The sequence below is a fragment of the Atractosteus spatula genome, chromosome 9 (genome assembly GCF_055471065.1).
Source record: "Atractosteus spatula isolate fAtrSpa1 chromosome 9, fAtrSpa1.hap1, whole genome shotgun sequence".
NCBI classification, from domain to species: Eukaryota; Metazoa; Chordata; class Actinopteri; order Semionotiformes; family Lepisosteidae; genus Atractosteus; species Atractosteus spatula.
Window position 1 is genome coordinate 25,477,621 of NC_142714.1, and position 288,358 is coordinate 25,765,978.

Sequence of the window (288,358 nt, forward strand, 5' to 3'; positions counted from 1 at the left end):
TTTCCAGAAACTGTAAACTTTTGGAAACTTCTTTATAAATCTGTTCGGTTAAAAAGAATGCATGAAATGCCCCATAATGGTTCTCTCGCCTATGTTTGCTTTACTCTATCTGGAATGTTTGAAATGACTAGAACAATTAATAGAAATATTAATCTGGTTAACCATTTTGGTTGCTTCTGCTTTAATCTCATATATTTGGTTTCCTATATGTTTTTCTAAGTCTATGTGACAAAAAACAGTGACCTTGCAAACTAGTTTTTATTTTGGACCGAAATTCTTAATGTCAATATAAAATGATAAATTATAATAATAATCTGCATTTGTTGCTCTATAACATACTACTAAAGCACAATACCTTTATAATGTTTTTTCATAATTTCTAGAGTATGACCCATGCATATTCTGAGACTCTTGATTGCTCTGGGTCTGGTTCTTGAATCTGAATATTCTTTTATAATATATTGCTACACATCCACCTCTTTTAAATTTCCTTTCTCTCAGGATTTGTATATCCAACAATATTATGTTAAACGTTCAACAATGTTATATTTAATAATAATAATGACACCAAACAAACTGAACGGCACACACCATAACTAAACAACATACAAACTACTCTATCTACAAGCAAGACTTCTTGAAGGCCTATGTTCTGACCAACCAGAAATACTGTAGACTGGAACCAAGTGTCGTATAATGTCTAACAAGCCCACAAATTGACAAACCTGCCTTCTGCATCAAATATTATACAACCTAGAGTTAAATTTCTCTGCATATAAATCTGGATGCTACTGTACAAAGTGAATGGGAAACCTATCTCCCTATTCTAAAATGTATCCAGTAATCCGTAGAGGCCATTTTTAACCTAGGGATTTTCTATACAGGAAATCAGAGTTTCTGAAGAACAATAGAATGGCAAGTTCTCTTAATAAGGTTCAAGTACTTAACTCAAATCTAATTTTAAAACCTGATCAGGACAAGAAACCTCACATTACACTGTCTTTCCTCCATGCTCCTTGTGTTTTGCTGTCCTTTCTTCCATGTTTTCTGCCTCTCTACTTTTTCTCTCCACTGTCTGTTTGCCTGCCTATTTTTATACTCTTTTCCTCAATGACCCCTAATCATTTACCCGGAACTCAGAACTTAATTAACCAAGTAAACCAGATGATTGTTTTGATCAGTGTGTCCCAAGTAAACACTTTAGTTCCTATCTTGATCTTAAGCTCCTGAGAACTACAAATGTTAACAGTAGATAGATTGACTAGTTTGACTATTGGTCCTAGATTCTTGAGCCATTTCCAATAGCCTCAATAGCCACTTCCAATAACCATATCATTATCTTCCCCTTGAAATATTTTTACAGATGGGGGGATACAAAATTAGTGAAAATTAGGAATTGACCGAGCGGTTTAGTCAATAAGTAAAATAAATGTTCATAACCCCCAATTTATAAGTGATTTCTCCAGAATATAATAGAGCGGTTGGTATAATTGGAGGCACATGAATTCTTTATTCACTGGCAGGGCTTTGGTGAGAGGAGCAATAATCCAGGCACATTTGGTTAGATAAATATTTATTACAATGACAAAACACAAACTACACTGCACACAACAAAACACACACCACACAAGTAGTGTTATGTACAGTATTTACAAACAAGACATTTCAGAGGATTTACATTCTGGTCACCCAGAGAACCCCAGACTGCTACTAAGCATTAAACTCTTAATGCCTACAGAGGCCAAATAAGAGATAAGCTGCCTTTCTAAATAAATGTGATAATCTGCAGTTAAATCTCTCTCTGCACCCCAGATGCCACGAAATAAATGGGATCCTATCTCCCTATCTTAAAAATGCACCCTAAGCAGGAAAGACCAAGGTATCTTTTACCCAGGAAACCCAAGTTCCCTAAATACACATAATAGCAATCTACCTCTAGCAAGGTTCAAATACTTAGCTCCAGTCAGATTTTGTTTGGATGATCATAAAGTAGGGGCTCTCACCTGGCACAAGCTTCAAGTCCCAGCTCCACTGGACTGTTGTCTCTCCTCTCTCTGTTCTTCTCTGCTTCTTGTTCCCCTCTCCATGCTCTTAATGTGATCTTATATTATTGACATTTATTAATCCACAACTTACTTAGTTATACCAAGGTAAACTTTACAATTGTTTATGCTGGTTTATGAATAGGATTCCCCTATTATAGGTATATCAAGAGTCTGTCCAACTGGCAGTATTATAAACATCAATCTGTGTTCAATGTGTTGTTCTATGGTTAGTGGTCTTTGCATAACAAAAATGCAAAACTTTGCATAGACATTCCCCAGATTGACCCCCAAACTATCTTGAACAGTGGATGTCACCAGAACCTTAGAAGAATGGTCAGATTTTTCTGGTTTGAATGATATGCATGATTTATTAATATGAAAAATAATATCCATTGATGTTAGTGCGTTTACCATAGTGCCTATTTATTTTTTCAGTCTTATATTTATTTTACTGTTAGAATTGTTTGGAGAAAGAAAATGGCAAGATTTGGCTTTCTAACCTTTCTAACCTATACATACAGTATATTTCTTGTTTTGGGAAACAAGGAAATTATTTTTCTACTCTGTTGATGAAAATACTTTATTTTTGTTTTCTGATATTTTATAGGGCTGACCAGCTATAATTTACCTAAGTTATGTTCTTACAGACAGATGACCGTAGACCCGTGGCATCAAAATTGGAACACTTGAATGGTAATTGATCTGACTGATCTTGAGTTAGGAAAGTACTTTTTTTTCTTTTTTTGGTCCAGATCTGGTTTGCATTTTATAAATGTGCATAAAAATAAAGGAGGGATAATATGAAGTAGAAAATTGTAGTGAATTGCAGCTGTGCCATTTTGAGTTAATGTTTTCTTGTTTTTCTCTAATTCGTATTTCAATTATTGTCACAATCATCATCCCTCCTCTAGAGGGCACTCTGACCCTTTTGTATTTTAGTTTCGTTATTATGTGCACCTGTCCCCTGTCTGCTGTTCACTATTTAAGTGTGGTGTTTCCGTAGCTCTCGGCTCAGCATCTGGAAGATGGATGCCCAGAAGCCCTCTTACCAGCGGGTCTAGGAGTGACCTGATGGCATAGGCTTCAGAAAGGCATCCTGACCATCTGGGTTCGGGGCTCGGAGCACCTGACCTCGTTATCCTTTTATCCTCAGTGTTGCTGATCGAGTTCCCCCTTCCTGGGGATTTTAATCGTCCTTGTGTTTGATAGGCCTCCCGGTTTTGGATTATGGACTGCGCCCCGGTTTCCCTTTTTGGACTGTGTTGGACTTTTTCGCCTGCACCACACCCCCAGAGCAGCAGATCACAGCCATCACACCCCCCTATCTGTCATCCTGTCCTGTTCCTGCCATGTTTCTCCAGTCACTTCTGGATTATACCATCTGCATAGGATCCTAAACAACACATTCGGGAGTCAGAACCAGCTCCCATTACAATTACCTTGGTGTATTCTGAGCCTCCTGCTCTTCAGGGAGGGCTATTTGCCCCTGCGTAATCCCAAATGATAAAATATATCATGTATATATATAAAATATTCTAAATTTGTTTCTTTCTTTTTTATTGCTTTCCCATAATGTCTAGAAGTTGGAATGATGTTTCAACTTAAACACCTTAAGTAGCCCCTTGAAACCCATTATTTCCCATGTTCCTCTTAGTACCATACGAAATTGGTTAGTCTATAGCATGTGTTGTACTAACTTAGTCAGGTATACAAGTTGGGGAATCATTTTAGCAGCCACGTTCATTGCAATTTGCATTAATCTAACGCATGGAACTGTGTATGCATATGGATCTCCCATTTCTACACTCATATATTGCAGCTGACCCAATGATTCAGCATTTTTTTCCTTGTAATCTATTGTAGAGTAGGTCACCTTAAATTGGGTTTTTGCTTTGCGAATAGTGTTTATCTACATAAAACTAATAATACTAATAGTATGTGTATATACATGTGATTGTATAGTTTCCAAACTATTAGTGCTATAAAATCAACACAAGGAGCAAGAAAGTACTGAAATTTGACACAGAGATCCCTGATCAATGTGAAGGAATGCCGGTTTTAAAATGAGGTTTTGCGAACTACATGAATAAGGTTTGTGTTCTATCCTGCACAATGACAGTAGGCTAAAGAATATTATAGCGATAACTCAGAGATAAACCAAGAAACTGTAGAAAGATACAAATCAAAGACACTGAATATACCTTTGAGTACAGTGAATTCAATCTTTAAGAAGTGCAGTAGAAGGTGTATCTTACTACTCAGACACTGCTCAGATTAGGCTGGCAATCAGATGTAAGCAGGTGTGAAAGAAAACTGGTCATGGATGACATGGTATCTTTGAAAGAGCTACATGGAATTTGCAATAAAGTATTTAAGTGACTGCAATCATTTGTCAAACGGTTTTGTGAAAGAACAGTTAAGGTTCATTCCATGTTTATATGTAAAAAAAGAGAAACAACGTTTCAGCTGTAAAGCCTTCTTTAAGTGTGAGGGAGAGAGGAATAATTATAAAGACATTTAGAAACTGTAGAAACAGGATCTACTGTAAACCCTCTACATTTGCAGATTTCAGCTTTCCTCACCTCTCTTCCCTTTCTCTGTTAGTTTTGACAATCATTCTCACTTGCCACTGTACAGTACATGCTCATTCCCTCCAGCTCCCCTATTTACCTGCTCTCTTCTTTGTTTTCCTATCATTAATTATTTGCAATTTTCCCACTCTCGCTCAGGCTACACAGCTGAAACAATGTATTTCTTTACCTTTCAGCATGGAATGTACCTTTACCTGTTCCTTGTCAGCCTATGCATGCTGATGCAGCTCCCTACTTGATCATCCTCAAAAGGTATTGTGGTCAGAACATTTTGATCTAAATGCAAAGCGTTACATCAGGTGCAAACCCAACAGAGCACAGTGTCAACAACACCCCTACTGTTATGTGGCTAGTTCTTATAACAGAAGGATAAGATATTCAAGGAAAAGCTGTTTTAGTCAGCTTAAAACCTAAAACTGAAACAATAATTAATCTTTCACCAGGACAATGACCTTAAGCACAAGACTAAAGCTACATTGAAGCTTAACAAGAATGGAATGGAAGTCCTGACTTGAATCCAATAGAAAATATGTGGCAAAACTTGAAAATAACTGCTCATCAAGGATTCCCAATAAACTTTGCAAGTATGCAAAGAAGAATGGGCAAAAATTGCACCAAAGACTTATCTAAAAAGACCTGCAGATGAAATTGTTGCTAAGGGTTTGACTCAGAGAGGTAAATACTTATTCATTCAAAATGTTTCAGGTTTTGAATTTTGTTTGTAGTTTGTGCTCACCCATCAATGGTTTCCATTTAAGCATTCAAGTGTTCACTTTAGAAAATGCGTATACTTCATTCTTAAATCAACAAAATAGAATATAATTTGAAGGGTGGTGAGTACATTTGCAAGGCATTGTAAGCTTCTTCATACAATTCACTCTATAATAACCTTAATGTTTTGTTTTCAAAGTATCATACCACTGCGTTGAATGAATTGTCATGTCATTTGCCAAACTGCTTTATACCATACGGTGTCACGGGAAGTCGGAGGCAGGGTACACACTGGCCAGTCCATCGATGTCACACCCTCTGCAGCCAGAAGGCGCTCCTACTCTGTCCTGTCCCTAGTTTCCTCTGCTTTGCTGTCCTTCCGGTGTCTCCCTCTCTGGGGCTATATATTTCTGGGTTTCTCATTAACCCTTGCTCAGCATTGTCGTTCGGATGCCCTTAGACCCACCTAGCACCAGGTCGCCCCATGTCCACTGCCTGAGGACATGGTCTCTATACGACTCCTGATAGGAATAGCATAGGGTCTTTTTCCGCTCTCTTGCCTCTCCACGGTTCGTCCTTTCTGACATCCGTGACAATCGCAGGACAAGTCAAGCCAATCATACACGGGGACACTTTGGAGGCCACAGTCAAGGCTGAGGAGGGAAATTTGGCCCAGACTCCGGGATAACTCCCCATTCTTATCGAGAAGTGCCCAGGAATCTTGAATGACCACTGAGAGTCAGGACCTCAGTTTAACGTCTCATCTGAAAGACAGAGTTGAATGAATTGTTTTTTCAGAATCCTTTGCTACTACAACTATTACAGTAATATGTTAACTACAGTAATGCTATTTTTTTAATCACCTTTCAATTTCTTTTAAAAGCACATTTCAATCAAAAATAATTCAAATTGGAAAGTAGATAATTGTGTGAGACACTGCAGATAAATATTTATGAAGATAAACACCAAACAGACCATTGTCAGCATTCATCAACTACAAAGATCAAAATTCAAGAGGGATGTCCAGCAGTTAGATCAGTCTTAAACTGCAGTTACGTTTGGAGTCTGAATGAACTAGCTCCTCAGGCTGCTAGCCTTTTCCTTTACTGAATATCATTCAGCTATAGGTATGGACAGCTGACAGAGGCTTGTTATTTAGTGTGCAGCACAAGGCTGTTACCATTTACAAAGAGAGCATTAGCAATCTCAGATAATTAGAAATTCACATTAAGGATGTGAAGAACACATTCTACAATGAGAATGTCAGTAAAAATATGCAAAGTAGATAGCTAAATGTATTTCATACTAATTGTGAATGATTACTGACTGTATTAGAATCTCATGATCACTTTTAATCATAACTAATTTGATCATCTACAGTTCTGCAGTGTTAGTAATGACATCAGAATTGACTTATTAACCACTAAAAATGTATATGAGTAAAGGTGTAAAAAAGCACTTTATTTTAATTTACATTAATATTTATGTTATGTTGAAATAAGCCATACTTTAGAGGTCATATGAAAACTGTTTATATGGATTATGAACAGTTGCACTGAAATCTTATAGGAGGTCATGTTAAAAAATTACAACTCTCCCACTCTAGAAAAGCTCTTTTGCTCACACAATATTCCTTGCCAAATGCATATGATTCATTCACCAAAGGCTTAAAGCAATCATCTTGTAACTAACATAAAGCAAAGAGTAAAGAAGCCCTTTAGTGCTAAGAGATTTGCCTGATTCCAAAGCCATTGAAGAAAACCCCACTGGAGCTACACAATGAAGACATTAGCATCTTCTGTGATGCATGCTGGATTCGAAGGTCAGCATTTCAAAGCATTGTAAATCCTTCAAACAACTCCTCTAAGGCATTTAGAAAGGCACAGTTTTACATGCTGCATAAACTGTAAGAGAATGCTCAGGCAGATTACAGTATATCTGCATCAGATGTTGGCTCCCTAGTCATTTATGAGAGTGTAGCATCCTCTCACGAGACACCAGTAAATGTAGGGGTTGTGCTTAACTGGGACAATTATTAATTGTAGCAGCAAGTCACAAAAATGATTCTTCTGATGGCTATTAGAATCCAACCTTGCGGGATAACTCAAACAACGCACACACACGGGTACTAATACATGAAAATACATTTATTAATACACAACGTGCATATAAACATAACAGATCTTATCTTGAGGGTTTGCAGAATACAACAGGTATACAGTATATTCAACCACGAAGAGTTACAAATACCAAGAGGGACATACGTTCAGTATATCATTCATTTAGACCGTTTCGTAAATTAACTTGGTTACAACTTCTACACTAGATACTCAAAAGCAAGTACACCACTCATAGGAATTAAATTGATATCAACTGGTTGAGGTAACAATTGAATTCTCGAGCAGTAATGCAGAATGTTGAATACTCATCCAATCTCTGGGGATTCAGATCTCCTGCAGACACAAAGAAGCAGTGGCAGGCTGGTTGCTGTCCAATCGGCACTCTCTGGCTCGGTGCCAAGCAGTGCTCGGTGCGGCTTGAGAGAAATTCCTGCGATGCACTGCTGATGCACTCTGAAGACCGGCTAGTTAGTGTTGGCTGAAACTAGCAGAGTTTGTGCACAGGAGAAATGTGACTGTGGGTCCCAGCAGGTCAGGAAGAAGCCTGGTTCGTTTCTGGTGAAGCACTAGTTCTGAATACTGAATTCAGCTGTCTATAGTTCTGACCTGTTCACAAGGCTTGCTGCTGATGCTAACCTCGGGTGGATCCTTTGGTTACACGCTGGCAACCTCAGTCCTCGACTCTTAGAGCAAAGGAAAGTCCTGCACTCGGACACACTGGCCATTACGTGGTGGTCCAGACTGAGTCTGAGGATGTTCAGGAGGAGCCCTGAGGCTGAGTGTCCAGCAGGCGCGCTGCAAGAATGCTCTCCTGGGAACTGTTCTGCCCTTGGGAACTGTTCTACAGGCGTTCTGTGTTGCCTGTTTTGCCTGGAGGAACTGCAGGTCGTTCATTGGTTGAAAGTTTCATGGGCATCAGAGACCCACGTGGGGTTAACCTGCCCTACCAGTTTCTGATTGGCTGATGATGAGTAACCATGCCCTCTGACCTTAGAGTTGTAAACCAACTTTGAATAACACTTTACCTTGGAATCCCAGACCTTTAGGCACCAGAATTGAGATTTGTTAGCATGGTTGATGTGTCTCAGCTTTTGGGAGTTGCTCCTTATCAGGACACTCTATCCGCTAGAAAAACACCTCAATTGTGAACCAAATGGAATGGCCTCTCTGTATCAAGCACCACTGAGATGAAAGAGAGAGGGACTGGCAAGGGAGCAGAAAACTTAATTCCTGTATTTTAATAAGCCTTGCCACTACAAGAGCTTCTTCATTTGTCAATCACAGGATTTCAGCCCCCTGCTTTTGCTCACCTTCGAGAAAAAAGAAGAGAGAAAACACAACGTTTCGGCTGTGAAGCCTTCTTCAGGTGTGAGAAAGACAGGGCAGACAGCAAAGATTAAATAGCACAGAAGAACAAAAGCTGGGAGAGGGGAGGAGGCAGGAGAGGCAGAGAGGCCACTCAGGAAGTGCAAAGTGGAGAAGGGTAAAGAAAGGTGTGAAGTCAAAACCTGCATGAGAATAGAGAAGATTACACAAAAATAAGTCTGTCATTAAGAGAAGGGGGATGGTGTGAACCTAGTTTCAGGATGAGTTTTGTTTCTGTTGTTTTTCTGCTGTGGGAGTTGAGAAACTCTTCTTTGAAAACAGAGACAGAGAGATCAGTGTGATCATGGCTGTCTGAGGTGAAATGAGAAACTATGGGCTTGGAGAAATCTTTAATCTTCACAGCCCTAACATGTTCTCTGAAGCGGTCTCCTAGTCTCCTTCTGGTTTCCTCAAAGTAGATAGCTGGGCATTTGCAGGATATACAGTAAATGAGGTTGCTGGAGGTACAGGATGTCATCTGGGTGATCCAGAATTGACCTGAGGGGCCCTGAATGAGTATGTTGTTAGATATGTACAGTATTTGCAGGTGATACAGTAAATTCTGTTGCAGTGGAAGGTGCCTGGTGGGGGGGGGGGGCGGGGTGCGGTCAAGGGAGCTGTGAACCAGAAGTTTACGTAGATTGGATGGTTGGTGGTATGAGATGATTGGGTGGTTAGTAAAAAGGGTACTGATGGAGGAATCGCCCTGTAAAATGGAGTAGTTGTTAATAATGGTCCTAGGGATAGAAAGTGTGTTAGAGTGGTAGGGAAGCACCAAAGGAATGCGGTTCTGAGACCAGGAGTTCCTGGTCAAGTTGATGATCCGAGGGCTATTTTTGGCCAGGGTGAGAGCCCTATCCATAACATGGGTGGGGTATCCTCTGTTGTCCTCTAATGAAAATACATTTTGAGTGCATACATACAGTACATTGAATGAATACATATTTTTTAAAATATATTTTACATGTGAGATTAACATTTTAAGAATGTGTGTTATTTCATCTTCATTTTCAAAACTCACATCTTTTCCTGCTGTTTATAAGAAAATAATATATTCAATTTAATAAGTAAATTGAATATGTATTACTTATATAGTGCTCAGTCAGAAAAATATAAGTATTGAGGATACACAGTAACAACTTATTTTTTCTATACCTATTCACGTAGAACACTACAGTACATCTACTGTATATGCTGTACAGTATGTATGCATCATGATCAACCAATGGTCAATCACATTAAACTACAATGAATATTAGAATATTAATGTAAGACTTTGAAACACATCTAATTATGGTCATAATCTGGATAATATTTATTGAGAATCTGAAAAAAAATCATTTGGATTATTGCAGCTGCATTGATTTAATAAAATAAATTAATTTCTAAAACCAAAGTGAAAGAACCTACAGTTAAATAAAAATGGATATACTATAATAAATGCTATCTTAATCACAGATTCTGCAGGCCCAGACTTCCGATTAATAGTTTCTATCTGACTGAAAACAGCCTGCCATATCTCCTTGTCCTTTGGCAGAAATATTTCCAATGTGTTGATCTGTCCCATGAATCCACTTGTCAAATTTTAACACATAGCATTTAATATTCTAAACACATACAGTATGCCTTCATTAATGACACCTTCCAACAAAAATTGGATTTCACTTTAGTATCTTTGCAAGAACCACAACACCAAAAGTGTTATTGACAAAGACGGTTAAAGGAGAGAAATGCAAATGTTAATGCTTAGCTAATAAAGGTACTAATTTGAGCAGCATCTGTAGGGTTCCATTAATGTCGAGTAAGAAACATGAGCATTGAGACAATGCTTTCCTGTTTATCAACAGCAGTTTCTGCTTCTTCCTCTTGCCTTATTAGGACAAGAAATTGGGAATGGTTTTCAAATTAATTTATAAAATATATTCATTCTTTAAATTAAGTGCTATAGACATGATCCCTGTACCCATAGGTTTGGAGGAACCATCATGGTCTTCTATGTACACATTCACGATATGAAATACTGTATGTTGACAAAAATTAAGTTATTTATAAACTGGATTGTGAAATCTGAAATTATTAAAACAAAGTATAATATCATAATAATGTTTTATGGCATAAAAGAGGATTTCCCAACTCAGAATTTCAGGGCATGTAATTCAGCATGATTTCTACCATCATCATTGTTTTGCTCTTATATTAACAATCATAGTCTGAAAAAAAACATTCAAATAAACACCATTTTATACTTCTTAGATTCAGACCTTTGAATAAATAATTTTGTTACATTTTCATATAATGCTCAAACCAGATTGAGGACAGAGAAAAATTCATTGGCACACATACTGTATGTGATGTAATATGAAATGTAGTTTGGAAATGGTAGCAAACACAATTAATAAAGTACATGTATGCGTTTGCCATGGAAATTGTTTTACAAGGTCTACTCTGTATCTCAAGGTCACCGAGGTTGAATATGGTGTTTTGACTGCAGTCTGTAATTTGCATATTGGAGTAGGTTTCGGGGAGAAAACTACTTAATTGTACTCCACTAAAGCACAAAAACATATTCAGCATGTTGAAATGCTCTCTTCAATGAAATACAATGAGCTCTTATAAGGTCAGCACTTTACATTATTAAATGCTCACTCTTTTCTTTTAACTTTTGTATAAAGAATGTTTTTTCTTATATATCTTTTATATGTCTCATGTTAATTCAACATGCTTTATAACATAACAAACAATACAGATTCAGATGAACATACAAGTAAGTTAACACACACAAAGCAAACAGGGTGAACTAATAAATAATAATCTTCAGTATTATGGTTACTATTATCTAGTGTTACACCACACCCCCGGAGGAATCAGCATTCCACCTCGCATTCCAACACTGTTCCCAATTAGCCCATTTACCCCTGCCTATTAAATGCTGCTTCACACTCTCCACTGCGCTCAGTATTAGGGTTCTTCCTGGCTAGAGCTACCTCGGTTCTCACAATTATTTACTACATGGTTTTTGGCTTCCTGATCCTAGCGTGTTTTTTGACTACGTCTCCTGGTTTTTGTTTTGGTACATTGATTCTCGTTCTGGTTTCGACTCTCGGCTTCTTCAGGGTTTACGGCTTCGCTTCTGGTTAGTACTTTTACACTGGCTTGTCTACCTTCGACTTTCGGACCTCGGATTGTGCTATCGACTACGCCTCTGGAGATCTCCCTGGTTTTCTGCATAGGGTCCTTATTACTAATCCCTAACACCTGGTCCTGAACAGACATTTTGGAGAATCAATGTGTGTAGTACAAAAGGTGTACCCTAAAACTTGATATGCGTGTAACAGGGCAGCTGGATCTGGAGTGTCAGATAAGGAGTCAAGTTGCCAGAGGGTGATGTTGAGACACCCCAGATACACAAATACAGATGCAGCTATTCAAAGTGCGCGGCACAGACACGTACCTGAGGTAATTGGCTACGGCCTCGTGCATCGTGACGCGCGATGACGCAAAATACCGCGTGATTGGTTGACCGACAGGGGCACTTGTGGTGCGTTGGTCGGTCATAGAAAGATTTAAATGTCTTTACTGTGCCCGTTTTAGTATTGAATATTTATATGGAATTTTACCACTGAAGGGAAATCTTAGTAGCTGAGCATAAAAAGAATAGGAGCATAACGCATGTGAAGGCCATAAATGATATTAATTTTGGAACATAAACATACAGTATTACAGTATATGGCTGGTCTCGGTACTTTAAAGAAAAAATACACACCAGTATTCCATTTCTCCCTAAACATTTTAAGCATCTAAGTCTTTAACATGTGAAATAAAAAAGTGGTAGTTTTAAGCTTTTCTGCTAATATAATATGGAATTGCGTATCTAAAGAAATTAATAACAATATAATTATATTTGTGTACTGCGACAGGGCTGTGTAGGGCTATTTCACCTCTTTCTTAATGTGACTTCCCCACTAGCCTACTGGTTTACGTGCCTGTTTAGTAACCCACAGGTTGTGTGTTCAAATCCAGCTGGCGCTGTGTCTTTTCTTTTAACAAACATTTCTTTGAAAAAATAGAATAGCAATATTATGGACAATTAATTGACTTTTTATATTCCTAAATATCACAACATGATCGAATTTAAGTAATTTTTAATAACAACGAATAGTCACCTTCTTTCCTTCTGACAACTGTCCCTGCTTTTGCTTCCTGCTTCTATCGTGTGTGTTTTTTTTCAAATACATTTTAGAAAAGTGTAATCTATACTAAAAAGCTGTACACCACCTGCTATATAGATACATAGTGGCAGCTTTTAACTCCACAAGTCACACACCAATACTCCGTTTCTCCCTAAACATTTTAAGCACCAAAGTCATCACTCTCTGCGGGAGTGCTGGCTGTGACGAATTAAACCGGTTTCACAGGTATTTTCAAGTGGTCGAGTCTTCAGCGGGAGGGGGGGACAAGCTGAAAAGTAACAAAAGTAACACCCACCACAGCGTTTCGTTGATCTAACTAACAAGGATGGGACATTAGCTAGCCAATATGATAAAGGAATAACTTTTTATTTCTTTAGCACATTTATTTGAACATTTCCATCAATTGTACAAGCACTGAAAAACTGTTCAATCCCTAGTTCGTCGGGCATTTTCTTTTACTATAACAGATAGAAAAACTCCCTTGCTTTTAACAGAGCGTTTCATAATTTCTAACAACGAAAATTATTTAAACTGCAACACTTTTATCATTCAACGAGAGCTCAAAATATCACAAGGATCCTCAAGAGATCAACAAAGACAACTTTATCTATGCTAAGTAGTCTTTAATATTTCTTCATTACACAGTGAAGTCAAAATTCTGGGATGTGCCTATGTACGCTGGGCAAACGTTCCAAGGTAAAATTCTTCCAGCACGGGGGTACCTTTAAAGTGGAGACGACGGCACCGAAATGTTTTGGCATGCATAAAAAACAGCAATTCTGTCAGTAAGCCCTAAATGAATTAATAGCAAACATGGTTTACATAAAAGACATTTTTCCAAGAAAGTTTAGCCTTTGTCACTAATGAAACCACTAAATAAAGACATAAATATAGAAATCTTAAGATTTTTAAAATACATGACTTTGCTAAAATGTATTTAAAAATAAAAACGATTACAAACGCCAGCGGAGAGAGTGCTTACTTTGTCAGCACCCAGACAAAAATACAATGCTTTTATTCATTCTTAATCAGATGGTGAGAGTAAAGGGGGAGCGATAAGGTTGAAGGTGAGGAAAAAGAAGTGAAAGAGGGGGAAGCTTAATTGACTAGAACAGGGGAGGGATGTTGGTTTTGCATAAGGGGCGGGACTATATAATAAGGTTTATTTGGGAATGTGGAGTTACATGTTCTGGCTGTGAATTCTCTTTATTGAATATGGAGTGTTGAGGTATTGATTTTGTGTAATTCTTTATGCTGAAAATTGAGATGGATTTTGTTTATGATAAAGAGGATAAACTGGGATGGGAGGAGGGTTTGGTTTTGCATAAGGGGCGGGATTATGATAATTGGAAGAATTTGAGAGAGTTTGCGGGCTGTTTTTGGTTTGTATTTCGAATAATTCGTACAAGATATTGAGATTTGTTGATAATTGGAGGACGGTTTTGCTTTAATGGTTTGATGTATTTGATTTTGTATTGTGGTTGTTATCTATGTTTTTGGTTGGTATTATGTTTATATGGTTGTTTTTGTTGGTTGGTCGTTATTATGGTTATTATGTTTATTGTGTCATTTTTGATTATTGGATGTAAAAATCAAAAGAGAGAGAGAGAGCGAGCGCCTTCTTTTTACTTTTGTAGCCAAAGGGCCTTGCAGATCAGATTCCCTTCCCCCTACAGAAAGACAGACATGTTTTCACAGTTTAGAAGTCGCTATTCAGACACAGGCGAGCAGCCCCTAGATAAAACATCAACTTTATTTAAACTCCAACGAAAGTATTAATGGTTTTTAATTACTGTACTCTTATGGAACATGCCACCAGCCATCTACATTGAACGATTAAAAATAAAAACGATTACGATTGGCACTCCTGTAGCTTTTTCACGAAACCTCCTTTTTCACGAAACCTCCAACAGAGCTGTTCAACCAGTTTTTATCGGGCACCTCTTATGTCAGGCGTAAGCGATAAATATACAGTATTTAGCTGAAAAGCTGTACAACGCAAGACATTTCGTTACTCTAGTAGGTTTCGTGAAAAAGCACATTGTGCTGCTGTAATAGTTTAAATTAATTAAAAGTCTAAACAGTATCAGCTTATTTATGGGTTGTAATTTAAAAAAAAGTCCAAAACCGCACTCAAAATGCAATTTAGCGCCATCTGGCAAGAGGAGACACCCAAATTAATAATGTAACATGCTACTGTTTGTGCATGAACATAGTTACTGTATAATGTTATTTCTTTAGATACGTGATTCCATGTTTTTTTTTATCCCTGGCGGGACCGGGAGTCCATAAGAATCGACATTGCGCTTTGACAGATCGTCTTTAAATCAATTGTTGATTTAAAGTTTGACAGTAAATGTTTATATTGTAACGCATACTGTACAGCCTCTATTTCTCTATAAAAATCTAAAAGATCGTTTGCGCAGCCTAAGAGGGGGGTGAATGCACTACAATAGATTAGCATACTGTAGAGGAAAACAGTATAGGCATCGTTGATATGAGAACTTTTGAAACCAAATTTCCCAAATTTTATATGTGCTTTTCTATATTTATTGTAAATTGATTGTCCATAATATTGCTATTTTAAGCAAGGAGCGCTTCACCCCGCCTGCTGTGGGAAGAGTTGGCTTATTCCTTCCTGCCTCACCGAGGGATCGGTGGCACTCACCGAGGCACTCACCTGTGCCATCCTACTCCTTAGTTAATACATTTTATTATTTATAAACAGTTAACATTGTTAGCAAAATATTTTGAATTATATTTTATCCTGTTTTTTCTTTTGTTTTTTATTTAACTTTAATGATAGTCAGATTTAATGTATATTTGAACAATGAAAATATATTTTTACAAGATACGGGGGAAAGTGCAACAACTTATTACAGTGCTAAATTCAATATTATTGATTACTAATAGTTTATGCTTACACCTAACTTTCTTAATTAGATGTGTTTAAAACAGTGAACTACTGTAAGTGTAACATAACATTCAGAAATACAATCGAGAATAGTTTTGTGGTGTTTGTATAGATGAAACGTTCCTAAAATGTATAACGTAACAAAAGACGATTAAAATCTGTAATCTTTCCACTTGTATGGCATCGGAAAATACAAGACGTTTCTGCTTTGTCTAAGGATGGTATCAAAACGTAATCTAAGTGGTGAGAAAGCTGTGCTTAATGATAATTAAGGGACTTAAAAGTAAAAAGAGATGCTTCATATTGCTTGACTAATTTTAAAACCTAAGTTATAAATGCAGACGCTCTCTCGGTGAATATCTAAATATACATTTCTTTAGATACGCGATTCCATATTATATTAGCAGAAAAGCTTAAAACTACCACTTTTTTACACACTGTTTCACATGTTAAAGACTTCAATGCTTAAAATGTTTAGGGAGAAATGGAATACTGGTGTGTATTTTTTCTTTAAAGTACCGATTCCTGGAATTATGAAACAATCTGTTAAAAGCAAGGGAGTTTTTATGTCCGTTGCAGTAAAAGAAAATGCCTGACAAAGTAGGGCTTGGACAGATTCCAAGTGCTTGTACAAATGTGCTAAAGAAATTAGCAAAAAAGTCATTCCTTTATCGTATTGGCTAGCTAATGTCCTGTCCTCGTTAGTTAGATCAACGAAATGCTGTGGTGTTTGTCAAAGAAAAAAATAAAAGTATTTTCGTTTAAAATGACAGTTAGAAAGAATGTGGACCAGCGTAATACTTTGAGTTTACAGCTTGTCCAAAGTCATTAATTATTAATACTATTAGTAATATCTTCGGTAAAGGCTTTGATGCATAAAATATTTCTGCATAATTAAAATATTTATAATAAAGGTAGGTTGTGTACTTTTGTCCAACTCAGCAATCTTGCTTTCATAAAATATACCAACTTTTTAATGACTGATGATTAACATGCTGTAATACACAGTTTAAATTTAAAAGCTCAAATGCTGTACATGAGAGGTTAAGCCTTATTGGCTCCTCCTGGCGGTTTTACAAGGTGATTCCGGATACTTTCCGGCATGACGTCAAATGACGCGATACACCGCGTGATACTGCGTTTTCATGCGACACGCCCACCGCGGTGTACCGCGAAATACCCCACGCGTTTTGAATGGCTGCATCTGTACTGTAGATGCACAGGTTTATTAGAGAACTAGCTTTACCTGTGTGAAGCCAGACTGCCAGGGTAGTCAGACCCTTGCTGGCAGTTGTGTAAGCAAGTAACAAAGATTCACCAGGAGTTAGACCCTCACTGTCACAGGGACAGTGACTCAGGGTCTCATCGTGAAATTTCGTATGAGAAAGGTAGAGCAAGATAGGAGTTTCTGGGGAATCTTAGTCTCTGGGGAGACAATCAATATGGAGGTTCAATAACATCTATATGGCTCACAATGTTGGAAAATCACAAAAGTGTATCATTGGTTACTTAAATAATGTTAACTATATTGTGTACTTAGTTTGGATACTGTCCCTTTAAAACCCCTGGTAGGCAGTCCTATAAATTCCTGGTCACCATGCAAGAGAGGGAACAGCATGCATATTCTGTTGGAAATGTAAGGTTGATTCTCCAGGCCAGAATTATTTTTAAAAAAGTTATAGATTATGGGCTGGAAGTGAAACCATTATCTTTGGCTGTTGCATATTAATTTTTTTTCACTTCAACCAGACTTCCTTTGTGGGACTCTGTGGATACATCTCATGGAAAACTTTAATGGATTTACAGTACCTTCCAACTTTGCTTGATCAACCCTTTGTGCTTTTGGACTAATATTATCATCTTTTTCTGTATTGAACTCTAAGGACATTTTTTAACGAAAACGTCAGATAAAAGTTCTCGCTAGTTCTTCTTCCTTTTTTTAAGATTGTTGGTATGCAGGACGTCAGGACTCTTTATTTTTGCAGAGTAAAAAAAACTTGCGTCTGTTGCAGAATTCTTAATTTCTCTGCTTTTTCTGGGAACGAATATGCTGTGTATGAATATTTTTTAATACTACTATTATTATTATTTACAGTGAATCTTTCTTCAGTGTACCAGTTTCTTCAGCCATATAAAGTGTTATCCTTTTGTTTTGCTTGTTTTGACCCCTGTGTTATTTTTATCAATCCTGTTTTCCTGAATGAGGCTGAATAGCATCCCAGTTCAAAGGGTAATTAAGGAACGACCATTACAAAATAATTAATAACTTTAAACATTCATTTACAGATCCCTCAGGATAATTCTACCCACAGCAAAAACAACTGATCACTGATTAATAAAATACCATCTGCCATAGGGTAACTTTTGTTGACCCCATGTACACATCGAACCTTGGTGGGATGACTTTAATCAATAGGACTGTCAGTCACATTATCTGGCTTAATGAGGGATAAAGAGCTACCGGTGTCCAATAAAGCATGCAGGGTTTACTATAGTCCATTTACTACAACCACCATAATTACTGAGTTATTAAAACTGTTTCCCACCTCCTTCTCTATGGAAATAGCAGTATCTGGACAATTTCAATTTATGCAGAGAATATACAGAAGTGTTATTTCCTGGTAACTGGTTGTCTGGTTGATCTTTGCCTGGTCCTGAAGTACTGCTGAGCCAGTTGTGCCACTTCCAGCCTGTTTGCTGGGTCATCTTCCTTTATCCAGGAGTAGACGTCCACTGGAAAGACAAGCAGCAGCACAACAAGGATGATGACCTTTCCAATGTTTTCCTTGGATTGTAAAAACCTTAGTCCTTGGGTTGGTGATAGATCTTTTTTGGTGACTCCCCTGCTTGTGTGACAGTCCCTTTGAAGCACAGACTGGTCTCTGGTGAAATGTCAATCTTGGCCAAGAGCTCCTCCTTCAGGTGAGGATACTGATTGGATTCCTACTGGTCCAACACTGTATAAGCTTCAATGGTTTTCCTAGTTCACAGTAGGGAAAAAGCCAACATGCCCATTCTTCATCTGGCCCATGCCCAAGTCTTGGGTAGACTCAAGGAGATTGTTCAAACCTCAGGAGATAGTTTTCAATGTCTTCTCCAGCTTGAAAGGTAGGCATCTTCGGTTTCTTCTGGTAAGACACTGTTTTCTCTGGTGCCCCTCTTTTTTGGTTGGCTTTGAGGTGTAGACCTCAGTTTTCAGTTTTCCTCCTTCAGATGGCATTTGAATTCTGCTGACAGCTTTCACTTTTGCTTAGCATAGCATACACCTATCATAAACAACATAATATTAAATAGCTTTCTTCTGAGAAAGCCCTGTGTGTGGTGTCATCTGCCTACCTTGTTCCTACTGGTGATGTGGTAGTGGTTATAAAGAGGCAGTCAGCAAACTTGTCCTCAGGTCTCAATTTCTTCTATCAGTCCTTCTTCAGGGCAGTGAAAATTGACACAAGAGTCTGATTTTTTGGGATTCCCTCCCTTGCTCCTTGGCTGTGAGTCTTTGGCCTGACTCCCAGGGTAGCTTACTCTTCCTCATCAGACTCCAATGTGTATCAAGGGTCAGTCTTTTTTCTATGGAGTACCATCTCTTCTTTGGGCATCTTTGCTTTCAAAGGATAACAAAAGGGTAAGAAAAATGTCTCAGTTACAGCACTTTACATTTACATTTCAACCTTCGTCCTAAATGGTGCCTCCGTATTTGTTGCAATGCACATATGCATCCTAACACAGAAATAATATAGCCAGCCTGAATGCCTGCAACTTGTGTCCAAGTAAGCATCTAATAATAATGACATATGTCCTCGGCTAATACTACTGGGGAAAACATATACTGTATAATGTATGCATTAGTGCCTCCTGAGACATGTGACAGAGCCCATTGTTACAAATATTAAAATATTGTTGGTATATAAAATATTAAAATATTGTTCACTAATCAAACCTGACAGCTGCACCAAAATGTATTAACCATCATATAAAGTAAGTTAGACACAAGGCATAAACTGAGTCATAAAGGACTGGAACACATAAGAAACAGATTAACTAAAAAATATATATAAGAATAAAAAAATCCAATGAACAAAACTAAATACATTCAGTAAATTAATAAAACAGAAAAGATATAGGATTAAAATACAAGGAATCAAAGAAAATATAGGAAATAAGAATGGAATAGATTGATGTACAGTATAATAGGTGACAATTACTGTAAATGTGATTAAATTAAATTAAGATTTTAAATAAGATTAAAAACTAAGATACAATGCTTAGTTATTAATCATAATTCAATTTAAGTACATAATTAATTGTCCTGGTGTGACCTAAGGCTAGTTCTGAAATGTGTTTCTGCCCCAAAGTTTCTTTGCTGAATAAAGCAAAGTGGCTTTCTGTATTCTTAAAATCTGGAAGCCCCTGCTGCTCTATTCACAAATCAGATACCATGTTAGAAGAAAATTTGGTGGTACATTGGAAATCCTTTGCTTTTAAAACCGTGCCTAGTAAATTGTAAGACAAATTTATGCATGCATTTCTCATACTGTATCTCTATTAGTTTCCACATAAAGCCAGCACAATTTTCAGTTTTCCTCCTTCAGATGGCATTTGCATTATGCTGACAGCTTTCACTTTTGCTTAGCATAGCATACACCTATTATAAACAGCATAATATTAAATAGCTTCTGAGAAAGCCCTGCATGTGGTACAATCTGCCTGCCTTGTCCCTATTACTTCAAGGACAGAGTTCCAGTTTGCCTCAATGCTCACAAGAGTGGCAATGAAAAAAAAGGAAAATAAATGAATGCATAGAAATGGATGTACAGGTAATTGCAAAGATGCAGGTGAAAGTGCTGGATTATGTAAGACCTGTCATTAAACAGTATTTTAAAGCTAACACAACTAAAACTGTAAATTCAAATTATTAAATTAGATCTATTAAATTAACTTTATTGGTTTGATTTAGATGTTTAACAAATTTCACTGTTGGTTGATTTGCAACTCAACGATATAGCAGTGCAACAAAGTCTCACACATCACATTTTTTTTGCATGCAGTTGTTATGATGTTATGTCACATACAGAGTAAGAATAACAAACAATTAAATTCAAGATTCATCTGCTTGTTAATTTGAAATAACCACCTGTTTTACAGATAATGAACTGTTAATATACCCATAATAAAGTAATGGCTCATGCTTTTAAAATGTTTTTATGCTTTACTACAGGACAGAAACAGGATTGTGCACCTCTAGGGTCTACTGCCTCAAAAATAGAAGCTATTCCAACTGTTTAGTGATGATAACACTAAGAAAACAATATTTAGGAACAAAGTGAACCTTCAAAATGTTTTATAGCCCCAAGCAGAACTGTTACTAATCATTTACTTCAAGTCATTTAACATGAGAAGAAACACAAATTTTGTTAAGAGCTTTGGAATCCAAGCACAACTTCAGGGATCCATACTGACAGTTATAGGTCAGATGAGTCACAGAGGAATAAAACAGTGTTTCAAAGTAAACCCTTATTGTAATTAATGAAAACAGTTCTTGTTACTGGAGTGCAAAGCAATGATTTCATTTTACTGCAGCTGCTTCAAACAGCCATTTGTTAATGTTGAAAATGACTATTTAACCTAACATTTTCTTTTATTAAGATATGAATGCTAGCTTTATTTAAAAATGCAAATGTGACTCTCCTAAATACAATTTAGGTTATTGGAAGACAAAAACCCTGGCATGGAGACTGAAACAAAGAGATCCCTAGTGGTGACATTACTTCAGTTGCTGTCCAAAGGCTTGACTGCATTTTGCTTCTGAGGCAAAAATGTAAGTTGGCTTGTCTATAATAAATGCATTCCTTCCTTCACTGTCAAGTTATTAAGGGGCACTTTCTCACATCACAGCATTTCCTTGTATCTAATTTACATCTGGGAGAGATCCAGTTAGATGCCTGAATAAGATATAAAAATGCACTTCCAACTACACAGAGATGAATAAAGCTTCTCTGTATAAACTGACTTCTCTGGACTGTACCATCCAGACCCATTTCCTTTCTCTTTTGTGTTTAGCTGAAACTGCATGAAGCACCTGCCAAAACACCCTCTCCGTCATCACTTCTTGCCAAAAGGGCAAGATCTGACACTGAGCTCTTTAGTACAAGGATTAAGGTAGTGAAACCTTTCTAATGATTCTAATGATTATTAGGCACTTTTAATCTGTTTTTAAAAGGATTTATCACATATTTTCTACTTTCTAACCATTTCATCCAATTCAGGGTCATGGGAGACCCAGAACCTATCCTGGCAAGCAATGGGTGTAATGCAGGGTGCACCCTGTACAGAACACCAGTCCAATCGCAGGGCACACAGACAGAGACATACTTACAGCAGGTACAATTTTCCAAGAAGCCAGTTGACCTATCAGTATTCTTTGAACTGTGGGAGAAAACCAGAGCACCCAGAAGAAACCTACACAAACATGGGGAGGACAAAAAAACAGCATTCCATGGTGGGAATTGAACATAGGGCCCTAGTGTTGTGAGGCAGCAATGCTGATCACTGCACCACCATACTGCAGAGGATTTATCATTATTTTAAATACTGTATGTTTTTTTATAATTGTGTTTATTGCTCTGAATTCAGTCCATTTTAAAAATATTTCCAATTCAGACTGAATCCAATTACTTATACCCATATTCAAATGAAGGGGCCTGAATGCTGATAAGTTCTTGAGTCCTAGGTTCGATTCTTTAGTAAAGTCTTTCTATGTTTGTGCTGTTTTTATCCCTAAATGCCAATGTGTATGTGTACCATGCAATGGACTGACATTCTGTCTAGGGTGAACTGTGGTTTTGTCTTGCAGCCCGTGTTTCTGGGATAAAGTCTCAGTAGACTCTGTAATAGACCGTTTTCTGATAATAGACAGATGGAAATATCACTTAAAAAGTAATGTAGAAGTACTGTGAAAATGTTAGGTGCAATATGAGAGTTTTTGCTTGTGAATTCTTCTTCAGTCTACACAACTATCAGTACATTACCAGTTATGGACAGTGAAATTAAAATAATTAATCAGGAAATGCAAAAATTGTCTTCTGAAATGATACAATTCTCTGTGATCAGGTGTGTAGCACATTTGATGGATATAAATTCAACATCAATACATTGAAGCCTTTATATTAATCTCAAAAGAAGTACTTCCCTCTGCATTGTAGTATAGTAATGTCTATATAACTGAGTCAGGACCTCAGTTTTACATCTCATCCAAAGGACAGCACCTGTTTTACAGTATAGTGTCCCCATCACTATACTGGGTCATTAGGTCCCACATGGACTGCAGGGTGAGCACCCCCTGCTGGCCCCACTAATACCTCTTCAAGCAGCAACCTTAGTTTTTCCCAGGAGGTCTCCCATCCAGGTACTGACCAGGCTCACACCTGCTGAGCTTTAGTGGGCTGCTGGTTGTGAGTTGCAGAGTGATATGGCTGCTGCTAAAACATATTTATATATGTTAATTCACTGAACAGAAATTGCTATTGGTGATTAACATACTCTATGGTCAGTGTCTCTCACACATATTCACCTCACCCCACTGCGAGTAAAGTATATGTTTGGACAAATTAACCTTTTTATTTAAAATGTAATGACAAAACTGAATCTTTGACAAAAATGGATCTTAAGGTCATAATTGAGAATTTGGTCTCAATTTATTTGTCTGGTAAATTCTAGAATTAATTAAAAATGCAATATGGTTTTAGTTCTGTATGTGTGACGCTGGTTAAATGCCTCCAAAATTAACATTTTCCAAATACGTAAACCAACAGTTACTGATTGCATAAGTATTCAGACCTTTGGCAGCAATTTTTGCTGTCAGTATTTTTGGATAGGTTACTACCATCTTTGAAAAGTGTTAAGGTGTTATTTTGTCATTTGTTCCTAACAGATTTGCTCCAGTTCATATACAGTATGTTCACTGGGGATATTTCAGCAACTGCAATCATCAAGCTTTGCCATACAGTAAATGTTCTAGTTCAAGGTCATGTTAGTACTTTGACTGGGCTGCTGAATAATATTCCCTCTCCTTTTCTCAGACTATTTCTTTCTGTTTTAGCTTTGTTTTTTGATCATTGCTGAAAGGTGTGACTTTTTTACTCTATTTTAGGTCTTTAGCAGACTGAAGCAAGGTTATAGTACTGTACCTTTAAGATTTGCTGTACTTTGTGCAGTTCATTTTTCCCTCAGTGTTGACAAGCTTTCTGGTCCCCACTAATGAGAAGCAGCCCAATAACATGATATAGCCACTACCATGCTTGACAGTTGGTATGGTAATGACTGAATGATGAGTTGTGTTGGGCCTGTGGCATCTAGACCTTTTTGCATCTAGACCAATCTGACTACATAGCCAGCTACATTTCTACAAACTGTATCTTATGTAATGTATAAGTGTCACATGAGATTTAAAATGAGTCTTTTTAATTAAATCCTTTATTTTGTACCCAGCTTTATGTAGGGACCAGGATACTGTCCAATAATGAACATTGTCTCCCATGTCCATTGTGCAAATTTCCAAATCACCTTCTTGTCTGGCTGCTCTTGCTGGTTTGGAAGGAATGTCTGGGTTGTATTATCCACAATACAATTCTTAATGATAGTCTTCATTGTACTTAAAAGAAAAAGCAGCCTGCTCCTGATCAGTATCTCTAACACTTTATCATTATATTTATCACTTTAAAAAGTTATAAAGTTGGGTACAAAATCAGTCTACTGGTTTTCTCATCAGTTTGTGTAATGTTCCAATCAGGATTAATTAAATTTACAGTATTGTAACTGAGGTGTTGTGGATTCAAATCTTTGGTGGGCGAGTGTTGTGGGAACCTTGAGCAAGGGTTTTCATACAGATTGCTCCAGTAAGTGTGCTGCTGTATAAATGGATCTTAAGTTCATAAATGAGAATTTGGTCTCAATTTCATTTGTCTGGTAAATTCTATTATGCATTTAAAATGCAATATGGTTTTAACTTTTTATTGGAGTGACGTACAGTAATTAGGGATATGTACCAGGACCACTGCTTTTCTTAATATATATAAACATAAATTTAATTACAATTTATATAAACTATATCCAGCAGCACAGTGGGGCAGTGGTTAGTGTTACTGCCGGGGCTCTAGTTCTAAATTCTGGACCTGGGGAGCTTTCTGCGTGTGTTTCTCTGTTCTCCCCATGTACATAGTAAGTTGATTGGCTTCTGTTAAAATTGACCTTGGTGTGAGTGTGTGCCCTGCAACGGCCTGGTGTCCTTGCTACTCTGAATTGGTTGAAGCAGTTAGAAAATGGATGGATAAACTGTATCAGTTTCATGTATAGTTTGTAAACTAGTCAACTTTACAGACTATTCAAAAGAGAAGGATTAGCAAAGGCTATATTCAAAATTTGGCAGATGACACATAATGTAGATAGGTGCAGATTATTGCATGTTCAGAATAATAAACAGCAGAATTACTTTCCAGTAGAAACATCATGTTACTGTAACTCAAAACAATGACAGATTCCTTGCTTCTGGTGCTTAACTAGTACCTTCCCAATTGATTTGATATCTGAAAATGTAAATATGCTCACAGGGAATAAAAACTTAAACTGACATCTACTGTATCTCACATAACCAGCCTTTGTTGACTACTTGTTTACAGCAAAAGGAACAAAAAGAAGATCTTCCAAGTTTTAAGTGTAATATAAGTGGTTATAAACATCAATTACCATGTCATACAAATACTACAAATTATTTTTCAATAAGAAATTTTTTGTATGTATTAGTATAATAGCTATTTAGTAATTTAATAACACATTTACATATACTGTAAAATAAAACATTAAGCACTTAGTGGTCTTCTATGTAAACATTTTGATTTTCTTGTTTTATAGACATTTTTACTTTGTTTTCATTTTACATGATCTGATGCATTTGGTTAGCCTTGCTGTCTCTGAGCACTTTGTTCCTGTTTTTGATTGTGGCCTAAAGACCATCCCACATAGCATCACCATGCTTCTTCAGTTGTCACTGAAGCCTGTGGCAGTCCAGATTCATGCTCCAAAGACAAGCTCAATCTGTGTAATTTAACTAGTCTTATCCAGTGTAGCCTGCCCTGCACTGATTGGGATATTGAAAATGGATGCATTAATGATGTATTTGGCAGACTTAATTTATTTTATTGGATCTCAAATATTAAAGATTTATATCCAGGATAGCTTATCTCTTTGTGATTAGGATTGTTTTGGTGTTATTAAAATATGGTTGCATTCTCTGTTTGGAAGATGCTGACCAAATTACTGTATATTGACTGAATACAAATGTCACTTCTTGACTTGCACATTTTCATAATTATCACTCATCTAACTTTGTCCAGTAGCACACAAAACATACTTGTCTACAAGTGTCACAGAGTAGGGCACTCCTACTCTGTCCTGTCCTTAGTTTCCTGTGCTTTGTTGTCCTTCCGGTGTCTCTCTCTCTGGGGCTATATATTTCTGCGTCTCTCATTAACCCTCACTCAGCATTGTCGTTCGGATGTCCTGAGACCCCGCCTAGCACCAGGTCGCTGCTCCGTCTGTGGCCTGAGGGCATAGGTTTTTATACAGCAATTCTAGAACTCTTTGTACTGCTGAACCCAGGCTAACTCCCCGTTCCGCCGCTTCGCATAGGGTCTTTTTCTGCTTTCCTGCCATTCCACGGTTCGTCCCTTCTGACATCCGTGACAACAAGCAAGAGCAAACAGAGCCCATCTGCTAGAGTCTCTGTTGGTTACATGGTGAATAGGACACAAACATGTGATTAACACTACCATAGCATATTGTGTTTGCAATAGTGTAAGAAAACTGGGGTAGAGCATTGCTAAAGGTTTTTATCCATTCCTTTTGTAACTGGGAAAGTGCTGGAGTGATGTGTGTTTGATGTGTTACAGTAAGGCCTACAGCTAGAACTATGACAGGGATACTGTAGGTGATACTCAGTTGATCCACATAAATATCTGTATTTGTGAGTAGTGGAATTTACAGTACCCGCCAAAAGAAGCACATGGAAATTCACATCTTAATACCTTTAATCTGACTCTAATTCTTAATCAACAACGTCTTTCATTCTATGAATTTTAAAATTCCTTTGACCCTCCTAAATATAGTATAATCCCTCTATAATTCATGACAATTTAGGACTAAACAAAATGCTAATACTGATTTTTTTTTGTTTAAGTTTTATGGGGCTTTTAGTACAGTCCCTGATACTCCCTATAAGTAGGAGGCTTGTGAGTCTTGAGCACATGAAACTCACGATAGACAAAAAGCAACAGTGCCAAGAAATCTTATTTGTGCCCTAAATCTTAGGACACAACCAGCAAAGAACTGCTTTAAAACAAACCAACACACAAATACAGCCATGAGTCCTTTTATATCCTAAAGTCTTTATTTTCCCCATATGAGAATGTGGCTCTTAGCCCTCCACCAATTCACTAATTGTATAAACAATGTACCTTATGCGAGCCTATTCATAGAAAATATAGGCCTTAATAGCTTTGAATGGTACAGTAGATCAGCTGAAACTACAATCCTCTGTACAGCTGGCCTCCTACAGTCCTGTTATGATTTATTACATGACCATTTCTCAATGTCTCAATGAGTCAATTGTGACAAACATTCAGATTTAGCACTCAGCTGCGTACTCGTTGCAGACTAGTTAATGTGGTACTATCTAGAGAGCATCTATAGCTTTGAGCTGAATTGCAATGAAAAAATGTGTGGAACAAAGTTGGACACCAGCTGAGCTTGTGCTTTGTACAATGCTAAGGGCTCATCATTGCTGTTGTTTTAATTGGCACGAATTGCAGGAGGCTCCGATTTGGAACATTTCAATTAATCGTAAGTTAATATGTCGGCCATGGTAATGTAGAAGTATCACTTTGTCTTGAGTTTATATATACCGTAACTGAACGTCTCTAACAATTTAATGCAAAAATATACCAGATAAAGGTATATAAATACTAATGCAATATTCAATTGCAATTATTCACAAAACAAATGAGTATAGTAGCTGCTTGTTTGACTTTAAACATATCATATTATAGTGGCTTTTATTTCCATTGATAAATTAAATAGATTAATACAGAGATCCTTCAGACAAATAAGCAAATATGTACTGCTGTTCCAATTTTAGGTACTGTATAGGCTACATTTGTGTCTGCAATACTATAAATGTGAGATTTATGCACTTTCAGGGGATGCATTTGTTGTACTTTATCTAAGAGTTTTTTTTTAAATTCATGTTTGTGGATCTTCTTCATTTGAGGTATTGAGTTAGGAAAGTAAGTTTCGGTATATCGAACAATGACTAACAAAGGCATGCACTGCTAATGTCCAATAGCGTTAACAATGTTATAGCATTAACAGTATTAGCAATAATATAAGGTGCTAGTATATAGGTGTGGATATCATCTACAAGTAAAAAACAAATTATATTTGTAGCTCTTAAAAGGTATACTTATGAGACTTCTGTAACAGATATTTTCAGGTCATTCCAGTTTATTGCTGTTCCTCTGACCTTGTGAGGTTTTGTAATTTTCAAACAGCATTTTGCTTGCCTCTCATTTGGTCTGTGTACCAGGCCATTAAACCCAGCACCATCACTGTGGCAAGTGCAATCCTATACAACCTTAGATATTGGCTGGATGAGCCACCTGTTCCATCTCTGAAACTTTTGGCACATTCCATCTGTTTCCATTATTATTGGACCACAGCCATATGACAGAGCAAAGACAGTATTTCAAAGAAGTGTAAATAATTTTTAAAAAGACGTCGCTATGATTTTTTAAAATTTAATGTACGTTTGCCTATCCAATGTATACAATGTATTCTCTGTACCCCCAATTCCAGAACATCCCTGTTTCCCCATAAGAACTCCAAGTGTAGGGTTCTATCACAATCAAAATACTACAAATCTGTTCAACTGACACCCAGATGGGAAGGAACACATTTAAGACTTACACCCTATTTAAATATATACAGTATTTCCTTAATTTCAGTTCTCCCTAGGATCTTTGAAAAATCACTGTTGAATACTAAATGCTTTACATAAAGCTACTAATAAAGATACACATTAAAATTAATAATTAATAAATGACACATTTATTAATAAACACATATTAATAAACTTCATTATTAATAAATGTGGTGTGACAGGAAAGAAATTTATTTAAATATTACAATAATTTTGCAAGCGAAGAATGCATAAATACAATTACGTAGTAACAATATTATTTCCTCTAACCTTTAGAGGGCGGAAGCTGTTACTTTGGGTTTGTTACCATTGAGAAAAGATTTAGTATGAGTATTTAGTAAGTAGTAGTGTTTAGTAACATTAAGGAGCTGGGAACTAATTTTAGAGGCCTCATTCATTGCAATTGGTCTTAAGTTGACAAACTAGTTTAGCACAGAGCTGTGTGCTAACCACAGGATAAACTCCAGTTAGTACACTGCTTTCAGTTCTTTGATATTGACCCTATATGTTCATTTTTGCTTACACAAAGTCTTTGACCCAGGATTATGCTATGATACTACATGATATGTGTATACTGTATTTATCAACAACTTAATCCTCAGTGATGATGAGCCCAATTTCATTCAATCTAATGTAAACGTCATATGCATAATACAAAGTACCTTCTCTTCTAGGTTCAATAGAAATGTTTTCTTTTTAAAATATTCATATGCATTCCACATCTACAGAGAACATCTATAGTGTTGGTTTGACTTCTAAAAACCCTCTTTCATCCCTTCCAGTGATGTCTCATTTTGTCAAATTACAAAGGTATACACTTTTTAGGTATAGACATTCTTCTATCTTTCACCAGATTCCTCCTAGTCTAGCTTCTTAATTTGAAGGTATATTTTGATCTAGTTAGTATCTGGGTGGTAAATTACAGTATACAGTACCTTGACTTCTTAAAATTGACATCACTGCACTAAAATCAAAATCCTGTCTTTTTTATATATATATTCAGTATCTGTGCCTATAACAGTGTGGAATTGATGCCTTTTCACTGGCGGCGGTTCGATACCTCTGGTTGAGGTAGAGAGCCAATGCGTAGTCACTCGGAATTTGCGTTCTTTCAGCCAGAAAGGAAATAATTAGTGGCAATAATCTACTCGTGTATGAAGATTTCTCCAGAGAAAAGGTGCTTCCGCAGCCTTTCAGATGGTGCCATGGTTCTGAGACAAAAACACAGGGAGATCACATGAGAATGTAATATAGGGTTTCTAATGAAGACCCCAGGTGTGTTGATATACATTCTCAAGTGGAATTAGATAGAGAGGGGACAGTGACAGGGCCCTCTAGTGGTTTACAAAGCCTTTTACAGCTTTATCCCAGAGTTATGAAAGATTATTAATCTTCATGGTTGAATTGTTGTTTGAAATTCACCACCTGAGTAAGAAACCTTACAGAAACAGTAGTATTTATTTTGAAATGATGTGAATCACTATTATTGCATTCAGACAGAGGTCATTCAACTAATTGTCAAAAGTAATTTTATGCACCTGAAATAATTTAGGTACTGTATGTTGTAGAAAAGGGTTAATACTTATGTAATCAAAAAATAGTTTGTAATTTTCCTTTGTAGCTTTTACTATGTAGTTTTTGCTGACATTAAAAGTTTTCACCCATAATCATGTTCAATTTTTCAATTTATTGGCAGAATGATTTTTCATTTTATTTTTTTATTTTCCTTTTTAAATTTCATGAAACAAAAATATGACTTCTTCTAAGCAAAGTTTCTTGCATTATAATTGAGCAGAAGCTTTTCAGCTTTTCAGAGCAAGAATCTTTTAACTTCACAGGGCAGGACTGCCAGCAGGAAGTGTTAATCTTTTTATCAACAGTAAGTCATTCAATACGGATCAATGTAATAAGTCCATTACTTATTTGCAGAGAAAAGGGAGTAGCAGCTTTTAAACTCTTAGTGATAAACCCCATCTTGATGAAGCCTTAACAAAATCCATTAAATCTTCTGCAGCTATGTTAAAATATATTTGTACACACTAGTGTTGTTTTTGTCATGCAACTTTCCTAACACCTGAGACTATTGCTTTTCTATGTTTTAGTCATGTTATTATTCCACCAACATCTATGCATGGAAGAGAAGAGCTTGAGTAACCTAGGTAGAGTAGATCAAGGCTGAATAAAACATACCAAGGGCTGACAGCAACGTTAAAGTTTCTTGTCTCTGAATAAAAAAAAATGTCTTGCTACATTTCTTTATTTACATTCACAGTCATATTCTGCAGTACTGTGTAATATATCCCAGAAATCCCATTCCTTTAAGGACAAATATGTATATAGTATATATATATATTATGTTAGGTCACTGGCAATAATGACAATCAAGAAATAAATACATCTGAGGATGTTTATTCAGTATTTAGGTATAGCTAAATTTGGTTTAACCTATTTGGCTGACAGCCAGCCCCCTGGTCATAAGAAAAAGAAGCTATGAGATGCTGTAGTCAGGAGTTCACTAAGGGGTAGCTGCAGAGGTAGAATGAGGTAGAGGAAGGATGCATGACTTGAAATTTGACGAGAGAGGTATTTGCCTATGATTCATATATAGCTTTTTATAAATGTAATTCAATTTATTTTAAATATAATGGTTTGGTTGTTATCATCCCTCCCTATCTTCAGTTAAGAACTTACATTTCAATCAGCTTTCTAAATTAAATTTTCTACCTAATACACTAGAAAAGTGGAGGCAATACATTGTTTTACATTCAAATTCTTCTGTCTCCACAAAAGTGATGTTGATTAGTCCCAAGCCTTTCCTGCACCACAACCTGGACTCCAGTGACAATACTCCAAAGTGCATATCCCATTTACCTCTGAATTTCAAATGCAACCCTGGAAAAGATTTTTTTTAAATAACATTTGGGAAAAATAATCGCAAAATGTTCAACACATGTAATTGCCTTTGGAAATCCAATATTTAAGCTTTGAGGAGATAATCTCTCAGGAAGAGAAATATTAAGAATTTAACAAGCGATAAAAACAGACTTAAACACTTTAATCTTCTTTTGATATAAAAAGTAATCTACATTAATTTCTTATATCATATATTGAACTTGATTAATCCCCACCTCTTTGGAGGCTCTTTTACAAGAATTTAATTGGTCTGCTGGGTCATCAACAACTATTACAAAGACTAGTTTAGTTCAGCAAACTGCAATACAGCTATGAGGTTAAGAACCAAAGTCCAAAAGTAATTTAGCAATTCTAAATTATAATCTGTTTCTGAAGGTCCAATATTTAAATCTACTCATCAAAAATCACACAGATTTAGAGAAAGACAGGGGTTTTAACACCAGTTACAAACTGACTACTTGATATCCATTAAGTATGGTCTTTCCTGTGAGTTCCATGAGCCTTGGTTAGGAGAGGAAATATAAAAAATTACTCTTTGAAATGGTAAACAGGGCTAATTATCTTTTTTTTAGACCAAGCAATGATGAAAGGAGGTTGTGAGCAGATACACAGGGGAAGCTGGATTTCTGAGAATGGTATCCATTTGCATCAAATGAGCTGCTGTTTGGAACAAGGAACTTGTCAGCAATAATGATCACAAAGCAGAGTGAAAGGCCTTCCTGTGGAACACGCCTTTGCCTTTTCACAAGACAGCCAATGACAGATTGTAGAACACAGGGACTAGTCTCTGCCTCCCTGCTCTGAGTATTTGAATCCACATAGCCTTCCATGTACTTGTGACAGGTGCCCCAATTACCTAATATTTCATCTTCATGCTCTCTCTGTCTTAACAGAAGGGAAAGAGAAAAAACAAATCACATTGCAGAGGATCAGCCACCCTCTTTGAATAATAATCTCCCGAACATATTAATAAATTAAAAGAATGAAAACCTTAGAACTATGTAAACTTTAAGCAGTGACAACCGCTTGTGATCAAGGCAAGAAATGATCTTTCACTCAGACACAAGACTCCATGACATCATGACATACTGTAGTGCCTCATGAGAATACTTCTGTCCAGAACTGTGTTTATTCCATATAATAGGAGCTTAACGACTAAGTCTGTGTAATTGATTTTTAAAAGTACATAATTTAAGAAACAAATAAATATCTATAAAAGCAGGATGAAGTGCTATAGCGGTAGGACAGATTTATTTCTTTTACAGCCCTCGTCAGGTTTTATTTGACTTATAGCTGTGTATTCTGTATACCTACTTTTCCGTTGACTGACAGTTAAAAGTGCTCTTTGTACATATCTTGTTAAGTATTTTCTGGAGCTTGAAGCCTTCATATCAATTAGTCTAGTAGTTTTCTTTGGTCTACCTCCCTTTCAGTTTTAATTGACATAATTAAACAGGCTGCATGGTCACAAAATTATTAACGTATTGGTACAAAGGAAACATTTTTAACATTTACTTATTAGTCTGGCATTGTAGTATATACTGGTAGCTGGGATTTTGATATAAATTTAGTATTAAAATGGTTGGCTTATCTAGAAATTCAAAGCACAAACTGAACTGCTGTGAATAAAACACTGTGCTGTCTACTAGCAGAGGGAAGTGTCGACAGCAGTGGAGCTTATTCCTGTTCCAAAAATGATTTCTACATTAAAAATGGTCTTCAGGCCTGTAATTTGTGATTGTGGAATATACGGAATATCATGAAAGGTTTCCTGCAGCTAAACCTCATCTGTGAAAACTGCCATGAAATTTAGCTCCTCCTCGAAAAAAAATGAATGCACTGGACCTGTAGGGATTGAAAGAGGATAGAATAACAGACAAAACCCACATTCATAGAACAATGTGCACAAAACCCTCAAAGTGCCAGAACTGAGACACTGACAGAGAGCACCCTGAAGTAAAATACATGGGGTTATCCAGACAGCCTCCCTAACATCACATCAGCTAACGTGAGCTCCATGCCAAGACTTGGTCACAGACAGTCAAGATTTGGAAACTCGATGTAGCGGTTCTCAGGACTCCAGAATCACAGAGCTTGAAGTTCAGAAAATTTTCACAAAACATTCAGAGACTGTGCACACAAACTGAAAAGTAGGACTTTGATGTTTACAGAGATCCTGCCTATACCATGCATATGCAAAGTAAAGGAACAAGTAATAGGTTTATTCCATGCTGAAAAAAAGAAGAAAGAGAACACAACGTTTCGGCCATGGAGCCTTCTTCAGGTGTGAGAGAGACAGGGCAGTAGGCAAAGGTAAAGTAGCGGGAGAACAATGGTTGGGAGGGAGGAGGAGTGAGAGGCGGGAGTAGGGGACAGAAAGAGAGGCCAATCAAGAGGTGTGAAGTCAGAATGGGTGCAAAGAGGTGTGAAATGAAACTTCCAATGAATGGAGAAAATTTAAAAGAACAGTAGTCTGTCGTTAAGGGTAGGGAGAATGTGTGATCCTAGCTGCAGAATAATTTTAGTTTCGGTGGTCTTTCTGATGTATGAGTTCGGAAAACCGTCTTTGAGAACACAGACGGAGAGATTAGAGTGGTAGTGGCTGTCAGAGGTGAAATGAGAAACAATGGGCTTGGAGAGATCTTTAATCTTCACAGCCCTGACGTGTTCTCTGAAGCGGTCTCCGAGTCTCCTTCCTGTTTCTCCAATGTAGATGGCTGGGCATTTACTGCAAGAGATACAATAAATAAGGTTGCTGGAGGTACAAGATGCTGTCTGGGTGATCCGGAATTGTCCTGAGGGGATCACCCAGACAGCATCTTGTACCTCCAGCAACCTTATTTACTAAATATTTAAATATTTAGTAATATAAATTATATAAATTAAATATTTAAACGTTATTTAATTTATCTTCCATCATTTTTGTAGAAAGTCAAATGTTTAAAAGGCAATAAAAGTCCACAGATGTTCATGAATTGTCAAGAGACATAATTAGTATCAAGTTTATAAAACAAACCAAAACATTCATTATGCTACCTTCAACAAAATGAACAAGACAGGCTAAATAGGATCATGTTCTATTTAGCCTTTCATGTGTTCATAAATTTCCAATTAACCTGACAAGTACAAGATTACTATGTGGATTATTCAATCATTTAGAAAATTGCAAACTTTACAGCAGTTACTTAAAACATTGTTCAGAATTATTCAGTCCATTTAGGAAGTTAATTACATGTGAAAAGGTCCCTCAGAAATATTAAAGACATATGAATTCAAAACTGGGCCAGTCCTAACACCTGTTTAATAATTCAGTAATCCAATAAGTCAATATAACATGAAGTAGTTCCAAACATCAAAAGGTTTATTTTGAAAAGGAATATTAAAGAAAAGGTTCCAAATGTCATTATGGATTTAGAAAAGACATTTCAACATTACAAGAGTAATGGATACAGTGCATATACAATATATGTAAATGTGGTATATTAGATGTGAAAGCTTTTGATGAAGTTCCTCTTAAAAACATGAATTCTCAAATTGCAGATAATAACAAAATGGAGAATTGTTTGTGTTTTTTTTATGTATTAATCATTTCTCAATCCAATGCACACAGATAAGGGTTGAATGCTTAAATTGGGATCCAATTAATAGAGTAGAATTAATAGAGTACCACAGGCATCTGTACTTGGACCACTGTTCCTAATTTACAGCCATGATCTAGATTCAGGTATACAGCATCTAGTAAACTAGTCATGACCAATTTAGTTACAGACATGACCAAAGTAGGAGGATTAGCAAATACTGTATACGCAGCAAATTAAATTCTACAAATATTTTGAAACAATTCAAGTCTGCACAAAACTCCTGGACCCTTACAATAGACAGGTGGATGTACTAAAAACAAAATGGGAAATGCTAAAGTGGAACAGACTACCCAAGATGGCATCAGCATGCAATTGTTGGCTTATATAGTGTATACCCTGTTCAAATGTATGAATATGCAGTAAGTACCTGAGACTAAGAGAAAAAAGAAAGTGTCCATAACTAGACCCGATGCTGAAAAAGAGCACATTAGGACCTAAGACGAGCAAAGAGAACTGTAAGAAAAACCTTAAGGCTTGTGAGAGAGGATTTATACTGAATGAAGACTAATGAGTGAAGGAGGATGCTGAACAAGTTATCAATCAAGTAACGATATACTGTATACAGTATATAGTGAGACTGGTGAGACATTATTGTTTCTGTTTTGGGATAAGCAGTTTTTCAAATGAAAACATACCAGTGGCATGTTTATACTTTTTGTTTGTTGTTTTATTTTTCCTGTTATTCTTGATTTACTTATAAACACGATTAAACTGCCTGACTGGCCCTGTATATGTCTGTGCGAGCCCCCTCCTATTTTAGTACCAGTTTGATGTCCATGCCCTCAGCAGCATTGCAATATATAATTAAAATTTAGACCAAGGGATGTTATGTTAAAATTATATAATGCACTAGTAAGACCTCATTTAGATTATTGTGTATAATTTTAGTCATTCTTGCACTAGAATGAGTCCTGATTGAAGAGACAGGTTAAAGGAAGAGAAGCTTTTTAATCTTGAACGTATAAGGTCAATGGAGGACTTGATACAGAAGGTATAGTGAAACATGAACCCCAAAAAAAGGAAACTACGTGGAAGCACATTTAACTCTCAGAACAGGATACATTATTTGATACAAAGGGCTGTGTGAGCATAGAAAAAGATATCCAGTCATGTTAATGATACCATTTCTTGAAACGAGTAGCGGTGTTACCCCAGTATTCTGGCCAAATTTCCCCTTGGCCTTTACAAATCATGGCCTCCTAGTAATCCCCATTTATTAATTGGTTTAATCAGTCTGTTCTCTGCCCTACTGATAGCTGATGTGTGGTGAGCATTCTGGTGCACTATGGCTGCCATCGCATCATCCAGGTGGATGCTGCACATTGGTGGTAGTGGAAGGGAGTTCCCATTACCTGTCAAGCGCTTTGAGTGGAGTGTCCAGAAAAGTGCTATATACTCTAAGTATAAGCTATTATTAATTAATTATTATAATTTACAAACTCATTGCCTGTAGGAAAGCAACTATTTTTCTTTGGTTTACTTTCACTGGGAGTTTTTGTTTTCTACTCTTCCATGTCTACAAGGCCAGCTGTTGCTACAATGTTAATGGCTGTATAATTCTGTAAAGTCCTGTATGGCACATTGTTGTGACAGGCATTATAAGAAATGAATTGATTGATACCTGAGGCATATACTTGAATGTTCAGAATCTTTTGTCTTTAATTGTTGTTTTATTTATATAGGTTGGTTAACAATAACATTTTTGTAGTATGTGGATCAGCTACACCTTGTTTTCTTTAGTTTTAGAAGTTTTTCCAGATCCAAAATGAACCATACTTGCAATGGCATCAGCTGAAGCACAGGTAGTTTTGTTTTACATGGATCTTTGTTATAAGCTATATAAATCCATTTGGCTATCCAGATAATTGAATGTGGTTTATTTTGTGGGACCATGTGGAGGACATGTACTCTGTGAACTATATTTTATTGTGCAAATTAAATTGTGAGTCTGGGCACAGCAGCTTAATGCTTTGCACTGTCCTTTTATTAAGAATAAAATCAATTCTAACAGCTGAACAGAGCATTTATCCATTATACACAATTTCTGACTCATTGCTTTTCATATGCATACAGTATCTTCAATGTTAAAAATAATATTTTTTTATGTGTCACTGAATTGTTTTTTTCATCAAGCACAATTCAGTAGGGCTATTTTGTTCAGTATAAACGTGCTGTTATTTTTCCAGTTCTAATTTAAACTGTATTATCTGTTTTCTTCTATTTAATGTGGGCATTAAATTGAATTTTATACAAGTCTCGATTCTTAGGTATGGTCATTCAGTCAGAGCCATTTGTCACACTTGTGGAAAATAAAATCTCTATTATTGTTTAAGGAGTTGAGAGGATTTCAATATAACACTTCCTTTTAAATTCAGTTAAACATTTTCAGGTGATGGGGATGATTACGGTAAATAGAGTCTGGAATCAAACAATGAAAATATACAATCTTAAACCACAATGACATCTAAGCACCTTGAAATTAACAATGAAAGTTAGTTGTAAAGCTGTTAACCATATTCTGTGTTATTTGTATAAGGTCTGTTTCATACAAGTGGAACCTTTTTTGAAAAGCCTAATTCTTTTATAGAAATGATCTTATCAGTTTGTGTATTCTTTTAATGAAGAAAATATTTGCCTGTTTTAACAAGTCATACATGGTGGCTTTTCATCTGCTTCATTAAACACCTGTGTATCTTGGGAACATTCATAGTGTGTCCTTAACGGGCACACAGAGGCAACTATTGACAATTTGTTAGTTCAGACAAATTCTAATCAAAGCAAACAGAGACATAATGCATTGAAAGGTTGGAACATATGAAAGATTTATTTGGTGTAATTCTCCTGGCTGAGGTAACAGCTGACTGTCTGTGAGGTTGACAGGAACCCTCCTTCAGAAGGAGTGAGCTATGGAGCAAGAACGAAGCACAATGGGGGTGTTCAGCAAGCAAGATATCTACAGTATGCATGTGATAGTGGGTGAGATTAGAAATCTGAGCTCCTCCCAAACCTTTGTTTAAATTCATAATTTAAGTAGTTTGGCCAAATCCTAATTAATGTGAAGTAGAGATTAAATATATTGAGAGATTATATGACATAGCATGACCGGCTGAGGGGAACAGCAGCCTAACAGTGAGGAGGAGGCTGACGGAACAGATTACAGGATGGCTAAACTTGTGATGTGAGTGGTGCGGTGGCTCTGTGGCTAAGGATCTGCGCCTGTGGCTAGAAAGTTGCCAGTTTGTATCCTGCGGCTGGCAGAGGAATCCTACTCCATTTTTCCCCTGAGCAAGTCCCTTAACCCCAACTGCTCCAGGGGTGCTGTATAAATGGCTGACCCTGTGCTCTGATCTCAAGCTTCTCTCCCTGTCTGTGTGTCTCATGGAGAGCAAGTTGGGGCATGCAAAAAGACAAATTCCTTATACAAGAAATTGTATATGGCCAATAAAGTGATCTTAATTATTCTTGTTGTCAAAATATGATTTTTCATTATAGTTACTTTATTATTAAGGGTGCAGCAGTGAACGTCATTACTCTCAATACCCAACAGAGTCATAGTTATACTGTTTCATTCTACTTGGTTGGTACTGTAAATGCTTTTTCATCTATCAGCATGTACCTCGACTGGATTACACTAGACTCACTTGAAAAGCAAACAGGCCAGTAATCAACATTAACCTACATACTGTATTTGTAATTTGTACTGTTGTGTAGTTTTTGCTATTTTCCATTTGAAACAAATGGAAAAGTTAGTTAAAAGGTTGAAAAGTTATTTTTTCATAATTTAAAATTAACGGTCTCAACATACCCTCCCAGTTGAGAATAACTAAGTTATTTTATGACTTGGCTCATAGGCAGCGACTCCCACACTCACTTGTGCAAAAATGAAAGACAAAGACTTATGACAAGTTTTTCTTGTGACAGGAGGGCATATTTACAGGGTATGAATGATGGGGTCTGAACTACATTTCCTGGGAATTTGTGAGGAATGTGCTGCTGCCCTCAATCACCTGGACAGATGACGGTCAGACAGAAGACAATTAATCAGGTGATGTTTTAAAACCAGGAAGCTGAGGTGTCCATGTTATTCCACATTTTCTGTCTAGTGACAGAAGGAAGAGCCACTGTAGTGCATGGTAGGCGTGGGAGAAGGAATCTCCGACTGAATGACGAACCTGTTCACTTTTGCCAGTTTTGAAAAAATATATTTTTGAAAGTCTTGGAGAGATACTTTTTTTGTTTGTGAAGCCGGAAGGCAGCTGTATGTACAGTATAGTGGGGGCACTGAATACTCTAGTCAAAAGCCCCAAAATGAGCATTGGTTTTGTTTTGTTTTATTTTCAGTTTTTGGAGTTCTCACAATGTATAATAAAGAACTATAATACAGTTTTTTTCTCAATCTGCCTATTAAAAGATGGTGGTTATGGCACAGCAGCCCCAAATCTTCACAGTAATGACAAAAGAGCCATGATGAACTGAAGGAGCAGATCGCCCCTCATTTGTGACATCTGAATCACACAGCTAAACTTAATATATCTGGGGGGCAGACGTTTATACTTATTTTCTCAAACTCAATGAAATATAAATAAAACGGAAATAAAAATAACCCACTCTATTTAAACCCTACTCGTCATCACTACTTTAAGTTTCTGCGTTTCTACCTAAGGACCCCTACAGAATGGTCAATACTTTCTTCAAGTGGGTGCCAAGATGTGGTGTGTAAATAAAATCTGAAACTTAGAAAAGGCTGGCTTTCCAGCAGATCTTTCATGTCACAGAGTGGAAAACTTAATACATTATCGCTTCCCTTTTCATATGCATTTTAAAATGCTAGAAAGTAAACTATCTTAATACCCTCAGGGGGGAGATAACAAACCGAAATGGGGTAATATTAGCCAATATGAATGACAAAAACTTCAGCAGTCTAATTAAGGGGAATATTTAGGAAAGTAAGATTGTTAAAGCCTAGAATTGGAATTTTACAAGGACACTAGGGTTAACACTATATTTAATAACCAAATGATCAGGAACTTAGTTTAACATCACATCAGGTCCAGCTTTGCTTAGTATCTGACATCAGTGGTGTTATTTAAGTTGTTATTAAAAGTTAAAACATAACTTTTCTTATTAAAAGTTATTAAAAGTGGTGTCATTCACTATTCTTAAGGACCTAGTGAGTAATGTCTGTTTTTGCTCATTCAAACTGCGTGTTGCCTATTCTTTGGGTCAATTAACTATAAAAGTGCAATTATCTTAAGTGTACTTGTATCCAAATCTACGTGGTACAGGGCTGATGTGCAATTAATCAACTTCTAAGAAAGGGTCATTAAATGCTCCTATAACTGTAATTATGCTAATAATCTGAAAATCACAATGGAATTTAAAAAATGTTCATGAATCTTTAAAGTTCCCCCAGTAATCAGTAATCCCATGGTCTGTGACCAGCGAAGGCCATATGAGGTTTTGGCCTTTAGTATTTCAAAAAGCCCTTTAAATTTGAACCATAACATTAGGTCCAGATGATCTATATACACCTAATCCTATTTCTTGGTATGCATATTTAAATAGCATATTCATATTTTCACTGTGTGAAGGACTGTTATCTGTTACGTTCCACATCCCACCTCTAGAGGGCTTTCCTACCTTTTTGTTATCGATTAGGTTTTATTATTTCCTGGTGTGTCTCATTTGTATTTCGGTTTAAAAGCCTATCTCCTCAGTTCCTGCCTCAGCTTTGGAAGACGGACGTATGAAGGCCCGCCTACCACCAGACCTGGAGCTAGCCTGAGGGCATAGGCCTTCTCCTGACGTCTTGACCTCTGATCCGTGTTCCTGTTCTTGTTTCCCCTTCCCAGGGATTTTAATTGTCTTCATCCCGTATGGACCTCTCGGATCCTGGATCTCTCGGACTGTTCCTCGACTACCCCCCTGGATGTCCCTTGGACTTGGTTGTCTTGATTTATTCCCCGTCCACTGGATCACAGACTGTCACAGCTCACTGTTCTCATTAAATGAACCCTCATGTGTCTATCCCTGATGTCCATCTCCAGCCCTTTCTGGATTAAACCGTCTTTACTGGACACTCCACGGGAGGCCGACCCGGCTCCTGTAACATTATCCATTCCATCAGGGGTGGAGTCATGTTCACTCAATCCAGCCTTGCACCCTGTGCTTCCAGAATAGGCTTGTTTGCTATGCCGCTCACCAGGATAAATCCATGCGTTTGCCTTAACTGGTAATAACAATCTGAAGGATTAAAACATTAACCCAGTTCCACTCAAAAGAAAAACAATGCCATGATAATGTAAAGTACTGGTTTGCTCTGTATTTCCACACAGATTTTGTGTTTTAAAAAACACATATTTCTGGTCCTTTCCTCTTGAACCATTTCTAAAGATGGTTAATGTTTCTGAGGTATTTCTATTGGTGATATTCATTCTTCAATTTGGATCAAAATTCCCTGCATTGTAGGCTGCAAGTAGACTTTTAAATCAACAAAAACCCTCCTGGTGTGCAGGTCTGGAAGTGGCCAGAATTTCATGAAAAGCTCATTATCTTGCTAACAGGAATTTCTTTACATTTCCATAACTCAATAACACTCAACAGGCACTGACCTAAAATAAAGAGGGCAAGGACAAAACAGAAAACAAGATCCAGGATAGTTTGGCTATAACTGTGGAGCTAAAACAGACCAACCAAAGAGCAAGCACTGAAAAGACTTAGCAACCAGTCTAGCTCTACGACTTTTGTAGGTTAGAGGCTGCATGGAGTCTCTGTTCTATAATGGGATTGAGGTCTCTGTATGTATTGTCATGCCAGACAATTTGGCATCTCAGTGGAGTACATGCATTAGCCAAATGAACTCAATACAGACCAGCAACCTGCCATGTCACAACACTTTAAGGGAATGCACAATTAAAACACGTCTGTATGTTATAAATTATCAAATGGTATGTTTTATATGTATGTGGCATATTGCCAGCATAATCTCCTGCTGCACGATCTCCAAGGTGCAAGTCCTGGTTAAAAAAAAAACTCTCACAGAAAAGAGCCAGAGAGGTGCTTGAATTCACACTGCACCAGTACCTTAGCTCATCATTATGGTAGTGATGTGTTAAATTCTTTTAGAATGCTGCCATGAAAGCTCATCTGGGCAACTGTCAGTGGTGCAGGTCCCAATCTTCATTGGACTCAAGTAATCTTTTAAAGCAGATGGAGATGGTGCCCCACAGCATTTCCTCAAGCAAAATGTGTCCTCGAGATAAAACAATTCCTTCCATCTGTTTCAATGTCTACTTGAGCATAGAAAGTGATAGCTGCATTCTCTGATTTTAGTGCAACTGCGAAACATTAGATAAGCACAGGTGCAACAAATCCAAAGGAAACTGCTTTAAGAATTTAAACGGCTCCTAAGAGTCATTTAAGGAGAAATAAACTTAAAGTTAAGCTATTATTTACTTCTGACAGCTTCATCTTCACTTTTAACTGCTGTGATAATGAAAGGTCCATTATTATAAGGAAATCTCATGCAGCGTCACTTGAGAACATCTGATTCAGTATAGAAAATTTTTGCATTGTAGCATTGTATCTTCAAGTCCAGCGTAAGAAGCAGGTTTTTATCTTTTGACTCAGACTTCTGTTTATAATTTCAAGTGGGAAGAAAACGTTTACCAGATTTGGCAACTTTTACATGGGAAACAACAGAAACATACAGTGTGGTACCAATTCGAGTCAACCTTAACTCTGTCTGATCAGATCAAGTGCAAGTGCAAAATTTCATTAATTAAATAGACAGTAGCAAAATAAGTAGTTTTATCTTCATAAAGAAAATAGCAAATATATTTTGGAAATCACCCAAGGAGTGTTTTGATACCATAATCAAAACAGTGGTATTTTTGTTTCCAGTTCCTTCTACATTATTTTGTAGAAGCTACATTGCTACATTTTTACCATGGACATCACATCTCTGTACACCGTCATTCCCCATAATGACGGTCTTACAGCCCTCAAGCACACGCTGGACAAACGCACAGTGCTTGATCCACCCACCCACACCCTGGTACGCTTTGCAGAATTGGTCCTCACACTGAACGCATTCTCTTTCAATAATCTTTTTTACCAACAGGTCAGTGGAGTTGCCATGGGCACCAGAATGGGACCCAGCTATGCCAATATTTTTGTCGGCTGGGTAGAAGAACGCTTCTTCGCTTCCTACACTGGCTATGTCCCTGACCTCTACAAACGATATATTGATGACTGCGTCGGTGCCGCCACATGCTCCAACGATCACCTTGAGTTCTTCCTGCACCATTTCACCAACTTCCACCCATCCCTCAAATATACGGTTAAAATATCTTCCACTACTCTTCCGTTTCTAGACATCAACTTCTCTATCAACTACCCCCGACTGTCCACTTCAGTTTATTACAGACCCACGGATTCACACAGCTACCTCCTGTACAGCTCATTTCACCCCAACCACACTAAAAACTCTCTTCCTTTTTCACAGTTCCTTAGGCTACGACGATTATGCAGCGACGACATCGACTTCGAGAACCAAGCCCTCGAAATTTACTCCTTTTTCATCAACAGAGGATACCCCAGCAGTGTGATTGACAGGGCCCTTGCCCGAGCCAAAAACACCCCCCGGACCATCAACCCGATCAGGAACTCCTGCCGTAACAACCGCATTCCTTTGGTGCTTCCTTACCACCCTAACACAGTTCCTATCCCCAGGACCATTAACCACAACTTTTCCATCCTACAGGATAATCCCTCCATTGGGGCCCTCTTTTCTGATCGCCCTATCATCTCATATCGCCGACCACCTAATCTGCGTAACCTCCTTGTTCACAGCTCCCTTGACCGCCCTCAACAACCATCCACACCAGGCACTTTCCCTTGCAACAGAGCTCACTGTATCACCTGCAAGTACACATCCACCACCACACTCATTCAAGGCCCCTCAGGACAATTCCGGATCACCCAGACAGCATCTTGTACCTCCAGCAACCTTATTTACTGTATCTCTTGCAGTAAATGCCCAGCCATCTACATTGGAGAAACAGGAAGGAGACTCGGAGACCGCTTCAGAGAACACGTCAGGGCTGTGAAGGTTAAAGATCTCTCCAAGCCCATTGTTTCTCATTTCACCTCTGACGGCCACGACCACTCTAATCTCTCCGTCTGTGTTCTCAAAGACGGTTTTCCGAACTCATACATCAGAAAGACCACCGAAACTAAAATTATTCTGCAGCTAGGATCACACATTCTCCCTTCTCTTAACGACAGACTACTGTTCTTTTAAATTTTCTCCATTCATTGGAAGTTTCATTTCACACCTCTCTGCACCCATTCTGACTTCACTTGGCCTCTCTTTCTGTCCCCTGCTCCCGCCTCTCACTCCTCCTCCCTCCCAACTTTTGTTCTCCCGCTACTTTACCTTTGCCTACTGCCCTGTCTCTCTCACACCTGAAGAAGGCTCCACGGCCGAAACGTTGTGTTCTCTTTCTTCTTTTTTTCAGCATGGAATAAACCTATTACTTGTTCCTTTAGTAAAAAAATGAATTGAAGAAAATATAGGAGTTTTGCAAGACAACACTAGATAACTATTGTCAACATCATTAACAGTAAAAAATGTGATTCAGTTTTGTTTCTGTAATTTAGATCTAGCTGAGATTTGTGTTACTTTGGTTGATCTAATCAAGTGGTTGTTAGCTCAAGGTTACTTGAGTATGGAATTGAACAAGTAAAGGTTTATTCCATGCTGAAAGAGAAGCAACACAACATTTTGGCTGTGGATCCTTCTTTGGATGTGTCATATCTTAGCTCATGACACACCCTAAGAATGCTACACAGCCGAAATGTTGTGTTTCTTTTCTTCTCTATTCAACATGGAATAAGCCTTTACATGTTTCTTTGCAACCTTTGCAGGCTGACACAGGTACTTGCTCAAATTACTTGAGTATGTTGAATTTCAGTCAGAAGAATTTTAAGGGAAACCTTCAACCAGCTTGACTAAAAGGCCTCATGTGAGTCTCCACAATGATACTTTAAATTATTTTTAAAATTTGGCAACTTAGTGGCCCTATTAAGATGTACTGTGAACTGGAATTGTGATCTGATTATTGATCTTTGAATCTCCTCCAGCTATTTCTGAGAAGGTCTGAGAGACTCAGCTTCAACAATAGCACCCTGCCACTGTGTTTATTTAAATACCTAGGTCTCTTCTTCAAAAGTGTTTTTCACTGAACACAAATGGAGCTTTAAGATTAAATCAAAACCCTCCTTTATAGTAAGGTAAACATACAGTAAATAGCTCTTATTTGAGGTCTAGTTAAACTTCCTCATTTTCTTGTCATCTTCTTTTAAAATAGCCAGGCAGCTAAGCAGCTAGGATGGTCATATGCCCTATTTAATGGTTACACAACACCAGTTAAATGTAATCCTTCACAAAAAGTGCAATACAGCAAAGACTTTCTAGAAAAGAAAAATCAAGATTTTGGTTATTCAGGCATCCCCAAATGCATTGTACTGTATGTACCCTATATGTAAAAGAATACTGAACTCCATCTCTTCCCAGAATACAATTAATTTAACATGACATATTGAGCTACATTGCAGATACTTATCCATTCCCTTATCAGACCTATACAGGTTCCCTCTGGAGCTTGTTCAACAGAGTGCAGAAATTTCCTTCACTATCATGTTAGGTGAATGTCTTAACAAATTTCCTAGGCAATCACCTGTCTGACATTCAGAGGGTGATGAACTGCCAACAGAGAGTCCTAGGAGTGAAAGATCAGTAATTTTCAAACCAAAAAGAGAACTTCTTACAGATATTAAAGAGAATTCTTGACAGATAGTGGTCTTCAAAATATAATTTTAGCCAGCTGTCTCTAATCACGCCTATTGACATATTGTACAAGCATCCATCAATTTTCTAACCGCTTTATCTAATACAGGATCGCTGGAAAACCGGAGCCTAAACCTGCAAGTAACAGGCGTAAGAAAGGTTACACTATGGATGGGAGCCCAGTCTATTTCAAATTATACAAACATACACTTGATAAACTAATTCCAAATATTTGGTACCGGGTACCTACTTGCACCCATTCCAATTCCAGAAACAAGGTTTAAACTCCCCCAGTGCATAATTTATATTGTGTGATGTATTTTTTATACTATTCTGTAATGGTTAATTTGCACTGTGTATATATCCTGTGCACACTGCCTCTGTTCCGGTGTACACTGTCTTAGTTTGCACAATCTTATTATTAATATTAGTATTATTAGTCCAGACTACATTGCCTATGTCAGTGTCCTGTCTGTAATTGCACCGTGGACCAGGAGGAATGATATTTCATTTCACCTTTTTAAAAAAAATACAAGTTTTAAAGACTGATTTGAAGTGTTACCCACACTCTATGTGCAACTGTTTTCTAAATCCGTTTGAATTTCATATACAGGCAAACACATATTGTACTGTAAGTGATATTTTTTTAGAAATTAGTTTTCAGTTTTATTTATAATATTATAATGTCTACTCAGGTCTTTGAGAAAACAACATTGAAGATAAAAGGTTTGTTTCCCTTTGATGGAAGTGTTAAGCATTTTTTCATTCACAATTTCTACAATGTTACCCTACAGTACCTCATCACAGGATGGAAGACTATGTTTCTGTCAATACATGAGTGAATACTAAAGGTGTTATGTCATAAAACAACTGTTTTCAGCACTGCTTCGGTTTACAGAAATCTTTCCAACCAACCACATTAATCATCTTTGATTTTTTCACCCCAGACTAAAAATCCACTACAAAGCCCAGTGTCACGATCATAATCCCTCCTCTTAAGGGTGCTCCTGCTCTTTTTAGTTGATTTTGTGCACCTGCCTCCTATCTAGCCCCTCCCTATTTAAGCCAGATGCTCCTACCATTCTGGGCTCAGCTTTGGAATATGGACACCTGGAAACTGCCTACCAGCGGGTCCAGGAGAGACCTGATGGCATAGGCTTCACCATGGCGTCCTGACCATCTCGGTCCAGGGCTGAAAGCGCCTAGCCCCATTAACCCACTTTTATTTCCCGTCCCTGCACCGGATCCCGCTCCTGTTTTTAAACCTTGTCTTGTCTGTCCTGGATGGATCACCCGGCTCTGGACTCTTGGACTTCACCCTGGATTTACCCCTCGAACTCGGATGCCTGGACCATGCCCCCCCCCCACCGAGCACCAGTGCACCAGTCACGCCCCCCCGTTCATCAACCTGCCCAGTTCCTAGTTGTCTCCTCCCTGTGTCTGTTTCACTCCCTTCCGGATTCACTCCCTTCCGGAACCTGCCCAGTTCCTAGTTGTCTCTTCCCCGTGTCTGTTTCACACCCTTCCGGGATCTGCCGTCTGCAGAGGGTCCTGATCTACGCTTCTTAAGACCCAGCTCTGATTTTGACTCTCTCTCATCCTAGCGTTAATCCTGCATCAGCAGGGTCCACTTGTCGGCACGCCCGTCTCCATTTGGTGGTTTGAACCAAATCGTCAGTTTGAGCTGATGTTGCCATAATTAGAATATTATTATTATTATTATTATTATTATTATTATTATTATTATTAGAATACTCCAACAGGCACGTTGCTCCACCTGCCGTCGAAGGGGGAGGGGAGGAGAACAAAGTAATGTAGCCAATTCATAGAGAGGGATTATTAGGAGGCATGGGAAATTTGGCCAGGATGCCGGGGTTACACCCGTACTCTTTTCGAGAAACACCCTGGGATTTTTAATGACCACAGAGAGTCAGGACCTTGGTTTTACGTCTCATCCAAAAGACAGCACTCGTTTTATAGTATAGTGTCCCCGTCACTATACTGGGGCATTAGGACCCACATAGACCGCAGGGTGAGTGCCCCCTGCTGGCCTCACTAACACCTCTTTCAGCAGCAACCTTAGTTTTTCCCAGGAGGTCCCCCATCCAGGTACTAACCAGGCTCACACCTGCTTAGCTTTAGTGGGTTAAATACCAGTGTTAAATTTCCCATAGGGAAATTATATCAATTTCCCTATGGGATTAATAAAGTATTATCTATCTATCTAAATAAATGCAGTTTAACAAAAAACGTTTAGATTATTGAAAACGATTCATCCCATATGCAGTCTGCAAATACATACAGCCATCACATGATAGTACGGATGTACTTGATGATGTACTGTATGATCTTTTTATTACAATGAACCTGAAAACACCTCCACAAACACAGCTCACAAAAGCACACCATCAGATTGTTAAAGGCCATACGCTCTGTAGTGTTTATTCCCTGGGCTTTTTTCCACCTGAGCAGTTCCATTAACACTATAACATCTTGTGCTGCTTTGTCAATGCACTCAGAACAATAGAAATACAGCAGTACTTACGCATTTTCAACTGATAAAAATACCAATATATCACGCTATTAACTTTCAAATATGTGCAACCAAACATTTTACTAAAGCTGTAGGTCTCAACCATTCAAGAGATATCTCTTGATACTGTATGTCAAATACCTCTAAGCCATTTTTGCTCTTACAACTATTACTAACTCTTTTATTGTATTTTATTTTGTTTCTTTGTTAATTTTCTAGTAATGTATCACAATGAAACACACAGAATATTTCTCAAAGAGAAATCAAATAATTTGTGGTAAGTGAGCTGTGACTTAAACAATTCTAATACATTGTCTGTATTATACTGTATACCTGCTATTAGATTCTGGACAACAGTTTTCTTTATCTGTGATTTATTTAATTTTACATTTAACCTGTTCTAATTTAATCTAATTCTGGATGACCACTTCCTTGAGTACAGATTCAGTAAAAGACAGGATCCTTCTAGTAAAGAATATATGCTCTGTCTCACACGCAGAGAATGATGTGCTTAGAATTCTGTCTTTTCTTCTTGTTATCTACTAAGGCATGTTGTCACAGGGTCTGATACCCCATGATTTTTCAGCTTTTCAGACCCTTAAATCAATTAGCTACTTTTTACCAAATGAAATTGATGGCATTATTAACTTTCTGATGTCTGTATGTCTTATGTTAGTAAGTAAATATTTATGTTAAAGAATCTTTAAAAATTCAGGTATAAAAGAACATCATATTACAGTTCCAGATAGAAATCCACACAAATATATTTTCAAGCTACAGATAAAAATTAAATTATGGACTGCAATATTTATGTGCTCTGTTACATACAGTATAATACCACACCTGTGAGTGAAAAAGGCCATGATTAGCCATTGATGAATGTGGGTACTATAAATGAAATTGCTTGTGAATGTTTGTTGCAGTAACAATTCATGGATTACAACTGAAAAACTGAATTTGATTATACATCTGTAGTAAGTACACTACTTATTGTCCAGTAAAATATCAGTGTGACAATATGCAACACCCATAACACATTTATTCTTATTAATTTTAACACAAAAAACCACATTGTCACGATTGTAATCCCTCCCTCTTAAGGGTGCTCCGGCTCTTTCACATTTTAGTTAATTTTCTGCACCTGCTCCCTGTTCCTGCCCACCTTTTAAAGCCAGATGCTCACTCTGTTCCAGGCTCTGCATCTGGAACACGCACACTCGGAGGCCTGCCTACCACCGAGTGGCCCACGTCTGCAGCTTGAGGGCATAGGCCTCCTATCGGCATCCCGACCAGCCGAGTCCGGGACTTGGAGCACCTGGTCCCGTTTATCCTTTTTATTTCCCGTCCTTGCAGCAGATCCCGTTCTGGATTTTAACTGTGTTTTGTTATGTCTCTTCCTGCATTTCCTGGCTTTTGGACTTTAAGACTTCGCCCCTGTTTTTCCCCTGGATTCCCTTTGCACCCCCAGCACCTTTGTCACGCCCCCCTGTTCGTCGACCAGCCCAGTTTCTCGTCTCCTCCCCGTGTCTGTTCTCTCCCTTCCAGATTGTGCTGTCTGCATAGGGTCCTGAAAGATGCTTCGTAACACACATTCAGTATTGTGTGCCTTATGGCAGCATATGTTTGGCAACACTTTTGGGGTTCAAAGGTAAAGTTAAGCTTTCTGATTGTTCTACAGAAGTTCATCATCTTTCCTTTTGGCATTACTGGATTTGTTTTAGAAAGATACAACATTGTGAAGCAATCAAAATATTTTTGTAATTGTATCCTTTAATTCACCAAAATGCCAATAAAGTGCTTGGCAGACAGCCATAGAAGATGATTTAGAACAAGGTAATATTTCAAGATATTGGAAATTACTTTCATACTAAGAGAGAGAACTCTTTATCTTCATAAAAATTGTATTAAATTTATATTCAGGACACATTAAAACATGGCATTTCGAATTAAACTGTGTATGCCATCCAAAACCATTAAAACTTCAACCCCCTACTTGTAAAACTTCCTTTTAAATTATTTTTATTGAAATGATTTGATAATTTTGTTAATAACACACATATACAGTATATATTGTTTAAACATTCTAGTCTCTTTGTAAAAATTACTTAAATGTGCCATTTTTTAGGATCCTTTTTTGCCATCTGTAGGTTATTTTCATAAATGTCATCATTGTATTACCCAGGCCAAGTTTGTTATTTATAACCTGAAACGCATTAATAAGGATAGAATCAAATCACCCTGGATTTTGCTATGCTATGATTTTGTCATAAACACAAACTTAGCCCTTTTGACAGATATCAAATCTTTATTTTTTAATCTTGCTTTTTGTTTTGCAGATGACATATGGTTAGCTTTGGTAACAATACTATCAAATACTCATCAGAAGCAATGATTTAACATAACTCGCAGGGGGTTCATCCCCTCCCTTGAGCACCCCCTGTGCTCCCAACGTGTAAAATTGGTTTAATATGCAGGATGAGCCTTAAACCCAGACATTTCTGGCTTGGTCCTGGGCAATTTCATCCATAGGATTCAGCAGTTTACAGCTGGCAGAGTACTGCCATGTTTGAGAAGCTTTAGATAGGCAGATAGCCACACAACAGTGCCCCTTATCTTTGTCCTCCAACTGATGCCCATATGAATAGTGGGATTTATGAAATGATAAACAGTTGAAAAACACAAGCTGTGCATTTATATGAAAGCACATAGAGTCCTCATTCCTCAACTATTTAACAGTTGGCAAGACTGGTCGTACATAAACAGAAAAAAATATAAATTAATTGAGATAGTACAGTGGTTACATTTTTATCAGAACATAGACAATAAAATTGTAAACAATAAAATATGAAGGAAAAGACACAGACCTGCCATTAATTTTCAGTGTTCTGTAAGCAAGACAATGCTTTTGGGTTTTTTTTCATCTGAAGTTTACCTCAATGTACCCACCTTAGATTATGAGATCTAATGAGATTAGACTTCAAGGTGGTACCTTTTCATAATTTAAGATGGAGGATATTGCCATAATATTGCTGGAAAGGGCTGAAGGACTGTCAAGTGTGAACAAAATAATCATCCCTGGGAAACAGGAAGGTGAGAAGACACATTAAACAGACAAGAGAACAAATGAACCCACCATCCACCTAAGGTTAATGCTTTTACTAAATATGCACATCCTGTACATAGAAAGTTATACGTGAACCATTGATATTTTATCTATCATTTTATGTTGTGCCTCTCTGTAAATTATACTGTATATTGTAGTAGATCTTCAGAAGGCTGTTGGAAAAAAAGAAGAACATAAGAATTCACAAAAGAATATGAACGAGAGGAATCCATCTAGCCAATTTGGTCCGTTTGGCAGTTAGTAGTTTACTGATCCCAGAAGCTCTTCTAAAGTTTCTTGAAATATCTAAATGACATTAGAATAAAAATATTTTTTTAGGATACATCACAGTTTTACCTTTTTTCAATTAAATCCAGAAGAAGATTTTTAACAGCTTGGGTCGGTGGGGTAAAAGTAAATGAAAAGTAAATTTAGATAAAGATTGAAACACTGCAAACACTCAAAGTATGCAGATTTAGTCAGAAAACCTAAGGAGACATGAATTTTGTTATAAACATCATTCTCAATTTCCACACTTGCCTAATGATTTCACCTATAGTTACAAAACAAACCTTGTGTCACCACAACCACAGGCAACCTTCAAAAAATTCCCATAAAAAACATAACCTGATAAGACTTTGCAGAGGGTGTGGTTCTACTATTTTTGACAAGCAAAGGATACATAAATCATTACTCATTCACTCAGTTAAAGGGGAAATGTTTAATAACATAACTTTAAAATATTTTATGTTGTATTCCCCATGTGGTTTAGGCTTACAGGTAATTGAAAAGTAAGAATGCAACTAAACTTGTTTTTTTGCTTTTGAAAGGTGACAGTCTAGCTTCTGAATGGAACAGAGTCTGCCTCAGTGCCTAGTAAGGGATTCTAATTTAGTCAGACAAGCAGGTTTACAAGCATTGATGCTGAGTTACAGTAAATGCTAATGCATCAGAACATGAAAGATTTTTCCTGATTGTTGTCTTACAACATATAGATGGGCAATCTCAGGAAATGGAAGAAATGGAGGAGATGATCATCATCATGGGGCTTTTTACATTTTCTTTTTGTGTCGAAGTTCAAGGTTTGAAGAATGTGTTGTGGAAATCTCCCCTCTGTCAGTGTTATTTCACTTGTAGCCTTTGTTAGAGGATGCATTGTGGTACCCTTCTGAAACCATTTTTAAGTGGTTCTCACTGAGAACTAAGTAAGAATCTAGAAAAAATAAGTCTGAACTTCATTGGGATTGTGACTTGATTGATTGTGCCTTTGTTTCTATCAGAACTGTGCTGTTGCTATAGTTATTGTAAGACCAGATTGAGAATGTTTTCTTAATTCTAATAAGCCAGAAATCAAGTATTTTACTTTCAATAATACTGTACAAGCATGGTGCTATTCTAACTACATTCTACAAGAACTTAATAGCATAATATCAGATAGAACACTACATAAACAGATAAGGAGAAAAGAACATTAAGCACATCAAAGCACAAAATGTCCCTGTTAATAAGTGCTTTGATCACATAAATGATTCTGTTTCTGTCCTTGATTTCACCCAAACAGGCATGGTGTGAAATAATCATTTGGAAGAAAATGTATTTATTCAGTAGAGCTCCTAAGTGTTTCAACCAGTGAGAGTGCTCTCTCAGTGTAAAGGTTGAGCCCTGCAATCCAGACCTCACCATGGGCCAAAAAGAAACTACTGTAACCTGCTGAGCACCTGCAGTCTTGCAGTAATACCAGCAAGAGACACACTGCTTCTCTAATTGGTGCCAAATCTGCTGTCAATCATTGTGGTTTGTAACATGTCAGATGATGAACAGCTCTGCTGGCTAGCATGTTGATCTAGTACATCTGCATGTCTCACACTCTCCTGAGCAGGTACAGGCATCGCTGGAATGCTGAGTCTAAAAATAAAAAGGGACAAATATGTATTAGCTTTTGTAAAAATTAAATTATATTTACTGAGACAATTATGCTCCTTTAAACTCATATTGTAGCTTTGATATCTTCAACCACCTGTTTTTTATTTAATTCATGCTCACGTGTGGAGATTTCCCCTTTGCCCTAATTCAATTTTCCAAAGCACAATTTCATTGTGGTTTACTATGTGCATTCTATTTTACCATGGTTTGACAGAACAAAATTGTAGAGGAGCACTATAATAATGTGAACAAACTATTATGTTTATAGTCTCAACATAATATTTCTTCTGAACATTTGATATTAAGTAATCTACACAGTACACTAACTATACTAATAATTGAATCCATTAACTCAGCATCTTCAGGTTTTAATACAACTTGTGCTCTCAACAAACTAAAATCTCATTTAAAGGATTTACTTCATTTGCCTTTTAATTGTTTCCATTCTTTATTACAAGTCTTTGTTTACAAAGTGTGTGGGGCTAAATACTGGTTCCTATTGCACTCCACTAATTAAATCACACAACTGGAATGTTGCTCTCCTTTTCAGTCCAGTCTGGTAACCATAACCCTGTACAGTACATATTCATATATAAGTTCAGTTTCACACACTTTTCCATAATTAGAATTTTCCAGAAAAAAGACAATGCCTTGCAAATATATCCAACCCCCTGAAAAATCCTCACATTTTGTTGCTGTTTGACCTTGCGATCATTACTTCTTGATATGTAAATTAATTCTATTTTTAAAGAAATGAGAAGACTCTCAATTTCAGAGGTATTCAACCCTTTTGCAATGACAACCCTAGTTCAGTTTAGGTGCAAAGGAATAGTTTGAAAGGTCCAAAAATTAGTATAATGGTCCACGGTTCAGGACAGAGAAAAAAAATCTGGTGTAAGTACAAGCAAATCCTAGAAACAGACATTCCTGACTTTACAAAAATAAAGCATTTCTGCAGGACAATTATCTCAAGCACAAGTCTAAAACCACACTATAGTTGTCTAAACAGAGCAGAGTGAGCGTTCTTCAGTGACCCAATCACTGAATTAATTGAAATTCAGTAGAGAATTTATGGCGAGACTTGATGATTGCGTTATCTCTAATGAGTTTGTCAGCACTAGGTTAATTTTGGCATGAAGAATGGACAAAATTACACAATGCCACTGTGCAAAACATGTAGACACCTATTTAGAAAAACATGACATCATAAATTACTAGCAAAGGTGTTTCCACCAAGTTTTAATTTATGATGCCAAATACCTATGCAATCAGTTAACTTAACTTTGTTCTTCTTCGCAGGTTTTGCTGACATTCAGGTTTCTTCACTTACAGTAGTGTTCACTTTAATCTTTACAGTTTGGAATAAATGGTCATTTAAAAAAATTAGATGCATTATATTTAATGTATCATCGTATCATAGTAAGGGGTGAATACTTTGGCAAGCACTGTATAGTGTGTAATGTACATAGAACTTGTCCATTGTGCCAATTGAATCCTTATAATTATATAACGGGTGTGAAAGAGCAAAGATTTCTCCAATTTTAAGCATGGTATGTTTATAATGCAGATAATCCTCAAATTATTGACTCCATGATCTTATATTAACATTGTTTAAAATATGACTATAATGTGTGGATGTATGTTACAGACATAGTTTTTTTCAAACAGTCGTTCCAGCTCCTCTTTTATCTATTTAATAATAGATTTTTGGAAGGTGGTATAAAAATGATCACTAATTTTATTCTAGATTATCTAACTCCCTGCAACTCCTCAACCCCCATTTTGCAGGAATGAGATGGGCTTATTATTTTTCCTCAAAATGTTGTTTAGTTCTCCTTATATTGTCTGTTGTCAATTAAACATGGCTGCTGTTCTGCAGGACAAATTAGCATTAGCATGGCAGCAGGCCTCTACTCCACCCAACTGTCTCTCAGTGCTGGTTGCCATGGTCACCAACTGACAAGAGACCAGATCACCTGGAGGCAATTACTGTGTCTCCACTCCAGGTGATTCAGCGATATTTAAGGACTGCTTGAACGAGTCTTTAATGGGCCTCTGAATGCTTGTTCTCTAGCTTTGTTTGGATTTTTGTGCTTTGGACCCTGTAAGTATTTCTGGACTTTGAACTCTAACTTCCCCTGTGGTTTGCTGCCATGCTTCCCTGGACCTGAACCAAATGTCATTTAGACCACACCTGGATTCCACTTTGTGCTTAGAGCTGTGCTTTGTTTCAGATTCCCCAGCTTTTGACCACCGCCTGTTCAACGACCAACTTTGTTGCCTTCCTAAGCCCCCAGCCTGGTACACCTCGATCACATTTATGGCTTTGTACCCCTGCCTGTGTGCAGCTCTGCACGGGGGCCTCTGTCAGTACACTGCCTGCAGTTTCCCCAGGACTCATCTACCTTTTGCCCAGCAATTGGGTTCTTCTACAGTTTATAACTCCTGATCAGCTTAGTTCCACTGAGCAGCGGGATCATTACAGTGTGTAGCTCAATTATTGAGGCCTTTCAGTTTTTGACTGTTTTATACAATTTGATTCTGAAACAATTATTTTATGCAGTTGTGCTTTAAATGTTCTTATTAATATAAAACAACAACACACCCTACCATGTTTTTATTCTTGCCTGTCATTTAAGTATTACACGCACCCATTAAAAACATGCTGATTTCTAGGATCTGGACACTCAAGTTTATATTAATCTGCTGTTTTCATGGTTATGGGGTAAGAAGGTTATACTTTAAGAAAAGACTGCAGATTTTGACTAAACTAAATTTCCCAGAAAGCACTGGGGAATGACCTGCTGTCCTTTGTCATCTTACCAATTAAAGGAAGACAATTGTTCCGGTGACATTTAGAAAACAGAAAATGGAGGCTTCAAGTAGCCCTCTGCTCTTATAAGGACTTTTTTCTCTCCAGCCTCAAGAAAATGTGGAACAGGGATATACAGTAAGTAAACGTTCCCAGAGCTACTGAACTGGGAGAGACTGATGAATGGAAATGTTCTGTCATGCTCTGATCCTTACAGAGTTGGTATATCCTAAAAGAGTTCCTCAGGCCATTGATTGGACCATCAACTAGACAGAGAGAAGAAAAATGCTGAGTTTAAACTGAATCAAGGGCATACCAAACTAAATAGAGAGCTTAATGAGAAGAGACAACCCCTGCAGGCTACCTAGCAAAACAGGAAGAGCCCAGAGACCAAGGTGATTGACTCTGAGACATGGATCAGCTTACTGCAGTTCAGTCAGGCTGAGAAAGAGTGCACATTGCTGAACTGTCTGATTGAACTGAGTGAACAGCTGAGGAAGTCCCACAGAACCCCTCCTCATATGATGAGGGATGTTGCAGAACATCAGCTGAAATGGTGCCAGAGGATGACAGTAGCTCTTCAGATGCATTTCCCTCAGGGACTCATAGGAATGGTGAGAAAAACAATTTGCAGGAATTCAAGGAGAAAGCAAACGTTTTCTGGATAAACAATGAAGGAATGTTGAAGAACCTTTATAAAAATGTAAAGAGAAGGTGAGGAAGACAGAGATAACTAAGACTGAAGACGTGGCACAGTTAAAAATCCTCATCAGAGCCAGAGGTTCAGCTAGAAGCCAATCAGAGTGAAGAGCTGGCTTTGGTCTGACAGTACCTGAGTGAAATGATGGAGCAGAAACAGGATGGAGAGGCAGTTGGAACTTGGAGAGAAAGAAGCTCAGCGATTTACAGTTTCAGTCGAATCAAACCTTAGCAGGCTTGAATGCCACCCTGGAGGAACTGACTCTGACTTACCTGTTTTTAACTCATCTTGAATGCTTTACTTCAAGTGATATTCCTACTTTCTTCTCTAACTTTGATGTTTCTGAACCTCTTTGAAAATCATTTTTCCAGGTTAACTGGCTTTAATCTCATTTAGTGACTGACATTACTCTAGAGTGAGAAGCCATACCTGAAACACATACAAGAAAGAGTCAGGGAATAGATTTTGGATTATGATAGCCTTATCCACTGATTAGCACCTGTTTTTACATACCAAGGCCCACTGAAAGGCCAGCATCATTAAGCTGTTAGGCAGTTGCACAGCTTTATCCCATACCTTAAGTGAATAGACAAAAAATAAATACAGATAAAACAAACACATGAGGAAATTTTACATGATGCAAAATTAATGCTCAAGAATTATTTTAAAAAATGCAGTAACTTTCTACATTTTTCCTCACAGCTTCATAAATTCAATTAAAAAAATAGAAAATGGGATTTTAATTTTTTTTAAACTGTACAGACATAATATGTCAATATAAGGCAAATGAATGGAGACATATAGGATTTGCATATGTTTTCCCTTATGCCCTAAATAAATGTGCTGGTGCAGCACTGTTTATTTTTGGTTCATTTGTGAAATATTCACAGCACATCATGCTGCTTGCCCTGTAATATGTAATTCTTTTTGAAGATGTCAAAAACAAGATTTTGTTTGGTCTATCTGGAAAAAAAGTTTCCAGCATTGGATGCAATCTTTCCCCAAAAAATAATGTGAACAACATTCTTATAAAACTCTCAAATTGTAGTGATAAGGCTGATTATTATTATTTGACTTAAGTATTAAGAAAAATTTCTTTCATTCATTTCTCCCCAACATTGTCTCATTTGCTGCCTCACCAAAGTCATCGGTTTGTACAAACTGTAAGCCATCCAAGACACTAAGTGGTATCCTTTTCTTCCTCTTCCTGATACCGACAGAACCACCTTTGACACTGAGACAGTGAGACATCACTGTATTAGCCATAGACATTGCATTAGGAATTTGTCTTTTTTCACATACCCCAGCATGCCCTCCATGAGACACACAGAAGGGGAGAGAGAAGTTTGGGGTCAGGGTGCAGGGTCAGCCATTTATACGGCACCCCCGGAGCAGTTGGAGTTAAGGATCTTGCTCAGGGGCCCAACGGGGTAGGATTCCTTTGCCGGCCACAGGATACGAACCATAAACCTGCCAGCCACAGGCGCAGAGCCATAGACACTGAGCTGTCCACCCTAGCCACCTGTGGACACAGCTGCAACAAATGCCTCTTTAGCCATCTTTCAAATGTCTAAAAAACGGCCTAGCTAGTGTGTTGCTTGTGTTCATTGTTCACTTTGGAAATATCAAGAATTAAACTATTATTCTAAACATGGTTTAATAAAGTTTAATAAATACATATTTACTTGCCCTTAAGTATATGAAAGTTATATGAGTACTGTATATGAGTAGGAATGCATATGATACCAATTTAAAGTTCAAGGCTGACAATAACAAGCGTGACATTATTTTGTTACAGCTTTAGGTGAATGAGAAGTGTCTCTTAGATTTTAGATACAGTTTCTAACACTTGGCAGAGTAAACACTTCTAGCTTCAAAGCAGAGCAGATGTTTGTTGAGATGTGAGGGTCCTCTGATCAGAAACCACTTTAAAATTTACCATGGCTTACCTAGGGAAGTTATGGGTTAATGATCGTCAATGAGACACAGTATAAAATCTCATTAAGAGAAAGAAAGAAAAACAACAAGAATGAGAGAGAGACAAGAAAGGAGAATGGAGGAGTTAGAACTTGAAGCTTGCACCAGACGAGAGCCTCTAATTCATGATCATCCAAACAGAACCTGTCTGGAGCTATTTGAAACTTGCTAGAGAGAGCTTGCTATTCTGTGTTTTTAGGGAACTTGGGGTTTCCTGGGTAAATGATGCCTCAGTTAGGGAAGTTTTTCCTGATTAGGATGCATTTTTATTTTGTGGTATCTGGGTTCCAGAGAGAGATTTAACTGCAGGTTGTATTGCAACTACTGAGTGGTAACTACAGGGTCTGAGAGAATAGGATGGATATGTTCTCAACTTTCTGTTATACATTTTCATTTTCAATTCACAACACTGTGCATTCCTAGAGCAATGAACGATTTCATTTTCATTTTTTTTCCACAAAGCACCTACGCATATTTTATTTGGGAAAAATTATCTTCTTTTCTTAAGAAATAAAACATACAGTAAGAGCCTGTAGTTTTTGCCTAGTGAGTTGAAGACAGTCTTTCTCCATTAACTTAAACTTTCATAAGTTCTTTGAACAATCCGTTTTCTAATCTAGTACAGGCTTACACACAGACAGCAAACATGCACATACTGTACTGTACATACAGGTACACTAGAGCCAGTTTTCCCAGAAGTCATTTAATGTCCCAGTAATGCACAGTCTTTGGACTGTGGGGGGAAACCAGAGCATTTGGAGGAAACCAACATGATCATAGTGAGAACATACAAGCTCCATTCAGATCACACTCCAGGAACTAAACCCAGGATTATAGAGGTGTGAGGCAGCAATGCTGACCACACTGTCACAGCTTTTTTGCTTGGAATGGCAGGAGGAATGTCTTCAAATTTTGTAACTACTGTATATAAATCTATTGTCCATTGACCACAATAGTGTGTGCAGATCTGATGCAAGCCACGAGACTTCCTTTATTTTTATTATGTGCTCTGTTAATATGTTATCTAAATGTTAACAAATATGAAAGTGTTCACGAGCTATATAGTATAAGCAGATGCTAGTTGAACAGCAATACAGAAGACAGACAATAATGACTAGGCATTATACGGTATAAATGTTTTTAATGGCCTGATAAGAAATATTCCTCTATAGAAAACTGATGTCTACCAAGCTAATTGTGGATGGCACATATTCATGATTCACTTTACTGTTCTGAAGTTTAGTTATTAGGGAACAGAAGAAGAGTAATAGGAGCTGTTTAATAGTATATTATTTTTCCTTCATCTCTTTAGCAGTTAAAAAATTCCAAACTGGAATTAATGCAGTTGCATGGTTTCTGAATGTATTTGTAGTCATGAATATACAAATATTAGTTATTTAGGAGCTAATAAATCAGAAAATAGCACAGTTCTATCTTCTTCTTCAATAAACATACAAGTGCACTATGATCCTACATGTTGAGTTATCAGTGAGGTAGTTTAATATGCTTTCTCAAGGCGCTTATGATTTCATTAATCTCTCTACGGCTTTCAAGGACTTTGCAGGTTTGCTAATTGCAAGTGACTGGTGCAATAGATGATAAGGCACAAGAAGGCAACAGTGAGACATGATACAGTATTTTTTGCACACAGAATGGCTAGTATTTTTTTTATTCTTGTAAACGAATGTATTATCCACAAGCGGTGGATAATATATTGAGTGATACGGTGTTCAAATAAAAACAGAAATGCAAAACTACAATGAAATGTTTTAATACAGATGGCAAAAAACATCTGGAATTGGTGTTAACCACATAATTCATAGGTGATGGGCTGTCTAGATAGATCAGAAACAGGACATATGATAAAAATGTTTTTTATACAAGCTATATGATAAAGGCTGATTGTCTCTGCTTAAGCTAACAAACTGCCATGTCAAAATAATTTAAAAGAAGCTTGTCTCAATACTGGACTTATGTTTTAAAATGGTTAATACCAATTCAGTATCACCAACATTCACCTACAGTATCTATTTTCAAACCCACATTGTTGAGCTTAAATCAGTAAGAACAGGTACAAGGTAAGATACACCATAGGTGGGATGCCAGTCCTTTGCAGGGAACACATAGATAGACAAACTATATACTCACAGGGACCAGTTTTACAGAAGTCAATTAACCTAACGGTATGCTTTTGGATGTAGAAGGAAACTCGAGCACCTGGAGGAAGCCCACACAAATAGTACAGGGAGCATATATAGTAAAAACCCCATGCATACAGCACCCCAGGAATTGAACACAGGATCCTAGAGGTATGAGGCATCATTGCTAACCACTGTACCACTGTGCCAACTGTATTACCATACTTTTTTATCATTTTCAGAATTTTTAAAATATTTTTTGCTGAAATTAATACAACCTCAATGACATTTAGAAGGGAAATGGCATTGTTGTATTTAATTTATTTTATGGTTAATGTGTATGATTAAATGATTGTTTATTAATTTGATTCTGGTTTATAGCCTTTGACACACAATCTGATGAAAGTGGTCTCAGTATAGACCCTTTCTAATACTTCTGTCAAAATCAATGAATTAGACCAGATATCCAGTTGTTGGTGGAGGTTCTTTGCATCTGGAAGGTGAACTATGGGTGGTCAGTAAGACTGAAAACTTTGCCTTGCCTGATATAAAATATCTGGTGTCTTCATTCCGCAGATTCAGCACTGAAGGGGAGATAACATTACAGTATGTCTGCCTATTACAGGCCCAATTGTATAATTTTAGAGTCAGGTTTTCAGTTCTAGTAGTATCTTCACAGAATCTACCACAAACATTCATCATACATCAGTACCTCAATAATTAATCATTCTATATGCAACTTATTGCAATGTTACTCCTCACATTTGGATCAGTTTAGAATCAGTTATACTGTAAGAGTAATGGGTTGTTATGGCATTAGAGAATATAATTAAAATAATTAATCTATAGTCATTTATCTTGTTCTTGGGTTTTGCAAATTTAGTAAAATGCCCAGATTAATTAACTAGGGTTTCAGTCATAAACTGGGTACAGAGGTGGAATTCATTTAAACATGAAGAATTCACATTAAGAGAAAATAAAACTTCCCCATGTTATGGTGCAGTCATAAAATTCATGTAGAGTAGACAATAACAGTTTCTTTGGGTTACTTTAAAATTTGCTCCACTTTTTCACAAAGATACTAAACTGGTTTAGGACAGTCAACTTTCCATTATTTTTCCTTTAGAAAAGCAGTAAAATAACACCATTGCTCTGTGTTTTCCTGATTTTGTATGACTGCTTTTTGACTTGAAAGGCACAATCTTAATATGCTATTTTTCAGCAGCCATTTTTATGATAGACATTAACACAAAAAATAAATTCTGATATTCTGTGCACATTAACAAAAACAGTTGCTGTACACAAGGCTGTACTAGCAGTGCACAAACAAGTTATCTAAAAAACAAAAACATTTCACTTCTTCCTCAAAAACAACTTGATGTGCATGATGCTCCTTAAACAAAACACTGAAGCTATACAGTAGCTCATTCTAAACAACTCTTCTTCTCACTCTCTCAGCTCCAACTTCCCAAACCCTTGGGGACACAGTTTTAAATCCTGAGCTCCACCAATTCAATCATACAAAGATATCAGACAAGACAAGATATGAGAAAAGACCCTTAATGGAGAAGACCATGTAACATGGATGCAGAGATAATTCAATCACACAAGAGTACAGAACACAAACACAAATAACACAATGTATTGGCCTGTAGTAATCAAAAGCTCACATTATATTAAATGCTCTGTTTACAAACCTCAGCTTCAATTGTGTTTTAAAATTAAAGTTTGTCTTTGTGTTTCTGTTAGGATTCATGCATGTGTTGCATTTGTTTATGTAATGCAACTTTACTCTCACATCACTCATTTAGTGGAAATCCCATAGAGAAAAAGAAAATCTGAAATAATATGAAGACTGCAGAAATTAAATACCGCTTAGCTGTTATTTATTTAAATACTGTAGCTGGTTTTATTGTTTGGCGTACTCATGCAAAAAAAAACATGATACAGTAACCAGTTTTTAGTTTGATTTGTAATCTTTGTGCATTAGTAGAATAGCTGTGTTTATTACATTTGACATGTTAAACCAATTTAAAGTATTTTTTCAAACTAGCTTGAGTCACACAAATGCAGGTAATCTGTAGCTTAAATAATAACAGATTAAACAGATCTGTATGTATTTTATAATATACTGTAGATAATTTGAAAAGCTAAAACACTTTAAAAATTTTATGGCTTTGCACATAGTATAAGAACTGAATCATTGAAAGAGCTTAGGTGCATTTTAATGTGCAAATGCTTTTGCTTGCCTTATTGTATGAATTCATAGAGAATACTTCTATTGTCATATTGTGTATTTAGGTGGGTGTAATGAGGTGGCAGGATGAAATCTGTACTATGCTAGTTGTTAAATTTGTTGAGAAAGCAATCTCTCCTTAGTAATCTAAAGGCCAGAATTCAAAGCTCTAAGACCTCTGAGCAAAACCATAAGTTCAAATAGAAAATCCTATGATAGAACATTTAATTATTTTTTGGAAAAGGAGCTTAATGTCTGTACCTCCATGGGCAATCATTTAAAGATACCATCTGTAAAAATTGCTTTAGGGTAAAACCTGACTCCTAAGAACCTTTTTCATTGAAAACAACACTATCACAAAATTACCAAGCAGCATACTAACTGAAATTTGAAGTTTGAGAGTTTAGTTTAAGGTTACATAAAGCACCTGTACAATATGGTTAATTATGTTCTGTATTTTCCCCCACAGATCAAGCTCTAGCACAGCACAGGTTTTCATTTACATGGTTAGGTAAAAATAATAATGTAAAAATAAAGCATCGTTATATACTGTAGCATCTTTAAACCTAATCATCTCAAATATGCACATTACCATAAGGGAGTATGTTGTGTGTTTGCACATGAACAGTTCCTCTTTATGGTAAATTCTGTTTCTGCACTCTTACCATTCTGAAGACTCACTGCATTACAGCCCTGAAGCTACAGAAAACAAAGTTAAAAAAATCTGCCTGTTTGCTTCTTAGGAAATAAGCTGTGTTTCAGGCAGACAGCATTGTCTTAGTCATTCTTCCATTCCAAAGTACTGAGGTGGCATGCAGCAATTATAAGCAGGCGAAGTCTAAATTGGTCTTCATGATAATTTGATTACTTCTAGGCTATGGATCCAAGAATCCTGTGCACAAACATTATCATGAAAGAGACTCCAGCAGTGAATCACATCCAAATTTCAGTTGCATTAGCTGGAAAAATTCTTGCCCCTGCAATAGAATTTGAAAACATTTATTTTTCCATTGACACAGAAAGATAGGTGGAATATACAGTAGTATGTCTATCGGTTGTTCCCCTTTTTCTTTTGTTAGGTAATGGCATCTTTAAACTAATCATTAAAGTAACAGAGAAGGATAAAAAAAATAGTTTTTAACTGAATGCAGCTCACAATGAATCATGCCAGAAACATACTGTGATTAGACTCCAACTGATCAACTTTAAAACAGGAATAAAATAGAAGATGTTAAAATGCCTTTCTGATTGTGTATTGATGTCCTTTCCACACAATAATTGTAATCTGAATACATAAAGTGTTCTATTAAGCCACAGATGTACTAGCTCTGTATATGCCTATGCTTTATATAACTCTGAACACTTCTAATGAAATGAGAGGATTGCATTTAAAACAGGGCATTATGGAAGGAACACATACTGTATAACCACTTTCCAGGCAGTAAATGCCTAAAAGCATTTCATGACATGTAAATTATGTAAAGACCTAATTTGTGCTCAAAGATAATGCTGCACATTTGGGGAAGCAGCACAACAGCACTGTATGATTTGTTTTGCCCTGTCTATGGTTATAACAGGAAAAAGGAAAGGCTAAACCATTCATACCTTAATGTTTTTACAGCTGTTTTATACTGTACATGGTAATTGTTAAAACTTTACTTAAAACATTGCCTTGGTCTTCTTCGGTTCTGAAAACAGTTTTGTGAAGCTCCGGTTGTCTATTTTTGAATGATAAAAGGTTTTCTGTAAAGCTTTTTTTGGTTTTGTCGGTGTTCGTGTGTCTTAAGTACAAATTGACTCTCTCTGGCGGTTCCACAGAACATTATGAGATACATTATGAGATACACTTCCTGTAAACAAGGAAGTGCTTTCAATTTTTATCCTGAGACTATTTATACCATACAAGGGTATTCTATTTATGCTTTAACTACAAGTTTGTATTGCACAAGGATATTATATTAATCATATCCAAATAAGGAAATCATGATCAGAATGATAATAAGGTTCATTTCCTACTACCAGCATGGTGTTTGTAGGTTCTCCCTGTGTTTGGATGGGTTATCTTTAGGTGCTTCAGTTTCTTCCCACTGCCACAGGCGTAATAGTACATTAATTGGCTTCCTGGAAAATTGGCCTTGGTGTGAATATTTGCTCATCCATAGACTGGCGTCTTGTACAGGATTTGTCCTGCCCTGCTCCTGTTACTTGCTGGGAAAGACCCTAACTCCCCTGCAATCCTGTATTGAACAATGTGGTTAGAAAATGGAGTGGTGATAATAACGATAACAAGGATAAAAAAATAAATTATTTAAATTCATGAAGCTCTTTTTGTTCCAAAGGGGTCCAAAAGGGCTTCACATAGAGAAAGGAATCCACTCCTGACACTGAAGTGTAGTTCCATCCTCAGTGATGCATAGGTGCCATTATGCACCAGCAGCCCCACTACACAGCAGATCAGGCACATAAAGTAAGAAGTTGTCTCATCAATTCAATTAAAGCAGGCTCTAGAAACGTTAAATTGTGCAAGTTGAGATGCCAGATTTTCAGTATTAATGCATTTCTCCTTTATGAACCTTTATGTCATGGGATCACAACTTGTATTCCTGGAAGTTATGTGGGTAAAGCATTCATACAGTATACTGTGTTTACTGTATTTGTAGACATACTGTAAAAAGTGTATCAAATGTAAGTGTATTAAATGTCTACTAAAATACTTTCTGCATTTTGGAATGTGGATGACAGGATATAAAGACTAAGGTGAAAGCAGAAGGGAAATATTTGTAATATTTAACATGTTCAATAACATAACTATTACACTCTTGAGATTGTCAATGATTGTCTCTACATGTTATTTTGCATCTCAGGTGGTATAACAAATATTTTTAAATATAAGTACATTTGTAAAGAATATTTAATTTTTAAGAGATCAAACAAATTATTTTGAAAGATAAATGAAATACATAACTATCAGGGTAACTCAGAAATTTGAAGCATATTATGTTTTGAAACTACCAAAGCTACTGTATGTACAATATATATAAATGCATATCTGTAACTACATTATTTCAGGGACCATTATTCAGTACCTAAAAAGAAAATTACATTTTTATATTCTACAAGACTAATGAATTTAAGACTATTTACAATTTACAAGACTAATTTTAATTTTCTTAAAGAATATCAGTTATTTTCATTGATCTGTACCTCTATGGTACTTCACATTAATCTCCAGATTTATCTTTTGATCACCTTAGTAAGAACTGCAAAGAAAGTTATGCAGAGATGTCATGACTTCCTATTGTCTATATGTCTGTATGCCATAATTGGACGCATTTGCATTTTAAAGCAATGACTGGTCAAATGAAAACTACAGTAAGAGCAGTGTTAAAAGTTAGTGACTGTCTGAAAGACCTTGTATTGCATTAATGCAACAGATTTATGACATTTTAAGCATGTAAGGTTTTTTTTCTCAATTTTCATGAATCTCATGGGCTCAATAAGCAAGCCAAATTCATAGAATGTGTGACCTTTAAAAAATGTAGACCTAGCAGATAATGACCCATTAGTATCAGCCACTTAATAATTACAGGGTTTGGATTTTGGACATAAAAGCAGCTATAATCAAAACAGAAACTTCTATTACTTCAGAGAATTTTCTTGGTCATTACATCTATGACAATTGAAAGAATGTTACCCTGACCTCTTCCTTGCATTTTGTATTATACAGTACCTCCCACGTAATAGTACAGTAAAAGATCAAATAATTAATAAAAAGTTGTGCTCTGACTTCAGTCATTAAAATTGTAAAACTATGCAGAGAAGGCCAGACTGTCAGTCTCAAAAACAATGAGCATTATAATGAGCTGTCACACTACAGAGCAGATCCTGGAATGAGCAAGAGATCTTTGGTGTGGAGCTGGTGTACCTTATCTGCTTTGCTCACAGTCACTCTAGGCACCAGGCCTATCAGAGTTATAAGTAGCTTTGCAAACATAAAGGCCCCTTTCAATGAAAGCTGAGGACATTTTCCCTTTTACACAAAATACAGAAAGTTGCATTTATTTTGAGAAATTAGGTCCTGTAGGAGCACTGCAGTATAAGCAGCTCTTGAAGGTATTATGTTTTGTTGAATCTTATGTCACTTCATCAAAATATCATAATGAGTTTTGCAAGATTTCTAAATATGCAAAGAACAAACTGTGACCATCAGCACTGCTACCAAAAGACATCAGTTAAACTCATATTGGCTGTTTATCTCCAACCTTATGATGTCTGAATGACTGTCAGTTTATCTGCACTCTGGCTCACACTCAGATAATGTAAATCATGGCAGCAAGACACATCCTATGGTAAGTGTTTGACATTTCTCAATAGCAGCATTTGATCTCAAGACACATGAATTCACACAGTTATAAATTATTCAAAAAACTCCCCAGAACACCATGTTTTGCAGACGCACCTCATATGGAAAGAGGTGGAAGATGACATTCAAGCTTTCAATTTGAATGTTTACGAGTAGGGTAACCATACAGATCTTTAAAGATAGTAACTCCTCGGTAAAAAATAATCAAATTAAATGCTTTTTTGATATTATTTCCAATTGTGTTGCATTTATTCCAGTAAATTAAATAAAGGCAACAAGTGCTTAATTGGACATGATCCACTAATCCTTAGTTTATATACAGTTTATGATTTAATTATGGTTTATAATAAACACTATGTCAAGATACATATTAAAGCTGCTGCCTCAAACTGGTGTAAGACTGAACAATCATGAACACTGTATCATGTCCAGGAAACTAAAAATAAGGTTTGGTTAAGTAACTGAATTACCGTTTTCAATAAAGTCAGAAGAACCGTAGATTTGCACACCTCCTTTAAGTTTATCTTTAAAGCTAAAAAAGAAGAGAGCAACCTCTTCCATTTTAGCTAGTGAACATTTTTGTGTGTGAATAGATTTAACATCTATAATTAGATTTTTAAAGAGATGCACAAAGAAAACTTAGTATTACAACATACACTCAAAATTATTTTTTAGAAAGAACTTAAACTTCTGTCACACTATATACAGTATAAACTTGCTTTTGAAATATGGAGTTTAAAGAAAGAGCTCCATCACATTTCCTAATAACGTCTTTTGAAATCACTACTTAGCACTTAATTGAGTTGCTTGTCACAAGCTTGGACTCCTTTCCACTTCTTTCATCATCAGTTCTGCCGTTTCCTTCAAATGCTGATGGGCACAGAGAATTTCTTCTTCCCAATGTTTAGAGCAGAAAAAAAAACGACACAAAACAATGACATAATTAGATACTGTACATGAGCAGGGAGTTTAAATAAAGTGTAAGGCAAGCTTCACAACCTTGCTATACATTAAAATGATCAGCAATTTGCTATCTATTGGATGTTTCAGTACCCTAAACTGAGGTAGCAGATTTGATTGATTAATGTGTTAATCAGTCATCCCTTTGGCTCGTATTATTGTTCTTTTCTTCATGCACCTTTAGAGGCTGTTCAGCCAAAATGTTTTTTTTTTCCTATTTCTACTATCTAGTGTGGAGTTAACCTATACATGTTCCTTTGCAACTCACACACTCACACAACTCCCCACTTAAACCCTTACTTGAAGATGGTGTGGAAAAGGGGAAAGATACCTGTCCTTGCAACAGAGCAGAAAGAGGGTTAGGGTCTGTCGATTCCAAACAAACAAAAACACGGATGACACAAAACAATGAGAACAGCATAACCTTCATTCATCTCCTCCTGCTCATTATGAATCAAAACAGGACTTTACTTTCTTGGAACAGTTTCTTATCAAGCTGCATGGTTTATTTTTTATGCTATGCAGAGTTTTGTTTTGTAAAGTTTGAGTAAATTGTTTTGTTCATCCTCTCATTCTTCCTGTTTAAGACTGTCATAATTATAGAGTGGTTCTGTGGGATCCAACCATATTTATGCATTTCTCTATTTAATTTTGAATATTATGTGAGACTCTTTTCCTATAAGGCACTAGCTGAGAATAGGAAGTTTGTCATCCATTCAATGATAGTGGAAAAATAAAGCTTTGACCAGCAGGAGCATTTGCACCTGACTCTAAAAAAAAAGCTGCTTAGCTCTGTGTATAAACAGTTCAATGTTGTTGCATGGATTCCAAAAGGTGCTGTTGAATGATTGAATATAGTTAATCTGGTAAGTCACTGCCATTTATTTAGTCAAAGTTTATCTAATCAGAGCATGGGATAGTGAAGTATGTACAGTACTGTATGTATGAAGGTTGGTTTTATTTTTTGCATGCCAGCCCTGGCCAATGTTTTATTGCAAGATTATTCAAACCAGGGACGGCCCTGGGCATAAGCGAACTAGGCGACTTCCTAGGGCCCTGAATCAAATGTGAGCAAAAAATTCCCTGTAGTGGCTCTTCCTGTTGCTGCTGTGGATTATCTTGTGGCCCTTCAGATTGGAATCTCTCGCAATGACAGCAGCAGGAGCAAAGAGGAACCTTTTGAAGCTCAAGGTTATTAAAACATACTGTATCTGAGGTAAAACATATAGGCAGATTGATTTATAGAACTTTTTTATAAAACTTTTCCATCTGCACACCCTAACTGATTTCACTTAGCTTGTCATTGAGTGCTCTTGTTACTTATTTGCATACATATTTCTGTAATACCATTCTACAAAGGTTCTGGTGCAGTAGTTTAATGTTATGATTTGTTTAATAATTTGGAAGTAACAGAGATTCTGTTTATCATTATTTATCATTATTAATGTTGTTTTTTGTTACTTTCAATGTTAATATGTTATATTTGCAAAATGCCTGCTTCCTGTTTTTGTTTATGTTATTTATTATGTGTTCTTCACAGCTAGGTGATAAACGTTTTCTAGCTATATAATTACTTTATTTTGTTGTTCTAAATAAGAAGATTGTATTGGGAACTGATAATACTGTACTTGTGTATGTGTTAATCGTGATCTGAAGGGGCCCCTTTCCAAAGTCTTGCCTAGGGCCCCCAGAAAGCTAGGGCTGGCCCTGGTTCAAAGTTTATAATAATATTTAATAATTCCTTGTATTTGTATATGTAGAAACAGATCAACTTCATGCACCCCTGCAGTGAAGCCCCAAACTTGGATGATGCATGGTCGCAATTACAGTATGTGTCAGTCCCATTACATAACAAATCAAATAATGATGATGATGTTATCTGGTCAGTCGGATCCAACTCTCGGCGATTCTATAGGCCATCTCTCGCCACGCTTTCCGGTCTTGGAGTTTCCCTTTCAGCTGTTCTATACCTAAGCCAGTGTCTGTTTTGATGGCGTCAAATAATGAAGTGTAAAATCGAACTAAGGGAGACGTTTAGGGAGTTCTAATTGTGCAAGCCTAATGTAGAGTGCAGTCAGGACACCAGAGATAAAACTCCTGCCTTACAAAAAGTGTCATGCGATCTTTAATGATGTAAAACGTATGACCATGGATTAAAGTCTCATCAAAAGGAGAGAACCTCCTGCAGCAAAGTGTCCCTAATTACAATAGTGGCACATGTGTCTGGAAATGCTTATTCTAAAAGAAGGGCACCAATTACTAGTCTACAAACACCATTGACAACAACCTGGTTTTCCTTATAGAATTCCCTTTCTGGCACTGACCAGGCCCAGCCTTGACTTGTGTCAGAGAACTGACTAGATCAGGCTGTGTGGTGGCAATGTTGCTTATGGTCTATAATAATGGAATAGTCTGAAAGCTTTCCTCAATGGGATGTCATCTATTGCATATTGTACATCTTATATTTACACAAAGACTTGTGTGTATAGGAAAAGCTGCCCAGCTATGTTGTTAGCATGATACTCTGGTTTCATTTAGGAAATGGCTGCCTGAGATCCTTGCATCAGTTAGCTGATGAGCTGCATGGCCTCCTATTGTTTGTTACATTACTTTCTCGACACATGACTGCTCCATTACTCACATAGCGTATGTTGAAATTGACATCTATCTAGGTAAACTGTCATGGATGATTTGGTGTTACATATAAAGTAAGTATATTTGCACATATACTTGATGGACTTTGAAGGACTAACAAGCTAAAACAAGTATCTACTTGGCATTAAGAGAGAGTAACATTAAATCAAGGAAGTTTAATCTAGCTCACTAAAGCATGTCAGACTTAAGTGGCCACTGTACGGGTTACTTTGTTTAGATCATTGCTGTTGTATTTAGTTGATTCTCTTATTTATGAAGGTATTTTTTTTACGATTTAAATACTTTGCTCAAAGGATCCATGTGTAATTTGAGCTCACAACCTTTAAGTTACACCTTCAGAGTTGTTCCCTTTACTCCAAACAGCGTCTTGTAGAAATCATTGGATTTACTGCAAGGAGACTTAATTTGTATTTTGTCTTTTTGTAGACTTAAGAAATAAAGTGTTTTTTAGATTGAAAATTAAAGAGACAAATGCAATAAACATCACTTCGAATTAAGCTTGAATTATGTTTTTCTGAGTAAAATTAACGAATTCAATATATCGGAACAGTCGGTGGTATACAAATGTTACCTTAAGGACCTACATTATTCTTCTCCTTAGCGGGCGCAATTCATTCCAATATCGACAGAACTAAGGGCACGATCCGCACTCTGCAGTATGTTATGATATCCATCTGCTTCTTCCAAATTAGCGCTATAGCTCTGGTGCCGATCTTGCCTTAATGTCGCTTATAATAGATTCTGTCTATAGGTAAGCCAATGTCATTGCACAGTCCCCTCATTGTCCGATCTCCCATAACTGCAACGGCGACTCTCTAGCACCACAGCATACCCCTTCAAACCCCGACCTTTCCCCCTGTACCGAATCCCTGTCTCGCTGCTGAAGGGCTTCCCTTTTATGACAGCCCCCGGGTATGGTCCTCGCAAAGCTGTTTATTAGTAGCTTTAAAAAAGGTTTAGGCTACAGCTGTGGAGCGAGGAAGATAGAGAGCAAAGAGTCTGACAGACTCTACATAAGCAAATTGCCAATAAATTATGCTTTCTTCTGAGAGGGCGGAGGAAGAACAAACGCAAGAGAGACGGAGAGAGAGAAGTTATGGTTAAAGAGTGTACCGATGAAAAAAAGGGAAAGGAAGCGAGAATGTGAATCGCAAACCCGGCCTCAGGAAGGTGCACGTTGTCATTACAGAGCTTTGACGGGTTTAAAACGTTTTTTTGGATTTGCTTCTTTTACTTACCGCTGCTGATGTTTCCTTTGGTACTGGAGAGGCTGATGCGGACGTAGCGTCTTCTAACCCCCTTTCAACTGCGCTGGATTGCAACCCACATCTGCGTTTAAAAAAAACGGAATTTAAAAACACTTTCCAGTGCCTAATAAAGGAAAACGAGGTTTCAGCACCTTGGAGAGTATCTTGTTGGACAGGTAAGCACGCTACGTACTGTATGCTGGTGGCTTCATTTTGATCTTTAAGCGTTTTTCGAGGAATACAAGATCTGAAAGAAAAATATAATAAGACAATTAGGGTCTTTTTGTTCCTTATTTCTTTGTTTTGCGTCACTATTACACAAAACCTGTGATACGGATTACATTTCACTGTTTTGGATACGAGTAGTCTGTACCCTAAAGTGTGGTTTCGCTTTGTGTGTATCCGAAGGCTGCAGTTAAATTAATTTCAGCAGCAACGACGTGCTTTCAAGTTTATGAACAGCAGCACTATTCCACGTTGGAACATAACTGGTGAAACCTCTTAATCTTGATATATTATTTTAAATAGTAGCTGGTAGAAAATATAAAACAAAACAAACTTTAAAGTTTATTTCGTTTTCGTATTTGGCAGCGTGATGTTGCTTTAGCTTAGAATTGCCAAATGAGTGTTGTTGTTCTTGTCTTTAAAGCGTGAGTTTATTTCTTGTCAACGCCATGACTTTTGAAAATAGAAAAGAAAGTGTTTGTCAGCCACAAATGTCTTTGTGGCGTGGTAGACGTCCAGTAGTAGACTTTTCTGCACGGAATGTAGAAAAGGCATTGTAATAACAATCATTTTCAAGAAATCCGTGGTTTATTCCCTTCTAAAAGATTAACACGGGCTGTCACAGTGAGCATTGAGATTTATGTAGCATGGGAGGAGAGCGTTCTCTCTACTCAGATAGCGTTAGTACGGTTTGGTGTGAGCATAACTAACTTCTAATTATGAACAGCTTTTTGCTATTTATGGTATTTTATAGGATAGTCGTTCTTCTCTTTTCACTTGCTGCATTTGGTTTTGTGCCCACAATCGTTTTTCACCCTGCTTACAAAATCTTGACAAATACTGCAGCAACATTCGCAGACAGTTCGGGAACTTCACAAGACAAAAACAAGACGGAATAAGCTCGGTCTCGCTCACATCACCATGAAACAAGTCTGTAGAAAACTTACAGGGCTCTTCTAAATTTTGGCAGTGGGTTATCTATGAGCCCACCTGTCAGCCCATTATTTGTGTTTCCAAATGCTAAGCCGACTTTCCGTGTATCTCCGTTTCTGCTCTGTCTTTTTTGGATTCAATATATACTGTATTTACTGTATCTCTCGGTGAATGGCAAATGTCTCGTGGAACGTGTGCTATTTTATAATCACTGAAAATATAAAAAGGAGTCTTTTGATTTTAATACAGGGGCAGCTATTCATGGATTTTCATTAATGGTAACTTGCAGGACACAGTTGAGGTGTCAATAAGCACATTGCTTTGAAATAAGAGAAAAGATGGATTGTAAACTGCTTTCTTTCAAATTGATCTTAAGTTTAAGAGTTCATTTTTTTTACTTTAAACATCTCCATATCTCTGTAGATTTCACTTTTCCAAAATAAATTTATACATTTTTGTCTGTATAACCCCTTTCACTGACATACTTCAGATAAACATGTATTCTTAGACTCCAATCCTGCATCCAACATTGAATCAGATAAGTCAATTGACCTGTCAGGCTTTCTTTTATTTCTTTTGAGAAACCCCTTTGCATCAGAGGTCTGTCTGCCCAAATACAGTAATTTATTTCTTGAAATACCCATAACCATAGGTCCTTTGGTCATATGCAGTGGTTTCACTTCTCAAAATATATGTGCACACACCATTGTACTGTATCTACAGTGGCAGTAATGGCAAGTGGTTATGCAGCAGAAGATGTACTCTAGCTACTATACCTTGTAATGTAATTCCTATACTTGTAAGTAGTACCAAACAGTTTAATTAAAGCTCCCTGAAGTACTCTTAAATCCTCCTACCCCCACGCATATCCCTCTGTTTTGCACTGAACTCTAAATACTGCTACCACTTGTCTTTTGCACTGAACTGAAAATATTGCCACTGCTGAATTTTGCACACAACTGCTATCTAAATGCTGGCTAAAAATATTGCTGCTACCATGTTCTTGTCTCCAAGAATTATGATGTCATTTTGTTATGTCATTTTCTATGTCAATGTTGTGTCAAGTGTTAAAGTACAGTATATCATTTGTCATGTCAGAAAAACACACAAGTAAGCATTTCATTGTACTTAGGTACATACAGTACTGTATAACAATAAACGTGAACTTGAACCTGAAGTACTGCTCTCTATTACTACAGTATTATTTAATTTATTGCATATGTATTGTATATGTAATCAATTATCAAGCAATCAAGCACTAGATATCCGAGCTGAAATATTCTCATGATGTTCTTCATCAGAAACCTCATGTACTTTTTCATAATAAACAGCAAAGCTGAAACCACAGGACGCAAATGGAAACTACATGAAAATGCATTCAAAACTGGGAACGGGAGGGACTTCTTTTCTCAAAGGGTTGTGGGAGTATGGAACAAGCTACTCAACCATTCTGAAGAAGTGAATACCCTGGTTTTCCTTCATAATACGCTTGCAGAGATCCACAGATCAATTAGCTACTCATTACCAAACATGATTTACTGTATGCCATGTATGATGCATGGGAAAGAGAGCAGTGAAGAGAAGGGCTTTTACAAGTTACATATAAAGAATAAGCATTTCAGCACTGCCTTTATTGTTCCATGCCAAAGTATTATTAAATGATAATAAACAGATTCCGGGGATTTTTTTTCTTTGTTTTTATCCCATTAAATACAGAGCTTTTAAACTATAAAAGAATTCTCATTCTATTCTAAAGTCATACAGAAAATAATAGGCATTATGTACATTTATTTACATAGAATGAATTCACCATTCTAGCACACACATTCAGTTGTGTGTTTTTATATAGTAAAATCTCCTGTCATAGCTTTAACTTTAGGTATGTCTTATGCGTATCATGTAACCTCTGCTGTGAGGCACACTTAGTTTTACAAAAAAGTGGGAGAATATCCCTAATACATTTACAAGGTAAAAGAGGAGAGATATTAAAATGTGCAAGGGTGCAAGCATTTTATGTTAAAAGTATGATAAAAGTAAATGGTATTATGAAAAGTGTTATATATGCTAGCAGCCATATCACTCTGCAACTCACAACTGGCAACCCACTGAAGCTAAGCAGGTGTGAGCCTGGTCAGTACCTGGAGGGGAGACCTCCTGGGAAAAACTAAGGTTGCTGCTGGAAGAGGTGTTAGTGGGGCCAGCAAGGGGTGCTCACTGTGTGGTCCATGTGGGTCCTAATGCCCCAGTATAATGATGGGGACACTATACTGTAAACAGATGCTGTCCTTCAGATGAGATGTAAAACTGAGGTCCTGACTCTGTGTGGTCATTACAAATCCCAGGGTGTTTCTCAAAAAGAGTCAGGGTGTAACCCTGATGTCCTGGCCAAATTTCCCATTGGCCCTTACCAGTCATGGCCTCCTAATAATCCCCATTTATGAATTGGCTTCATTACTCTGCTCTCCTCCCCACTGATAGTTGATTTTAGAGCATTCTGGTGCACTATGGCTGCTGTTGTATCATCCAGGTGGATGCTGCACATTGGTGGTGGTGGAGGGGAGTCCTCATTACCTGTAAAGCGCTTTGAGTGGATTGTCCAGAAAAGTGCTATATAAGTGCAAGCAATTATTATTATAAAAATCAGGGTACTGTATATCTTGGCAAGTACAATAAAAGCATGGGCTATCCATGAAAAAACTTCAGATTTACTATTGAACATTGTAATTTTCTTTTGTAAAAGACTGTTATACATTATTACGTTTGATCCTTCCTCCTTGGAGGTTCTGCAGTGGTATGGGAACTATGTGGGATTCCATGTACTTTTGTATCATTTGAAAGATCTGACATTTTCAGTAACTATGTAATACAGTATTTTGTTTTGGGAATTACATCTTTTATGTTCCCCAAAAGACCACTCCAGGAAATCTGGTTTCCATGACTCATTCAATTACCTTAATTAATACTGCTGTACATATAATATGTAGATTAATATTTAATGGATTACCCTATCAAATACCTTATAAAAGACCTGTTTATATCAAATCTTTTAGGTACCCCTTCAATATCATTAATGTTTCTCTGGCAAGACCTAGCTTTGTGAATCTTATAATGACTATTCCCAATAATACCTTTTATCAGTGTGTCTAGCAGCTGTAGTTAGAATGTAATCATTCCATTCATTTACCAGTATAGAGTAACATCTCCAGGTTTTAGATAATAATGAAATGTGATGAAGGCCTTTGGACTTGTTTCAGGAATCTGTGACATATTAGCTTTAAAAAGCTCACCAATGTCTGGTTGTTCATTTGCTTAAGTATTAGTGCAAAGCAAGCTCACATCATATAACACCTGTGTCTTCAATGGTCAGCATTTGCAAAAAATATGCAACACATATTCATAATTTCCACACCAATATTCACCAATATACCACAACCATCTGTTATGCCCATGATATCATCTCTGTTACTTCAGAACTCTTACTGAACAGAAAAAAAAGTTCCTCTTTGCTTCAGTATCTATATTTTTTTCACATGTTTTTAAGCAATATAACTGTACTTCCCTTTCTGATTTTTGGTGCAAAAATTAATATAGTGCCTGAATGGGATCTTTCTTGCCAATCAATATACAGCTCAACATGTCCACGGAAAGCTCCATATTATTTTTAGATTTATGTTTTGTGTGTTATAAATAAACTTGATTATCATATGAATCTAGACATTACCCATTTTACATCATTACCTTATTGTAACTAGGTTCCCCCAGAGCAGAATAAAATTTCCCCTGAACTATCAAAGGTGGGTGGGCTTGAGTTAATCAGAGTTCCATCATTTTCCTTCAGATAAATACTGTAACACCTGTGACCTGGTAGTCACCTCTGAGCTGTACTGTTCTGTCAGTGAGAGCTGTATTGCTCCTGCGATTAATGCTGACTCTTCAGGAGGCACTATGTCCTCTCAGTGTATAAAGTGGCAAATGGCTTTGGCAGTGGATTTTTCATTTCTCCTGTACTGATCATAGGATCAATCATAAAACAAGCTGATAAAAGTCCATTATTGTTTTTGTTTTAAAATGTTGATGCTAGAGATCCATAAGGAACAGCTAAGTTTTATACTGTATGAATCAATATACAAAATAACCATGTGACCTTTTTAATGCTAATTTACTTAATATCAATTGAATTACAAAACACATACTGTACCTTAACCCAAATCCTTCACTAATAATTTAGATTAGGGGCTAATAGTTAATAGTGTGACATAATAGTGATTATAGGCAACCACTATTGAAGATTAATTGCATGTCGGTAACAAAACATAATCCTGACCATAGCTTGAATCATACTTCTAACTATAGCCCTGTCTCTAGAGTTGTGATGGACAGTAATGTTTTTATGTTTTAGTAAACTTTTTATCAAATCACTATTGACATCTCAATTGATTGTATATAGACAGTTATCAGATACCTAAGCTGATACCTAAGTGTTTACAATCCACCATTAAACTGTAACTTCTTACAGATCCTCCTTAAAGACCATGACGTGTTTTAATGAAAAATAACCCTCATGTTAAAATAAATTGAATTGCTTATTTCAACAAAAAGAGTAACCTCTGTTTTTTTTTACTAATTTCCTCATCATTTTTCATGATGTGACAGTATACCTCTCTGTTGTGATCTTTGAAAAGACTGTTGTGCATTCATGGGCTTCTGTTAATTAAATGTGATTGGCTCGCAAATCAGCTGACATACAGATGTCATTGTTTCTGAGTATGATAATGCTTTCTGTCAGCCTTTTCTTTAACACATAACCAATAATGGCACTAATAAAGCTGCTATTTCTAAGAAAAATATTTTTTAAATGTGAACTTACTAAAATTAATTATCTGAAGGGAACATGAATATTGTACATAATAAAACCTGTTTTCTACCTTTCAACAGTTAGGAGAAACATCCAAATAATCTATTTAGTTTTTTGCCAATAACATTCAAACAGCTGAATGAAGAAGTTTTACCTTACAAGAGCTTATGCCACTGGTGTAAAACTGTAAACACAAAAAACAGCAAGCAAGAAAATAAACTAAAATGGAAACTGAACTTCCTGACAATTCATTGATTTTTGTAGTTTGCACATTCTTCAGTGAAGGGAAGAAGATACAGTGATTGTTCTTAATGAGGTTATTTGGTACTTGTTTTTTTCTGCACAAAACTCTGACAATACTGCCCCAAGGCAAACTCAGACCCTCCAGTTGGAAACTGAAAGAAAAAGATGAAAGCAAGGTTAACAAGCTTATAAAGATTAATTAATAAATTTACAAAGCAGATAAATGATGAATAATCTGGGCCTTTAAAATAGTGAGCTGAGATTACATGTTACAGGATCTGTAAGGTTAATATAATTGGTTAATATAGCACCTGACTAAAAAGAGTATACAGTAGAATGTCCACGTAATTTCACTAAGGCCAATACCAATGACCCTCTGAAATTCAGACATATCATTGTTCACATGACATGACTGTAATGTACTGGTTTATCATTAGGGGCAAGGCTGTCTTGGCAATCATGATGAGAGAGACCTTAGAAACTGGTGTTATTCCTCTACCTGAAGGATACGTAAATGGAGTTTCAGGTGGGGGCAGTCAGTGCTTTTTCTAGTTTCCTTTTTGGATTTATAAAATATATACTTTGGGAGACAGGAAGGGGACCATTGCTCAATTAGGACAAAATGTTGATACTTATGTTGTGGAGATAAGAAGAAACAATACATGCATATTAAGCCTTCCAAAAACTATTATGGCAAGTGAAAGGCAAAACTAAGCTGTCTCTGTACTAAATACTGTACTGTATCTGTGGATGAGCCCTGAAATAGCAGATTGGCATTAGCAAAGGTAGTCTTTACAAATGAAGATGAAGAGGCTTAAAATATTCTCAGACGAAACACCTCTTAGCAGAATGACCACCTCAGAAGTCTAGCATGAATCCCACTTAATCTGGAAATACAATGAGACTGTTGGGCCACAATCTAATACTGACATAGTGTCTCTTAAACTAACATTGCAGACATGGCTGGAACACGGCATGGGTGACAGACTTTCGGACTTGCAGTACATAGGTAATTATGTTGAGACATGGACCTTGTGATCTTTTGCAACTGTTTTACATTGGGCAATCCTGTAACGTACAGTTCTTTTCGGACCCTATGTGGACGACACAATCCAGAATTGTGAGGAAACACTGGGGAAAAAGTCATACAGGAATACGGGGATGAAAACAGGGGGGCGTGTCCATGCAGTGCTGGTGATCCGGGGAGGTGTGGCCAAGGCAAACAATCCAAAGAATAAGTCCAAGGGAGAATCCAAAAAACGGGCAAAAGTCCATGGCCGGGTAATCCATCCAAAACAAGGGATTAAAAGCAGGTATCAGGTTGGGACTTGTGGGGGGAACAGGAACAGGAGCAGGAAGCTAAAAGCATAACAGAGCCAGGCGCAACCAGGTCCCGGGCTCGCATGATGTGGAAATCAGATGCAGAGCCACGATTGGCGACTGCGTCTGGCTTTTAAAGGGAAACAGGAAGGAGACTGGAACAAGGGGCAGGTGCGGGGAATAGGGCAAACAAGGAAGAGCCGGAGTGCCCTTAAGGAGGAGGGACTACAATCGTGACAAATCCATTTGCTTGTAATGAGTATTCAGTGCTGATAGTGAGATACAAAACATACAATCACTGATATGGTACATGAGCCAACAAGCATCAGATGATTAAATGTGAGAAAATATGTTATGCAGCTATATACAGATGCAGCCATTCAAAATGCGCAGGCGATACCGCATTATTTTGCGGTGCGCTTTACGCAGTCTACCACGAGTTACCGGTAAATACCGCTAGTTACCGTAAATTCTCCTATAATACCGCAAGCAAAATAATAGTATCTGGAATTTCCGCAAGGTGGAGCTAATAAAGCTCAACCTCTCATGTTTGAGCTGTCGCCATCAAAGTCTTTAACGAAGATATTACTAATAGTATTAATAATGAATGACCTTGGACAAACTGTAAACTCAAAGTATTGCCCTAGTCCACATTATTTTTTTCATTGACCGTCTTTGTAAAAGTAACACCACAGCATTTCGCAATCACGCATTTGTTTCCAATCACTGTAACGCGTGTGAAGGCCATAAACGATATTAATTTTGGAACTTAAACATACAGTATATGGCTGGTCTCGGTACTTTAAAGAAAACATACACACCAGTATTCCATTTCTCCCTAAACATTTTAAGCATCGATGTCTTTAACTTACGTGATACCGGAGTCAACAAGCATACTTTTAGAATTTGATTAAAAGGGAATATAATATAGAATCGCGTATCTAAAGAAATTAATAATGATATAATTATATTCATGTTGCAAAAAAACTGCAACGGACATAAAAACTCCCTTGCTTTTAACAGAGCGTTCCATAATTTCTAACTACAAAAATTATTTAAACTGCGACACTTATCATTCAACCAGAGCTCGAAATATCACAAGGATCCCCAAGAGCACAGGAAAGACTGTATTAAAAGAATCGCGTATCTAAAGAAATTAATAAGATATAATTATATTCGTGTACTGCGACAGGGCTATGTAGGGCTATTTCGCCTCTCTCTTTATGTGACTTCCCTTGTAGCCCACTGGTCTATGTGCCTGATTACCACCTCACAGGTTGTGTGTTCAAATCCAGCTGGTGCTGTAACTTTTCTTTTAACAAACATTTCTTCGAAAAAATAGAATAGCAATATTATGGACAATCAATTGACTTTTATATTTCAAAATATCACAACATGATCGAATCTAAGTCATTTTTGATAACAATGAATAGTCACCTTCTTCCCTTCTGACAACGGTCCCTGCTTCTGCTTCCTGCTTCTATTGTGTGTGTGTGTGGGGGGGATCTCTTCAGATCTCCCTTCAGATTTAAAAGGTTATTAATCATATCTTCGGTGTCGCATCTTACCAGTGCAGCTGATCTTTTGCTGCCTGGGTGGGTCAACTATCACAAAGCTTTAGAGAACCTAACATTTCTATTATCAACAAATTTTAAATTTGTAATAGAGTAAATTTTTATAGAGAAATGGAGGCTGGACAGTATGCGTTACAATATAAACATTTATATTGATTTAAATCGCGTTTTGATTTAAATCGCAAACGCGTGTTTAATTATATGTGTTTTTTTTAATCATAATCAGACAAATGCAACATAAATTGATACAGTATCTTTGTCTTCTAAGTATCTTAATAAACTTTCAGCATAGCTTTCTCCCCGTTTAGATTTATTTTTCTTGGGATTTTGGGATCAAACGTGGAAGGATTAGATTGTTTTCGTTTTTATTTTTCAAATACGTTTTAGAAAAGTGTAATCTATACCTGCCCAGACTGTACGCCCGCTTCACTGTGGGACAGCCACACTGGTCGGCAGCCTTCCTAAACCCCGCCCTGACCACTTTCACTCCTGTCCTGCTCTTCCCCGCGCACCCCAGCCGAGCGCTCTTCGGCATCTGTCCGGGACGAATGTATATTTAGATATTTACACCCGGCGCGGCACTGAGGGAGCGTCTGCATTTATAACTTAGTTTTTAAAATTAGTCAAGCAATATGAAGCATCTCCTTTTACTTTTAAGTCCCTTAAATACATTGAGCACAGCTTTCTCACCACTTAGATTACTTTTTGATACCATCCTTACACAAAGCAGAAACTTCTTGTATTTTCCGATGACATACATTACAGATTTTAATCATCTTTAATTTTGTTACATTATACGTTTTAGGAACGTTTCATCTATACAAACACCACAAAACTATTCTCGATTGTATTTCTGGATGTTATGTTACACCTACAGTAGTTCACTGCTTTAAATACATCGAATTAAGAAAGTTAGGTGTAGCACTTTAGATCTTTTTTTCTGAACCAGGGAAAATCTGATCACGTTTCTCTATAACAATAATAAAAAACTTTATTTTACATATCACCTTTAAAAGTGGTATCTCAAAGCAATACAGTAGATGTAAACCACAGATTACAAAGTATATACCCAGACAAACACAAACGCGTTTTTAATAAAATGCTTTTATTCATTCAGCAGAGAGAGAGAGAGAGACATCCAGCAGAGAGAGACACATACACAGGTTTTCACTGACAAAAAGTAATTGTTTTTTTTACATTCTTCTTGTCTAACAGGAATGTTTTGTTTGTGGACAGACTGTCCACAAACGTGAGACTGTCTTTCTCAGACTCACAGTCCCAAATGTCCCCCACCCCGGTCAACAATCCTAGGAAGAACACGAAACAACCTGTTAATAAAATTGTTACAATTTTGTTCGGTCAGTACTTCCTCCCAGGATTTATAGATCGCATCGATCAGTTCCTGCTTTGTGACGGGCTTAGCAGTTTTCCGAACGTAGTCTTTCAGCGAATGCCAAACCATCTCTATCGGATTTAGATCTGGGGATTCGGCTGGAGTTTTCACCCAGTTCACTCCTTCTGCTACAAGCCTCGCCCTTGCTGCTGTGTGTTTCGGATCGTTGTCTTGAAAGAGACGGTGCCTTGATCCAAAGTGCTCCCTGATATATGGGGCGGCATTCTGTGTGACCACGACTTCCTCGAAGAATTCACGGTCCATAATTCCTTCGAAAATAAGTGGTCCCGGGCCTCTTCTAGATATACCCCCCAGACGTGAACCTTCAGTGGATGTTTGGGCTTTGGCTTGTCCACATATCTCCCCTTTTTGCAAAATGACATTGTTGAAAACTGTTCCAGAGCCACTGTTGTTTCGTTGGTGAAAAGTACATCCTGAAATGCCTCCCCCTGTTCAATCCATTGGAGCGCTTGTTTGAGTCGTTCAGCTTTGTTTTTTAGCCTTATCATGGGGCATGTGTTGGTTTTTCTGTATCTCCATCCAAGCCTCCTGTGCACTCTTCTTATCGATATCGGACTAACAGTCGCACCGAGGTCAGCCCATAGCCGTCTTTGGACTTGCATCGCCGGTAGCTCATCATTTTCATCAGTCAGTTTGTCGATAGCTCGCACAATAGGACTTGAAAAAAAAGAGATCAACAGTTAGTTTTAAAAATAATATGCGTAGTTGTATTTACATGCAAGAAAAGTATTTTTAGAAAGTTATTTACCTTTGAATCGTCCTCGGTTTAGATTCTCTTTGCCTCCTCTCCCCTTTATAATGTCGTCTCACTGTGCTTTCAGAAACGAAGATGTCCATCGAAGCCAAATGCTGTACAATGTCCCGTGTTGACTTCCCGTTTCTTTTCATCTTCATTATTTGGTGTGAGAGAGTCTTCGTGATTTTGGCCATTGTCCGTCTCCTTACCAAAGCGATACAGTGGTGCAGCTTGAATTCTGTACCTATATACTGTATGGTATGGTACAGATAAAATTTACACCATACTGATGAGCTAATACCAGGACACCAGGAAATGTGTCTGATGCATTAGCAAGTTAAAACAATTGCGTCGAAAACCTGGGCGTAACAGCTGTCCCTTTTTCTGATCACTCGCTCTCTGGATACACATCTCACCTGTCCTGTTCTTTGTTTTCCTAATTTGCTGATTATGCCTGCTGCGATCCACTCCTACCCTCACACCTAAAGAAGACTATTTTAAATTTCTTGGCGCGGTTCATTGTGCAATTAACCCTTGTATGTGCTGTACACAGAGAGGGGCGGGAGGGGGGGACAAGCCGATACATACTCTTAGAGTTTGATTAATAGGGAATATAATATAAAAATATAGTACTAAAAATAAGATCTACAGACATTCACAACAGCGACTGTCAGAAGATAGGACACAGCGGCTCAGACACCCGCTGAATGGAAAGGGGCACTTTAATGTTCTGTATGGCTAATACTAAAGCCAATACTTTAATATTCTTTTCTGTATGTTTAACAATAGTGGGTACTGGCTTATTCGGCCCTGCTCCCGTTGTTAGGTGTTAATGTGTTGTTGTTAAGTGTGAATTTGTACCTGTTTCCCTGAGGTCTGGCTTTTTTTCTGGAAAACCATAACTCTGGTCTTGTCCAGATTGACTGTCAGCGCCCAGGTCTGACAGTGCTGCTCCAGCAGTGACAGGTTCTGTCGCAGCCTCTGTTCTGTGGGCGACAGCAGGACCAGGTCGTCTGCAAAGAGCAGGAACTCGATTTCTGTAATTAATGCAGATCAGTAAATCAAGGGACAAAACAATTGTTGCGCCCGGCTCCTCAATGGGCTTTGACGTGCTAATGCGTTGGTTTAACAGTCCGGGTGTGGCAAGCCTCTGATGTCTCCCGACTTCGGCAAAAGGAACCTGCCTTTCATTGGACGGGAAAGCAAGAGCCGACCGCTACGCCGCCCTCGTGTTTCGAAATCTTGTGACTTTTGAAATTTACTGGGGGTGGACCACGTCTGTAAATTTCGATTGGTCCAGAGGCAAAAGTGCCTTGCCTTGCAATCTCTGGGAAACCATTAGTAGCATGGTGAATCGGAGATTCTCAACCCTTACTTCGTGCGACTGGAAAAGAATTCGTGATCGGATCAACAGAATGCTCCGTAGAAGGAGGCGCTCTTTTCCTCTAGTCTAACAGTCTGTCCACAAACAAAACATTCCTGTTAGACAAGAGGAATGTAAAAAAACAATTACTTTTTGTCAATGAAAACCGGTGTGTGTGTCTCTCCCTGCTGGATGTCCCTCTCACTCATTGCTGAATGAATAAAAGCATTTTATTAAAAACACGTTTGCGTTTGTCTGGTATTTACTTTGGTCCTTTTAACTGTTTTTCCATCTACTGTATTTCTTTGAGATGCCACTTTTAAAGGTGATATGTAAAATAATGTTTTTTATTATTGTTATAGAGAAACATGACCAGATTTTCCCCGGTTCAGAAAAAAAAGATCTAAAGTATACTAGTTTGTCACTCTTCTCATCCTCTCTCTGCTAAATGGATTTTGAATAGAGTCACATGAAGAGAGAGGTGAAACAGCCCTACACAGCCCTGTCGCAGTACATGAATATAATTATATCTTATTAATTTATTTAGATACGCGATTCTTTTAATACAGTCTTTGCTGTGCTCTTGAGGGTCCTTGTGATATTTCGAGCTCTGGTTGAATGACAAGTGTCGCAGTTTAAATAATTTTCGTAGTTAGAAATTATGAAACGCTCTGTTAAAAGCAAGGGAGTTTTTATGTTCGTTGCAGTAAAAGAAAATGCCTGACAAAGTAGGGCTTGTACAGATTCCAAGTGCATTTTTGCAATTTAAGTTGCATTGTCCATTGTGCTGCTGTAATACAGTTTAAAATAATTCAAAGTCTAAACTGTATCAGCTTTATTTATGGGTTGCAATTTAGAAAAAGTCAAAAACCACACTCAAAATGCAATTTAGAGCTTTCTGGCAAGAGGAGACACCCAAATTAATAATGTAACATGCCACTGTTTGTGCATGAACAAAGTTATACTGCTATTTCCTTAGATACGCGATTAAAAAAAAATTAAAACATTTTTGAATCCCCGGCGGAACACATTCCATAAGAATCAGCACTTTTATATATCGCCTTTAAAGGTGGCTTCTCAAAACGCTTTACAGGATAAAAACAACAATAACAGCAACAACAACAATATTGTATTTCATTGCACTTTGAAAACCAAGTAATAACTTAACTATATGTGCAAATGTTTTAGGATATGTCGCTGTTGTGAATGTCTGTGGAGTGTATCTTATTTGCCTGTCTGTCCTGGCTCTCTTGCTCGCCCTCCCCCCCTCTCTCCCTCAATTCAATTCAATTCAAGGTGCTTTATTAGCATGACAGATGGGTACAATCAGTGTTGGGTATTTACTTTGCTTTGAGGTTCCACTTTTAAAGTTAATATATAAAATCACCAAAAGTATTACAATATTACAATATGTATCTTTATAGCAGGTGGTGTACAACTTTTTAGCATAGATTAAACTTTTATAAAATGTATTTAAAAAATAAAAACAATTACAATCTAATATTTCCACGTTTGATCCCAAGATCCCAAGAAAAATAGATCTAAACAGGGAGAAAGTTATGCTGAAAGTTTATTAAGATACTTAGAAGATAAAGATATCAATTTATGTTGCATTTGTCTGATTGTGAATCGAAAAACACATATATTTAAACACGCGTTTACGATTTAAATCAAAACGCGATTTAAATCAATATAAATGTTTATATTGTAACACATAGGTGACTATTCATTGTTATTAAAATGACTTAAATTCGATCATGTTGTGATATTTAGAAATATAAATTTGTTTGGTGCGAGTGAGGTTTTATTTAATCTCTGACCAAGGGAAACGTTTCATTTTTTAAAAGAAATGTTTGTTAAAAAAAAGAGTCATGGTTCCAGTGGGATTTGATCACAGACCATGTGACATGGGAGTCAGGAACCTAACCCACAGCACCACTGGCAAGGTCACAGGCAGAGTGCTGAAAAAGCACTACAGAAACATTATCAACAGACAATGTACAGTGTGTACTATTCTTGTGTTGCGGTACATGAATATAATTATATCGTTATTAATTTCTTTAGATACGCGATTCCATATTATATTCCCTTTTAATCAAATTCTAAAAGTATGCTTGTTGACTCCGGTATCTCGTTAGTTAAAGACTTCGATGCTTAAAATGTTTAGGGAGAAATGGAATACTGGTGTGTATTTTTTCTTTAAAGTACCAAGACCAGCCATATACTGTATGTTTATGTTCCAAAATTAATATCGTTTATGGCCTTCACACGCGTTACAGTATGCTCCTATTCTTTTTATACTCAGCTACTAAGATTTCCTTTCAGTGGTAAAATTCCATATAAATATTCAATACTAAAACGGGCACAGTAAACACGTTTACTGTAAATCTTTCTACGACAGACCAACGGACCACGAGTGCCCCTGTCAGTCAACCAATCACGTACCGCGGTACCGCACGTCATCATGCGTCACAATGCTCGACGCCGTAGCCAATTACCTCCGGTATGTGTCTGTACCGCGCACTTTGAATGGCTGCATCTGTACAGTAACTTGCAAAAGTATTCCAAACATGTCTGAATTTTACTTAACTCCAAATGACGTACGGTGTATACACATTTTCAAAGTGAATATTTGAATAAATTTTACTTTTCTTTGCAGTTTGTGCTGGTATTTCATTTTTTCTGTTTGTTCAGTTTGAGCCAGTTATGATTACAAATAACAAAAATGTGTCATTCAACAGAATGGACAGCTTTGGAAGGAATAAATACATAAGGTTCTGTACTCCTGTTTTCATTTGAGTTCCTGTAGCGCTTCCTTTTGCACTTTTACATTTATATCACATGGTCTCCAAAAGTGACAGAATGTATGTCCTGTACCTGTTCCTTGTGATATGTCAAATACTATCATGATCAAAGTTTCATCACTTAACATCTAAACTGAACATAGTGACACAAATAGACCTACAGTGAATGAATGTTTTCATTCTACATTCTGCTTCATTTGCTCTACATGTCAAATATACATCCCATCCTTACTTTCATTTTCCATATTCTGGGGCATCTGCAAGTGTGCTCTGAAGTGGAAGTCAGCTCAATTTGAATGGTACGAAAGGAGAGAACTCCTCAGGATATTCAACTACTAGCAACAAAACAAGTTGCATGATTTCTCACGTGCAGGCTTGTGATTTCTCAGATTAATATCTGCAACAAAACTGAAGGGAAAATCAATTTTACTTTACAAAAGCTGATCATCTAGAACTCTACAGTATTCTTGTTTTTGGAATCCAAGTCACTCACTTGCACTACATGTTACAACAGTCATGTGTGCAATTGGAATGAATCCAAGTGCATGGAATCAGAGAGTTACAAAATATCTGAAGATACCTGACTAGTTGGGGTTCGAGCTCTTTGGTATGGGGATAAAGTGATAAAACAATTGAATGTAGATAGAATAAAGGATTACTGGCCAGAGGGGCTTAGAAATCCCATGCTGGTCAGTAACATAGGGAAAATGGCTTTGCGACAGTCTGCAGAGAAGCCAGCTATCTGTATTTCAGGTGAGATACAGTGGAAAGAAAAAGGCTGGCATGGCAGAATGCCAAATCTTCAGTGAAACTGTTCAACTAAGTCTACTGTACCAACCAAAATGAGGGAGCCATGGCTATTGGGAGAGCACATGAGTGAATCACACAGTCTTTTCAAAGAAAACTGCCTTGGACTGGATCGATGGGAAAACGAGGCCAGTAGAGAAGGGTCCAGTATTGGATGCAAAAGCTTGGATCTGCTATGCAGGGTGAAGACTAAAGAGGTAGTGCTGCAAGAGGAAGTACAGAGGAGCAGCATTGCAGGACAAAGACATGAGAAGCAGCACTGCATGGTGAATACTTCAGTGGAATTTCATGGCAAGCAGTGCAGGCTGATGACCGACAAGGAGTCCTGGAGCTCTGGACAACTGATGCTTTCCCTGAGGAATTTAGATATTTCAACAAAGGTGGGGGCCAGCAGAGGAAAGTCCAGAAAACCAGGGCAGAATCGACTGTGTAGTATAGGCTGCTTCAGTAAAGTGAGATGAAGGCAGTAGGTGAGGAGCCCTAGGGTTCAGGATAACAGACACTGCCCCTGACAGAAGTCGGGAAATTGACGAAGGTGGTAGCCAGCGGAGAAAAGTCCGAGGTCCCAGGGTGGATGAGTTGTCTGAATTCAGCCAGTGAGGAGAGTGTGGAGGAACAGTCCTGGAACTAAGTAGGAAAAGGATAATGATGAAGCAATGTGAGAGAGTTGCATAGGCATTATAAAGGAAAAAGGAAATGAAATGCTAATAGGTAATTAAACCATATCAGTTAAAAGGGGATCCAGTCAGAGCGGTAAGCCTGGAAAACCATGAGTCCTCGTGAAAATGCTCCGGCTTCCCAGGCAATTGAAAGACGCCGAAGGACAGCTGTCATAAACCTACTAACCCCATCACTGTTAACTCCTTTCATTCTTCCCCTTTCACCTTTGCTTTGGAAAGTTAAGGCATTGTTTGATCAAAGGTTAGCATTCAACTGTCATATAAATCTACTGAAATGTGATGTAGTTAAGTGATCCTCAATTCAGCAGGATTTATGTTTTTTTAAATCATCATCGGTTGTTGACCTAGGATAAGTATAATCCAATCCAGTTTAATCAATAAAAATTCCAACTGGGTAACCCTGAGCTCATTTGGAACAAAAAATGCTATGCTGTTAACTAGAGTTGGAAACCCCTGTCATAGTTCAATGGTGGATGACAAAAAGTTACTGTACATTCAGATTTTTAGCTTGTCATTTTTTTTATGGAATACTGATTGAGCTGCTTCTTGCTGTTTACAGATCTAGCAAAAAGAGTGTGGCAAAAAAAAACATGCAGTAAACTTAGTGAAATCTAAATATACCAGGCATACTGCTAAACAAGCAACATTGTTTTGAAGTCATTTATAGTATGCATTTCATCATGCAACAGTGTAAATGCTTTCAAATCAAAACAGCAAGGTGCTTTATTTTTGATCAAGATAAGTAGCATGCTATAATGGCAGAAACATTTTTTGCAAGATGCTGACATAAGACTCCTACTAAAAGTGCATTACAGCAGTCTGTTCTGAATTAAGTGAAAGCACAAATGAGTAACAACAGTGGTTGTAAATTGAAGTTCTTGCTTGGAAAGTTACCTGAGATGATAACAGATTAAAATTCAGAATCTGTGGACTTTGAAAGTCATTTCTGACAAAAGCAGACAAAAGTTCAAAAACATACCATCACATCTTTATGTAGTTAAATTGTCAAACTTTATCAGATTATTTTTCTTTTGTCATGATGCTATTACAGGATTTTTGTATTTTAAAAGACATCAAATAGACCTTTGTTTAGTCAAAAATGGTCTTTTTTTATTTAAAGAAAATTCAGGAAAAAAATTAAAATACTGATAGTTTATTAACCCACTCCCAGAACTATAGGAAACTGCGTTGCAGACACAGAAATAAGGAATGGCATTGCACTTCTTGTGCTTTCCATAAATAATTTGTAACAAAGGGCAGGTAGGAGGTATGGATCCTGGGCAGGACTCAGGAGAGAGAGCACCAGTCCAAATCACTAAGCAAAAACGTATACCAGGAAGCAAGCAAGAAGGTCGGGAAACGAGAAAGACAACCAGAGAGCAACAATCCAAAACGCAAGACAAAGTCGAAAACGAAGTGCAGGCTAGAAGATCAAAACCGAACGTAAACTAGTAACGATATAACGCGCACTTGGGAGCTCTAGGAAAAACCGCAATAGTGAGTGGGAAGTGAGGAAAGAGGGGAACTAGAATAGTGACGAGAGTAAACGGTGATAGGTGTATTACTTGCGGCGTGAGTGTTTGTTAAACACGGCGCGCATGGGAATGCGAGACAGGACAGAGACGTATGTGGAATGCGTAACAGAATTATCATTTTTACATGATGCAATTAAATAGGGAAACTATTTTATAATCAACAAAATATCAGTTTATAAATTACTTTTCCAAACATATTATTGTGATACTGAGCTTTTCCATGGGCACAAGGTTACACTAACAAAATATGTTTATATAAATAAAGTGTATTTTTAATATAACAAATGTAAAATATGTGTTTACATTTTACCTTTATGAAGAACCATGGATTGCAAAACCCAAATTTAAAAATAATATTAAACAATAGTCATACACTAATATTTCCGGAATGAGTGGAGGACACAGACTTTAACTCCATTGGAGAGAATGAGGCAGGATAGATTTTATTTCTTTCTTTAGGATTTTGTCCCTGGCACCAGAATTAAAAGACCTGTTGCTCATGGAAAGTAACAAGAATCTTTAATCTATGCATTGAAAACAGGAGTCCTTGAGATGATTTACCCTAAAATATTATTTGCTCATGTTGATGACTAGTGTTAGTGTTATTGTTACAATGGTATGTCCTTCAGTTCAGTGTGCTGCCAACCTGGCGGTTTTCTGATGCTTGTCAGATGACTAAATTCAGGCCTAGCCTTGCTGAGGTTCGGATAACTGATAATATCACGTTAAAGCATAGTGCAGCTACTGGAAATCCTAATGGGACAAAAGGTTCAACAATCCTGAGAAAAAGCCTAAAGTAGTCATCACTTGTACATTGCAACAGGCTAAGTTGTATATCCTTTTGTTAGAAAAGCAAGATAGCAAAGGTACTGTATACTAGTACACAAAGGGGAGACTCTACAGTATGTAACATGACTCTGCATTACTTTAGGGCTTAGCTTTATCTGCCAGCTGTAATCTAATCATTCCGAAAGTATGGCATCTGTGAGTGCTGTCACCCATATGTCGCTTAAGTAAGAACAAATTGCCCATCTTTATTACTAAAGCTGCCTGAGTGAATAAAACCAGGTGTTTTAGCAAGTTCTTACATTTCTAGGAAGAACAGGAAAATATCTGTGCTGCTATTTTATCTAATAGAAGTTTACTCACTCTATCACAGCGAATCACAAGGAAATTCTTATAACAAAGTAAGATTGTAACCTGTCTTGTGTTCTTAAGAACAGTAAGAAAAAAAACACACATAATTATTATGTATACTGTTTACATAGCCATGAAAAAATGGAAATGCATGGAGAAATACAGTAATTTGCTCATGTCATTTTTTTAATGAGAATTAATGTGGCAATTATGAGGCATTGATGTGCCTAGTATTACCTAACATTGCTGCTGTATGATCAAATGGTGAGACAACACTTAGGGAACCTTATTACATTGGTGACACTGTTCAGTGCTGCTTTATGTAACTGGATCTACTCAGGGGTCTATACAGGACATTAGTGATTGTTACCTATAATACATTTATTTTTCAAGTTTGTGGTTCAGTATTAGAATCAGTAATACATCATGCACTATAAATCTGTTTTTAAATATTTCATTTAAACTTAAAACAATAAGTGCATGCTGCATTTGAAAAGCATACATTTAGAAACAGCAAACAATATTAGCTTGGAAATAATGAAAATACCCACCCTGCAGTACTTCGAAGAGATAGGCAAGCTAACAGACCTGATTACTCTAACATCTGGGAATGTAACAGCTTTATTGAAGGAGACAAGTAGAGCTACTGTTGTTATTTCAGATGAAGTTGTTCATTTTGTATTTTGCAGTTATCTAGCATAATTGTATTTCAATGAGAGAATGTCAAAGAAAACTACCAGCTGCTGTGAAAGGGAAGTAACTGTGTGACAGTAGTACAGGAATTCATTTTAATATGCTGGGAGATGGTGAAAATGTTTTGCAAAAAAAACCCATCAAGCATGTTATAGATTTATAAAGTCACTATTCACAAAGAAAAGTAACTAATTATTTCTCCTGATTTTATAAAGGCAGTGACAGGTAGAAAAAAACAATGGTTTGTGATAGGTTGTCAAAGATAAAAGGAATATATGGATTCTTTAAAGGTGCACATCAACAGAACTAGTATATGAAATGGAATGACATGTGAACAATATATTGAGATCCATTGTAACTATAGGACATGTTGTTGCTGCTCTAGAATTAACAGTTTATAGTTTCCCTGACTACTGCCTACTGAAATAATTTAATGTCTTATAAGATAAGAAAGGCATGTTAAAGGCATTAAATAGAGCCTTTAAAGCAACTCAATGAAAGAGAGAAGGGTATTATAAAGTTATAGGCTTATGTAATTGTCACGGATGTCGGAAGGGATGAACCATGGAATGGCAGGAGAGCGAAAAAAGACCCTATGCGTAGCAGCGGGACAGGGGTTAGCCCGGGCTCAGCTGTTCAGGAAATGGCGTATAGAAACATACAGTATGACCTAAGGCCACGGACAGGAGGAGTGACCTGGTGCAAAGCGGGTCAGGACACCTGAACCTAAATGCTGAGCGAGGAGCAGAGCAGACACAGGAAGTAAATAGGCTACACAACAAGACACACCAGAAAGACATGAATAATCACAAAGAACTAGGAACAGGCCAGAAGTAGGGTGCCCTCTAGGTGTACTGGGCGTGACAGTACCCCTCCCCCCTCCTTCAAGGGCGGCTCCTGACGCCCAAAAAAGAGCTACACAGCACTGGGGTGAGGAAAAACCTCTTTTAACTAAAAGGAAACCTCCGGGAGTCCACAGCTGAGAGCTACCCCCTCCTCTGGGGTAAAAAAAACCTTTATTGAGTAGAGGAAGGGGGGGCTGGACTGGGCTCCAGAGGAGCAAGACAAAAAACCAGGCCAAACATGTAAAAAGTCACGAACAACAAAAATAAATCCTGACAGAACAGGGGAACAAACAACACATAAGGTTATGGAAGCCCAGAACAGAGTGCAAGGGAAGCTGGGACAGAGAGAGTGGAGGGCGTGGGAGCCCAGGACAGACAAAACACATAAAAAAAAGTCACACACAACAAAAATAAAGCCTGACGGAACAGGGAGACAAACCATACATAAAGGCATGGAAGCCCAGACCAGGGGGCGTGGGAGCCCGTAGCCAGGGAGACCAGGGGTCGTGGGAGCCCAGAACACAGAAGCAGCAGGGGAGTGGGAGCCCAGGACAGAGACAGCAGCGGGCATGTGAACCCGGGACAGAGGCAAAACACACAACAAATATAAAACCTGATGGAGAAGGGGAACAAACAACACGTGAAAGAAATAAGCCACAGCAGATAGGGAGAGCAGGGGGCATGGAAGCCCGGAACCAGGAGTAAAGAGAAAATAAAAATTACAAAAGCCAGGAAACAAAAATAAAAAAAGCCGCTCGCAGGGTCTAGAGTAGGCTAAGCACTCTGTCACGGATGTCAGAAGGGACAAACCGTGGAACGGCAGGAGAGCGAAAACAGACCCTATGCATAGCGGCGGGACGGGGGTTAGCCAGGGCTCAGCTGTTCAGGAAATGCCGTATAGAAACCTATGCCCTCTGGCCACAGACAGGAGGAGCGACCAGGTGCTAGGCAGGTCTCAGGACATCCTAACCTCAATGCTGAGCGAGGAGCAGAGCAGACACAGGAAGTGAATGGGCTATACAATGAGACACTCCAGAATGACATGAATAATCACAGGGAACTAGGAACAGGCCAGAAGTAGAGTGCCCTCTAGGTATACTGGGCGTGACAGTAATAACACTTTCTACTTATTCAAGAAGAGATTTTCTCAATAACATTAGGGGTTGAAAAAACTCAATCTGCTGTCTATTTGTTCATTCATCCCAGGGTTGAATATTAATTATCTTTCTCTGTTTCCCAAAGCTGAAAAGCAGACCCATCTAAATAGACTTCTAATTCCATTTCATCTATAAAGCTGAAGTGAGCATCTATGGGGGAGAGGTACGTTTTTGTGAAATGTTTTGTGAAATGTTTGTGGACTCTCCTTTATTGAATACTGTATCTTATGTGCAGTACCTAATGGCAGCAGCAGCAGAATGAATTCTGAACTCTACAGAATGTTTAAGCTGCTTATGTAAAAAAAAAGGTGTCCCTACTTATTGGGCAGTATCCAATGCATCCAGATAACCCAAAACCCAATGGCAAATGCAACCCAGGTGTCTATCAGGAGAAAAAAATGCTGAGTCACATATTGATCAAATCTATCTCCGTGTTTGATTCCAACTGAGTTTGCAAAAACAGTTTTGAATTTGAGAACACCTCAAGTATAAACAAGAACTCAAAGTGGCTGCAGCTAAAGCTTAGCAAAATAAAATAAAATAGTATGCAGAATTCAGAGAACCATATGCAACCAAATTCAGAATCTTACTTCTATACGTTTACCTACTTTAAGTCAAATTTACTTTAAGTAGTACTTAAGAACCTTATGATTATTTGAAATTACTGGTTTGTACACAAAGTATGTTTTTGTTCCAATATGATCAGATGTGTGCATTGATTTCTACTCAAAAATTAATTGCATATAACATTGTACTTCCCATTCATAGTTATCTTATAATCACAATTACAAATTACATAACTATAAAGCAAAAAGATGAGTTTTGACTTTGCTGTCTTAATACTTTTGGAGGGCACTACTGTATATATGCATATAGCAATAAGTAAAGTTGGTAGTTACTTAGTTTGCCTGGAAGTGAATCTTCAGCACCTGTAACAGAAACCTCCAGATTCACAAGAATTACAGTATGGCAGCAAGTGACACACTTTGAGAATTGATCAAATTCCTCTTGCTTGGCATGGATTTATGCATCATTTATCACTGTTCAGTTTAATTTCTAATAAGAAATTAATAGAGTGAAGTTGCAAAGTGTCACATAAATCTTTCAGGAAGATAATGTGCTAGTCCCCATTGACAGTTTAAATGTTTCTTTTTGATTTTGTATCATTAGCTTTTTTTAAAAAATCAACAAACTTCATTCAGAAGAAAATTAATTATTAATGTAGCTTTATCAGTGAAATACCATGTTTGAAAAAAAACAAACTAACAGCAAAAATATATAAGTGGTTTTCTGTTTTTGCTGCACATCTACACAGACAATTTAATTCAATGTCTGCTTTCATAATACATACAGAATTAGCAGGATAGCAAACAACCCATCAGTTACTGTGGCTACAAGAAAATGTCTCACCCGGTACATCTGTGAGAGTTTGTGTGTCTCAAAACATTTTCAACATACCTGTAGGTGTACCTTTCTGAAAAACCATATGGGAAAATAGATTCTGAAGATTCAAGACCTGAGATAAAAGAATATAATGGCATCATTCATAAAATCAGTACATTGCTAGCACTTATTGTGGTTGAAAAATGTATATAGCCAGCATTAAACAGTAGCATTTTCCAGCAGATTCCCCCAGTTGTAAAGAAGAAACTCTTGTAAAAATTGTTTTCATGATGGATTTCTAGGAAGAAATAGATGATAGATTTTTTGCACTTACTGTACACGAGCCTCTTAGAAAACAGGCTCTGCAGGTGGATTCTAAAGCCAGTGTTTTGACCATAGCCATAAAATGAATAAAAATAGAAGTGTTGAGTAAAATTCTTTGACAGCTATCTTTTTAGAGTCAGTAAAATAAATGTAAATGAAATGACATTATGGATAAACTGCAATCAAATCTCAGTGTTAAATAAACTGGAAAATCATTTTTTTTATGTGACCTGTTTCTCAATTTTGGAAAGCCCTGCTTGATGTCAGGGTTAGATAGAAGCAGAAACAGTTTTAATAAAACTAGCACAAAGAGAACAGATGGATAGTCTTGACCTCTCAGCTTCTACAGTTTGACCACATTAGATATCAGTTACTATAACACCATGTATTATGCAAAAAAGCTTCAATGCATCTTCAATGCATCATTGTGTTGTGAGATTTATGTATTGTTGGATGTGTACAAAAAACCCAAATTTCGTTAAAGAACCTGTACTTTAAGATTTAGCCTGAACTTTTTGTTTAGGAAAGGTGTTCTGCTTTCTGCTAAGTGCATGTCTTTGTGACTTTGTGAAAAACACATTATAACTAAAAATAATAAACCAAATAATTTGTAAAATGGCCCAGGGTTGACCTGGGAAACTGTCTCCTTCCCACAGGGGTTAACGGTTTTCCTGGGCTTCATGCTCTGAATGGATCCCCTTTTGGTATCTGTCTTTATAAGCAATTATATTTTCAGTTATTCAATTGCTGTTTCTCTATTTAATTCCAAGGCACTGATTCGGCGGTGCTTCATTATTATTCATTTCTACTCCACTTCTCATACTGGTTGCAGTATTATTTCTATTTTCTCTCCATGTTTCTCCAGTCCAGCAGGCTGAAGCTGTGGTGGACTGAGCTATTCTGGGTAGTTATGCCACCCTGGAATGCCAGACCCATTTGTCCTCCTTTTCGTGGGACCCATTTCGTCCACTCCCCAAAGCCAAGTGAGCGACAACCCAAGAGCCATGGCTTCCCAATCCCAGCTGAAGGGCTGAGCTTCCAGGGCTCTTTAATAACTACCCTCGCTCTTCTTCACTAAAAACAACTTGTGCTTATAAAGCCCACTCTATGACTCCTCCTGCACTGCAGATCAAGCTTTAAGTCTTAACTTTGCCCTGCCTGCTCCAGGCTATTGTCCTGTGTTGCAGCTTCAGTTTCAAGTTTCAAGACTTCATTCTGCCTGTAATGCAGCTCCAGTTCCAAGCCCACACTTTGCCCTGCACTGCAGCTTCAGTTTCAGATTTTCCTTTTGCCTTGCACTCTAGCTTTAGTTCCAAGACTTAACATCGTTCCACACTCTAGACTGCTCAGTGGCTCCTGGCCTTCACCCTCAAGCCCTGGATTCCCTCCGCTGGCCTCCTCTTCCCCAGCAGTTCTGACTGCTTCAGGAGCAAGTTTCTCTCTGTGCAGTCATGCTTCTCTCTGCCTAGCAGTGTTGTTCCTGTTCCATAGAGAGGCCTGCACTTTAGTCTTCTCTCTGACTGCCCTCATTCCTTCTATCTTTCTAGTTTTTCTCTGGGTCAGCATTATTCTCCAGACCTTTAGGACTCTTTTTTCTTTCTCTAACCTTCGGATTGTTGGTCTGTGTTATGTCCCAGTGTGTGTTCTGTGTGTGTTTTTTCTGTTATGTCCACACTGCTGACCCTTGATTGTTCTCCCTTCCCCATTGGCCCACCATTACACCACACTTTCAGTATGACGTCATCATCAATTAGCTCTCAGCCAATCAGAACACATCTTATTCAGCATACAACATGGTGGTTTTCAGCAAAGAGAGGCCTTTCGTTTGACTTTGGTCCCGTTTGGTTTTGGTTATTGCTTCGCTTCGCTTTTGGTTATTGCTTCGGCTTTGTTGGTTTGTTTTGTTTTGCTTTGTGTGTGCGTGTATTTTCGTATAGCTTTGGCTTTGTTGTTTTGTTGGTTTTCTGTTTGTTTCTTTGTACTTTAGTTTGTTAGTGTGTTCATCCTTGTTTTGCCATTACCTTGTCCCAGTGTTACATGTTCAACTTTTGTGTTCTTTTGTACCCTGCTCCTGTTGATTACTCTTGTTTTCCCTTATTTGTATTCCTGGTTCACTTGTGTTTTTGTGTGAACTTTTGTATATAAGGTTAGTTTAGGTTGTTGGGTACACTTTACACACTTAGTTGACTTTGTATTAGTAACACTAGGTTAGTATGGGTGAGTGCCGTTTGTCTTGTACGGTTTTGGATAGTCAGGGGAGGTTAGTTAGGGTGTTGAAGACGGCGAAGACCGTGTGTTTCAGGTTTTCTTTTGTAGTCAGATTAGCTTTCCCTCACTTTCCTAGCCAGCTCCATTTTGTTTGTTATTTTCTTTTCTTTGGCACCACTCTAGTTCCTTACCCTTGTTATCACGCTTCCTAGTCCCTCACCAAAACCCACCTGCTTCCAAAATAATTATTTTAAATGTTACACCCCTATACCCCTAGACACTTGGAGTCGTAACAGTCTGCGTCACTTTTTCTATTGTGTCTTTTATTTTTCATACACGTCAGTCTGCTTATTCGCGTGCCTGTACCCCAGGCTAATTAAGAGGACTACCCACCAGATCCGTGAGGTTTTTTTTTAGGGGGGGGAAGCTCGACACTTGTTTCCTCCCTGAAGCCCAGGCTTCCTGATTCCAATTGACAAGTTGAGGTTAGGCTATGCCTCGGAGAACTGGTGCTCTTGCCAGAATTCTTGCCATGCCAGCCTTTTTTGCCTGGGATGTGGACAGTCGGCTTCTTTTCAGACTGTTTTATTTTTGCTCTGGGCTATTACCCCATTGGCCTGTAATCTAATAATTTATTATTCTATTATCAGTCCTCCTTTCACTCCAATTTCCCTTCATCCTGGAGCACTCAAGCTCCAACCAGTCAGGTCTATTTGGGCATTTCTGGCACTTTCAGGTTCCTTGTGCTTGGGTTTTGACTAATCATCACCTGTGCGGCTGTATCTACTCACATTGTTACAAATTGAAATGAATAATGTGTGTTTTTATTTATATTCACCAAGTGTTGAACTGCATTTTGCTTTGTACATTTCTTTATGTTACATCTTAGCTCACAGCAGCAACTCCTGTACTGTTCAGAGACAATGAATATGGGCACTCCTCTGAGATGCCTGCTTATCAGAATTATTCCAGTTTTGGCATGCTTCAAGCTCTGTGGTGCCTGAAAGGAGAGATGCAAAATATTGGTGGATCAGCACATCTCTCACTACATGATAGTGACTTGACATGACTGCAAAACAGTGGTTTCCTGGGTAATGAGTTGGTGCATCACGTAGATTAATCCCAAATTATCCCAATTGTGATATGAACAAAGCTCTAACTCACAATGTCTGGATCTCATTCTGAGTGAGCTACTGAAGTGGCTGAACCACTTAGGAGCCCAGAATCAAATACCTTTATTACTTCCTGCTATGTAGTCCTATCATCAGTAGCTACTAGTCATACAGTGATGTCTAAAATACAGACTTTCACTGTTCTCTCAGTACCACACAATACAAGCCAATTACACAGCTGGTCTGTTTGCTTAGTCAATAATATACAGCTGCTTGTTTCAGAGATATATTTAAATAAGTAACTTTCTAGGAAGAAGATGATTAAATTTGTTCTTATAAGCAAATCGTGAGTAGTTAAATGAATATTAAGTCTGTAGTTTTCATATGTAAAGAAAACCAGTCATCCTTTTAGTTCTTAAGGAATAGATTTATATTTTTTGTCCTAACACAAATCAGCATTTTTAAAATGCCTGATTGTCACTACATAGCTAAAATACAATTTATTTGTATCAGTTGAGCATACATTATCTTCTTTTTACTTTTCACTTTTCATAATAATTGGGCAGACATTAATGTCCACTTAATTTTTTTTTTTAATTAATATTGTTTATTCCTTAGAGATCTGTATCATTAATAACCAAGTAGAGCTATCTGGCATGGGAAAGCAGCAAAATTGTAATCAAACAAGCAAACAAGACCGCTACCAATTTTTAAATGGTGGCTAATGAATAGAAGCATGCCTTTGATTTGAGTCTGCTTATGTACTAACTTGTCCATCAAGATGCTGAACAATCACCTTCATGAAATTTGGTGTTTGCATTAAATTTAAGATCTAATGTTATAAAACTTAGTCCAGTGTTTCTCAATCTTTTCCATCACATAAATAACATCGCCCCACCTCTCACTACCCACTCATAAATTAATAATTCAAAGTCCAAGTACATTAATATTATAAACAAAACTCTCACATTAATGTGGGCTCAGCTATTTTTGGTGCTCTTATTTAGCTTCGTTACTGCAAATCGAAGCGGAAACATCAGAACTTTTTCTTTTAATGTATTTTTTCATTTTCCTTCTCCCTTTCCTATTTTGGCAAACAGGGTTTTTTTAATCAAGGACAAGAGCAGAGATGTGTACTTTAGTTTTTGTTTTTTCACTGAAATATAGTGCCACACAGTTTGAGTCAAGAACCGGTTCGCTGTATCCTACCTCTGTTACTTGATGCTCACAACTATATCTTTGCGTTTCTCTTTTATTCCTCCAGTTTACTTCTTTCATTCTGCTGGTTTGTAATGTCCTCCTTTATTCACCACACTCCTCACCTACTGTACACACATCTCACAACTTCCATGCCGACCTCCTACTACTACTGTATGTGATAGGCAGGCTTGGTAGTTAAGGCTTTCAAATTCACCCTGTCACTGCAACTCCAGATGAACTTGTGGTGTGTCCTACAGTGTGTCCACTGTCTTGTGTGTATACACTGAACATAGAACCCAACATTTTGGTTGCAAAATAAAATTAATCCATTTTATTGAATCCATTAAATTTTCTAATTCATTCATTCATTAAATTCAGGGATGTGAAACAACAGGTGCAAGGTGGGGTACACCCTGAAAGAGACGCCAGTCCATCGCAGGGCACATACCCATACCAGGGCCAATTTTACAGAGGCCCATTAACCTACCAATACAGTATGTGTTTGAACTGTGGGAGGAAACTATAGCACCCAGAGAATACACAAACTCCACACAGGTAGCACATTAGGTCCGGAATTGAACTCGGGGCCCCAGCCCTGTGAGGTGCTAACCATTATATCAGTGTGCAGCCCTAAAACTAAAATATAAATTTATTTTTCTTATTACATGACTTTTCCAAAATTTGTTGACACAGTACTGGCCACTGCACAGTGGCTGAGCAAAGCTGATATAGTCTACACATATTAACTCTGTAAATGATCCTTGCATTTGATCTTAAAACAAAGAGTGTGGGATACAAAAGAGCTACAGTAAAATAAAAACTGCATAAAAGCTGCACTTACCAAATTCTTGATGTCAGTGATAGAGCTGCAATACAAGAAAATATATTTTGTTGCAGGACCAAACTCCATTTCTAAATACACTGTATCAATGAGCATACTATAACATACTGAAACACAGTAACACATGGATGTAGAAGCACTAATTGTCCCTGTACAATTTAAAACATTCTAGTCTAAATCCCATAAATTTTAACGAACAATAAAAATACCACATAACAATTTCGACCAGGTTTCTGTTCAGGTTTAGTTCCAATTTAAAAAATAACAAAAAAGTTAAAAAGGTCATCCATGTTTTCAAAAATGGGGAAATATAAATGCACAGTAATCATTAGAAAGAAGTGAGTCAAAAAATGCATGTACTGTACTGTACCTGTAGCACGTTTCCTGTCCTCCATGCAGGAAGTGTTCACCCCTTCCTTGTTCATCCAGTCCCTTTTACTGCGAAACAAGATTTTACAACATCTTTACATCAATAAAGAGCACATTACTGTTATACAGTTCACTACCACAGCACTAAAGTAAAAGATGCATTAAAACTACACATTGCAAAACTAAGGAAGAGATATAGTAAGATAAGCTCACACTACCCATTGCAGTAAGTGTTCTCTTTCAAATAATACATACAGTATTAGTTCTTTTTGGAGCTGCCATTAAGTTGTGGCTTATCCATCCATCCAACCATCAAATTAATGGTCAAGTCAGATAGACAAAGCCTGTCCTGCTAAGCAACAAGCACAAGTTAGAGTACATCTTGGACAGTACACACACCAGACCAGTTTTTACAGAAGCCAATTAACCTACAGTACCAGTATCTCTTTGGACTGTGGAAGAAAATCTACACAAACATGGGGAGACCATCCAGTACAAATACCTTGCAGATAATATCCCAGGTCCAAAATCGAATCCAGCACCCTAGTGTTGCGAGAGCATTTTGCAAGACTACTGCACCACCGTACTGCCCACTAATGGCATATATTTTATTTAGATTAAAATAAAAATAGTTTCTTAACCAACTGGACATTTACGAGAGCAACATCAAAAACATCTTTATTGCATTCATTCATGCACAGTACATAAGTTTTCATTGTTAACACATAGCAGTACACATTCGCTGATGGAACTGCAACACTTTGACACTGACATACAATAGCACTAAGCAAACATTCTGTTATATCATCAGCTATCTCTTTTGTTTCTTCTTGTTAACAGAAACATGCAAAATGTAGGCAATAGGCATGTAGGCAGTTTTCATCTCAAAGCACTTTGCACATACGTCAGACACTCAAACCTTTGCCAAAACATGGGCATATCTTTACATAAACCTGACTACATACATTTGCCCTTGAGAACATTAATGAGTCAGGCTTATGTTTCTAATACAGAAGACTAGCATCTTGTTTCTGTCATGCCTTTTGTATGCTTGTGTCTTTATAGAAGCAGCTCAGCTTGTGTTGTGTAGTCCCATAGGTGTCTGAAACTCGTCACTGCTGAGTTCACATGTACTGTACCCATCACAATGCTTGCAGTGTGTTTTCCATGGCTGTCACAATTTGTGAAAGTTTTATATATCATACAAAAGTAACTAATGCAGACCTTGTTCAACAACCTTAAAACAACTGATGCAGCTTCAGCTGTGGCCTTTCAGACCCTTCCACTGCAGTATAGTACCCAAACGGGTCCTTAGCCATATTGTTCATAAAAAGAGGTTCAATTAGAAAATAAAGAGATGGTTTTTTCAAAGCCATGGATTTGAATGGTGTCATGCTACATATCTCTCTTTTCTTTTAATGGCACAACAAATTTGTCAAATGATTCTTCAAAGATGTTGGGTATTACAGTTTTTTTATGAGACTTGAGCAAAACATTTCTGAAATGAATACATAAAATTTATGACATGAAATGAAATCTAAAGCATGGCTGTGTTTTTCACAAGCCAGATGGGATTTGTATAGCTCTGATTGTAGATGACTTTTCTTCAGCTTGCCCCTTCAGTACATTATTTTGTTGGTCTCCATCTGCTTCTCCAGAACAATTAAATTTTAAATCTTCTTTATTTTTCTGCATATGTTTCCATTGCCAACTTGTACCAGATGTTTACAAAAACTCCTGTTCATACTGACTTTGTGAAAAGTTGCTGACTGTTCCCGAGTCAGTTAGTGAAAGTTCATCATGAGTTTTACAAGAAACTGTAAATAACATTTTACACTTTTTTGTCCTCCCCTGAAACACACGACAGGAAGTTTCATTCAGTTGAATCTTTAGTTTTCCTCTCAAAAGCAAACTGCTTTCCTAACTCTGATACTCACTAAATAGTACAGATAAAAACATATCCTACAAAGTTACAGTAGGTCCTTATATATATTTATTCACTGTATATTAGGACCTATATTATATAAATAGTTCTTTTAAAAAATTATAGCTCTGAAGCAGATTTCTTTGCGTACTTTAAATATCTATGTATCATTTTGTTACTGTAAGTACAGTCATGTATAGTACACAATACTTTTAAAATAGCATAGACAATTCCCTTGTTATATAAATATATTTAACCATATACTGGGTATATTTTGTAAATACATTTTTGCATGGAAGTCAGACTAATATCTTCTTAGCGTATTAAAATTCTATATATTTATATTTTGTATTGGGTGTATCAGAATATTTAAATTCACTTCATAGTATCAAATTCATTAAGATAAAACATTGGGCTTTATTTAGAATGCTTGCTCAGCTGCCCTTATCTCATCCTGTCACAATGGCCAAAACTCCAGGGGTCAAACATTTTTATTAATCTTTTAAAATGAGGAAAATATGGATATGTAGAGAATCAGAGGCAAAGGAAGGCAAGAGAAGAATCAGATCAATGAGAGGGCTCTTTCTTTACAGACCAGACAGAACAAGTCTAGGCAATCTGAGCACTGAAAGGTGCACTGAAGACTGAAGCACAGTCTTCTTCTTATGCAGGTCAGACATAAGAGACTGTTGACTTATGTTGAGGAAATATTTATTTCTTGTTTTTGGTTTTCAGCAGGCTAAAGAAATCTATTAGTTGTTTAATAATTGCTATTTGAAATAGGCAGAGTGGTTCCCTTTTGTTTTAGTGGAGTGTTTTAGTGCTGTGTAGAACATTTTATTTTATAAGAAACAGGTTCCCTTTCTTTTTTTCTGTTTTCCTGGTTCTGTAGAAGGATGGGTCTTGGTACTCACAATCTTGTAAATATCTATAAATAATAGGTGTAAATATAGTGTGTTGGCTTTTTTAAGTGAATGTTAATAAATATTTGTTTGTCAGGATTGCTGTCTATTTTATGTTTTTTTGTAATCCCACTGTGCTGGAGAACATACTGTAAGAAATACATGCTTAGAAGTGAAGGATCAAGTAAAAAGTTTATTCCATTCTGAAAAGAGAAGAAAGTAAACACAACGTTTCGTGTGTGGAGTCTTCTTCAGGTGTGAGGCTAAGGAATTTTTACAGCTAACAGCCCCACTTCATCTTCCCTTTATAAAAGCTCACACCCGAAGAAGGCACCACAGCTGAAACATTGTTTCCTTTCTTCTCTTTTCAGCATGAAATAAACCTTTTACTTGTTCCTTTGCAGCCTACACATGCTGACACAGCTACCTACCTGAACTATTGTACATGCTTAGAAGTGTTCTACTTTGTATTCCTGGACAGACAGAGGTGGTGTAATTGTTAACTTCTATAAATTGCTTGCAAGACAAGCTGGTGTTAGGACCTGATATTTATATTTAGACTTTAATCTCTTTTATTTGATAATTCCTACTCCCTAACTTGTTACAATGTAATCTAATATGAATGTAATGTACTGCACAAACATTCTCTATTTTGTCATACACGTAAATGTTTTTCTAGGAAAATGTTAAAACAATATTTCTTTTAAATTCAGATTGAAACTCTTGGTTTCAAAGAAATGACAATAAGACTATCAAACAGAAAATTAATAAAAATTCTAAAAAATAATTAAAATTAATTATAAGTTAATGTTAAACCTCATATACTGTACGTGCTATAATGGTATCAATCACAATAAAAAACACTTCTCAAGGATATACATTATAGCAATACACCAGTATATATTCAAATTTAATTCATCTTTGCCAAAGAGGAGGGCTAACAGGAGGCAACCCCACATGTTCCTATCCTCAATGGAAATCTATTCATGTTACAGACAGGAGGAGGCCATTCATCCTATTTTGCTGGTAGCTTATTGATCCATATACAGTACTGTACCTCATCCAGTAGCTTCTTGATTGATCCCATGGTATCAGTGTTGTTAAGGCAGATTGTCTTAACATTCACGTTTACTTTAGAATTTTCACCAATTTTCTGTCCTAAATTCACACAATTACATTTTTTTTTCTAGTTATAGTTTCCTTAAGTCTGGTATTTATTTTTCAGAATAGAAGAAAGCTACAAATTAGGGGAAGTGTCCTCCTTTTGTAGTTGCTTAACTAAATGAACTAAATGAAATGTAACTAAATGAACTGAGGATCTCATCGAGCTGTTGAGTTTTGAAAGAAGGTTTCAGCTTCCACAACACGGTGGGGTAGCTTGTCCAATGCTCTCACAACACTAACTTTGAGCAGAAGATATAGTCATTTTTATGTAATAGTTTATTTAATCAGATCATTCAATTGATATCAAATTGTCATTTGCAATGACCTGGAAAGGCCTTATACAGTAAGATGCTTACAGGAGCAATCAGAATGAGATACTGTTCCTTGCTCAAGGGTACATGAAGCAACACCCCATGTGGGAATTAAGCCCATCACATCCTGGTTAAGAGGCAAGAGTCCTAATTACTGCTTCACAGTGCTATCTATACTTCACCTCTAATTGCATGTGCTTATCCTATTTTTTTTTCATAAAAAATGTAAAGATCTTACAGAATTATTATTTTGTTTCTATTTAAAGTAATCAAATTAGTCACCTGAAGAAGGCTCCATGGCCGAAACGTTGTGTTCTCTTTCTTCTTTTTTTCAGCATGGAATAAACCTATTACTTGTTCCTTTGCAGCCTGCGCATGCTGACGCAGCTACCCACCTGACACCTGAAGAAGGCTCCACGGCCGAAACGTTGTGTTCTCTTTCTTCTTTTTTTCAGCATGGAATAAACCTATTACTTGTTCCTTTGCAGCCTACACATGCTGACGCAGCTACCCACCTGAATTTAAATTACAATATCTGCTTTGAGACTGTTATAAGTTCGATGATGAGTTTGGTTCAAATTAATGATTTGAATGCAATAGAATAAAAAATGACTGGTCTCTACATCTTTTTGTTTTGCTGCCTTTCGTGTAGAACAGTATTATATACTGAGAGTCATTAAAACAAATGCATATCTTAAACAATTTTAATGCATTTTGAATGTTCTCTAAGTACACATTCAGTTTCCCTGTCTATTTGTGAAACATCATTTTATACTACTTGCTGGAAGATATATGTTTATTTTGTCTAATATCCCTAATTCGTTTACTTAAAACTACTTGACATGATTGTTTGAAGTGATCCCCATCTCTACTACACTTCAGTTTTATTTATATTGTAATCAAGTCGGAGTCATTGTAGTTAAAAAATCTTACTTAATTAAGGTGGAACCCTTTTAGTTAAGAGGGAATCATGTTTAACCTAAGGCATGTTGTTGTGCTTATTCCTCAGTGAATTAATACAATATTCATTAAGTATAACCTACTTTCTAGATAAAAGAGTACTTCAACAACATAAATAAGTATAATTTTTGTTGTCATTAATTTATCCTAATACCATACTGTATGATTGGTCTGTTGAATCCTGCAGTCCAGTGCTTTTTAGATGCAATTTAGTTTCTTGTGGAGTTAATTTATTCTACATCAAGAGTGTAAAATCATGAACCTGGAGGCAGGTGTATCTCCAGGTTTTCTATGTTTCTTTAAAAAACTGACTTAAATTGGACCATTAAGGTCATTGAGTTGATTTAGTTAATTCAGAGCTTAAATGAAAAACTGCAGAAACATTGGCCCTCCATGACCAAGACTGGACATTCTTGCTGTACATACAGTAGATTGCAAAATGGATTTGAAATTAGACTGCCCATTCGTGGTATTAAGCCTATTATTCTACCCTGCATACCTATCTCATCTGCAGCTACACCTTCTGACTACAGATAGATAGTCTGAAGCCAGAAAATTGATTTTTGCTAATTCTTCCCTTTTAGTGTCTAAGGCTATTTAGCTGTTTAGCTTCTATCCCTGTTCAGCAGTCTGCTTCTATACATGCAGATACACCATCTGTTACTACAGATCCAGCCATTCAGAATGCGTGAAGAATAATGTATCACTTTGCGGTGTGCATGCTCCATCGCACCATAACGCAAAGTTTTTTTTTAAATCTGTTTTTGGACTGCACTATTTTGTACAACTACCAGGTGGTGCAGTAAATGCTTAACGTTGTATATGGAAGCATTTGGGCTGTCTTCAGAGAACGGCTGGTTTTGAATCTGGTCAATGCTGAGCACCTTGAGACAATATTTTTCCAATTACAGAATTTAAGCTATACAGTATGCTGTTTAGAATTTTAATGGGACGTCACGGTTCTGTACAAATTACAGAAAAGTGAACACTGAAACTACACCAGACATTGAATGTACTGTTTAACCATAATCAAGGACTGATGCACTCTTCCCATTTGTTATAGGACTTCTCCATGGAAATTAGACACAAGAAGGGCATGGACAATGTTGTGTGGCTCTGGGGTAATTTTTCTGTAAGCTGAAGAGTTATAGTGAAGACACATTTAGTCTTGTCTTTTCAGCTTGGAATTAACCTTTAGAGTGATCCTTTTGGCTATATTTTTTACATAGCCAGATGTATAAAAATAATTTATTATTATGGCTTGTTGTGAATGTGATGTGCCTCTTCCAGGTTTACATCTGCATTAAGTATATCTATATTTTTTCTTAATACAAATTTCAGCTACAGGAAATTGGCAATTTAACTTTAAATTTTGTTTATGAAAATTTAAACATACTGTACTTTAGTGGCTTTAAAACCATATGGTATCAATAAAATGGTATTCAATTAAATTATCAATTAAATGATATAATGTATATACAGTATATTTATACAATCACACTGTAGTTCATTGATGTGAATGCTACTCTTTCGGTACATCTGTGGATCTGACTTCATGGGATTCGCATGTGTGGAACATCGGGAGACAAGACCTGGTGGGGGGCTTTTATTTGATTATACTATGAATAAGTCCCTGAGGCATACTGCCCAAGGTTTCAAAATGTAAAAAAAAACCTTTGATTAATTTCCATGAGAGAAATAGGTACCTTTTCAGAACTCATGTACTGCTTGCAAAGTAGCTGATTTTGACAGTTAATTTTGCTTAAAGAATTTAAGATCTGCCTGACTGTACTGTAGCTTTCATTTAATTGAGTAGAAAGTCATCTTGCTCTTACAAGCAGCTCTGTTAGCAGAGGTTGTGTTAACACAGTGCACCCTTTTGAATGGATTTTTATCACCTTTGTCACCTTTGTCTGTCCGGGCGGTTTGGGTTGTATCCCTTCCTCAAATTAACATCTGATACATCCTCAGTAAACTTAGAGACTAAAACTCACTATCAATAAAACATCTGCCTGAAAGCCAAGATGGACATCACAATTACCCATAATACAAACCATAATACCATAATACTTGTAATACTAAAGACCACTACAAACTAAAACAACTCCAAGTGCACACGTGAACCAAGGAAATAAAATTGGCTCCATGAAACAGATCAAAGATCCCAAACAAGCCCCCTACTATAGCTACAGAAAGGTGTAAGTGGGGAGCTGATTTTTTTAAAAGAAAATCAAAAATAAGAGACTATTAGAAATGCCTAACTTAGAAATTGCATAACTTTAAAAGCTAAATAAAAATGGTTTTAGATAGTTAAACACCACTTATGATACATGGAAAGTGGATGTTTTTTTTTCCTTTTGACCACCTTCGAATCTTTGTGAAAGTTGTAAGTTAAAATAATTTTGCTAATGCAACACAAAACACATACACAAAAATATCACATTCTTCTCTTAAAACCAGGAACTTAGCTAAAGCTGTATCAGTGACTACTGGGAATGTGTATTGATGGAGAGTGAAATTAATCCAGTTTCCCTTCCCCCTACTGTGAGGTGATAATGCACTAGCTGGCTGGCTGGCATGAAACAATCCCTCCTGGAGATGGTCTGGAGGTTCATTCATTCATATTATTTCTAAAAGACTAATAATAATTCATATTATTACTAAAAGGGGAGAATGTGTTTTTTTCTGTATGAAATGTGTGTTGTGTTTACAAAATTAAAGTGTTTTAAATATTTAAGTAAAAATAAAAAAAAGTACAGTGTGCACAAAGATTCTAAGCTGATCACGAAGAAGAAAAAGCACCCATTTTTCCTGCATAAAAGGTGGTTTTTAACTATCTAAATCTGTTTTTTATAACTTTTAAAGTCATGCAATGTCCATTTTAGGCAGGGACAGGTAATTGTTTCTTATTTTTTGATTTCTTTAAAAAATTAAAGCATCAGTTGTCTATTGTGCCATATATTATTATGTTACATTTTTAAATGTTTTTGAGAGACTTCAGAATGCTTTGACTAATGCATAACAAATGTGGCATAATGGGTTCTTGCATTATGAACTTCTTTACTCCTGGGATCCACTTTATTCAAACTAAGGTTTCTAAAAATGCAACCAAGTACTAGAACTTGTTTAAATAAAGGCTCTGAAAATCGCCATCTTTAAGATGCCTGTGGTTTGAACGTTCTGAGTCATTTTTCATAGTTATTGACATCTGAAACATTGTGTCTCATAAACAGGCATTTCAATAAGAAAGGTTATAAAAACCAGAGAAAAATTACCCTGAAAAAATCCAAGAAGTTTGAAATGATTATTATTAATACATTAATATTGTTAATAATGATCACATGCATTATTATAGTTTCATTGGTCTTTTTAATACCACTTTATTATTCTCGATTATAATTATTGCCCCCACTGGGATGAATTAAACCGGTTAAACTGGTTTTTACTCCCACTGTTGACAGTATTCATGTTTGCTCCTTCATGTTTTTATTAATATAATTTAATAATGATATTAATGATATTCAGCTCCACAGCTGAAATGTGGTGTTTTCTTTCTTCTCTTTACAGCATGGAATAAACCTATTACTTGTTCCTTTGCAGCCTATGCATGTTGACGCAGCTACCCATCTGAAGTAACATTTAATATTTTAAAAAGGAATCTTTGTTTTTTAGAAGAAACACTTATGTCCTTAACAGGATTCAAACCCAGACTTCTGAGGTCTGAGAGGCATGCACCAAACCCACTACACCAATGTGCTGCTTGGAAACATAGCTGCAACAGACAGGTCAAAATGTTTCCAAAGCAATCATGAGTGAGTGAGTCAAAGAAATTGATGCAAATGTTCACAAAGAAAGTGGAATATGGTAATACTAACAGCTATCTAAATATATTAATTTAGATCCTTAAATTAATATCTTTATTAATTTCTTACACGATTCCATTTTATATTCCCCACTAAGCAGATTCTAAAAAGTACATATTTTGTACTGCTATAATGACAGCAAGTATTCATTGAAAACGTTAAAACATTATAGCTTTTTATACAGTACATAAACTTAAAATAGTCAGAATGAGCAGGTCAAAACATTTAGAAAACAAATGACCAAGTTAAAGACTTTGATGTATAAAATGTTTATGAAAAAAGTGGAATACTGTTTTTTAGCTACCACTACCAGCCATATACAGTACAGAACATTATGTATAATATATTTATGTTCCTAAATTAATATTATTTATGACGCTCAGAGATGTTATGTTCCTGTTATTTTTATACTCAACTACCAAAATAAGTGGATTTAAACATGTACAGTAGAGATTAAATAAAGCATTCGTTTCACTACCATCTGATGCACCACAAGTGGCACCTGTCGATCATCTTTGGCTAGTGAATCACATGTCGCAGTAAAGTGCAGCCCCAATTCCACGTTAGGTGGTTTTTGTCTGTTACCACATCTTTGTTAGTAGTTTTAGTTTATTTAGCTGACACTTTATGCGGATGCACCTTATGTTCAGAATGATCAATTAACTACAAAAGCTATAAAGGTGCAATTCAGAGGGGTATAAAATAATACAAAATCAATAAATAATAATGCAACATAATATAAAAACTGAAAAATACAAGATACAGAAATTTCAATAACAGGAATAACCCTTGAAGCTCTGTTTTTAGTAAGTGAAACAAAAATCCCTAGAATATACAATAGATAAAGAAAATGCATCAATACATGGATGAATGTAAAGGTATAATCTGAGAAGAGTGTATTTGAAGGTGCCAGTAGACCATCAGAAATGCAGGTCAGATATTTTTAGATGTCTGGTTTCAGGTGTGAAAGGGAGAAAAATGAGGAACATCTAAGAAACTAGCCAAATTTAGAGAAAGGGGAAGAACTGGAATTAGTAGGATGTAGGGAGATGAAGAGAATAGTAGGCAAAGACAAACTTAAATCTAATGCAATCAATATTAACTAGTTGTGTGAAAAATACACAGAAGAGGGCTGGGAAAATATCTCCCAATATTTCCAAGTATCAATTATAATAAACTGTCATAAAATTATAATAATCATAATTATTATACCATAATTATACATGTTGTGTTTAATGTTTTATCTATCCACTGTATATCTTTCCAGCTCTTCATTAATTGATTTATAGAATAATTTATTTAGCATGGGTATAAAGAGAGGTCTGCTTTGAACTGAAAGAGCAGTTTTAAAATTATTCTGGAAAACCATCCAAAGTGGTAAAGTCTTGGCTTTAAAATTTTCAAAAGTCTCTTCCAAGGAATAAGAATCATGAAAACTTTTGATAGAATCAGATATATCTGTAACATGGATGCCTCTAAAAATAATCAAATATGTTTTATATAATTTTACATTGACTGTGACATTTGCTTTACATTATTTTTGAAAACTAAAAAAAAACAAAATTAGAAGATTTATTATACAGACCTAGAAATTTTTTTCTGCTACCATTTGCAATGTGGAAATGGTGTTAATTCTCCTGAAATAATGACCAAGTAATCTGCTTTTTTTTGCCAAATTTGTAGTACCCAACTTTTGTTTTAGAGAATTTGGTACTTTTTTCTTGCAGTGCTCTTTGTACTTCAGGCTTTGGTGGCTGTTGGTCTTTTACTATTTAGCCCAGTGGGAGATATTTCTATAATTAGATACGTCTGTAATTTTAAGTTGCTTTTACTTCTCTTCCCTTATTTTCTATATAGTCCCTTCACTTGGATCAAGACAAACAATCAGGTACCAATAAGAGGATTTATTTTAATGTACATACTGTACTCATTTCGTAACTGTTAAAAATTAACTCCTAAATCTGTAGATCAAGCTATGTTTTCACTTAGATTTGTTTTATTGATTAAAAGAGCTACTTTTTCACGTTTAGCAATCTTTATCTGCCCTCTGTCTGTTTTTTTGTTTTTATCCTTTAAAACAGTTGAACATTTTGAAGTAAACAAATTGAATGATGTTGGACATTAATTCAAGTACTATACTGTTCTGAGATTGTGAACTCCACACTATTAGGCCTAGTTTTTCATTAAACTGGTATATTGAATTTAAGCATATAGACAAATTGGAAGTTTCCCTATCACCTGCCACTAGTAAATTGAAAAATAGTTCTTATGGAAGTGTTTTACACAATGTATGTTGCACCAGTCTGTGTATCACTCATTGCTAACCTATTAAGACAGCTGTAAGGGATCAACAATTTATTAAACAAGCTGAGGATGTCTTATTCATTGTATGTCTGCAGTCTTATTTCACAAACCAATACCTCAGTAAAAAGATCGAATTAAGAAGTAGTTTAATTAAGTGTTCATTTAAACTAAGTAATTAAATGCTGTTTCAGTAATCTTATATTAACTACACAAGCTTGTGGTGACTTATCTTATGTAGGATTTAGAATATAATTGAAATTACCAGCAAGTCTAACTCATTAATCTCTAAACACCAGAAAAGCAACCAGTTTAGAGGGAATCCATAATGGAGATGTAACTGCTTACAATAGCAATGTGCTTTCAGTAAATTAAGTCTTTGCTTAAAACACATCTTGTTTTTATGGGCTTTCATACCTGTTGTTACTATATTCAAAGGTTTGCATTTCTGTATTCTAATGGCAGTGCCTTCTTGTTGGTTCAAATAGGAATAGGATATGTATTGCTCCAGAAAACTGAAATAACAAAAAGTCTCTAGTCACTGCAAATGGCTATGAGATAAGTCTACAGACCCTCATAATCAATCCACCTGAAGATTACTGTAATCACAGTAAAACACAATTAAGAAATAATTGTATTAAATATGTCATACCTGCTTTTTTAAAAACAATATTTATTTTGTAACATCAGATAATGCATTATGGAGTGCAATTCATGTTATAAGTACCTAAAAGTCACATTTATCAGAGGAGAAGCTATATAATGTATAAATTAATTAGAAATAGCATTCATATGTCTATTAAAACCCATGCAATTAATCATTAAACTGATAATGTGTTAATGCCATCTTCATGCATTGTGAGTAATAGGTGATTTATACTGTTACAAATTAAAAGTTAGAAAATAGAGAATATCAGAAATAAGATGAATGGATTAATCAATAAGTAAATTACATAATCATAACCCCCCCAAATTCTAAAAGATATGCCAAGAATATACCTGAGCACTTGGTATGATTGAAAGGCTCCTAAGTTCTTCTTTCTCTGGCACAGGTTTGGTGAAAATAATATTAATTAGGCACATTAGATTAAACAAATATTTAACAACAACTTAACAACAAACAACAGACATGAAACTGCTCTGAAACTGGTAATTCCACAGTGAATCAAAGGAACATAGTTTTATCACAAGCTGGTACAGCTCCACATCTGAAAGACAAGCACACCTACTTGGATTCTCTCTGGGTTCACCCCAGTCACATATCATCTCACGCTTCCTTCCACCTTCAGAATCCACCCGTCATTTCATGTCTCTCTTCTGAAACCCTTCCACCGTTTGCCTCTGGCTGCTCCCCAATGTCAACCACCGCCCCCATGTCTTATCCAGGGGCACCCAGCATATACGATCAATAAGATCCTGGACTCTAGATGGCACTGTGGTACCCTTCAGTATTTAACTGACTGGGAGGGTTATTGACCCGAGAAGAGATCCTGGGTTCCCCACTCTAATCGATAATTTTCACAGAGACTTTCCTGATCGGCCTTCTCGGGCATCAGAAGCTGCCCCTGAGGGGAAGGGTACTGTCACATCCACCAGTCATCAGAGATCTATCTACAAACCATCTAATCAGTTTCAGCAGCTGACTAATCACAACAAGCACTGCCGCACGTGGTAACCATCACCACCTGTTGTGCCGTTTTCACTCATCTCTATTTCACATCATATAAACCCTCAGAACTCTCTGCTTTTCACTTGGTATTGATTTCTCTCCTCGAGAGCTCCTACCTCACCCTTTTGGAATATCCTTTCGAATGACCTCTTTTGGCTTTGACCACGAACTCATCTGATGATTTGGATTGGACACCTGTGTTTTTGCTCCTTCTACTCTCTCTCTCATCTGCATAAGATCATTCTACTTCCTCACTTACAGTATACAGGATTTCTTACAGTATCTGCTAGTGAGAAAGAGCATGAGCTGCAGCATTAGAAAATCAGGGGAGGTAAGGTATTGAGCTCTGAAGAGGAAGTTATGGGTAACAGAATTCAGGTGACACAGAGAAGGAGGCTTGAAATTAGATGAAAAATAAGAGTAAATAAGATCAAATGACCAAATGGTGTATTTGTTATCATGATGGAGCATATTTCATTTTCCCATCCACTTGTGTCCCCATAGGTGGGCAGCAGCAACAATAGGGTCGAGCTCCAGTAGGGCAGAGGATCATACATGGGGAGAGAGCTTTTGGATTTGAGAGGGCCACGAACTACAAAATGATTGCACATTGGAAATGGCTGCAAAACTGACAGTGAAAGCATCAATGAAGAGATAAAGATTGTGAGAAGAAGATCACCAATTGATGTAAAACATAGAGAGGTTGTTCCAATGGCAGAGTAAAAGACTCCACATCCTGATATCCTTCGGACATCAGGTTATATAGCAACATGGGTATTGAGAGACCTGATGGTTGTAGATAGAGCAAGATATGAAAGATTTACCTTGAGGTATAATACGGCTAGCATAATTAAAATGTCCGATCAAGGAAAGAAAGTTGCATTTAGTGATAAAATTCAAAATATAAAAGTGAGAGATGAGGGAACAGGAGGAAGACAGGCTTCAAATTTAACTGTTTAACTGTATCAGGTAATACCTGAAAATTCCAGAGTGGTGAGATTGGTTGAAGCAAGTGTGGGGAATCAGATGGCGGAGAGTTGAGAAAAAAGTAATTCAGGAAGTGGAGGAGAAAAGGTACTTGGTATGTGTTAAGCAAAATCCTACAGGGAGCTTCCAAAAAAGTGTCGAAGATCATAGGGCTGCTGTAGCAACTAAAGGTGAGCCATGAAGCAAAATAATATCGGCCCATTGCATAACCTATAGATGACAAAGAGATGGGTGGATAGGCAGGAGGTTGAAAGCATCTGAAATATCTGCTTTGGCTAGCTAGGCAGCACAGCCTGCTAATTTGTTGCATCGTATGGCATCCTGGATAGTAATGTAGTGGATAAAGAACTGATCAGGCAGCATTATAGAATGAACGCTGCTGACAGAGCAACCTCTAGGGGCAGAAAGGTCAATGATAAGATGTTTCTTGCCTGAAAGCTTACAAGTAGCAATGCCAATTGGGTTGTTCTGGTATGACAAGAGAGGAGGCTCTAGGAAGGGACTAAAGAGAAAACCATTTAGGAATTCAGCTTGAATCAAGTCAGCTCAACAGTAGTGGAACAAAGGTTGGGAGAAGAACAGGACAAAGTTGGAATTGAAAAGAGACCAGTAGAAAATCCAGAGGTCATCTAGAAAGCAGTTGACAAAAGGGTAGTCTGGATGATCCTGAAGATGTTCCAGGACAGGAATACAAGTACGTATATGGACTTAGAAGAGAGTAGATAGTTATTTCGGAGAAGCAGGACAGATGAGTCTAAAGTGGACATCACCACAGAAATTACGAATGTGCAGATAGGAAAATACCTTAGCTGAACAGGAGGAATAGTATGAAATTAGAATTATAACAAATCTGCTTAGATCTAAAGAATTTAATCAGCTGAACAGAAGTTGGATAAGAAGGTTGAGGTGGAGGAAGAGACAGAATTAGGTAGAGTGGGCTGTAGAAGTGCACATCCTGCAATTATGAGATCATTAAGATTTTGGTGGAAAAGATCAGTAATGGGAGAGGACCAGTCAACAATATGATTATGTGCAGGAAGGATAGCCACAGCATTTGCTGAAAAAGCTTTGTGTTATTCATAAAATAAAGAACCACCATATAGTAAAATCATCAATACGTTCCAATCAATATGTTCTAATTTCTGGTGCCTGAGAGGGTAGATAGAACATATGGCATCTCTGAAAATAGAGAGAGTCAAAATAAATTTGCCAAGGGTTAAACCTTTGACTAGACACAAATGCCACAATTTTAGAGTAACAGCTAGATTTCCACAGTCCACCACATGGTGATCAATACATTTAAACCTGGCTAAGGGCTCTGAATCTAACACAATATAACACAAGATTGATATCTTTACTTCTGAGAATCTGGCAGCGCAAATGAGGAGCAAGTGTATGACAGTGGACCATAGCTGAAGCCTGAGAGCCTGAGACTATAGCTGTGCTGAGAGTGAAATCTGATACGGCAGTGTATCAGAATTCACCCTCAGCACAGCTACAATGTACTATCAGCACAGCTACAATGGGGGCAAGAAGAGGGAGACTGGAGACAGGAGAGGCTGAAGCAGGTGGTGGAGCTCAATGGAGGGAGCTTTCAGACAGTTTTGCAGACAGGAATTAATGTTGGCTACAGAACAAGAAAGGGGTTCGAAATCTGAGAAATTTAAGGAGAAATGTCATCAACTAGAGAGCTTGGCGGCTGTACAGCAGGAGACGGCAGAATCATAGAGGCTAGAGAAGCAGGAGGAGCTGTCTATTTTGCAGAAGGTAGAACTGGAGAAACTGTAGCTGAGAGAGAAGGATTGAGAACTGGTTCAGACTACAGTAGATCAGGGGAGGGCATACTTTTTTGTCCCAAGGGCCACATAAAATTTTGAAACTGTATAGTGGGCCACTTCACGCTGCTGTTACAGATAGCCTATGCCCTATATAAGTTTAGAATCTAACATAGGCTTATTAGTTCAAGGATAATGATAACCTGAGAGAAAAAAAATATATAAAAAAAATTAAAATTGAATAAAACTTGATGTTCAACTCACAAGCCAAGTCTTCACCGATTACCTCGACCGGACGGGTAACTGTTCTGCGTGATAAACGTATTTTTATCAATTTTGTTCTTGCTCTCTGGACAAAGAACATCTACGGTTTCTATCATACACTCCTTCAAAAGCTCTCCTTCAGAGAGCAGCTTGCTTTGTTTAGCAATTTTATATGCAGGTACTGTAGGTAGCTTGCCTTTGTGCTGGCCTCTTAGATAGTAGAAAGGCGGAAAAATACATTTTGCTGAGCCTGTAAACTAACAGCTAGTTTGGAAGCTCTATTAGCCCACGCCTTGCATGGCAGATTACTAGCATAGCAAACTTTCCTTACAAATTAAACATATAGCCTTTGTTCCAACCTTTGTGAAAAAGTATTTTGCAGTCCATTCTTTGTTGTACACTCTGCATTCACTGTCAACTTTCTGCTTCTTCAATCTGCTCATTTTGGCGCAAGATTATAAATTTGAAAAGGAAATGATGGGTCAAAATAAAAACAAAGTTGATCCAATTTTTATTATTTTAATCATTTTCAAAACCAATAGGCTTGATCAAAATAGTAAAAATACTTGACAACACATTTTACTGAAATTATTTGAATGTGCAAACAATTTGAAACATTTTTAAAATAATCAAAATCTTATTAAAATGCAAATAAAATGACTAAATAAACGTAAAAATCTAATATCAATGTTTTTTAAAAAGGAGGGAGAAATAGAATGTATTTTTATTTGTGCCTTTTAATCGATAGGTGGGCTTGTTTAATAAATTATGTTAACATAATTCAGCAAAAATACTGAGTAGTATTTTTGAAATGGAACGTGCATATCCTTCTCAACATTGACTCTTGATCTGAACTTGGATTTGATAACCTCAAGTGCTGAAAATACAGCTTCACAAAGGCAGGATATTGCAAAGGGAAGCAGAATTCACAGAGCTCTGTTGCTTATTTCTTGGTACTCCAATAGGATGAGGTTTTTTGCATTGTGCTACTTGGTACACTACTTTGTATGATGAAAAAAGAACTTTGATGGGGACTGTAGTTTGGTTAGAAAAAGCAGCTTTCTGTTCATTCATTAAACTTGCGTGAAAAATACTTACGAGGCTTACTTATCAAACTACTGTGAACAGTTTCCAAATGCTGTTTCAATTTATTGGGGAGCATGCTCTCAGCAGCCAACACTTTAAGGCAGACAACACACTCAGGACATTCTTCAGTGTCCACAATTGTGTATGTGAAACTGAAATTCAAGAAACTATCTTCATACTTTCTGTATTAGTGTTTTTGCTCCATGTCCTTCACGTTTTTTACTCATATTTAAAAACCTCTCAATTGTGATCGTGCAACAAAAAACTCACTCATGACCTCATGACACAAAATGACCACTCATAGAAACATGAAACACCAAAGCCACAGTCAATTGGTACGCTGCTTACAGACTGCCGACTCTTGTGGCCAGTGTCATGTGACACAATGTAGCTAGGTAGTGCGCGACTTGTACATTCTGTGTGCACAAACAGGGGGTTTTGCTCGTAATAAAAGTTTTGACTGCCAATACTTGAGATGCCCCTGACCGACAGGTGGCGCGATGCACAGTTTGGAATCACTGTGGTAAAATGTCTGTGCACCATCTAACAGCTCGAATAATGAAATGTAAGAAAAAACAGGATAAAAAAATGTGGAATATGGTGAATATTAACTAATTTATTTTTTATCTCAAGGGCCGGTTAAAACTGGCTGATGTGCCATAGTTTGGCCACAGGTGGACTACATGGAGTCGCATAAAAGTAGAAAAAGGCCTACACAGTCCAACTGAGGTGGAATAGGGATAGACATGTCGAAAAGTGAATTGAGGAGCTTGAAACAAGTCATGATATCTTTATTTTTGCAACAGAGATTAAAGCGGTCTAATCTGGGAGACTGGATAGGGGAAGCAGAAATGTCCAGTAAGGGAGGTGGATTAAGTTGAATCCTGAGAGGTTGATGGGCAAAACAGCAGAAAAGGAACACTGAGGAGAATCAGAAGCTGAAGACCGTTGGATGATGACGGAGAGATAGGCATTGAGCCATTTGATGTCTGGCACTTAGAACTCAAGAGACTTGAACTCAAAACTTTATATGTGAGTGTTAGTGTGGATACGGTTTAAATAGAAAAAAGAAAACTGAATGATAGAGGAAGGGGAGGAGTGCCCTCAAACATCTCCCAAACTTTCACCTGTCAGTTTCCATTTAAACGGAAGGCTTGCACAAACTGGAAGTGCAGTGTAAGCAGAGGTAGGCAGATATGCCAACCTCCCTATAAATATGTCAGACAACATTAGAGAATACAAAGTATACAAATAAAGTTACCAAGCAGTGGTGTGATGGCTTACTCAGAGGTGTAAATTAATTTTATTCAGTTTTGTAAAATATTTGTTTTTGAAGTAGAAGAGCAATGAGTAGAATTACCAGACACTGCACAAGGTACTCATAGCTCAATGTTTCTTCACTACACCTTAAAAAAACAAAACACAGTTAAAAGCCAGTGCAAGGACGGGGAATAAAAACGATTAATGGGACCAGGTGCTCCAAGTCCCGGACTCAGCTGATTCAGGACGCCGATAGGAGGCCTATGCCCTCAAGCCGCGGATGTAGGGCGAGTTGGTGGTAGGTGGGCCTCTGGGCGTTCGTGTTCAGATGCAGAGCCCAGAACAGAGTGAGCGTCTGGCTTTTAAGGTGGGCAGGAACAGGGAGCAGGTGCACAAAATCAATTAAAATGTGAAAGAGCCTGAGCGCCCTTAAGGGGGAGGGATTACAATTGTGACACCTGGTGTAATAAAGAAGGTACTGTAGGTACTGTAAGATATCATAAAACATCATCTGTGAAGTGGAGACCTCACAAGGTTTTAGGCATCAGAAACTACTTAGGCATTTGTATAAAGCAAAGTATCAAGATTTTTTTTGATGGTGTGACGTACAGTTCGTTCCAGACCCTATGCAGACGACACAATTCGGAATGGTGAAGAAACACTGTGGAAAAAGCCATGCAGGAAACGGGGGATCAAAACAGGGGGGCGTGTCATTGGTACGCTGGTGTTTGGGGGGGGTGAGTACGGGGCAAACAATCCTGTAGTAATCCAAAGGGAAATCCAAACATGAAAGGAGAAGTCCAAAACCAGGAGGTCCATCCAAAAACAGACTAGATAAAAACAAGAACCGGGTCGGAACCGGTGGAATGGGAACGGGAACAGAGATTAAAACCTTAACGGGACCAGGTGGTTCCAGGTCCCGGACTCGCACGATACAGAGATCAGATGCTGAGCCCAGATTAATGTCAGCGCCTGGCTTTTAAGGTGGGCTGGGAACAGGAGACAGGTGCACAAAAATCAAGTCCAAAGTGAAAGGGCCGGAGCGCCCTTAAGGGGGGAGGGACTACAGTCATGACAGATGGGGAATCACTCCACCCAACAAAGGGTTCAGCATATTGACTAAAGTAGTTCTAATTCATTACCCATGTTAGAAATGTATAAAGAGGATACAGCTAAGAAATTTAGAAGACAGCTAATCATAACCACCAATGTGAACGTTTTACTGAGGATCCATAAACGTCTTTATGTACAGTATGCTTCTTTTTGGCATCCTTCATGACTTATACACTTGTGACTTCTACTGCTGAAGGAGTACTCAGTTACATCATTAGTGAGTTAACTGGGCACTGGTGATGAGGTGATCTAAAAAGCAGAATTTCAAGCCTGGTGAAAATCAAAGAAAGACCAAAGCAAACAATGGTTAACTATTTATTAAGAGAACAATGATATGCTGAAGTGTGGACAAATATAAGCTCTGCTGTTGCTGTTAATATAAACTACTGTTACAGTAGAAGGTAAGGAGGAAGTGTCTCTAAGAGTCAAGATAAAGTGTGTAACACCTGGCAGTATAAACATTCCCAGCTTCAAAGCAAAGTGGATGTTTGCTGAGCTGCAGGGGGTCCAGATCCTGAGATCAAAGCAATCATAAAGTTTGCCTTGGTAATTAAGTTCTGAGTAAATTATTAAGTGTAATTCAACAGTCCAGAAAGACACCATAGAAGATCAGATCAAGACAGAGAAAAAAAAGACCACAAGAGAGAGGAGACAGGAGGAGAGAACTCCAATTGGAGCAAATGTACCTTGCTAAAAAGCATGCTACTCTGTGCTTTTAAGGGAACTTGGATTTGCTGAGTGAAGAATACCTTGGTTAAAAATGGCCTTTCCTGCTGAGTGTGTGTATTTTTAGAATAGGGAGACAGGCTCACATTTTTTGTGGCAAGGGGGTTTCCAGAGAGAGATTTAAGATTGTATTGCATTTACTTTAGAAGGCTGCTTATCTCCTGTTTTGGCCTCTGTAGGCATTTTCCTGGGTAACAGTCTGGGCTTTTCTGGGTAGTCTAGATGTAGGTCTCTGAAACACCTTGACTGTAAGCTTGGAGAGAAACTTTAAATATTGTTTAAACCAGTTATGCCTGAATTATTGCTCTTTTCACCAAAACTGTGCCAGAGAATAAAGAATTCACATGTCTGTAATTAAACTGACCACTTGGGTACAGTCTAGTGAAATAATAATTGCTTACATATATAGCACTTTTCTGGACATTCCAGTCAAAGCATTTTACAGGTAATCGGGACTCCCCTCCACCACCGCCGATGTGCAGCCCTCACCTGGATGATGCAGCAGCAGCCATAGTGCGCCAGTACGCTCACCACACATCAGCTATTAGTGGGGAGGAGAACAGAGTAATGAAGCCAATTCATTGATGGGGATTATTAGGAGGACATGATTGGTAAGTGCCAATGGGACAATACCCTGGGAATTTTAATGACCACAGAGAGTCAGGACCTCGGTTTTACGTCTCATTCGAAGGACGGCACCTTTTTTACAGTACAGTGTCCCCGTCACTATACTGGTGCATTAGGACCCACATGGACCACAGGGTAAGCGCTCCCTACTGGCCCCTCTAATACCTCTTCCAGCAGCAACCTTAGTTTTTCTCAGGAGCTTTCCCATCCAGGTACTGATTAGGCTTACACCTGCTTAGCTTCAGTGTGTTGCCAGTTGTGAGTTGCAGGGTGATATGGCCGCTGGAACTTTACTTACAATCAATTTGGGGTTATGATAATTTATTTTACTTATTGACTAATCTGCTTGGTCAGTTCCTGTTATTCACCATTTTCATAACTTCCCATTTTAACAGTATAATGGTACAGGCTAATGTCGGTGCAAATGGAGGGGTCTCAAAGAATCTAGACACAACGAGTATACCTAACTATATTTCCACTTCCAGACCAAAGGATGTTTACTTTGTTGTGCTGGTTGTGAGAAACCCTGATCAAAAGAAACTTCTGGTATAACCTAGTTAATTATATTCTGGGTAAATGATTGTCAATTAACAGTTCCTGGAGAGACCAAGATCATATCAATAGAGAGAAAAGAGAAGGAAAAAAGGGATAAAGAATGTCAGACCACACAAGAAAGAGGGGACAAAAACAGACATACAGTAACTTGAGTCCCTTCATCATGATCATCTGAAAAAAACCAATTGGAGCTAAGTACTGTAATTGAATCTTGCTGAGAGAGCTTGCTATTCTGTAGCTTTTAGGGAACTTGGATTTCCTGAGTGAAGACTCACTCGGTTTAAAACTGCCTTTCCTGCTGAGTGGGTGCATTTTAGAATTGGGAGATAGGCTCCCATTTATTTTGTGGCATCCAGGTTAGAGAGAGATTTAATCATAGGTTGTATTCTATTTAGTTTAGAAAGCAGCTTATCTCTTCTTTGGCCTATGAAGGCATTAAGAGTCAAATACTTGATAGCAGCCTGGGATTTCCAGTTTGGTCCACATGTACAGTAGTTCTCTGAAACGCCTTGTCTGTAAGCTGATAAATACAGTAACGTGTTGAATGTTTATGTTGTGTGTAGTGTATGTATATGTCATAAATAATATTTAATAAATATTGTAATATTAATTCTTTATCTTTGCCTTAATATAAATAGTCAATAAATATTTAACTAAGTGTGCCTGAATTATTACTCTTTTCACCAAAGCTTTGCCAGAGAACAAATAATTCAAGTACTTTTACTGTAACTATACCAACCACTCAAGTATATTCTTGGCAGAAATCTTTACAAGTTAGGGGTAATGATAATTTATTTTACTAGTTGACTAATCCTCTTACTCATTCCCTGATTTTCTCAATTTTCCTAACTCCACATTTTTATCAACAGTAAATATATAAAATAGAGTAAATTGTAACACTACCAGTTCCAGTGCATGTAAATACCAGGTGGTATTTACCTCCACATCAACTTTCAGCAGATGGCAAAACAATCAGTCACAGCCCACATTTCCAAACAGTGGCCCAGTGCTCATAAATGTTCATTAATGCAACAGATTTAGAACATCTGGGGGTGTGGTACAAAATGATATGATAATTATGTACAACAAAAGATCCATCAATTATGAAGTGTGAAGGTCTGGGCAGGAGGGTCTAGTTGCTACAGAATTCCACTGCAGTGACTTTGGCAACATGGCTGCATAACAATACTGTGATGAAGTCATAGAAACTTTGCTTTGTACTTATTCCATTGACTCATACTGATCTAACAACATTTCAACACATACCTAAGAGATAAACCCACTATCTAATATTTAATAATATCTGCTCTTCTAAAAAGGATTTCTTCATAATTGCATGTGAATGTTACACTGTAGATGCCCCACTCAACTTGGCTAACTCAAGGCCTATTGTAACTTGATAAACTTATTGTAAATTTATAGGATGAGATGGAATTTGTAGAAAAGACAATAGGTACACCTTTAATCTGCCTTTACAAGATGAATGAGCCATTTTCTGCAAGATACAATCTGTAACTTGATGAAATGCATGTTTTGCAGATGTATAGATTATAATCTTTCAAATATTGGCTACTTGCCTAGAAAAACCTAGAAATCAAGGTCAAGGAACTGGTATTTTCACTGTCAACCTCTCCCCCACCCATTGATAACAAATGTTAATTAGCACAATTAATTTTCCTCTGTATGTGATGTCTGTTCAATAAAAAGTCACTGTGCTTGATAATGAAAGATTTTTTTGTTGATCACTTGTAACTACAGCAAATTAAGTTTATTTTCATGTTCAGTTTAGTTTTATCCAACCCAGTGCTAAAAATACTGAATTTAAATTTGAAAGGTTGTCGTAATCCCAATACCTCATTCAATGTTTCAAGTAAAATTGTATTATTCCTCAGACAAATTACACGTGACAGGATTGAGGTGGTAAACAGTAGATCTCTCCATTCCACACAGAAACATGATGAAAGAATATAGAAAGACTGTAACAACATAACCAGCCTTTGTATGGATCAATAGAGCACACCATGACTTACATCATGGCCAGACAGGTCAAGTTCTATATCTATAAATCTTTTGTAAAATAACTAACGAATCATATTTATAGTGAGATCCCAGAGTGGACTTTCTTTATACAGTATAGGGGTCCTCTCTGAAATTCATCCTTCAGTTCTCTGGTTCTGTATTTCATGCATTCGAAGAACCTTTGCAAGTATTCATTAATTTCTCGGTTACTGTAATTTGTATAGTATATGCAGATTTGTAAGGGATTGATTATATAATTTCTATGTAAAGATACAGTATATAGTATATAATACAAATGTGAGCATTAAATCTTGTTTGATCCTGACTAGTCAATTGTAAACTTATTTACAGTATGTATTGCAGTAGATGGTATAAATCCAAGTATAGTAAATTTTCAAATTGTCAAAAAGGAGATTCAGTTAGATATGCCAAAGCGAAGCATTGTCAGGGTGGTATGGAGGCTAGCAGTGCTCTTAGATATTGGGTTTGATTATGGACTGGGGTCCCTTCTGTGTGGAGTCTGCATATTTGTCTTATATTCACATGATTATTCTTTAGGTGTTTTAGTGTTTTTCATCTTCCAAAAAAATGCCAACTAGGTTAACTGGTGTCTTTAAATTCTGTGGGTTAACTGGTGTCTTTAAATTCAATGGATTGCCATTCTGTCCAATGTGACCCATCTGTCTTAAATTTGTTCCATGTTGTCACTTATACGAATAAGTAATTATGTGATAATAATTGGCTTTTAAAATAAGCCATATAAACTGCTTTCCCCGTAATGTTTTCATGTAAGACAACTTGGTATTTTAGTGATCTTGTACCTAGGCCCCAACTCCAGAATCTAATGCACTGTTTAAATCAACCAATTTCTTTCTCTGCACTCTTCTGTATAGGTCCCTCACTTTTCCTCAGGTGGCTTGTGTTCATTAAGAATCTTGACATAACCATGTGGATTTTTGCACACACGATTAAAAAAAGGCAGAGATAAGGAATAAATCTTGTGGGATCTGACAGCTACTTAATGTTCACCTAATTCTAGCTGCTGTAAGAAAAAGAAGTGACAAAGGGAGAGGTACCAGGAAGATTACAATGAGATTGCACAAATTCAGTTTACATAAACAGATATGATTTCACATGTAAAACGAATACAGAGAACAATTAGAAGGAATTTACAAGAATTATAATTATTGTCTTTCATGAAGAAATACTGTATCTGACACTGAATAAGCATTCCACATTAGGGCAACATTTATCACTATATCAGTTATGTTATTTTGATCCTACACTAACTTATATTTCCCTAAATTATTAGTTTAAATAAGTTTTATTAATGATTCATTATGAATGTGTCCCCTTACTTTTGATTAAAGCAGAGCTTGTGCACCTTTTATATCCTTCCTTTTGTTAATTTACTGTATAGCTGCTTTGTATTATAAAAGAAAAGAAATTTGCTTCAGGGACTTAGTTTTGTTTCAGTTTAAAAATAACTTCACAAGGAAATGCTAATGAACATTTATTATCTTCTGAGCTGTTAACCACACCACAATCCCCCAACCAAAAGATTTAAAAGATTTAATGCAGCTTTTTTAAAGTGCATTATTGTAGATCTTACATGTATAGTAAGTCAGAGATGGTAGCTGAAATTTTCAGGTTTGCTATCTATTTTTTTTGTTTTGTTTTGCTTTCCACAGTTTTGTGTTTTGAAATTCTCCTTTTTTTGGGGGGGGTGAATGAAATAATGTATTATGATCAGGAAACAATAAATACCTATTTACCTATTTTCTCTTTTCTCCAAAATCCCTATCCTCTATGTCTCTCACAGAGGGCCCCATGAAGCACATTAGATGTGTACAGTGGTACTGTATTTATGGGAAGTCCTAAAGCTTCAGTAGTGTCTTCTGGTGCTCCCTATCCTCTTTAATCCTCCATTCTTTGACCCTGTAGACACGTGCCAATGGAAAGTTGCAGATATATTATTTCAAGAAAATTGAGATTCCACTGATTATCTTATTCTGAGAGCATCTGCAGAGACAGATACAGTATACTGAATAAAGTTAATATTGTATGCTCCATTTTTCAGAAGACTGAAAACAGAAGAGTTTTCTTTACCAGCACATTTATTACTGCCATATGAAGATGAACCAAAATGAGATCTCCCTTATTTATGTGCTTCCAGTAGCATTTCAAAAAGCCCAAAACACAACTCTGCCTAATGTACAGATGCAGCCATTCAAAATGCACGGGCGATACTGCATTATTTTCCGGTACGCTGTACGCAGTCTACCGCAAGTTACCGTTAAATACCACAAGTTACCGGTAAATACCGCTAGCAAAATAATAGTATCCGGAATTTCCGCAAGGTGGAGCTAATAAAGCTCAACCTCTCATGTTTGAGCTGTAGCCATCAAAGTCTTTAACGAAGATATTACTAATAGTATTAATAATAAATGACCTTGGACAAGCTGTAAACTCAAAGTATTGCCCTGGTCCACATTCTTTTTTTCATTGACCGTCTTTGTAAAAGTAACACCACAGCATTTCGCAATCACGCATTTTTTTCCAATCATGCAAAGTACAGTAATTTTTGAGAATCGATTCACCATGCCTTACACATGCTCATAAAAGAGATTGATTTAGGAACATAAACATATTACCGTATGCAAACTGTACTGTATACAGTATGTATATGTATATTTAATGTCTTAACTGTGCCCGTTTAAGTATTGAATATTTATATGGAATTTTACCACTGAAGGGAAATCTTAGTGCCTGAGCATAAAAAGAATAGGAGCATACTGCAATGCGTGTGAAGGCCATAAACGATATTAATTTTGGAACATAAACATACAGTATATGGCTGGTCTCGGTACTTTAAAGAAAACATACACGAAACATGGTTTCATTATGACCAGAATCGGTCTTGAGATATTTTTAACTTGATTTACAGTATTTGAGAGGTATGTCTTGACACCGATACTACGTAAGTACTGCTCACGTACTGTATATCTTTCTAGGTTTATATTATGCATTTCATACGGTCAAATTACTTTTGAGCAACTTATAAGAAGCGCGAAACGGTATGCCCAGGGCGTTTTAGTTTCGTTTTGTGCGGGGACTGCTTTAACTATATCGCTGTGGATTGATTAGAGATATCAAGTACATACAAGTCATTTTTTAAATGTTGTAGTTTGTCTTGTAAAAATGTTACGAGAACATCATCTGTCAACAATTACACAGGTTCTGTTTCCATATTGCGGATTTTGGTTACTTAATATTATTTTCTAATTTAACGTTGTGAATATATGATTTGGGCAAACAGAGCCGCAAAGAAGTACATTATGGGTTGTTGGTTTTTTTGCAGTTTTATCTAGAACAAGCGATGCTTAAACCTTTGTCTGATTCTTGTGAAACTATCCACACGACAGTTACCCACAGTAGGAGTTGACTTCAGTGATGTCACTGATGGGATGTTTCTAAAAATCCATCCTCTGTAAAACGTCTTCTCTAGTTGTCCTGCATATGTATTCGCTAATGAAGCTGTGTGTTCTGAGCCTGGATCTCTACATTTCTGTATGAACCAGCTTAGAGGGCTAAAGACAGCTTGTGTTTAAATTGAGTGTAAGGTAATTTATGCTTCTAAAGTCATGGTCAGCATTTATTATTGTACTGTGCTGTAAACTTGTTCTGTGCCTAGTCACATTATTTTATAGCGTTTTTATAGCGTTATCAAATCTGGTGGCGCTGTGTGTTAGTTTCCTGACTCCCATGTCACATGGTCTGTGATTGAATCCCATGGAACTACTGTACAGTATCACTTTATTTTTTAACAAATATTTCTTTGAAAAAATGAAACGTTTCCCTTGGTCAGAGATTAAATAAAACCTCACGCGCACCAAACAAATTTATATTTCTAAATATCACAACATGATCGAATTTAAGTCTTTTTAATAACAATGAATAGTCACCTATGCATTACAAAATAAACATTTATATTGATTTGAATCGCGTTTTGATTTAAATCGTAAACGCGTGTTTAAATATATGTGTTTAAAGGCGAAATACTGTATAAAAGCGCTGATTCTTATGGAGTGTGTTCCGCCGGGGATTCAAAAAATTTATTTTTTTTAATCGCGTATCTAAGGAAAATTGCAGTATAACTTTGTTAATGCACAAACAGTGGCATGTTACATTATAATTTGGGTGTCTCCCCTTGCCAGAAAGCTCTAAATTGCATTTTGAGTGCGGTTTTTGACTTTTTCTAAATTGCAACCCATAAATAAAGCTGATGAAGCTTAGACTAACTGTATTCTAAACTGTATTACAACGTAAATTGCAAAAATGCACTTGGAATCTGTCCAAGCCCTCCTACGAAAATTATTTAAACTGCGACACTGATCATTCATCTCTAAATAAACTTTATTTTATATAGCGTTTTAGGCGAATAGGTAATTAGATTGCTCATAAACCTAATTGCTTTTTCTACATAAACACAGCGTGATTGCTCTCTGAAAATGCTTTTCCTTGATATTTAGGCTCAGATTTCAACTATAGATCGTATTATTATAAACTTTCTTGGAAAAATGTATTTTATGTAAACCATGTTTGCTATTAATTCATTTAGGGCTAAAATACGTTCATTGTCTTCCAATCGAGTCGAGTTGACATTAGAAGCTTGCTACTCCCGGACTGTTACACCAACGCATTAGCATGTTAAAGCGACTTAATTGAGGTGCCCAGCTACCAGTTAACACTGTACTTCCTACTTTAAAAATACTTGTGAAACCGGTTTAATTCATCACAGCCAGCACTCCTGCAGAGAGGGGGTTGTACTCGTAAAGTAGAAGCAGGCGAGATTTCCAGCGAAAGACACCTCCCCCCCTCAAAAACCCAGTAAGCAGCAAGGCTTTATGTTGAAAATTGAGGTGGATTTTGTTTATGATAAAGAGGAGAAACTGGAATGGGAGGAGGGTTTGGTTTTGCATAAGGGGCGGGATTATGATAATTGGAGGACTTTGCGAGAGTATAATGGTTTGATATATTTGATTTTGTATTGTGGTCGTTATCTATGTTTTTGGTTGGTATTATGTTTATATGGTTGTTTTTGTTGGTTGGTTGTTATTATGGTTATTAATAATACGATCTATAGTTGAAATCTGAGCCTAAATAAAAAGAAAAAGCAAGTGATTAGGTTTATGAGCAATCTAATTACTTATTCGTTTAAAACGCTATATAAAATAAAGTTTATTATTAATTTGCTGGACAGAGCGGTGAACATTATTATGCATAAGACAAAGATAACGATCCTGATCAGTTTAGAAATCTGTGTACGCTGTAAGGTTTTTACTTCTTAAACTTTTAAAATACACGTTTCGAATAGAAAGAAATCCTCTTCCTGGTACAGTCGCATGAAGAGACAGGCGAAACAGCCCTACACAGCCCTGTCGCAGTACACGAATATAATCATATCGTTATTAAATTCTTTAGATACGCGATTCCATATTATATTAGCAGAAAAGCTTAAACTACCACTTTTTCACACGCTATTTCACATGTTAGTTAAATTTAATTTATTTATATATTATATATTTGTATCTCTGACCAAGGGAAACGTCTCATTTTATCAAAGAAATGTTTGTTCACAACGGTGACTGTCAGAAGATAGGACACAGCGGCTCAGGCACCCGCTGAATGGAAAAGGGGCACTTTAATGTTCTGTATGGCTAATACTAAAGCCAATACTAATATTCAATACTTTAATATCCTTTTCTGTATGTTTAACAATAGTGGGTACTGGCCTAATTCGTCCCTGCTCCCGTTGTTGGGTGTTAATGTGTTGTTAAGTGTGAATTTGTAGCTGTTTCCCTGGGGTCTGGCTTTTTTTCTGGAAAACCATAACTGGTCTTGTCCAGATTGACTGTCGGCGCCCAGGTCTGACAGTGCTGCTCCAGCAGTGCCAGGTTCTGGCGCAGCCTCTGTTCTGTGGGCAACAGCGGGACCAGATCGTCTGCACAGAGCAGGAACTCGATTTCCATAATTAATGCAGATCAGTAAATCAAGGGACAAAACAATTATTGCGCCCGGGTCCTCAATGGGCTTTGACGTGCTAATGCGTTGGTTTAACAGTCCGGGTGTGGCAAGCCTCTAATGTCTCCCGACTTTGAAAACCAAGTAATAACTTAACTATATGTGCAAACGTTTCATATGTTGCTGTTGTGGATGCCTGTGGAGTGTATCTTATTTGCCGCGCGCCCTCCCCCCCTCTTTCCCTCAATTCAATTCAATTCAAGGTGTTTTATTAGCATGGCAGATGGGTTCAATCAGTGTTGGGTATTTACTTTGCTTTGAGATTCCACTTTTAAAGGTGATATATAAATTTTTGACTAAAATAAATTGATATCTTTGTCTTCTAAGCTCTCTGTGTACAGTGGAGCCTCCTGTCCAGCCAGCACATGTCCACAGACATTCACAACAGCGACATATCATAAAACGTTTGCACATATAGTGTGCAAAAATGCACTTTATTTACTAAAAATAAGACAGAGATACTGTATCAATTTATGTTGCATTAGCCTGATTATGATTTAAAAAACACATATAATAAAACACGCGTTTGCGATTTAAATCAAAACACGATTTAAATCAATATAAATGTTTATATTGTATCGCATACTGTCCAGCCTCCATTTCTCTATAAAAATTTACTCTATTACACACACACACAATAGAAGCAGGAAGCAGAAGCAGGGACCGTTGTCAGAAGGGAAGAAGGTGACTATTCATTGTTATCAAAAATGACTTAGAATCGATCATGTTGCGATATTTTGAAATATAAAAGTCAATTGATTGTCCATAATATCGCTATTCTATTTTTTCGAAGAAATGTTTGTTAAAAGAAAAGTCCAGCACCAGCTGGATTTGAACACACAACCTGCAAGTTGTTAATCAGGCACATAGACCAGTAGGCTACAAGACTTGCATGAACAGGGAGGCGAAACAGCCCTACACAGCCCTGTCGCAGTACACGAATATAATCATATCGTTATTAAATTCTTTAGATACGCGATTCCATATTATATTAGCGGAAAAGCTTAAAACTACCACTTTTTCACACGCTATTTCACATGCTAGTTAAATACTTCAATGCTTGAAATGTTTAGGGAGAAATGGAATACCGGTGTGTATTTTTCCTTTAAAGTACCGATTCCTGGAATCTGACTGGCTGACACCCTTCTGAAGTGGTTCCATAAAATCTGGTATATGGAAAAGAAAGCATTGATAAAAAAGCCTGGATTCTCATGTATCTCATACAAGTATCTTTTAATACAGTCTTTGCTGTTCTCTTGAGGATCCTTGTGATGTTTTGAGCTCTAGTTGAATGATAAGTGTTGCATTTTTAATCATTTTCATAGTTAGAAATTATGAAACGCCCTGTTAAAAGCAAGGGAGTTTTTATGCCCGTTGAAGTAAAACAAAATGCCTGACAAAGTATGGCTTGGACAGATTCCAAGTGCTTGTACAAATGTGCTAAAGAAATTATACTTTGAGTATACAGCTTGTCCAAAGTCATTCATTATTAATACTATTAGTAATATCTTTGGTAAAGGCTTTGATGCATAAATATTTCTGATAAAGGTAGGTTGTGTACTTTTGTCCAGCTGAGCAATCTTGCTTTCATAAAATATATACGCGATTCAATATTATATTCCCTTTTAATCAAATTCTAAAAGTATGCCTGTTGACTCCGGTATCTCTTTAGTTAAAGACTTCGATGCTTAAAATGTTTAGGGAGAAATGGAATACTGGTGTGTATTTTTTCTTTAAAGTACCAAGACCAGCCATATACTGTATGTTTATGTTCCAAAATTAATATCGTTTATGGCCTTCACACGCGTTACAGTATGCTCCTATTCTTTTTATGCTCAGCTACTAAGATTTCCTTTCAGTGGTAAAATTCAATATCTACAACGGGCACAGCAAAGACGTTTACTGTAAGTCTTTCTACGACAGACCAACGGACCACGAGTGCCCCTGTCGGTCAACCAATCACGTACTGCGGTGCCTCGCGTCATCTTGCGTCACAATGCGCGACGCCACCTGCAGTACGTGTCTGTAACGCGCACTTTGAATGGCTGCATCTGTACAGCCTGAAGTCTTTCTTAAAATAAGCATTAGATAATGTGCATGTTGTCTTGTTTCACCAGACTGAGGTTTTAGTACAGTACATGCAGTCTGTTAAGCATCCATAAATTCAAATGCACCCTTCTCGCAATTTAAATCACCTAAGCATGCATTGATCAGGGATATTGTGAATGGAAATATGGAAAACCTATATCTTTTTTTGGCAGGAAGATCTCTCCAGAGCAGAGTGAACAACTTTCTCTCATCCTAATTTCCCAAATTTCTCCAGAAAACTGCCAAACATACATGACCACATGCAAAAAGCTTCACATTTTTTCTATTGTTTTAAAGACCCGTTGTAATCCCATCTTTGAGGCTTTGCTGAGCTTATTTGTGCAGTGGATAAACTCCTTTCTTTTGTAAAACACATCCCAGCATTCTATTTTCCTCCACTAGATACTTGTGCTCCAGTGTGTTTCCCTGTCTTGTATTTATTTTTATGGTGCTGATTACAAGTCTGTCAACTGAAGTACAGTATCAACGCCATCTCTTTGATAGAGCTGGGGAAGAATTGTTAAGTTTAAAAACTCATCCATTAGAAAGCAGGTCAGAGAGCATACATTTCATATGCTGAGGAATTTATGCCTCAGGCTGACCCTTGGTTACTTCATTCATTAAAGCTGAACATAATGTTAGGAGAGGTCATGAACACCAAGTACAGACCTAGAAAAAGAATGTTAACCTTTACTCTTTCTTATAAATGACATTGCATACAAAATAAGGGACAAAAAGACATTTGTTTTAAATATGCAGTATGAAGAATTGCTGCCACAACTACTGAGAACAGGTTTATTTCAATGCCTGTGCAATCTGTGGAGGAATGAAACCTTTTCATGCTCGTCCCCTTTTGCAATATTTTATTTCCTTTATTTTATCAAATAATTTGCAAAATTGCTTTACTAAATGCAAAAAATATCCTTAGGACAAGTCTTCTATTACATTTCTTTGGGAAAGTTGAACCTATTGACAACTTTAGAATCAACAGTAAAGCACAATACCAGGGGACATGAATAGGAACTACAAGGAAGTGCATTTAAAACTGAGAAAGGGAAAATAGAGGCACATCATTACACAAAGGGTTGTGGGAGTCACAATTGGGAACACGCTACATAGTTGTGTTATTGATTCGAATGCCATTGCTTCTTTCAAGAATGGGCTAGAATCAATGCTCAGATCAATCAGCTACTAAAAACCAAATGTACTGAATGTTCTTATGACCTAGATCAAGGATGAACACTGCAAATGAAAGAAGAGACTAAACCTAGGGTATAATACCTATATTTAATTAAAATAAACTCTTTGGGAAAATTACAAGTATTTTATAATAAAAAAGGATGAAAGAATTTTGCCCATTGCTTGTATGCTTCCAATTTTATATTACATTTCAGTTGCTCTTCAACATTTTAAAAATGCAGTCATTTTTCATTTTCATTTTTTTAAATTTTAGCTGATGATGCAAACAGCAGTAAAATTAGATATAATCTGAGCATATTAAATACAAATACTACTGCACAACACAGCATGAAAGGCTTTGAAAACTGGTATGTTTAGTGTTGTCACTAAATTGATTTTGTCCTCTATCACTATGTTATAGTATTTGCCTGAATTGTGAACAAAAAAACAATGTTCTTTAATCTTGTGTGATTGCTTTAAAGACATTGGATTTTGCTTTGTAACTAGAATAATTAATTATTCTTATGTGTTAATGTCTGCTCTACAGATAAGATTCATTGAACACTAATTTTGTTCCAATTAAAATTATTCTTTGGCCAAAATGCTCTGCCCACTAATGAACCATCACTCAGGTACAGAAAATTACTAGGGAGAATCTGGAAATCATGGTAAAAATGTTCTCACGCCAAATAGTATGAATTCATATAACACATGTAAATGCTGAAATGTAAGGGCCCAGTAATGAGCCCCAAGGGACACCAAACTTAATGAGTCCAATTTCAGACCTAAATCTGCCAAGAGAGACAAAGTGACAGCAATCAATGAGGTAAGACTTGAACCATTGAAGAGCAGTGTCAGAAACTCCAAACAGTCTCATGACAAGAAAGTAAGATATCATGGTTTACAGTGTCAAACGTAACATGGAGATCCAGAATAATGATAATAGAAAGAGAACCCGAATCAGAAACTATTAGAAGAACATTAGTGATTTTGACCAGGGCAGCTTCTGTGCTGTGAAATTGTCGGAATTGGAGGGGTTTGACTCTGTTTACTCTGCTTATGACTCAGTTTACTGATGGATGCAGAGTCAAGAAGAGATGTTAGGCAAGCAGGGAGGAGGAAGTGACATGCATTGTGGAGAGAATGTGATATTGGATGTTTTTGATCTTGGAGCTGAAGCAATCGAAAAATGTGTTGCAAAGTCCGATGAGGCAGGTAATGTGGTAGGGCAGTTTGACTTAAGCAGTCTGTAAATGGTGGAAGAAAGGTGTCTAAGGTTGTTATGGTTATTTTCAATGATATGAGAGAAGTAGCTGGATCTAACAGACTCCATTGTATCCTTATACTCAGAGAAGCAATCTTTCCAACCCTGATAATGTACGTTTAAGCCTGAAAGACACCACCTACTGTACATTCAAGTTTCTGGGAGGACGCCTTCATTGATTGCAGATGGTCGGTGTACCAAGGGAAGGAGCGAGAAAAAGAGATGGTTCAAGTTTCAAGAGGAACAAAGGTGTCAAGGGTAGATAAGGGCGCAATATTAAACAAATGCATTTTGTCCTCGGAGGCAGAGAAACAAGATAAGGAGTATAGAACGGAATTTGTGAACCTAGGCTGATCAACTGATCACGAGAGGGAAGTGTTAGAAACAGGTCATTCCAGATTAAAGAGAATAGCTAAATGATCAGAGAAGACTAGTTCAAGAGAAGAGAAGTGAGAAACAAAAGAGTCATTGCAATGGTTAAATCAAGGGTGTATCTGGGTTAGATCAAATCATTCTCAGAGAGCTAGAAAATCCTTAGTTAAACTGGAAGACCGTGAGTCAATATTAAAGTCACCAAGAATAGGATCCTCTTAAATCTGAGGCATAAAAATGAAAGTAAATCTGAAAACTCACTTAAAAAGGCTTCTTTAGGTTTGGGTGGTCTATAGACTGTGGCAATGATGGTAGAGTGGGGAACGGGGACATTAAAACAAGACAATTAAAAAAGAAGAGAGCAGAGCTACAGTAAAAGGACTTAAATTTGTAAATCTACCTGAGAGTCGATGGAGGTCAAACAAACTGTACCCCAGAGGGACTAGTTGGTTGAACAGGAGACCATCATTTTGTTTGTGCCAGGTTTCGGTTAAGCACAGAAAATTTTAATTAAATTAAATTTTAATTAAATACATGAAAAGTTTTTTTCTATAATAAGGTCCCATATGAGAAGAGCCTCATTGTTCATGGGCAGGGTGTTTAGTAGTGCTGATCTTGCCAGTCTCGAGAAGTCAGGGGGCAGAAGAGAGGGTTCCAGGCATGGTAGAGAGAGTAATTTTTTTAGGTCGGCATTGATGGTCTTGCAGCCTTGCGCTGAGAGACAGGAATAGTGACTCTACAGATGAACGAAGGAAAGAAACTGCTTCGTGTGCTGCGGTTATTGTAATTTGTCAATTGTATTGTAATTGCATTGGTTGTAGCAGCCATATCACCCTGCAACTCACAACTGCCAACCCACTCAAGCTAAGCTGGTGTGAGCCTGGTCAGTACCTGGATATGTGACCTCCTGGGAAAAGCTAAGGTTGCTGCTGGGAGAGGTGTTAGTGGGGCCAGCAGGGGGCGCTCACCCTGCGGTCCATGTGGGTCCTAATGCCTCACTATAGTGACAGGGATACTATACTGTAAAAAGGCACCGTCCTTTTGATGAGACATAAAACGGAGGTCCTGACTCTCTGTGGTCATTAAAAATCCCAGGGCATTTCTCGAAAACAGTTGGGGTGTAACCCTGGCATCCTGGCCAAATTTCCCATTGGCCCTTACCAGTCATGGCCTCCTAATAATTACCATCTATGAATTGGCTGCATCACTCTGTTCTCCTCTCCACTAATAGCTGATGTGTGGTGAGCGTTCTGGTGCACTATGGCTGCCATTTCATCATCCAGGTGGATGCTGCACATTGGTGGTGGTGTAGCGGAGCCCCCATTACCTGTAAAGCGCTTTGAGTGCAGTTGTCAGAAAAAGTGTTATATAAGTATAAGCAATTATTCTTATTATTATGTTTTTTTTCCAGGAAATAATTATATTTCAGTGGCAGTAGTTGCAGTGAGGAGTACATTAGACATTTTTGTGGAATCTGTGACAATGCAACTAAAACCAGGCAGGAAATGTGTTGACATCAAAACAATAGCAGTTTGCTAGAGAGGGCCAGAAATGCATTTCCAAATCAGTACTTGGCATATTGTGCCCCCTGGAACAGAGATACAAATCTCACAAATGTGCTAGATGACCTGCAAGAGGTTATGTCAAAGCAAAGCACTACATCTTTGACTGATCACAACTAGTTACCATGTGACCTCCAACACGTGCATTTTGCACTTGCAGGAGAATAGGACTACTTGATTGCAGAGAGCATGTGTAGACAGGTGAAAACTATACAATGTTGATGCCAGGCTGGGTACTCCATACATTCATTTTCAGAGAGTCTCTTAATCTATGTAAGGATCAAGACAATTTAGAGGGTATCCCAAAAGCATAAAACACAAGGTAGGATGACAACCTGGATAGGCAGACAGGTCACTCTAGTGTATACAAGCACATAGGGACTTTAGAAATACCATTTAGCTTATCCTTCATATCTTTGGTAAAACTCAAGAGCATCTGAAGAAAGCCCATGCAAATGTGTGCTTGCAAGAACGTGCAGGCACCAAGAGTTATGAGGCGGCAATGCAAACTGCCATGTCACTCTGCAATATTTTTTCATTTATGGAAAGGTATTTGCCGACTGTCTCATCATAAAACACTATGATTGCTATCTTCTTTACATGTGTGCAATAAGCAATAATTACACAATCAAGAAAATAGTCAATATCTTTAACATTGTGCGAGCAGTATATAATATTTTTTCTTTAAGAAAGCTATTCAAAATATAAACTAGCTCTTACTATTGTTACTGTATATTAAAGACTATTGTTGCCACAATGTTTAATGTCTCGTCACAGTTTCAAATAACACTGCAGATCATTTTACTGTTGAGGTTCCAAAGCAACCCTTAACTTCCAAAAATGTTAAACAAGATGAAGGTATTTGTTTCAGAATTACACCTCACCACAGAAAAGCAAACCATGTTAAAGTTTAATAACAATAATCTTTAAACAGAATATCATTTCTGACTATGAATACTCTAACAAACAAAGCATTATCATGTAAGAAGTAGCAAGTGTGTGTAATTGTATTCATTGTTGAAAGTGCTTTTTTGATTCTATTGGTCTTACAAATTAGAGTGTTAATTTTTTCCTATCCCTATTATTCTATTGAGTTCCATTTTATTTAGGAAATGGTACATAGGGTCCTTTATGTGGTCTTGTTACCTCTGTCTTATGAATAAGTTAATATTTTTTAATCTTTTCTATTGTAGCTTTTTCTTCACACAACACTATTCAACTACGTTCTCCATCTTTGTGCTCTAGGATTGTGCACATGATCTTTGTGCACATGATCTTTGTTTTACCAGTGTATTTTTTTAAATAGTCTTTTAAAGGAGCTGTCATGTTCTTATTTAGCACTCTGGCCATGAACATAAACTATGTACAAGATGATTTTTTTATTGTGCACTCTACCTACAATAGTAGTGCATTTGATCATGGATGTGTCTTCTCACCTTGCCCATGAATTCTAATCTGATGATCAGGGTTCAAATACCAAAATAGATCTGCATTGTCTTTGAAAATATCAATATTTATAAAGGCCTTTCTGTTGCTGTGATGAAAAGAAAGAGCTGAGGACTGGGGAAAGATGTATTCTTATTGTTAATCACCGATTAAACTAAAGCCAGATCAGAGTTTTCCATGGTGTTCCCTGAAGGTTAACCAGACAAATAACATGGCTGCTCTTCCTTGTTTGGAACAGGGGTGGAGGGCTGAAGCTAGTTGGCTCTGTGAGATTACCATTGGTCTTGGGGTGTGTTTACATTTGGCACTCTGTTTCCTGAATCATAGAGGTGCAAAATGGCTAAATTCTTTGGCAATGGCAAAATGTCTTCTTCTTTAGATATCTTAAAAGTGGTTTTCTGCAATTTTAGGTTCTCTGCAATTGTTTCAGATTCACTTTTCAGATTAAAAAAAATGATCTGCATTCATGACTAGAAATAATATGCCTAATAACCTTATGTCTATCAATAAAAATATGCCACTTAAAGAAACCTAAGCTACAGTATAAATGTTCTGCTATGAACCATGTAAAAGGAAATACAAAAAGGATACAAAGCTATACTAATTCCTATGTGATGGTGCAGGTAAACGGTCAGCCTTTGATTTCACTAATTGACACAGGAAAATCTTGGTCTTTGACTGTCACATTACAGGGTCATACTGATTATACACATTTAATTCCTATTATATTTGCACATGGGGATGAAAGAATGTTGTCGACATAACCATCACCCTACGTGAGGTTTAATCTCTGTTCAAGAGGTTATATACAGTAGTTACAATATTTCTGTTTTCTTAAACCACAATGGATACTGTACTGTATGTCAAGCAGTATCTACCTGCAAAGCTTTGTGCTTTGGACGATTTCATACTGCCATATGGCAGTACATTTTTATCTCTGATGAACCTGTTGTGCTGAACATGTTCTTATCTGAACAATGTGCAGACACATTTCTCCTTTATACTATATTTCACACAATGTTGTATGGAGTAAAGGAATTAACCAGCCAACCAAATGACCTGTAGCCATTGTGATTTTGAGTTGTTTTTTTTAGTTTTGGTGCCTGTAGATAGCTTAGCTATCTAGCTATTTATAGAGGGGATAGTGTAAGAGATTGATGGGGGTGAAAACATGGGGAAAAAAAATATTGGATTTGGAGTAAATTTGCAGTCCTTAGATTCTACTCTGGCAGGATACAGAAGGCAGAAGGCAGAACACCTTTTCCCAGGATATGCAAAAATGATCCTGTATTTTTCTAAGATAGATGAGAAAATCCATACAGTGACAGCTTTCCACTCTCCTTCAAGCCCTCAATACCATGACAGAAGTGATCTGAGAGTTGGACACTCTGGTAGAAATACAAATGCAATATGTGCTTCATATAGGATGGAGAATATCTACAGTGCACCCATATGCCTTTAGGGATATGAAAATGCAAACCTGAATGAGGCGCTACATAAGGCTCCCAAAAGTCCAGGGCTGGAAAGCCAGAAGCCTCATAACATGCTCTAGTAGAAAGAAGAGATGAAGGATGACGGGGAAGAGGAGGTGCAGTTAGAAACATTAGAGTAGCACAGTAATGATTATCTTATGGTAAATGCATGAGGCCAACTAAAGGAAGAAAAATAATAAAATATGTTACCTACTGTATAAGTCTACAATGTTAGAGAAATTGCAGATATAAGTAGGTCCTTCCCCCAAAGAAATGTGACTCTGGGACCAAGCTACCATTCTCAACACGGCTAAAATGAGAAGACAGACAAACTCGAACAAACTGCCGTCCTTGGAACTGTTGATCCCAGAGGTGAGGAAGTAGCTGGACCAGTGTACTGACAGTCCCCAGCGGTGAGGGAGGACCAAGGGTCACGGCCTGAATTTACAGAGAAAGAGAGGGATGACAGTTGCCTTTGCCACCATTGCCTGAGCTTCCTAAGGATGAAAGGACTGGTGAAAGGTCACCACTCTTGTCTGAAAAAGAGAAGGATATTCCCATACCTGAAGAGGATCAGAAAGTATACAAATATTGGCCACTGCTGCCTTATAAAAATACTTGTAAACCTATAGAAACAGTCCACCTATAGAAAATGCAAAGGTTTCAGAACGTGGTGTACAATAATTATACACCATATGGGGACCCATATCAGAGTAGATTCTAATTGTCACACTTTACAATTTTAAGTTTTCCAGTGTCTATATACAGTACATACTGTAGTATTATATTAGACTTAATATTGTCTTTGCATTTTAATATCTGAAATTTCCGTAATGTTGTAAAGATGATGGTTGTGCACTTAATTCTTAAGTTTTCCCACCAGAACTGTGGGAGTGTGATCAAAAATATCACAATATAATTAATATAATCTGTCATGAGCTCATCTATATTCAGTACCTCTCATGTGTTAACTGTTACAAGAGTAGTGTGCTGCAGTTCAGTGATGAGAGAGAGCAGAGTGGAAGTGAGTTAATAAGTGCAACAATACAGAGCAGTGGTGAGGATTCCCAACTACTGTACATGGACAGCTACAGTAGTTTGATGCTGTTTTGGTACCCTTGAGCATGGTGTTTCACTCAAATTACTCCCCTAAATATCTTGATGTAAAGGACACAAGGTTCAGAACAACTATATGATCTCTTTGATCGAAAGCTGCAGAAATCTTTTTCTAATTTATAAACCTTGAAAAAATACTGAATTTATTGTTTAATTTTACTAAATTTCTTGTCAGACAAGTCATGTGAAATCTTTGTGAATTCCCATAATCCCTGAAACAGTAAAGTGACTTCATAATAATATTTGCTTACACTTATATTGCGCTTTTCTGGACACTCCACTCAAGTGCTTTACAGGTAATGGGGACTATCCTCCACCACCACCAATGTGCAGGCCCACCTGGATGATTCGACAGCAGCCATAGTGCACCAGAACGCTCACCACACATCAGCTATCAGTGGGGAGGAGAACAGAGTGATGAAGCCAATTTATAGATGGGGATTACAGTAGTACAGTAAGGAGGTCACGATTGGTAAGGGCCAATGGGAAATTTGGCCAGGACCCCGGGGTTACATCCCTACTGTTTTTGAGAAACGCCTTGGGATTTTTAATGACCACAGAGAGTCAGGACCTCAGTTTTCCATCTCATCCAAAGGACAGTGCCTTTTCACAGTATATTGTCCCTGTCACTCTACTGGGGCACTAGGACCCACACAGAATGCAGGGTGAGTGCCCCCTGCTGGCCCCACTAACAACAACCTTAGTTTTTCCCAGGAGGTCTCCCATCCAGGTACCGGCCAGGCTTACACCAGCTTAGTTTCAGTGTGGTACTAGTTGTGAGTTGCAGGGTGATATGGCTGCTAGCAATAAACTAAGTTCATAACTAACATAACAGAAACATAACTTTCTGTGTTTCTGGAAGATGTGTGGTGATCTCAAATACTGCTGAAAATCATTAGATACAAATGTATGAAGTTTTGAAAAAGTGCATGGCAAATTCATTATAAATTTACAGTACATACAGTAGTAGGTTACTTCTTTCACAATTGAACAGTTCGAGCTGGAGTGTCAATACTAGTTTAGGCCATTAAAATGAGGGAGGTTCTGCATTTGCATAAGGTTATGAGAGGAATCAAATCCAAATGACTGCAAAATGATTCCTCTATAAAAAGGTTAATCACTCAGAAATATTTTCTATGCAGGTTTAGAATAACTGGTAATGTCTGGTGGTACATCAATGTTTTTAGTGATAAAAGTCTTGGAGGGACTACATTGACACTGAAAGGAAAGTCTCGTGGTGTGGCTAAATAGATAAAGTATATATGCTCTGTTTTGTGATTGATGTTTAGCAAAGCTATAGTACAGTGTGTCAAGAGAGATAATCTTGCTTGTTTAAGGTATGGCTCTGGCCAGACATGATTAAATGATCAATTAGGGTTCAGACATACTGTAGATGAAACAGGAAGAACAGCTGACTACAAACCAAGTTACGGTTGTGAAGGTTATGAATATGGTTGATGTGGCCTCAACTCTGGTTCCATATTTCCCCATGTTGAAAATAGTAACAGAGAGCTGAAGATAGTATTCTGGTACAATGCATGGGCTAAGAATGCAAAGCTTCTAAAAATAGAAGGGCCCTGGTCCATGGAGAACTTTATATGTTATTAGCAACTGTATAGTCAATTCTTAAAGTCAAAGGCAATTGGTGTAAAGGCCTCAGCACCAAAGCAATGTGATCAGACCAGTAAGTATATAAAAAAACTTTCAGTGGCATTCTGATAAAAATTTATCCTTTTGAGTTTGTGAAAAAACTAGATAGATAAATTTAAAGCAGGAACTAATGAAAGCATGAACCAGCAATTCTGCATGCTTCCTCTTGTTATTAGGCAAAGGACAGCAGTTCCAGTCACAGGATTAAGATAACCAAATGAAAGATTTCTTCTTCACTTCTTAAGAAAGGGACATCAGAATAAAAGTGCTGTGAAAGGCCATCCTTCATATTCGAGACTATCAGCACTCTCACAGTTTTGTCTGAGTTTAAATTCATACAATGGATGGCCATTCATGAATTGATTTCAGTTATGCCGGAATCACACTACACTACTTTTCCTAGGATTTTCAGTCATAGCCTTTACTTACATAATCGTAAGAAAGTCACAGCGAGTTGTAGAGAGTTGCAGCGCGCGCCCATTACCATCAGTTAATGTGACACCCCCAGCGACTCAGTCATAGTGGACTTAACAGCCCCTACGACTCTCTGCGACTCGCTATGATAAAAACAAACTGGTTTGATTTTCTTGTAGCGAGTCGCAAGTCGTGGGGTGAGCTCTTGTGTCTGTGACAGTCAACACCCAATGAGCAAGTACAATGCATACAATGCAGCTGCAAGGAAAGAAGGAAAGCGGGTGTTTTGGACTGTGCAAGTGGAGGAGAGGCTTGTTGAACTTTGGAGACAGCACAGATGTCTGTTCGATGTTTTATGTTTGTTGTTTCGTGTTTTTTGTTTATTTACTTTTGTATGGTGCTCCTCATTGATTGGCTGCCAAAATGAGGTGACCTCACGGTACTTTTAGTGGCGCAATACGAGATTTGGAACCATGATGAAAAGTCGTGAGGAAATCGTGTAATTAGTCACCCCCTGTGATTCCTACTTGTATAATTTGACACCCTCTAGGACAGAAAAGGCAGCGAGATTCAGCAACCGCAGTCGTTAAATTTGACATGCTCTCCAGCTAGAAGTCGTGTCGAGTTATGTAATGTGACGCCAGCTTTAAACAGTCTGAGAATCTTGGTTATATAATATTTATATTTGCTAAAATCAAAAAGAAGTAGCACGAATGCCCTGAATAGTTAGAATTCCAAGACAGAACATTGGGGTGCACCACATGAAATAGTTCTGAATTGCTTATTTAACTGAAACAAAATTATACTGCAGAAAAGACAGACCAAAGTAAGGATTTCTCCGAAAGGTCAATATGCAACTGTAGGTGTTTTAACAATCATTCATGATTCATGATATCAAATGCAGCATCTGTAGCTCTCATCAGGGACCTTGGAAAATAACTATATTTTAAAGGAGGCTTCTTGACTTTTATTTTTTAATAAAGGAACAAAAAATAAAAGGCTTCTCAAAAGCATATGAATGCTAATACAACATAAATCAAAAACTGCTTTTGAGAAGGTGGCTACCACCACTCAACAGCTCACAAAGTGAACCCCCTGCATAAACTCCAACCTCTGCTTCTCACTGACACACCCCTACTCTACTGTATATACTGTATATATAACCCCCTTATATAACCATACAAACCATATGACAAAGTATAGATTAATGGAGGTTATTACAGACTCCCAACAAAATAGCCTCAGTACTGTTACCAGAACAAAACCCCTAATTTTTTCATGATTCTAGCAGGTCTGAGGAGTTGAGCTGAGAGCTGGTTGGCAACAACTTTTCCTAGTACTTTAGTAAGTGAAGGAAGATAGGAAAAGGGATGTCTATGGCTTTGGATAAGATATGGTCATTTTGTCCCAGAAGGTTTCTAATTTTTTAGCACTTTCACAAACAGTAGTGGGTCTTTTGGTGTTGCATCTGTATTTTTTATGGATCTCTATCCTGAGACATGACAGGCCAATTCAATCACTGGTTTAGGATAAGCATAGGAACCTTTGGATACTGTGTCTCCTTATAATATTGCACACCACTGCTGGTGGGTCAACACCATAAAGTGAAATGTTTGCATTGTTAACAGTGAAACAAAAAAATTACAAAAGGTCCTTCATATAAAAACAGCACAATATTTATCTGAAGTAAGCCGATATCTCATACATGCACTATTACACATTTTACCAGTAAATGTGTAAAAAATTGCATTAAAATATCATTACAAAAGCAAAGCTTTGCTGAAATATAGAAAACTACAATGTCTCATCATAAGCCTGCGTGAATCAAGAGTGTGCACTTACTGTACAATGGGGGTAAGACTCAGACTAACCTGCTGTAATTTGGCTACCCTGATAGGAAAAACAATTTATCATTCAATAAATTAATATCTGACCATTCAGAGATTTAGAAGAGGTTTATACCTTGCTATAATACAGCTTGAAGCAAAAAACTTGCAAAAGTTCACACAAATGTTCTTTTGTCTCTGCCTGTCAATCAAGCAAAGAACAAAGACCCTTGTCCTCTTTTTTCTGCTTCTTATCAACTTTCCTCCTTAAAGCTAGAAAGGTTGTTTTTATAGCCTAAAATAACTTTTAAATAAAAATATAACTCTTATTTTTCTCTTTACAATTTTATCATCATTTTATTTTGGAAGTTAACCGTGTCAAGACCTGGCTTTACAATACCTCATAAAGATTTTTTTTGTTCTATCTGCTTCAGAGTTTTTTCCAGTAGTAGAAGACATATTGGAGAAGCATAGGAAAAACATTGTGCCTTTTTATGTGATATTTTTTGTAATACTGACTTTTGAAGACAAAAAGGAAAAATGTTTATTTCTTTATCTTCTTTTCTTTTGGGTATTTCTTTTAAATGTGTGTACTAAGTAAGATAAATAAAAAAATTGAGGTTTAAGCTCTGAAGCTCAAGGGGTTAAATTGAATCCTGATATGCACCATAAATGCTTGACCTGTTTTTTTAAATACTGTACATTATAAGTATACAGATCCAGCCATTCAGAATGAGCGGGGGATACGTCTGCAGTTCATTGGCTTTGGGGTACCACAGCTTTTTTAAAGCACTCAGTTGTGGGGCTGCACAAGTTTGTAAAACTGCCAGGTGGAGCAGTGAAAGTTTAACGTGGCATGTGTATTTGGGCTGTCACCAGAAAATGCCTGTTTTTTTTTTATCCCAGTCAATGCGGAGGAACATTTTTTTTCCAGTTATAGAATTGAAATTGTATACTGTTTAGACTTTTATTAATTTTAAACTGTGTATTACAGCATGTTAAATATTGAACTAATTAAAAAGTAGATATATTTTATAAAAGCAAGATTGCTCAGTTGGATATATAAAAAAGTATTATTATACTGTAGCTTGTGAACGTGATGTGCCTCTTTCAGGTTTACATCCACATAGAGAAAATCCAATGGTATATTTTGGTAGTGAAAATTAAAAACAGTAGTATAACGTAATACATACCTAATGTACACACAGTAGATGGTATTAAAAACACCCCTTGCTGTTATTTAAACACCACTTGTTTTACTTTTTATGTACAGTACAGTATATAACCTTTTTTATATTTAGCTACCACTATCATCTACTGTGTGTACATTAGGTATGTATTACATTATACTACTGTTTTTATTTTCCTCTATCAAAATTGACCTTTGGATTTTCTCTTTGTGGATGTAAACCTCAAAAAGGTAAAGGGCGGAGTGGTAGCTCTGTGGCTAAGGATCTGTGCCTGTGGCTGGAAGGTTGCTGGTTCAAATCCTGCAGCTGGCAGAGGAATCCTACTCTGTTGGGCTCCTGAGCAAGGCCCTTAACCCCAACTGCTCCAGGGGTGCTGTACAATGGCAGACCCTGGGCTCTCTCCCTATCTGTGTGTGTCTCATGGAGAGCAAGCTGGGGTATGTGAAAAGATAATTCCTAATGCAAGAAATTGTAAAGGGTTAATAAAGTGATGTTAAAAAAAACTGAAAGAGGCACATCACATTCACAAGCTACAGTACAATAATAAACTCTTTTTTATATTTTTTATAATTAACATGCTGTAATACACAGTCTAAAATGAATAAAAGTCTAAACAGTATAAATTCTATAATTGGAAAAATATCGTCCCCTCAGTATTGACTGTAATTCAAAACCAGGTGATTTTCTGGCCACAGCCCAAATACTCCACACACCACTTTAAACTTTCACTGCTCCACCTGGCAGAAGCTGCTGAACTCCGAAGCCACTGAACTCCAAACTACTGCAGTATCCCCCCTCATTCTGAATGGCTGGATCTGTATACTGTATATCGACGGCGCTGTTAAAGTCTTAGACTTTTTATATTGTTGAACCCTTTACACTTGATGTGTTTCTTTAGATAATTCTATGTAACTCTTCTACTGAAGTTTTAGCCATTTTGTTGACAGTGTATAGATTATCCTGATTGGTATTCTATAGCACAGAAGTAATCTTTTATGTTTATGGATGTGTAGGGAGGTACGAATGATGTTAAGTACACTTCAGTTAACCAGTTCAATCTGATTAGTGAATGCAATCAATTAAGGTACTGCTATGCTTTGTATTGGTTACTCATGCATAGTTTATCATAAATTGTCTTGGTCATGTTTTAAAGATTCGGATCAATGTGAATTAAAAATTGCTAATAAAAAATAAGTTTATAAGTTCCCAAAATAAGCTGCCTGTATTAAGAAAGTTGTAATAGTAGAATACTAGAATACACTAGTGGAGGTTTTAAGTAATGTATTGATGCTGCTAACATACATATAATGTGCCTCCTGATTGTATCTAAGAATCTAAGACTTTTGTACAGTACGGTAGTCCATTTTATTTTATTTGCTTATACTGTATCTAAATTTCTCTTTGTACCCAATGTAAAACTTTGCAAACATTGTAAGTCATAGGGGCATTTGCTAAGCAGATAATATATGGATGTGTTTTTTAACTTATATACTGTAAGTGAATTGTTGTACTGGGATGTGTTAAGGATATGAATGAGTACATGGACATAGTACTTTTTACCTATGGAGGAGGTGGACTGTAACTCTAGTAATTTCTTGAAAGCATCCTGGGTGGGTACAGCATGATCTATCCTTGTCTAACATTATTACTCTACTGTATGTAATACCTGTCTTTTTGACAATGAATGTCTCCCCAGTGCCCTACTCCAACATATGGAAGCCCATTTCTGCAAGGGAGTAAAAAAAAACGCGCTATGGTATCTTGCAATTGCGACTTAGTATCTCAGAATTGCGACTTAAAAACTCAGAATTGCGACTTCATATCTCAGAATTGCAACTTAAAAACTCAGAATTGCGACTTAAAAACTCAGAATTAGTTCGTGCCTCACTGCATTGGCTCGAACCCAGAAGAAAGACAGAAAGAAGACTATGGAGAACACTTAGTTCAAATACTGCTAGGAATTTTTATTACCTTTGCATATCAGATCACTTTTTTGGCCATATACTGTATAATTTTTTTTGTATTAGGAATTTGTCTTTTCGCATACCCCAGTTTGCTCTGCATGAGACACACAGACAGAGAGAGAGGCTTGGGGTCAGAGCACAGGGTCAGCCATTTATATGGCCATCCTGGAGCAGTTGCGGTTAAGGACCTTGCTCAGGGGCCCAAAGGAGAAGGATTCCTCTACAAGCCATGGGGTACGAACAAGCAACCTTCCAGCCACAGGTGCAGATCCATAGCCACAGAGCCACAGCCCTGCCCCATTGATAAAAATGTCATTAGTTAATCATTGACTGTTGTCATATTAAATGGTAAAATTGTCAGTATGGTAACGTTTGCCATGTTAAAATATGCTAAAGGTTATTAGCTATTGGCGGTATATAAAACAAAGAGTTCTGAGAAATACAAACTAGAACTTGGTTGATACCCTTAAAAGCTCTACAAACCTGTAAAAAGCATACAGAGAGACCTTTTTGGGGTGATTATGAGGATAGTAATAAGAGGAGAGCTTACTAAGTGTCTTTGAGATATATTTTGGTTTCTCTTTGAAAAACAAAAAAAATGGCATTACAATTGAACTACTTACAGTTGTAGAAATTTGCTACTATTAATAATTTTATATTACATACAAAATTTCCACTTCCCGAGAAATGTTTGATTATTAAAGGATATGACAAATAAAATGCCTCTGTAACTAAATCATCTTAGGTATATTGAAAAATGCAAAGCAAGTCAATAGGAAACTTTTGACATTGATTCACTAAAATATAAATCCACTTAATAAAGTTTAAATATACAGGTTACGAAGTGTTACTTTTCACACAGAAATAAGAAACTGGAGTCATCCAATCCTTAACACAGAATTAACTTTCCATAGTGCTTGGTAGTTACCTAAATATAATCATGCTACTGTACAGTATGTCCCTGGGTTCTCTTTGTTCAGTAATATCTGTTAGTAATGTCTCCTCCCCTCTCTCACTCTGACCATATATTACCTAACCTGCCAGTTTTGGCTAATCATACTGTATATTCCCCAGCTACAGTATCTCTTTACTTAATGACAGCCTTGAGCTTGAATAATTCCCCACCATTTTTTCCCAGTTATTTCTGTTTTGATCCCTGTTTTCACTAACTAGTGTTATGGAGCTGTCTGTTATATTGTAAGTTTTCTGTGTAAGCTTTCATGAAAATGAACATGAACATGTGTGAGCTCTACAGTAGTTCACTAAGCTAGTTTTTTTCTCTGCTCTCATCTCCACTGTCTCAAGCTATACTGATCCTCAGTCTGATTTCGCTTTCTTTCTGTCAGTCTCTTGTAAATGGATACTCAAGATTTTGTGTCCTGTTTTTGGCCAATGCAACTTTCCAGATTTCACCTGACCTGCCATCTATTCCCATTTTTTTACTTTAACCTGTGATTGTCTCCTGTATACAATTATCTAGGTAATATATGGATTAAACTAAAAGTGTACCTGGAGAAGATTCTGGCTACTTTAAATATTTCCTCTCCAAACCAAAACTTCTTTCCTTGTAGTTCTTCATTCTTGTTTGGATTTTGTTTGAGAAAATGTGTGAAAATAACTGTCGCAATTATACTACAGGAGAGTGTGGTTCAGGCTTACTTCATCTTCTTTGAGCCATTATACTGCCAATGAATTTTATAATTATCATCTTTACAAATTAATGGTTTTCTCCTTTTGTTTTGCTTGCTATACACGGAAGTGCTACTGAAGGAAACTAAAACCTCTGAGAAAACTTTGAAATCCTGGTCACAAGAAAACTACTGTCTGAAAGGCAACTGGAACATTTGGTGGTTTCCAGTAAATCAATATATAAACCACCTCCTTTCAGAGGACAAACAATATCAGCTGTACGCTCGGTACCCCAAAGTCAAAGATTTTGTCCGTTCAGCCTTTATGAAGGAATATCATTGGACTTTGAATTAAGTAAAAAGAGCCAGTTTGTTGTCACCACCAATCCTGAAGTATCAGATTTAAGTGGGGAGCTGCATCAGCATGGGCTGAATAGGAGCAAGTAGAGGTCAATTCCATGCTGAAAAATAATGAGAAGATACATTTAATTTCAGTTACGGAGCCTTCTTGTGAACATCTGAAAAACAATGAAAAACATCCACAGGCAAAACAATGTTTTTTCTTCTTTTTACATTACTGCACTGAATATACAGTACCTCTATTTCTTCTTATAAATATGCAGTGCGTTTCATACACTGTTTGTTGCGACAGCACAGTCAAATCTATTATTTTGGCTTTACAGTTAAACAAATTGTATTATAATCATTAAATCAATAGGAATGATACATACAATATAATACATTAAACATTTTTACCTTTTGTGACTTCATGGAGTAAGAGTGAAATCTCATCATTAACACCTTAAGAAAACAGCTGGCTTAAAGGAAGAGTAAAGAAATTTACTAGTTTTCAGCCAGACTATCCATATTCTTTATATTATTTCACGTTCAGTGCCCTTCATTCTCTCCAATCTAAATGGATTTATTAGTTTGATAAGCCATTTTCCAAAACAGCTACAGTATCTGAAAGTCTTTTACTAAGTAAGATTATAAAGTAAGCACAACCTAACCTTTTCTGGATAGTGACAATTGGTTTATATTTATTTGGTTTTATTTTGTGTCTTATCAAAAGTACATTTTATACATGGGGATATCCTAAGCTGATACTCCATCAGAATGTAAGGGCAGATAACACTAACTAAAATTATGACTTCTGTGAAATTTGTTCTGCATCTGTAGCTTGTACTACACACAACTATATACTCATCTCAGTTTGCTCTTACTTGGGCTATATATTTCCGGGTCACTCATTCCTCTTCGCTCAGCATTGACGTTCGGATGTCCTGAGACCCGCCTAGCACCAGGTTGCCCCACGTCTGCTGCCTGAGGGCATAGGTTTCTATTCGACTCCTGAACTGCTGAGCCCGGGCTAACCCATGTCCCGCCGCTACGCATAGGGTCTTTTTCTGCTCTCCTGCCATTCCACCGTTCGTCCCTTCCGACCTCCATGACAAATACTTATGCAAGTATTTTCTTCTCTTTTCCTAGTAATCTACTACATTCTGTTCCCTTGTTTTCCTGTGCAACTATCTGGTTGCTATGTTTTTTCCTTGTCCTTGCCTTTTTGTTTTTTCTTTTTTTATTATTTTTACTTTTTATATTGGCTGGAAGCTTCCCTTTTCTTTTTCCAAATAGACAGATCTAAACAGAATCTTTCCTCCTCCTGCCTGCATCACATCTTCCTTTTAACTACTGGTCTTTCCATTCCCCGCTTCTATAGAAATATCTTTTGCACTTCACTGAGAACTGCACTTGTGCTTCAGCCAATCATCATGCCGCAGCACACCTTACAAGCGGCTCCAGTATAACAGAATTACTGTGCTACAAGAAAGATCTCCAATGGGATCATCATGCTGCAGCACACCTTACGAGCGGCTCCAGTATAATAGAATGACTGTGCTACAAGAAAGATCTCCAAAGGGACATAAAGAAATGGCTAGAATTCCTTCTCATCATAAAGCGGCCCTGCACCAGCAAGAAGAGAGAAATTCTGAAATGGGTAGCATGCTGGATATCATGAGACAAATGAGGGAGATGATGCAGGCAATCTCCTCACTGTCAGTACCTCCTGCTTTTCAACCCTGATAATTCGTCTGGATATTCATCTGAGGGAATGTTGCCAAGAGAAAGGCCATGGGTTAACTTGGGTGAAAAAATCCCAGACACAAAAACCTTCCCTTCATTGATCACCTCTTCCCAAAAGAACTCAGGAACAGACCAGCTACCAACTGAGGAATTGATGCAGCTCAGGAAGATGGCCTGTCTCCAGAAGAAAGAAGCATAAACAGGACGGACTCTGTGCTTACATGGGGCAAAATGTCATCAGCTGAGGAACTGTCCGACTCTTCAGGAAACATGTCCATCTAGTAGAAGAAGATGAGTGTCTACGGAGCAGGGCAACTAAATCTCCTCTCAGCTCCATCAGACTCCCTCTAGCCCTAATGACAAGCAGAGGCTTTCATTGACTCTGGCGTAGTGGGGAATTTCATAGACATATCAACAACACTAAAAATCTAAATACCCTTTAAACCCTGTTTTCCAGGCCTGGCGATCCAATACATACAGTAGACAGGTCCACGATAGATATGGTAAGGCTGAAAACCAAACCGCTCAGGCTAATTGGGGGAGTATTACATAAATAAATCATTGAACTATTGTGTTTCAGATCTCCTCGCTGCCTACTCATCATCAGATTCCCATGATTAAAGAAACATAATCCCATTCAGGACTGGACTACCCAGCAACTAACCTTCTGGGGATAAAATTGCCAAATAAACTGCTTGGCATTCGAACCCCTAATAGGAGCTCTGGTAATAGATCTGTCCAGTCTGCCTAAACACTATCAAGACTGATTTTTAAATTAAAAAATTGATGTTTAAAAAAAAAAAACTTAAAGTCTTCCACCATACCATGAATAAGATTGCCTCATTCTTGACCCCAGAATCCAAAGCCATTAAAGACTACATTAAAGAAAACCTTTAAATAGGCTTCATCTTAAGCTCATCACCACCTGTGGCAGCTGTTTTTTTTCTGCCCAAAAAAGACATCTGGCCACTGCATTGATTACATGGGGTGAAATAAAATCACTCAAAAGAACAGGTACCCCCTTCGATTACTAACATCTCTCTTAGAAAGGGCCAGCCAGGTGACCATCTTTTCAAAGATCAGCCTACAGGGGGCATATACTGTAACTTGATGTGGAATTTGATCACCTAGAAGGAGGCAAGCAGAGGAGGGCTTTTAACAACCAATCAGGACACTATGAATACCTACTTATGCTTTTTGGATCATGTAATTACTCAGTCGGTTTTCAAAATTGTATTTACACATTTTGGACAAATTTGTGGTGGCCTAATTCGACAATATTTTGACTTTTTCTCATAATTCCCGAGAATACATTCAACAAGTTCGGCAGGTCTTCCAACTCCATCGGGAAAACCACCTATATGCAAAATTAGATTTTTTTTTTACATATCCGTGATAGTATCCTGGGACATATCTTGTCACTTTCTGGACTTCAGATGGATCCCCATGAGGTGGCTTGTCAAGGTGACAGGTGAAAGACTAGCCTCTACTAAAAACTGTAAAAAAATTCAGTGCTTTGTGGGATCCACAATTATTCCCGTTGATTCAACTGACGTTCCAACATGATTGTGGCTCCTATCACAGATTTAACAAGAAAGGGGCCATCCGTTCATGGTATATACTGTACTGACCACAAGGATCTGGAATATCTTCCGGTGGATAAATGTTTACACCTTCAACAGAAGCAGTGATTCCTTTTCTATCCCTGGTTCAATTTTAACATCTCATGTAGAGCAGGAAGCAAAAAAGTTAAGACCAGTGCCCTATTACCATTGATTCAATTGACGTTTCAGCATGATTGTGGCCCTATCACCCTGTCCTGATTGAATTACTGGAGTGACACCGTTAGAAGTCGACCAAAAGGTCACTGCAGCCCAGTCCACTGGCTATATAAAAAGTTCTGCCTAAAAATATATCCTGACACAAACCAGAAGGACATCCTTCAATGGGGTAATCTAGAAATTTGTCCATCTCTGATCGACCGTGGCAGCACATTTCCTTGGATTTCATTACTGTTTTCCCTGTTTTTAGGGGTATTCTGTAATTTTCACCATTGACAACTGGTTTTCCAAAGCCAACCACTTCGTAACTCTGCCTGAATGGCTGTAATTTAAATTGAATAGGTGTTCTGGTTCCATGGATTCCCATGTATGTAACCCCAATTTGTTTTCTAGGAGGCCTTTTGTCGAAAACTGAAATACAAGTTGATCTTTCATCAGGATACCACCTGGAGACCAACAGCTAAACCAAATGGGTGAATCAGAGCCTCAAAACATATCTGTGCTGTCATATATCCACATTTCAGGACGATTGGGAACCCCTTTTTCCTTGGGCCTGGTTTTCTCAAAATACTTTAATGAATACCTCCAGAGGGAAATCTCCATTTGAATGGCAGTATGGGTTTCAACCTCCTCACCTTTGACTATTGGCACAATCGACAAATGTACCAAGCAGCTAGAGACCTGGAGGGAGTTTGAAGGGTTATACAGTAAGTGCAGCGACAAGAGAAGGCAGCCAACCGTCATTGGTGAGATGCTCCACCTCTTGCCAGGGCAACGGCTTTTGACCAGACACCTTTGACTCAGACTGCCCTCTTGTAAGTTGGCCCATATAAAACATTATATTGGCCCATATAAAATCCTAGAAGGTGTGAATTCTATCACTTAAGGCTAGCCCTTCTGCGCTCCCTGCAAAAAGCATCCTCAGCATTCCATGTATCCTTTTTAATACCCACACTGACCATTACAAATATAACTACCACAACTCCACCAGTGGAAAATTTTGAAGAGCTTGACCCAAAACACATTCTGGATTCACAAAGAGTCCAACCCTGTTCGCAGTATTTGGTCCACTGGTAGGAAAGACAGCCCGAAGAGCAAACCTGGGTCCCTGCCTGGCATTTGAATTGCCCTCAGTTGATCTGGGGATTCCACTCCCAATTCCCCTCTCACCCTTGAGATCCATCCAAAGATTGCCTGGGCTGGAACTGACTCACGTCCAATCAGGCACCAATCTAGTTCCCAATCTAATTAATTAGGCACCTTACTTAAGACACTTCAAACCGCTGTATCGTTACGCCATCCTTTTCCTTGCCTTTTTGTTTTTTCCTCTTTTTTAAATTATTTTTACAACACCAACTCGCCAGCCTCTTCCCACTTTTTACTTCGGTTGGGAGCCTCACTTTAGTTTTTTCAAAAAGACGGATCTAAACAGACTGTCTTTCCGCCCTGTCTGAATTAAATTTCCTTTTTAATTACTGGTCTTGCCATTTGCTGCTTTTATAGACATGTCCTTACTGCATGGAGAACTGCACTTGGGCTTTGACTAATCATCATGCTGTAGCACATTTTACCAGCAGGTGCAGTATAACATATTCTGGATTATGTTATTAGCTGACTTTAACAGGGATTTCCTTAAGCAGTGGCACACAACTGTACTTTGTCGTGGCTGGGGAACATCAGTGCAGTAAGGGCATCCTTATAGTATCCAAATAGTGACTACTGTGACTTGCTGGGCACCTGTGAGATTGCAATGTTATTGAGACTATTGTCAGTCCCCCAATCAATACTATCCCTCCTGTGGGTACTGTAGGAAGGTGTAGGATGAAAGCTACTCATTTCTATCTTGCTGGTAAAAGGTCAGTTCTGAAGGGTGGCTGTGTAGGAGTGCATGTAAAAGGAAAAAAATGCAATTAAGACTCCCAGATTAACACAACTCATATTGTCACTGAGTCAGAGCAAAACTTAAGCTATATGGCCCAGGCTGTCCTAATTTGAAGCCTGGGCCCTGTCAGCAGCTGCTCTGGGACTTCCTAAGCAGCACACAACTGGTAGAGGGCTGCTGTCTCCCCTGCAAGGTAATATGGAGCAGATCTGTAAGTGGGAAAGAACAAGAACTTTAATACCATTTTGATATCTTTAGCCGTAACTATAGTTAACCACAACTTTTTTTCTCCTCATAATCATAATTGTAACAAATTATAATGTTTCACTTCCTTGCATAACAATCATGACGTTCTCATCCAAAGGTTGTTGTTTTTTTATTTTGAAACCTTGGCTGGTACACTGTGATCTTACACCCGAAGGCTCCAAAGCTGAAACATTGTGTTTTATTTCTTCTGTTTTCTGCATGGAATTGAAATTACTTGTTCCTTTATAGAATATGTAGTCTATTTTACATATTAATATAAAAATACAATAACGAGCAAAAAAATAGAGATTACACTAAGTTATCCAGATCATATTTTATAACACTCAAAAGCCCATGTATAAACTGAACAACTAAATATACAGTAGTCCCCAGTGTTTTAGTGTTAATTTTTTTAGAATAGTCCTAGAAAAGGATCCATACATTTAGTGCTGATTTAATTCTAAAAATCTAAATGGCAATATTTTTTTTCTTCATGTAATTAATATCAAATATTGATACATATGCAACTTCTATCATAAAACTGTGGAAAAGGTAGATTTAATTACCTTATATGACAGATAATGTAAGACGTTTGCACCATAAATTAAGTAAACCTTTGTTACCACAACAATCCTTTTGGAAGACATACACAAAACAGTGTTTAGCAATAACACAGCTTCATTGTAAAGCCACTTTATAGTCCAGTGACAACAGGAATTTTGTTCTGCAACATTCTCAATAAGAGCTTTTCAGCTAGAAAGTGTGAAATTCTGAAAGTGATTCCAATAATGTGTAATTACTCATAACAAAGTGAAGTCCTTCTTCTGCAGTTTTATGTATGTAGTGATTCAGCACTTGTCTTTTTAATAAACTCCAGATGAATCATTTCATATTCCTTTGGCCAACACATATGGCTTATGTAAAAATAACATCATATTTATTTTCATCATATACTCGTGGAAAATATGCAACCAGAACAGTAATCGAAAGCATTTTACCTGTATATTACTGTACAGTATATACACACATTTGTGCTCAGTGGTTTATTGGTTTGGTGCTGTAGGTATGAAAGATACTGCAGGTTTGCAATTATGTAGCACAATGGTACTCTCAATCATGTCATGATCGCAAACCCCTCCTCTTAAGGGCGCTCCAGCCCTTCCTTGTTTTCTCCCATTACCTGCACCTGTTCCCTATTTCCATTCCCCCTTAAAAGCCAGACGCAGACCTCACTCCTGGTTCCTCATTGAATTCCACTTCGTGAGAGCCTGAGGTCCTGCTGTGTCTGGCTCCATTATGCTTTTAACCTTCTGTTCCTGATTCCCCACCCGGTTCATGGTTTTATCTCCTGGATGGATCCCCTGGCCTTGGACACTACCTTCTGTCTTGGATTACCCCTTTGGATTTACTCATGGATTGTTCGCCCCGGATTCACTCTCCCTGGACACCTGCACCCCTTGGACATGCCCCCTGTCTCCATACCCTCTCCTGCATGACTTTTTCCCCAGTGTTTCTTCACAATTCCGGATCTTGTCGTCTGCATAGGGCCCAGAAAGAATTGTTTCATGACAAAACACACACTACATGCTACATTTCAGAGGAGTTTTAGAGTAGGATTGTACCACATGTAAATGTCTCTGGATAAAATATGTTATTTACTGTAACAGAAGTTCAGAAGCATGTTAAATTCTAATTTCACACTTCTGTATCTCCTACATATAAATACTTGTTGATTGCTCAAACTGTATGCACATCTTTTCTTGGCATTTCGGTCTCATCAGAGACAGACATCTGTTGCACTCTGTGTTGTTAAAACCTTACCTTAAATTCAGTAGGGCTAGGGTTGCTTTCTCCCATCGGAATTTCAGGCTTTGCCTAAACCCATCAAGGCAAAAAAATTGGTTATTACTGGACAGTTTAAAAAATAATTGACTCTGAAATAAGATAGACAACCCAGCACTTAACTCTGAAGTGCAACAATGAAAAATAATTTATAAGAAACTAGAAACATTTAAATTCATTACAGTCCTGTTCAACAAATGTTCACAGCTCCTTCACCCGCTTCTTCATAATGCAACTACTTAATAATTAAGACACAAAGCAAACTGCCAAAATTGCAATGTGTGTCTTTATTATATACTGTATCTCGTAAGCCACTGTTGCTGTTGCCCCTCCAAAGATTATTTTATTAGCAGACATTTAAACTATTTCAGGAATTGAATGTTTTCAGACTTTTCCTAAGTGGGAAAACTTTGGGTGATAAATTTGCTTCTACTACATTCACACCACTTCCAAAGTCTTGCCAACAGAAATGTAATAAAAAAGACAAGAGGAATAAAAAAAATGAAAAGAGGTGGTAGGTTACAGGAGCTCTAACTCTGGGTTACCATTCAGCATCATGGTCACATGACCTTCTATAAATTTTTTGAAAAAATAGAGTAGCCACAAGACCTATAAAAGGGAATCAGAAATAATCAGATATTTAATCACCAAACACCAGAATATTCAGACAGCCTGGGTTCTGGGGAAGAACCAAGGGGAAAGATACAGGATTTTACTTTTCAGTAATTTTTCCAAGCGTGCTCAGCTTTAATGTTTTTTTATTTATTCTGTATGTATCCGTAGCTAAACTTGATGGAATTTGCTCCATCTAGAAGTTTTTCAAATTGATCTTCAGCATTTATCTGCTTGCATCTTGATAAATAAAAATAGGACAAAACGTACATTATGAAAGTAAAACACAGGGTTATTTTCATTTGTAATGTGATTAAACAATTCATCTAATATTAGTTATTAAATATTTGAATAACTAAAGAAAACACACTAACTGAATGTAAAGGATGTAAATGATGCATAGTACCAAAAACTGGCTTCAACATAAAATGAGTATGAATTTTGATAGAATGCCATTCAAACTTTATTTTAACATTATTCTGAGTAGCGTCTTGTTAAAATTACAAAACTATGAATAAGTCAAATGAATGCCTTGTATCATTCATATCTTGAGGTACAGGACTTTTTAATTGAATAATTTTAATATACAACAAGAAACACAAAAAAGCATAAACACACACAATAAAAAAGTAAAAGGGGCACTTTAAAACGTTCCTAAGAAAAGGCCAGTCTTTTTCTGTTGTCTGAGCTTTTGTGCCAGCAAAATGTATTCTAGCCACACATACAGATGCAGCCATTCAAAGTGCGCGTTACAGACACGTACCGCAGGTGACGTCGCTCAGTATGACGCAAGATGACGCGGGGCACCGCAGTACGTGATTGGTTGACCGACAGGGGCACTCGTGGTCCGTTGGTCTGTCGTAGAAAGACAGTAAACGTCTTTGCTGTGCCCGTTGTAGGTATTGAATTTTACCACTGAAGGGAAATCTTAGTAGCTGAGCATAAAAAGAATAGGAGCATACTGTAACGCGTGTGAAGGTCATAAACGATATTAATTTTGGAACATAAACATACAGTGTATAGCTGGTCTTGGTACTTTAAAGAAAAAAATACACACCAGTATTCCATTTCTCCCTAAACATTTTAAGCTTCGAAGTCTTTAACTAACGCGATACCGGAGTCAACAAGCATACTTTTAGAATTTGATTAAAAGGGAATATAATATGGAATCGCGTATCTAAAGAATTTAATAATGGTATTCGTGTGCTGCGACAGGGCTGTGTAGGGCTGTTTCGCCTGCCTGTTCATGTGAGCTGTCTTGTAGACGTGACTACCAGCTGACAGGTTGTGTTTTCGAATCCAGCTGGTGCTGGTCTTTTCTTTTAAGAAACATTTCTTCGAAAAAATAGAATAGCGATATTATGGACAATCAATTGACTTTTATATTTCAAAATATCGCAACATGATCGATATTTGCGATATTTTGAACATATCTTCCCTTCTGACAGCGGTGCCTGCTTCTATTGTGTGTGTGTGTGCAACAGAGTAAATTTTTAATAGCGTTTTAAGCGAATAGGTAATTAGATTGCTCGTAAACCTAATCGCTTTTTCTACATAAACACAGCATGATTACTCTCTGAAAATGCTTTTCCTTTATTTTTAAAGTAGGCTCAGATTTCAACTATAGATCGTATTATTATAAACTTTCTTGGAAAAATGTATTTTATGTAAACCATGTTTGCTATTAATTCATTTAGGGCTAAAATACGTTCATTGTCTTCCAATCGAGTCGAGTTGACATTGGAAGCCTGCCACACCCGGACTGTTAAACCAACGCATTAGCACGTCAAAGCCCATTGAGGGTATTGAGCCAGTATTGGCTTTAGTATTCCCCCCCTCTCCCCTCAATTCAATTCAATTCAAGGTGTTTTATTTGCATGACAGATGGGTACAAGCAGTGTTGGGTATGTATATTGTAACGCTTACGGCAGACAGGCACTGTGTAACAGCCGGCGCACCAGAGCAGCGCACCGAGGGAGCGTCTGCATTTATAACTTGGTTTTTAAAATTAGTCAAGCAATATGAAGCATCTTCTTTTACTTTTGAGTCCCTTAAATACATTGAACACAGCTTTCTCACCACTTAAGATTGCTCTTGATACCATCCTTACACAAAGCAGAAGGGAGATTTTAGTGCCTGAGCATAAAAAGAATAGGAGCATACTGCAACGCGTGTGAAGTCCATAAACGATATTAATTTTGGAACTTAAACGTTCAGTATATGGCTGGTCTCGGTACTTTAAAGAAAACATACACACCAGTATTCCATTTCTCCCTAAACATTTTAAGCATCGAAGTCTTTAAGTAACGCGATACCGGAGTCAACAAGCATACTTTTAGAATTTGATTAAAAGGGAATATAATATGGAATCGCGTATCTCAAGAAATTAATATGCAATAACTGAGTCAAGGGACTCAGAGGATCCAAGGCTAGACTGAGTATAATAGGCTTCGGGCTTCTATTGTGACATCTACTGTAAATTACAGAAATGTTAAAAGTAAACAAAATAAAGTAACTAAAATGTGGTCTAAAATCACCCCTTTAGACACCCCTTTTACTTCACTGGTGTCAGATATGAAAGGCAATAGTCTCCCGTTCTGTCTGCTGTGTGTTGCAGCAGAGGGACTCCCTGCCGCTGAAAGGGGCAGAGTAACTTGCATGCCCTCTAGTACAGTTTACACATGCACGACTTTAAAAGCTAGCAAGACAGGTTTCGATTCACATTAGCTGGCGAGCCTTGTTAAAAAAACGAATGATAATGTAACATGCCACTGTTCATGAACAAAGTTATACTGAGATTTCCTAAGATACGCGATTAAAAAATAAATAAATAAAAATTTGAATCTCCCGCGGAACACATTCCATAAGAATCAGTGGTTTTACAGTATATATCGCCTTTAAAGGTGGCTTCTCAAAACGCTTTACGGGATAAAAACAACCAGAACAGCAGCAACAACAATATTGTATTTCGTTGCACTTTGAAAACCAAGTAATAACTTAACTATACAGTACGTGCAAACGTTTCGTATGTTGCTGTCGTGAATGTCTGCGTACCCATAAGTATCTTATTTGCCTTGAGTCTGTCTACAGTATCTCTGTCCCACTACCCCCATCTCTCCCTCAATTCAATTCAAGGTGTTTTATTTGCATGACAGATGGGTACAATTCTTGTTGGGAATGTATACTTTGATATTTACACCCGGCGCGGCACCGAGGGAGCGTCTGCATTTATAACTTGGTTTTTAAAATTAGTCACGCAATATGAAGCATCTTCTTTTACTTCTGAGTCCCTTAAATACATTGAACACAGCTTTCTCACCATCCTTACACAAAGCAGAAACTGTCCGATGACTCACAGTACAAGTGGAAAGATTACAGATTTTAATCGTCTTTAATTTTGTCTTTAATTTTGCCTGTGGAGTGTATCTTATTAAGCTCTAAATTGCATTTTGAGCGCGGTTTTTTACTTTTTTTTAATTGCATTTTGGGCGCGGACAGCACATACAAGGGTTAATGAACTGCGCCAAGAAATTTAAAATAGTATTCTTTAGGTGTGAGGGTAGGAGTGGACCGCAGCAGGCATAATCAGCAAACCAGGAAAACAAAGAACAGGACAGGTGAGATGTGTATCCAGAAAGCGAGTGATCAGAAAAAGGAAATGGAAAACGCAGAAAAAGAAAACGCTTTACAGGATAAAAACAATAACAACAGTAGTGGCTGGGCAAACGATTTTTTTTATCGAAATACAAATTGAGATACTGTACTGTATAATGATGTGCATGAACAAAGGTATACTGCAATTTTCCTTAGATACGCGATTAATGCTTCGTAGGAGGAGGCGGTCTTTTCCTCTTGTCTAACAGTTTGTCCACAAACAAAACATTCCTGTTAGACAAAAGGAATTGAAAAAAACCAATTTTGTCAATGAAAACCGGTGTGTGTGTCTCTCCCTGCTGGATGTTCCTCTCACAAACTGCTGAATGAATAAAATAATTTTATTGAAAATGCGTTTGCGATTGTCTGGTATTTAATCTGGTCCCTTTTAACTGTTTTTCGATCTACTGTATTGCTTTGAGATGCCACTTTTAAAGGCGATATGTAAAATAAAGTTTTTTTTATTATTGTTATAGAGAAACATGATCAGATTTTCCCTGGTTCAGAAAAAAGATCTAAAGTGCTACACATAACTTTCTTAATTCGATGTATTTAAAGCAGTGAACTACTGTAGGTGTCACATAACATTCAGAAATACAATCACGTATTTGACAAATAAAAACGATTATAATCTAATCCTTCCACGTTTGATCCCAAAATCCCAAGAAATATAAATCTTGACGGGTAGAAAGCTATGCTGAAAGTTTATTAAGATGCTTAGAAGACAAAGATACTGTATCAATTTATGTTGCATTAGCCTGATTATGATTAAAAAACACATATAATTAAACACGCGTTTGCGATTTAAATCAGAACACGATTTAAATCAATATCGATTCCATATTATATTAGCAGAAAAGCTTAAAACTACCACTTTTTCACACGCTATTTCACATGCTAGTTAAATACTTCGATGCTTAAAATCGTTAGGGAGAAATGGAATACCGGTGTGTATTTTTCCTTTAAAGTGCCGAATCCTGGAATCTGACTGGCTGACACCCCTCTGAAGTGGTTCCATAAAATCTGGTATACGGAAAAGAAAGCGTTGATAAATACAAGTGTCTTTTAATACACTCTTTGCTGTGCTCTTGAGGCATGACTTTTTGCATGACTCCAAGGCATGACTTTTTTATGTATAAACATCAGTATTTACTGCTATTAATTACTGTACGATTTATAGTTGAAATCTGAGCCTAGATATAAAGTTAGATATAAAGTTAAAATCTTGACAAAGCAATGTAGGAAATACAGAGAAAATAAATTCTTTCTGACATCTAAAATCAGTTTCGATCAAGGTCTCTAAAACGAACAAGAAAAAGAAGATTTTCGGAGGGCAATTACGCTGTGTTTATATAGAATAAGTGATTTATGAGCAATCTAATTTCTTGTTCGTTTAAAACAGTGAAATGTCAGCTGTAAAAGATCGCACCAGAAACAGCACTCACTCTGCCTGTCATAGACGTTCAGGAAAGGCTGAATGAAGTCATGTCAAGTACAATAATTCGGAGAACAATAATACCAGTTGTAGGACAGTATATAAGGAGGATAAGGATTTTGAAGTTGACTCGAAATCTGATAGGTAACCAGTGCAAGGACTTGAAAACAGGTGTAATGCATCCCTGATAGGATTCTTGCTGTCATATTCTGAACATATTGAAGATTGCTCAGTGTGGATTTAATTTCCCCAGTGAACAGGATGTGCATTTATTAATTCTAGAAAAAAAGCCTTTCTTGATTTCTCTAGTTCTTAGTTTCTCTAGTTCCCTTTAAAATAAACTATTATTCCACAATGCAGAGTATTACATGGCCAGTATTTACACATGATATTTGTGATTTAAAGAAATTAACACAAGCAGCTTTTGGAGATTTAAGTGTTGGCTGAGTTATTGCAGGATAAAAGACTAGAGATGTTGGCAAGAAGAAGATAGTTTGGGGAAAGCTGAGGAATACACTTATAACAAGAACACTTCCTAATGGGGTTAGGCATACTTTTGATGAAGATGATGAAGTTAACAGACTATATGTTTACATAGATACTGAAATAAGGATTGTATTTTAGATTATGTGTAGTTGCTGGCATTGAACTGTGTGTTGGATGCACATGAATTGAAGGAATGGGCAAACATAGCTGATGCGGATCCACAGAGCCAGCATATTAAGATGTTTATAATTAGAGGCAATTTGTTTAAATAACTAGGTATGGATACTGATGTGCAAGAGAGGTGGAAAGGCTGTTTCCTTAAGCCAGCAGTAAAAAATATTTTATTCTCAGTGAGATGCTGCCATTTCATAGTGGGTTTCTAACACTGTGTATAGTTCCATCCACACAGTGCCTTTACTTCCATTTCTAATCTCTTTATCCAGTACAGAGGATTTGGAGCCTATCCCAGTAAGCAACGGACACAAGGCAGAATACACCCTGGACATAGCGCCAGTCCATCACAGGACAGACAGACACAAACACACACAGACCAGGGCCAGGTTTCCCATAAACTAATTAACTTACCAGTATGTTTTGGAGTGCGAGAGGGAGTCATATCACACATATGGAGAAAAACCATGTAACCCAGAGAGAACATGTAAACCCCACACACACAGGATGGCAGGAATTGAACCTAGGACCCCAGTGCTGCAAGATAGCAATGCTAACCACTTTGCCACCATTATAAATGGATGGATATCTTAGTTATCTTTCTAGTTCACAGGTTTGCATGCATAATTTAATTTTGAAAGCCACTGAGACATCAGGTACTACTGTTGTATTTATGAAAAAGAAACAAAACAAAAAACATACTAACAACTGTGCCATCCTACGCCTTAGCTAATACATTTTATTATTCATAAACAGTTAACATTGTTAGCAAAATATTTTGAATTATATTTAACCCTATTTTTTCTTTAGTTTTGTATTTAACTTATTATATGATAGTCAGACTTAATGTATATTTGAACAATGAAAATATATTTTTACAAGATTTTACATTAAGCACTTAAAATTAATATGGTTAATAATAGTAAACTGTAACATGCTGTAACAAGATCGGTTAAACAGCGAAGAAAATGCTTTCAGAGAAAATGTTTCAGGTGTGAAGAACATAGATCTCCAATGCAATTTCAACCAAACCTGTTCCCACACACCCTGCCCCCACTACCATTAGAATATACACAAAGCACTCAAATCTTTCGAGCTAATGATCAGGTGACCCGAGAGAGAGCGAGAGAAACACCAAGGGGTATCACCAAGGGTATTAATAATACGATCTATAGTTGAAATCTGAGCCTAAATAAAAAGAAAAAGCAAGTGATTAGGTTTATGAGCAATCTAATTACTTATTCGTTTAAAACGCTATATAAAATAAAGTTTATTATTAATTTGCTGCACAGAGCGGTGAATATTGTTATGCATAAGACAAAGATAACGATCCTGATCAGTTTAGAAATCTGTGTACGCTGTAAGGTTTTTACTTCTTAAACTTTTAAAGTACACGTTTTGAATAGAAATAAATCCTCTTCCTGTTACAGTATGTATAGCAAACTAGCACGTCTTTTTTCTCCAATCAGAGGGGTGTCAGATGGTGTCAGCCAATCACCATTCTGCGTTGGGTAGCAACGGGTGACTGTTCTCAGGCGGAAGATGTAAACAGCTTAATGTTCGTGTTAAATAATTTTTTAAAATTCAATTAAACGGGCACAATTAAGACATTAAATATACATATACATACTGTATACAGTACAGTTTGCATACGGTAATATGTTACGCGATTAAAAAATAAATAAATAAAACTGGAAGGTTCAGCACCAGCTGGATTCGAGCACACACCCTGCCCGTTGGCAGGCACGCACCTAGACCAGTCGGCTACAGTCAGCTCGCATGAGCAGGCAGGCGAAACAGCCCTACACAGCCCTGCCGCAGTACATGGATATAATCATACCGTTATTAAATTCTTGAGATACGCGATTCCATATTATATTCCCTTTTAATCAAATTCTAAAAGTATGCTTGTTGACTCCGGTATCACGTTAGTTAAAGACTTCGAAGCTTACAATGTTTAGGGAGAAATGGAATACCGGTGTGTATTTTTCCTTGTGATATTTTAAGCTCTAGTTGAATGATAGGTGTCGCATTTTAAATCATTTTCGTAGTTAGAAATTATGAAACGCCCTGTTAAAAGCAAGGAAGTTTTTATGCCCGTTGAAGTAAAACAAAATGCCTGACAAAGTATGGCTTGGACAGATTCCAAGTGCTTGTACAAATGTGCTAAAGAAATTATACTTTGAGTATACAGCTTGTCCAAAGTCATCCATTATTAATACTATTAGTAATATCTCCGGTAAAGGCTTTGATGCATAAATATTTCTGATAAAGGTAGGTTGTGTACTTTTGTCCAACTGAGCAATCTTGCTTTCATAAAATATACCAACATTTTAATGACTGAAGATTAACATGCTGTAATACACTGTTCAAAATTAAAGGCTCAAATGCTGTACATGAGAGGTTAAGCTCCCCCTGGCGGTTTTACAAGGTGACGCCGGATAGTTTCCGGCAGAGCGTCAAATGACGCGCGATTAACACGTCACACTGCGTGACACTGCGAGATGCCGCGCCACGCCCACCGGGGTATGCCGCAAAATAACGCACGCATTTTGAATGGCTGCATCTGTACAGTATTTCCAGAAGAATATCTGCAACTGAACACAGTTATAGATATACAGTAGACATAGTATCTTGTTTCTTTTTTTCATAAGACTGATTTTTAACTAAACCCTCCAGAAAAGGTCATTGTGTCTTGCCGAATCCAAATTTGAATTAATCACTTTGAAGAACCAGTTATGGATTGAGTGAAATAGCCACAACAATCAAATCGGACAATCCAATCGGTATATTAGTTACATACTGTATTCCCAAAAGCTGTATTACAGGACACTTCCAAAATAGTTTTGTACAGTAGGTGCAGAGAAAACAACAGAGAGTGCATTTGTAACATAGATGATTTGCTCTTATCAACCTTCATCTCTATTTTATATAAAAAGCAGAAGGTTTTTGTCTGAAAAATAATTTTGAAACAATCCCCATTTTATCTTAAATATATGTGATGTTTAGTCATTTATGTGTGCATTACAATGTGCACTCTCTGGTTTAATAGTTACTGAAATCTTATTTTAGCTCTGCTGGGTCAGAGAATTCCATTTAACAAATGAATGAGACAACATGATGCAAATAGTAATGAATGGTGAGTTATAATGAAGGACTTACTGTACAATAAGAAGACCTAGTGGTACTCAAAGCTGTCATCTGCTTAGATGAGGTAGAGATATGTGAAGGTAGGGAAGGTGGGAGATTGAGCAAAGACATTACAGAATCTAAGCATATTAAAACACACAATGACAACAGTCATGTGATGCAGGACACTTTATTGCAGTCGATTTTTTGGATCTTACAAACAAATCATTCTAATGAAATGCTCACCCACTCACGTTACCACTAACCTCTATCAGGAGTCTTCGCCTGACCCAATCACTAACTAACAACAGGAAACCCAACTGTGTAAACAACACTAATCAACACTTTATTACCAGTAATAAAAAGATTAACTGGTCACCATCTGGTAAACTTATTTTAACATTATTTTAAGTCATACAGTCCTTTCCAACTCTCTCCAAAAAATCATATGCCAATCATATTGGAAATATGTGGTGGGCAGTACAAAATACTGGGAGTGAACTGGAAGAGTAGCTTGATACAGAAGTAATGATTGCTGGAATGGATGATGACATATTCTAAGGAAAACACCCAAAATAAGATCAAATATCAGCTATGTTCATGGATGAAAGCTAGGAGGGGGAAGAGTCTAGACACATTTTTGTTTTGCACTTTCAGTAACCTAACAACATGAAAAAGTTGAAGAGAAAATATTACAGCCTTTACAGACCCCTGGTTGTGCTGAATAAAGGCACTGCCCTGAAATGAATATCATGGCATTGATTCATGTTAAAAGCCAAATAGTACTGTTTATTATGCACGGGTTATCTTGAAAACAGTGACCCCATCTTACTAGGTGTCTCTTAAAAGCTAGATAAATATACGCTAGGCAAAACCTTTTTCTTATGGTGATGAAGAATCTGGGAACTTCCATTGATTCATTTATCTGAACAAAATAGCAGGAGGCTAGGCAATGATACAGGAGTCTAGAATACTGATTATCTCTAAAGCAAGGCACAGAATACAGAATTCCTATAATAATACTTCAATTTAGCCCACATCTTTCTCTGAATTTTGGACTTTGTTTCTGCCAGCTGGAGAGAATAATGAGGTAATCTAAATTGGGTACACTTGGTTAATTCATTAATAGAACAGTTGTATTCCTGTTCTCTACCATTTTACATGTTACAGAAGTTGTGACTCTGTGAATAAAACATGTCCAGTTAAAAAAATATGCAAATAAATGCTGAATGCAAAAATCACAGTAGAGTTCATATTCCCATTCCTCTAAGCAGCTTTATTTATATGTAGCTATTTCTTTTTCTGTTGAAGAGTTAAAGTGAAAAGGACTGCAGAGGAAAGACTTTGTTATCCCTGTCATAAAGATGCACATTCCCTAGTGCTTGTGACTGTTCATAAGAAAACAGCAGATTGTGTGTGACAAATAGGGAGAGACTGAGTGTGAAGATGAGCAAACACTTCCAGAGGCAAAGCCAGGGTGCATGTTGATCAAATTTTGAGGCCTGATTAAATGGGACACTAAGCACTTTCATTCTATAGCTTTGCAAGCTCTGCACTCATATTTCACTCATTTGAAGAGATACAGAATTATAAAATGAGATGAAATGTGGCTAGCTTCTTAAACATGGCGAGGCAGAGGAAGCCAAGAGAATTTGAATAAGGTGTGAAGAAACAGATACTCTGCCCGTTTGACTTTGGGAGTTGAATAGTTTATTTGGAGAGGTATAACAGTAGTAATTAAAAAAGAAATTGACACTCAAAATAAAATTCAAATTTTATGATGCACACATTAAACATTGAAAACACCAGCTGGAGTTTTATGTGTGTTACCTGAATTGTGGGATAAAATGAGAAGAAGATATCATGCAAACGATTGTAATGTACTCAACATACAGTAATTATACTAAGGCCGGCAAAAATCCTCTAGACTGAAACCTGCACCTGTTTTCTTCAGTCAATATTTTTTCATTGTTCATGTGTGACCTTTGCATTTTAGCCATTAAAAAGTGTTAAGACAAAAAAGTAAAAGAAACATGGTATTAAGGAATATGCTAATTTTAAGAATTTGGTTGGTAATGGGACTTTTATGCAAAAGTAAAACTATATTCTTTTTGGTTTAGAAAGAAAAATGTGTCTTTCTTTGTCCAGGGAAAGGTTTGAGACATACTGTATACCAAATCACAGAAGCATTAATAGAATCATTATTTTAAATCCTTAACAGTTCTGAAATATATATGAATTTAATTTCATTCCAGGTATTGAAAACTTCTGTATTTGAAATGGAGCCTTGGATAGAGCTGATAACATACAGTATATTAAAGAAAATCTATTTAATTTTTTGAAGCAGGTGGCTTTTCTCCTGAAGTCTGAATTATCAAAAATGATTTGTAATCTTACTGAAAGGCTCCAATAGAATATTTTAAAAAGTGTCACAGTCACCAATTTTATATCTTTTAATTTTACACTCATGGTCTCTTAAGCTTACAATCCCATTGAATGTAAAAAAAGAATATTTTATACTGAGATGCAGTACATTGATGAATAAAAGTTTATAATAATTATGAGAGTTAGAGAGGTTACCATGATAGCCTTGTTTATTAGAAACCAGTCTTTTCTAAAATATCGAAGTGTTTATATTTACCAAATCAGTGTTTTTTGAGGTGTAGTGGTATACAGTATGAAATATAAAATATAAATAACTGAACATAAGTGTCTATACTTAATACAGTAATTACACCCCTAGTTTAAGGGGCTAAGTAGAATCTGACGGTTAAATACTTTGGTAAGAAGTTGTTTATAATGGTCAGAATTATTAAGACTTTACCATACCGGTTAGTGGAAACACGACACACCAAAATAAAAAGATTTTGGAGTGTTTGTGACCATACTGGTCACTAAAACAAAAGAATAACATTTAAGAAATTGCAGGTCTCTCTCACTGGCTAATGTCAGTTTTCATAACCACGGGGAAAAGACTAAAAACAAATGGTTTTCATCGGAGGATAGTCAGGAAGAAACTATTGTTCTTTTAAAAGAACATTACCGCCTATCTAAAGTTAGCCAAAGAGCACCTGTTTGATCCATGAAGCTAATGGAAACATGTTCTCTGGACAGACAATTCCAAAAGTTGAGCTTTTTGGCCATAATAAGAAATATTTTGTATGGAGAAAACCAAACACTGCCTTCCAAAAAAAAAGAAAAAAACATCCTAACTGTCATACATGGTGGTGGGAGTATAATGGTTTGGGGCTGCTTTGGTACCTTGGGACAAGAGCTTGCCATGACTGAAGGAACCATGAAATTGTCATTGTATTAGCATATTCTGGAGGAAAATGTCAGGCAATCTATTCATCAGCTGAAGTAGAGCTAAACGTGAATCATGCAGCAAGACAGACTTCCAAGCAGATCTACAACAGAAAGACTGAAGAACAAATTTCACATTTTGGATTTTCCAAAACAAAGTCTGGACATTAATCCCATTGAAATGTTATGGCAGGCCCTGAAGTAAGCAATTCATGCAAGGAAACCCCCAAATTACTTTAAGCAGTTCTTAAAGGAACAATGGGTCCAAATTCATAAAAGCTGATGTACTGTACCCTAAGTGGCTGAGAAACAATTACAGTAAATGTCTCGGTGAAGTTGTTGCTGCTCAAAAAGTCTCACCAGTTACTGAATATAGTGATTCAGTAATACAGTATATAGTAATATTCACCTGAGAATATTTTACTGATCTTTTCCATTTTGTTTAACTATCCCTAATATATATATTATGTCTTTATGTTTATTAATGTTTGGAACAATCATAGAGGGTTCACAAACTTTTTCTCTGCACTGTAAAAAACACCCTCAGTACTTTATGGAAAAGGGACATACTGTACATATGATGTGGGAAACCTGGGATGTGGTTGTGTTTTGGGAACAGTTTCTATCTGCCATTTTGGGGAAAAGTATCTTGTGTTTCGTTTGTTCAATGATGACTCATCTCTAGATGTACTGTATCTGAGCAGCAAAAGCAGACGGACTTGCATAATGCCTGACTGGCATTACTGCTGTTGATTGGATGGTCACTCAGCAATAATAATATATTATTGTAAGTGATCTTGTTTAAAAAGGTGGGCTTATGAAACCACTCCCAAAAACAAGAGAAAAGGGCATTTTCTGATGAAGTTTCACATAAACAAAGGAAGAAAGAGGAGGTGGATAACAAAAGTACCTGCAATGAGAAGATGACCTGAGCATTTAGGAGAAATGATAACAACTCAAATGCACCACTCCTCAGTCCCTAATGTGCAGTACAATTCAAAGGATATTACAGTCAATAGACCATACAGTAAGTGTTTTCCTCCTTACTCATGATTTATCTGACCAGGCAAACTCCCAAGGAAGAAATCCAGATGGGATTCTACAGAGGAATTACCACAGAACCTCCCTCAGTTCCTTCACATATACTGTCACTGAAAGGTTATGAAATCTATGTTCCTATTTTCCTACCCTGCAACAGACATTGTAATGTTCCACAATCAAATGTATGCTATACGTCTCCTAATACTAGCACTAAAACAATTTAAAAATAAAACGGGGTAAAGATAAAGATTCTGTGTGGCAGCAATGCTGACTACTGGGTCACTCTGCTGCCAATGTCTGTTGGTTGTTTTAAAAGTACCTTTGTTCTGTTTTCAGTAGAATTAGCAAATTTTAAAATGAACTTTAGGTTTTGTCTTTTAAAATGTTTTATTTTTTTGAAATAGTGAATTCTCAATTATTTTCTGGAAGTGACTTTTGCCAATCAACTTGTTTTTGCCAATCAATCATGTTTTGTTAGAAACTCTGCATTTTGCAACACTGCAAGCCCGGTCTCTATAGCATATTTAGTGTCAATTGAAGTAGCACATCTCTAACTGACATCCCTTTGAAATCCCTGGGGCCCTTCGCGTCCCAAGAGTGAGCTAAAGTTCATCCACCTCCATCTGTGGTCATTCAGTCATGCACCTGCCTCTTGGGAACACTCAGCTAATGACTTTGCTACTAAGATATTAAAACTACTAGGCTTGAGATAATGTTGTCTTAACCTGAGCGCTGATCAAGCATCTTCCCTGTTTAATCCATCTGAAACCACCACCCACATCAATATCTTTTCCCCCACCTTGAGGCAACTGATTAAAATTTGGTGCTTCCAACTTGGGAGGCTGAATAGTAAAAGTCATGATTGGGATTTCAAGTTTTTCTAAAAAATAAGCATTATTGCAGCTATCGCAATTGTAAATAAATGTTCAAATTCTAGGTCCTTGCGTATACCTACAGTATGTAATCAATGTCAAGCTTCCATTGTTCAGAAAGCATGAGCAATGAATAATGTAAGATCATTTACCAGCTACTTCATACAGTAAGTGTAAGAATAGGCAGAATGTGTCATGCATTCATTATAATTTAATAACAGATTATGGTAAAACTGTTTAAATGTTTTCCATGTAAACTTGAACCAGATACAATATATTTTTATAAATTTTCCCTCACCAAAAAAGAAAAAAACCCAATTAATAATAACCCTGCTTAAAATGTTTTAAACTTTCACTTATTGGCTTACAGCAAAGTCTCGTGCACAGCACATCTAATCATAGCCATTCATCTTTGTATACACTGAAAGATTATTTGAGGAGCAGTGCTTCTCTCACTTACATATTTGAAGGCCTACAATTATCACAACTGTCTCCCAGTTGCTGTTTTCCTAAAAGTCAAGAGAAGGTTCTGGATAACTAATCCCAGCCTTGCATTGGGTGGCACTCTGACATTTGTGTACTCCCATTTGAGAAATCTCAACCACAATCAGATTGTGACATGACTCACACTCAAACACATGGTGACAAGATCAAAGAGTGTGAAAATGTGAAAGAGCCGGAGCACCCTTAAAAGAAGGGATTATGATTGTGACAGTAGTCCCCTCCTTTCCAGGGTGGATCCAAAGCCCTAAACAAATAGGATCCAAGGGGAAAAAATAGAAAACAGATGGAGTCCTGGACTTCCGGACTACCGTCCGCAGGGTCCATGTTGTGGCTTTGCATTTTGTTACAATGCGTAGTTCAGGACCCTATTCAGATGGTATAATCCAGAAGTAAGTGAGAAAGGCCAATGGGGAGGAGACAAGGATCAGGGCATGTTGACAAACAGGGGGGTGTGACGACAATGAACTGGTGCGTGGGGGACGTGGCCATGGCAAACAAGTCTAAGGGGAAATCATTGGCGAAGTCCAAGGTCCAAATCCAATAGATCCATCCGCGACGAAAAAAGACAGTTAAAAAAAAAAAACAGGATCCAGTACAGGGACAGGGAAATAAAAACAGGATAACGAGGCCAGGTGCTCTGAGCCCTGGACTCAGCTCAGGACACCGATAGGAGGCCTATGCCCTCAAGCCTCGGAAGTACAGTAGGGCGACTTGGTGGTAGGCAGGCCTCCAGGCATCCGTCTTCCAATGCAGAGCCAGGAGTAGCGAGAGCGCCCGACTTAAATAAGGCGGGACAGGATTGAGGGCAGTTGCACGGAACCACCAAAAATGTGAAACAGCTGGAGTGCCCTTAAGAGGAGGGATTATGATTATAACAGATGGATTCTAGTCAAAATTACTTTTCAAAAATGTTGAGTCAAGTCTGAATTCAAACATTCAAGGTCCTGAGTCTGAATCAAGTCCAAGTCATTTTCTAACTGAACTGAATCTGGTTGAGTGTGATTTGGCCAGTGAAAGATCCAGTCTCATGTGAATAGATTATCTTTAATGTACAGTAATTGCTTATACTTCTTTGTGGTGCAATGAACCTTGGAAAACTCATTTTGGTATTCACTGCAGTGTTTCTATTAAAACAATGCATGATATCCCATCACATAAAACACAGCTTAAGCAACATTTTAATATATTGGCCTATAGGTTTGTGAGTTTTACCAAAACAGCTAGAATATACTGTATACTGTACATAATCAATAAATTAAGTAATGAAGACATAAATTGATTAATTGCTTCACCAGAGTTACACAGACCTTTTCAGTCACCCTTTGATACTGTTGATACTGGACTTAGAGACTGTCTTTTAGGAATCTCTTTAGTCTCTTTTAGTCCTTTAAATTTTCTATGTTAAATGTCACCAAATCACAACAGAACAACACAAATCCCAGAGTGTATGTAAATCAGACAATATCTAGGTCATCAAGGGATGTGGCTTGCCATTTGTTTAATGAACTTTCAATTACAAAAAAAAATCTATTAAACATAATACAGAAACTAAAAAAGGAAGTTATTCTAAAATGATTCCAAATCGATAGTTAATAATAAAATTTAATAATAACAGTCTGATTACTCATTCACAATATAATAATAAATTATACTTATTTACAAGCTGCTTACATTTCTCTTCAGATCTCATTAGAGATGTAGTGTACAGTATTAGAGCATAGGTACAGTATTAGAAATTATTATGGAAACATGGGGAAAAACCAAGCAGATATATAATACTGTACATATAAAAAATTATACACATTAAATGTTTTGGATAAAGGTATTTTGTGTTACTGTAATATATTGCCATAATACAGACCTATATAATTTGTTGTCAGACCAATAATCAGTTAGCAAGAAATCTGGCATGGTAAGCATATGGAATTAAAAGTTTTAGCTAATAAAAGCCTATCAATACATTACCATCCAATATTTAGTTTTAAGGCATGTTTGAGTGTTTGAGGAACTAGTGCTGGTGACAATTGATTTTGTAGAGGAAGAAAGGTCTCCAAAAAATGGTATTGAGTTCCTTAGATTAATTTCTTGATGTGAACTGAGATCTTACACATGAGTTTGCTACAAGTACAAGTAGATTACTTTGCTTTTATTATTTAAAAAATTAGAAATGCAAATTGATGTCAAATGGTCACAATTGACCTGTAGCTGCGTGGAAACCTTGGCTCAGAAGAGGCAACAAATCAAAAAGCCGGAAATGGCAGAAGTAATAAAACAACTGAATTATCAAACCTGCAAAATAGTATTGTTTACAAACAAAGCTGACCTCCAACTGTTTAGTGGCAGATCCACTGAAGCACAGTGGTTTAGGGTAAATATACAGTATAACACATATATTTGAAATTTTTTGGAAGATCACTTTACCTTAATTTTATTTTAAATATTGTTTTTATGTTAGTGTATGTTCAGTACATTCATGTGAAAAATGTTATGTACAAATATACACAACCACTGTAATTTCTTAATAATACACAAGAATAAGGAAACACCACAGCTATTAGAGGAAGTGAAAAAGTAGTGCTTTCAAGTGCAAATGCATTTTCTGCACGTGTCTTGCAGGATTGGTGTCTTGGGTTTACAAATATTATACTACCCCCAAAAGTCAAATGCACGGGGTGATCTCTCCTCCATGGTTTGTGCTTTGTTCAGAATGTCAAACGAGATCATATGTGTTTCCCGCTAACTTTTTAACAGAAACATGCCTGTTGTTTTTATACGCTCTATTTAATCTGCTTCTTGTACATACAGTATATATATGGTGAGAGCTGGCTAGGATTGAAATGGGATCATGATATTTGCACTGACCTTGCATTTCACCTCTGCGTTTAATATAGTATTTTATCAAGTGATATCTTATATACTGTATACACATTCTGCCACCAACCACAATATGTATGTAAAAGCCTCCTTACATTACAAATCAAGTATGGAAATGAGAAATTAGTTCACCAAATAAAGGGAAATAAGGGAAACATTAAGGAGTCCCCACTGTACGAGACTAGTTCTCAACTTAGTCTAGAATTAATACACAAGTGTTAACACTCAAATCTTGTTTGATTTGAGAACGTTTAGAACTCTTATATTTTACAGTTGTATTATGTGTAAAAAGGTGTAAAATAGATTAAAGAATCATACTCTATCCTACATTTTTTTTCATTCATCTAATTCAGAGTCATGAGGTAGAACCAGGACATGATACCATTCCATTGTAGGGCACACACAGACACAAATAAACATGCAGACACTTACTGTATACCAGGGTAAATTTTCCCAGAACCAAATGTCACGAAATGTCTTTCAGGACCCTATGCAGACGGCAAAATCCGGAGGGGAGTGAGACAAACACAAGGAAAAAGGACTAGGATTGGGGCTGGAAGAACAGGGGGGCATGTCCAAGGTGCGCTGGTGTTCGGGGGGGGGGGACGTGGTCCAAGGCAAATAAGTCCGAAGGGTGTTCATTAGGATTTCCATGTGGAGGCAAATGTCCAAAACCGGGTGGTTCACCAGTGATGAAGACAAATGAAGTTAAAAGCTGGAGCAGGATCCAGCGAAGAGTCGGGGGAATAAAAAAGGGTAACGGGGCCAGGTGCTCCAAGCCCTGGACCCAGATGGTCAGGACGCCGTTGCGAAGCCTATGCCGTCGAGCCCCTCCTGGACTCTCTGGTAGGCGGGTTTCCCGGCATCCATGTTCTAAAGCTGAGCCTAGATTGGTAGAAGCATCTGGCTTTTAAATGGGAGACTTGAACAGGAGGCAGGTGCAGGAGATCAGGTAAACAAGGAAGGGCTGGAGCATCCTTAAGAGGAGGGGTTTACAATCGTGACACCCAATTAACCTATCAGTATGTTTGTGGACTGTTAAAGGAAACCAGAGCCCAGAGAAAACTCATTCAAACACAGGGAGAACTTACAAACTCCACTATAGTGGTAGTAGTCCAAATACATACTATAGCATATATAGTAATCAATCATTTATGCACTGTGTTTTAGTAATATCTCACTTGCACATTTTACTTTCTACATTTTTCACCAGACAAAATTTGTTGATTGTTTGATGCTCAAAAAACTTGGCCCTTGAAAAACGACTCACCAAAGCCAGAACGGTAATTCCAGTAAACATTTCTTCTGCATATTTATTACATAACACTGCTTTTGCTCAAGTGACAATTCTTGCCTTTGGAGCCCTGCCTAGCTGACCTGCTCTCTGCACTTTGCCTTTTCATTGAAGTGAATTTGACAATTCTCAGGATAATCTAGAGTAGCTCCTTCCACCTGTTACACACAGTAACTCAGCATCCAATTGAAGTGAATAATAACTTAGAGATTCACTGAAGTACAGGGTTTTTTTGCCTTCAACAGGTACCTGAAAAAACCTCAACAGTATTTTCTGAGGAAATTACCAAAGTTATGTAATGCCTAAATTACCAAAGTCATGTAATACCTAATGCACCATGTTTCTTAAGAATAAAAGAATGTTTATACCACACCAGGAAGACAATTGTTGTTAGAACCTGTGAAGTTGTAGAGAGATGGGGGCTTCTCTCAATGTCATTTAAAGTGTAAGACCCACAAGCAACTCAGAAATAAAACCTCCTGTATTATTAACTGTCACCACATTGAGTTTTATGTCCACAGTTCCCTTGGACTGCCATAGTTAAGGATGAGGTCCTCAGTGTGGAACTATAGAAAGGTCTTTAGTAAAAAAAAAAAAGTTCTATACTATATAAAAAGTACTTTTTATATAGTATATATAAAGTCTAAAAGTACCTCTTAGACTTGATATAAAATCAAAATTAATTTAAATTGTTAAAAGCTCCACACCTGTCCTGTGATATTACACCTTTGATAAATAGTTTCATGTTAGGTTTATTTTCAATAAGATGTTCTGCAGATCAAATCAATGAATGTGGAGGTTCCAATAAAATCATTTCATATCAATCAAATCAATCTTCAATCCTTCATCAAAGTCATAACTAAAAACTTAGAAAAAAGTAAAAATATAATTCAGTTAGAAATTGTAGTACAGTGTCACAGCAAGGTTACCAAGGATTATTAAACACGTTGCAGGAGTTTTGTGAATTTACTGGGACAATTTATTTATTGTAACAGTAAACTGCAAGGTGGTTCTTTATAGCTATTAGGGAATAAACCGGGTGTTTGTAGGGTCCAAGTTGCTCTGACCAGGCATCCTGGTGCCAGGAGTAGGCTATCCATTATGATAGCTGGTTGCCTGTTGCCTCCCAATTCTAGGAACTGCTCTTATCAGAAACACAACATTCCTAAGTAGTGAGCACATGAGTGGCTTCTCTGTGGCTGGATCACAGAGATGAGAGAGAGGCATCACTAGGAAGGTACAGCAACACTTAATTCTGTCTTATTAATAAGCATCCCCGCTACAATGAAGAGGTTTAGAATTCTTAAAATAAAATTTCTTAGCTTTGATAATATCTAGCTGTGGGAAACATAGTTAAATCTTAAATAAATTTATTGTCCCTTGCTGTAAATCATTGTATTTGTGCTGTAAGCCCCCTATTTCAGCTGTTTATTTCCTCCAGAAGACACCCAGCACTTTCCACTGGGAAAATGGAAGTGTTGTGGCTTGTTTTTGTTAAATACCACCAGTACATCTATAGAAAACATCACCCAGCTCTGTGTTACAGGCAAGGTTTAATTGGGGACAGACACTGAAGCCTGAAAGCCATTCTAGACTAATACAGTATACATCAAAGTTCTTTTATGAGGAATAGGAAAGAAAACTCCTGCCATTAGGGACTGTAGTTAAAGTACATGAAACAAGCTGTTTGGGCACATGTTCAGTGTAAAATCCCATCAGCAGCATCTATCCTTTAGCTGCACATTTGTTTATGCATTTTTCATTGTTTTATATTTTGGCTGTAACTATAAACATCGGAGATTTCATATAATGTTTTCTAAATCAGATGCTACATTTAGCTAGTTAAAGAGTGGTTCCTTGGAAATGTGAAAATGGACACAGGTAAATAGCCTGTGTGATCTCTTTGTGATGTAACATTATTACTTTGTGTAAAATACTAACCATACATGTTATACAAATATACACAACACTGATACATTGAGATCGATAATAACTGTAGTTCTCCATGTATAACTCTGGTTTAAGGTATTGTAATAATATTTAGAAAAAATGCAGTAACAAGATGTGATTGAAGCATACCTTGCTTAAAAGCAACTAGCAAATAAATTCCAAAACTGAAATTTTAATATTTACTGATGTGTTTACTCTAATCCTAATACTTTTTCTGTTTGTCATACACTCTTCCCTTCATGGGTGGCACAGTAGTACAGCAAAAATTGAAGGTTTGCTGGAAGAAGAAGGGAAAATAAGTTGTGGGGAAGAAAAGTGCTTTATTTGGCAATTTATTTATCTTATTGCATAACAGGTGTTAGAAATATTTTTTCATCTTTGACCTTATATTTAAAACTATTATGAGTGGAATGGTGCTTTTGGCAAACCTTTTCAAACCTGGCATCAGGACTACCATTGTCTCAGTTGTCTTAATCCTTTCTTAAGTTTAATTCACTATAAATGCAAAATATTACATCTGAACTCCCCTCTGCAGGGTTTTGTGCATTAACAGGAACATCCAAAGAGTCACATTTTACTCTACAATACTGAATGAATACTTTCGAATCTTCCTAGGCATGCAACAAGAGCCTGCAAGAACAGGAGTATATTGGTTTCATTCTACATTTTTTGCTTAATTGATTCAATTTAACTATTTTCCCAGGTCTGAAGTGTATAATCATTTATCATTGAATTGTCCTCAGTAACTCTTAAAACAGCCTGTAATGGAAAAAACTATTAGATATTTTGTATATCAAAGTATTCTACAAGCAATACCAATCACTATTACTGATCTGAGAACTCAGAGTTTCTTAAGTATGAGATATTCATTGCATATATTATAGACATTCACTGTAATTTCACTGGTTTCAATGCCAAAATTGTCTTTTAATATTGTTGTGCTTCACCACTGAATGTTTTACAGCATAATTATGGTGTGACATTTTCTTCTACAGTACAGCTACTGTATGTATTTCAGCGTAAGCCACTTGTCCTTGCAGACAAATAAAAGAAATGCATCCTTCATTACTTTATTCAGACCTTTACTTTATATGTCATACAGCCATGAGGTCTTTAATATTGTTGGTCAAGGAAGATAGGGAGAGGCAACTTTATTTTATTAAAGTTTTCCTTTGGTAAGTTGTTCTTGTTCTCCAGTTTTAAAAATGTATTGATATGGTGGTTTTTAGAAATAGTTTTCTCCATCTTGCCATCAAAGACATTCTCCTGGATTGCTCTACCACAGCATCAACAACATACTCTGACCTACAGCTCAGAAGAGTATTTAATTGTACTGTAGATAATTTTGAAGTTCACAAAGAAAATGGACACCCAATCAAAAAGTACATTATACTGTAAATATAGACAAAGACAAGGTATACAGCTTACAATGGGAGGTCTAGGAAGGGAAGACATGGGCAGTACAGGGGTTCTCACAGTAGGCGTGAAGCTGAGGTTGTGATTGATAGTCACCAGATGTGTAAGGGTGCTGGAGAATAGGGGCTTGTTTGTTGGGAATGTTGGATAGAAATAATAAAAAAATCCTTCTTTAGGTCATTTCAATTAAATGCTATTTTTATGGAATTCATTTGCAGTTCATCTATAAGAGAGGAGAGACATGAAGATATTAGTCCTTTACACAGTGTAATAATAACAGCTTTAGTGATTTGAGAAAGCGTAAACAAGCTGATGCAGTGGTAAAGTTGAATGGTACTGCAAGGCAGCTGATTAATAGGATGCTGTGGAATTGTGAGCCAAAGAATCTTGTCTGTAATTGAATAGTTTGGTGTCACAGCAGCAGATCTGAAGATCCATAGTCAGAGAATTTCAAGAAGATGATGTGGCAGCAAAAGGAGATTAGAAACAATGATTGTAAGAACAGTGGTTAGTGCATACAGTACTTCACACGTAAGCGATCTTTTGGAGGATTACATGTTAGAGCAGCAGAGGTGAAGGGAAACTTACTGTCATTATTGAAGACTAGCAAAAATGAGCTAAAATCACCCATGCCTTATCAGAAAACTGTTTATTCCTTGTGCAGTAAGTGTTGCAACTTTGCAACCTGGAGCTTGTCTTGGAAACATACTGTAGAGACTACAACATGTATGGGACAATAGCGTATTGGAGGCCACATAAAGTACATGGGGTTAATTTAGAGACATAAATTAATCTCGCCAGAATATTATTGGAAGGTGGCAGGAAATTGGTGCAAAACGCCACACAGACTTGGTAAGAACATGTACACACAGTCTGGAACGAAACCCAGAATCCAAGTATTGTGAATCAGTAGCGTGAACCACCATGCCACTGCCTAGCTCCTGTAATTAATTGGTCCATGAAAAATCTCAGGAAAGTTTAAAGTGCTTGGCAGTGTCCATAGCAAAACTGAAAGGTACATCTGATGCAGGGGTCTCTTACTCTGATCCTGAATAACCCCAGTCCTACAGGTCTTGCAGTCTTTACATTTTTGTCTTTACAGTTTCTAAAGGCCTGGAACAATTTAACTTTAATAAGTTAAAGAGAAGGTGTGTTCAATTAAATAATTTAGAAATCATTTGTAACAAAAATAAGAATATCCTTCAGCCCTCAAGGACCAGCAATTATTGAAATATTTCTTGATTTATTGATCAATTACTTAAACTAGTGGTCTTAATCTTTAAATAAGAGGTGATTCACAATAGAGTGATAATTTGGATTGGGATTGTCCAGGACAGACAAATCCTTGATTTAATCAGATGCAGTTTTGTAAAGTTGAAAAAAAAGAAAAGCTTTAATATTACAATATTAAAGCTAAAATATCAATAAAATATCAATATAAATCAATCAATAAAATATAAAATAAAATATCAATCGGTTTGCTCCTTTGGGATTCTCACATTCTTTAACTGTGCAGCACATTTGACATTATGTCTCTGATTTTAATCTCTGGATACAACTTGAAGAAGTGATTACATGCCAAATGCAAATCCCCTCCAGGAAACTAAAGACAGATAGCTGATAAATCAGTGAACACTAGCTGAAGTTTCTTAGAGACGTGACTGTAACTATGGTTTATACAGTATGCCATAGGAAAAAAAAAGCTTAAACTGGAAAGCTGTGGAATAAAATACCTTTTGCAGATTCACAAGCAGGATAAGTTAAAATTAATGAGTATTCTTTAGCCCAGTTTTTGTTGATATATTAATTAAATCTTGATTATTTATTAAATTGAAAAGGCAAGATTTGTGTTGATCAATGAGTTTGCGTTCCACTACTGACCACTACTGTCCGTGCAAAAAGATATTGCTCACTTCCCATAGGCATGCAGGTACATCATCCACTCAGCCAGGTTCTCATTCCTCATTAAGCGCAGCACCAACACCCTTTTATTAGTGCACAAACACATCTGTAGGCTGCTGTCTTGTCCTAAAAGACAGATATGTATTACACTAAATGAAGATATGGATTAGATTAGGAGATACAAAATTACTGTATTAAATAAATTTGTCATCTGTAATTTAACAACAATGATACAGAAGTCTGTATCAATAATATTATAGTAACAACTACTAATTATTCAATGAATTATTAGATTTTCCTATGTATACAGTATATGGTTTATTTGTGCATATTTGGAAGTCAGTATGTTTGTTTTTTCATCAGTTTGGATTTAATGACCATGTTCTATTTTTCTTTAAACATGTGCGCATACTTTCTACAACTGAATGCAGCTCTAAAAACACTAAGGCATTTATTACAGTTCATGCTCTGTCCTTGATTAAGCTCTATAGTGGAAAACAATTGTACATTAATTAAATCCTGGTTTAATCATATTATACAGTATCTCTCACCAGGAAGACTTTGGTGTGACATTCAAGGCTCTTCAATGTCATTAATTTTTTTTTCTCCTCCATTTTGGAAAACAACCACAATCTTGAAACAATGTAAGAAAAGATTAGTATCCAATGATACCAATGATCCAATTAATTCCTTCACCTTAGAAAGCCTTTTTGAATGAGTTTATCAGTTACAATTTTCAAAATATATTAAGCAGTACAATCTAAATGTTAAAAATTATTTTCCTGACATGGACTCTGCCACTTCCACTCCTTTTAAAGTACTTACTTCATCTCTTGCCTCCCTCTGTCTACATCTGTCCATGCTCCACTCAGCCAGAACAAACTGCTTTCACCTGAGAAAAAAAAATGGAGATCTAAGCCACCCTCTGTCATTGACTCTAATCCTCCCTTGTTCTTTTCTTCAGGTCCTGTCTCTGCCAAATATTCCTATTACAAATCAAACATTCAGTATTGTACTAACAATATGCTGACATTCTATCACGTCCTGCACTCGCCCTCACAAACCCCACTACAATCCCAAACCCACTGTTTCACGTTCTCATTCCTAACAGAACTCATCACATTCTCACTCGCACCAGATTCCGCAGATTCTCACTCCTGAGCCCATTATCCAACCACGTTCCTCTCCCTTCAGTATTTAAAGTTCCCTCACACACCAAACCCTGCTCACTATTGTAAAGCCTCTTAGAGTTTTCTAGTGCGCATTATTTTCTTGTTGGCTTTCTCGGTTTTTGGATTTGACTTTTCCCTTATGATCTCCCCTTTGGATTACAATTTTGGATTGTTTGCCTCTGCATCCCGCAGAGCCCACGGCTACACACAGGATCCTCGGAGAACTACCTGCCGGATCCCTGACAGAATAGTGAGCCATAATATGGATCCCGCGAGCCGAAGTCAACTTGACGTTCTCCAGAAACACTCCTGGACTCTGGGCCAACCAACTACGGCAGTCCAGCACCTAGTTAACCATGTCACGCGGTCACCATCTCCACAGCCAGTAGCTCCCATTCCTACTCCCCTGACTCCTGCACCTGTAATTCTATTACCCCCACACTCCCCGGAAAGATTTGATGGAGACCCCTCCAAATGCAAGGATTTTCTGATACATTGTCGTATGGCTTTTCACATCCGCCCCGGACTGTTTCCTAATGCATACAGTAAGAATTGCCTTTATTGTATCTTACCTTACTGGATGAGCTCTGGATTGGGCTGCACATCTCCTTTCTCGGAACGCTCCGGAGACTTCTGACTTTTACCTTTTTAAAGCTGCCCTACATTCGGTCTTTGGGAAAATTCACTCACATCACCTTACAGTTGAACGGCTCACTTCCCTCACTCAAGGGTCCCATTCCCTTCAGGCCTACAACAATGAGTTCCGCTTCCAGGCTGCTCTTGCCCCTTGGAGTCACGAGGCCCTTATTCACCAGTTCTGCCTTGGATTATCGGATGAATTAAAGAATCTTGTTATGCATCTACCCCTGTACTTCCCATCACTTGAGGCTTTCATCGCACAGATTTTCAAATTTGAGATCAGGCTTCAACAGCGTAAATCACATAATCGTTCCCCCTCCCTTTCTGGATATCCCTCTGAGGAGAGAAGCTGCTGAATCAATAAGGGGCGCTGTCTTTACTATGGTTCCCATGATCACCTCCGGGCCTCCTGCCCTGCCCTGCACCTCTCCACCCACAGCCAGGGTCAGTGTTACTTCCTCTTCCTCATCTGGATTGGGGCTTTTTCTCCCGGCTGATCTTTCATGGAACAAGGAGCGAACTCCTCTCTCTGTTTTTGTTGATTCGTGATCCGAGGGGAATTTCCTGGACTCCAGACTTGCCTCTTCTCACAACATTCCTCTATTACCCGTTACTCCTCCTTTTCATTTGTTCACACTTGATGGATACCCCTCTCCCCTCTTTGGGTGAAATGGCAGACTCCTCCTCTCAATCTCTGTATTGGTGCCACCCACCAGGAAGCTACTCAGCTCCTTATCATCCAATCCCCTTCTCACCCAGTGGTTCTTGGTTTCCCTTGGTTACAGACACATAACCCATGCATTTCCTGGTCAGAAAGAGAACTCATTGCCTGGGCAGCTCACTGTCTTTCACATTGTTGTGTACTCCCCCGGAAACTTTCCGTTTCCTGTATTTCTCATGATAATCTCTCCAAAATACCTTCTCACTACTCCGATCTACACCAGGCATTTAGTAAACGTAAGGCTCTATCCCTCCCTCCTCACTGCCCTTACGATTGCCCCATAGATTTAATTCCAGGAGTTCTTCCTCCCAAGTATAATATCTATTCCCTCTCCCATGAAGAGATGCAGGCTATGGAGAATTCCATTCAGGAATCTTTAAGCTCTGGCTTTATTTATAGCCCTGCATTGACTATCACAGTCTAAATAATATAACAATCTAGAATAATTACCCCGTTCCTTTAATCTCATCAACTCTGGAATCACTCAAAGGTGCCACTATTTTTTCCAAGTTGGATCTCCGCGGAGTTTACAACCTAATCTGCATTCGAGATGAGTGGAAAACGGCGTTCATTACGACCCATGGTCACTATGAGTACCAAGTAATGCCATTTGGGTTGGCAAATGCTGCTGTCTTTCAGGGCTTCATGAATGATGCTTTTAGGGATGTCCTACACAAATTTGTCCTGGTGTATTTGGATGACATTTTCATTTTTTCCAGCAGTCTTCAGTATCACATCTCTTATGTGCGTGAGGTACTAAACCATTTGATACAAACTCTACGCAAAACTGGACAAATGTACTTTCCTTGTTTCCAGAATTCACTTCCTTGGCTACATCATCTCACCCCTGGTCATTGAGATTGACCCTACCAAGACTGACTCCATTCAGAACTGGCCTACTCCCCGGAATTTAAAACAAATACAATGTTTCCTGGGGTTTGCTCATTTTTATCGCTGCTTTATCTGGAATTTCAGCTCTATCGTCTCCCCGATTACCGCCCTGACTCAAAAAAGCACTAATCGAGACAAATGGGACCCTGCAGCAGACCGAGCATTTGTTCACCTTAAGAAACTATTTACTACAGCTCCTCTGCTCCGTCATCCAAATCCAGACCTCCCCTTTTGTTCTGGAGGTAGATGCATCAGCCAATGGTGTCAGTGCCATACTATCCCAACATCATGGAGAGAAGGGTATTCCCCACCCCCGCGCCTCTTTTTCCAAGAAGCTGTCTTGAGATGAAGTGGATGTCGGAGACAGGGAACTCCTGGCTTTCAAACTTGCCCTGGAGGAATGGCGACATTGGCTGGAGGGGGCCCTACACCCTTTCACTATCCTCACAGACCATAAAAATCTTTCTTATTTGCAGGCTGCCAAATAGTTAAACCCACGCCAGGCTCGCTGGTCGCTTTTCTTCTTGAGATTCCGCTTCTTCATTACTTATACACCAGGGTCCAAGAATGTAAAGGCTGACACCCTATCTCTTCTCCATGATTCACCTGACTTTGTAGATCCTCCTGAACCTGTTATACCTCCTGAGACGTTCATTGCTGCAATTAGATGGGATCTAGAAGACAAGATCAAATGTGCACTTATGAACCAAACCATTCCCCCCCAGTGCCCTCCGGACAGACTTTTTGTTCCTTACTCTGTTCAATCTACGGTTCTTCATTGGGGTCATGACTCGTGTTTTGCAGGTCACCACTCTGTCAAAAGCACTCTGGAATTAATCTCTAGATATTTCTGGTGGCGTTCTATGAAGACTGACATTATTGGGTTCGTGCAGGCTTGTTCCATCTGTGCCAGTGCTAAATCTTCTCATCTCAAGAGGCCGGTCTACTCCAGCCACTTCTGATTCCTAGAAGACCGTGGTCCCATACCATGATGGATTTTCTGACGGATCTTCCCAGGAGTCAAGGAAAGACTACCATCATGGTTGCGGTAGACAGATTCTCCAAGTCAGAGCATTTCAGTCCCCTTCCTGCTCTTCCATCTGCTCAGGAGATGGCCGATCTCTTTGTTCATCACATCTTAAGACGTTATGGTATTCCTGCAGACATAGTATCGGATCTGGGACCTCGCTTCTAGATTTTGGAGAGCCTTTTGTAAATCTTTAGGGACTTCCACATCTCTTACATCCGGCTATCACCCTGAAGCCAATGGCCTGACAGAAAGAACCAACCAAGGCCTCCTCACTTACCTCCGAGCTTACGTATCGGCTTCACAAGATGACTGGACCTCTCTTCTCCCATGGGTGGAGTATGCACATAATTCTCTCTCCTCCTCCACAATTGGAATGTCCCCCTTCTACTGTTCCCTGGGATACCAACCCTCCCTTCTCTCAGATTATGTTCCCGACTCGGATATTCCTTCCCTCCAAACCCGCCTCTCTAAAGAAGATCTGGAGGCATGCCAGATCCTCCCTTCTGAAATGCTCCCAGAGACAGAAGATCACCGCTGATCGTCATCGACAACCTGTGCCCAGATTATGACGAGGACAATTCGTCTGGTTGTCTACCAGGAATTTACCCCTTAGGCAACCTTCACATAAATTGGAACCCTGTTATATTGGACCCTTCCGCATCCTTTCCCAGATCACCCCTGTCACCTATCGTCTTGCCCTCCCTCCAACTCTCAGGGTGCATCCCTCCTTCCATGTTTCTCTCTTGAAGCCCTACCACAGATCTCCCCTCTCCCAACCTCGACCTCCTCCATGAACCATTGACGGCCTTCCTTCTTACACAGTTAGGAACATCCTGGATACCTGCTGGCTCCGGGGCCGCCAGCAGTTTCTTGTCGACTGGATTATGATTTTGGATCATTTGCCTCTGCATCCCGCAGATCCCATGTTGACGCACAGGATCCTTGGAGAACTACCATCAAGATCCCTGACACATTCTCCTTCATATCCCTTCTCCGTTCCTCCTTTTCCCTTACTCTGTCTTGGCTGATGGCTTTGCTTTCTTTTTCAATGATATCACCTTCATCCTAACCTCCCACACCCCACACTCTACTCACTCCCCACATTTTCAGTCCTTCACTGAATTCTCCCTCTTTCTTCTTCTTCAGACTCGTCTCTGATCCTGTTACTACTTATATCCTTCATTCTCTCAGGCTGTTTTCTGTTTTCTTTTAAACAAGACCCCATTACACATCTCTTCTGAAATATTGCTCTATTGCTCTTCTCCACTTTCACTTTAAAAACTTTGAACAAGCAGCACATTACCCACTCTATTAGATAACTGGTGATTTTCAGTTATTGATGCCCTTCAATCAGTTCTTGATACTTCCCTCTCATCTGCTTTAATCCTTGTTGAATATTTCGCTGCATTTGACCTATGGATCACACTATCATTAGTCAAGACCCATAGAATGTCTGGCACCACATACACTTATTTCTCCAGTAGACACAATCACTATGTCTATTGGTGCCTGTCGCTCTCTGTGCCTCATTTACTCTTCACTGGTTTCCCTCAAGGCTCTGTGCTCTTTTCCCAAATGTTCTCCTTTTACACTACTGATCGACTTCCTCCAAAGTCTTTTCACAGCCCTTCTATGCAAATGATGCCAGATTCTCATGTCTCCTCCTGTATTAATGCCTGTCTCTCACTTATTGCCTCCTGAATGTACTTCCATAATCTCAAAGTGAACATCTTTTTAAACTCAACCGAAACTGAATTTCAGTTTTAGATTTCTCTAAATTGATTTCCCTTTTTTCTTTTCCTCTTCTCCTTGTGTTGAACTCTCCACCCTCAGCCTTCATCTACCAGACTCTTTTCCTCATCTTCTTTCCCCCACCTCCAGGGCTTACTCTATCTCATCCCAGGCTTCAAACTAGTAGAATGAATTACCTGTTGAAATCAGAACTGCTCAGTCGCTGACCACATTTCAACCTCTCCTCCAGACTCATCTGTTTTTACTGCAACTGTGATTTCTCTCATGCTGTCATGAACTTTTAACACCAACCAATACTGCACTGTGCTTAGCTGCAATTGTGCTTCACTGTAATCAATGATTTTTCATCTACATATCATTTACCACTTAATGGATTTTTTTTACTCTACTCTATGCAGCTTGAGAATTGCAATATTTTTTATCACTTTTGCTTTTAACTTAGTATTTCTATTGTATTTGAATTATTTTGTTCTGTAATTACTTTGTAACCTTGGATAAAGGCATCTGCTAAAAAATACAATTATAGTATGAAAATGGGATAAATGTATTACATATCCATACAGTACAGCTGCTGTGTAAAGACTTTACTGAAGGCAGCAGATAATGAAACAAGAGAGCTGCATGTTTAACCTGGAATTTAAAGAGGGCAATTAAAATTAATTGTGCAAGAGATAATACCCCACTTCGATAACCTTTTCACAGTCTCTTTTCACAGCATGAACCATAGAGATTTGATTGCAATTAAAATAAAATAAGTAATGTTCTTTAATATTGTATTGAATTCTACTGGAACCAATGTATTACAATTCAACAAAAAGCGAATCAAATGGTAACTGTATATGTTTTAGATTGTGCTACCTTACGCATAGTTTTTCTTTTTCAGTTGGATCAATTATGTATCCTACTTAATTAGTCTCTGGGCCATATTGTAAATGAATGGTCAAAAGGGGTTTCATGAGGACTGACAATGCCCCAAAATCAAAACGTAATGAACTATTTGTGGAGTGAATATTTGGCTTAACCCACTTGGCTGAGGGCCGACCTCCTGGCCGTAGGACGAGGAGGCCAGGACCCCCCCACAAGGTAACCAAGGGGTAGCTGCAGAGCTGGAGTTGGAGTGGAGGTGGGATGCAAAAGTCTCACAGTGTTCGGTGGAGGAAGGACGAAGGGAGTGATTGCTAATCACTGACGGCTGGAAATGATTGAGCATGGTTGTTGTCATCCCTCCCGAACTTTAGTTAAATAAACTCTATTAAATGTCATGGTAACAGTTAAAACATAAAAAACATTATGGCTGAGTGATAACACTAAACCTATCCCAAATAAATGCACTAGTCAGGAAAAATGTCTAAGAAAGAAACAAATGTTTATTTAATTAAGAAAGAAACAGATCATTAAATTATCACAGCAAGATTATTATGCACTTTTTGTGAAACAAAAATATCAATAAAACAAATAACTATGATGCATTGTCTGTATACCAGACCAAGTTTATCTGAACCAATTTTTAGCAAGGCCCTGTAGATCATGGCAAAGACACAAAAGTGCATAGTTACTGTTTGTGCTGACCACTATCAAATGTGAAAGGGAAGTCCTGAAAGAGAAAAGTGGCAATTAGACAGCTGGCTCAATTTGGAAGCCTACCAAGCTTCAAAATCAAAAGAGATTGATGGTGGTGGGGGCACTGTGGATCAGTGCTTAGGATTCTGGACTTTTTATATTTGTGAGCAGATACTGTATATCACCCTGCAACTCAGAACTGGTAACCCACTGAAGCTACATACTGTACAGTAGGTGTACTGTAGGTCCTAATTCCCACGTGTAGTAATGGAGACACTATACTAGTATAAAAACAGGGAGCCATTCTTCAGATGAGGTGTAAAACTGAGGTTCCAACTCTCTGTGGTTATTAAAAATCCCAGGACATTTCTCAAAAAATATAGGGGTTTTATCCTGGTGTCCTGGACACATTTTCTCCCTGGACTTTACCACCTATCCTGACCTCTAAATAATTCCCATCTATGAATTGACTTCATTACTCTTTCCCTTTCCCTTCCCCACTTACAGATGTGTTATGAGCATACTGGCATACTTTGGCTGCTGTCACATCATCCAGGTGGATGCTGCACATTGGTGGTGGTGGATGGGAGTCCCTATTACCTATAAAGCGCTTTGAGTGGAGTGTGCAGAAAAGAAAGCACTATATAAGCGTAAGAAATGAATGAATAATGAAAGATGAAAGATTAACTGGAAGGTTGTGGGTACACCAAGTGAGACACTACTGTTGTACCCTTAAGCAAGGTACTTAGATTGTTTAAAATGAAATACCCAACTGTATAAAATGGTGTAGATGTAAGTATAAAATGCATTAGCCAAATAAATTAGTAGTAATAGATGGGGATAGCTGGCTACATCGGCTGTCAAGTAAGCTTTGTATTTTATCTTCTGCCATTTCCTAAAGATGATCTCCTAAAACATGGTTCGGTTCTCCTACATGCTGACCTGGAGATATTCCTTTTATGATGGCTACATTACAAAAGTAAAGATAATTTATTTGAAAGTGACAAAAGCACCTAGCAGTCATTTGCATTGGCTAAGCAATTATCAGCTGAGTTTGTTTGCCTGCATTGTAAGAAATTTAAAGTTTCAATGCTACATGGGTAAGGGTACCTGACAAAAAGAAAACATGAAACAGTATATAAAAGAATTATAATTAATTATAATTATAAAGAATTAAAATTCATAATTCAGTGAACTTTTTCCAGAGTTGTCTGCTTAATTTCACAGGTAACACTATACTGCTGAGTTGCCTCACTCTCGCTGCAAACTAAAGCCCCTGTGTCCCACAGGAGATTCACAGCTTTTACAGTAAATTTAAAAGAAATTAATAATCCAGACTTTGAGCACTTATTATTATAAAATAATAATTAACTATTTTATAAAGTGCCTTTAAAAGTAGCTTCTCAAACAGCTTTATAGTAACAAAAAAGGAGAGGAGCTAACAGAATTAGAAAAAATAAAAACAAGGGTTTTGAACAGTTGAACAGTTGAAGATGCAAAGAGTTAGACACAGACACCAATTAAATAAAGGCCTTCCTGAAAAAGGTAACTCTCTAATATCCCCAGGGATATAATTCTTTTGGTTGTAACAGCAGAAGGCCCTGTACTGTACTATAGATATGTGGGGGATAAACAGGAGACCAGGCAGATAAACAAAGGTAGCCAGGTGGGAAGCAGGAAAATAACAAGTCAGACTGGTACGGAGGTGCCAAAAGCCATGTAGAATGAGGCATGCAGGGAGTAAGTGTGGTAGTAACGTGTTGTGGAGAGATGCCAGATATTGTCAATCTGCAACTGTCAATTGTCAGTCCTGCTAGGATTGGGAACTTCTCAGCCCTCAGAGCCACACCAAATCCAATGCCAATATACTACTGTAATTCCACAATGCCAAAACACTGGTCCTCTGGCCAATGGAGACTTCAATAGCTTTCTTAGTAGTGTAGTAGGCCTGTAGATGGAACTATTCTTTCTCCACTACAATTTCTAAACCAAAGCTCTAGTATGGTGAGTGGGGATACTGTGCTGTATCAGGTGCTATTGTTCAGATGTGACATTTAAATGAAGTGCTTGGCCATTAGAAGCCATTAGAAGCTTACTGTACTGTATATTGTTTTTTTGGTGAATAATTCCCTTAATGAAATCAGTCTGACTAACCTTCCAACTCTGACCATTTGAACATGTATCCCACATATTGAAAAGTATTGAAACACTTATAAAATTGTTTTTTTAAGGGATTGTCTTTTTCAGTTATAAATTTGAATTGCAGGGCAAGACTCGAAAAATACCAAGTTGTTCTTTTTTGACATTTGTAAATATACTGTTCAGTATGTGATACATAACTTGACAGCTTTCAAAAGGTCACAGAAATTCTATGTTATTACACTACTGGCAGGCAGTTTTGTCTGGATTATGTAGGCACATAGTAACACATAGGGGCCTGATGTGTGGTTTGGAATCTTTTACAGACAGATTCAACACTTGAAAAACAAAAATAAAAGAGGGAAAAACTGAAAACCTACAGTGCTATTAGACTGCAAAACTGAAAACTAAACAAAAATAAATATGGCTCAATCTTAAGAGCCCCAAATATTATAATATACTGTAAATAATATAATTAGTGCTCTGTCTATAGTTGAGCAGCTGAGCTGCTTACCAACACAAACTCTTTGTTAAGGTTGAATGCAAAAGGTTTATGCCAAGTTCATGTTCCTCAACCATTCCAAAGTCGATGACTATTCCTGTTTTTCCTGCAAAGATCTAGATGTTGCCATATCAATACTTTTGCTCATTTTCAATTGGGAGCAAAATGTTTTCTTACCACAATAGGTTAGAAAACAACTTCCTTTTTTCTCTCCACTAGGTATTGAAAAGACAAACAAAAGCCAGGTCTTCTTCTTTTTATACCTGCCTCAGGCATCTCTTCTAGGTGTGCCTGGTTTACCTTAAAAGACTTACCTACTTTAGTCTTACAACCATAATTAAAACCATTATTTATGGTAGAAGCTTTATAAAACCAAAGTAAGCTACTGTATTAATCTACTGTGAAGTGCTCAAAAAACAATAATGAAAGTGTAAAATTAACAGGCCACCACAAACTTTCATAAAAGGCATAAATGACTACTAAGAATTAATTATATTATTTGGCTTCCTAATTATTTTTATGACCATTTTTTTTGCTTACAAGTAAATCCATGTACTGCCAATACAATTACTTCCTACTTATTGGTATCTTTTAAATGTGACCATCTCCCTGTTTTTTTCACTTTACTGTAGTCACATTCTCTCAAAATTTTATTTTCTCAAAATGATCCCCCTTTTAATAATGTGCAAACAAAAGTATTTATGTATGTGAATTGAATAAGATAAGAAATATTACTCTCGAGAGCAGGAAATCTAACTTATATTGCTTATTTGGTTTACTAGTATACATGTATTATTGATTCAAGGATTACATTCTCCTGTTTCGTTTAGAATGCCTGGCAATCAGCTTCCACAAAATGGCTGGGCAATTTGTTCCAGACCTCCACTATACTTTGTGTACAGAAGTGCCTTCTGATAGCAGTCCTAATAATTCCTGTCAACACAAACATAATTGATCATAGTTTTGAAGCATTCTTCTTTTCTTCAATATTGGATGCCTTTTGTGAATTTTTATCTACTTCCCATTCCTTTGTATTTAATCACAGCCTTGAGATTATGAAATGGTGAAAAAATTTGTATAGCAAATATGAGATACAGATCATACCTGAGAAAACACACCAGTGCGACCTCTACAAATAGGTATTTGCTGAAAAACAATTGTTCTTCCACCTTTTTTTGACATTGCTATCTATTGTTCATCATGTATTGAAAGTCTTTCGTATTCACAGTTTAAACTGTACACAGAGTATCTTCATCATTCTCCAACTGTGCCTTACAACAACTCTTGAGAATTAACTAGGTTTATTATGCACAATTTCAGGCTTCTGGGCACACATATTTACTTTTGTGCAAATCCTTTATCATTGTGCTTTCATGTATGCTCAATGTGCACAACCAAATTAAGGATTTATAAACAATAAAACATAAACATAATAATGATGTAATAAATAATAACAGTAGACTTTTAAAGCTTTTATTGAGACTTTTCTAAAATATGCAAAATATCATTACTCATACTCCTTATTAGTTTTAAAATGCCATTTTGGAGAATTTATTTTCAGTAACCACTTTATCTTTGGAGGGTCACAGGTGACCCAGAGCCTGACCTGAAACGACTCAAAGCAGGACAAAACTCTGGATGTGATACCAGTCCATCGCAGAATCCATGCATTTGTCTCACAAACAGGGAACAATTTAGATTTGCAGATTTCTCTGGACAGTATGTCTTTAGACTTCTGAAGCTAGACCACCCAGGGAAAACCTATGAGGACAGGAGGAACTCATGGAAATTTCATATAGAAGACACTCTGAAATTAAGCCCAGAACCCAAGAACTGTGAGCTACAGTACTAATCACCATGCAACCATGCTGCCTACAGTTTTTTCAATTACTTAAAGATATGCAAATGTGTCCATCTGCAGAGCCATGGATTAATGATGTTATAGCAGCAAGACATAATATAACACTGAATTATTTTTTGTTATTAAATATTTCTAATAATCTTTCAGTTGGATTGACAAAACAATAACCCTAGCAGCTTAGGGCTCTGCATATTGTATAGCATTCGGAATGCAGGTGATAGCAACCTCTCCGATAAGCATCATACCCTGAGGCTCTAACACAAACCAGAACATCGTAAAACATGCTCTCATCCATGTCCATGCTGTTACTTTTAATGATAAATGCTCAACTGAGATGTGAAGCTTCTCTGTCACTGCACGTCTTGATAATCTTTCTAGCTGCAGGTCATGGTCAATCATCCAAGTAACCAACCAATGTGAATCCTGCTGAGTTGAGAAGGACATTACCACTGATGATGTCACAACCAATCAACAGAGATGATTATCATACTTTAAAAGGTATTGTAAGACCATACACCATACACTTTGCTCACTTTCTCTGACATAAATTATTTTCTTTGCGAGTGAATGAACAGCCATTTATATAAAGGCATTGTTGGTTTACTGTATTGTTCAGGTTTTGTGGTTGTATTAATTATTGAATAATGTAAATTTTGAATCTGTGAAAAGGTACTGACTTAAAACACTCTTACATTTTACTATTACATTGTTTTATTGTACAAGTAAATTCATTCATCACATCAATACGAGGTTTACATACAGTAGATAACTACAGTTTGTTCCGATATAGCTCTGGTGGAATTACTGGCATTTCCACACAACCAAAAGGAGATGTCACAGTAGTGAATACATACAGGCTTCTGCCATACTTAACATTTCAGCAAAGAGTAGTCATACTGATTGATTCTGCTCAAATGTAGAAGTTAATTAGAAAAGCTGTTCAGGCAGGTTCTCTCCATTTCTCCTCTGACAGACACCCTCAAACTTCCTTAACACAATAGCTCTCCTTGTAGATGTGGTTGGCTGCTTCCTGTAGTTTTACAGCTGTGAAAGCAGCTCAGCATTACCTGGACTTTTCTTATTCTACAAGGCTGAAGTCCAGTGACAAATCCTTTCTATGTACTGTAAGTGTGGGAAGCAAAAGTGTCTCAGTAAAACAATGCCAATTTGGATTTGTCCTGGACAAAAACTAAACCGGGTCTTTTTACTAAGTGTAAGCATTTGTTAAACACAAAAAGTATTACAGTTATTTGTTTTTTGTCTGCCTTTTTTTCTGTAAATGAAACTGTTTAATTAACATTTCTCTAATCTTTGAGAAAGACCAACATTTGAGCAAACACATAATAAAAACAATAATAGGAAAAATGAGGGGGAATGATATCCTGTTGTTTTTTTCTGACATTTTGTCCCCAAAAAAGTAGTGATATTTTTATTCAATTTAATTTAACATTTTATAGAAGTGGAATAGAAATGTAAACATTGAAAGATTTGCCTGAATTCAGAATTCTGTATTGATTTTGTGATGTTAGCAAAGGAGACAAAGGTATATTTGAAAAATGTGCTGGCCTGCAATTGTAAGACATTAGTTGTTACCCAGTCTGGGCTGAAACATTTATTAGATAGTAATGAATGCAATGGATTGTTGGCAGAGCTGATGTGGGCTAATCTGCCTCTGGTGATTCTAGAGTCACTAGAATCAGTAATGTGACTACTGTAAGCTGCTTGTGTCTGACAGAGAACTGTGGATGCTCTTTAATTATCTTGTACGTACTGTAATACTCTAAGGGGACAGCGAAGAATAATTGGTTTCTCAATGTCTTGTTCAACATTTGTAGAGAATGTTTTGAGATGTTAGCAAGCCAATGTCTTCATCTTTTCATTGCTACTGAATTGTCTCACTTTTATCCACCCACAGGGAAAAAAGTTTTGTGCACATGCATTATCTGTTTTAGTTTTCTCATGTTTTCCATATATTTTATTGTTAAATTCTGATGGGCTTTATTCCTACAGTGATGTGAAAACGAAAGTACACCACTTACGATTCTATGGTTTTACATACGGTATTAAAACATATCTGACCTTCATCTAGTCCTCATCAAGTCCTAACAGTAGATAAATCTAATCTCATGTGACAGAGAACACAAACAAATTTCACTTTGTCACTTTGTCATTTTTAATTTTGTTAAAATTTTAAAGGATAACAGCTTATACAGAACAGTATGTCTAGCCACTGTACTGAGGCATTGGTTTGGACATTGAGATCTAGAAGGAAGAGTGTCACCTACTGGTCCACCAGCACCACTTGCAGTAGCAATATAGGTTTCCTTGGAGGTCCCCGATCCCAGTACTGACTAGGCCCAGCCTTGATCAGTAAAGATGCTGTAGTTGCCATATTAAGCTCTAAACTACAGAACTTAAACCCAACCTTATCTCCTTGCCCAATAGGAAGGAAACTTTGTAATTGTGAAAGCATGATAATGTTTACTTGCAACATCTTCAGTTAATGAAAGCATCTCCCTAAAATATATTGTACACATGTTCATAGCAATGGGAAAGACCTGATTACTGTTTGATTATACAGTACCATCCAAATCAAGGAGACTGATAAAACCTGTGATGAGGCCATACATATTTTTCTATAAAATAAAGCATAAGTCATTCTAAGCAGTAAAATGAGTGAAAATCAATGGTCCTTGAAGTACATATATCACCACTTGATTAATCACTTATATGAGAATTTAAAAAGAAGTACTGTACCATGGTTTTTAAGGTGTTGCTTAAATTAAATGGTCAGTTCAGGAAGAAAAATCTCAATCTGAGTCAAGAGATTAATATGACTTTTTAACTAAAGATGAAGCTTAGAGCAGTCAGAAGAATGCAAAGTGTGCCAATGCTAGGTTCATAAGTACTTGGAATTGTGTTCTTGTCTGTGGTGGGTTTGATTGTTTTGATTGCACAACTAGTCCTCTCTGTCAACTATAAGATCTTCTATTATGGGTGACCAAATCTCATCTCCATAGGATGCACAAGTATTATAATTATCATTAGGCCTAGGCCCAATCAAATTATTAACTTTTAAGTTGTTCTTACCACATATAATCTGCTTTTTAACATACAGAAACTTAAGACACACACAACAGACAACATAGTTTAGTTTTTCAGCTCTTATAATATCCACTATTATCAAGAATATTGGGAAAATTGACTTTAATACTGTATATTTAATATCTTTAAGTATTTCAGAAAGCCAAAGGGTTTTGTTTTCAAATCATTCCTTTTTATGATAATACACAAAATCTGCTGAATGCTTTCTTAGTGGCTGTCTATAATATTTTCTCTTACCTTATGAAAAGACATTAAACACTTTGGGACTTTTTACATAAATATTTCAGTGAGTACATGCAGAACAAAATGTTTACATTTTAAATAGTGTGCAGATGGGTTTGTTAATAGTTTTGAGTACAATTGTTCCTTGGTATACTAAAATAATAAGCTTAAGTCACCTTTCAGAATAATGCCAGGTGACTGTTAATCATTTCAGTTTACTAAAAATTGCCAAAATCAATTCATTAGGAATCTGTACAAACTGCCTTTCAAATATATATTATTTTAATTAATACAATAAATCTGTGTGGGATAAGCCAAAGCTTGGAAGGTAGATGTTCACCATTTTCAGACTACAGTTGCTACAGCTTGAGAAATGCCAGGAAGAAATAACTGGCATGGTGGTGAAAGCATGCTGATGTGGAGACTCTTTCCCTTTTAAACAATAAAACCTTTAGTGTGAAATAACAATGTGGATGGTTGAGTAAGATTCTACCTGTTACTATATTGGATATTGTGATGCTTCGTGCGTGACCATTATTTAAGGATGTAATCCAGGTGGGCCCATGTTGACAGACATGTCTATTACAGTCAGTTAGGGAACGTTTGCTATTGTTACAAATAGGGGGTTATGAAAATAAAGAATATCAGAAAATGGACTAAGCAGGTTAGTCGATAATTAAATAAAATAACCATAACCAAATGGTTAGATTTTAACTAGGTACTTGAGTGATTGGTGTAATTAGACGTACCCAAGCTCTTTGTTTTCTGGCACAGCTTTGGTGAAAAAAAGTTATATAATTCATGCACACTTGGTGAAACAAATATTTATTAATAATGACAATACACACATTAAACAACAATACACAACATAAACATACAATGTTTTTTACAAACTTAAAACAAGACATACCAGAGGCCTACAGTATGTCCTGACCAACCAGAAGAAGCCCAGACTTCTGATGAGTATTAAACTGTATAATGCCTATGAATGCTAAAACGAACAGACAACAACCTTCATTTAAATCTCTCTCTGTAAACCCAGATGCTACAAAGTGAATGTGAAACCTATCTTCTTGTTCTAAAAAATGCACACTAACCAGGAGAGGCCATTTTAACCAGGGAATTCTTCATACCGAAAACCAGTTTCCTAAAAAGAACCAAATGGCATGGTCTCCTCACAAGATTCAAATGCTTGACTCAAACGTGGTGTTTATGAATGACCTGGACAAGGACCTCTCACCTTCTGTCCTACTGGTTCTTCTTGTGTCCTCCCCTGCTGTATTTGGCTGTTTTATACTGTGTTTCTGGACTGTTGATTGACCCTTAATCAGTTAAGAAGTTCAAGTAGGTTGCTGCTTCAGAGTTTTTATATTTTTATATTTCAGTGCAGGCTGCAAAGGAACAGGTTAAGGTTTATTCCATGATGAAAGGAATGGAAAAGAGACACAAAATTTCACCCATGGAGCCTTCTTCAGGCATACACCATTAGGAATAAACCTTTACCTGTTCCTTTAATTAATCATTTACCCAGATCGTAATTAACCAAGGTAAACCAGATGAGTGATTTAATCAATGTTTCTCACACCCAAAACAACTAAGTAACCACAATAGTTCTCTCCATGCTTTGAAGCTCCAGGTGATAACCATTGTATCTAGATTGGTAAAGAACCTTCAACAGTCACTTACCATACTGTAGCTATAACACTATGTTTATCCTCTTATACTTGCACTTTTTTCCAAAATAAGCGCTCTTAATCTCCCCTCATAGGGGTATCTGGGATGAGGAGTGTCACCTCTGGGATGAGACATGTCACATCGATTTCTCTCACTCACTCAATTTGAGCTTGATTACATATTAAGACCATGGAGCCCTCTGCTAGCAGACTCTCAGAGTCCTGCATTCATCACATGCCTTTTCACTCTATACTCTCCCATGCCTCAGTCCTGTCCATGACCTCCTCAAATCAAATCAAATGAAATCAAAGTTTATTTATCAAATGCACAACAATACAGCGTGCAACAGTAGTTGTTGGCAATGAAATGTCTTTTCTGCGAGCTTACAAAAATCACAAGAATCACAGAAATCACAAAAATCACAAAAACACAAAAATCACAAAATTGAGGTTATGAAAATAAGGTTACATAATAATAGATGTAATAGAAACGGAATAAAACTCAATATGAGTAGAGCTGCTATGTGTCCATGGTGTATGCAATATATACATGTAGTGTGGTTATGCTGAATACAGTGAAAACTGTATGTCCATGTAGCCATTACAGGTGATTTGCTAAAGGAGCTATAGGTTGGCTATTTAGCAGTCTTATTGCCTGGAGGTAGAAGCTGTTCCGTAGTCTGTTGGACTTGGACCGAATGCTTTGGTACCTCTTTAGCCTATGGAGAAAGAATAGGCACTGCTGTGCTGTTTTGACCACGGTGTTGGTGTGGTGGGTCCAGGTTAAGTCCTCTGAGATGTTAACTTCCAGGAACTTAAAACTGCTGACCCTCTCCACTGCAGTCCCACTGATGTAGATAGGTGTGTGATCTCCTCCCTGGTGTTTTCTATAGTCCGAGGTCACCCTGAAGTCCTAAAAGCCCCTCAGTCTTAAAGACCTGTTGCTGCTCACGTCCCTAGCCCTCACTCACAAATTCAGGCAGTGGAACACGTACAGCTGCCTCTCAGACTAGTCCCTTGCGGGAAGCAGCAATGGAATCTCCCTCAACTTGGTTGCTCCCATTTGGCCAGATGCACTCTTACTATCTTTTTTACCTTACATGTTAACTTGTCAACATGGCAACAGCCGAAGCTTTTACTGTTTGGAAGCCTTCCTCCGCACCATGATAGCACTTTTACTAGGAGCTTCTTTGCTTCTTGATGACTCTTTCTCTGTCTACGAGCCTTCCTGCTCCTAGACATCACACACTGAGTCCAGTCCTACTCAATGGACATCTGCCCCTTCCTGAAGTAACTTATTTCCTGCTCCATGATATTAATTTCACAGATCCTCCTTGCTCCTTGTGCTAACTTACAATTTTGCTGCTGATTTCTTGGTTAATCTGCCAGTCAACCCCCATATTTCCCGCCCTCCATATTGCAGTGTTACACCCTTAGAGTCAGACCAGAGGCCAGTAGCAGGACATAGTGTCCTCCATATGTAGAATTAGAGCCACATTGCTATACCTTAGCAGTCTGGTCTTTACACACTAGCTCTCATTTACCACATAAACTCTTACACGACTGGCTTCTAATAAAATAGCCCTGTTTCCTCGTACTCTTAGAAACGGCTGTCTTCCTTTCTGCTCACTCTCCTTCCAGGCCAACTTTTGTATTACCGGATTCCCTCGGGCTCCAAATTCTAAATTCTTGCCCTTTTGTGGGTAACTTCTACACAAGGGGCACCAGTCCTTCTGTGATTGTTTTTCTAAATCTAACCCCAGAAGGGGCAGACACATATAATACACCACATAGAAAGATGCAGCCTGGCTAGCCTACCATCTTTCACATATTGACCACTCTCACATACAGTATAGAGCTAGCTCACTGACAGAACAGAGCCTGCACTCTCACCACAGAATCTGACAGCACACATCTGTACTCCTTCAGCTTCATTCAGATACTCTCATTGCCATTCTTCAGTCTGAGCTATAGTAGGTGGACACCTATTTAAAGCTCTTATTTATTTGAAACAATGAAAAGAAAAATGAAACAAAACATTGTAGTTTCAAACTTGTACAACATTCTTGACATTAACTAATAGACATCCAATTGTTAATATTCTGCCTTTTACGCATGAATGACTTTCCTTCCCAGTAAACTCTGAATCACAACCTTCTAGGACAAAATGGCTAAGTGCACAATTTAATCAAAATGCAAAACAGTCTACAAGTACTGTACGTATTTCCATTTTGAACACACCATGAAGTTGGTTCTCATTCCATTTTCCTCCTTACATATGCAAAATTATAGTCAGATTTGATGGTGTGATTTACTGTACAGTATATAATCTGTGCTTTCCTCTTATTGCCTTTGGTATTTGATGCATGACCTTCAATGTGGTATATTCCCTGTATGATACTTTGTTGTTTTGTGATTAGTATTTGACTTGTATTGTTGTAGAAAATAGAAAAACATATTTTTTTAAATTTGTAAGCATGTGAGAAATATATATGCTGTATTTCACACAGAGTTAAATATTGTATATCTCTCATGTCAAATACAGCATTCCTTTGCATAATTTATTTTGCTTATGGATCAAAATTAATGTAGCACATGATTTATCCAGGGCACCACAGAATTTCTGGAATGCTGCATTATCTACTATACATGGAGTTTGTATGTTTTCTGTATATTCTTGTGGGTTTCCTCCAGGTGCTCTGGTTTCTAATCACAGTTCAAAGACATACTGGGAGATTAACTGACTTCTGGAAAAACTGGCCCTAACGTGAGTGTGTACATTTCTGTACGTGTCTGTTTGTGTTTGTATGTGCCTTATGATGGACTGGCATCCCATTGTAGGTGTATCCCATCCAGCTCCAGCTGAAACTCTTGCCCTCTAGTCACTTCAAATACCACCAGTGACATAGAACTCAGTCAGAATGAGAATCAGCAGGCACAGAGTTTCCCCAGGACCAGGGTTGGAAACTGCCTGCCTAGAGAAGAGGTTATTGTATTATGGGCTGCAACCCATAGTGGGTTTTGAGGATATTTCTAGTACACAGGAGGTTTCACTGGTTAAAGTGGAAGTTATGACTCCAAGGGTACTACAGTATGTAGGAGTTACCAGTACATTCACAAAACAAAGGGCAAGTGCAGTAAAAATACATTACACACAATTTCAGTCACAATGTAATGTGTTTACTTTAAAAAATATTGTAAATGTAATATTGCAGTACATGTAGGATTGCAGTAGAAGACAGCATGGTGGATTAGTGGTTGCCTCACGATGCTGGGGCCCTGAGTTTAATTCCTTCAGTTCAATGCTTCAGTTTTCTTCTCACAGTTCAAAGACATACTGGTACAGTAGGTTAACTAGCTTCTGAAAAAATTGGCCCTGGTGTGAGTGTTAGTGTTTGTCTGCCCTGTGATGGACTGGTGTCCTTTTCAGTGTGTGTCCTGCGCTGACTCCCCTGCAACCCTACACTGGATAAAGCAATTAGAAAATAGATGGATGGATGAATGGGTGGTGTGCAGTAGAATTGAAATTCCCAAAGCATTAGACCATAGAATTGATAATCGATAATAATTTTGAATTATTGAATTATTTAGAATTAATTTGAATTATTAGTAATTATATATATATAGTAATTAGAAACAATTTTGTTTCAAATTTTGAATGTTAAACATAGTATGCATAGTGGCTTTAAAGGCAAGTACTGACTTGAATGACTTTCAAAGAATGACTTAAACTTACAATGCATTTGAGTCTGCACTATATAAAGGATTTTTCTTTAAGGAAACACATTTGCCACCACAACACTGCATTAATTATTACAATTTTTTATATATAGTTTTTTAATGTGTTTCTCAGTAATTTTGTGCAAATTTTCATTTAGTGTTTTGAAACACATCTGTCTGGTTTCACTTCCACTGCAGGGAGTTATAATATCATTTTAATTAGTAGTCAATATATATTTAAATATTATATACTGTATAATGTTTGTGTTGCAGTGTAATGGAAAAAGCAACCCATACAGCTGGCTTTACAGCATAAAGAGCTTTTGGTTTGAGTTTCTTCACACATCAAGGGTTATAAAAGGAGCATGACCTATCCCCGCTTCCCCGACTGTAAGGAAACAATGCAAACACAAAGGCATGAGACACTCCATTCAGTGTTACATCAAAAAAGCTAAGATGAAATAGGAGTTACATGAGAAAGTTCTTCAACAACTTTGGTCAAGCCAAATGAATATAAAAACTATAATAATGTCAACTGACTCAAATGAAGAGAAAAGGGCAGCAAAAACAGATCATGTATATACATACATGTTAGATTTTAATTATAAAAATTGCTATTTCTGTTTAAGGACATTTTTAAATTACCCTAGTCTCTCTAAGTATTCTGGAGATTGTTAGTTTGTTCATTTTAATACTTCATTTATTAATATTATTTTATTTAACATACTGTGATGTAAAAAAAGTTTTAAAATAATGTTTTATATATTGTACTATACTGTACACTATTTTACATATTGTACAAAAACTGTTTATATTTTATTATTGGAGAAAGAGTATTATGCCTTAGGGACAATGTGTTAAAAGGAACAGAAAAGAGACACGTTTGGCATGGAGCCTTCTTCAGATGAACTTGAAAAAGAATACCTGAAGAATGCTCCACAGCTGAAATGTTGTGTTTAGTTGCCATAAATAGTTATAGTTTGCAACCATGTCCATCCCAGATGCTGTTGAAAAATACTCCTACAGTACCTGAAGAGCCTGGATCCCTGTTACTGAGTTTTGATTCTGTATCCCCTCAAGTCTTCATTCCTAGTTTTCCCCCTAGCTGTTCTTGTTTGAATTTCTGACCCTTGCTTGTTTGATAACCTGTATCTCAGATTTCACTTTGGCTTTGTTGTCTGCAAAGGCTTACTATCTCCTCATGTTTACCGGGCTTTGGATTTTGAGTACCAGATTTTCCCTGTCTCCCTAGCTAGTGACTGAACTACTGTATGTCTATCTGCATGCTTGGTACAGTACATGCAGCTCACTAGTCAGCAAGTAGCCTGCCTCGCATTTCCACAGTGCACATCCTCAGCTCAAATTCCAGTAACACACAGCTCTGGGCTGCTTGTGGGTTTCCTACTCTACCACCTTTCATGCAGCACATGGGTTCTTTTACTTTCCTTGATTGTGCTACTATAGCAGCAGTTTTGCAACCCATGTATTAGTACTCATGTAACTGATTTTTGCTTCAGTTGAGCTTTAACTTGAAGACCAAAAAACAAACAGATAAATTAAAGATTTTGATTACCACTGGTGAGTTATAGCTCAGTGGGAATAAAAAATCAGCAGGCACACTGTTTTCATCATTAGTAGCACATCATTAGAGAAGAGGCAACTCAAGTAAATAACTGGAGATTCAATTCTTAAAAATGTGTATCTTTTATATTTGAGTGACATTTAGTATCATTTACTTTTTGATTGTGAAGTTACAATGGTTTTGAGCCAGAAAAATGTATTCTATTTTTTTGTGAATTAGTTATGTAGGTGAGACCTGTAAACAATGATTAGTCCTTTATTAGGTCATATGAATCATACCGTACAATAGCATTTAATTTAAAGTAAAGGTTTATTCCCTGCTAAAAAGAGTAGAAAAGAAACACAAGGGTTTCGGCAGTGGAGCCTTCTTCAAGTGATATATATACTATAGATACTGTATCTACAGTTTTATCAGTGAATGAATAATTATTTTGATTCCTCTGTTATGGGCACTTTTTATAAAATCAAGTGCTCATAAAGTTATTAAACTTATTCAAACAACTGTATTGCATGAACTCAACAATGTAGAGCCATGAAATTTGCAACATATATAAGTGGGATCATTAGGAATATATTCCTATGGACAGTAACAGTGAATATGGAACAAATGCCGCTCTGTGCACATCCACACATACAAGGTGTCATGGACTGGTTTTATTTATATAATTTAGCACTTGCTGCTATGTACTGTTGTTGTGCATAGGACTATGTACCCATATCTCCTTTCATTGCTCCATAGAGACATTTTTCATAATGCAGTTTAAAAAGTCCTGAATATTGAATGTGCTTGTTTAGGGCTCATTATTGAGAACTGAGTTACAGTTTATTTGGTTGTTCTCCTTATTAAATAGTGGATGACACTGCCTCTAAAAAAATTACAGTGTTAAAACAACATATGATCTAAAAGAATAAAGACATCTAAGATATTTCATTTGCACAACTTAGGGCAACATCCACGAGCAAATTAATCATGAAAAAAACAAATTTACACATATTAATCCTTATTTCTTTATCTGCAGAATTGCATGTTAATAGCCTACAAACAGCATACTTCAGCCTGCTGTGTTGGATGAAGAAACAAAATTACAATTACAATTACAAAAACCAGTAATACAAACAATGACAGAGAAAACCTTTGATATTAAATAGAACAGTTAATTTTAGCTATTCACAGAGTAAACTACATCGTGTGAATGGTCCCCGTTAAACTTAAAAAATATATTAATTTATTCCTGATTCAGAGGACAATGCTGGACAGTCTAAGAAACTCATATGCACTCCAGCAGTCAAAGTAGAATAGTCTTCGTTTCTATCAGTTTTCAAGCCAAGGCTTCAAATGAGTATAGGGTACAGCAATAAAGTGAGCTTTGTAATGAATTCCAAGCTATTAATTTTTAAATTTTAAAACTGAATTGTACACTTTGTAGCCTGAATTTCTATGATATAGTATGTGATATAAATTACACAATGAGCAGTAAGGAACATACAGTGTAGTAGCAACCTCTCATCCACTTGTCTTACAGCACATAATTTCTATTTTAACATTTTCTGTGTTTCAGAGGTTTTCATGCTGCTCAAAAGTAATTATTTGTTTCATTATTACTTCTGAAAATAATTGGTTGCTATGGATGCTAACAACCTTAAACTACATGAATAAGATATTATCTATTGTGAAACACAAATGCAAGTCATATTGATTTCATACAGCTCAGAAGGCGATAATGGCAAATCATTTAATTATTTTACAGCCTCTCACATTATCCTTTCAAATGCATACTTTTTGTAATTCTGTTTTAAAAGGGTATTAAATACTTACAACAGTTTTTAAATGCAAAATGGACTACAAGGCCAAATTTGGTGACAGACATTTTTATATTCAATTGCAAATGTTTGAAACATACAGTACAAAATTATTAAATCCATTTATGGTAGATTTTGGCAATTATACCATTTCTACAATACTGTTTTTTCTCTACCAAGGTCAATCTTTCATACACTCCAAATGTAGTTTTATTTTTGTCACATGAAGCTGCTTTTCAGATGTCACCTGTTTTTTCTAAGTGCTGAATACGGTTTATAGGGAATTCTGAGACTGAGTTAGGATCAGATATGCCTTGTTATTCCTTCCATTCAACCACAGGAATGGTGAATGTATGATTCACATTTTATGAAAGAGTAATTCAGGGACCACTCAAACTATTTCAAGAAATATTTAAAAAATACAGTACTTCAATTCATCTCAATGGAAAGCCAGAGGAAATGTTCTGATTTCCAGATCCTGAAGCCCTGGGAGGGAGTGTCAAAACAAAATCTATTTTTGTTTACCTTTCATCACCTCTTAACAGTGATTTTATGTCTTTTATTTTATTAAGTCCAGGCTGACCTAAGAGCAATTAGACATTATCAATCAGAATACCTCAACCATTACCTACCTATTCAGGCCCAAAAATATTTTTTTGAAAAATCCTTAAGGTTGTGGGGTGGCATGATAGTGCAGTGGTTAGCATCGCTGCCTTGTAGTGTTGAGGTTCTGGGTTTAATTCCTGTGGTTCTAACTGTGTGGAGAGATTATATAGCCTTGTCCTTTTTGCAGTTTTCATGTTCTAACTAAAACCTAACTGCCATGTGAATGTGATACTTTTTATTTTAGAGACACAGGAAAAGAAGAAGTCTGTGTGCAAATTAGTGTTCACTGGACATCAGTATTAAACATAAACAAACAACTAAAATGAATCTCTTTATGTGCTGACGTATTAATTAAACCAATTGTGTCTTTCCTATTTCTAGGGAAAGGCAGGCTAATCTTGTTAACTCAATATATCCCACAGTACAATACAGTAAGTTGAAATCGTTTCAACAGTTAAAAATGTTTCTTATAATTAATAAGTTTTGCCATTTTCGGTAAGATGCTTGAGGCAACATGGCTCCCAGGAACATCTATGAATTTAGTAAGAGTTTTGAGTCCATATTTGTTTGTTCAGGAATGAGGTATCATTCTTTGTATTTTCCATTACATTGGCTTTACTGTTACTTCAGATTCTTGGGATGTCTTGAGGTGTTATTGCAGGTGCTGCAGGTTTAAGATACCTGTGATATTTTTTTGTCATTTTTGGAAAGGTCTTACTTAGTTTCTTCACTGTTTTTTGTGAGTGCACTGTATGTTGCAATTCTGTGTTTTATGTCGTTTTAAGCTAACTTGCTTGGTTTCTTATTTTTCTATTTTGTAAAATTCATATTTTTTTAATATGATTTATTATTAATTGTGTTTGTATTATTTGTGTTCTGTTTGTGTGGAGTTTGCATGCATGTTCATGTTTGCATGTTCTGCAAGGCCTTTGGGCTTCTTACCATCTTCAAATGGCATTTTGGCTATGTTATTTAATGTCTCTACATTGTCCCTATGAGAGTGGATGTAAATATGTGTGTGTATGCCCTGCAATGAATTAACATTCCATTTATGCACAACTAGGAAATGTTGTAAAACAATAGTTTTTGCAGAGCTGTTTTAAGTTCTTTGTGGTACATGTGGTGTTACGTTAAGATCAAATTGTTGTGTAGGTGCTAGTGAGAACAAAGCAGTGTAGATATATTTAAATAGATATGAAGAATGTGTGCAAGAGTGAAAAGTGTGTCTAAGTGTCACTTTCATACTTTCACTGATAAAAGAGCCATTGTGGGATAAAACCTGGCATACAGTACATACAGTACCACCATAATCTCAAACCTGCCAGCATGTCACCTTAGTTTTTCATTTTTTGAGTAGTCTGTCCTGTCTTTCTTCATTCAAACACCCTTCAGATTCCTTGTTTCCCTCATGGGGAAATTGGAACAGTCTTACTCCATTCAGGTTTCTCTTCTATTGGTTTTACTTAAAGTTACTAGATTTCTTCTCTAACTTTCCAATCTCTTCTCATTAGTCACTATGCACTGCACAAACTCATCACATTAATTACATCCTTTCACCAATTCTTCACTCTCCATCTTCATTAAACACTAGGCATTGGAGTTTTCAACCTAATATAACTCCATGGTGCCCAATTTTTAATCAGGCACTTTCAATCACAATCTTCATTAAAATCACACCTACAGATGCAGCCATTCAAAACGCGTGGGGTATTTCGAGGTACACCACGGTGGGCGTAGCATCCAAATGCAGTATCACGCGGTGTAACGCGTCATTTGACGTCATACCGGAAAGTATCCGGAATCACCTTGTAAAACCGCCAGGAGGAGCCAATAAAGCTTAACCTCTCATGTACAGCATTTGAGCTTTTAAATTTAAACTGTGTATTACATCATGTTAATCATCAGTCATTAAAAAGTTGGTATATTTTATGAAAGCAAGATTGCTCAGTTGGACAAAAGTACACAACCTACCTTTATCATAAATATTTTAATTATGCACAAATATTTTATGCATCAAAGCCTTTACCGAAGATATTACTAATAGTATTAATAATGAATGACTTTGGACAAGTTGTAAACTCAAAGTATTACGCTGGTCCACATTCTTTCTAACCGTCATTTTAAACGAAAATACTTTTATTTTTTTCTTTGACAAACACCACAGCATTTTGTTGATCTAACTAACGAGGACAGGACATTAGCTAGCCAATATGACAAAGGAATAAATGACTTTTTTTGCTAATTTCTTTAGCACATTTGTACATGCACTTGGAATCTGTCCAAGCCCTACTTTGTCAGGCATTTTCTTTTACTATAATGGACATAAAAACTCCCTTGCATTTTACAGAGCGTTTCATAATTTCTACCAACAAAAATTATTTAAACTGCGACACTTATCATTCAACCAGAGCTCAAACTATCACAAGGATCCTCAAAAGCACAACAAAGACTTTTAAAAGATACTTGTATCAGATACATGAGAATCCAAGCTTTTTACCTACACTTTCTTTTTTTTCGTATACCAGAGATTATGGTACCACTTCAAAAGGGTGTCAGACAGTCAGATTCCAGGACCTGAATTATCTGTTTTATAATCGAGAATATATGTAATCACGTATCTAAAGAAATTAATAATGATATTAATTTAAGGATCTAAATACCTAAATCTATGTATTTATATAGCTGGTTGTATTACTGTATTTCACTTTATTTGTAAACACGTTTTGTTAACACCCAAATCGCAGGTGGATTCTGTTTTTTGGTCTGTTATGGTCTGTAGCTCAAATCCTGCTTAACTAAAAATTAGACACAAGAAGAGTATTATTGGACAATGTCGTGAGGCTCTGGCGGAATTTCTCTGTAAACAGAAGGGTTATAGAGGAGACAGGTTGTGTATCGCTTCTTTTGACACTTGTAAAAAAACATTCCAATGTTAATGTGACACGGAAGATAATGTGGTGTATTGGTCGTTAGTGAAAAGATTTAATCATTTAATCTCTTTACTGTGCACATTTTATTCTGCTTAGTATTGAATATTTATATGGAATTTTACCACTAAAGGAAAATTTTAGTAGCTAAGCATAAAATGCAGAGGAGCATAGCAAAGGTCATAAAGGTCATAAACGATATTAATTTAGGAACATAAACATATTATGTAAACTGTATGTTGCTGTTATTGGTATTTTAAAGAAAAAATACACACCAATACTCCATTTCTCCCTAAACATTTTAAGCACCAAAGTCTTACATGTGGTTGACCTTCCGACCATATTACTGTAATATCTGTATTACTGTTTCAGTGTGTGTGTCACATGACTTGCCTTGGTGGCATCACGGCTTAAGCGACTGATTTACAGTACTGTATAAGGTTGAGGCCGGGTGTTCAAATCCAGTAATCGCTATGAGTTTTCTTTTAACAAAAATACTTCTTTGAAAAACTAAAATAGCAAATATTATGGACACTACAGTATATTGACATTTTTTATATTTCAAAATAACACATGTTCGTACTGTATGTACAGTACACAGCAGTACCACAGGTTGAACTGTAGAGCGCAAATCCACCTGAGCCCAAAAGCATTCGTCTGGTGCAGCGCGGTTTTCATCACTCTCTGCGGGAGTGCTGGCTGTGACGAATTAAACTGGTTTCACAGGTATTTTCAAAGTAGAAGGGGTCGAGTCTTCCAGCGGGAGGGGGGAACATGCTGCCCAGCCGTGTGGAATGCTACAGAACCCTAAACAGACAATACACATTAGCCAAATATTTGACCAAGATATCCAGACACAGCTGTATGAGCTCCACCAGTAAAACTCAAAGTATTACGCTGGTCCACACTATTTGTAACCGTCATTTTAAATGAAAAGACTGTAACTGTTCCATGTCCGAATCGCAGTAGCTACGCGTACGAAATAAAGTTCATCCCAGCTACAATACATATATATTTTTGTGGTAAGAGGGAGCAAAACATCAGGACATTAAAGTACCAGAGGTGTAAAAAATACAAAACTGCACATGAGCAAAAAGTTTTAGAAATGGAGCAGGTGTTACTGTGAAATAAGCAAACAGAAAAAAGACCATGACTATATATAGTGCAGAAGAGGGATGCAGGAACACTTGCTTAGATATACAAAAAAATCACAAAAGGTATACTTTAGATATTTTTTCTGAACCAAGGAAAAACTGATCATGTTTCTCTTTATCAATAATAAAAAAACTTTATTTATATATCACCTTTAAAAGTGGCATCTCAAAACAGTAGATGTAAAAACAGTTAAAAGGACCACAGATTACAAAGTAAATACATATAAGAAAGACAAGCAGTTAGAGGTGCTACTGTACCAAATTTAGAAAATAAAGCAGATACAGACACTAAGTCTTCTGAAAAGAAAGGTTTGGAGGTTAGATTTAAATGCACTCAGGGTACGTGACTGATATCACTGGGGATACAAATCGAGAGGTCCCGGGTGCAGCTAGAGAAGGTCCTGTCACCCACAGAATGTAGATGTTCTTGAGGACAGCTAGAAGACCAGAGTCAGACGGACAAAGGTGGGGAGTAGACATATAATAAGCCATATACTGTAGGTACTGAATGAGGATGAGGATTTTGAAGTTGACTCAAAACCTGATAGGAAGCCAGTGCAAGGACTTGAAGACAGGTGTAATGCATCCCTGTTAGGATTCTCGCTGTCATATTCTGAACATATTGAAGATTGCTCAGTGTGGATTTAATTTCCCCAGTGAACAGGATGTGCATTTATTAATTCTAGAAAAAAAGCCTTTCTTGATTTCTCTAGTTCCTAGTTTCTCTAGTTCCCTTTAAAATAAACTATTATTCCACAATGCAGAGTATTACATGGCCAGTATTTACATATGATATTTGTGATTTAAAGAAATTAACACAAGCAGCTTTTGGGGATTTAAGTGCTGGCTGAGTTATTGCAGGATAAAAGACTAGAGATGTTGGTAAGAAAAAGATAATTTTGGGAAAGTTGAGGAATACACTGATAACAAGAACACTTCCTAATGGGGTTAGGCATACTTTTGATGAAGATGATGAAGTTAACAGACTGTATGTTTACATAGATACTGAAATGAGGATTGTATTTTAGATTTTGTGTAGTTGCTAGCATTGAACTGTGTGTTGGATGCACATGAATTGAAGGAATGGGCAAACATAGCTGATGCTGATCCACAGAGCCAGCATATTAAGATGTTTATAATTAGAGGCAATTTGTTTAAATAACTAGGTATGGATACTGATGTGCAAGAGAGGTGGAAAGGCTGTTTCCTTAAGCCAGCACTATAAAATATTTTATTCTCAGTGAGATGCTGCCATTTCATAGTGGGTTTCTAACACTGTGTATAGTTCCATCCACACAGTGCCTTTACTTCCATCCATTTTCTCTTTATCCAGTACAGAGAATTTGGAGCCTATCCCAGTAAGCAACAGACACAAGGCAGAATACACCCTGGACATAGCGTCAGTCCATCACAGGACAGAAAGACACAAACACACACACACACCAGGGCCAGTTTTTCCATAAACCAATTAACTTACCAGTATGTTTTGGAGTGCGAGACGGAGTCATATCACACATATGGAGAAAAACCATGTAACCCAGAGAGAACATGCAAACCCCACACACAGAATGGCAAGAATTGAACCTAGGACCCCAATGCTGCAAGATAGCAATGTTAACCACTTCGCCACCATTAGAAATGGATGGATATTTTAGTTATCTTTCTAGTTCACAGGTTTGCATGCATAATTTAATTTTGAAAGCCACTGAGACATCAGGTACTACTGTTGTATTTATGAAAAAGAAACAAAACAAAAAGCATACTAACAACTGTGCCATCCTACTCCTTAGTTAATACATTTTATTTATAAACAGTTAACATTGTTAGCAAAATATTTTGAATTATATTTTACCCTATTTTTTCTTTAGTTTTGTATTTAACTTATTATATGATTTAATGTATATTTGAACAATGAAAATATATTTTTACAAGATGCAGGGGGAAAGTGCAACAACTTATTACACTGCTAAATTTAATATTATCGATTACTAATAGTTTACGCTAACACCTAACTTTCTTAATTAGATGTATTTAAAACAGTGAACTAAGTGTAACATACCATTCAGAAATACAATCGAGAATAGTTTTGTGGTGTTTGTATAGATGAAACGTTTCTAAAAGGTATAACGTAACAAAATTAAAGACGATTAAAATCTGTAATCTTTCCACTTGTAATGTCATTAGAAAGTACAACAAGTTTCTGCTTTGTCTAAGGATGATATCAAAAATTAGTCTAAGTGGTGAGAAAGCTGTGCTTAATGATAATTAAGGGACTTAAAAGTAAAAAGAGATGCTTCATATTGCTTGATTCATTTTAAAAACTAAGTTATAAATGCAGATGGGATTGGTGCCATTAAGCGCTCCAGGCAGCAGAACGTTCGTTCTGTACTGCTGAGCTCCGTGCCTCCTCCCTCTCTCGGTGCCGCACCAGGTCTAAATATCTAAACATACAGTATGTATCTATATAGCAGGTAGTATCACTGTATTTCACTTTCTTTGTAAACACGGAAAAACAGATTCACAACACGACGCTGTGTCACTGTGTAAAAAAAAATGGTTTGAACACCCTATATTGTAATGAGCTGCTGAGCTAAGAATAGGAGTTCCTGCTGTCAGAGGGGATGGAAAGTGCCCGCAGTCATTGTAGTATTACAATTCGCACTGATTCCCTTGCGAAGATATGGACATAAGAATATTCGTGCGTGGTCAAAAAATGGCATTAAGCACTTAAAGTTAATATGGTTAATAATAGTAAACTGTAACATGCTGTAACAAGATCGGCTAAACTGGGAAGAAAATGCTTTCAGAGAAAATGTTTCAGGTGTGAAGAACGTAGATCTCCAATGCAATTTCAACCAAACATCTCCCCAGACTGTCCGCCCATTTCACTGTTACCTGGATACCTCTTTATTTAGAACTCACTCTCCCCCCTGCCTGTCTCACTTCTTTTAATCCTTCTGTGCCCGGATTGCAGCGGGTAAGATGTTTTTCCAAGAAAAAAAGAGAAATTAAAAAAAGAGAAATTTCACCAGAGCCTCTTCTCTTCTTGTGTCTAATTTTTAGTTTAGAAGGATTCAAGGAGGATTTTAGATGAAAGGCAGCGACCTTAATCAAGCCCAAATCATAATTGAACCCATTCAGAGCCTACATTACATTTTAGCGTTTCATTCTGAGCAGAAACCCTCACACCTGAATAAGGCTTGCGTTTTCTCTCTTCTCTTTTAAGCATGTGTACAATGCTGTAATACAATTTAAAATAAAAGTTTAAACAGTATCAACTAAACTCCATTAATATAAGTGTCGAGTGGTATTAAATAAATACAGCTTTTTAGTATAGATTACACTTTTCTAAAATGTATTTAAAAAATAAAAACGATTACAATCTAATCTTTCCACGTTTGATCCCAAAATCCCAAGAAAAATAAATCTAAACGGGGAGAAAGCTATGCTGAAAGTTTATTAAGATACTTAGAAGACAAAGATAACAATTTATGTTGCATTTGTCTGATTGTGAATCAAAAAATACGTATAATTAAACACGCATTTGCGATTTAAATCAAAATGCGATTTAAATCAATATAAATGTTTATATTGTAACACATACTGTACAGCCTCCATTTCGCTATAAAAATTTAAAAGATCGTTTGCGCAGCCTAAGGGGGGGGTCTGCTCTCAGTGACAGCTGACAATCCTCCATACACTCAAGTGAAAAATTAATAATGCCAATGTAAACGTCGTATTTACAATTTGTTGATAATAGAAATGTTGAGTTGTCTAAAGCTTTGTGATAGTTTACCCAGGCAGCAAAATATCAGCTACACTAGGAAGATGCGACACCGAAGATATGATTAATAACCTTTTAAATCTGAAGGGAGATCTAAAGGGATCCCCCCCACACACACACACACACGATAGAAGCAGGAAGCAGGGACTGTTGTCGGAAGGAAAGAAGGTGACTATTCATTGTTATTAAAAATGACTTAAATTCGAACATGTTGTGGTATTTAGAAATATAAAAAGAAAATTAATTGTCCATAATATTGCTATTTTATTTTTTTAAAGAAATGTTTGTTAAAAGAAAAGTCATGGCACCAGCCAGATTTGAACACACAACCTGTGATTCAGAAGTTGGGAACATAGACCACAGTACCACCCGCAAGGTCACATGAGGAGAGGTGAAACAGCCCTACACATACAGAATCAATAGACATTGTACAGCGTGTACTACTGTGTTGCAGTATATGAATATAATTATATCGTTATTAATTTCTTTAGATACGCGATTCCATATTATATTAGCAGAAAAGCTTAAAACTACCACTTTTTATACACGTTATTTCACATGTTAGTTAAAGACTTCGATGCTTAAAATGTTTAGGGAGAAATGGAATACTGGTGTGTATTTTTTCTTTAAAGTACCGAGACCAGCCATATACTGTAATACTGTATGTTTATGTTCCAAAATTAATATTGTTTATAGCCTTCACACGCGTTATGCTCCTATTCTTTTTATGCTCAGCTACTAAGATTTTTCTTCAGTGGTAAAATTCCATATAAATATTCAATACTAAAATGGGCACAGTAAAGACATTTAAATCTTTCTACGACCGACCGACGAGTGCCCCTGTCGGTCAACCAATCACGTACCCCGGTATTGCGCGAGGACGTAGCCAATTACCCACAGTACATGTCTGTGCCGCGCACTTTGAATGGCTGCATCTGTACCACCTTTTCCACCCCTTCCTTTGCTCTTTTTTCACCAAGCACCAGATATTTAGTATTACCAGGAACTTTTCATCATTAACAATATGACTGATCCTGTTTGGCCAGGGACACCTATCTAAACCCAAAACTTAGCCTGCAGAGCTATTCAGATCTTTGACTTCAAGTTGCCCAGTACAATCACCCTTAAAATCAGAAGTCAGTAGACCAAGGAAGCCAGCAGAGAAACCTGGAATACGAGAATACAAGAAACCTGGTTACTTGTATTCTCATGCTAGTATGTTACGCATTTTACAGAGAATTTCTTTGTTAGATTCTATAGAAAGTGTAGAATTTGCTAATATCCTTGGCAGGCAGAATTCAAGACATTTTCCCCAAAGTTTTTCTGAAGATTTTTAATTTTTTGAGCCTGAAACAAAAACAATTTACCAACCTTCAAAATTAGATAACTAGGACAGATAAATTCAGGTGAAGTAGAGACCTACTGTAACTGACACAGCCCCATGAGTTCTAAAGAAGTAGAACAGGACAATCTCCTGAACCCAATTACCGTATCAATGGCAATAATCTCCTACCGTACGTCATGTTTTTTTTTCATCTCAGCACCTTTGAACAGACTTCTACTGCATATCTACAATTTTTGCCCATACAGTTTGACTTCTGACAGCCCAGTTCATATCTTTTTTCTTTGAACCCACACTCTTTTCCATTTTCTGACTGCTCATTCTGACAAAGCTTTTTGTTTCCTGCAGTCCCTGAGAGAGTTCTGAAGATCATAATATAAAGTCTTTCATGAAAAGAAGTTGTAAGTGTTTGTCATTGATGTTTCTGAGCCTTCCTTTCAATCACTGAAACCTTTGCTTGTATAGGATTTGTTCTCTGTGGACCTTTTTAAGGAAGTGTGGATGAGTAGTATCTATAGCATTTCATTTGTTTTGCTTTTATAAACTATGAGTCTGCCAGAAGGAGAGAATCTGAACCCTTGGTGCTTTAGTAGCTTCCTTATTTATAGTATTTTTGTATTCTTGAGTAATGTGCCTATGCTGATTTGAAAACATAGCTTTTCCTACCAAATCTCTTAGAAGTGATAACAGCCCAGGTACTGTAGTTCTTTAACTTAAAAACATACCTAATGTTTTTCCACTAATACAAATACAAATGGTAATCCAGTATATACCATTTTATGAGGTGCGTAATAATTGAATAAAGAGTGGTGAGCCAGAAAAGCTGTAGTCTTGCGTTCTGTCGTTTAAAGAAGAATTTCAAATCCATATCCTTCTTATAGGCTAAAAACTCTGGCTACTTCTAAGAATGAAAAACATGAGTCAAAACAAAACCATTAACATATTTTTAAGTATATTCAGTTCATTCTTAGGACTGGCTAGAGCAGCTACTGTGAAAAAAGTATAATGCTCTGACTTGGCCTGGCTGGGTCTTGAGATCTAAATAATTGGAAAGAACGCTGATTTCTGCATTCCATGTTTAAAAATGCATTTTAAAAATGCACCTAGCTTTAGTTAAACATTCATTGGTTTTATAAATGTTTTGATTCCATTCATTGGGAAGTATAATAATTTCCATCCTAGATCATTCGTTCATTAATTTATGCATGATCTTGCTTTTCTGATCAGTATTCTTTTATTCAATTTTTAAAATGCACTTTAGAGAAAATCATATTTAGTTATGTTTTCATCCTTGATTTTTCAGCTTATGCTGTTAAAGTGCACCAAAGTCTAGAACAAATAGTAAATAATGATTTAACTACCTGATTCCAGCAGATAGGATTGCAATGGGATTACAAATCAATTTCACACATTTGAATTCTGAATGTGGACAGCATGACGGTGGGGTGGTTAGTATTGCTGCCTAGAAGATGATTCTGGGTTTGATTTTTTTTCTCAGATCTCTTTCTCTTGGGGTTGATACTAGATGTGGGGTTAATACTACTATGGTAGAGCATAGATTATAATAACAAAACATTACTTGTAGTGTGTTATGAGATACTAGCACTGGTGTCTTCTTTTGGAGGTTTTGGATTGTGGAGCATGGATTACACTGAGAAGATGTCACTTGTAACGGTCTATGAGGATATAGGCTGGTGTCTTACTCTGTGGACTTTTCTGTCTCATTCACGTTTCATTCTCTAATTCTCGCAGTATGACACAGGACTCACTACGATTACAGGTCAATGATAACAAAAGAAAGGAATCCTGAATATTATTTATTTGTACATTTTTATACTGTATATCATGGGAAAAAACCTTGCAAAATAATCATCACTAATACATCGGAAGCAATAATATGCAGAATTTGTATCAGAATCATAATCATCTAGAAGTCTATATATGGAAAACTGTTCTCTAGTATGTGATTTTAAAACAAATTTAAAATGACAGGCAATATATATATTTAATAATGACATTAAAGGGTTGTAGGAGATTGGGGGTTTTAATTTTGCTGAAACAATCAGAAATTGTAACAGTAAATTGTACTTAATGACTTTTAGGAAACAAACATAATAATTAACAGTCTCACACAAATTCTAAATATACAATATACAATGTATTGATATAAGAAAACTACGCATAACAAACAACAACATAATATATATCTGTGAAACTATCTACTGTGAACATGGAATGCTGTTTGTTCAATCAAGGATTATAAAGATCAGATTTCTGTTTCAGGAAGAATATCTTGGACAGAATTCTGTACTTTACTGACTCGCTGTCTTGGCCTTGCATTTTGGAGAAAGGTTTAAGTCCTGACTTTGACTGCTCTCGATCATTAGGTTGTAAAAGTCAGTTTGCCTGTTTAGAGAGAGACCGAGGGAGCTAGTGGTTAACTGGAGTTTATATGGGGTTACATCACAAGTTGCTGATTGCCTGAGAGGCCATCAGGTTAGGTTCTGATACCCTCTAGATCCCTAGTTGGTGGACCTTCCTTTGGATGATGGATAATGAACTTTGACCTTAATCAAGAAAAATAATAAGAAGGGTAAGAAAAAAGTATTCTCCATATTATCAGAGGATATCTTTATAGCTTGTATGTGTGACAGTCATATTCCCACTGTCCACACAGGACCTCTCTGGATTTCTCAATATGACCATTACTTTAAGAGTAAATTATTATTTTTCAAGTAGCCTAATAAAATGACAAAAAACAATAAATATATAATAATAATCCTTACACTTATATAGTGCTTTTCTAGGCAATCCACTATAAGTGCTTTACAGGTAATGGGGACTCCCCTCCACCACCACCAATGTACAGCACCCACCTGGATGATGCGAAGACAGCAGTAGTGCACCAGTACGCTCACCACACATCAGCTCTCAGTGGAGAGGAGAACAGAGGGATGAATCCAATTCATAGATGGAGATCATTTGGAGGCCTTGATTGGTAAAGGCCAGTGGGAAATTTGGCCAGGACACTGGGGTAACACCCACACTGTGTTTGAGAAACACTTTGGGATTTTTAATGATCACAAATAGTCAGGACCTTGGTTTTACATCTCATCCGAAGGACGCCACATTTTTACAGTATAGTGTGCCCATCACTATACTGGGGCATTAGGACCCACACAGACCACCAGTTGAGCACCCCCTACTTGTCCCTCTAATACCTCTTCCAGCTGCAACCCTTTTCAAGTTTTTCCCAGGAGGTCTGTCTTCCAGGTACTCACCAGGCTCAAACCTGCTTAGTTTCAATGGGTTGCCAGTTGTGAGCTGCAGGGTGATATACACATTGTGTAACACTCTAGAAGGTTGTAGTGTGTTCCTTTTTCATTCAAAAGGATCAGTAAATTACTTGATCAATTAACTGTCTTTATTAGGTGGTGAATTGGGAGGAGACTGTTTTTAATTAATTATTAATCAATTAATTGGTGAAGAGCTAACCTCTAAAACCTGCTGGACATTGGCTCTACTGTAGTAGAATTGACATCAGACTTTTCTTTTGTAACAATTATTTTATTTTATTTATATGGTAATGCCCCTGGCAAGGAAACACAGAAGCATAACACAAACACTTCTTCCAGAGACACACAATGCACATTACAGTCAAAAGCAAGTGAAGGAAAAAGTAAAAGATTGTGATAACCATACTAAGATAAAATATGAAACATCACACCTTTTTCAATAGCTGTGTCCCAAGCCAGTAACAAAGTGGATAAATACAGGTGAGCTGTGGGCCTTTCTAGAAGCAAAATTCTTAAAAAAATAAATAGATCTGAATTGCCCTCTTTACTGTATATATTACATTTGATTTGAAATTTTTAAATCTTCCATTTCACATTCATTAAAACATAATAAAAATGATTGGTAAAGTAAATATTTCATTAAAAATACAATGTTGTGAGTACTTAAAAGACTGGTGAGAATGTGAAACATCTCCAAGATGAGAAGTAGTAGTAAGAGGTGCTGTCCATGGAGCTGACACATTATATTTTTATTCTGGAATATAAGATAACATCACTTTATTGGCCATATACAATTTTCTTGTATATCTTGTATGTCTCTTTTTCATGTACCCCAACTTGCTCTTCATGAGACACAGAAACAGGGAGAGAAGCTTGGGTCAGAGCACAGGATCAGCCATTTATATGGCACCCTTGGAGCAGTTGGGGTTAAGGGCCTTGCTCAGGAGCCCAACAGGATTAGAAGGAACACAGGATTTGAACCAGCAACCTTCCAGCCATAGGCACAGGCACAGATCCACCGCAATCAAGCTGTTAGGAGTGGAATTTGAACCCACGGCGAGCTGGAAAGACACGAGTCCTTGAGTCTGTCACCTTAGACTACTCGGCCATTCTGATGAGCGATTAACTAGACAAAGTCTTCAAATGAGTAAAAGACAGATCTTTTTTTTTTAATTTGTCCTGACTTGCACACACGTGGAAGTGATTGGACATTTTGCATTCTAATACTTTCCAATAATAATGTAATTTTTTTTTCCACTGCATTGCAATAATCATTTTTGGAAACCCTTTATTTTACAGGTGTAATAACTGCATAATTTCTTAGTACAATTCTGATGGTAATTCACAATGATTTGGTTGATATTAACATTTCTAGTACTATTCTATTATAATGACAGTGGTCATAATATAACATAATGATGACATGGTAATTATGCTGACTAAAAATATAAAAGAAAAAAAATCTGGACATTCCAGTACAAATTTCAACACTGGAGATACAAGTAGTTTTTGCATTTTCTCTGTAACTACACTTAGAGTAAAACAAGTTTTTCAAATATTTAATTATTGCATGATTGTTTCAGCACTATGAAATCATTTGATACATTTTTTCTGTGTAAAGTGGATAGATGGCAACAAAGTCAATATTTATATTCCTATTTTATAGTTACTAGACAATATATTTTAAATATTACCAGCATATTAAATGTATTATATGTGCAATGTGTATTAAAATGGTTTAGATTAAAAATAATATTTACATACAGAACATGTGTTCCAACCATTTTGCTGTGGTATGCTGTGTCTTAGATAACATCAAACAACAACGATACCTACAGTATAAGAAATAAAGTGTTAATAGTTCTGTGTGATTATATAACTACCATAGAAATTGTTGTTCTACAGATATTTATTTAACAAATATATTAATTCCCCAATATTGAAAATAATAAAGAAATTACTCCAGATTTCTATGTATTGTCAAGCTGTTGAATTAACAGATTTATTCATACACTAGATGAAATTTTGAGATAAAATAATATGCCTGGCTTAAAAAAATCTTAAATTCACAAAATGTTATACTATGCTCTCCATAGCATTGCACAGAGGAAATGTCATATTTGTCACGTAGTAGTTCCTTCCGGGCCCTATGCGGACGACGTGATCCGGAATAGTGAAGATACACGAGGGAGAAAGTCATGCAGGAAAGGGTCAGGATACAGGGGGGCGTGTCCGAGGTGAGCTGGTGTCCTGGGGAAGTGAGTCCGGGCGAACAAACAAAGCCAAAGTCCAAACGGGGAATCCAAATGGCAGAGTAGAGTCCAAAGCCAGGAGATCCATCCAAGGGTTAAAATCATGAGCCGGGTCGGGACCGGCGGGGCAGGGGATCAGGAACAGAAAGTTAAAACCATAACGGAGCCAGACGCAGCAGGACCCCCGGGCTCTCACGATGCGGAAATCAATGAGGAACCAGGAGTGAGGTCCGCGTCTGGCTTTTAAGGGGGAACGGAAATAGGGAACAGGTGCAGACAATGGGAGAAAACAAGGAAGGGCTGGAGCGTCCTTAAGAGAAGGGGTTAGCGATCGTGACAATATTTGTCATATGTGTCAGCTTAGAATTAATAAGTAAACATAAGCATCACTAAGAACATAAGAATTACTAATCCTGTAGTTAGTAATTCAGAAGTCCTTTCACATAGATTACACTGACAAGATGCCACCTAGCAGAATAATTCTGGGCAGAATCACTCCAGTTCCTTCATACCCTTTGATTTTCATATGCAGTCATATTGAGTTTGAACCACAAAGGCCTGAATATTGAAATGGTGTGTCAAGAACATTTATTTGGTGTATAGTTATTTAATTTGTCATTGTAGGTGCACACTTTGGATCATTGTCATGCTGGAATGTTTCTTTGTGGTCAAGCCTGGGTTTCTTAGCTGAGGGAACCAAGTGTTTATCCAAAATGTCCTTGATTATAATTTTCCCTCTGTGAACAAAGTTCCAGGACATGTACTGTAGATGCAAAGCAATGCACAGAACCTAATATATTAGCCCCCTCCCTCTATATTTCACTGTGGGTATGAGTGTTTTCTCAACCTGAGCTTTACATTTTTATGCCAAACATAAAAGTGATACTGATGAATATATAGAATAATGTCTTTTTTTTCATCTCACCATAAGCTATTGTTCCAGTTATCTTCAGATATTTTGGAAACAATTGAGTAATTTTAGGCTTAACCTCAGAACTGGCCTCTTCCATACAGCCAGACCATGAAAGCTGCTTTAATATAGGCAATGTCAAGTAGTAATTTTCAACATTTTGTATCCTGAAGATGCCAAATGGTGTTGGAAGTATCTGCTTTTTTAATTTATGTGTTTAACTTCTAACCTACTTGCCTCACAGCCTCTTACTTTTGCTAGTATTCCAAGTAGCCTTAAGTTTCTTAATAATGGATATTAAAGTGAAGTTGTTAGATTCTGATTTTAGATCATTATACAGCCACCCCCCAACTTGTGTGGTCCAATAGCCATCTATGTGTAGTCTTCAGAGAGCTCTTTTACCTTCAGTGTGATAATGCACAATCCTGCTGAGAATCTTCTGTGCATCTTGAAAACAGTAAAAGGACTTGACTTACACAACATACTGTATGTAACAAAGGTACAGGTAAAGGTACAAAATATTTTTATTGTAAAATCAAAAATGATCAAAAATGAAAAGTGGAAAAATCATGTTTACTGAATTATAATACTTTGTAAAAGATTTTGCATTTGTATCACATTATTTTTGCAGCAATTATAGATTTGGGCCTTCTTGGGTATGTGCACATGAGCTTTTGGGGATTTTTGCCCATTCTTTGTCAAATTTGCTAAAGCCCTGTCAACTGGTTAGGGAGCGTTGATGAACCACAATCTTCAAGTCCTTCAAGTTAGACAGGTTATTTGATCTCAATCTGTAGTTCAGTCAAGGTGTTCATTTGGTTCTTGGTCATGTCTTGGCCTAATTCGTCAGTTTGCGAGGATGGCCTGGTCTCGGAAGTTCCGTATTCTTTCCATTTCCTAAGGATGGATCTAATTGTGATCCTAGGAATTTTCAAAACACTAAATATGCTTTTTTATGCTTCCTGAGATCTATACCTCCTCATGATTCTATCACAGAGTTGTATGCACAACTCCTTGGTCTTAATGTTAGAATTTCTGCTCTGATATGCGCTATAAACTGAGTGACCTTATATACACAGTTCTATTTCTCCTGAAATTGTGCCAACAAATTGAAATGATCCAGGGTTCAAGTTATCATTCAAGTTTGAAAGTGATATATAATTAATTTGAGTTTGCAATAAAAACTCTGAAAAAAAAATTAAATAGCGGAACATTTCCATAGGCTTCCATTGCATTACCACTGAGACACAGGAGAGAAGAAATCACAACGATTGAAGCAAAACTCTGCTGAATACCAGAAGAGGGAGACATAGAAGATGAAATCAAGATCAATTCAAGCCCTCTGACACCCTCGTAAAAATGCAATCAAGAGGATATCACCTGAAGCTGATGCTCATGAGCTGTCAGATATATCAGCAGCTCACAGGAGTTTCCAGATGTTTGAGCCACAACCCCACCAACAATAATTCAGATGAAGCACAGCTCTTTCCTAGCAAAAGGACTCCAGCACTCTGTTCCGCACCCAACACATTAAGAAAAAGCTGGCGATAGTCACTTTGAAGTTAAACATCACACTCGATGACATTGTGAAATTGAGGAAAACCTCTTCCAAGGATGAAATGAGGGTGGTAATCCCAGGACTACAGCTGTCTGAATCGTGAAGCTCTGCCCTGGGAGTCGCAAATTCAAAAGGAGTTCAGGATGCCACCTGGAGCTACCGGATACTCCTTTGAGCTGCGGATATGCCTGCCAGCTCAGAAGCGTCATCTACATCATCATGTGATGTAGATGCCACAACCCCACCAACACCAACCCAACACCAACCCCACCAACACCAACCCAAGATGGCGGCGCGCATGGACGCAGCGGCTTCATTAGCTCTCAAACAATGGTGCTTTTTGTTCGTTATTCTTATGTTTTTTGTCACGTTATTTACTCAAAACACTGAAGCTTACTTCTCCTACGACCGGAAAACATTACTGGACATCAGAAACAACTGCAGGGATTTCTCCTTTAGTTCGCTCGACCTGGATTACATCAGCTCGTCCATCCTCTACACCGCAGACCCGGAAGCCGCGGAGCCACCTGACCGTGACCGCCGGGAGAGGAGACGGCGCAAGCGGTGCGAGCGCAAACAGAAACGCGGTAAGAGAGCCGGGCTGCAAATAAGACTAAAAGAACAGCGGAACAGACCACCTATACCCAGCCTGTTCCTCGCTAACGTACGGTCCCTAGACAACAAACTGGACGAAATAAAACTCAGGCTCACTACTCGCCAGGAAATAAAAAACTGCTGCACTCTTGTGTTTACGGAAACGTGGCTTCACAACAACATACCGGACTCCGCCATTCAGCTTGATGATTTTTTAACTCTCCGGTCGGACAGAACAGCCGCCTCTGGTAAAAATAAAGGAGGAGGTCTGTGTATTTATGTCAACCAAGCATGGTGCAGAGATACTACAGAAATCGCTATCCACTGCTCACCCGACTTAGAATATTTAATGGTAAAATGCCGACCCTTCTACCTACCTAGGGAATTCACGTCGGTCATTATTACTGCTGTATACATACCTCCTAACGCTAATGCTAAGGAAGCAGTCAAAATGCTGTCCAAAGCTATTAGTAAACAAGAATCAGCACACCCTGATGGTGTATTTATTATTGCAGGTGATTTTAATCATGGAAATCTGAAATCAGTCCTGCCTAGCTACAACCAACACGTTGACTGCCCCACCAGGGGAAACAACACACTTGACCTAGTTTATACTAATGTACCCGGTGCTTACAAAGCAGTACCTCACCCCCCTCTTGGACAATCTGACCACATCTCCCTGTTCCTACTCCCAGCCTACAGACGACTTCTGAAACGCACCAAGGCTCCAGTTATAACTGTAAAAACATGGCACAAAGAGGCAGAATCAATGCTTCAGGACTGTTTTGAGTGCACAGACTGGAGTGTGTTCAAAGATGCAGCCTCCCATGGATCCCACACTGATATTGATATGTATGCATCAGCAGTCACTAGCTACATCAGCAAATGTGCTGATGATGTGGTGAGCGTTAAAAAGATACGCAAACTCCCGAATCAAAAACCTTGGATGAACACTGAGATCCGCTCCCTGCTTAAAGCCCGTGATGCAGCCTTCAAATCTGGTAATGAGGAAGAACTGAGAGGGGCTAGGAAAGAATTAAGAGCTGGCATAAAATCTGCCAAGAAACAGTACAAATCCCAGATAGAACACCACTACAACACCAACACTAACCCACGACGCATGTGGCAAGACATAAATACAATCACAAGCTACAGGAGCAAAACAAGCCCTGTAAGCGCTACTGACCCCTCTCTCCCAAACAAGCTTAACACCTTCTATGCACGCTTCGAAGCTCAAAACCCTGAACCAGCCACCTGGACCACTGACTCCCCTACCACCCCACCCCCCACACTATCGAAGCTAGATGTGTGGAAATCACTAAGTAGAGTGAACACACAGAAAGCTGCTGGACCTGATGGTATCCCTGGCCTGGTACTCAGAACATGTGCCTGGCAGATAGCTGATGTCTGTACCGACATCTTCAACCTGTCCTTGGCCCAGGCCACTGTACCTAGCTGCTTCAAGACAACCACCATCGTGCCAGTACCGAAAAAATCAGCCCCCACATGCCTGAATGACTACCGCCCTATTGCACTCACCCCCATCATAATGAAGTGCTTTGAAAAACTACTTATTCCGCACATTAAAGCCAGCATTCCAAAAACACTGGATCCTCTACAGTTTGCCTATCGCACAAATCGCTCCACAGAGGATGCAATCTCCATAGCTTTACACACCACACTAACCCACCTGGATAAAAGGAACACCTATACAAGAATGCTGTTCATTGACTTCAGCTCAGCATTTAACACCATCATACCCATAAAACTTTCTACCAAACTCAGGGCTCTAGGTTTAGATACAACCCTCTGCAGCTGGATCCTAGACTTCCTCACCAGCAGACCCCAGACTGTCAGGATTGGCAACCTCATCTCCAACACACTCACCCTTAACACCGGTGCCCCTCAAGGCTGTGTGCTCAGCCCACTGCTTTACTCCCTGTTCACCCACGACTGTACTGCTAAGTTCAGCACAAACACCATCACCAAGTATGCTGACGATACCACAGTCGTGGGCTTGATCACTGACAACGACGAGACTGCCTACAGGGAGGAGATAAAACAACTCGCAGACTGGTGCCGAACCAACAACCTATGTCTCAACATCAGCAAAACCAAAGAGCTGATTGTTGACTTCAGAAGACAAGGAAAAGTTCACTCCCCCATCTACATAGAAGGGTCTGCAGTGGAGATGGTGAATAACTTCAAATTCCTAGGCGTTCACATCTCTAAGGACCTTACATGGACACTGAACACCTCCAGTCTCATCAAGAAGGCACAACAGCGGCTGTACTTCCTGAGAAGGCTGAAGAAAATACACCTACACCCACTGATCCTCACCAATTTCTACAGATGTACGGTGGAGAGCATACTGACCAGCTGCATCACAGTCTGGTATGGCAACTGCACTGCATCCGACCGTAAGGCACTACAGCGGGTAGTCAAAACTGCCCAACACATCATCGGCAGTGCCTTACCATCCATCCAGGAAATATACAACACCAGGAGTCTGAAAAAAGCCACCAAAATTATGTCTGACCCCACTCACCCTGGTCATAACTTGTTTGTTCCCCTACCATCTGGCAGAAGGTTCCGGTCACTCCAGTCACACACAACTAGACTCCAAAATAGCTTCTTCCCCAGAGCTGTCAAGTTGGTGACGCCCCCACTCCCTTCCACCTTATTATGATCTCTCCTAACATCCTCCTGTACCCACAACCACTGTACTCCTACACCACCACACACACATGTAAGCCAAAATTGTACTGTCCCCTCGATAGCCCAGTAAAATTGTAACAGGCATAATAATATTTAATATTTATTAATTAACCATACTACTTTTAACCATACTATCTTTTTTTTTTTTTTTTTTTTTTTGTTGGCAGATAGCTGCTTTTGTCCTGTTAAATTTTCTCTGTTTGCGGAATTTTGCACAGTTTTCGATTACATGTTATTTATGTTATGTTATTACATGTTGTTACTGTTATTGCTATTGTGTAACTGTCTATTGTCTCATCTTCTGTCCTATTTATATACTGCACCTGAGTGACTAATGAGAAACACTTTTCATTATACTATGCACCTGTGTAAGTTTAATGACAATAAAGTTGAATTGAATTGAATGTGATTGCATTCTCAGGCAGGTGTCAGAGAGCTTGAATTGATTTTGGTTTTACCTTGTCTGTCACCCTATTCCGGTGCCCAGAAGAGTTTCACTTCAATCGTTATGATTTCTTCTCCTCTGTGTCTCAGTGGTAATGCAATGGAAGCCTCTGGAAATATACAGTGCCTTCAGAAAGTATTTACCTCTTTTTATTTTTGTTCAGTTTATATTACTAACTCAAATTAACTCATTTATATATAACTTTCAAACTTGAATAATGACCCTTGAACCCAGTACAGTTTCACCTTGATTATTGTAATTTTTTCTCTGCTGTGTCACATCACAGTTTTTTTCATTATAAATTTGTTTTTCTTGTTTTATTTCAAGGAATATTTAGAGGTGTGAACAAATTTAACCATTGTTTTATGTAATTAATTAACTGGAATTAAATTAATTAGATATATATGATAATTATATTATATATATTACTTTTTCTGCAGTAACACAGCAATTGAGGAGCAAAACATAGTAATGACAGACATTTCCTAATGAGCTATATGACTTTAATGTTTGAAATAAAAAATGGAGGCTTTTCCCTTTCAGTACAGAGCTTCTTCTAACCAACAGTGATGATGCAAATCACACAGTGATCAGCATGCAGACACAGTGACGTGTTCCTGATTTAAATATGAGGTGTGTGTGTGTTACCCCTGCTCTCTGACAGTCTGCTCAATCCACATTCAATGTTGAGAGAGAGGCCCAGCTGAAAGGGCTGGGTGGCTGTCACTTTCTGACTTATAGTTGTGTTTGCGCTGACTTTCCTTTTTCTCTCCCTAGATTGCACTTCGAAGTGGAGGAAGAAGAGCCAAGCACCACTGGAAAAAGGATGCATTTTCACGGATGACATGTTCAGAAGGGAGATGGCAAGAAGATGGAGATCTGTGCTGTCATGTCTCCAGGGTCTTCATGATAAATGGCCTTTAGCTTTCCACTTGCAGCTCCGTTATTCCCAGTTTGATTTATTAGATCCCCTGCATTAGCCTGGCTGTTTGCCACTCTCATCTTCCTAATCACCATATCAGGATATCTCCAGCCATTTCCTCTGCATTCAATTAAAATCTTTCCAAGCAGTGATCATTGCAAACATTATATAAATTAGCAGTCTATTTTATGGAACTTACAACTACTGCCTGCATTGGCCAACTTGTGTACATATTTTTGAATGATAACAGCCTTTCAAATAGTTTTTTTTGAGGAACCAAGCTGGTTTGAAAGTAAAAGCCAAAATTATGCTATGATAACATTTTAAGAGTCTGTAAAAGGGTGACTTTAGCTTTAAGACTAAGAGGTTTAATGGAATTGCAATGAATGAGATTTTCTTCAACATCATTGTTCAAACAATTCTTAGGAGAATCATCTGCTATGATTGCCAAAAACTAAACTTTTGCATTTTTTTCAGCCTGTAAGCACTCTCAATAATGAAATTCTTTAATTGCTTTGTGTATAGAATAAGGCATTTCATGGTACATGAAGTTATCTCATCTGTGTAGGCAATCTGGAAGTATCAATGGCAAGTATCTCACCACATAAATCTGTGCATTAAAAAACACACCTATCCATTAAAGTACAAAAGGAAAAAACAACCAGAACTTGTGAAAGGGAACATAACCATGGTGTTGCCACCTCCAGACAAACGTCATGTGTGTCTCACAACAATTGTCATCATGACCAGCATGGCCTTCATGGATGCCTACCTTGTGGAGCAGAACCAGGGACCCCGAAAGATAGGGGTGTGTATAATTGTTCTGGTGGGAGACATTTGCTTCCTTATTGTACTGCGATATGTGGCTGTGTGGGTCGGAGCAGAGGTGAAGACAGCTAAGAGAGGATATGCCATGATTCTTTGGTTCCTTTATATCTTTGTCCTGGAAATCAAGCTGTACTTTATCTTTCAGAACTACAAAGCAGACAAACGAAATTTGGAAACGGTTGCCCGCAAAGCTTTGACACTTTTGCTTTCAATATGTGTGCCCGGGCTTTACCTAATTCTAGTGGCTCTAGACAGCATGGAGTATGTAAGAACTTTCAGGAAGAAGGAGGATCTGCGAGGGCGTCTCTTTTGGGTAGCGTTAGACCTCCTGGACATCTTAGACATTCAGGCCAACTTGTGGGAGCCACACAAGACAGGGCTCCCCATCTGGGCTGAGGGACTAATGTTTTTCTACTGCTACATCCTCCTTCTCATTCTGCCCTGTGTGTCACTCAGTGAAATCAGCATGCAAGGAGAGCACATCTCTCCACAGAAAATGATGCTGTATCCAGTCCTCAGCTTAGTAACCATTAACATTGTCACTATCTTCATTCGGGCCATTAACATGGTGCTGTTCCAGGACAGCCGTGTCTCCACCATCTTTATTGGCAAGAATATTGTGGCCATAGCAACTAAGGCCTGCACTTTCCTGGAGTACAAAAGGCAGGTGAAGGAGTTCCCCCAGAATGCTATTGCTCTGGAACTGCAGCAGAACTCCATTTCTCACAACCAGACACTGCCCAACACAACAGCCATGCCCCATGAACAGTCGCCTACCCGCGAGATTGTTGACACATGACAACAGCAGTACATGTAGTTCAGAACCCTAACAATGGTGGTATTTTGAGCTTCTTCAAGATAATCTCCTGAAAGGTATCAATAATAAAAAACATTATCCAAGCCTTTCACTCTTATCCCCTCAACTGCAGTCAGGCAACACAGAGAGAACACCAGAGTGACTGGATTTAAGAAAATGAACCCGATGTCACTCTGAGAGATATCACTAATGCATCTCAGGAAGACTACAACAATGTTGCATTGACTACTCCCTGAGGGAAGTATTTCTGAACTACTGTTTTTGTTCTTCTTGTGTTCTGAGCACCAAACAGAGCCTGGTGTTAAAAAAGACACTGCTACCTGGGTTTTAGCAAGCCTACAGACAGTTTGATTGAACTTATTTTTTATGTTTCATGGGGAAACTAACTTTTTTACATACAAAAAAGGAAAAAAAATACTGATTTTTTTAATCTTGCAATTTCTCTCTTTATTTGGTAGTACAGTTAACAGTGTATCTTGCACTTCCCTTGAGAAGGTTGTGTCTGTATTAAGCTATACTAGTGCAGCAGGGCCAGGAGACTTGAGAAAAAAAAAGAAAATTATCTATGTTTATAGACTCCCTGGATTTTCTTGTTATGGGAGGTGGGAATCATTGTCCTGGTGTAGCTCTGTTGAGTATAATGTTTAATGACCAAATGTTTAACTTAATCTGATGTTTCCCAAAGCTCAATGCAATCTTGCTTTATGTGAAAAGTGTGGTCAGAAAAATCATTCAAATTTTTGCCTTAGCTCCTGCGTGTATTTTGTATGTATGTAAGCATATATATATATGTGTGTACTGTATATATAGATATATATATACGGTACACACAAAGCTATGTAAGGATTAATTCATATAATTTCTAAGATTGCAGTCATAACATTTATGGTAAAAAAAAGTTATTAATCTATCTGACTGGCAGATATACCAATTCTTATTCAGATTGTTGTGGTTCTGATTTTTTTCAGTGGGGAGGTATTTCAATGCGCTGTTTTAATAAATTACATGAAAAATGTGCCGGTTTTATTTGTTTACCTTTAAAAAACATGTTTGATGCATTTTAATGATCTACAGGTCTTACAGACCTACAGTAAATGTTTTTGTAATTCATATCGATGACTAATCAGGTCTGTCTGGTGTGTCTAAGCAAATAAAAGGTCAGACAAAACCAATGACCCATTAAAATAAGCATCTGTGGAATCAGAACATAAAGATATATAATTTTTAAAACATTTTTATACAGGCTGATGAAAAGAAAAAAATAATGGTCTGATAACTACCCTATCAAAAAAATGCATGTCTGTTAAATGTCTTAATTTTCAGTTAATGTATTTTGTTCCTGTTATTGTAAACTAAAGATTTGTAATTTTCAAAACAAACTAAAGAACAACAGTGAAAACAATCCAACAGAAAATCATTACATTCTGACAAGCTGAACAAAAAATATGAACCAAGGAAAGATAAGATAAATGATAATATTTGCTTGGATCTGGATTTTTCATCCCAAAAGATCCCAAAGCCCAGCTGGAGAAATGAGGAACTGATTAAACCAGTTAAATAAAGGGGAACATTAGGGAGGTCAGACTGTACAAACCCAAAATAGAAGTTAGCAATGAATCTGGAGTAAACATCCCCAGAGTATATGCAAAAAGAAAAAAAGAGATGAAGGCGGGCCTATCCACCATACAGTTTATCATATTTCCTTGAGGTGAAACCCAGTGGTACAGTTCTCATTTCCCTGACAAAATATATAAAAAGTCTACTGTCCAAGGAGGCTCTTTAAAGTTCCTGATACAGCAGGATACAAGAGACAGAGGAACCCCTCTTATTATTTTGTTTTATTTGCCTCTTCCTAATATGATCCTTGAGTTAAGGCTGATTTGGGAACCATTTCTCTAAGAAGGCAAAATGGAATTTGCATGGAATGGAATGCAGAAGCTAAAACCAAGATAAATATGAGTTTATGGGGCAGATGGAGCACTTAAATATTCTGTTACAATTTTTAATGCTCAAGAAAATAATATTTAGAAGCTATTGATAATTATAGGCAGCTTTAAAAGATAGCTTATTTTGAAAACCTTACATCTGAATCCTGGCAGAGGCAAAGAAGAGCGAAACCCATTATATATTTTGAGTTCATAGTCAAATGGGTTTTGAATTAATACAGTAAGTATCACATATAATGACATTAAACAAGTAATAAACATAATAACACAAGTGCCCTTGGGTTGTTTCTCTTTCTTATTTTGAATGTGTTTTTTTTTTACCAGTTACTCTTATAATAGCCTCTGTTCAAGAATTAATTCCTTATTGTGAATTATTTTAATTGCTCTTTTTGTACTATTTGCATGTCTTTTTTGTAATGCAGTGATCAGGACTATGCTAGATAACATTACAAAATGTAATCTTCACACTTCTAATATTCTAATTCTAACCAGTGGAAAGGAGGTCTGACCTCATACATATATAAACAATTGATTTATCTTCTTGAGGAGGAAGTTGTATTTATTTATTGGATTAGTTCCTTCCATAATTAAATAATTTTAGCACTACCCCCAAATCTTTTACTTTAAAAAAGCAGTTTGGTAGCATAAAGCAGCCCCATTGTGCTTCTGTGCAAATCTTTGCCTTCATGCAACACTGGCTGACAGGGTAGTTCAATAAAATAGTTTTATATGAGCTCCCTGCTGTCAAAAACATGTGGAAATAAAAGAATAAAACAATTCAATTTTTGAATGCATACTTTGAATTGTGTGCTGCTTTTTCATGCATGTTTTATGGAAGTAGCCAGTAATGAAACACATTCAGAAAAAAATATGTGGACGAGAAAGCAACACATTCTAAGTGCAATGCTATTCTAAATCTTGTGTCTTTTAAGGATCAAAATTTAAGACTTACTGGATTTGGGGACAGTAACCTAGACATGAGCATGAGGTACTAGGAACACCCTATGGCAAACTGGCCAAGAGGCAAGGTGGTGATAAGCTGGGACAAGAAAGATTCCAAAAGATGGGTGAGCAATTACTGGGATTGCCACTAAAAATAGGAGCTTAACATGAACCAAAAATTTACCTACTGTACACTCTGTCTTAACATTAGAAAATTAAACTTCACAATTTTAAGGATCTTGCAAATTATTATTTTATTCCAAGCATTAAACATAATAGACTTTAACAGATTTTTAATACAATATTAATTTCTTTTGCTGCTTAAATCTCCATATATTTTGGCGCAATCGAAGAACTTTTGATTAACAGTAAAAATAAATTTGAAGGAGGGCAGAGGATCAAATTGGTTGGTATACATTTTAATAATTTGAATCATGTTTAGGAATGCACCTTAGCTTTTCCTTTGTGAGATGATTCTTATCGCAACAACATAAAAATATTGAGAGACTATGGTATATGTTGCTCCCCTGGATCATGCTTTATGGCTGAAGTAGGGTCAAATTTGGTATAGAGGAGGGTAAATAGTTTTTTAATTTTTGATTGCCGTCCCATAGTTCTTCAAACTGCTGTACAAAGTACTTATCTTCATCATGGAAAATATTAATTTTGATGTTTTAGATCAGAAAATTAAAAGAGAAAAGGAAGAAACTATGGTGTTTCTACCATATTTCTCATCAAGTTACAACCAAATTGTTGGTCTCCATCCCATCAAGCTTCATCTAGAAGTCTTGTTAATTGCTACTGTATATGCCATGTCCTGACATTTTCTTTCATATGACCAACACTCTACATTTTCTCTAAACTTAAGTCTTTTATTTCCTTATAGTGATCAAAAACACAAGACTCTGTTCTTATTAGCTATTTGCATAAAGCATACAGTATGTGCTTAACTTCACCTCCACACATTTCCTCAAATTACTACTGTATGTGCTCTGGTATTTTCTTAGCATGCCTGTGTGTTTGGTGTTCCCGTACAAAACACCTTGCTGAAGGGAAACACAAAGACCACAGGGTCACCCTCTCAACAGCTTAAGCTACTGAACTTGCTCCCTAAATGTTTGTAAGAATTTCATTAATGTGCTGATCTGTTCCTCCATGTAAAAATAAATTAAATTTGAAAAAAAGGCATTAGCCGGAGAGCTGCTGGCAATTTGAAAAATGGCTTGAGGAAAGCAATCTAGCATTCCTCTATTTGGGATTCATTTTAAGTTACAAATAATGCATTCTCCGAAAATAAAGTGTTTGCTGATCCTTAGCCCAGACATTCATCATTGCCCTGTTATAGTTACACTGCATCATTTCTTAAGTGCAGTAATCATGGCCTTTTCCTGAGGAACTGTGGAGTCATTTGGGACTAGTGAATGTTTTACGTTCTGAAGCAAAATTGCTTTTTCCCTTTCACAGACCAGATTCCATTTACTAGCAGTAGCTCCAACTCCTGTCATACTTGGCCAGACTAAGAGGAACGTGATTCATAAATTCTAAGTATTGAAAGGTATTAAATATGTCAACTTCTTCAAGATAAGAAGCTTCAAAATCAGCCCCAAATTAGAAAATGTAGGTTTAGGTGTATTCAAGACAAAAAACAAGAGATACTTCATGTACTGTACTTGAAACTGTCGTTTTGGGATCCATTAAGAAATGGATACCTGGAATTCACAGACCATTAAGTTACTAGCAACCAAAAAAGACCTGCTGTTATTAGTAATCTATCTTATAAAAGAACCTTATGGTTAAATATGAAACAATGAACTGATCTTGAATAGACATTATCAATTCTAAAATTGCCTTTTTTGGACTATCAGTTTGAGATGCAGTAATTACTTATTTCTTTGATTACTGTGAAAGCATGCAACTGCTATTCACATTATAGAATGTGGCAATAGATTAAAAACTAAGAATGAAGAATTGAAAGGATTCCTGCTGAATCAGCCTGAGATTACACAGAGTGTGGTGTTCAATTATCTCCACCAGCTAGAGAGGAGAGAACAAATTAGAGGCTAAGCAACTGAAACATCAGTTGTAGAGCAATGTCACTGCTGTAGAGAAAACAGCAGATTGTGGGTCACATAGTATCCAATTATTAAGTAACCTTAGGAATGTATAATGTGCATTAGCAATTAAATGAGAACCTTATTATTTACTCTACCTAATTTTATTGGACTTTGAGTACTGTCTTAGGAATAAATGGGTCAGTATATGTAGTAAATATATCCTATCAGTTCTACAGCTACTAAGGAGCAGTGTTTCAAACAGAATTCTGACATAAACTCAGTGGCTTCTTTAGAATGCAAGCCTAATTGTTCTAATAGAGAATTCAGAATTTGTCAGACAAGATGCAATAAGTTCAATTTGATCAATTCAGCTCTACTGCATTGTTAATAAATTTGTGCTCCATTTTCTAATGTAGTAGTTCTCCTTTTTTTGCATCAGGATAAACAACAAATTCGAAAAATTCTGAAAGAACATGATAAAGAAATTGGTGTCATCTCCAGAAATTGGATAGTTTGAAAGCACTAGAGGAGGGTACCAGAATAATATGAGTGATGGCAGAGTTAAACCCTAGAGAGTCAGCAGTCTGTGAATTGAAACAGGCCAAGAAAATACATCAAAGCAAGCAGAAAAAATGTGAGATGACATGGAAACACAAAGACATTAACTAGGCCATCATAAAGTGGGGCATACTAGGATTGTGCCATTTTTACAGGTTGTTAAACTGTCGATGTAGATTTACTTCCTCAAGAATAGTCTTCTCAATCAGCAGCTCTGCCCAGAAGTAGATCTTCTAAACCACACAAATGGAATGTACAAAAGATGGACCAGTCAAATGTTAATTAAAAATTTGCAATCACATTTCAAAATTAATTTGTCTAAGTTTTAAGTAAGATATTATTCACATGTAGAGAACACTGATAATCTTAAAAATGTTTCCTCTACAACGTTTTCTGAACTAGAAAATTAAAAATTAGAATCAAAATTAAAAATTAATTCAAAATCTGTTAAAAGTGTCATTTTTGTTAGTTTAATAAGATTAAACAAAGTGAATGACACTTAAAGTTACAAGTCACCCACATTCAAGATAAAAATAGAACATACACAGGCACAATTAGTAACAGTAACTGGTAAAAGTGCAATATCTTGGCTGTCTCACATTTTGGACCAATTTTTATATTTGATCTAAAATTGCAGGAAAATTACAGTAACTCAGAAGCAGAAAAATAACAGAAAATCAATACATTTCAGAGATTTCATGAGCCTCATATTAAAAGATTGCTCTGGTTGATGAGTGACCTTTTTATTATTTATCTTCACACACACTGAGCCCCAGTGCTATGGAGATCAGAACCTGCCTACACCAATGTATGCTATGTATACACTTCTAAACTGAATGTCATATATTACAATTTCGATGGGTCTCGAAAGGATCAGTTCATCCACACACAACCAGACTGTTCTGCACATTCTGTTTATGAATATTATATAGCCTGGATTGATAGAACCCAACTCTTTACAACATATAGAATATTAAAGATCAACATGCAAAATATGCGTGTGTGTTATTTGGTACAGAGCAAGCTGCAACTAAAGAGTGGGTGATTATGAATATCAAGGTTATTTTATGCAGAGACATTGTTTATTTCATTGTCTTTTTTGTCTAAGAGAAGGTAACTGTGACTCATAAAGCCACCAGAATAAAGGCTGCAATAGAATATTTTTTGTCTGGTCCCTTATTATTGCTGCAAGGAGATTGTTTGATTCCTATGTGTTATGTTGCTGTGCAATGAGGGCTTGTTATACTCAAGTCCATGAAATCTGATCAATATTTTAAACTGTCACAAAAGCACTTCTGAAAATCATTAAATTCCAATAGTTAACTGTGAAAGCTTGAATATATGTTTCTTCTAAAGGGTAACATCATTTGTTTTTGTTATATTCTCCTGATAAATAATCAGATATCTATATCTTTAATTCATAATAAGTGCTACAATTAGAAGTGCACTTCTGTTTAGCATTTGTGTTTTCTCTTGAATCTACTGTATATTTCTACTTAGCTGGAGTAAAAAAAAACAAAATTTCTTCAGGGTGTGAAAATAAAGCATTTCCCAACCAAAAGGTTGTGGGAATGTGGAACAAATTTTCCAGCCATTTTGTTGAAACCAATACCTTGGCTTCTTTCAAGAAATAACTGGGTGAGATCTTTGGGTACTTTAACTACTAAACAGGTTTGATGTACCTTTTCTAAACATTCTATGTTTATAATGATCGCTTTCAGACTTTTGTCACGGGCGTCCAAAGGGACTAACCGTGGAGAGCAGAGGAGCGGAAAAAGACCCATATGCGTAGCGGCAGAACGGGAAAAAGGCCCGGGCTCAGCAGTTCAGGAGTCAGGTAGAAACCAATGCCCTCAGGCAGCGGACGTGGGGCGACCTGGGTGGACAGCAGGCAGGACAGCAGGCAGGAAAGTAGGGACAGGACAGAGTAGGAGCGCCCTCTGGCTGCAGAGGGTGTAACAACTTTCCTTTGCTAATTTGAATAATTAGTAATTAATTATTTAATTCCCAGTTCTCTCCATTTATAACCAAAGCCCTGCTTCAATGGCACTCTGTCATTGTGCATTTAACCACTTTTCTGTTCACATCTATGCTTTGGTTCTATGTTTTTATTTATTTCACCCTGTCCTCTCTGCACTTGCCTGTTCTCCAGTTCCCCGGGCCTCAACAGCCTTTCCAGGTGGATCCACCCTTGATCCCGAAGCCTGTTTGCATCCCTGTCTTTGGTTCTCAATACCAGGATTCTGCTCCAAAGTCAAATTCTCATTCTCCCTTGGGGGTCCAGGAACAGGTTTCCATTCCAAGCGTCCCCCATTTTTTCTCTGAGCTCGGCACAAGACTGAGGCTGAGGCTGCCCAATTCTTGTTGACGGGCTGGTTCACCAGGGCTGAGATCTCCAGGCTGGACACTGACGATCATTACACTTTTGCCGCTGACTCTGTTTCAGTTTCACCCAACTCGACATCAGGATTTCGCTCAGCACTGCAGCTACTGAACCTGACTGCACGGCCACTCCAGACCTCAACCCTGGATTCCTGGGACTCTTCTCTGCTGGCCTCTTTTTTTCCATGCAGCCCCCTTTGCTACATACCAACAGTTCACTTCTGATGAGTCCTGCCCTTGCACTCACTTTAGTTTTTCTTTTCTCTGACCCCTTCCCTACCACCCTTTCAGCTTCCCTTTGGGGCAGCTTCCTCTCCATGACCAGGGCTTTTTTCTCTTGCTCATCATCCCATTTCTCAGGCTATCTGGTTCTGTGTCTTGTGGAATCTCCTTTTTCTGTCCAGAGTGTCAGCCTGTGGGCTTGCCGGCCTGTACCCCTGCCTACTTGGAGGCTACCTCCTGGATCTGACCCCCTGTCCTTCAAGGGACTTGGTGGCCCATTCTGTCTTGGAGCCGAGGGTCCCAGATTCCAGTCGGCAGGTTAACATGGGGCTAGCGCTTTGTTGTGCCAGCCTCTCTCGTTGGTCGCCAGGGATGCAGACAGCTAGCATCTGCCAGACTGTTGCGCCTCATCTGGGTTTTTTTTCTTGCTCACCGACTGGGACCTTCTTTGCTCTGCCGGCCAGTTCGTTTTAAGTTTTTTCCGTTTACATTACTGTCTGGCCTGGGCTGATTAAGCCCAACCAGTAATCAATTAGTAGTTCAGGTGGGTAGCTGCATCAGCATGCGTAGGCTGCAAAGGAACAAGTAATAAATTTATTCCATGCTGAAAAAAAGAAGAAAGAAAACACAATGTTTCGGCCGTGGAGCCTTCTTCAGGTGTGAGAAAGACAAGGCAGTAAGCAAAGGTAATGTAGCGGGAGAACGAAGGCTGGGAGAGAGGAGGAGCGAGAGGCGGGAGCAGGGGACAGAAAGAGAGGCCAATCAAGAGGTGTGAAGTCAGAATAGGTGTAGAGAGGTGTGAAATGAGACCTCCAATGAATGGAGAAAATTTAGAAGAAAAGTAGTCTGTCGTTAAAAGAAGGGGGAAGGTGTGATCCTAGCTGCAGGATAATTTTGGTTTCTGTAGTCTTTCTGATGTATGAGTTCGGAAAACCATCTTTGAGAACACAGACGGAGAGATTAGAGTGGTCATGGCTGTCAGAGGTGAAATGGGAAACAATGGGCTTGGAGAGATCTTTAATCTTCACAGCCCTACCATATTCTCTAAAGCGGTCTCCGAGTCTCCTTCCTTTCTAATTCTCTTTCACTTTCCTGTCTGACGGAGCATTGTAGCCAGTCAGTCAATTGGGTGTCCTTGGGTGTTCTGCCACTCTCCAGTCTCTTGCATTTGAGTTATGACACATCACCACCTTCACAGCTGTAACTGGCCACGGTGTTATAGTGTTTTTACGACTCTCTCATTTGTTACTGTAAGACAGCAGGCCTTAAGGTTGTCTGGTTAACAAACAAAGCCCATATTTATACCAATCAAAGACATCTTGGTTTTAAGAATAAAAAAAATCAAGGGGTTAAGGCTTAAGACACCCAAAACCCAATGGAAAACACTTGAAAAGTGCAGCCCATTATAATATCTGAAAACCAAAAAAATAATGAAGTCATAGGATGATGTAAAGATGCACTACGAGTCATAGAGTGAAGTCAAGTACTCATTGGCTGGTACCAAAACAGCACTATCCAGGGTATTGCAGGCTGTTGGAATCTTCCCAATTGGCTGATTGGCTGAGTGGCTGATTGGCCAAGTAATCAGAATGCCAGTCAATTGGTAGATCTGGCAGCTCTGACATTTCCATAGACACAAACCTGCTAGATTTATAATCTTTACAAAGCTTTGTAAAACTTTGCTTTTAATTGGAATGTACAGTATTCAGCAACGTAAGGAAATTTTAAGGAAAGATATTATCCTGCCTTCTTAAATTTGACTATTTCTACTGCTTCGTCCATTTCTTTTGTGCTGTCAGTTTCTTCTTAGACCATATGGCCTATTGCATTATTTATTAAGGTCATCTGCAGTTTTTTTAAAGTATTGTATGAAAAACTTTTTTGTGGTTTATATTTTACTGATAACCCAAATGACCATTTTGTTATACAGCGGAGTGTGCAGAACTGAAATTCATTTGTTTCTGAAGTAGTATTATTTTTTAGGCTGCCAAATTTTGCCAATGAAGAGAAAATGTTTCTTGCTTTCTAGCTTGAGGAAGAATATATTTGTACTGAGGAAGAGATGGCTGAAACAGTTTCACTGCCTGGGTGATGGGGCCCCTCAGGGACTCACCAAGGTCCCAGCAATCCTTGGCTCATGTTTAGCAATTGTCAGCTAATAACACAGTTTACAGTGTGAAGTGTAGTCAACTCCATGTCTCTTTCTTTAGAACAGGGGTGTCCACGGATGGTCTTAGGGGACAGTTTGCAGGTATTTGTCTTTATAAAAAGCAACAGCTGCAGTCTTGGGAGAAGATACTTAATTGCAACAGTTAAGCCAGCAACCAGCTTTTTGTATCTCTTTAAGATGGAATGAAAACACGCAGAAGCACCAGACCAGGATAGAACACCCCTGCTGGAGACAGATAGAATGAGAATACTACAGGATCCCATAGTCCTATAGCCTTACTGCTGAATTGCTTCTATGAGTTTTCTAAGTGGGACCTCAGCACTGCTCTTTTGGTCAGGAAGGCTTCCCTATTCTGATATTTTCTGCACCAGAAAGAATTATAGAAAACCTACTGAGGAGTGGATTCCAAAGTGTTGTAGGACATTAGCTATGATAGGTTTTGGAACTACTGTATGCTCTCTACTCATAACAAAAATGTTCTCTCTCTGGGTGGGTATTAAATAAATTGAAAGGAGCATGAAGGCCTATCAGGACCTTTAATTAAGAGCCCAAATTTAGTGTCCTTTTATAAATTTACTCAAGTGGAATCTTAAATTATAAAATTATGATGGGTTTTTGTCTCTGGCATTTGTTGCTTTAAGATGGCTACCGTAGGTCAAAATTCCCTTTCAGCCAATTTGCCACAGTAGGTAGGCTTCTTCTTATGTTCACAGAGTGAACTAAATTTATGCTAAAAGTTGGATTTCCGTTTTAACTCTCTTCTTATTTCTTTGAAATAAGTAGTCAACATATTGGTGACAAAATAAAACATTTTCTTCTTTTATGTTTTTGCTTTTACTTTAATGGAATCTGATGTGAACAGACTTTAATCCTGACCACTGAACATTACAATATCACTTTAAAAGCATCTTAGAATGCTTTATGCCAGAGTGCACTGGAAAATATCCACTACAATGAAAAGGTTTAGAAATGTAAGATCTTAGTAAATTGAATAACCTGTTTTCTCATTGTTCACTAAGATTTGTTTTCCTTGTAAACCAAGACAGATTTAAAAACATTCCGAAAAGCAAATTATAATAAGGTAAAACAGTGTGAAGTAAGACCTCGGGCTCATACTGTCATCATAGACACTTCTGAGCAACTGCACAGTTCATAATAATGACCGACAAACCACATGTTGAAAGACAGGTCGCTAGCTAAAGGGAGTTTGAATGATCTTGAGAATAACACCTACCTTCTTCAATTCCTGGCTAGTGGTGCTGTAGTGACATTTGTTGGACAGCATTAGTACTGGAGCTATGGAAGAGTGGGTGGACTAGGCTTAGATTGAATCTAAATCATCAGCAATGTACTGTAGGAATGTTGCCAGCCATAATGTCAAAGCTATAAGAAATGCATACTGTAGTATTATTACATCATCTGATTATTTGATTTCTGCACAATCAACTAAAAAATGAAAGCAGCAATGTAGACAAAAGACAAGAAAGATCACAATGCAAATTAATATTTCATGAGAATCTGATGTAACTTTCAGGTTGAACTGGTACAATAAGCTTTTGTTTTGTTCACTTTAACAAACATCTGACAGATGGAGGTAATTATGTAATAATGAGTGTAGTTTCATATTGGTCACCTTCTGTGCCAGTTATTCACTCCCAGGGGTTTGCCCCTGCTAGCTGCAAGATGGCTTCCTCCACCTTTATATTAATGATGCTAAAATCTTTACTTTGGTGGCAGATGTTCAAGAAGCAAAATTAGTTATTATATTCAGCAGTACAACCATCAAAAAATATATTATCATCTTAGAGGTCTTGGAGTGGGCCATACAGTATACTAAACTCAAGATGATAAGTATGAGAGACAGAGCTACAGTTACATGTTTCGGTAAGGAAGACAAATAAATTTAGGAATGTCACCAAATTTGTAGTGACACTGTGATTAACATAGTAATTTATATCTTTTACAAATCTTATAAAGCATCGAACTACAACTTATCTGTAAAGCTAGTGCTCCAGAATGGCATCATGAAGTTGATGACTATAACATTTGTGTTTTGTGTATACAGTACAGTATGTCAGTATTCACAGGTTACTGTATATGTAAAGTAGTTTTGTGTCATATTTAATGCTGTAGTAAACCTCTGTTACATCCCAATTGAGATGCCTCTCTACAAGAAGGACTGAATGCAGACTAAGAGATTATCCATTTTTTTTTACTTTACACAGGTTTTGGAGTGTAAGATTTAAAATGTTGAGGAACCTGTTAAATACTCATTAATTGCAAGATAAGATCATCTGCCATTCCCTGCACATTCAATCTGAGTTTGTACAGCTTGTCATTGATACTGTGATCAGGGGTGTTGTTTATTTGCCCTGATCAGGTTGATAACTCAGTGTTCAATGCAGGGAAACTTTTAACTGCTTGCAGGCTCATCTTACCATCCACCAGTGGTTTCATATTGTAAATCTTTTCATTCTATGGCTATCTATCATCACACAAAACTATGATTTATTCCTAAATGTGAATGTTTTTTGTAATTAAAAATACAAGATTATTCAGCTCATCCCTAAAACTAAAAACTACAGTAATGAATGAATGCTTAGCTTACATTAACAGATAATGAAGAAAAGATGTTGCATAAATCTTTACTGTACATGGTACAAATATGCACAGCTAAGCCAACTATTTTTAGCAATTACAGAGACTGTCAAAGGGTTGATTTACACATGAATATTAAATATGACACTAGTAATGAACATTTTATGAAGTTATAATATAAAATCTTTCAAGCTGTATTTACTGCATGTTGTCATCATTCTAACAAATGATCTGTCTTTTTTGTACCTCTGCAGATCATTATTTATCTGCATCCCAGGAAATCATAAAAATATTTAAAAATGTAAGAATGTGTAAGAATATGTAAGAACATAAGAAACATTACAAATGAGGGGAGCTTGTTTCACCCATCTTTCATGTACAGTATTTAATAAGGATAGTGTGCAATAGTGAAAGAAACACCTTTTCTTACATTTCTACCTGGATGTTTCATTTTCTTCAGAAAAGGCAAGACACCTTGTTAGTAGTTAACCAGCTAATTGAATTAATGTGTTGCCTGTAGGAGTGAAAAAGCATACTGACAGACCCTCCTGTTCAAGTTTCATGTTTTGAAATAAATGTTCTCTCTTAGCCATCTTTGGTTTGGGCTTCAACATACTTTTGCACTGCCCCCAAAGTCTGAAATCATTTAAACAGTTTGCAGTCTCACATAACCAACCACCACTGGCTCCATATTGCAAATCCTTTAATTCTTTGGCTATTTCTCGTTACACAAAACAATGATTTCTTCAAAAAACATTCAATATTCTTTAATTTGTTTATTAAGAATGGAATATTATCTAGCTCTAAAACATCACTCACTTAACTCACCTAAACTAGAAGACATTAAGTTCTTTGAAAATGAAGTTTAAAATCAAATGCTTTGAGAACAGGTTTCCAAAATCTGGGGAATCTTAACATAACAATACTTAGAAAATCAGCTGGCTTTTCAACTAATCAGATACATTGAAGGGGTTAATTGGGTGTGCCTGGTAAGACTGTTCATAAATTATCAGAATGCAAATAATGTTGTACTAACTCCTTCATTCACAATTGCCTTGTCACGTATGTCCGAAAGGACAAACTGTGGAATGACAGGAGAGCGAAAAGACCCTATGCGTAGCGGCGAGAGGGGGGTTAGCCCGGGCTCAGCTGTTCAGGTAATGCCGTATAGAAACCTATGCCCTCAGGTAGTGGACGTGGGGCGACCTGGTGCTAGGCGGGTTTCAGGACATCTGAACGTCAATGCTGAGCGAAGGCAGACTGAAAGACCCGGAAATATATAGCCCCAGAGAGAGAGAAACACCGGAAGGACAGCAGAGAACTGGAAATGAGAGACAGTACAGAGAAGGAGCGCCCTCTGGCTGCAGAGGGCGTGACATGCCTTAGAATTGTGTAACCAAAAGCTGACCAGCAGTGAGTTAGCTGCCATATTTGACAATGAGAATCCTTAGGCCAATCACTACAGTACCACTGTTTGAATTCAAGCTTGGATCTCTATGCAAAAGGCATTTTCTTTTATTCCAGACACAGACATAAATCTCTTGCCATTTCTATCACAACACAACAATAAAACACATTTGTGAATGCCATTTCTGTTAAGGGAACACACAACCTGATACAAAATAATGCCAAGTCTTGAGCCAAAAATCTTCATCTTAAATAGTCTTCCAAGGTAACGTTCTGGAATGGTGGTACAAACCGGTAGAAAGAATGTTTCTAAATGAAGGAAATTTATCTTTATTCATTTACTCTGCACATACCAAAACATACTATTATACAGTAGCAAATGCAGTTGCTGAATTTGGTTGGTAAAATTTAAGTGGAAAAATAACCTTAGAGGCAATAAAGGTAATGTTGTAACTCAGAACTATACAATTTCATTACAGTCAAGCCAGGGGTTCACCTTGTGTGAAGCCTATGCTGAGTGTCTCATGCATAAATCATTTGCTCTCTGCATCAGTAAATTAATTGCAGTCTATCCATATGTAATGAGGTCGTAGAAACACATTTTGTTTCCACCTATGATTTATTTTCCAGCTGTGGGTTTATTTAATTTTCTATTTCGATTACACATGCAGTCCATTGTGCATGTGATATTAATCAAAAGCAACGCAGGGTCCACTGTGTTTTCTCAAAACCCCAGCTCCCAGTTTTAACAATTCCACTAGAAAAGCTAAAGGTGGCACACAGCTATACTTAATTGAGTGACTCCAACTTGTACCATATTATACTTACTCAATTACCCGACATGAGAATGATTGTTTATCTTGATCAAATTAAAGTTTATATCTTTTTCTTTAGGTCTCTAACCATAATAAACTGAAATCTAAAGAAACAAATAAGAACAAATTCTATGAGTTTAATTGTCCTGGAAACATGATGTAAGGGCCCTCAATACACTACATCATGGCAGAGTGGTGCCTCTGTGATTAAGGCTGTGCGACTGTGGCTGGAAGGTTGTCAGTTCGTATCCCACACCTGGCAGAGGATTTCTACTCCATTGGGCCCCTGAGCAAGGCCCTTAACCCCAGCTGCTCCAGGGGTGCCATATAAATGGCTGATCCTGTGCTCTGACCCCAAGCTTCTCTCCCTGTTTGTGGGTGTGTCATGGAGAGCCAGTTGGGGTATGTGAAAATACAAATTCCTAATACAAGAAGTTGTATATGGCCAAAAAAGTGTTCTTAACTATATACAGTATCTTTTACTCAGAGACAGAATGACTATATAAATGTCCTATTGTGCTTCTGTTCATACACTAGAACAAACAGCCTCGTAACATCTCAAAACACAGATTTTGCCACTCAGAAAGAGAAATCATCTGTTACCCATTTTGTATTCCAAAAAACATGTTTTCTGTGGAGTTCCTGTAGATCTTAGTATTAATACCATTAACATATACTGTAAGATGTCAGTAAAACTCCATAATTTCATGAGACATCTAGAGACAGGGTGGGTTTTTAAATTTCCCTTAAAAATGTCACGATATGACTTGCATGTTATGATGTGACTTTCATTTCCCAAACAACAATATACAAATGGCTGAGTGCTGAAGGCAGAGTGGGTTTAGTCAACCAGGGCTTTCTTGGCTCTCAGCAACACAGTAACACTTGTAGCCTTTCAGAGGCTTGCAGGCTTTCAGTCCTGAGGGTGAGGGACATTCCTCCCCCCCTATTAAATAAGGCAGGATGGAAGAGTCTGCCTGCCCTTTGTCATTCTCCTCTGTGTAATGCCAGCTGTGAGCCAAGACATAAAGAACTCACAATTGGCTATTTAAAAAAATCAGGTTTTCTATAAAAAATATAATTGTCACATCTAAATTATAAAACAAGGAAACAGTTCTAAGTTCCAGTTATACATTTGATCAATATTATATGCATGATCAATTAAAAAATATTGATCAAAACTCTGTTCTTTTATCAGGCCAAAGGAGTATTTTGATGTAGTATAGTATGTTTGAAGGCAATTAAAGACCATTGTGCAACAGGGCAAAGACAGTTCTTTGTAGCCTTTGTAGCCCAAGGTGGCAATATTCTGTAGTCATAAGTAAAGCCAAAATTAAATGAACCACAACAATTAAACATGAGAAAGGAACACTCACTGTTTTGAAGTACTGTAGCTGTTTAATATTATGAGACCCTACTAGGCTCTATAACTAATGAAAATTGGAAACAAGCATGAAAAATATATTGCAACATAACACAAAGACCATTCACATTGTATGTACATTGCTGATGACAAGCACTTGAAGATCAGATTCTATTTCTCTTAATACAGTATGTGATGCCAACATCAGCAGCTATCTTGTTGGGTCAAAGTTTTATCCAATTGAGTTACAAATCTTGTACCAAGCAAAAAAGGCAGAAAATTGAGCAATCTGTAATTCTGATTGCAATAAGTGAATTAATGCTGTATAGCGCATTCTATCCCAAAGTACTTTACATACAGTATAGGAGATCACACACTATATCCACCAGTAATGTACAACACCTAGCTGGGTGATGCACAGCTGTTGCTATGGACTCACCAGCAGCCGGATCAGACAATAGATCAGGTGGAGAAGTGAGAAACCTTTAGGCATGCCAGATTTTACAAGCCCATGTTAGGACCACTCTGCTGTGAAGAGGCAGGGAGTGGTGCAGCTGTGCTAGCTGCAGGCCATGTCTCCACCCTTTGTGCCTGCTCAGCACCAGTTGCCAAGGTGACTGCATGATACTCGGATCACCTGGTTAACATGAGAAGCCACACTGCATAAAGTGCTGCAGACTATTTAAGTCCTGCATAGTTTTGTTCTTTAGCAAAGCATCATTAGAATTTCTGCACTGGGCTTCATCTACGAATCAGCAGTCAACGTTTCCCTGTGGAGTCATTCCTGCTTTCTTCCAGTTCTCTGGCTGCTTGAAATCCTCCTGTTGTCTGTCTGCTCCCATTCCTCTGCCTACCTAGATTTTCCCCATCAGTTGCCTGCTTCCTGAACCACTCGGACTTCACTGTGTCTGTTGCTGTGCTTCCCTGACCTGATCCTGCGTGCTGGGTGTGGCTGTGCTGCAAGGTCTCTGGTCTCTGTCTAGTGTCAAAGTCACATTTCTCTGTGGGATCTGTGCAGTGACTGCCTGCTGTCAGTACTTACACTTCTGTCCCCCTGGCATTCGTGTTGCAATTCAGTTTCTCCATAGTGAGTGTGGAGCAGTCCTGTTCCACTGGTGCCCATATCTCACTGCATTTCCCCTGGTACTGGTGAAGACTGGTGCTGCATCAGTGTTGCGGCTGTGGTGTGGTGTTGTTCCTGGCTGGGAGCTTGGTAGCTCAGCCCCTTAGCCCTGCCTCCAGATTACTTCACAGCTTCCTGCCTTAGTGGTTCATCACTTCATCACCTCAGCACTCCTGCACTACCTGCCAGCCTGCTCACTACCCAGACAGAATCCTATGGAGTCTGCCTGGGCCTGTAACCCCTCCTGCCTTTCCTATGAGCTGAGCTGCCCCTGGGACTCTGGTTCCGGTCTTCACTGTGCACACAGTTTGTCTTTGTCCCTTGTTGTCCACCCTCACAGTGTGCGCTTAGCTCAACCTGGCCATTTATTTTAATACAGTAATTGTAATATGAATTGTAATAAGCTTTTATTTGGTATACATCCAAGGAAATTGTTAAACATTGCAAAAGAGACATGGGAGCACAGTCCAACCTTATATTTGAATGTCAATGAACATCTGTCTCAAAATTTCAGATTCAACTGTAGCCCTATTGTTAAAGAATATTTCAGGCAGAGAAATATCCTACAATAATTCTTAGTCACAGATTTTCAGCCCAGGAAGAGAATATTCATTTTAATTTTCATGGTTGTGAACCCTATGAAGTGATTGAATTCACTGACTTTCAAAATGAGTATATCAGAGATAAGAAAGAACACATTTCACTTTGGAATCATAGTGGCTATGGACATACAGTAGCACCTTTCATATTTCTTACTCCACACCAAGCGCAATGATAAAATAGTTAACATTCTGTCTGGCCAACAAAAACTGGGAGTACACTGACTTGTATTGAAGTTCAGGGATGTTTTTATCAGTCTTTCCAGAGAAAATAGATGTGGTTAAAGTCATATAATAAAGGAACCAAGAAAAGTGTTATTGAGGAATCTCTAGTACAGAAATGGACTAGCACAATTGTACTTATTCTAGAGACTGATGTCTCTGTCTGGCTTTGTAATGATTACTGAAAACTGAATATTTTATCCAGGTTTGATGCTTTTCTGCTAAAACAAATTTAAACTAATAACTATCTAATCTATTACTCACAAATTTCTTCTAATGGATCAAGCAGAAGAAAAGACAGTCAAGAAAATGCCTACAGACAATGAAACTGACTGATTAAGACCTGAGTCCCAAATATTTTTAGTCAGAACAAGTTCTTGTACTGTGGGATTTTGATATGCTACTAGTTTATATTCTCATAAGAGAAAGCTTGTATCAGTTCCTCTTCCACTACACTTCCAATAAACACACTCTTTAAGAGGAGTAGATTAAAACACTTAAGTGTTACTCAATCTATTTTAATTATACTCTGCAAGGACTGGGCAGTGCATTTCTCTGCTCCTGACAGTACATCACCCACTATTAATAAACACTCTACAGACAACCATTAAAATTAATATTTGCTGTGGTCAAAAAAGAGCCAATAGATATTTATCTCTTTAATAAATGTCTTTCCCCTCCTGAACTGCTGGGAGCTATCAAGGAGTGACTAATTAAACATTTTACGGCTTTTTTTTTTATCCCTTTACTATTTTGTGGATCTGTAATGGGGCATCACTCAAATGTGAACACTCAGTGCTACTACTGGAATCTGCTTCCACAGCATTTCTGACCATGATCTGCAAGGAAACTGGTCGAAAGTGAGTCTAAAGGTGCAATCAATGGAGAAAATGAATAGGCTACCTCAGAAGGCTCTGTGTGATACTGAAAAGACAGCTTCAGTCTTTCCATCCCAGCCCTGAGTGCAGCCTGACACCAAGTGGAATTTCAGTATGTATTGGGTCTTAATTTGAATGAAGAAAAAAGCGGTTTTATTTCATATGGAGTTTGTGAATTTTGGTTGGTAGTGTGGTGTTGTTGTCGGGCAACATTCTTTTCTTCTGCTTTTCTTTGGTAGTTTTGTAGCTCCCCTCCTCATCACCTTGGCAGGCTCCCCACCGCCTTATAAGTTCTCTCTTTAGGATTCCAGGATCTTCTCCTGAAGAATTGGGTTGCCCAAAGTATTGTAACATCCCCTAGATCCATCCATCCATTTTCTAACCACTTCATCCAGTTCAGGGTCACTGTGGAGCCAGAGCCTATCTTAGCAACCAATGAGAGCAAGGTGAGAAAAACCCTGGACAGGATACCAATATATCGCAGTGCACACACAGACATGAACATGCACACACTCGGACCAGGGCAATTTTCTCAGGAACAAGTTTACCCACCAGTATGTCTTTGGACTGTGGAAGGAAACTGGAACACTCAAAGAAAACCATCTCTAACATGGGGAAAACATAACAACGTCACACCGATAGCAACCCGGAATATAACTTGGGACCCCAGCACAGCAAGGCAGCAACGTTATCCACTACACCACTGTGCCACCTCAGTTGAACACATCACCATATTATATTGATCCTAGAGGTAAGTGCATTGCAGTATTTCTTAGGAACTCTTAGAAAGTATGAAAAACTGCAAGATGAAATTACAGTAAATGGAGATTAAGATACAGTAAATCAATTCCTGAGTGCAGGTTACAGGATCTCAAACTCAAATTCTACAGAACAATTAGTAGTTATTCCTTGTTCTGTTTAATGGGTCATTCCATTTTTAAGTTATTAGCATATTTCAGTCTCAGTAATCTGTCACAATTCAGTACATTACAAATCTTGCAATAGTTGTGATTCTACAAATATATAATGAGCTTTTGCTGTGCTAGTATTCTTGCAAAAAGAATACAACTCATAATGGGGGTCCAAACATGCTAATTGGAATTATCAAAATAATGTAAGTGTGTTTGTTTCATGTTTTTTATTAAGATATGTGTTTTGCTAGACAGTGCTATCTAATGTTTTGTAGTAAAAGCATTGAATCAGCACTTAATACAGTATTCTGATTATGTGTTTTCATTTTAATTTGGTCACATTCATACCCTAAATTATGCTATACAGTACCCCTATTGGCTGCATGCTGTCATGTGCCATGTTGAGATTTTCCTGAGATTGGTCAAGACATATGGATATAAATTAAGGATTTTCCTTTTTACATCCAGACAGGTACATACAGTACAAACATGGGTTAACAAACAGCTCAGAAGTAGTAGTTAGAACTATTGACAGGAAGGTGTGATATCCCCTAAGGGACTTTATCCAGCCTGCCCTGTAGATCCAGGATTGTTATGCAATTCTTCCAAGGGTTTTTTTGCTGTATTCAATTATATTTTTGGAGATATAAGAATTTGTATTTTAGTATTTTTGATTAATTAAATTTACCTTCTCACTCAATAAGAAGAGTCTTATGTATGAACAAGAATTTTAAAGGTGATAATTAATAGAGTAAAACATTTCTTGAAGGGTATAACTTTGTGTTCTGCAAATGTGCAACAGTATCAATAGTGACATGAATCAGGAAGGAGTAATTCCAGTCCTTCAGGGACGAAGGATTTTCTGGTGCTTGTTCATTCTCTAGTATTAATTACATAATTGTCAATTCACTTGTTAAGTACGTTTGAAATAACTGTTCACAAGGAATACAAAAATCCAAGAATTACGTTTATTGAAGTGTTTTAGATTTAGTAAATTTGTCTTAACCCACTTGGCTGAGGGCCAAACTACAGAACTCACCAAAGAACAAGGAGGCTGTGATACCCAAAAAGAACCAAGCAAGACCCCAAACCACCAATTCAGAACTAAAGGAATAGTTTGGAGAAGGTGCGAGAAACATTCTGTAACAAACAAATAAAAATTGGGAGATATTCCTTGGGAAATGGAGAGCTGGAGATAACAGAGTACAGGTTCATAAAGACTGATGTAAGATTGCATTTTGAGATGATATACATTACTGTATATGCGGTAGATGCAAGTGTTGAACAACTGATTTGTTTTGCTTTTCATGAGGCAAAAATACTAGTGTATCTATGGATAAGTGTCACAACTGCCAGTCCTCAGAGATCGACCCACAAACGACCTAACCAGTTGCAGCAGCGGACTAATCACAACAAGCGCCGCCACACGTGTTAAACCACCCACTGTACCATTCTGCACTCAGATATATATAAACCCTCAGAACTCGCTACTCTCTGCTTGGTACTGATTTCTCTCCTAGAGAGCTCCTACCTCGCCCCTTTTGAAAACATTTGCACGACAACATTTGGCTTTTTGGACTTACCTTTGCTCTTGACCACGAACTCGCATGTTGATTTGGATTGGACACCTGTGTTGTTTCTGCCTCTTCTCTCTCTCTCTCGTCTGCATAGGATCCTCCTACTTCATCACTTGGATTCATTACAGAATACTGAGCCACCAAGATGGATCCCGCGGACATTCAGTCTTTTCGCTCACCATTCCCAAGTCCTCACCCAGCTTCCCTCTTCACTCCAGCATCTCACTAACCATGTCACCTGGCCTTCGTCTCCCTCCATCTCTCAAGCCCCCGCACCAACTCCTGCAGTGCCTTTCTCCCAAGCACCTCTTCTGACCCTTTCGGCCCAACCCAAAACTCCCCCAACCTTACTATTTGTTCTCCCGGAGAAATATGAAGGTAATCCAGCAGGCTGCAGAGGCTTTATTGTTCAATGCTACTTGGCTTTTCAGTTGCATCCAGGGCGTTTTCCTACTCCTCATGAACAGATCAGCTTCTCCTTTTCCTTTCTCACAGGCAAAGCATTGGATTGTTCAGTGGTGTTGCTTGCAAGGGGAGGTTCTGAGTTTTCTGATTTATATCTTTTTGCAGACCAACTTCAGGCGCACTTCGCTCAAATCAACCCAGACCTGACTCACCTTTGGCTGTCCTCGCTTCACCAAGGCGACAGACCACTGCAAGAGTATGTGGCAGAACCCCGAAGCCTTGGTTTTCCTCTTCAGCAAGGGTCTCTCTGTGCCTTCTCTGCCACATGCACCCCTTACCTCGGAGGAGAAGGAAAGGCGCCGACGGGAGGGACTGTGTCTGTACTGCGCTACTTCAGATCACCTTCCCCCTGCTTGTCCTTTGAGAACCCTATACCCGTCTCGTGCTCTCCCACAGCTTACCGCTAAGGTCAGTAGCACTGTTTTTTCCTAGTCTTCTTCTGGTTCTTTCATACTCACTTTCCTTCTTCAGTTTTTGTTGAGCCGGCGCGTCCTTTAGAGGAGGGATTACGATCATGACACTAAGCAGCTATGGATTTGGAAGTTTGTTCTTGTGACTGGTGTTCATTCTCAATTGACAATAAAAGCAACACTTAATTTAAGAGTAATGAAATGTGGACATTACTGGGATAAGAGCCCTTGTCATGTTTACATGATAGGTGAATGAACACATAGGCCCAATCTTTTGAACCCCATTTGCTAAGTCACTTATATTAAAATAATTCCTGTCTGCCTTTGTGTCATCTGATTGGTGTGTGAGAAAAATTTATATTGATTGACTCTTAAGATGTGATTCAGATGCATGTTAAGTTACCCTTGAGAAAAAGGCCGACTTATGACAGCTGATCGTTCTCTATTTGCAAGTTACCGGTTGCACAGACTGACTATGACAAATTACTGATAAAGGGGATATTATCTGGTGAGGAGGCTCAGGAGGGTGTCTCTGTCCTACCACTTCAATTAAGGCAGACTGAAAATAAATGAACAATTCACTCCGCTGCTAGCCCTTACCGTCAGGATCACAAAAAGGGTGTACCCTTGATTGAAAACAAGATAATGATGAGTGATGAATGGTAATACATGATAATGTTCTATAGGACTCCTTCTGGATAAAAGTAAATATGCAGAGCAAAGAGACAAAGTGAAACAAAGCAAATGAGTTTTCCTCTGTGGTTTCCTCTCTTTTCCTCTCTGTCTTTTCTCTGAATGTCACAAGAAATTCACTCTCTGACTGAAAGGCAATAGTAGTTTCTAGTCTTACTAGTTGTGTAATTATATTATTCTGTATACCTTGACAGAGTTGTGGGCTGTATATTGACTCCACAGTTCGACCATGTAGCTTCTTGCTTATTTTGAAGGTTCTTTATTTTAGGCAGCAGCACTGACTCTAAGAGTGATGAGCTGTGTTGTATATGAAGACCTATTTCAACTTCATGTTGGATGTTATTTTAAAGAGGGGAACTTTAGTTGTAATAAGGATATGACAGATCATTTGAATTAGATCTCTCAAAGGCAACGTCCAGACTACAGTTAAACTGAACTGATTGAATATTAGCAGCTTCTTACTAGATGGTTGGTTCTTTGACTTTGCATTGTAACACACAAAATGGAACATGCTGTAGAGAATTATCAATTCATTGGCCTGCATCACATGTGAGATATTTAAAAAATAATTATAAATTGCATGAACCCCAAGGTGGTTACTGGAAGATTCTAGGAAAGGCAGTTCCACTCATCTTCCGTCACCTGCCCCACATTTCCATAGAAAAGCATTTTATTTCGAAATCTCAGAGATTTCTTTGACTCTTAGCTACCCTTCTTAAAATCTATGATCTGAAACTACACATTTCAGCCTGGTAAATGACACCCTGCCCTGTGTGCTAAATGAATTATTATTGAACAAATACATGTAAAAATAAATTTCTAACATATTGCACAAACATACACATACAGTGATCCTTACTAGATTTGATGGAAGACATGTATTCTCTGTAATGCCACCACATTACATACCATACCAGAGTAAAGCAGCAGCCCTTGGGTCATGAGAAGAACCCAGGTGGAGGGCAAATTAGACAAGAATGCAGGCATAGACAGGTTTGCTAAACAGGCAGGCAAAACTGTCCAGATTCGTAATCAGAAACAAAGTGAAATTCGAAGCCAGATAGACATAGAGACTGAGCACAAAGAGAAATCCACAGAGTTGAGGCAAGCAAGGAAAGTTCATTACCAACTAACTCACAGTTCAAAAGCACCAAGGGAAAATCCAGGAGGCAAGGGGAGGCATGGTTAAGAATCCAGTAAGTTGCACAAACAGAGAACACAATAATAAAGAATAAAACTAGGATTCAAAGCAAAGCTCCAGTTTGAGAATAGAACCATGAGTTATGTAAAGGTATATCTACAGTCTGATTTACCTGAGATAAGAGTTGTTGTAAATTGCACCGAGGTGGAACAGGCTGATCATGAAATCATGACACCCAGCTGACAGATGGGATGAGACTCCACCAATTGCCAAAGTAATGCTTGTTTAATGAAGATCCGGGGGGGTTCAAACATGACATTCTCTATCCAAATATTTATTTTATTTAAAATGGCTTAATAATAGCTTACATTTATATAGAGGTTCTCAGGCTAAATGATCCCAAAGCAATTCATCAGGAGCAAGGGATCCACTTCATTCACCACAGAACTGCTGCCCCCACCTGAGTGACACACAGCAGCCATTATTTTCCAGCAGCCCCACTACACACTTACACATCCCTCAACACTGCAGTCAACAGAAGCAGGTTCAAAAGAAGTTACGGAGAAAACTATTTTGAATGACAGTGAAATAAAAATAGGCAAAATTTTAACTGGACAGTTATTCATAATGTAAATGTATCATGATAGCACCAGTACTAAAATTCAGCATTTAGGCACAATCTTGAAGAACAATGTAAAGGACATTGTACACAAAATCACATTAAATAGATACAGTACATATATTTTAAACATTTATAAACTTTAGGAGCAGGATAGTAACATTTACTGACAGACACTTTTTATTTTAAAAGAATTGCAAGCAGTTTACAGGAATACATAAAGACCCACCCATTGAGAAAGCTGTTTCTAGAACACAGCATAATTTAAAACCTTCTGGTGCATAATATATACCAGTATTAAATTACAAATTCATGATGTAGTCTTTAAGGGCAGAGATTGCAAAGGGTGCCGTGGAACCTGTCCTACACTAAACAACTTTTTGCAGTATGAGAACATCAGACAGATGAAGTAACAATTAAATAACTGTATTTTGTTTTAGAATAATATGTGTTTTTAATTGCTTATTCTTTATTCAAAAGTGAACATTAAGACATACAGTATTTAAGCTACAGAAATGCAGTGGATAAAATTCACTGCTTGTACAGTACAGTCTGTACAGCTAACATTGACTGAGGGCAAAAAAAATATGTGTTTATCTTGTTTGCAGTCCATTACTCTATTTACATTTTTTTCTTTTATTCAAGAGAAACACTTTATAGGCTATAAATTGTGGCTTTCGTGGATCATTAAGGAAAATCATGAACATGAGCATCGTTGCAGAAAACACAAGTTAAACTGCAGCCCCTGGTAATTAATGCAGCACCTGATCCTGGTCAGTGGACCACATGCCTAGTGACCAGGTTTACATAAGTTGCTGCCACGGAATCTAATATAAGGAATCTAATATTATATAATAAAAAATTTAAAACGATTTGAAACAGACAATGAAATGTATTTTTTCATGTTTTTGGATAAGAATATACAGTAGGGATACCATTTTAGTCCTGTAGAGCAAAACCTCCCCTCCAACAGAGAATTCTAAGCTGTAATCATTGCTATCAAATTGTTGCTATATCAACTCAGGTGTTTTATCCATTTCTACCACTAGGTGACACTGGCATATTTGGTTTTTAGGAAGAATTGACAATACAGGACTGTTTTAAAATCCTTTAACCAGGTAAATCAGTTGATAAAGTTTCATTTACATAACCTAGAGAGCACTCTTTTATACAGCAGGAAATGAATTGGAGTGAAGCATCTTGCTCAAAGGTACTACTGTACAACAGTACAGTATTTCACTGAGTATCTGGGCCCACAACTCTCCTGTCCAGACATTTTATTACACCAACTTTGTCAAAAGATGCAAGCTTCTTCTTTTTTTTTTCAATAATTACATACAGTAGCTGGATGTGACAGCTGTGACCCGAGGACTAAACTAATCACGTGTAAAACATTTACTCTTCTTCACCTTCTTCACATGTGAAGAAGGCTCCACAGCAGAAACATTATGTTTCATTTCTTCTCTTTTCAGCATGAACTAAACCTTTACTTGTTCTAGTTCACATGTAAAACATGATCTTCCTGTGTTAACGATTTAATGATTTACTGTGTGAGTAAAGCATTTCTTTGTAAAATACTTAATAACACTTCTAAAAGAAGTGATTCATTGTTTTTTCCTGACTGGTATACGTTTCCTTGGAGGTCATTCTTGGTACTTTGCTGTATTATTTGAAGTTAACTTGTATTGTGGTGGTTATGACTTCTACTTCACAGCTCCTGAGTTTTATTGTGGCCTAAGATACCTTCAGGGCGGAGCTTGTATGTTCATTTCCACATGGGTTTGTCCAGGGGCTCTGGTCTCCTCCTAAAGACATGGTGTTGAGGTTAATGAGTGTCTCTTAACTGTTTCCCTGTACTTGTGCATGTGTCTTGCGCCATATTGGCACCCCATCTTTTGTGCAGTCCCTCTTTGTGCCTTGTGCTTCTAGGATAACATCTGGGTTGCCATTGTCCATACCAGAAATAGGTGACTTTTTGATAATAGGCGGAAAACCCAGATGCTGTTTTGTTTCAAACCGTGACAATTGAATGTGCTGTGAATCAGGATGGAAGAAAAGTGCAATGCAATTAAAAGTGCAATTAATGGAACAGGCAAAGTTGAGGTCAATGGGATGTTGGAGGACCCCTGGGCGTCCTTAGTGAGTGTCCATTGGAAATATTGCTTTATTGTAAAGAGTGTATCAAACAATAATATGTATTTGATCCATTCTTCCGTCAAAAATATCAGACCCATCAAGGTACAGTACTGTAATAGCCATGAAGAAAACAGGACAACTTTCACAGCAGAAAAAATCAAAACAGCTTTGGTTGAAAAATTATGTGAATGCCACTCTGTCTTAAGGGAAAGCAGCATAATGCTGTTTCTACTGACTTTTATTTAATAGCCATGGTGATATATTTAGTAGTTGAGTATTTTCAGAACAGCTCTCTGCTTGGCCTCCAAATTAACACTATTGGTTGCTTGTGTGAACTACTTCTTTGCCCCCAGGGACTTTCCTTTATCGATTAGGAACTATTAACAATGTTTATGAGGTGCTCTCATTCTAAATTATTGCACCCTGCCTTTCACCCTGCCTTTCCTCCTAAAACTAGATTGGACACTTGCCATGTCTAGGCACTGGGTCTGTTCTACTTTAGATTCAAATCTAAATCTACTTTAGATTGCAATTTGGACTCACCAGGAACATATTGCTACAGTACTATATCTCTCCCACTACAACTGACTTAAGCTGCTTATGTAGTAAACTGATGAACATTACAAGACAAATCTATTTAAACCCCTCACGTTTGCTTTATTTTCATACATGTTTCTTTATGAAGAAAGCTCTGCTGCTGAGTGAATTTATCATAGGTCAAACTAATTTTCTTAATCTGACTGAAATTTGGCATCATAATTTGTTTCCTATTAAAGCAGACTGTCTTCTGGTTACATTAAAAAACTCACTGCACTGGCGGTGCTGCTGGTCTGAGCAGGTATGAATTAATTCATTTTTTTCTGTTCTTATTTCTCTGTAGTACAAGTTATGTCAATTATCAATGTGTGACATCAATTTATGTGTGACATTTGATAGGATTTTACTTATGGGGCATATTAATACTGATCTCAATATTCCCCTTTGACTAATACATTTTTAGCTCTTTTGTATTGTTTTGGTCTTCAAAATCAATGTCAACACTCATTTTGTAAATAGCCACATTATGTGATAATCGTTAATTATTATTTTATTATTGATGGGTGAAAAACACATTCCACATGGGGTTAATGAAGGGTATGTTTGCTTTATAAAGGACATGCAAAGACCTAGTACTGGCTGGGTTTTTAAGGGGTTCTAAGAAACAGTTTCAGAGTATTTTTGTTTAGTTGTTGTTAAGTATTCCTTCACTATACTTCTTAAATAATTTTCAATGTGTTCAGAATACTTGAGCCTCAATACACAGAATGGGATCTGACACACTATTCTATCAATTAAGGAAATATTTACTAATTAAATCCTAAAATAATGATTTACAAAATAAATCCTACAGTCTATTGCTTTCTTCAGAATTCAGAAATTCCTAATATTCATCCCTGGTGTTAACATCATACAGTAATCAATCCAAGCACATTAGGCTAAACTAAATACAATCAAACCTGTCTAATACTTAATCAAATTCTAGTCCAGTAATATAAGGTGTAGCAACAGGCTCTCTCTCTATGAGTGATCGATTGGTAATTAGAAAATGAAACAATTTCCCCTTGTTTCCCTTTAATTTATTGTGTCATCATGAACAGCAATCCATTACATCTACTTTAAAAATCTCATACTCACAGCCTTGTTGTAATTACATCTGCTTCAGATATCCCTGAGTAATAATTTCTCACCACACTGAGTGCTGAGTCTGCTAATATTAAAACTGACCTATTCTTTACAAGCAGGGGGATGGTATTTAGATGGATATGACAATCAGTTTGAAGGTTGGATTATCAGAGCCCTCATCAAAATTCTAATTGCATATATAAAATACAAAATACAATACATAATTAAAAATAGAGGCTTATCTGGTTAGTGTATTTTAGGTTCTTTCTTCTATGAATATCTTGGATGGTGATCAGCTTTAAAAATATTCATAGTTTATAGTATACTACACGTGGGTTAAGTGATGTCTTTTTATGTACTTGCTGTGTGATAGGCAGTATACTCTGTGTGGATTTTTTCTGGGTGTTCTGGTGTCCTCCAGCTGACTAAGTTAATTGCTGTCTCTGAGTTGTCTGTATGTACAGTACTGTACTGTACAGTCCTGTGGTAGACCGTGTACAGTGTGATCATCCATTTATTTTCACATTGCAAGCTTTGACTGTAAAAAATGAAGTACTGGATTGGAGACTGACACACTTGTCACTGACAGCATTTGATGATCAAAGACACAAAGCAAGCTGAGGAGACACAGGATGTGATGAATTTCAACTTTGATCTCCCAGTACATATCAAGAATTTTAGTCATGGAAAGACCTACAGTAGATGAAAACAGCAGTCTTTGGGGTTTTCTGTCCTTTGCTACATATTTGGAAACAGTTTTATTAGCACTACAATGTTTTCTACACTCAGACTACCAGACTTACTCCAGCATATTAATGTGCCTAATTTAACTTTGCCTTTAACCTACATTGCATCTGACCATTGCCTACCACACATTGTCTTCAGTACCACAAAACATATGAATTTCATTACATCTATTTGTTATTTCAAGTGTGCTTTTTGCATAGGTTTGAGAAGTTTCGGTGAAAATGTATTATAAAATCCTAAATGAAATGATTAACCTTGTGTACTTTACTACTGTATATAGAGGCTTATAAATGCATCCATACTGCATATCTGTATGGATACAGCCCGGAACAGAGTGAGCGTCTGGCTTTTAAGGCGGGATGGATAGGAGGCTGGAACAGGAAGCAGGTGCACAAAATCAAGTCAGAAGTGAAAAGAGCCGGAGCACCCTTAAGGGGGAGGGACTATATGCAGCAGGTAAGGATTTCAGAGCCTCCAAATGACCTCTTAGCAATTAAACTCAATTCTATTTCTGGCTGTCTATATATAGTGTGGCTGATCCATATAACAGGTGAAAAGCGAGTATTTGAAACTAACACTGTTTTTCAAGGGCAATAATTTAAAAAAAACTATAGCCACTGTATTGTAACAGAGCTTCACACTACTATCTAAAGTTCCCACTGTCTTGGTTGACCCTTTAACAGCCAGTAGGGGGGCCCTGGAGAGAGGCAGAGACAATTGACTTATTATGAAAGGTAATTACTGTAGCCTTTTGGGAATAGAAATGGAAAATGAGGAATCAAGATAAAAAATGAATAATCATATCACAGGCCACAAGATCACAGATGTGCAAATTAACCATATTTCCTTTCCTTTAGTGCAGAAAATATCTAACTAATAGAAACCTTAAAGTCTTTTGTGGCAGGTCAGCTATTCTTGAGTCCGTCATAGATTAATGAAACTAAAATTCTTCCATCCATACATCCAAGCATGTATTTTATAACCGCTTCCACCAATTCAGGGTTGAGGTGGAGCCGGAGCCTCTTCCAGAAATCACCACATCACCTCCACTTCCAGTGTCGGATGGCCAAAACAAATGGTGGCCCTTGCACCCCATTCCCCATGGGCCTTACAGTACCTACAGTACCAAACTCCCCTCATAGCTGTCACTGTTCAAGACTGAAAAGTTTCAACCCCTGAAACTTCTCAGTGCAAGACATTCCCTTAAGCCCCAGAATGTATCTGGTTAATGTTCTCTAAATTCATATTGTAAAGTTGCAACATCTTTTCTATAATGATTGACCAAAACTGAGCACAATATTTTAAACAGTGTCCCAATAGTGCATTATAACATTTTGACATAACATCCCTTCATTTAAATTCTACATTTTTAACAATATATCCTAACATTTTATTTACCTTTTAATTTACTTCCCCACATCTTTTGGAAGATGACCATTTCATAAGTATCCACTTTTAACTCAGTGTTTCCCATTTTGTATTTGTAATTTAGATTGCTATTACCTGCATGCAAAATCCTTCACTTGTTTACATTAAACTTTATTGCCAGGTGTTTGTCCAGTTTTGAACTTTATCTACTGTGAATATTTTGGAATTTCATTTGCTGGTTCTACTGTTTGCTAACCCTCCTAATTTGGCATCATTTGCAATGTTGACTACTGTACTATCTACACCAGAAGTCTTGTTTACCTTGTGCATTTGCCCTATCTTTGCTGGACTCAGGACTTTAATTACGCTTTACTACAGTACAGTATACAGTATGTATTGTAACAGTGCAGGAGTGGAAGGAGTGGCGAGCACCAGTATGAGTCGACGCCCCTTCTGAGGGGGCAGAGGCACAGGTGTGAGGTTAGCAAAAACCCAGAAAAACACAAAAAGGGGAAAAACAAAAAATGGCAAAAAGAAAAATGTGCCGCTTTGCACAGCGGCGTCAAGGCAGGACTTACCCTATCTAATGGGTTCTAGCTTAGGAAAAAGAACCAAGTGGCACAGCGGTATCAAGACTGGACTTAACCTACTTAACGGGAACTGGTCTTGAAGAAAGGGAGCGCAAGGCCAAATCAAAAAATAAAAGCTCAATCTTTTCCAGTGGAGGATACATGGCAAGACAGGGTTGGAAAAAGATCAGCCTGCCCCATTGGAGATACTGTACTGTACACGGCGAGACAAGCGAAAAGAAAAAGAAGAGAAAATAAAGAAAAACAGTGGCCTTACTCCCTTGTCTCAATCCCCTCCGGGACTGTCATTGGAAGGTTCTCCCCTTGCAGGGGTGCGCTCGTCCCTCTGGGGAGGTGTTCAGTGTGTCTGAAAGGGGCTCCACAGCTGTGGCTCCTCATTAATCAGCCAGGGCAGCTGTGGTTGCTAAGGCAAGGCGTCACCCTTAATCCTGGGCTCACACTGAATACAGTCTCGCATAATGCCATAGTATCCAGCACCTTTGAGAAAGAAAAAATATTGTAGTATAAGGCAAGTTCCCATTCTATTCCAATGGATATATACTGTAGCAGCAATGCACAAGTGGATTGAGTTCTCCTGATGTTTGTTTGATTTCAGTTTGTTAGGGTACCCTCTGCTTCCTGCACAACTGTGACCTCTCATGGCTGCAGGTGAATAGAAGATTATCATGTTATTAGATCAATCACCTCTAACTGGTATCAACTTGATTGTAGGTATTGTGGGGCTTGCAAGGTAAAAAATGGAGAATAGTTCAAAAAAGACATTTTCTGCAGTATTCTTACATCACTTTTATACTCACACAAGAGTCTTACCGTTAAGCCATGCCGATGTGATAACTAGCAATTTTAAAAATGCATCATTCAAGAAATAATCTCATAAAGCGTAGTACATCCAGAACGGTAACCCTCAAGTGTTGACCAAGTTTAAAAAATCCAAACATATTTTTAATGTGTTGAAAAACCTGCACTAGCTATCAGTCTCTTAAGGGATAGACTTTAAAGTTCTCTTGTTCACCAATCAGGTGTTGCATGTTCTGTCTCCTTTGGATAATACCTTCAAGACTTACTATCTCCATACATTCTTTCACTTCATTCAGCTGGCTCTAGGTTCCTCAAAAGTAAAAGGACTTCACATCATACATTAGGTGATGCAGCTTTTTCATCAGCAGCCCCTTGACTTTGTGTGACTGTCGTAGTTTCGCGCGAGCTCATGCCCTCCGCCAACCATTTCGTCCTGCGAAACCTAGGGTGCGAACCCGGGTCTCCGGCATAAAAATCACCGTATCCGAACTAGCTCCACTACACCCTCCCCTGCTGACTTCGCCTTGGCGAAGGATACTCCCATCTGGGTCACAGCACCAATGTGACTGTCGCGGCTGCCACCCGTTTCGTCCCGCAACACCTGGAGCACGAACCAGGGTCTCCAGCATAAAGCAACAGGGGACCAGCCAAATGAGCTAAAGGAGACCTCCCTCAGCCCAAGCAGCTTTTACTTACTTTTTTCATGAGTTTCAAATAACTTCATTTTATCTGTTCTGATTCAGAACTGCTTTGTAAATGCCGAAAATCCATATTTATTATTTCACAGAGAGAAATAAACTTAATTAAATATCTCTTTTAATAGTCCCCATCCATAAAATGAAAGATGTACTGTATAACACATGCTTTAATTGTTTAGCTTGTAATAATCATTCAGTTCAACATACAGTTTATTACAGTAAGTATATGAAACCCTAGAGACAATTTATGCTGAGAAAGGTCTGAACAATCACTTTATTAGCCATATACAATTTCTTGCATTAGGAACTTTTCACATACCCCACCTTGCTCTCCCTGAGACACAGACAGGGAGAGAAGTTTGGGGTCAGAGCACAGCATCAGCCATTGTACAGTGCCCCTGGAACAGTTGGGGTTAAGGGCCTTGCTCAGGGGCCCAACGGAGTAGGATTCCTCTGCCAGTGGGATTTACACCAGAAACCTTCAGGCCCCAGCCACAGATCCTTAGCCACAGTGCCACCACTCCACCCCATTTTTTTGTTTTATTTTCAAGTTTAAAATGTTAATCATTTAACATGTTTTACAATCAGCAGTGGAAAGATGCAAAGATGGATGAGACTAGACATCTCTTATTAGACTAGACATTTAAAAAAAACCTGTCACAGGTAAGTCCCACCTTCTGTGAATTATCCTCACTCACTAATGTATAAATATTGAACTTTAAACCCTACTTTTCAATATTTGTTGTTCAGCATTTCAACTGTTCCATCATCATTTCTATTGCAGCAGACCCATTGAATTCATTTCACAGATGGAAAGGGATGGGGTAACGATCTAGATTACTTCAAGCCAAACAGAATAAAGTAAAAGTATTTTCTAAATACCTCATTTAATAAACTTACACACTGTATGCTTAATTATGTTGCCCCCATTTGAGCATTTACTCTTTATATGTACGCTCTGTTTGTCAATCCAAACTCACACATTTCTCCAAATGCCTGCCACCTGTAATTTGAAAATTAATCTTTTATGACGAACTTAAAGACCTTCTGAAATCTACATACACCACATCATAAGCACTCTGTGTGCCCTTTACTGCTGGTGCTTGTTCAAAAACCTTAAGATCTACCTTTTCTAAATCCAAGTTGACTATCCACTAGGATCATATATCCAACGTACTGTAGGTGATCTAATGATTGTTTCCTTAACCCTAAATTTTAACAGATGTCAGATTTATTGATTTATAATTCTTTGGTTCATCTTGTCACTTTTTACGGATGAACTGAGGTAAGGGAAAGTGTGAGCCTAGTTTTAGGATACTTTGCTAATGCCTTTTAGGAACAGATGTATTTGAATTCCTGTGATGTTTTATTACATGCAGATAGAGATATTTATATTTAGTTCATCACTTTATTTCTTTGTGTCAATACATTTGCCCCTGTGTCCATACTGAATTGGTCTGGAAATCACTTCCACAATTGCTGGCTGTTCAGCAGAAGTTTAAGCTTCTCTTATGTGATAACAGAAATAATTAAAAAGAAAGAATTTATGTCCATTATAAATGGATTTTTAAATGTTTTAAGAAGTAGATAGATCTAGCTTCCCCTTTTAAGCAAACAGTAGATGAAATATGTTATATGGTTTAACCAAAAGCTTACTTATTTTTACTCTTCTACTGAATACTTTCTTTTTTAATCATAGAAACATGAGGTTCTTTGCTGACTGTGTCTATCTAGAAAAGTTTTATTCAATTTTAATCATAGTGCCAAACCCAATAAATGAATTTCCTTCTAGGTAATCAGTTTTGTATGACATGTTAATTAAGCCAGGGCTAACATAGTCATCAGAGCTGTATGACATTAATTAATTAGTTGAGAAGCAATTAGCTTTGAATTCTATACTTTCAAATACGATTGGTAATTTATCTCTATTACACTCACAGGACAACTTTTAAAGCATTTTGCTTCAGTGCAGATTTTGCTCCATTTTTCTGTCTTCAAACAGTGTCCATTTAAACCCCCAAATCCACCCATAAATGTTCTAATTACTTTATCTAATGCAAGGTTACAGTAGAGCAAGAGCCTATCCCAGCAAGCAATTGCTCTGGATGGGAAGACAATCCATCACGACACACACACAAACCAGGGTTTTCCCAGAAGCCTCTTAACCAACAGTATGTTTTTGGATTGTGGCAGGACACTGGAGCATCCAGGGGAAACCAATGCATTCACTTGGAGAACATAAAAACTCCACTCAGATAGCACTCCAAGTCTAGAATTGAACCCAGAGTCCAAGCACTGCTAAGCAGTCATGCTGACCACTGCACTATTGTGTCACCCTAAACCCCAAAATGATTTTTGAAAAACAAGTGAAAAACACTAAATGTATTGTGTCAATCCAATCTGGTTGCTTGTGCAAGTAGTTTGAGGCTGGAGAAGGCTGTTCAAGCTCATAAACACGTCAATTGCCCATTTTTCAGACTCAAGGTGAAAAGGAGTGAAGGGGGACCTTTCCCACACTGTATTTAGGAGAAAGGGGAAAAGGTAAGCCTTAAACGGAAAAGGGCAAAAAGTAGTGGAACTGTCCACTATGTTTGTTTGTCCTGTAAATACTGCCGTCTATTTGTACTGTGATGCTGTGAGGGGCATAGTCCCTGAAGGATGGTGCTTCTCCTGAAGCATAATTCAGATACTTTTGCCCGCACCAAGATGACCACTGAAAAACACACATCCACAATAGCATCTTGCTGGAACAAGGAACAGCTGCTTTCCTTGTTCCAGCCTATATAAATCAACCATTGAACGGCTAGTGAGTTGCGAATACCCACTTAATGGACTAGAGGAGGAACTGAATTGCAGAACAAATTAAAAAAAATGAACTGTTGAATTTGAAAAAAGCCCTTTTTTGGAAAGTTTAAACTGCGCTCTAGTTAAAGAAGACAAGATGCTTTATCTCACTGGTAAACTGTGTTACTGTCTGTTATTCAGGTAGGAAAAGAAAAAAGTGTAGTTAAGAGCTCAAGAAAGAACACAAATTTTTATATGTTTTTAATTTTATTTTTTGCTTGTGCTTTTTTTTTTAAATAAAAAGAACACCATTAAAACTATCGATTTGTCTCAGGGCATGTCTGTATGTTAAGACTTGTTCATTTTATGTGTCCTATGGTATACAGTAGTAACTATACCCACTGCAATATTGCAGTACATTGTTACTGGCTGATGCACTTAGGAGTGATATCGAGTGCACTATTAAGTAATTTAAAAGCATCTGTTCTCAACAGCTATGTTTACTGTATATATCGTTTGACAACCTAAAGCTGAAAATGTGTCTGTATGCTAATGAATTTAATATGCACAGTTGAGGTGCCTTTAACAGCTGAGGTGTCCAGTTCTGGTCTTTGGGGGCTACTGTATTTGTAGCATTCATTACAACTCAGACCTTAACTGCCCAGTTCCACAAATAACCAGTTTAATTGGGTCAATTTAACAGCCTTAACCTGTACTTAAAGAATTGTTGATTTGAAAAGACCCCCTTGATATTAGGGATCAAGGATGGACATCCCTGCTTGATAGCATATTATTAATAAGCCTTTGCTTTTACTTTTTAGTGATAGCAAGGAAGTGACAAACCTGGAGTTAGAAATTCCAAATATATACAAAACAACACAAAGCTAATTAGTATGGAAAAATAGACAAAAAGAAAGGTCAGATGTGAAAACCAAGTGCTGGATTCTACGGCCCTTTACTGTACTACTGCATCGCTGCTGCTGGCATGAATAGTTGGTTGGTTTCAAAACAATGTTGAATAGCACCTTGGTGGCAAAGTCAGGGGATGTTTGCATTTGACTTCTTATATGTTGTGATAATATAGAAGATTCAGCAGATAATTTCTTTTCTCGCCTGATTTATTATTTATTATGTTTTCAACTTCAGGTACACTACAGTATTTCAAACTCTGTCTACATAAAACCTATTTTTTAAGAATTCTCCTACATTTCATTACAGTTCCCACACTGAGTCATTCCTCTGTTACTATAAAAGTAGTTCATTATCACCTACCTCCAAGAAGCAAATATAAAAACACCTAACAATAATCAAATTATTGTTTGATACATTGATACTGTTCTTTCTGCATTTGATCTTCTGTATTAATTTTAACAGAAAATATTATATATTATGTCTTTAGCTTACATAATAATTGATGGTTGCAATCCGCTTATAGCATAACTTAACATGCATGTGGGTGTGTAGTCACAACAGGCAAGGTGGAGGCGTCATTTTGTAAGACTGCATACAATAGAAGCTGGAAATAAATAAAAAGTAAAGCTTAGTAAAGCTGAAATGTATTAAGGATGAGATCTGAAATCTATGTCTCAAAGTGCCACAACTGTACGTATTTGCTACAATGAAGCTCCTATGTATTTTGTTGTGTCTGACGGATTGCTACTGAGCTTGCTTTTCTACACAAATTGCTGTTTAATATAAGTACTGTAAATACCTTTTCCTATTTTAAATGCCATTTATAGATAAAAGTGAAAGAATTGCAATATCACAAAGAAAATAATAGTAATTACAGTATGTATATAAAGTAGATTATTGTGTAGTTTTGCAAATCCTGATTAGAACTGATTTGAATTATCTAATTCATATTACCTGGTCTAGGAGTATATCTAATCTTCATATGGGCAGCCCTTAGTGTTTAATATTATTTCGTAGATTTGTTAAATACTTTTTAATATTTTTTCTTAATTTTGTTAATCTGTTTAACAACAAACCACCATAAAAAGGGAGAGATAATATGGCGAATAGGAAGAATGTTACAGAAACCACCATATATTGGAGATTGGAAATCTGACAAAAATCAGCCAGACACATTTTGCAGAAATGTGAAAACATCACCCGGTGAGCTATGCCATCAACACTCATTGAGCTGTCCTGCCATCACCCAGTGAACAACTATGTCATCACCCAGTGAGTTGTCCTGTCATCACCTAGTGAACAACTCTGTCATCACACATTGAGCTGCTCTGTCATCATCCAGTGACCAATTATGTCATCACACAGTGCGCTGCCCTGTCATCACCTACTGTAGTGAGCAACTCTGTCTAGTGAACTGCTCTTCTAGTGAGTCAGCTGATCTGTCATTACCCAATTAACTGCCCTCTCATCATCTAGTGAGCTGCCCTGTCATCACCTAGTGAGCAACTCTGTAATTACTCAGTGAGCTATCCTTTCAGAAACTACATCATTGCAAATTAATGGGCTCTTTTGAAACATATATTTGATTTAGAATGGTGGCTAATATGTTTCCTTGAATCTCTTCACTTAAAGTTCATCACAGTTTGACTCAACATCTTAATCCATCTATCTCCCATATCACACCTGAAAGACATTGGTGCCTTTTCTGATTCAGAAAGATGCTTTTTGCCCTTGGTGTGCATTGGTCTTTTCTGTTAATAGGTTTTACATGAGGACACATTTTACTGAGTACATACAGTATCTTGCATGCTGGTGACATTAATGCAATGTGCTGTCTTTAAATCAATTGATTCATTGTGACCTATTGTTTCTTTGTGAGCATGAATTGTCTGCTCACATACAGTAAAATAAGCAAGACACCCAAGTGCTCACTTCATGTAAGATTATTTTGTTGTGTTTCTGATTTTTTCAATTAATCTAGTGGTAGATTTTTAAAAATAAAATTGTGTTTAAAGTCTAAAGTGTTTAATTAAGCACTGTATTCCTCAGTGAGTGTCATGTTTCCTTACTTATATTGCTATCTTATTTACAAGCCTCTTTTACGATTATACTACATGTTTTGATTTAAATTAGATTAAAATGTGATTTAGAACTTTATTGTGGCTGACATGTACTATACTGTATTTTCAACATCAAGGATATCCAGAGCAAAGTGTCATTCTGTTTCTATCCCCCCCAATTCACTTTGGTCACAGATGTATCTGTCTCTGGTGTTCTAGTCTTCACCTCTAGGCTGTGTTCACTCAGTATATAATTTGTCAGAACTTTTCTGTCTTCTATATCAGTATTATGATAAGAAAAACTACCAAGAATATGTCTCCATCTACAGTCATGTTGGTGTGAGTAGAAAATAACTTTTTTTATTCCTCAACACTGTCTTGCTGTAGAGTATATGCATAACTAATAATAAAGTGTATTATAATTATTATAACTCATTTGATAGAAACAAGAATCTACCTGAAGGTATCAGATTTCCTTCCAAACCACTTTGGTGACCTGGATGTTGGAGGCTAGATGATCTCACATCTTCTGGATTAGTGGCCTAACAATCAAACTCCAGACTCGGTAGTTTGTTCTACATATTGAGAGCCCATTCTACCACTTATCAGATCTGAATTTAGCTACTCTTAATTTGCTTTGGTTTAATCATAATTTCATTAATCATTGTTTAATCATAACTTCAGAATGTCAGAATGATGTACCTGTATACAGTACCTCAATCAGAAGCACCAACAGGTCATAAAAGTCAGTTATTTTAATCTACCCACTTAAAACTTACAGTATCTTATGATACTAGTACCATTCAGCTTACTATACTCTATAAATTCTGTGGAAAGTACAGTAGTAACCAGAACCATGAGAACATAAGAAAGTTTACAAAGGAGGGGAAGCCTATCTAGTTCTTTTGGTTTTTAGTAGTTTATTGATCCAACTGTATACAACTGAATCGTGATGTTGTTTATTTATTTTCTGAGCGTGTCTTGAAGCAATCATAAAAGCTTTTGTACTTATTCATAATTATTTATATTTATAACTAATGATCATAACTAAAATGCACTGTTTGAAGTTTCTAATCTAGCTGGTTTATTTAAACCAGCTACTGTATAAGCTTGTTGTAACAGTCTTTATTAATCTAAGGTAGGCAGAATAAATACAGTATATATACAATTCTTTGTTAACTTCTTTTGTCAAAGTAAGGTTTGTGATTTTTTAAATACCAGCTGCCATTTATTTTTCTATCAATCACTTGATCTTTTAAGTAGCCTGCTCAGCAGTTCGTGCCAGCTTAAGATCTTAAGCATAAATAACTGATTTTTCATATGTATGGGCCTCTGGAGAAAATGCCAAAAATAAGATGTAAATAATAATAATTGCTTACACTTATATAGCGCTTTTCTGAACAGTCCACCACCACCAGTGTGCAGCCATAGTGCATCAGTACACTCACCACACATCAGCTATCAGTGGGGAAGAGAACAGAGTAATGCAGCCAGTTCATAGATGGGGATTATTAGGAGGCCATGATCGGTAAGGGCCAATGGGAAACTTGGCCAGGACACCAGGGTTACACCCTCTTTTTGAGAAACACCCTGGGATTTTTGATGACCACAGAGAGTAAGGACCTTGGTTTTATATCCCATCCAAAGGACTGCACCTTTTTACAGTATAGTGTCCCCGTCACTATACTGGAGTATTAAGACCCGCACAGACCACAGGGTGAGCACCCCCTGTTGGCCCCACTAACACCTCTTCCACCACAACCAGGAGTCTCCTATCCAGGTACTGACCAGGCTCACACCTGCTTAGCTTCAGTGGGTTGCATTTGTGAGTTGCAGGATGATATGTCTGCTGGCATATAAGTATATTGGTACTATATAAATGTATATAAGATATAAATAATATCTAAATCTATAGAGACCTTATATTAAGTGATCTCATATTTCTTGCTGGGTGCAATATGTAACATTGATTTTGAAAATGGAATGTAGACACAAGTTCTGTTTCCAAATACTTACTGTAAGTCTCAGGTTCCAAAAAAGGTTTAGAGTGACCATTATACAGTTTATTCTCCATATTTTCCATCCAGGCTACTACTAATAATTAAAACTACTGTACATTAGGACTATTCTTTCGCATAAACGAGAGGAGGCCATTTACCCCATCTAGCTTATTTGTTAGTTTGGAAGCTAATTGAACTAGAACCTGAACAATCCATTTCTTAACATAAGCCAGAATATCAGCTTCAACATTATGGTTTGGTGACTTCTTCAAAATCCTGTTTTTAGTTTATCTTGTTTGGTATTTACAATGTATCCAATGTTCTAATACAGTCAGTATTATAAATTGAATAATTTTAACATTAAGTCCCTTAGTTTAAATTAATTTATTCATACATATTGTAATATTATACAACACATAAACAAAAACTGTTTTCTATTTTATTACTTCCCCCTCATCATGTGGAGGAGGAAAATAATATGTCAACACAAGTACCTAAGCCTTTCCATCTGTTACTATCTCATTATCCAAAATCCACAATGCAATTTTTAAGTAAAAAAGTTGAAAGATTTCTCAAATAGAACTGTGTTACGAATAACTATTAAGGAAATGTTTCCACCTAGTGTCATGTTTGTGCAATTGCCTGTCAAGGCATTTGTCATAACTGGGTTTTTTAGTTGTTAATGCCTTCTTAACTTTACAGCATTTTAATTACAAGTGAGGCTGATATTAAGTTTGGAAGTACAATACATAGTTGGATACAATTGGTTTAGATCTCTGATAAAGTATATGAAATACCTTAAACTAGAATTTATTTTCATTTACTGTATATACTGTAGAGTTTTTCTCTCTAATGAACACAAAATTATTTCCATACCGTAGGTGACCCTCTTCATCCACCACTGATGTGCAGAACTCCACTTGCTGATGATGCACTACAATCATTTTGTGAAAAATTATTTCACCAAACAATATTATTTTTACCAAAAGTTCAAAGAGCAGGTCAAATTGTGATCTCACACTTCCACTCTCCAACATAAAAAAAATGCTTGCTGGCTGCACACAAAATCTTTGCTAGCTGCTTTCCCTCCATTCACCCTTTCACCCTTGCCTCTCTGGTTCATTCCTTGTAAAAGAGGAGGATTGTGATGCTGATCTTTGGTCAGCACTGCAATTTTTGCTACCAGGCAAGTTAACGCCATGGTATTAAGTGCGCTATTTCATTTTTTCATTTTGTTTGCTCATTTTGCCATTGTTACAATAAAACCAAAGTCATAACATGACATAACATGACCTTAGGTAGTCCAGTGTCATGCCCTCTGAAGCCAGAGGGCGCTCTTACTCTGTCCTGTCCCTAGTTTCCTGTGCTTTGCTCTCCTTCCGGTGTCTCTCTCTCTGGGGCTATATATTTCCGGGTCACTTATTCTGCTTCGCTCAGCATTGACGTTCGGATGTCCTGAGACCCGCCTAGCACCAGGTCGCCGCTCCATCCGTGACCTGAGGGCATAGGTTTCTATACGGCAATTCTAGAACTCTTTGCACTGCCGAGCCCGGGCTAACTCCCTATTCCACCGCTTCGCATAAGGTCTTTTTCCGCTCTCCTGCCATTCCACAGTTCATCCCTTCCGACATCCGTGACAGCCAGATTGTGTAAAGTGAAATTATCTAAAATTCTTACTCTTTCAAATAGTGCCATTGGTTCATTAATAATTATGTCACTAGAACAGTACTTCTAAAGAACAGCATTATTTTACTTTACACATGCAAGTGTTTGTTGTTTACTAATAGATCAACATTCCCTTTCAATCAATAACAATTATAAGTTAAATACATAAGACATGTTACAAACGAGAATAGACCATTCATCTGCAGTATCCAGTCTATTCCACCTCAACAATGCAAAAGCTACAAATACAATCAACATTCAGATAAACAATCAAAAATTACACCACCACCTTACTTCAACATACTGTACTGAGTGACCCTTGATAGGGAGGACTTAAAGACAACAGCAAGGAAGGTCAGAACAAGGAACAATCTTATCTCCAAATCTGCTGGTACAACATCAGGCGCTGCCACTACCACCCTGGGACCTCAGCCCTTGCTCATGTCTGGTCAGGATCATCCCATAGTCACAGAGTAGATGTTGCCATCATTCAGGCATCATCACTGGAACCCTGAGCTCCACTCCACTTCCCCTGTTCCCTGTTCTAGAGAACATCAATCCTCCACACATCCAATGACTAGCAAATAACCCACAAAATGCTTAAAAAGCTTTACCTTCCACTGCGCAAGAATATATTTAATCCAGCTAAGATACATCTGCCTTCAAAAAAGCCAATGCAGGCTCCACTTGGCCTCAAGAATGTGAATCATTGGACTTAACAAACATGCACTTCATCACATGCCAGCCCAACACACTCCCAGTTTTCATCTTCTAAAAAAAAAAAGCAATTGACACTAAACTGCTTTAGGACTGGGCATGGCCCATGTCTTGCCAACCTCTATAGATGAGGAATCAGTACAACCCTCTTTAATACAGTGAATTAGTGTAAACTATTCAGCAGAGGACTGCCCGATCCACAGATTCACAGACTCAGGTGTGTGGAGGACACAGCCTGACCAGAAGCTGTCACTTGGCTTAGGGACTTTGCATTCACTAAATAAACCCAGCCATTTTTTGTGGGGAGTTTTTACTTTATAACATGATTAGATCCAAAATAAATAAAGTTATTTTTGCCTGCGATTGTAGGACATTTCTTCAAATATTGTCTGTACATGGTACTGTATACAATGTACATGGTCACACTTCTCTGTACTAATTCTAGGGCAGAAATACTGTATATATTTTTGTGAAAGAAAAAAGTGTTTCTAAATCCTTGTTAACTAACCATGAATTAATATAAAATTTTATTTTCTTGACCCAAGGCATGTTGTCAATTTCTTCAATGGTAAAAACCATAGTAAAATACTCATTTATTACATCAGCTACAGTATTCCCCTTTCAAGGTCTGACATTTTCCATTGATTATCATTGAAACACTTTCCTTCATCCTTCATTGTTCTTTTGCTGTTGTAATGCAGAAAAATATATATTTAGTCTCTATTGAGATTTTATATTCTCTATTACACTCTCTTAACTTTCTGTCTAATTTGAAAAGTCAAATTGCAACTCATTGTATTTTTTTCTTTACATTTCATTTTTCATTTTAAAAGTTAAAACTACAGAGAAAAATCGAAAACTAAAATATGTTGATTGCATTTAGTATTCTCCCCATTTCACAAAATTACTTTGACACAACATGAGTTGAATGCCTTCTGTGTGAAAGAATAGTGGTTATTAGCAGTTTTGGGAGACATTTAACTTTTGTCACTCATAAATGTTCAACTTGAGCATTCACATTTTGATTAGAAAATGTGTGTACATAAATTCTCATTTAGCATAATACAATGTTATTCAATAGGTACTCTTGCAAGGCAACATAGGATTACTGGAATAAATTTCTTAAGAATGTCAAAGTACAGGCACATATAGTAAGTGTTTAATAAACAGATGCTTTTGTACTTACTGTCATTAGCACCCCAATTTTTTAATGATTAAGAGCCGTTATGAATGTGGGTAGGTGTGCTTGCATCTACTTAGCCAGCAGCCATAGTCTGTGTGTGTCCTAATGCCCCAGTATGGTAATGGGGACAATATACTGTAAAAAGGTGCTGTCCTGAGGCATAAAACTGAGGTCCGGAGTCTCAGTGGTCATTTAAAATAACACTGTGTTTCTCGAAAAGAGTAGGGGTGTTACCCAGTCGTCCCAATCAAATTTCCCATTGGCCTTTACCAATCATAGCCTCCTAATAATCCCCATTTATGAACTGGCTTCAGGTGCCCCAACTATCTCTGTTGGTAGAGTATGAGACTCATAATCTCAGAGTAGTGGGTTTGTGTCCCACATTGGGTGCCAGGTCCTCCATGTTGGAGGCTGGGCATCAGGCTAATAACCCTGTCCCGTGAAAAATAGGATGTTGCTGCCCCTACATGCCGGAAGGCATATGAGGCAAACATTCACATCCATCCACGAACTGGTTTCATCACTCTAGTCTCCTCCCCACAGATAGCTGATGTTTGGTGAACGTACTGGTGCACTATTGTTGATGTTGCATTATCCAGGTGGATGCTACACATTGGTGGTGGTGAGGGGAGTCCACACTGTGTAAAGCTCTTTGAGTGGAGTGTCCAGAAAAGCCCCATATAATTTTTATTATTAATTATTATTATATAAGTGAAAGGGTCTGTGTATACCATGTGTAATTTACAGTCATGAAAATGGTACCCCTATTTAAAAGTAGAAGCCACTAATACAATAGTATTAACTGAATATAGAAATTTGGGATCAAGGCACCAACTTTATCTTTTTCCTAAGTAAACAAAAGCACTGTTACAATAGATTTTTAGCCTTTTCCATCCACCATCTGCCTCCTTTCAGATGGGACATGATCAGGGGTGTTTATATCCTTTGATTATGATTAAACTTCCTAATATATATATTTTAGAATAAACAAGTAATGATACAGTATATTGGTTAATCCAAAGATTAGGTACTGTACTTCTTTAAACACTTTAAGCACTGCTACATTTATGACTTTCTATTCTTCCTGTTACAGTAATTGTTCTTTTTATGGTTTTCAAAAACCAAAAGATCTGATCTGATCAGAGAGGTGAGGTGCTTAGTCTGGGAAAGAGAGACAGGCATACAGTATACTAGACTAACATCAGGGCAAGAGGAAACTTCCTCTACATTAAATAAGGTGGGTTAGAGTAAGGTATTAGGTGACATGGTGAAGGTTAAGGCCTAAGCTGGAACAAAAGCCAAAAATCATAGGTGTCTTCCAGCAACAACACTGTTTTAGAAAAAAGCACCAAAATTTGTATTGAATGTGTTGAGTATACAATGTTACAATTAAAGTAAATATTCATTGCACTGAGGGTCCTCTGACTTCACTTCAATACAAGTAAACGCCTTCATGCAAACATTTTATACAGATCCAGCCATTCAAAATGCGCAGAGTACGCTGCGTCAAAACGCGGTAGGCATGGTGCATCATAACACATCTTACCGCATCATACCGCGTGTTATGATAATAGTATCCAGAATCACCTTGTAAAACCACCAGGTGGAGCTAATAAAGCTTAACGTCTCATGTACAGCATTTGAGCTGTTGCCAGAAAATGCCTGGTTTCGAATCCTGGTCACTGCTCAGGGAAACTCTTTTTCCAATTAAGAATTTAAGTTGTATACCTCTTAGACTTTTAATAATTTTAAACTGTATTACAACATGTTAATCATTAAACATTAAAAAGTCGGTATATTTTATAAAAGCAAGATTGCTCAGTTGGACAGAAGTACACAACCTTCCACCTTCATCATACTTTAATTATGCAGAAATATTTTATGCATCAAAGTCTTTACAGAAGATATTACTAATAGTATTAATAATGAATGACCTTGGACGGGCTGTACCGTGGTCCACTTTCTTTGTAACCTTGAGCATCAGTTTAACTGTTGCGACACGAAAATACTTTATTTTTTCATTGACATAAAGTAACACCACACTCTCTTGTTTAAATGGATGGTTTGGTGCTGCACAGACTGTTAAACCAGAGGAAAAGAGCGCTTCTTTCTTCAAAGCATTTTGTTGATCCGATCACATATTAGTTTCCAATCATACAAAGTAAGGCGCATGTGGCAAGGTATACAGGCCCTCACAGACTACAAGAGGAAGAACATCTGTGCACCTGCCCATGATGCCTCCCTGCCTAACGAGCTCAACACCTTCTATGCTCGGTTTGAAGCCAACAACACAGAACCAGTCATCAGAACTGCACCCTCCGCAGCTGACCAGCTGCTCTCACTGTGTGCAGATGAGGTGAGGAGATCTCTGCTAAAAGTGAACACACGCAAGGCTGCAGGACCCGACGGCATACCCAGTCGCGTCCTCAGAGCCTGCGCCAATCAACTGGCGGGTGTAGTCACAGACATTTTCAACATGTCTCTGGCCCAAGCCATAGTACCCACCTGCTTCAAGACAACCACCATCATCCCAATACCAAAGAAAACCACAGTGACATGTCTTAATGACTACCGACCAGTGGCACTAACACCTGTTATCATGAAGTGCTTCGAGAGGCTGGTCATGAAGCACATTAAGGACACCATCCCAAACACAGTGGACCCGTACCAGTTTGCCTACCAGTCCAACAGATCCACAGATGACGCAATCTCCATTGCCACACACACAGCCCTATCCCATCTGGACAAAAAGAACACATACATAAGACTACTATTCATCGACTTCAGCTTAGCTTTAAACACTATCATCCCAGAGAAACTAGTCAAGAAACTCAGTGCACTGGGTCTCAACACCACCCTCTGCAACTGGATTTGGGACTTTCTGACAGGCAGACCTCAGGCTGTCAGGCTTGGAAACCACACCTCCGGCACACTAACTCTGAACACTGGGGTCCCCCAGGGGTGTGTGCTTAGTCCATTGCTCTACTCCCTCTATACCCACGACTGTAAGGCCAAACACAACACCAACTCCATCATCAAGTTTGCCGATGACACCACAGTTGTAGGTCTGATCACAGACAATGATGAGAGGGCCTACAGGGAGGAGGTCAATCTCCTTACAGCATGGTGTGATGATAACAACCTCACCCTCAACGTCAGCAAAACCAAGGAGCTGATCGTTGATTTCAGGAAACTGCAAACCGGACATGCCCCTATCCACATCAACGGGACTGAAGTGGAAAGGGTCAGTAACTTTAAATTCCTTGGTGTCCATATCACCGAGGACCTCACATGGTCTCTCAACACCACCTGTCTGATCAAGAAAGCGCAACAGCGCCTGTACTTCCTAAGATGGTTGAAGAAGGCTAAGATATGTCCCCAGATCCTCACTAACTTTTACAGATGCACTACAGAAAGCACACTGACAGGCTGCATCACAGTGTGGTATGGCAACTGCAGTGCTGCTGACCGCAAAGCCCTACAGCGGGTGATGAAAACTGCCCAGTCCATCACTGGGGTTACCCTCCCATCTATCCAGGACATTTATGACAGACGGTGCTTGAGGAAAGCTCTAAGCATAATCAAAGACCCCACACACCCCAGCTACAGACTTTATGATCTGCTACCATCTGAAAAAACGGTACCGGAGCATTCGGGCCCGGACTACCAGACTCAGAGACAGTTTTTACCCCTGCACTATCAAACTGTTAAACTCCCAGCCTCTCTCACTCTCACTCTCACCTCACCTCTCACCTATGATCTGAACCTCACAATGCCTTCTTCCTTTCTTTCTTACCAAAAACCCAAACACACATTGAAAATCTACCTCTACCATACATGTCAAAAGCTCACTCCCCATAATTTCTATCCTTTATTTTATTCTGTTGATGCATATATTGGCACATAACCTGTTACCTTTTTGTTGTTTTGCACATTGCCTGTTGTTGTTTTTTCCACATTGCCTGTTGTTGTTTGGAGATTGCTCATAACATAAACAATATTAATTTAGGAACATAAACATACAGTATTATGAAAACTGTATATGGCTGGTATTGGTAGTTTAAATAAAAAAATACACACTAGTATTTTCACTTTCTTCCTAAACATTTTAAGCATCAAAGTCTTTCATTCAGTTATTTTGGAAAAGTTTTTACGTGCTCCTTCTGACTATATTAAGTTTATATACCTCATAAAAAGTTTTAATGTTTTAACTATTTCTGTGAATTATAACGCTCGTTATCGCAGTAAAAAAAATGCATACTTTTTAGAATTTGATTATTAGAGAATATAATATGGAATCACATATCTAAAGAAATGAATAACGATATAATTATCCATTTTACAATTACTTTATCCAATACAGGGTTTCAAGGGACCTGAACCCTACAAAGGGTACAAGGCAAGATTTGTGATTGTTATAAACTGACACAGATGATGCCCTTTCTCCAAATTCTTTTCTCTGAATAACACCATTGTATTTTTGATGTTATAGACTCATACATAAACTGCAGTGCTCTACAGTCTCCTGTTAATCACAGTTTAATGCTGGATTCAGGATAAGTGGAAGAATACAGTCGACTATATGTAATGGACATCCACAGTAAATAAGATTAAGCATTATGATCCAAACATCCTGAACTGTAAGGACACAACAGACCAAAAAGCTACTAGTTGTTCTGATTAACTAACTGCACAAACTGCAATACTTCAAAGCAAACTCTTCAGTATTTATAGGTAAATTTAATGAAGTGAATGTTCTAAGAAAACAACTGGGAAGATTTTAAAATACTGTATATGTCTAACTGAGAAAACAAGTAGGTTTGTTGTTTAATAGACCTCTCAAATTTGATGCCGTAGTCTGTTGGAACTGAAAAGACGAGAGCATTAGTTTAAAGACAGCATGCTGCTGTTCTCATTAATTGACCGATTAATCCACAGAGGAAACTATGCCTGGCATCATTTGCTCTCCATTACCACATTGTTAAGTTGAAGGGTACTGTATGTGTTTGCCCTGTGAGGAAAGGATCAGGTTTATGTGAGAGAAATAATCTGATCTGTGATGACTGACTCCAGGAGGGGGTGAAAATGAAAGTGCTTTATGCATGACACAGCCTGCAAGTGGTGTTTAGTTTCATCTTACAGATGTGAACACAGGATGTTTGACATAAATGAGCAGAGGTGATATCTGACAGAGGAGTGATAATTGAAGATGCTTTAAATTACTGTTCATATTAGTAATTAGCTTACTTTGAAGGGATGGTAAGGAGTAATTCTCATGTGCTTCCACTAAAGTCTGTGCACAGTAAATGACACAATAAATTAAAAAATGTGTTTAATAATAAAACATTTTCTTTTTAAGAAAACAAATGTTTGCTGAAACCACCTTTGGTGTCTTGTTTTGTTCTTTCTAGATCACAGTAACCATTATTTTCTTGAATACTGTCTAAGGGAACTGAAGTGGAATTCTCTTCCAAGCAAAACCTAAAGTATAGCTGTTACACTGCATACCAGCAAGCAAAAGAAAATAGATGGACCCTACGCAGGTGACAAGATAACAAGGAAGCCATTAATGGGATGATCAGAAATAATTGTCAAAAGGGAAAATAAAAGGTCCAAAAACCAGAAAAAGCAACAAATCTTCAATATCCAAAACAAGTTCCAGGAATCAAGGTCAAGTAGGCTATCCAAAAATCCATAAACAAGGAAGCAGTCAGGTTTCAAGAAGGCTCTGATGTAAAGCTCGTGAGGTACAACCCAATACTGAGCATGGTAGAAACAGACAGCAGGGTTTAAATAGACTGAAGAGGGGCCTGGATAACCTACCCCTCCCCAGAGTGGATGAAGTAGCCGTAACCGTGTAGGTGTCCTCTGGTGGCTGGATGCTGGTACCGTGTAGGTGTCCTCTGGTGGCTGGATGCTGGTACTGTAACAATAGCCCTACAAGTTCTTAAAATGCTCTTTTTATTTAGAAAAAAATTTGATTTATGTTATTGTGACGACATATTTTTATGTGGCTGTTAAATTATTATGAATGATATAGTATTACTGTGATAAAAACAATCCAACCATAGTTGTGAACAGTTCCAGTCCAACGGCTATTAAAGGTAGCCTTTAGGCCATCAATTTGTAAAAGCCCAGGACAACACTGGACACAACTCCATTGGGTAAGTATTGTAAGGGTAGTTAAGAGTAGGTGAGTGGTGCTACTCACAGCACAAAACTATATCGGGCAAGGTCCAACGTTCGAGGTACTTTCAAAACAAAATTTAGAGTGGGTGCTTGTTTGAATGGCTGGATGGAGGAATAGAAGAATGTGCAGCTGGCAGCTGGCAGTGAGTGTAGAGCTATTCGACCTTTTGTGTGAGAGGATGTTGAATTATGAAGCCATTCTAGCAGCCTGAGACAGCTAATTAGGAAGAGTTAACCCATGCTGACAGTCCTACAAAATGTGAAGGCCAACCTCATTTTGCTCAACACTTAAGAAGTGAATAATAATTGTTATTATTACATTATTTATATATTCAGGTGGGTAGCTGCATCAGCATGCATAGGCTGCAAAGGAACAAGTAATAGGTTTATTCCATGCTGAAAAAAAGAAGTAAGAAAACACAATGTTTCGGCCTTGGAGCCTTCTTCAGGTGTGAGCCTGAAGAACCCTCACACCTGAAGAAGGCTCCACGGCCAAAACGTTGTGTTCTCTTTCTTCTTTTTTTCAGCATGGAATAAACCTATTACTTGTTCCTTATCTATATATTAACTTATTAGTGATTTCTTCACTAATCATACTGTACAGTAACACAGAATGTTTGTTTTTTAATTAAATACAGAATTATTAGTAACTGCATATAAATAGTAATTAGAAAATGTTATTTTAGGTTGTGATTGTAAAATGTATTATATACGTATATAAAGGAGTAAAATATTTTATATTAAAATATATCATATTTAAAAGTAAATCAGAAGAAAAAAAAGAGTCCAGAAGTGACTTAAATGACTTGCAGTCACGTACTGTACAGTTAACGGTTTTCTTTAAGGAAACCACACTTTCTCTATAACAACGCTCTAATAATTGCAATGAAGTGTTTTTGATTTATAATACGCTGTTTAAGTGTGTTTCTTAGTAATGTTGTACAAGTCTTTGTTCAGCCTTTTTATTCATATACTGTAGATTAATTTTGAAAGATTTCAAAATAAAAGACTTTGGATTCATTTAGTTTCACTTTCTATGCAAGCAATTACCGTACAACAATTAAATTGTGTTTTGTTTATACAGTACATACATTATTTATGTGTTATATATATATACTTATTTGCAGTGTGGTGGACAATGAAACTTTTTTAGTTTTAAATTTAGGTTGGTCAAGCAGAGTGATGCTTAAGCCCAGTTCCCAGCCCACATGCAAGTTGTGCTTCTAACAAAATTGGGATAATTAAGACTCTTTCCTAATAATAGAATACAATAAGTTATATATGTATGTTATATTGACATTTTATTGATTTTATAAATTACAGTGTTAAATATTATAATAATATTAATAAAAGTAGCAACGATATGGCTGAATCGATATAAACATGAAATGTATATATTTATCCAGATTTATCCAAATGTATACATTTCTAATAGATTATGTACTTAGATTGTACAAGATTATCACTTGTTGTTCTCACTTGTTGTGAGGATTTTTCTTCTTAAAAAAGCTTTAACTAGCATGTTATGATTCTTTGAACGTGTCCATATTTTCATAAATATTGAAGTAACCATTTTAGTTTATTGAATTTAAGTTATATTTAAGAAGTAATCAAAGGAGTTTATCAATGTATCCTTTTTAAATAAACAGGCAATTCAAAGAACATTTAAAGATTCAAACTTGTCCTTTGAGCGAACCTTAAAAAGATAAGAATAAGCAACTTTCTGCATTGAAAGACCATTGTTATATTATTTCTTGCAAAGTAAATACAGTGCATAACTTTAAAAAGTGAGAAAATTGGATTATACAGTATGTTTTGTTATAAACACTATGTACTAAGTTGATCTTAGTAGTTAATAAATATGTTAAACAAAACTGGAAATGCTGCTGTATCACTACTGATTTTAATATCAAGCTATTTCAATATAGTATAGTATAAACTATATGTGGAGCCATGGTAGCTCAGACAGCAAGTGCATGTGGGTCCTGGGTTCAATCCCAGGTAGGGGCAAGTGTACTCTAATTCCTTCCAGGTGGCTCCCAAGTCCACTCAGCCAGCTTCCCAAATGAGTACTGGGGGTAATAGGCTGGCCAGAGCATGATGCTGAGCACATCACCTCCACTTCCAGTGTTGGATGGTCAAGAAAAATGGTGGCCCTTGCCCCCCTACCTACCTATAAACTATATCTATCAATACAGTTTTAGCCAGCAGCCATATCACCCTGCAACTTACAACTGACAACCCACTGAAGCTGAGGGGCAGTCCTCTGGGAAGGAGCTGTGGCTCTGTGGCTAAGGATCTGCGCCTGTGGGTGGAAGGTTTCTGGTTCGTATCCCATGACCGGCAGAGGAGTCCTGCTCCATTGGTCCCCTGAGCAAAGCCTTAACCCCAACTTCTACAGGGGTGCTGTACAAATTTCTGACCCTGTGGTCTGACCCCAGGTTTCTCTCCCTGTCTGTGTGTCTCATGGAGAGCAAGTTGGAGTATACAAAAAGACAAATTCCTAATATAAGAAATTGTACAGTATATGGCCAATGAAGTGATCTTATTTTATCTAAGCAGGAGTGAGCCTGGCCAGCACTTGGATGGGAGACCTCCTGGGAAAAACCAAGGTTGCTGCTGGAAGTAGTGTTAATTGAGCCAGCAGAGGGTGCTTACCTACTTCCCCCAGTATAGTAACAGAGACAGTATACTGTAAAAAGGTGCCATCCTTCGGATGACATTTAAAACTGAGGTTCTGATTCTCTGTGGTCATTAAAAATTCCAGAGCGTTTCTTAAAAAGAGTAGAGGTGTTACCCTAGTGTCCTGGCTAAATTTCCCATTGGCCTTTACCAATCATGGCCTCCTAATTATCCCCGCCTATGAATTGGCTTCATCACTCTGTTCTCCTCCCTACCAATAGCTGGTGTGTGATGAGCATACAGTGTGCACTATGACTGCCATTGCATCATCCAGGTGGGTGATACACATTGGTGGTGGTGGAGGGGAGTCCCTATTAAGCGCTTTGAGTGGAGTGTCCAGAAAAGTGCTATGTAAGTGTAGGGAATTATTATTATTAGTAGTAGTAATAATAATAATAATAATAATAGTGAATGTGACACTCACTGTATCCCTCTTTGTGGAGAATTGTGCTCTACACTCACACAATACCCCAGGAATGAGACTTCACTGAGACTTTTCTGCATGCAGCTTCAAGCCATCAGCACAAGTCTCTCCAGTACCAAATGGAGGGCTTGGATTATGCATTTGAAAGAGCTACTGATATAGCAACTCAGATTGCACTTCAAAACACATTGCCACTGCAAAATGACTTTGTCTGACGATTTTCCTTGGCAAGTAAAGACTCTTTGAGCAGTGAACTGGGCAAGATGACTTTACAACTTCACTGTGAATTTAAATGTAATGTATTTAAATAGCTGGTATTATATTCCACTTTCCTCATAAACATCTGCGTCAAATCATTTAACATACTTACTTGTGGTTATTGTTGGAAACACTATCATCGAGCAGGTGAGTGAATCTAGCTAAAGTACTCCTGTTCCCAAGGGGCCATCTGATTGTGCTCCATCAGGGCAGGGTGCTATCTGCATGGGGTTTGTTTGTTATCCCCATGTTCAGTTTGGTTTTCTCAGGATGCTCCAGTTTCCATACACAGTCTAAAGTCATACTGGTAGGTTAATTCGTTTCTGAGAAAAAAATGTGTATGTGACTGCCCTGTGATGGACTTGTGTCCCATCCATGGTGTATGTTGTATTGCATGCATTGCTTCCTGGGATTGGCTCCAGCTCCCCCCCAAACCCATTTCCATTATGGTGCAGCTCAGGGTATTAGGGATCCTGCTGTAGCCTGAAGCTGACAGTAATTTCTCTCCTCTGGGATGTCCGAGTTAGCACTGATCTGTGCTGTGACAATGTCTGTGCACATGGGTGACTGCATGTTCATAGATAGATAGATTGTAGATGATACTGCGCAAGAAAAACTTCACCTCCCTACATTGCAGAACATGAAAACCATTAGCTATTCTGTGGCTAGGACCACAGACAGGGGCCTCAATGAGGTATCTACAGCAACACTTCAACAGGTCTGTGGATTACTATTAAGCATTGCTGTTACAACGATAATCTCCAGATTCCAGGACATTATTATCTCAGGACTCTTTCTAGTGCTATAAAATCCTTATTGTGATATGGTGACCAAAACAGAATAAATGTTTATTTAGTTTTGAATGACCATTCAATAGTGTAAATTAAAAACTGTTAAATTATTGTGTTCATCGTATTTCCTTCACTGTATACTGTAAATTATAATTATTAAAATTTGCCTTTATTTTTAACACATATTTACTGTATGATCTGTAAACCATAATTCTAATTCGCAAGGAGAGAGTACCGAGTTGCATACCAAGATTTACAGGCAATGCAAGCTAAATCATTTGAAGTGAAGCAAAATAATCATTCTGCAGTGGAACTGAACCTTCGCAATGGGAGTAAATATTACATTCATGAATTGCAATGAGCATACAAAATGCTGAGATACACAAGAAAATATATTTTCACATAAAAGATAACATCTAAATCTCTAATGGCAGTGGGATTTTCTGAATAGCAAATACCAACAGCCAAAACATGGTAGTTTTCCAGCTGAAAATTCTCCAGTGTCAATTAAGTCTACAGGGAGGACTCCCTCAAAGAGGGAGAACTATTTGTGAGTTGCCGAATGTAACTCCCTGAGTCCTCTCTCATTCATGCAACTCACTCTTCATTTCTCATCTTCCTAACAAGGTGTACTGGGTAGGATAATTGGTGTATCTAAAATGTCTGTGTGTGTCCCATGGGAAGAACTGCCATCCTGTCCAAGGTGTAGTTTCACCTGGGCTTCTAAGATAGGCTCTACGTTGCTGCGATTCTTACCAGGACCCTTGAAAGTTCAGGGGCTTACAGAAAGACACTGTATATCATGGGGATCAGATGTAATGAAGTCTGATAAAACACAGATTACACTTCGTTTGGACACCCCCAAAAAATGCTTTGGTCTCTCTTCAAAGATCTCTCCATCATTTTCTAAAAGCCAGGCTTCAGACTAAGAAGAACATTGGAGGTCTAGAGATGGTAATACTTGATGCAATACATAAGGTGGGTGCTAGACTTCCTAACTAACAGGTCTCAACAGGTCAAATTGGGGGAATGTTTATCTGACATTCGCTACGCATCAGTTGGATCAA

The 288,358-nt window shown here is 37.4% G+C and overlaps 1 protein-coding gene across 1 annotated transcript; it reads left to right on the plus strand.

Annotated features, from left to right (window-relative positions):
- Window positions 1–72,875: 72,875 nt before the first annotated feature.
- Window positions 72,876–233,211, plus strand: tmem121aa (transmembrane protein 121Aa). Its single transcript, XM_088925637.1, has 2 exons — window positions 72,876–73,189; window positions 230,743–233,211. Exon 2 carries the CDS (start codon window positions 231,576–231,578, stop codon window positions 232,512–232,514), a length of 939 nt encoding a protein of 312 aa, XP_088781763.1. The 5' UTR covers window positions 72,876–73,189; window positions 230,743–231,575; the 3' UTR covers window positions 232,515–233,211.
- Window positions 233,212–288,358: the final 55,147 nt, after the last annotated feature.

What these genes read in the sequence shown, in the direction of transcription:
- tmem121aa (XM_088925637.1), top strand. Translation starts at nt 231,576, where the DNA reads ATGGTGTTGCCACCTCCAGACAAACGTCATGTGTGTCTCACAACAATT.